This window comes from Nycticebus coucang, chromosome 22, assembly GCF_027406575.1.
Source record: "Nycticebus coucang isolate mNycCou1 chromosome 22, mNycCou1.pri, whole genome shotgun sequence".
Classification (NCBI taxonomy): Eukaryota; Metazoa; Chordata; class Mammalia; order Primates; family Lorisidae; genus Nycticebus; species Nycticebus coucang.
Genome location: NC_069801.1, coordinates 8402706 through 8644052, shown reverse-complemented (window position 1 = coordinate 8644052; position 241347 = coordinate 8402706). Strand labels below are relative to the sequence as shown.

General features: G+C 51.0%; 11 protein-coding genes across 35 annotated transcripts; 5 read left to right on the top strand and 6 right to left on the bottom strand.

Annotated features, from left to right (window-relative positions):
* Positions 1-14351: 14351 nt before the first annotated feature.
* Positions 14352-15948, top strand: NPPB (natriuretic peptide B). Its single transcript, XM_053575693.1, has 3 exons — positions 14352-14669; positions 14917-15172; positions 15741-15948. The coding sequence occupies exons 1-3, from the start codon at positions 14535-14537 to the stop codon at positions 15755-15757; spliced, it is 408 nt and encodes a 135-aa protein (XP_053431668.1). The 5' UTR covers positions 14352-14534; the 3' UTR covers positions 15758-15948.
* Positions 15949-26435: 10487 nt separating this feature from the next.
* NPPA (natriuretic peptide A) lies at positions 26436-27907 on the top strand. Its single transcript, XM_053575690.1, has 3 exons — positions 26436-26638; positions 26761-27087; positions 27604-27907. Exons 1-3 carry the CDS (start codon positions 26450-26452, stop codon positions 27613-27615), a joined length of 528 nt encoding a protein of 175 aa, XP_053431665.1. The 5' UTR covers positions 26436-26449; the 3' UTR covers positions 27616-27907.
* A 4976-nt stretch (positions 27908-32883) lies between these two features.
* Positions 32884-72202, bottom strand: CLCN6 (chloride voltage-gated channel 6). 8 transcript variants are annotated; one of them, XM_053575651.1, is made up of 24 exons: positions 72078-72156; positions 71242-71301; positions 63669-63778; positions 58997-59062; positions 58207-58272; positions 55994-56060; positions 53155-53261; positions 52213-52339; positions 51461-51528; positions 50049-50116; positions 48715-48847; positions 47867-47980; positions 47139-47305; positions 46493-46619; positions 40455-40581; positions 40058-40211; positions 39740-39899; positions 39545-39651; positions 38086-38299; positions 36750-36907; positions 36428-36584; positions 34414-34521; positions 34186-34311; positions 32884-33069 (listed from the first exon to the last, which is right to left on the bottom strand). In XM_053575651.1, the coding sequence occupies exons 4-24, from the start codon at positions 59006-59008 to the stop codon at positions 32989-32991; spliced, it is 2448 nt and encodes an 815-aa protein (XP_053431626.1). In that variant the 5' UTR covers positions 59009-59062; positions 63669-63778; positions 71242-71301; positions 72078-72156; the 3' UTR covers positions 32884-32988. The 8 variants fall into 8 exon arrangements, with proteins under 8 accessions (XP_053431626.1, XP_053431625.1, XP_053431619.1 ...); XM_053575650.1 differs by having other exon boundaries at positions 63735-63778; XM_053575644.1 differs by lacking the exon at positions 63669-63778 and having other exon boundaries at positions 72078-72202.
* Positions 72203-72256: 54 nt separating this feature from the next.
* On the top strand, positions 72257-88484 carry MTHFR (methylenetetrahydrofolate reductase). 8 transcript variants are annotated; one of them, XM_053575653.1, is made up of 12 exons: positions 72257-72521; positions 75509-75818; positions 77554-77792; positions 78839-78949; positions 82167-82360; positions 83318-83568; positions 83762-83896; positions 84110-84290; positions 84528-84710; positions 85504-85605; positions 86494-86613; positions 86945-88482. In XM_053575653.1, the coding sequence occupies exons 1-12, from the start codon at positions 72257-72259 to the stop codon at positions 87161-87163; spliced, it is 2310 nt and encodes a 769-aa protein (XP_053431628.1). In that variant the 3' UTR covers positions 87164-88482. The 8 variants fall into 8 exon arrangements, with proteins under 8 accessions (XP_053431628.1, XP_053431635.1, XP_053431634.1 ...); XM_053575660.1 differs by having other exon boundaries at positions 72390-72521; positions 75576-75818; XM_053575659.1 differs by having other exon boundaries at positions 72390-72521; positions 75573-75818.
* Positions 88485-88505: 21 nt separating this feature from the next.
* Positions 88506-111067, bottom strand: C22H1orf167 (chromosome 22 C1orf167 homolog). Its single transcript, XM_053575523.1, is given in 22 exon segments — positions 88506-88704; positions 89201-89206; positions 89208-89299; positions 89588-89763; positions 89851-89992; positions 90331-90433; positions 91851-92124; positions 92544-92927; positions 93676-93836; positions 95489-95837; positions 96567-96703; positions 96705-96722; positions 96781-96967; positions 99053-99236; positions 99756-99931; positions 101444-101612; positions 102069-102196; positions 105215-105354; positions 106244-106451; positions 106848-106891; positions 107005-108158; positions 109445-111067. Coding segments are annotated over 22 exon segments (4491 nt in total). The 5' UTR covers positions 109515-111067; the 3' UTR covers positions 88506-88515.
* A 9517-nt stretch (positions 111068-120584) lies between these two features.
* AGTRAP (angiotensin II receptor associated protein) lies at positions 120585-134358 on the bottom strand. Of its 2 annotated transcripts, none has more exons than XM_053575691.1 (5): positions 134241-134358; positions 126084-126118; positions 123746-123851; positions 122544-122739; positions 120585-121295 (listed from the first exon to the last, which is right to left on the bottom strand). In XM_053575691.1, the coding sequence occupies exons 1-5, from the start codon at positions 134265-134267 to the stop codon at positions 121180-121182; spliced, it is 480 nt and encodes a 159-aa protein (XP_053431666.1). In that variant the 5' UTR covers positions 134268-134358; the 3' UTR covers positions 120585-121179. The 2 variants fall into 2 exon arrangements, with proteins under 2 accessions (XP_053431666.1, XP_053431667.1); XM_053575692.1 differs by having other exon boundaries at positions 122565-122739.
* Positions 134359-148334: 13976 nt separating this feature from the next.
* DRAXIN (dorsal inhibitory axon guidance protein) lies at positions 148335-173945 on the bottom strand. Its single transcript, XM_053575675.1, has 8 exons — positions 173590-173945; positions 172813-172954; positions 159271-159713; positions 157381-157571; positions 156081-156192; positions 154923-155012; positions 153384-153473; positions 148335-149437 (listed from the first exon to the last, which is right to left on the bottom strand). Exons 3-8 carry the CDS (start codon positions 159701-159703, stop codon positions 149325-149327), a joined length of 1029 nt encoding a protein of 342 aa, XP_053431650.1. The 5' UTR covers positions 159704-159713; positions 172813-172954; positions 173590-173945; the 3' UTR covers positions 148335-149324.
* MAD2L2 (mitotic arrest deficient 2 like 2) lies at positions 173058-185940 on the top strand. Of its 3 annotated transcripts, none has more exons than XM_053575688.1 (9): positions 173058-173265; positions 180382-180433; positions 180521-180639; positions 182891-182962; positions 183498-183598; positions 184361-184455; positions 184767-184840; positions 185305-185397; positions 185600-185940. In XM_053575688.1, the coding sequence occupies exons 2-9, from the start codon at positions 180394-180396 to the stop codon at positions 185639-185641; spliced, it is 636 nt and encodes a 211-aa protein (XP_053431663.1). In that variant the 5' UTR covers positions 173058-173265; positions 180382-180393; the 3' UTR covers positions 185642-185940. The 3 variants fall into 3 exon arrangements, with proteins under 3 accessions (XP_053431663.1, XP_053431664.1, XP_053431662.1); XM_053575687.1 differs by lacking the exon at positions 173058-173265 and adding an exon at positions 179730-179910; XM_053575689.1 differs by lacking the exons at positions 173058-173265; positions 182891-182962 and adding an exon at positions 179726-179910.
* Positions 185941-186078: 138 nt separating this feature from the next.
* Positions 186079-192746, bottom strand: LOC128574788 (F-box only protein 6-like). Of its 2 annotated transcripts, XM_053575677.1 has the most exons (7): positions 192547-192746; positions 191444-191583; positions 190276-190566; positions 188407-188533; positions 187804-187899; positions 186743-186878; positions 186079-186507 (listed from the first exon to the last, which is right to left on the bottom strand). In XM_053575677.1, the coding sequence occupies exons 3-7, from the start codon at positions 190538-190540 to the stop codon at positions 186268-186270; spliced, it is 864 nt and encodes a 287-aa protein (XP_053431652.1). In that variant the 5' UTR covers positions 190541-190566; positions 191444-191583; positions 192547-192746; the 3' UTR covers positions 186079-186267. The 2 variants fall into 2 exon arrangements, with proteins under 2 accessions (XP_053431652.1, XP_053431653.1); XM_053575678.1 differs by lacking the exon at positions 191444-191583.
* An 869-nt stretch (positions 192747-193615) lies between these two features.
* FBXO44 (F-box protein 44) lies at positions 193616-199348 on the bottom strand. 7 transcript variants are annotated; one of them, XM_053575684.1, is made up of 8 exons: positions 198879-198895; positions 198204-198319; positions 197777-198063; positions 196253-196350; positions 195981-196126; positions 195739-195874; positions 194572-194750; positions 193616-194219 (listed from the first exon to the last, which is right to left on the bottom strand). In XM_053575684.1, exons 3-7 carry the CDS (start codon positions 198039-198041, stop codon positions 194607-194609), a joined length of 789 nt encoding a protein of 262 aa, XP_053431659.1. In that variant the 5' UTR covers positions 198042-198063; positions 198204-198319; positions 198879-198895; the 3' UTR covers positions 193616-194219; positions 194572-194606. The 7 variants fall into 7 exon arrangements, with proteins under 7 accessions (XP_053431659.1, XP_053431658.1, XP_053431657.1 ...); XM_053575683.1 differs by lacking the exon at positions 198879-198895 and adding an exon at positions 199225-199348 and having other exon boundaries at positions 193616-194750; positions 198204-198219; XM_053575682.1 differs by lacking the exon at positions 198879-198895 and adding an exon at positions 199225-199346 and having other exon boundaries at positions 193616-194750.
* On the top strand, positions 199329-204841 carry FBXO2 (F-box protein 2). Its single transcript, XM_053575676.1, has 6 exons — positions 199329-199497; positions 202502-202858; positions 203231-203360; positions 203432-203527; positions 204029-204167; positions 204361-204841. Exons 1-6 carry the CDS (start codon positions 199476-199478, stop codon positions 204493-204495), a joined length of 879 nt encoding a protein of 292 aa, XP_053431651.1. The 5' UTR covers positions 199329-199475; the 3' UTR covers positions 204496-204841.
* Positions 204842-241347: the final 36506 nt, after the last annotated feature.

The following is a 241347-nucleotide window of genomic DNA, read 5'->3' as shown; positions in this document are numbered from 1 at the left end:
TTGGTAGAGTGCCATGGTGTCATAGCTCACAGCAACCTCAAATTCTTGGGTCAAGGGTGGTGCCTGTGGCTCAGTGGAGTAGGGCGCTGGCCCCATATGCTGGAGGTGGTGGATTCAAACCCAGCTCTGGCCAAAAACTACAAAAAAAAAAAAAATTATTGGATAAAGCTGGGACTATAGAAGCCTGCCACAATGCCCAGCTAATTTTTCTATTTTTAGTTAGAGATGAGGCTTCATTCTTGCTCAGGGTAGTCTCAAACCCCTGAGTTCAATCCACCATCTTGGGATCTTCTAGTCTTCAGTCTGGAAGATTGGCCTCCGACCTAGAGTGTTGGGATTACAGGTGTGAACCACCGTGGCCGGCCATGATTATACTAGTAAGTCTAAATATGTTCACATGAAACTGTATCTAAGCCAACCTAATTTAGTAATTGAATAGCTTAATCATTTAAATAGTAGAAAATGCCAAAAATCGGAGTGTAGTTGGATGTGGGCACATATCCAGACTGCAGAGAGACATTGTAGAAGGGACTAGATTAGTAAGAAATTGATCTGTGCCGTCTGGGACCAGGGTAGGAATGAGAGGGGTGGTTGAGATGGGAGGGATCATCCATAGTCTTTAATGGTACACACTTTTCAGAAATTTGATTTCCTTTTTATTATTATCAACTTGTGTTCCTTTATCTCAAAAAATTTGTTTTTGTAAAGTTGGTTATCTGAGCCCCACTGCTGCCCGCCAGGCTGGACTCCCAGGTTTTTATTAGATGGCTTGGGACTTTTTCCTTTGTTTGTCTACCACTGATGTCTGGGTTTTGGTGGGGAGACTTTGTAAGATGTGGCCTTTGTAATTAATCAAATAGCAAAGCAAAAAAGTTATTGGTCTTTTTCTCCTTGACTACAAATTCCTTGAGTGCAGAGACATCTGGGGTTGCCTTTGTCCGACAGAGTGTGACACTGTCATGGTGAGTGTATTTGCTGAACTACAGCGAGGAGAGTGGAGAAGAGCTCCTGGGGGATCTCTTAGGGGCACTTCTCCCTGGCTGCCTCCCACCTTTCTGGCTGTCCTGCCAGGGACCGCAAACATGGCCGTCTTGTAGCCCTGTGTGCAGTGGGCAGTGGACAGTGGTGAGTAGAGGCTTCCACTGCATGGGCAGAAGCATCCTGGGCACAGGATGGAGAACAACGGTACAAACTTGGGCGGCACCTGTTGTTCAGTGGGTAGGGCGCCAGCCCTATATACCGAGAGTGGTGGGGTCAAATCCAACCCCGGCCAAATTGCAACAAAAAATAGCTGGGTGTTGTGGTGGGTGCCTGTAGTCCCAGCTACTTGGGAGGCTGAGGCAAGAGAATCGCCTGAGCCCAGGAGTTGGAGGTTGCTGTAAGCAGCGTGACGCCATGGCACTCTACTGAAAGCAACAAAGTGAGACTCTGTCTCTGGGCGGTGCCTGTGGCTCAGTCGGTAGGGCGCTGGCCCCATATACCGAAGGTGGCGGGTTCAAACCCGGCCCCCGACAAACTGCAACCAAAAAATGGCCGGGCGTTGTGGCGGGCGCCTGTAGTCCCAGCTGCTCGGGAGGCTGAGGCAAGAGAATCACTTAAGCCCAGGAGTTGGAGGTTGCTGTGAGCTGGGTGAGGCCACGGCACTCTACCGAGGGTCATAAAGTGAGACGCTGTCTCTATCAAAAACAAACAAACAAACAACAAAAAAAAACAATGTTACAAACTTACATGTGGAGCATAGGTTATCCTGTGCGGAGGCAAAGCCCCTCCCTGGCATTTGCTTCTTGCTTGGCAGAAACCCTTGCACACTTGCAAACTCTCCTCAATCCCACATGGGGCTGTGGACAGAAGAATGCCGGGAATGTGTCAGAGCTGCTGACAGCACTTCAGGCTCTGTGTGTGATCCACCCATGTGCTTTCCTCAGGGAACCATGTGAAGAAAACTGTGTCGGCACCCCATCCTGAATCTCCGAGGTCTTCTTAGCCCCATGTCTGATGCTGAAAAGCAAGATGGAGTGGGAGGGAGACAGAGAGGTGAAATTCAGTGGGCAAAGCTGATGGCAATAGATGCTTCTCCTGGGACCATGAGACGTCCATAGCAATGATCCTACTAATAGCTGGTCATCGAGGGAACAAGAATTATACCCTGGGTGACGTCCATAGCTCAGTGGGTAGGGTGCCAGCCACATACACCAAGGCTGGCGGGTTCAAACTTGACCTGGGCCAGCTAATGGCACCAGAAAAATAGCCAGGCATTGTGGCGGGCACCTGTAGTCTCAGCTACTTGGGAGGTGAGGCAAGAGAATCGCTGAGCCCACGAATTTGAGGTTGCTGTGAGCTGTGATGCCACAGCACTCTACTGAGGGTGACATAGTGAGACTCTGTCCCAAAAAAAAAAAAACAAAAAGAATTGTACCCTGCAATTTGCTGGTTTCATCTCGTCTTCACAAAAACCCCATGAGACAGATACTATTTTTATTCCCATTTTACAGACCGGGAGACGTAGGCTGGAAGATCCTGAGAGATCTACCTGAGATCCCTCAGCTGATGGGTGGCAGAGCCAGGATTTGAACCCAGACCTGTCATTTAGGCCTCCAGAGTCTGAGCTCTAACAACTCACCCACCAGTTCCTGCTGGCGATGTAGTCACAAACAAATTCTTCACTAATCAAAAACATCCTGCTGCACAGCCTGGGATGAGGCTTAATTGTACTGAGTGTTACTTGGCAACACTATCTTGGGTGCTGAAGGAACAGAGGCCCCTGCCAGTGAGCAGAAATTCAATGAAGCTTCTGGAAGCTAAAGCCTTAGTTAAGGGACCTGTTAATTGCTAGGGTTCCTGCCAAAGGAAGAATTATGGAAACATGGCCAGAGTTTGGACAGATCTGGACAGCAGAGGTGTGACTGTGTTGGTTTTTCTGGGGCTGTTGTAATGAAGTGTTCCAGACCAGGCAGCTTAAGCGACAGAAACTTAACTATCTCACATTTCTGGAGGCTGAAAGCCTGAGATCAAGGAGCCGGCAGGGTGCTCCCTTCTGAGGGCTATAGGAGGCCTCTGGCTGGCTTTTGGGGCTTTACTGGCAATCTTTGGTGCTTCTTGGCTTACAGAAGCATCACCCTGATCTCTGTCTTCATTGTCACCTGGCTTTCTCCCTGTGTGCCTGACTGTCTCTGTGTCCATTCCCTCTTTTTTTTTTTTTTTTTGTAGAGACAGAGTCTCACTGTACCGCCCTCGGTAGAGTGCCGTGGCTTCACACAGCTCACAGCAACCTCTAACTCTTGGGCTTAGGCAATTCTCTTGCCTCAGCCTCCCAGGCAGCTGGGACTACAGGCGCCTGCCACAACGCCCGGCTATTTTTTTGTTGCAGTTTGGCCGGGGCTGGGTTTGAACCCACCACCCTCGGTATATGGGGCCCGCGCCCTACTCACTGAGCCACAGGCGCCGCCCCCATTCCCTCTTTTTATTTTTATTTATTTTTATTTTTTTATTTTGCAGTCTTGTCCGGGGTCGAGTTTGAACCCACCACCCTCAGTATATGGGGCTGGCGCCCTACTCCTTGAGCCACAGGTGCTGCCCCCCATCCCCTCTTTTATATGGACAGTCCTATTGGATCAGGGCCCACTCTAATGACTTCATTTAAGCTGATTACCTCTGTAAAGACCCTATTTTGAAATAAGGTCCAAGGGATTGGGGCTTCACGGTATCTTTTTGGGAGGACATGATTTAAGCCACAACTGAGACCTTGTGGCTAAGTCAGTTTAACAGCTGTGAGCCTCACTTTTCTTATCTGTAAATGGGCGTGGTGATAGTTCCTCCTCCGCTCTGCTCAGAGCCCCACTTATAGTTGGCACTCAGGAAATGACAGTTGTCATTTGCTATGTCATTCCTAGGAAAGATGCCTCGGGATCAGGAAGTACATGCATTTGTCTGGTTTGGTGGTTCACGCCTGTAATCCCAGCACTCTGGGAGGCCGAGGTGGGTAGATTGCCTGAGCTCAGGAGTTCGAGACCAGCCCAAGTCAGAGCGAGACCCCGTCTCTAAAAATAATAGCCAGGCATTGTGGCAGGGGCCTGTAATCCCAGTTACTTGGGAGGCTGAGGCAAGACAATCACTTGAGCCCAAGAGTTTGAGGTTGTTGCGAGCTGTGATGCTACAGCACTCAACTGAGGGTGACATAGCGAGACTCTGTCTCAAAAAAAATAAATAAAAAGAAGAAGAAAAAAGAAAATACCTGCCTTTGATGCCTGAGGAAAGGGAAGGGCCTGGTGGGGCTCTACGGCAGCCAGCCTTTGGGAGGTGCTGGCAGAGCATGGCCATTCCAGAGGCATTCGGTCCCTGAGGGTAATGACCTCCCTGGCCTTTGTCCATCCCCAGGCTCCCACGCAGGGCTTTCTCTTGGCTTTTGCATCTCTGGGCAAGGCATTCAGAGGCCTAACCTTCCAGGCTGGCTCCTGTGTTGTCCACGCTGGGGTTTTCCATCCTCAGCACTATGACATTTGGGGTCAGATCCTTTTCCTAAGCGTGGGGCTGTCCTGTGCACTGCAGGACGTTCAGCAGTTTCTCTGGGCTCTGCCCACTGGTTGCAGGTAGCATGCCCTCCCTAGCTGTGACAGCCAATGTCTTATACATGGTCAAATGTTTTCTGGGTATAAAATGCTCCTCCCCTGCAGAGGTCTAGCCAGATGCCTTAGGAAGGGCCCTTACGCTGCCCATGTGTGGCCAGCCCCTGGCCCACCTCTCCCCAGAGGCCTGCACTGACCAGGAAGAGACCAGAGGAAGGAGATGGAAGGAGGAGCTGTGGACGGTGCCAGGGGTAGAAAACCCCCTCCCCTCGGACCTACTCTATGCACTGAGTAAATGCTTCCTGCTCCTGCCCCGTCAGCCTGGCTCCCCGGGGTCACCTCAAGGTGACCATGACCTGGCTGAGGCATGGTCACCCCATCTTGGCTGTAAACAGGCAGCAGGACACGGTGGGGAGGAGGGACGGAGGAGCAGGCGGTGCTCACTCACTCACAGAAGGTGTGGGCGCAGCGCTGACAGCGGCTTATCCCGGCTGAGGCCCAGGCTCCGGACATGCAGGTGGTGGGGCTTTATCAGCCATTAGGGCAACAGAGTTTGCAGCAATCCTGCCAGCTGGGTGCTGACAGCCAGGGGCCGGCGGGGCCTCCCTGCTCCCACCTGGGCAGAGATGCACACTGCAGGCACCGCAGGACATGAGAGGAGAGGACGGGAGACGGAGGGACGTGAACTGAGAGGCTCGGTTTCCCCCTTTTTTCTTTCCTTCAAAGGTTTATTTATTTATTTATTATTTTTTGTAGAGACAGTCTCATTTTGTCGCCCTCGGTAGAGTGCTGTGGCGTCACAGCTCACAGCAACCTCCAGCTCTTGGGCTCAGGCGATTCTCTTGCTTCAGCCTTCAGCTGGGACCACAGGCACCTGCCACAATGCCCGGCTATTTCTTTTTTTTTTTTTTTTGTAGAGACAGAGTCTCACCTTATCGCCCTCGGTAGAGTGCCGTGGCATCACACAGCTCACAGCAACCTCCAAATCCTTGGGCTTACGTGATTCTCTTGCCTCAGCCTCCCGAGCAGCTGGGACTACAGGCGCCCGCCACAACGCCCGGCTATTTTTTTTTTTGTTGCAGTTTGGCCGGGGCTGGGTTTGAACCCACCACCCTCAGCATATGGGGCCGGCGCCCTACCCGCTGAGCCACAGGCGCCGCCCCCGGCTATTTCTTTGTTGTAATTTGGCCGGGGCCGGGTTCGAACCCGCCACCCTTGGTATATGGGGCCGGTGCCCTACTCACTGAGCCACAGGTGCTGCCCTATGTATTTATTTTTCTTTTTTTTTAGACAGTCTCACTTTGTCGCCCTTGGTACAGTGCCATGGCTTTATAGCTCACAGCAACCTCCAGCTCTTGGGCTTAGGCAATTCTCTTGCCTCAGCCTCCTGGATAGCTGGGACCACAGGCGCCCGCCACAATGACCGGCTTTTTTTTTGTTGCAATTTGGCTGGGGCCGAGTTTAAACCCGCCACCCTTAGTATATGGGGTCGGCCACCTATTTATTTATTTATTTTCTGAGACAGAATCTCACTACTTTGCCCTCGGTAGAGTGTCCTGGCACCACAGCTCACAGCAATCTCAAACTCTTGGGCTTAAATGATTCCCTTGCCTCAGCCTCCCAAGTAGCTGGGACTACAGGTGCCCGCTGTTTTTTGTTGCAGTTGTCATTGTCCTTTAGCTGGCCCAGGCTGGGTTTGAATCCACCAGCCTTGGTGTATGTGGTTAGCGCTGTAACCACTGTGCTATGGGCGCCGAGCCCTTCAAAGTTTTTTTTTTTTTTTGTAGAGACAGAGTCTCACTTTATGGCCCTCGGTAGAGTGCCATGGCCTCACACTGCTCACAGCAACCTCCAACTCCTGGGCTCAAGCGATTCTCTTGCCTCAGCCTCCCGAGTAGCTGGGACTACAGGCGCCCGCCACAACGCCTGGCTATTTTTTGGTTGCAGTTTGGCCGGGGCCGGGTTTGAACCCACCACCCTCGGTATATGGGGCCGGCGCCTTACCGACTGAGCCACAGGCGCCGCACCCCTTCAAAGTTTTTTAAATGTGTTTGTACTTTCGCAGAACTGAGGTGCCTGCTCTTTGCGTTGAGTCTAGTTTAAAAGGGGCGAGGAACGCTGAGGCGAGCAGGGGAGGAGGGAGGAGGTGAATGAGTAAGGGACAGATAGGGCGTGCTGGGAGAAAGAGCCAGACTCTTCCTGCTTCCAGAGCACCCTCCTGGCCCATTGTATGAGTTTCCTGCTGTAACAAGTTACTGAAAACTTGGTGGCTTACAGCAACACAAATTTACTCTCATATTTCTGGAGGCCGGAAACCCAAAATCAGCATCTCTGGGCTAAAGTCAAGGTGTGGGCAGGGCTGGGCTCCATACAGAGGAATCCACTGTCATCCATTCCAGTTTCTGGTGGCTCTGGGCACTCCTTGCCTCATGTCACTTCAGTCTCTGTCGCTACACTGCCTTTTCCGTGTCTCCCTCCACCTCCCTCTTAGAAGAACACTGCGACAGTTTTTTGGACCCTCCTGTATACTACAGGACAGTCCCCTCAATCTCAAGATCCTATCTGCACAGCCTGCTTGTTGCCATAGAAGGTGACATTCTCAGGTTGCAGAGATTAGGGTGTGGATTAGGTGTTGGGGCTACCTAATCCCCCTCACCCTCCCTGCTCGGGCCCCAGCAGCCTCCTGCCTCCCACCTACCCCTCCTCTCCTCCAGTCCTGGTCCTCCCTCTGCCTGGAACCCTCTTCCCTGGAATTGTAGCTCTTCCTTATTCCTCAGGTCTCAGTTTAAATATCACCTTCTTGGAGGGAACCTTCCAGGCCATTCTGATGGAAGAGGCCTTTCCAGTTACTATCTGTGCCTGGCTCTTGGCAGCTGCTCAGTACAAAGGTGTTGGTGAAAGGGAGGAAGAGAGGGCAGCGCCTGTGGCTCAAAGGAGTAGGGCGCCGGCCCCATATGCCGGAGGTGGTGGGTTCAAACCCAGCCAGCCAAAAAAAAAAAAAAAAAAAAAATGCAAAAAAAAAGAAGAAAGGGAGGAAGAGAGACCCTGCTCTGAGCACTGACGTCCTGACAGGGAGGATGGGCTCCCCGACACCTGGAACATTCCCCAAGTCCTTCCCTGCCTTTGGTTTCCCACATCTGGGCAGAGGCTTTGTTGACGGCCCCTAGCTGCTCCAGATGCTGATAATGCCCTGTCCAGGTGAGGCAGAGTCCGAAGGTTACGGCTGCAATGGCCGAGGCTTCAGGGGCAGGGCTTTGTTTTTTCTCCACAAAAGCTCCTAGAATGAGTCTTGGGATTGACTGGGGTGGGTGGGGAGGGGCTGCACACGTATCCAGTGTCCACAGGAGAGATTGCTAAAGGGACAGGTCTCAGGGCCCAGCTCTGATCTTATTTCCTGTGGCTCGTGGTCCGTCTTCCCTGGGGATCCAGGAGGACAGAGTGGCCGGTGACAGCACAGACGTCAGTGCCAGCCATCCTTGGCCACCACTACTTTTGGGAGGTTTGGGGAAGGCATCTGGCCTTTCCGAGTCTCGGTATAATAAAAATAATAGCTGACCTTTATAAGCACTAACTGGGCAGGAGGTTCTGCTTGTTCAGTCCCTGAGTGAGTGAGAGAATCCTTCCCACATGCAGAACACTTTATGGTGCCTACAGTGTCCACATGCTCAGTGAACATCCATTTGTTTCCCAGGTGTTTATCTGAGGAAGGAAGGAAGGAAGGAGAGAGGGAGGAAAGAGGCTTCTCTTGGTGGGTGAACTTGGGCTTCCTCACAGAATGGCTGCCTCAGGGCTCTAAAGCAGGTGTTCTGTTGAGGAAACTGGAGGCCACTTTCATCTTGTAGGATTTAGCCTGAGAAGTCAGAGAAGGTCACTTCTGCCATAGGCCCCAAGCCTATCCAGACTCAAGAGGAGGAATAAAGACCTCATTTTCCATGGGAGGCACGTCAGTGTCCCGTTGTAAGATCACATGGGATTGGAGATCTCACGGTCATCTTTAGTAATTCAATCTGCATAGCTAGTAAGAGGTGGCACTGGCATTTGAACCCAGCCAGCCCCTGAACTCCACCCAGCTGCTGCACACTACTGCCCCATTAAAGACTAAATGCTCCCGAGACCTAAAGCATAACCTGAGGATGCAGTGAAGCCCAGACCAAAGACCCTTTACAAGTATAAGATACCCGTGGCTGCTGTAACAAAGCCCCACAAACTAGGTCATTTATTTTTATTTTTTATTATTATTTCTTTTTTTGAGACAGAGTCTCATTTGTTGCCCTCGGTAGAGTGCCGTGGCATCACAGCTCACAGCAACCTCAAACTCTTAGGCTCAAGTGATTCTTTTGTCTCAGCCTCCCGAGTAGCTGGAATTACAAGCTACCCACCACAATGCCCAGCTATATTTTAGAGGGGGGGGTCTCACTCTTGTTTAGGCTGGTCTCAAACCTGTGAGCTCAGGCAATGCACCCACCTCGGCCTCCCAGAGTGCTGGGATTACACGCATGAGCCACTGTGCCTGGCCACAGACTAGGTGGTTTAGAATAACAGAAATTTATTCTCTTAGGCTGGGCGCAGTGGCTCACATCTGTAATCCCAACACTCTGGGAAGCCGAGGTGGGTAGGTTACCTGAGCTCAGGAGTTCAAGACCAGCTTGAACAAGAGCGAGACCATGTGTCTCCTAAAAATAGAAAAACTGAGGCAAGAGGATTTATTTTTTATTTTTTATTTTTTTGAGACAGAGCCTCAATCTGTTGCCCTAGGTAGAGTGCTGAGGCATCACAGCTCACAGCAACCTCAAACTCCTGGGCTTAAGCAATTCTCTTGCCTCAGCCTCCTTAGTACCTGGGACTACAGGCACCCACCACAATACCTGGCTATTTTTTGGTTGTAGCTGTCATTGTTTGACAGGCCCAGGCTTGATTCGAACCCGCAAGCTCTGGTGTATGAGGCTGGTGCTTTAGCCGCTTGAGCTATAGGCACGGAGCCAACATGTCCTCATCTTTTTTTTTTCTTTTTTTCTGAGACCGAGTCTCACTCTGTCACCCTGGGTAGAGTGCTGTGGCGTCACAGCTCACAGCAACCTCCAACTCTTGGGCTTAAGTGATTCTCTTGCCTCAGCCTCCCAAGTAGCTGGGACTACAGGCACCCGCCACCATGCCTGGCTATTTTTTGGTTGTAGACTGGATTCGAACCTGCCAGCTCTGGTGTATGTGGCTGGTACCCTAGCCGCTTGAGCTACAGGTGCTGAGCCCATGTCCTCATTTTAACTGATCATATCTGCAAAGATCCTATTTCCAAATAAAGTCACATTCTGAGGTTTGGGGTGGACATGAATTTTGGAGGACACTATTCATCTCATTCTAATGCCCCTGTCTGATTTTCTAGTCATGCTCTGGCTTTGTCTCAGTGCCTCACATTGCTCCACATGACCCCTTCTATGTGGGGACACAGCCCTGGATCACCAGCCACATCCAGGAGGATGCAGCCATGCTCGGAGGGCCTCAAGCTCTGAGCCCGTGTGGCCACAACTATCAGCATTGGAGCGGAGAGAGCCAGCCAGCAGCCAGGGGTGGCTTACAGTGTCACTCCCCTTGCTTCCCACATGTCACCAGGCTTCTTCCCATATACCCGGCCCCATTCCCGTATTTTCCCTCTCAAGCACAATGTGTCCTCTCCTCAGACAGCTCTATTAATATCCCTCACGTGGACATCCTGGGATGCCATTCATGATCTCCAGGGTCAGGTGTGGCCCCGCTCCACGCCATTCATGAGTGTGACCCTCCAGGCTTGGCTGGCTGCCCCTCCCTGCCTGTGCCCCCGCCTGTGCCCTCCCCACCTGTGCCCTCTCTTTGCTTTCTCTCCTCCCCACCTCCATTTCCAGGGCATCTGCAGCATCTAAGGTACTGTGTACTTGTTCCTTTTTTTTTTTTGAGACAGGATCTTCCCTGTTGGCCAGGCTGGAGTGCAGTGGCATCATCATAGTGCACTGCAGCCTTGAACTCCTGGGCTCAAATGATCCTCCTGCCTCAGCCTCCCTAATAGCAGTGCCCACCATCACACTTGGCTAATTTTTTCTATTTTTGATAGAGATGGGGGTCTCGCTGTGTTCATAGCCCAGGCTGGCCTCCAACTCCTTAAGTGATCCTCCCACCCAGCCTCCCAAAGTGCAGAGATTACAGGCGTGAGCCCCTGAGCCTGGCCACTGTGTGCTTATTCTTCACAGTGGCCAAATGAGTGAGAGGTGTCAGTGATTTTCAACTGGTGTGTAGTGAAATGTTTTAAAGATAATTAATTTAATTATTTTTGAAAGAAGTTCAAAGCACAGTAAGTATATTCTTTTTTTTTTGAGATAGAGTCTGGCTACATTAGCCTTGGTAGAGTGCTGTAGAGTCACAGCTCACAGCAACCTCTGACTTGTGGGCTTAGGTGATACTCTTGCCTCAGCCTTCCAATTATCTGGGACTACAGGCACCCACTACAACACCCAGCTATTTTTTTGTTGCAGTTGCCATTGTTGTTTTTAGCAGGCCCAGGCCGGGTTCAAACCCCCAGCCTCCGTGTATGTGGCTGGTGCCATAATGACTGTGCTATAGGTGCCAAGCTGGGAAAAGTTTTCAATTAGCTATAATTGCACCTCTGATAAACCTCATTGGCTACGAAACTGCTACTGTGCAAAAGCTACCTTCTAATATACTAAATATTTCAGTTATTTGGACCTAGCTCCTCTCTGCTAGAATATCAACTCTCCAAAGACAGGGATTTCATGTCTTTTGTTCACTGCTGTATCCTTAACACCTAGAACAGAATAGGACTCAAGAAATACCCATTGACTAAATGAATGAATTAGAGCCTTTCCCTCAGGGTAAATGCAGCTACTAGAAAAAAGACCTTGCCCGGTGCTCACCTCTGACTGGCCCTGCCTGTCCTTCCTGTCCCTGTTCTGTCCCGGAGAGAACTGGAGGCTGGCCAGTTACTCCCTGACCTGTGGCCATCTGCAGCCTCCAAGCCCACTCAGTTCATTGCAGCAAGAGGAGGGTGAGTGCTCTCGATGGCCCAGCCCCAGGGCCACTAGCCAGACCCAGCCTGGCCAGGAAGGGGAGCTCAAGAGGAAGGCATGTGTGAGTCACCCTCACCCTCCCAGCCAGCATGTCTTTGGGAGATAGTGGCTGAGAGTGGGTGACAAGCCTTAAAATAAGTCCCCAGCAGGGCCCTGTGACCATTCTGGCTTCTTCCTGCTTCCTTCTCAGATCTGGAGCGCTCCCCTGTACCCCATCTAGAAAGCTCAGCTCAACCTGTGTGGCCCTGGACGAACCATGAGAGTTGTCTAAAGAGCAGGCATGGTAGCCATAACCAGGGGGAACAACCACTGGAGCTCAAAAACATGATGTGGTGGTGATGATGATGATGGTAAAAAGGGTATCAGTGAGAGTCCTAGCAGAAAATGATAGCACACTCACATTAGAATAGTTTCAGGAAGGAGTTGTTTACAAAGGGCTGCGCGTAGAGTAGAAAATGTGTGCATAGAGCGAAACCACTAGGGAAATTTCCAGGGAAAGTCAGCCACAGCCCTCCTAAGCCCAGAGGATCCCAGCACAGAGCGATCTAGGGAAGTAGCAGGTGCCAACCCTACAGGACAGGGCAAGGCAGAGCTGGCAGGAAGAATGCCCTGACCTCTCTCTCTTCCCTCTCTCCCACTGATTTTCGCTGCCCCCACCATTGGTTGAACCCAACGAAAGCCAAAAGATGAGGTGAGATTGAATGTGGGCAGCTTGACTCAGTCTGGGGTTCTGGACCACTAAGACCCCAGGTCCTCCATGAAGGTTTGTTGAATGAATTAAAAGTCTGATTTTAACAAGGTTTGACACTGGTGAGACCAAAACCACCACCCTCACCACCTCTCTGAGGACTTACTGTGAGCCAGGCACTATGCTTTGCGTTTTACATATGCATAGAGTTAGGGCTTCGTGTTAGTTTCCTATTGCTACTGAAACAAAGCCTCACAGTTTATTGCTAAGATAACACAAGTTTATTCTCCTACAGTTCTGGAGATCAGAATTCTGAAGTGTGTTTCCCTGTGCTAAAGTCGAGCTGTTGGCAGGCCTTTGTTCCTCTGGAAGAATCCATCTCCGTCTCTTCCAACTTCTACAGGTCAACTACATTCTTCAGCTGCGACCTCTTTTTCCATCTTCAGAGCCAGCCACGTAGCATCATCTCTCCTCTCAGACCTCTGTTTGCATCCTTATGTTTTTCTCTCTCTGACCTTGACCTTCCTTCTTCTCTCTTTTAGGGACCCTTGTGATTCCATAATAATTCTCCACCCCTGATAATGCAGGAGAATCTCTTTACTTTGAGATCCTTGACTTAGCCACATCTGTGAAGTCTTTTCTACCATGAAAAATAACACTTGTGCAGGTTCTGGGTGTGGATATCCTTGGCGGCAGGGAGGGGGATTATTGAACTTTCCATGAACATCATCTAATTCAATTCTTGTACAGTAATGCTGTGACATTGATCGCATGCACTTAAGGGGGTTATTTAAGCTGCCATATCCCTTCCCAGGGCCATTTTGCTTCAGAATTTCACTTATTTTTTCTGTACAAAGGGTCTTACTTTGCTGCCCCGTCTGGTGTACAGTGGCATGATCATAGTTCCCTGCAGCCTCAAACTCCTGGGCTCAGTTGATCCTCCTGCTTCAGCTTCCTGAGAGGCTGAGATGTGCCGTTGTGCCCGTATAATTGTTTTATTTCTTCTAGAAGTGGGGTTTCACTGTGTTGCCTAGGCTGGTCTTGGAGTCCTTGACCTCAAATGATCCACTTGCCTCAACCTCCTGAAGTGCTGGGATTATAAACATGAGCTACCACACCCAGCTTAGACTCTCATTTCTAAACACAGACAGGAGGTCCAGACCACCTGCTCATGGGAATTAGTTCATGGGTGATCAGATGAAGATGGCATTAGGAGAGGGGCTCTCCCTGTATCTCTCACTGAGTAGCTAGCCATCTTTCCCGTCATCTTCGCTTTTTCCATATGTTGGCTTGGTGTGGGAGAGGAGGTGTTGACACCTGGGAGGCGATTCCATAGACGGCATTCCTGGATTACTTCATCTCTGGGACTTGCCTCTCAAAATTCCAACCAGATCTGCTCTTCCCTTTAAGGGATGGAAGAAGAGCCAGCATTCCAGAAGTTCCTTGTCATGCCCAGGCTTTTAACGAGTTAATATTGGAGCATCAGCCTGGCAGTGCTGTAAGGCTCATGGATTTGGGGTGTTATGGTAAAGTAGGGAGAGGATATCAGTGGTCTCTTGCTCCTGCTCCACACAGGTCTTTCTGGCCTGGAAATCAGGTTGAAGGGAGCAGATTTGAGAGTTTGAGCCAAGGTCACTTGAGGCAGTCAGCACCACGGACAGCGTCCTGGGCAGGGTGCAAAGAAGCTGGTGGGTGTTGAGCTATATGGGTGGGCGAGGGAACCCGCGCCTGCGCTGGTGGTGGTGTTGGGGGTTGTTGGCTTGGGCTGTTCTCCTATGAGTCACCCCATGCGCCCCGCACTTGCGTCGAGCCTCGGAATGCTGAGCTTCTTTTTCCCTGCCCTTGCTCAGCCACACTAAGCACTCCCATCTCTCCTCCCAATTTTGCAGGAAGGGAGGAAGCAGGAGACAGGGACATGTTGGTGTCTCCCCCCCCCACCCCCGTGTGCTCCCTCCTCCAGCCCAGCCCATTTCTATACAAGGTCTGCTGCCCCAGGTCTCCACCTCCAGAGAGTACTCATCAGGCGAGGAGGGGTGCATTCCCTGGGCCTGAGCTCAGCAGGCGGAATGTAGCTGATAAATCAGAGATAACCCGCAGCTGGACATCCAGCTCCAGGATAAAAGGCGGTGGTTGCCCAGGGAGCCAGGAGAGCGCCTGCCCGCCCCCAGGAGGTGGGACAAAACCCCCAAGGTAGCACAACAGCGGCAGCAGCCTACCCCCATCTCCAGCAACATGAACCTCCCCATGGCCACGGCCACGCTGTCCCGGGCTTTCCTGCTTCTCCTTCTTCTGCACCTGTTGCTGCTGGAAGGTCATTCTCACCCACTGGGTCGGCCCAGTCCGGCCTCGGAAGTGCCTGGGATACAGGTGAGAGCAGAGGGACTGTGTGGGTGTGGCCACCAGAAGGGCTCAGGTAGCATCAATTAAAGGGTCTCCATCCACTGTCTCAAGGGGGTCCCAACTTTCCCTTGGGAATCAGTGGTAAGTGAAACAGAAAGTGGTAAGATTGAGTGCCAAGACACCATACCCAGGGGGTCAGCTCACGTGGGTGCCGTCCAGGGCTGGGCAGCCCAGGCTCCAGTTCCTGAGACCTGGGCTCCTCCACCCATCGCAGGAGCTGCTGGATCGTCTGCAGGACAAAGTCTCTGAGCTGCAGGCAGAGCAGATGGCCCTGGAGCCCCTCCAGCAGAGGCAGGGCCCCGCAGAAGCCTGGGAGACCTGGGAGGCAGCCCCTGCAGGTGTCCCTGGGATCCACGAAAAGCGCCTTCAGGCCCTGCGGGGTCTACACAGACCCAAGATGATGCGCAACTCAGGCTGCTTTGGACGGAGGCTGGACCGGATCGGCTCCCACAGTGGCCTGGGCTGCAATGGTGAGCCCCCACCTGCCACCCTGGCTCTCCTGACCCCCTTTCCTTGTGGGCCACCGTTAGCCATCAACTTGGGGTTTGTGGTCTCTGGGGACCACACTCTTTGAGAAAAGGACACCTAGAGTCACTATTCCTTTTGACAGTCTTCAGTGTCAAGGTGTGTCTTTTGGAAAATATTAAATGCAGAATCTGTTCATTACCGTGCCCACAAGTCTCCACCCACCTTCTGCCCACACCCTGCCTCTCTTACCAATGGGAGAGAATCTCCCTAGGGTGGAGTCTGTTCATTGTCTGGTACAGCCCCTCCTTAGAGCCCCTCCTAAACATTTTTTCCTCCCAGTTTCCTCTACACTGTCTCTCAAAGGTAGAGTGCAAGGTCACGAGGGCAATGATAACCCCCAGTCTACAGATGAGGAAACTGAGGCTCAGGGAGAGAGATTATTCCAAAGCCTCAAACATCAAGATTTCTGAAGACTAGAGGGTGGCAGGTCGTGTATAGTGTGGGGAAGCTCAGCTCCTGCCTCAGTCTCCCACCCTAAGCCCACTGTCACCTCCTCTCTTCTTCCCACAGTGTTAAGGAGATATTAACAGGGAAGAGGAAGTTCTGGCTGCAGACACCTGCTTCTGGTTTGGAAAGGGGCTCTTTCCCCAACTCTGTGACCCCCCCCTCTGAAGAGACTCCTGTTTATTTTTATTTATTTATTTATTTATTTATTTTGGTTGTTTTATGTACCATCGTTTCTTAACTTTGACCACAAAATTTCCATGGTTGAAATAAAGTCGACATTTTAAGCTTTTTCTTTTGAATCTGATTTGTTTCAGGGCATTAAATATCCCTTGTTAAAAAAAAAAAAAGCCAAACCCAAAAAACACAAAGTATTCTCTTTTCGTGAAGGTCCCAGTGTCTTAATGGTGGGGTAAGGACATGGCATCAAGGGCTGGCTGAGTGGGGTGGCTTCCGTAGCAGCAAGAACCCACACTCTTGGCCTTCTTTTCTTTCAGGGTTTTTTTTTTTTTTTTTTAAAGAGACAGAGTCTCAGGCGGCGCCTGTGGCTCAGTGGGTAGGGTGCCAGCCCCATATACCGAGGGTGGCGGGTTCAAACTCAGCCCCGGCCAAACTGCAACAACAAAAAAAATAGCCGGGCATTGTGGTGTGCGCCTGTAGTCCCAGCTACTTGGTAGGCTGAGTCAAGAGAATCGCCTAAGCCCAGGGATTTGGAGGTTGCTGTGAGCTGTGTGACGCCACGGCACTCTACCGAGGGCGATAAAGTGAGACTCTGTCTCTACAAAAAAAAAAAAAAGAGAGACAGAGTCTCAGTTTGTCACCCTCGGTAGAGTGCCGTGGCATCACAGTTCACAGCAACTTCCAGCTCTTGGGCTTAGGCGATTCTCTGGCCTCAGCCTCCCAAGTAGCTGGGACTACGGGTGCCCGCCACAACACCTGGCTATTTTTTTGTTGCAGTTTGGCCAGGGTTGGGTTCAAACCCACCACCCTCAGTATATGGGGCTGGCGCCCTACCCACTGAGCCACAGGCGCCTCCCTCTTTCAGGGTTTTTAATGCTCTGAAAGAGACACTTTGCAGAAGCTGCTTTTCAAAGCAGGGCAGTTTCTTCCTGGGCGTGGACTGGGTCCTGATGTATTTATGCAACCTGAGGACCTGGGTCCAAGCATTTTCCCTGCTAATCTTTCCTCTGCTTGGAATTCTACCATTAAATTACCCCGTCCCTGGTGATTGTTGTTCCTAGAAGGTCTAAGCTAAAATGTCAGAGGTTGGAGTCTATTGTGCATGTGTGTGTGTGTGTGAGAGAGAGAGAGAGAGAGAGAGAGGGAGAGAGAGAGACTGCACAGGGGTGAATCCTTTGTCCTGTCCCAAATCTTAGCTTCAACCCTTGAATTCCTGATGTCCTCCTGGAAAGGAGCCTTCAAAACCCCAACCCAGGCCAGGCATGGTGGCTCACACCTGTAATCTTAGCACTCTGGCAGGCTGAGGCATGTGGATTGCTTGAACTCAGGAGTTTGAGATCAGCCTGATCAGACTCCTGTCTCTACCATAAATAAAAAAAAAACTAGCCAGTCATAGTGGCAGCTGCCTGTAGCCCCAGCTACTTGGGAGGCTGAGGCAAGAGGATTGCTGAGGCCCAAGAGCTGGAGGTGCTATGAGCTGTGATGCTGCAGCACTCTACTGGGGGGGGAGGGGACAGAATGAGACTCTGTCTCAAAACAAACAAACAAACACTCAACCCCCAGAGTAGAGGGGCTGACAAGAGGCCCCTGGGGCTGCGTTATCACTTCCTCCCCACTCCAGAGAAAGAAAGGAGACAGCTCTCAGAATCCTGCCACTACCCTACCCGGCGGGGAGGCCCTCCCTTCTGCGGGTCCCCTTCTGCATATCCCACTATCCAAGGCCACCAAAGCCATGTTGCTGAACCCTGCCCTACTCCCAGGCTCCCAGGAAGGCTCTCATGCCATTCCCTTTCCTACAATGCCATGTGTGACCCAAACTCAGTTGAGGGGATGAATGACCATGAGGTCAGCACTATTGTTATCCCCATTTCCCGGATAAGAAAACTGAGACCCAGAGAAACCAAGCATCCTATGTGAGAGCATGTGGCCGCTGGGCGCTACATTTGAGCAGAGGTCTGAGTGCCTCTTGAGCCTGAGCTCTCTGACTCTGGAAACCCACACTTCTGGCCTTGAACTGTATTCTCATGGCCTGATTTTCTTATCGGATGCTTCTTCCAGTCAAAGGGGACTAGAGGGGCTGGCCTTTGTGCTATTTCTCATTTTAACACAGCGTGCGTCAGAGACAGGATACCTGATGAGATCAGTTTAAGATGGTTTTAAAACAAGGTTCCAGGAGCAGCTTATTTTCCAACCAAGTGTGAGTCATCTCCTCTGTTTCTGACCCAGGGTGGGCAGGGTTATTAAAATAGTTAACATTTATAAAGGCCCCATTCATGCCCCAGGCACAGTTCCATTAACTCTTACAGCCCTTACAACCACCCTAAGAAGTTGGAACTCAAAATCCCTCATTTCACAGCTGGGGAAACAAAGACACAGAGAGTTTATGTAACTTGCTTGGGATCCTGCAGTTAGCAAAGGGGCAGAGCCAGGATTCAAGTGCCCAGGCCCCAACCACTGTCCTGCACAAGTTTTTCCAAGCTCACTGGTGGGATGAAAGGTCTCCCTCATAATGGTATCCCCCAGGTCAGCATCTGGGACCACTGCCTCCTGGCAGCTTTCCTCCTCTGCTCAGGTGATGAGGACACAGCCCTCCCAGAATACCCACTGCCCAGAGCCAATCTGCACTTCAGAATTCTTCCAGGTAATAGAGCCCAGGCGGTGGAGCCTGTATGCGTGAAACATCCTGTTTCTTGGGTTTATTCTCCAAGCAAAGGTCCAGGAAAGAGGACCCTGGAAGGAGCCTAATGTGATGGACAGAGGCTGGGTGGTGGGTGGCATCTCACTGAACCCCCACGTGTGGTTTTGGAGGCCGTGTACCGTGCATGTACCATCTGTGGCAGTCCCTTAAAGCCAGCCTTTCTTACCCTCTCCCCAGGGAGCCTCTGTGACTCCCCTATCATCAACCTCATCCTGCAAACAAGCTGCCAAATGACCCACCTGCATAAGATGCCCATCACTGTACTCTTTCCAGAAAGACTTATGGGTGCAAACACGCTGAGGAGGCTGAGTCCTGGGCTTCAGAGCTGGAAGGAACTTCAGGAGAAGGAGGGCTGTCTTTGGTGGGTCTCGAGATCACAGAATTCAGGATAACACCGGGTCTGAATGTTTCATCTCCGTGTCAGCGATTGTGCAGCTGGGACATTCTCAGAGAATGATGAGCCCCTCCCTCTCTAGCCTTTTTATGGCAGATCTGGCCCTTCTGAGAATGATTCATGGCAAGGAATAAAAAATTCATTTCTCTTCCCGCAGAGCAGGTCTAAACCACATCATGTACTTGACAGTTTGATCATATTGTAGCTCTCGGCCTTCTATCCCTTTCTCTCTAGGAATATTCACCTACTGCCTTAGCTTAAATAATCAGTCATAGTCCATTAAGTGACCCATTTCTCTTGGTGCGGAGCCAGGCTTTTAGTGCTGCCCAATGTCCCAGAGCCTTTCTACAACCAAACTCCTATCTGCCCTCAGACATGGTCCCATCTTTGACTCTGCCAAGGCTTGCAGCCCCGAACCTTGCTGCTTCAGGGCACATCAACCCTGTTTCCACTGGCAGCACCGACCGACCGCACTTTCTACCTGAGGACTTTCTCTGGCAGCTGGAGGCACTGGGCTCCTAGGGGCAGGAAGTATGGGGGGTTGACAGCCACCCTGAGCAGCAGCACTCAGCTCAGCCATGTCTGGCAGGAGTTGGCATTTAGAGCACCCTCAGTTCACAGGTGCCACTTGTTTCACACCTGTTCATCATTCTCTGTAGACGGACGATTAAGTGCTGGTTGTCCATAGGGGTCACTGACTTTCTGCTTTTCCCATGTCCCTCCCCCACTCTCTGCTGACAATTCCTGGGATAATCTCCAAAATAAATCATTTACACTTGATTCCTTGTCTCAAGGGCAGGAGAACCTGAACGCAGGCACTCCCAAGTGATTCAACCTTCCCCCAGGGCCTACCCTTGATGACTTGAGTCCTTGGAATCTTCCTTGACTCTGTTCCGTGGCTGGACCACCCAAACAGTGATGGGAGCTCACGGCCTCCTTCCGTGTAACATCTCCTACCCATGACCTTCACTCCCCTCCCAGGTTTGGGCTCTCACCACCCTGTCACTGGCTTTTCCTCTCCAGGCTCTCTGATCTGGTTCTTTCTGTGTCAGGGGAGAGAGCAGAACCTGCAAGCTTCAGCTGGAGGGTGACTCCTCCCAGTGAGGTCCCCAGGGAAGGACTCAGATGTACGAAGGAAGGTTAGCGTAGAACAGGCCCTGAAGGCACGTTTTTTTGTTCAGTCATTCAGAAAATATTTCCTAAAGAGCCAGTGTGCCACCAGCTCTATGCTCAGTTCTGGGATGCAGCAGTGTCCCGAAGCTACTCCAAGCGCTGCCTCCCACCTGCTCAGCCCACCTGCATCTCTGGTTTCCCAGCACATGCTCTAGCCATGGCTGACAGAGTAGCACAGCTGCTACCTGCCCTCTCCTACCTTCCCCCTTCTATACCAAAATGCACCCATAACTGGCACCAACTGCCAGGGGGAGACTGCCAGGCCAGTTCATGGGAGAACAGGACTGAGTATTCCCTGGTCACTGCCCAAAGGATCTGGGTAACATGACCCAGAAGTGCAGGAGTCAGTGGCCATGGGATGGGGTAGCATGTTGACCAGTGACAAGAGATGGAAGGGAGCCCAGATACAGTGCGTGTTAGAGGCTGAGTTACAATATCACCCCAAAAGATATGTGGAAGTTCTAACACCTAGAAGCTCAGAACATGACCTTATTAAGAAATTGGGCCATTGGGCGGTGCCTGTGACTCAAAGGAGTAGGGCGCCGGCCCCATATGCTGGAGGTGGCGGGTTCAAACCCAGCCCCAGACAAAAACTGCAGGGGAAAAAAAAAAATAGGGCCATTGTAGATGTAGTTAAGATCAAGTCACTTGGGAGTAGAGTGGGTTGCTAACACAATATGACTGGTGTCCTTAGAAGGAGAGGAGAAGACTATGGCAGGTGCCTGTAGCCCCAACTGCTCGGAAGGCTGAGGCAGGAAGATCACTTGAGCCCGAAAGCCCAAAAGTGAGCTGTGATGCTATAGCACTGTGGCCATGGTTACAGGGTGAGACTCTGTCTCAGAAGGAGGAGGATGAGAGGAAGAAGAAACACGAAGAGACAGAGACAGAAGAAGGCCTCGTGATGATGGAGGCAGAGATTGCAGGGCTGTAGCCTCCAGCTGCTGCAGGAAGCAGAAAGGACCTTCTCTTACAGGTGTCAGAGAGAGCACGGCCCTGCCAACACCTAACACCTTGATTTCAGACTCCCAGCCTCTGGAACTGTAAGAGAATCAATTTCTATTATTTGGAGCCCCGAGATTTGTGTTACTTGGGTTCAGCAGCCATAGGACTCAGATGCAGCGCCATTAACTTCTTCTGTCCCTAACATCTGCTCCAAAGTACTCTGCTCCAGGAAGCTCTCTGAGCCCTCACTAAGGTGTTCTGTAAAGTTGTAGCCAGCTGGCAAGGCAACATGTCACCTTATGCTTACTCTTCCTCCTTCTTTACCTGCGCAGGCCCGAGGCGGCCCCAGGGACCCCCACCTCCTGGTCTTCCTGCCCCTATATCATCCCCTCCCTTAGAGACCGAGCAGGACTGAGTGGCTCGCTTCTAATGAACACAGTACTGTACAGCAAAAATTATAAGTGTCACTTCCACGATTAGGTCACAAAAGGACTGTGGCTTCTTTCACTTCTCTCACTCTCTCTCTTGCTTGACCTAATGGAAGTTGGTTGCATCTCAATGGGGAGGCCCATGTGGTAAGGAACAGATATCTCCAGCCAATAGCCAGCAAGGATCTGCAGACAGCCACAGGAGTGAGCCCAAAGGCAGATCCTCTCCCAGTCAAGCCCCTCCCTTAGAGACCGAGCAGGACTGAGTGGCTCGCTTCTAATGAACACAGTACTGTACAGCAAAAATTATAAGTGTCACTTCCACGATTAGGTCACAAAAGGACTGTGGCTTCTTTCACTTCTCTCACTCTCTCTCTTGCTTGACCTAATGGAAGTTGGTTGCATCTCAATGGGGAGGCCCATGTGGTAAGGAACAGATATCTCCAGCCAATAGCCAGCAAGGATCTGCAGACAGCCACAGGAGTGAGCCCAAAGGCAGATCCTCTCCCAGTCAAGCCTACAGGTGGCTGCAGCCCTAGTCAACATCTTAATTATAGCCCAGGAGAGTCCTAGGCAGGGCACACCCAGGCAAGTAGGGCCAGACTCTTGATCCATAGGAACTATTAGATAATAGATGTGTGTTGTTCTAAGTTGCTAAGGTTTGAGTTATTTGTTACACGGCAGTAGCTAACTAACACACTTTCTCACTTCCTTTCCTTCTTCTTGCCTTAGCAAATGAACTTTGCCCTGGGCTTTGTTTTCTAGAAAACCTGTGCCCAACTTCCAGCTTCCAGTGACTTCCATATTGTACCAAACAAACAAATAACTGTTTTCAAAGTCAGAAACAATCATCTCTAAATACAAAGGGTGCCAAAAAATACATACACATTTTAGGAAAGGAAAAAACTGTATTAAAGTTGTCATACTCAAGTCACTTTTGACTTCTGCAATTACAAGAGATACAAAACACAATATACAAGATAACGAATGTTGGCTCGGCACCTGTAGCTCAGTGGTTAGGGCACCGGCCACATGCACCAGGGCTGGTGGGTTCAAACCCAGCTAGGGCCTGCTAAAATAACAATGACAACTATAACAAAAAAATAGCCAGGCATTGTGGCAGGTGCCTGTAGTGTCAGCTCCTTGGGACACTAAGGCAAGAGAATTGTTTAAGCCCAAGAGTTTGAGGTTGCTGTGAGCTGTGATGCCACAGCACTCTACCGAGGGCGACATAGTAAGACTTTGTCTCAAAAAAAAAAAAAGATAACAAATGTTTTTTGTATATACTGTGTATTAAAACTTTTTTTTTTTTTGGAGACAGAGTCTTAGTAGAGTCGCCTTCAGTAGAGTGCTGTGGCATCACAGCTCACAGCAACCTCCAACTCTTGGGCTTAGGTGATTCTCTTGCCTCAGCCTTCTGAGTAGCTGGGACTACAGGCACTTGTTACAATGCCCAGCTATTTTTTTGTTGCAGTTCGCCCGGGGCCAGGTTTGAACCCGCCACCCTCGGTATATGGGGCTGGCGCCCTACTCACTGAGCCACAGGCGCCACCCAACTTTTTTTTTTTTTTTTGAGATAAAGTCTCACTCTGCCATGGGTAGAGTGCTGTGGCATCATCATAGCTCACAGCAACCTCAAATTGTTGGCCTCAAGAGATCCTCTTGCCTCAGCCTCCTGAGTACTGGGACTACAGGTGCCCACAACAATGCCTGGCTAGTTTTTCTATTTTTAGTAGAGATGGGGGTCTCATTCTTGCTCAGGCTGGTCTTGAACTCCTGAACTTAAGCAATCCACCCGCCTCGGACTCTCAGAGAGTATTACAACTTTAATACAACTTTTTCCTTTCTTAAAATGTGTATACATTTGTTGCCACCCTCTGTGTATAAGTGTCTTAGCAATGACTCCCAATTGGGGCTTCTGCTTTAGACCGTTTGGGTCCAACAGAATCATGCTGTGAATGTGACAGGGTTTTTGTGCCAGTCCTGCATACACGGGACCTTGCATACTCCAGGCCTCCCTGCAGCAGCCCACGACATCACTGTGGAGAATCAGAAAACCAAACTCTAGGCTACAAACTGGAGATCCCCAAAGTCCAGTTTCTCCTGCCTATTTGCAATGCTCTTTCCATCATGTGACTTAGACAACTTCTCTCCAGTAATAAGGAAATAAAAGGCTTTGGTTTTTCAGTTAGTGGGGAGGGGCTGGGGTGGGAGGTGGGCCTGGCCTCTGGGCTTGTTGTCCTTCCCTCACTCCTGATCCACTGGGTTCTAAACACCCAGTGAGGATTAGCCCCTCCACACCCCCGCCAAAGTTGGGCAGAAGCGGGGAAGTGAAGAGAAACTCTTTAATAAGATTCAAGTAAGGGCCTTTACGGATTGTCAAGCTGGGCCCAGGGCAGGGTAACGGGGCATCTTTTCTCCTTCCCTCCCCCCCGCCCCAAGTCCTAATAGAAGAAACCCAACCCATCCCGCTCCAGTTGCACTCTGGAAAACAAAAAGTGGCTTGAAGAAAAGCAGGTGGGCAGATTCTGAAATTCTCTTTCTGGAAGCGTGGGTGGGACTTCTGCTTCTTTGGGCCACCTACAGAATTCAGAAGTGGCTAAGGACAGAGAAGCAGCAGCCCTCAGAGACTGCCTGCCACAGAAGTCTTGGCTTGGCTCAAAGGCCTGTCTTAATGGGCAATTCCAGAGACCGGCGTGTGACGCACACGGTAAGGAGCATGGTTTTCCCCCGTGGTGACTGCTCGATGAATCCTCTTTGCTAATAATAACCCTGCCAACCGAGCAATTAAGCTCTGAGCACATTCCAGGGACTCATCAGGATGCCATATATTTTTTGCCTTCAGAGCTCCTACTTAGAATTGCACTCAATTCAAATTTCAAGTTGAGATTGGCTGACCCAAATCAGGTGCCCCAAACCCCAAGCTTGCTGAAAAGGGGCCCTTTTTCCTTCCATCATAAAATAATATCAGCCTGAATGCCTCTTCATGCTGCTGGCCAATTATTGGCCATCTGGTCAACCAAGAGATCAGTGAAACTGGAGATGGATCTGGCCAGGACAGAGCAGGTCATAGAACACACATTTTCTGAGCTTGTGGAGAAAGATTAAAAGATGTTAGGTGCAAAGATGGTGACTGGGGGCTGGGTGTCACCCTTTCCTTGAGACAGTCGAAGGGGGAGACCGGCCAAACACCCAGACATGGTGAGCACAGAAGGCTCCAGCCTAAGGTGTGCGGAGCTACAGGAGCTGCTGGGGGCATCTGAGAGGTGGGGATGGGTATGTTTAACTGGGGAATAAACCCAAAAAGCAAAGCATTAGAACCCAGTCCTAGTTCTGCCAATTACATGCTCAGTGGCCTTGGACAAGTGACAGCCTCTCAGGCTCAGTTATGTCTTTCCCTAAAAGGAAACAATGCTACCTACCTCCTGGGGGTGATGATAAAATTGAAACCATCCACACGCAGCCCTCAGCACAGTGCCTGGCACACTCCGAGTGAGCAGTAAAGGCAAACACTATACACTCGAAAATGCATTTATACAGGGCCAGGCACAGAGGCTCACGCCTGTAATCCAGCTCTCTGGGAGGCTGAGGCAGGTGGATTGCTCGAGCTCATGAGTTTGAGACCAGCCTGAGCAGGAGCCAGACCCTGTCTCTAAAAAAATAGCCAGATGTTGCGGGGCACCTATAGTACCAGATACTTGGGAGGCTGAGGCAAGAGAATCGCTTGAGCCTGGGAGTTTGAGGTTGCTGTGAACTATGACACCACAGCACTCTACCAGGGGCAAGAAAGTGAGACTCTGTCTCAAAAAAAAAAATGAAAATGCCATTCTAGCTTATTTGGGCCCCACAACAACCCTGAGAGGTGGGCAGGCAGGTTCTTATATTTTTCTTATTTTACAGATGAGGATCAGAGGGACCTGAAGTGTTTGCAACTGGTTTGTTTTGGGCTATAATGCAGTTGCATTAGGTGGTAATGGCTAACGTTGAGGTCAGTGCTTGGCAAATGGAGGCCACTCATTAAATGTGGACAGCCTCGCTGTCTCTTTTGGGGGCAGAACGAACTGAGGACTTGATGGCTCAGTCACATGCCTGGCCTCAGGGAAGGGACTCTGTACTACCTCTGCCCCCTGCCCACCCTTCCTCCATTGGCCAACTCACCATGGATGCAGGAAGGGGGATAGTGCAACCTTCAAGCTTGAAGCTTCTATAAACTACAAGGGGAAGAAATGAAAGGGCCAGTACCTCCTAAGGCCCCCTCAACACCTGGGAGGTGGACTATGGGGGTCATGAAGGAGGAGCCTGGAATGCTTGTGTCCCCCAGTCTCCTTGGTGTTTATATGTGGGAGCTAAATTCTTAGAGCAGCATCGCATTTGGTTCCTGGCTGACTTAGTAATACTCTGACAAATAACTCCCTTTCATCCGACCATGGAGAGGAAGGCCAGGGGGCAGGTTCTGCCCCCACGGAGCGTTAGGTCAGCTCCAGTACCCAGGCTCATTCATCCCAAGCTGCCGCCTGCCTGCTGTTTCCTCTCCTCCCGCCCTTATTTGGCGCCCATGACAGCTGAGCCACAAACCGGGGGAGCTGGGCATAGGCCAACTGTCACCCTCTGCTTCCCTGCATGGGTCCCCGTGTCAAGGAGAAAGAATCCCGAGACTCTGCTGTGAGATAACCAAGGACTCTTTTTTGCTCTTCTCACACCTTTGAAGTGGGAGCCTCTTGAGGCAAGTCAGCAAGAATGTGGCTGAGGGTCTGGGGGGCCGTGGCTGCCCAAGGTGGAGGGGCTGTGACAAACCCTAGTGGGCTGATAACTTTAAAAGGGCATCTTCTGCTGGCTCCTCACTCAGCCGCTTTATCGCTGCAAGTGACAGAATGGGGAGGGTGCCATCCCTCGTGTGCACTCGGGGAGCTGGGGGGGCTATAAAAAGAGGAGACACTGGGCAGCCTGGAGACAGGGACGGATGAAGGCCAGGAGAGGGAGGCCAGAGAGGAGAGTCAAGAGGCAGCAAGCATCACTTTGTTCCGTGACCAACACCAGCATGGGCTCCTTCTCCACCGCCACTGTGGGCGTCCTCCTCTTCCTGGCATTTCAGCTGCCGGGTGTATCGGATGCGAACCCTGTGTCCAGTGCAGACCTGATGGATTTTAAGGTATGGCTGGGGAAGCGGGCACAGCCTGGGACCAGGGAGCTTTCGGCTACTGTGCTCATTCCTCTTAGTTTCCCCCAAATCAGTGAGACCTCTCCCTTTTCTTGTATTTTCCTCTTGCAAAGAATTTGCTGGACCATTTGGAGGACAAGATGCCTTTGGAAGATGAGGTTGTGCCCCCACAAGTTCTGAATGAGCAGAATGAGGAAGCCGGGGCGGCTCTCAGCCCCCTCCCTGAGTTCCCTCCCTGGACTGGGGAGGTCAGCCCAGCCCAGAGAGATGGGGGTGCCCTGGGGCGGGGCCCCTGGGACTCCGCCGATAGGTCTGCTCTCCTGAAAAGCAAGCTGAGGGCACTGCTCGCCGCTCCCCGGAGCCTGAGGAGGTCCAGCTGCTTTGGGGGCAGGATGGATAGGATTGGAGCCCAGAGTGGACTGGGCTGCAACAGCTTCCGGGTAAGAGGAACTGGGGATGGAAATGGGCTGGGGAGGAAGACAATTGTGGTTTTGTTGAAGGCCAAACCTTGTCAAAGGATGTTACCAGGGACCTCTCCATCAGGAAAGGAACTAAGCTTCTTCCCTCTGAAATTTCTGCCCCAATTTAGTGGGTGCCCCGTGAATCCCAGGATGATGCCATCCATCGTTCTCAGCCACAACCTGCTGAGAAAATGCTGAAAACAAAACATTACTTCCCCTGGCACCGGGAAATTAAAAAATCCCCGGTAACCTGTCCTTGTCACTGGCTGATTGGCAGTTCATGGTCCTCCCAGCATTGCAAAATCCTGAAAGATTTAAGTGAAAATAGCTCTGATGAGCAATTTGTTGACAACAACTTGACCTCGGGCTGGACGGGGGCTGGGGACAAGTAGCAGTCAGTGGTCAAGGTGAGAGGTTTGGCACAGTCCTATGGGAAGCTGACTTTTCCAGAAGAGCCAAGTCTGTAAGACAAATACGTTTGCATTTTCTTTGTAGTACCGAAGATAACAGCCAGGGAAGAAAAGGCAGACCAGGCCCGGGCAGCGACCCATCCCCTGGGCTTTCTCATACAACTTTGTCTCATCTTGCCATCAAGCTGAGGTGTGATAAGCATCCTATTCAAGCTGCAGCTTCCTGTCAACATCTCTCATACTTTATGCTAAATGTAGATACTGGTGGTTTAATTCCCGGTCTCTCCTACCCCATGCATTCAAATTTAGGGTAGACCCTCACTTGTTACTGAAAACGGCTTGAAAAAAAAAAAAAAAAAAATGAATAAACTTCAGCACCATGGACAGAAGACAAAGGCTTGCGTTGATGTGATTTCTTTCATGGCGGGGGGCAGAATTCAGTTTCCCTCTGTCAGAGCCAAGGACACTCAGCGTCTCTTTCCCTCCGTTTGTTTCTCCCTCCCTCCCTCTTTTATTTTGTGTGTGTGCGGGGGTTGGGGGGCTCAAATTGTAGTTCTCTACCTGCTCGGCCTTTCCTTCCTGCCACAGTCACAGATCCTGAAAAAGCTGCAGGAGACCCAAGGGCATTTATTTTTAATCAGATTTGCTCACATTCAGGACACTTATTTATTAAAGAGGAAATTCAGAAACATCAGGACTTTTCCCAGTTACGTCTAGTGTAGCTTGTGTTCAACAGAAAAGTTTTACACTCCTAGTGCTTTTTGGTTACAGGTGTATATGTATGTTTTTTTTTTTTGGGGGGGGGCATATTTAGAAAATGAGAGTATTGGCCAGGTACAATGGCTCACGCCTGTAATCCCAGCACTCTGGGAGGCTGAGGTGGGCGGATTGCTTAAGCTCAGGAGCTCGAGACCAGATCGAGCAAGAGTGAGACCCTGTCTCTACTAAAAATAGGAAAACATGCCTGGCATCATGGTGGGTGCCTGCAGTCCCAGCTACTCGGGAGGCGGAGGCAGGAGGATCAGTAGAGCCCAAGAGTTTGAGGTTGCTGTGAGCTACAACGCCACCACGCCACGGCGACAGAGTGAGAGTACTAACTACATTTTGAGAGAGTTATTTGTAGCAGCTGAGTGGATTGTACTTCTAGTTTGGAAGAGGAGGCAGTGCTGCATTTATAAGCTGAGCAAAGCACAGTAACACATTTGCTGTGTGGACAGACTGCAAGTTCACGTGCCCTTTGTGCACTGATACAAGCCTTTCGGAAAACAGCTGTGGTCTTTCCCTAATTTGGATCCAGGCCTGTACTTGTATTTACTGAGGGTGAGAACCACTGGGAAAGATGCAGTTGTTTTTTTTTTTTTTTTTGGTATCTGCTTCTGAAAATACCAGGCACTGGGCTCGCCTTAGACAAGTAGAACCCTCACTCCAGCCACTACGTTCAGATTTTGCAACCCTTCCGCACCCCCCATCTGCGTGTGCTCCTCTGTGCCCTTATTGCTGCTGTCCCTCCAGCTGCAACACTCCTTGTCCCGTCCTCCCGAGGATGCTGTCTTCATTCCCTGATGATCACTGTGGACGCCACTTCCTCCCTGAAGCCTTCCTTAGTCTCCTCACAGGAGGCATTTAACATCTAAGTAGGACCTGAGTTGTAATTGTGTGTCTGTGTCCCTAGACTGGAAGCTCCACGTGGGCGAATGCCCCTTTAGCACCACCGGTCACTGCTCCATCATGTTGGTCCCACTGTTCTGGTCGAGTATCAAAATTGGGAAAAGAGGCAACAAAGTAGTAAAGTAGCAATTTGCTCCTTTCAGAGAAAAGGAGAGGCCCAATGTGAACTCATGGTCCAGGGGTGGAGATCTCTAACCCAGCCACCTCCGATCAACACAGACCTTACTGTGGGTACAAAGGGTAGAAAACCAGGGAGCAGAGAATGACCAGCAAGGGCAGGAGAGATGGGCCTGTCCAAACTTGGCTCCTGAGGTCTGGCACTTGGGGCACAGCTTGCTAGGAGGGGGAGAGTAAAGCTGCCCCCACTCCATGGTGTCACCATAAAACAAGATTCTCACAGAATGGGACTGCCCGACAGCTACCCATGGCAGAAAATGCCCCTGGCATTTAGAGGACACCAGGAGGCAGGCAGAAGAGCCTGGATTGACTGGGACCATTTCTAGCCCTGGCGGAACAGCAACTTGGGGCAGATCAGAGATAAGAGAAAGTCACACTTGTTGCAAAACCAAAAGCAAGTGAATAAAGCAGTGGCAGATAGCAGCAACAGAAGCTAGCCAGGCCTCCCCTCTACAGACCCAGCCACAGCCTTCCCCCCGGCGGACCCAGCACTCATTCCATTTCTTCTGGGTGGACAACAGGGCACTCTGTTGGAGTGGGGAAGTTCCTAAGCACAGCTCTGCAAGGAAATCGTGCTTTGCCATCTGGTGCTCTGAGAAGCAGCCGCTGACAGGAAAAGGGGCTGGAGCAATAACCAAGACTGGCACTCATGTGAAGGGAGAAACAAAACAGGGGAGACTCAGTGACTCCTGCTGAGATTCAGGACTAAATTCAGTCTTAGGAAGATAGTAGCCCCTTATGGGTAGGTGGACCCCTGAACAAAGAGCCCGCCTGGGCAGCTCCATAGGGGAGCTCTGAGACTACAGAACTACTTCCCGGGACTGCAATTTTTACATATTAGAGAGGAAATGAAATAAAAAGAACCACTAGAAGAGCACTGCGGAGATAAAAGACTAAAGGACACAGATGGAGATGTTTTATTCTGACATGTTACGGTTACAAGAACTTCCAAGTTTCAAAAGTTCAAATAAAAATAGCATCTTACAAATTAAAAAAAATACAATTTATATACACAGTGGGATTAGCTAACATTACCATAGCAACAGTGCAAACAGAAAAAGGTCAGCTGCATTTATTGGAATGACCAAGGTCCACAGGAGCTGGGGGCAATACTGTCCATCAATACTGCAAGGCCTGGGGGCTGCCCCAGCCTTTCTAGAAGTTTTCTAGTCACTCAGGGCTGTGTCAGTGCACAGTCCTGCATCAGAAATGGCAGATCACAGGCTGGGCCAAACAGACGTCCATTCCAGCTAGGTACTGTTAGTTAGATGGGGTCATGAATAATTCATTCCCCAGAATGCAAAGTCCCCATGGTTAGGACCAGGGACCTGGGCAGCCCCACTCCCTAATCACCCCAGCTGGGGAGCCACGAAACACCACACTGGAGACAAAACACAAAAGACCACCTCCAGCCACCCCCAGATGCCCCTGAGGATTGCTGCTTTATCGAGGTGCTTTATCACTGGTAGCCAATGGGGCAGGTTAACAGGTGTGATGCGGAAAATGCTGCGTTCTAATATACAGAAATCAAAGCAGCAAAGCTTACAGTTACGGGTCACGAGTGGAGAAGTTGTCGTCTTTGGGCTTATCTGGAAAGGGCAATGCAGAGAGGACGAGGAACCACGTGCCTTCGCAGAGGCGCCGGGTTTGGGTCCCCTTGGCAGCCATCCAGTCAGTTGGCTCAGGGGGAAGGAGGCATTTGCATTCTACTATCTCTGGGCTAAACTGATGGGACAAAACTCTGGTGACTTAAACACAGCACGATGTGCACGGAGGATAAGTTCCGACAACATTCACTGTGGCAGCCTGGAAGAAAGTGGCCAGTGACCCAGCCCTCTCCAGGCCAGGGGTCCTCCTCCAGGGCATTAGCTCTGCCAGTTCCAGGGAGGGGTGGAGAGAGGGGTGATATGTCTGTGATGGGTGGTCATGCCACTCTCCTGGCTGGAACAATTGGTTTCCTTCTTAATAAAAGCTTTCAATGCCACCATAAAATAAAGCGGCAGTTCACTGAACACGGTCACGTTTAAAAGGGCTTGCCTTTTTGGTGCTTGGCATTTCCTGAACTATTTATTGGGAGTCTCATCCCCATTTTGTAAGTCAGGTGCATCCAGGGAAAAATTTAGAAGTCAAAGTCACTTTGACCAAAGAGGTAAGGGGATGAGGAGAATGGAGGGGCCAGTCAGTTGGGAAGGGTCCTGGAGCAGCCCTTTGCTGAGTGAGGGGGTGAGGACATTTCCTGTAGCAAGCCTGGCACAGAAACCGGACTGGCAAAGCTAGGATGCATGCCCACCCAGGCTGAGGCCTAGAGAACAGGCACCGAGGCTGGCAGGCAACTTGCATGGTTTGAAAAAAACTAAATGCAAATGAATACCATCTTGAGTCCCGAAGTACACTTGCCCCGGACTAAGATGCTGATAAACCCTTAAGGGAAGTTAGGGGAAGACACCTGCAAGTGGCTGATATTTCGACGCTCACTTTGGGTGCCTGGTCAGAGAGGGGACCAATTGGGAATCAACCAATCTGGAGAGAAAGGAAGTCATGAGAGAAGGGACAGTTTCATGGTAAAACTTGCAAGCAGCTGCTGGCAGGAAGTCTCCTCCCCGAACCTGCCTGCAGTGGCTATGTAGGGTGGAGGTGGCTAACAGCAGGGAAGGGAGAGGTGTTTGTGAAGGGCAGACATCTTCTTCCTCAAGTAAACCATCTGCTTCATTGTAACACGTGCCTTTAAGTGGGCACTGGCTCAGGAGTGGCTCCTTTCCATCTTGGAAAAAGCAGTACCATTCCCCAGAGTTCAGGGAAGCTATTGTGCCCAGGGATGCTCTGCTCTTAGCTAACTTTGGCAGGTGAAGCCAAAACCCTTTGAGCTGTGGCTCTTTCACCAGGATAAAAATTGAAGGAAAATCTACTAGCTAAGGAGACGAAAAAAACCAGGGTAGAAATTGTTCCTAGGAGACAGACCACCAAGGTAGACAAAAATCTGACCCTCTTATCAGATTTACCACTTAATCAGTGGGGCCTTAGTGCTTTCTGCTTCTGATGAGTGGTGGCTCCAAGGACACTCAGACCACAGGGGCAAGGCCGGACACCTGCCCACACCCAAGAAGCAGAATGAACTAAGGAAGGTGCTGAATTAAGAGTCCCAGCAAAGGAAGGCTTCCCTGAAGAATTTTCTCAGTGTTCAATTTCTAAATTTAGTCATTAGCTGAATTTTGCAACAGGCACCCCTCCCCTCCCCACCCCCAGTGTCTGCCTTGGCCAAAGTCCATTCCATACACTTAAGGTACAGCTGGGTTCTCAGATGGGAAAGGTACACTGCTTGAAGTTCGCCTGATTTCCACCTCTGATCCTGACCCTAGTAGAGAATAGGGTAGCCTGTTCTGACCCCAGATGGCAGGAACACAGGGAGTAGGAGATGGGAAGATACTTGCTGAGGAAGTGAAGGAAGTTCAAATGCTGATGATTCTAAACCAACACCAGGTTCTCTGACCAGCAAAGTGTTGAATGACTGTAGGTTTTCTGAGAGAGAGGGTGACTAGGAATCTTCCATGCCCTGGAACAATCTCAGCCACCTATGCCGGCCGGAGTGAGAGCAAGCTGCGGCCCCAGGCAGCCCTGGGCAGGCTGGTCACATGGTATGGTAATGCTGCCTCAGTCGGGCCTGCAGAAATTCATATGTCAGGTTGTGCCGTGTAATGATCCCAACGATCTAAGACAAGAAGAGAAAGGCCCAAGTCACCAGCCAGGATAAAATCCACTGGCAACAACAGGGTTGAGAAGAGCCAGCCTACCAGTTTGTCACAGGACATGGAGAGAGAGAGGACCAGGGCAGAGCCAGACACAGCATGACCAGGACAAACAGATAAGCAGGGCTTGTAAACTGGAGGCCAAGGGGACACGCTTAGCTCCAAAAGAGGGCTGGGCCGGCTAACATCTCAACAGGAACATTCTTAAACAGGCACGAGCCCAGCTCCCACCACACCCAGCCTGCTCCCCAGACGTGTGCAGGAGGTGGGGCCCCTGAACGGTTCTGAGGTCTGACCCCTGCTGCATCTTATACTCACCACCTTGCCCAAATGACCTACAAGTCACTTGTCTCAGTCCAATATAGTAGCTCCCGCTTGTCACTGCTGTTGGGCAGCCCAAAGGTATATTCTAAGATGTGTTAGAACTTGTCAGTGTGGCCGGCAGTTCTGTTTCAAGAAACTGTGCCGTTTACTGCGACTAGACCTGTGTCTGAGGGCGCTGTGTGGCGTTGGGTTATGATGGGCCCACAGAGGGCTGTAAGGGCCTGGAGAAGCTGGTGCTGTGGCTAGCTCTGCAGGGCAGGGACGAGGGCTTCCGGATTTTGTTTTTGGTTCATCTATATTGTCAGATACTCTACAACAATTTTGCATAAGAAAATAATTAAATTCTAAAAAGAAGAAATGAAAATTCTACCATTATAATCACTGGATGTTGTATCTTTGTAAAACTCAAATTATTTTGCTTGAAATTCTCTCATTTAATGCTATGAATCTTCATAACAGACCAATGCAGAGAAGTCAGGAGCCAGAAGACACACGTCAGAGAAAAGACTGCCCTGCTGCCCGCTCCGCCGGGCAAAGGAAGGCCGCTGGAACAGTGGCGCCACCTACCGACTAGACAGGGGACAGGGTCCCAAACACACGGGAGATCAAGGTGGAGAGTTTTCGAAGCCACTTGGCCTGGGCCAGCTCCTGCTGAGAGCCACCCCGACCCCACCCAAAGAGTGTTCACAAGGTCTTTTCTCAAAGGTGAGGGCAGGGGCCCGGCTCCTCTGTCCTCCACCCAGACACAGCCTCACCTCTCCCATCGCATTCACCACAGGCAAGTGGCGCAGGCCCATCGTTCTGAACAGGTTGAAGACTTGGGAGACGTGGGTGTTGGGTGAGACGGTGAAGGGCGAAGGGTTCATGTACGGGGTGACATCCTGCAGGAGAGACAGTATACGTCACCTGCAGCCTGAGCCGCCAACGGCACGGATAGGCGCATTCCGTGCACGGTAGGTGGGGGTGGGGCCAGCCCTTCTCACCACAATCATCCGCGGGTTCAGCAGCGTCAGGTCCAGGTCGTGGATGTCGGGGTACCTCGGGTAATCCTCGGCCATCTCGGCATAGGAAAGGCGGGGCTGGTTGGCGCTCTACAATTCCAACCAGAACAACCAAGACGCTGTCCTTGCTCAGAGCAGCAGCGGCTGGCAGGGTCACCTTTAGAGCCCCTCCCCCTTTAAGTCGGATTCCGACTAGCCACGCCCCCACGGCGGTGCAGAGCAAGGGCCAGCAGAGGGCGCTCCGGAGTGAGGCATCTCCTCCCAAAGCCAGTCCTCGGCCAGTCCCTAGTGGTGCCACCCTTACATACCCTAAATGCTCTGAAGTTCCCTTTCTCATCTGCAAGATCCATTACTTTGAAGTCTGATTGAGAATGGGTTGAACTGAATCTCCCAAAAGACACAGCAAGCCCTAAGCCCTGGTACCTATGAATGCTGCCTCACTGGAAACAGGGTCTCTGCAGATGGACTCAAATCAAAATGAGGTCACGTGGGATTAGGGTGGGCCTGAAATGCAACAACAAGTGTCTGTACAAAAGGGGAGAGGACACACAGGGAGAATACCACATGACATAGGAGGCAAAGCTGGAGTGACCTGTCTTATAGCCGAAGAGTGCCAACGGTGCAGGTGACCCCTGTGAGCTAGGAAGCAGCAAGGACAGCCTCTCCTAAGCCCTCAGAGCATGGCCCTGGTGACACCTGGATTTTGTACTTCTGGCCTCGAACTGTGAAACAATAAACTTGTAGTTTCAAGCCATCTAGTTTATGACTATTTGCTGCAGCAGCCGTGGAGAGCAGCACTGGCTTTGCCACTCTCCCTCCACTCCAGTTTCTCCTGCACCTTCCCTCAGTTCTCACTGCTGCTCCCCTGTAGCAGCACCTTCCTCCCCAGCTCCACTCCACACACCCTGAACTTTACATGGCTTTCCCCATCCTGCCATCCACTGCCCACAGGCAGCACCCTCCCCTCCACCTCGCCCCAATCCAGGAAGGGCCTCCGAGATCCGACATGCACTCTGGACTTGTGCCCTTGTGCTGCATGCACCTTCCACCCCCTCCAGCCAGGCTGCCTGCGCCTCACCCTATGTTAACAGCTCTCCTGTAGGCCAACTGGACCATGGGTCACTGACTTCAGGCCAACCTCTCAAGAGCCCAGACCCTAACCAAGAGAGGCCTTTAGAAATGAGATCTTTGGGTGACTTTGTCCATCTCCTTCTAAGGAGACAATGTGCGTGAGAGTGAGAAGGGCTTGGGCCTCAGGGACTACTCCAAGCACACCTTGTGCATCCCTGCTCATCTCTAAAAACAAACAAGAAGCCAGGTCCTCAAGCCTATAATCCCAGCACTCTGAGAAGCTGAGCAGGATGATCCCTCAAGGTCAGGAGTTTGAGACCTGTCTGAGCAAGAGACCCTGTCTCTATTAAAAATAGGAAATCTAGCTGGGCATTGTGGCAGGCGCCTGTAGTCCCAGCTACTCAGGACACTGAAGCCAGAGGATTGCTTGAGCCCACGAGTTTGAGGTTGCTATGAGCCAGGGTGATGGTACAATACTCTAGCCTGGGCAACAGAGTGAGAAACTGTCGTAAAAAAAAAAAAAAAGGCAAAACCAAGGGAGGAATAGAACTGCAGTGGACCAGACAGGAAGAACGGTATTTTTTTGATAATACATGAAAGTTCATTCATTACAAAAATTAGAATATAGGAATTGGATTAAAAGCCTGCAGAGCAGAGCACACAGCACATGGTGCAGAGACAAAGTGAAGACCACCTGGAGGGACTCATGTTCTCCTCCCTGCACTGTGTCCCCTTGCTGGGCGTCACCTGGAGACATACACAGCTGCAGAAGAGCCATAAGGCTGCGCATGCCACTCCACACAATGGCAGCCATTGACACGTGAAAACCCCACAAAACCCCACATCTCTTTCCCTAAAGTGCAGGGACTGTGTTCCTATCACCTTTCTGCCTTCCAGGATCCTGCTGCTAGTAAGAGAGGCTTACCGACTGACTTTCAGAGTAACAAACTCCTCGGACAAGCAGGGTAACAAGCTGCGACCGAAGGATCAGACCGTGAAAGGTCAGAGGGCGGAAGCGTTCCTCCATGGTCCAGTCTTCACTCGGGGACTGGTCAGGGTATAGGTTGGGGTAGGGAGTGTATCTGTTGCACAAAAACCAGATGCTGCCTGGGATGCCCTCGGCAGGACCGTGTCCCCAACCCACTCCCCAAATTCCCAAGAAACTCAGGAGCTGCCTCACAACATCTGAGCTAGAGGTTGCTTCCACTGGGACCCGCAGGCAGCGATGGTGCAGCTGCTGCACCCACCTCCTCTCCAGCATCTGCTGCAGGAGGTCCTCCTTCTCCCCTGGGTCCTCGGAGGCAATGTGCTCATCACACATGTTCCGCAGCTCGCTCGAGGGGTAAGACTTCATGGACTGGCTACGCTTGCGCTGCTCACCGGCTCGGGTGAGGATGCTGGATTTCTGCAGATTGGGGTGGGAGGTGGGGGAGTGACGATGGTAGAGGCTTCTGGGTCACTGCACATGGACAGACCGATTGCAGGCAGGGACCGCAAGGAATTCTCACAGGGGCTGTGGTCTGGTGGAGCTACAGCCCTAGGACTGGGCTGCAGACCCCACAGCTCCTGTTGGCCCAGCATCCCCACTCCACTGACTTGGGGAGAGCCCCTCAACTCTCCAGAGGGGAACATGCCCTCCTAGTCCTGTCTTGGTAGGACTGTCAATCGTGACCACCCCCAAACCCATGAGGTGGGTAGTGCCACCTGAGTGAGCGACGGGATTCTCCCTCTCCCGGGATTTGATCCAGAGGGACCCAAGGACAGAGAACAGCACTGCACGACCCCTGGCTCCCTGAAGGGAGTTGTAAGACACATCCCCTCTGCACCCGGCTCTGGCTCTCTGCCTTCCCTGTCAGTCCTGGAGCTACCACTTAGTTTTTTAATCCCCCTTTCTTAAATAGGTAAAAGTCTATTTCTGTTATGGCAACTATAGAACCCTCCCTAAGGATAAATAATAAATAATTAAATCTGTTGACTTAAAAAATAGTCTGGTGGCTCAGGCCTGTAATCCTAGCACTCTGAGAGGCCAAGAGGCCAAGACAGGAGGACACCTTGAGCTCAGGAGTTCGAGACCAGCCTGAACAAGAACAAGACCATATTTCTCTTAAAAAATAGAAAAATTAGGTGGGCACTGTGGTGTGTACCTGTAGTCCCAGCTACTCAGGAGGCTGAGACAGGAGGATCACTTGAGCCCAAGAGTTTCAGGTTGCTGTGAGCTATGATGCCACAGTACTCTACTCAGGATGACAGAGTGAGACATGGTCTCAAAAAAAAAAAAGCCTGTCTATTTGTTTACTGTGGCAATAATGAACATAAATCTTTTTTTTTTTTTTTTTTTGCAGTTTTTGGCCGTGGCTGGGTTTGAACCCACCACCTCCAGCATATGGGGTTGGTGCCCTACTCCTTTGAACCACAGGCACCACCCATGAACATAAATCTTAATGGCCTAATGAAGCCCATCCTCCCTGTCATGTCTGTATTTAATGTCACACATAATAAGAACAGTGCTGATTTCCCTTTAGAGACCCCCAAGTCCACTCTAGCCAGGGGGCCGTGGCCCACACTCACAGTGCAAGCACCCACCTTTCCGCTCAGGGCCGTCTCCTTTACCTTGAACTTGATGTTGTTACTGATGAGCTGGTTGCCCTTCATGAACTCCTTCTCATTGCCCCGGTTCTCTGTGACCACCGGGAAGGCGTGGTGGACCGTGGTACGTAGGATGCTGACCAGAGACTGGATGCGGGTGTGCGGGTAGACGTAGGTCAAGTTGGGCTCCATGATGTCACTGGCTCTCAGTCTGCGGGCAGGGAACCCACCAGCCTCAGGACGGAGCCCGTGGGCCCCTGGGTGCCCTGTGGCCATGCTGGTCCTCCATCACTGCCGAGACCTCTCGGGGTTCCTTAAAGCCAGTGCCTTCCTCTGTACTTCTATCCTCTCCACACATGCTGTTCCTCATGCCCAGAACGTCCTTCCCCTCTTTGTCATGCTGGGGGGCCTTTGCTCCTCCTTCAGCTTAGTGGCAACATTCCCTCCCCATGAACCCCATCTGTTTGCCCTGGGGGTTGGCGATCCCCTTCCCAGCATCCTGTAGCACATGCCACGTGTCCCCGCTGAATTGCTAACACTGCTACTAGAACTTTAAAAATGTTTAGGTCCTCCTTTAGATCTCGGATGGCAAACCAAGGCCCACAGGGCAGCTCCAGCCACGTTCAGTTCTCTGCTGCAAAGGTGAAGTTGAGTGGTAACAGAGACCACGTGGCCTGGAAGGCGGAAAATAATCAACCCTCTGGCCCTTTACAGAGAGGCCCGCTGGCCTCTGCGCCAGCCTGTGTGGGCCTTGCCTGACACCCAGACACAGGGAGCCCCAAGTCTCTGTGGATTATTAGGCAGGTTATCAGGAGATTATGCCCAGGACAGTCACTGCTGACAGGATGACATTTAGTTAGGCACATATGAAACTACCAGTTCTCACTCCTGGGGTTTAGTGTAGCCTTAAATAATCACTCATATCACAGACTCAAGGCAGAGGCCTCACATCATAGCTAACGAGAATGTTCCAGGAGCCCAACATAATCATGGAATGGCCTTGCCTCCTGCAGCCCCCACTATGCCCCTCTGTCCCTCCCCTCCTCCTAAGCTCTAGATAGGCTATGTCTTTCAGTCCAAGAAATACCAGTTATTGGCTTGGCACCCATAGCACAGTGGTTACGATGCCAGCCACATACACTGAGGGTGGTGGGTTTGAACCCGGCCCAGGCCAGCTAAACTGCAACAAAAAAAATAGCTGGGGATTGTGGCAGACACCTGCAGTCCCAGCTACTCGGGAGGCTGAGGCAAGAGAATTGCTTAAGCCCAAGAGTTTGATGTTACTATGAGCTGTGATGCCACAGCGCTCTACTGAGGGTGACATAATAAGACTCTGTCTCAAATAAAAAAATAAAAAATAAAAAAAAGAAATAGCAGTTACACTTCCTACCCTGATACCAATAGGCCAGAGCTTACAAATTCTGAAGCTAGGACGTGAGAAAAATCAGGGCCTTACTTATCCATTTCCACCTCAGTTTCCCACTCCAGAAGCGGCACACCTCGCAGGCCCACGTGGATATCATAAATGCCCTTATTGAAATAGTCCCCTATCCACTTGGCCACCTGAAACACAAAGTGAAGATCTGAAAATAGGCCCTCTGGGGTGACCTTGGCCCTCAGCCCGAAAGAAGCCTAGAGGGGAAGCACTCACCATCAGGGTGATCATGATGGGAAGCCCATACGTGATCTCGTTAGTAGACTCGATCAGGATGACTGTGAGACTGATGGTCATACGGACAACCCCACCCAAAAGAGCTGCGGCACCAATCAGGGCAAAGGTCCCTGAGTAGATGTGGCCCAATCCAATGTAGCTGGTGAAGAACAAAACCAAGAACACGGCTTAGAATCACGTTGGCGAGCTGGGGGTGGGAGGTACGGAGAGGGCATACAGTTGGCATGCATGTGTACACACACACGCGAGAGGGCATACAGTTGGCATGATGTGTACACACGCACACACACAGAGTACCTTTTTAGGAGATTGGCAACTAATCGTCCATAAGCTGCTCCACACAGCAGAATGGGCACAAAAAGGCCACTTGGAACAGAAATGCCATAAGTCCAACATGCAAGCAAGAAATAGAGGACGAAGAACAAGGCCAAAGTGACGGGGCTGAAAGTACCTGCAAGGCAAGAACCGGCTACGTCCCACTACCTGACGCCTGCCGAGGCCCACCGGGCTCCTACAGGTCCTTCTATACCCCAACCAGCTCCCCTTCCAACCCTGGAGGCAGACAGCAATATTTCGTCTGGGTTGCTGTCACTGAACAAAGGGGAAGCCTGTTCCTGCTCAGAATGCAGGGTCAGCCTGGCTGTGCCGGAGACAAAAGCACCCAGGAATGGCTACAGCATGGGGAGGTACCCACCGTCCTGGTGGAAGAGCTGGAGGATGGCAGACTCCTGGGGATTGAAGAAGAGCGTGGCCATGTCATTATAGGTATCGTTGGGACAAAAAAACGTCTTGGTACTTGAATTCACATCTTCTGTTGCCATCTAAGAGCAGAAATCAAAAAGTCAGTAAAAGAGCACCTGACCTTGAGTCTTCAGGCAGGATGTCTGCAGCTGGGACAGAAAAAAGATGGCTGAATAGCTTTCCTCATAAATTAAAACAGGCGGCAAAAATCTAATCTAGGCCAATAGCAGCCAGCTGGGATATTGTATTCTGTGCAATCTGAATATAAATACCAAAGACTCCAGACAAGCCTTTGTCCATCCACACTCATAATGAAAATGTCACTGCAACCCTGAGGCTCCACTGCCTCTCCTGGTGCCGACACCGTAGTGATGCTGCCAGAGCCCCGGCCTGAGAGCCCCAGGGACTGTGGGAAGAGGGGCAGGTGACAAACAAGTGTTTGGGAAGAAGAGTCCAGGACACCACTTGACCTGAAGCCCCGACTTTGTTCCAAATGCCTTTGCCCTGAATTTGCTGCCAAATGAAAATGACCTCCACACAAGGCCTGGGGAGCAGGCCCCATGTCCCAGCTGCCTCTCCTCCCGAACCCCGTCTGGTGAACAGTAATTGCTACACTCCTGTTCCTGCCATCATTCTCTGTGCGAAGATGAGGGAGAGGTTCTCAGGAGGGGGCGAAGGGATCTCAGCTATGACATTTGTTTTCTAGGTAATGGTGCACACTAGTACAAGTATTGTACTTCTCACCTGTCACATACATGTGAATAGAGTGTTGTGACCATCAGTCAAGGACAGGAGTTTCTCCTGGATTCAATTCTACTGATGCTGTAGTGACGTCCTTATGGGGACATTATAACAATAGCAGGTGAGGTGATGGTCTGTGTGACCCCACCAAGTGAACCTGGCTGATAATACAGCCAGACGCAGTCTGTGGTAGGAATCAGGACAGTGCTCCCCTCCTGGCAAAGTCCAGCAAGGAGGATTTGTGTGGAGAGCCCAGCACAGCAGAATAGGGTAGAGAGGGCAGAGAGCAACTGAGGACAGGCTGAGCTAACAGCTTAATAACCAGCACATGCGGCACCTCCCCAACGGTCTGGAGGAACCGCAGACTGAAGGCTCTGCAAACAGTGCTGCATTCAGCCGCATCATAGCAATTTCTGGAAATGAGTATTTCTGCTAAAAGCAGGGCACAGGCTCCAAAATTAGATGGCATTGACTCTGTTCTGCCACTTCTTAGTAACCTTGAAAAGGTATTCCATTTTGCGCTGTTTTAGTTTCCTCATCTGTAAAATGGGAGTAAAATCTACTACCCCACGCTGCATATTATCACCTGAGTAATCCTGGTTAAGACCTCACTTTGCCTCAGTTTTCTCCTCTGTAAAATGGGGACGGATACTACTACTGGCCAGCACGGCGGTGGTAAGGACTGAATAAAGTCATTTATGTGCTCTGTGGACCATCTGACACACAAATATGCCACACATTCGTAAGGCGTACTGGAAGAAAGACTTTAGGGAACCCTGAATTAAAGAAACTTATTTAATTTTGCTTAACCCATTTGATCATATAATTTTGTTTGTTTTTGAAATATATCTATCAATATTCAACAACAGAGCACATTTCGGAAACTGCTGGTCTGGTACTGAGCTGGCCTTGGGAATAACTAGTAAGAGGGGTCAGTAGATTTTCCATAAAAAGCCAGATAGTAAATATTTTAAACTTTGCCAGCCACATACAGTCTCTGTGGCATACTTTCCCCCAATCCTTTAAAAATATAAAAACTATTCTTAGCTTGAGGCTACATAAAAATAAGCAGTGGCCAAAGGCCAGATTTGGCCCGTGGCACAGTCTGCTGACTCCTATCTAATACAACCTAGCTGTTCACAGACTGCTCATGGGGACGCTGGAGAGGTAGCCCTGCAAGACAAGGGTTCCTCGAAGGGCCTCTGAGAGATCCAAGGTTCAAGTGGCTACTTAGAAGCCACATGAAGACAGAGTACAGCCATCCCTTGGTATCCGTGGGAGACTAGATCCAGGACCTCCGGTAGAGGCAAAATCCTCAGATGCTCAAGTCCTGGATATAAAATGCTACAATATTTGCATATAATCTACGTACATCCTCCCATGTGCAGAAGGACCTCCCCAGTGGACCATCTCCCTACACTTACCACCTCCTAAAGTTGACCTAATTTTCATAGACTGGACAAAAACTGACCTCTATCTATTGACCACCTCTTAAGCTGCATCTTAACCACTTAGACTGTGACACACAATATTAATTTACCCTCTATAATTTGACCAGTTGAGTCTGCTCCACTCCACAAGGTAGGTATGGGCTTTGCCCCTTAGTTGTACTAGCTTTTCTTTTCTGTAAGTTCTTTTTTCACGTTTTATCATTATCACGGGCGGGATTAGGCCTAAGGTTCTGAAGTTTATCATGTGTTGTGGAAGATTTTTTCAATGTGATGGACTGATCTGAATTGTAGGTACACCATACAATTAGTGAAAAAGTTTACAGTTAATTGAGATACGATGGCCCAAAGGCAAGAACTCAAAAGAACTGACATTGAGGCTCAGTGCCTGTAGCTCAAGCGGCTAGGGTGCCAGCCACATACACCAGAGCTGGCAGGTTCAAGCCCAGCCCAGGCCTGCCAAACAACAACTATAATCAAAAAATTGCTGGGCTTTGTGGTGGGCGGCCAGCCATATGGGAGGCTGAGGCAGAAGAATCACTTAAGCCCAAGAGTTTGAGGTTGCTGTGAGCTCTGATGCCATGGCATTCTACAGAGGGCGACACAGTAAGACTCTGTCTCAAAAAGAAAAAAAACTGACACTGAAGGAAAAAGCTGGAAAGCAGCAACCGAAGACAGAAGAACATTTTGGTGTTAGTAAGACCATAGTTAGTAACATCCACAAATGTCAACGTGAGTGTTGGAGAGATACAGCAAGGAAAGCAGAGACCTACAGTGGAAAAGGAGGAAAACTGCCCTCAATGAATTCTGTGAAGACCCATTAAGCTATCTCAAACAAAATGGCTAAACTAACACCTACATCTCTGAGCCAATGATCCAAGAAGTTGCTAAAAAATTTGCATAGGAATGAGAGGTGGAAGATTTCCAAGCACCAAGTGGTTGGCTCAAGAAATTTAACTGGCAACATGAGATCTCCCAGAAAGTCTTGTGTGGTGGATCCAAAGAAGCTCCAGCAGAAGTTGGGGAAGAGTTCATCAAAAAGTTCCTGGACTTTGCAAGAGGCTTCAAAGATGACGTCTTAATGTTGATGAGTGTGGACTCTTTCAAGGTGATGCCTGCCAGAACGTAACAACAGGAAACTTCCCAAACAACGTTTCACACTTCTGCTTTGTGTTGGCTCAACCGGAGAGGAACTAAAGCCCTTGGAGATTGGGAAATCAGCAAAGCCACCTGTACTCAAGAACCCGAAGCCCGAAGACCTCCCATCACTTGGAGATCAAACAAATGCACACGGTGTCCTATTTGAGGAGTGGGTAAGGGGTGTCAACCCAGAAATGAAGACTAAACAGTCTATTCCACCGAGTAGACAAAATTGTCCTAGCCACCCACGAGTGAATCATCTCACAAACATGACACTGAAATCTCTGCCTCCAAACACAACCTCAAAATCTAATGGCTTGACCAAGTCCAGTGGTTCTCATCCTTCCTAAAGCCGTGATGCATTTTCATTGTTACAAAGGGGTTGCGACCCACAGGTTGAGAACCGCTGACCACGTCATTAAACATTTAAGATGCACTACTGAACCCAGCTCCCACAGTGCGTTGTTACTGAACACAAACCTGTGGTCCGCCTGTGGAGCAACTTCATCCGCTGCATCAGTTAACCCTCTAGGTGCTGTCCTCTGGATCAGTTCTGCTTGGAATAAAGTTCAGCCAGAAATGATACAGAAGTGCTTCAAGAAAGCTGGATTTGTCACAGCCCAAGAGCATGATGTTTTGGGCCCATCAGGCAGTCCATCTCCCATGGCTGAACTCACAGGAGCGGGTTTTGAAGATTTTGTTGGAATGGACGATGAGGTGGGAACCTGTAATGAACCTGACCCAGAAGCAACTTTCCAAGCCACATTGACCGAAGTACAGACCAGAGTCAAAGAGCATAAAGCAGCTGAGACAGTGGAAGGAGCAAGTGAGGATGACACAGAAACTGCAGGACACCAAAAGAAGAGGCTGCCAGGTGGCTGATAATGCAGCTGAAGAAATTTGCTTCGGAAAAATGCCCACGTGTGCTGAGTGATATAGCCAGGGTTGAGAGTACTTTCTCTACTTAGGTTTATAAAGAACAAGAAACAGGCCAAGACTGTTTTTCTTTTCTTTTTTTTTGTAGAGACAGAGTCTCACTGTACCGCCCTCGGGTAGAGTGCCGTGGCCTCACACGGCTCACAGCAACCTCTAACTCCTGGGCTTATGCGATTCTCTTGCCTCAGCCTCCCGAGCAGCTGGGACTACAGGCGCCCGCCACAACGCCTGGCTATTTTTTTGTTGCAGTTTGGCCGGGGCTGGGTTTGAACCCGCCACTCTCGGCATATGGGGCCGGCGCCCTACTCACTGAGCCACAGGCGCCACACCCAAGACTCTTTTTCAAGAATGACTAAGCCATGAGAAAACAGTAAATGTAATGATTGTGGATGAAGCTGCATGTATGATTTTACTGTGTTTTGATTATGGATGACTTTTTATGATACTCTCTAATAAAAGCTGTACAAGAAAGTAAAGTACACATTTGTATCAGTACAGCAGGCCTAGTTCCTTAAGTTGACCAGTTTGTTATAGACTCTTGTGTGGTCAACTTACAGAGGTTGGACTATACTTCAGATCATCTCTAGATTACTTGTATCTAATACAATGTAAATGGTATATAAATAGCTATTACCCTGTATTTTTAAATTCATATTATTTTTTAGTAGTATTGTTATTCTTTTTTTTTTTTTAAAGTAGAGTCTCACTTTGTTGCCCTTGGTAGAGTGCCATGGTGTCACAGCTCACAGCAACTTCAAACTCTTGGGCCTAAGTGATTCTCTTGCCTCAGCCTTCCCAAGTAGCTGGGACAACAGGCACCCGACACAACACCTGGCTATTTTTTGGTTGTAGTGGTCATTGTTGTTTGTCAGGCCAGCTCTGGTGTATGTGGCTGGTGCCTGAGCCTCTGAGCTACAGGCGCCAAGCCAGTACTGTTATTCTTTGTTTTTTCTGATGCTTTCCATCCCTGGTTGGTTGAATCCAGATGTGGAACCCACAGATATGGGGGGCAGACTGTGCTTGAGAACTCATGTGCCTATGCCCTAGGGGCTGGAACTACACACCTGGCTGATCTGAACCAGAGGTCTAGGTCTCAGACCCATTGGGTTGGACCAAAAACACAGGGTGGAGTAAGCTCCACTGCCTACCTCACGGGGCCTGCTTCTCAGAGAAAGCTTCTGGAAAATAGCACCATCCCTAAGAAGGGAAAAGGAGAAATGCAGAAAGGATGCACGTGAGGAAACAGATCAATCCCAGGAAGAACCAGAAGATGCGAGGAAGAAGGGTTGCTGGTTGCCCTCTGCAAACATCCTCTCTCTCCATCTTAAGGGTGACTCTCACAGTCACAAAGGCAACACGGTGGGTGAGAAGCCTCTGGGCAGGCGGGCTCTCTTCACACATGGAGGGGTGGGAGAATGACTGGGGTGTGGAGAAGTGAACAGTCAGCTTCCTGAGCTACCATCTCAGTTACTCTTGCTGGACAGACAGGAGTTCCTTTCTGACCTGGTCAGGATTGTTCATGAGAGTGGGAAAAACAAAGCACATTTGGTGTGCAGCCTCACTTAGGGGACAGGATGACTACAAATTTCTGCATCTTTTAGCAATCTAATGCAGGTACAGAAGGATGAACCCAACACATCTATTAACTCTAAAGAGAAGCAAGCCATACATTTCTGGATTTTTCTTTGTGGGTACAGGATAAAGGCAGCAGGTGCACTGGGGTTACCTGGAGGTGGATTGAGTTATTTCTGGTTCGACTTGAAGGCGACAGCTCTCGACATTCTCCCAACACCATTGAGGCCACAAACACCACCATGGTGGTTACCAGAGACACCAAGAGGCTCTCTAAGACTCTAGAAAGCAAAGAACAGCTGTTGGAATGCAGTGAAAAGATGCCCTGGTCTTAGGAACTCAAGAACATAACCCTGCCTCCACTCCACCCTCGTTTCCCCAGCGAGCATTTACAGCAGCCCTGGTCACTCAACACACATGCAGAATTTATTAGTGCACACTGCTATACTCCAGCCAGTTGTATGTGAGAAATGGGGTGTCAATAAAGTGGGCTGTTGTGTATACATCATCTCTCTCTGAGGAATCTGTGATAAGTTTCCCAGGAGGTCGTGGGGACCCCCTGATTTTGTGACATGTCCCTGTGGCCAGGAGAACCTGGGAGTCGACTAGCAACTCTGACATAAATTAAGCTCAGACTTAGCCTTTTGATCTGTCTGATAAGGGAGGCATGATCCTGTTTATGTTTTCAGTCTTAGACGAGAAATTAAAGCTGGTGTGGGAAGCATCTGTTCCTCGGGAGAGATGGCCGGGCCCACACCAAGCTCGGGCCCAAGTAGGCTAGGGGAGGAGACTGCAGATACCTGACAAGCTTGGGTTTCGGGTGCACGTTTCGCATGCGGTACTTTGCGAGCCTTTTGTTCAGGCAGTTGAATATGGCTCCCAGGAGGCCCCCAATGACACCCATCACGACGAAGAAACCCATATCCATAGCTGTCCAGAGGTGACATTTTTTATCAGAGTCAGAGCACTGAGAGGAGGAGAAAGGGAGAAAGAGAGAGAAACCACAGCAGCTGTGAGAACAGAAGGGACAGAAGAGGAGGCAGAAACAAGAGCCAGGGCCGCCTTGTCTTCTACAAAGCCAGGGCCGAGCTGGAGCTCTGCTTACACCCGGCACGGGAGTACACGCAAGGGGCTGCAGGGGCTGGATGGGCGGCCTAGAAGCTGCACCTGCCCCTCTGATTCACTTCTCCCTGCTCCTCCAGGGAGCAATTTTCTTTTTTTTTTCCTTCTGTTTTTGAGACAGAGTCTCACTTTGTTGCCCTCAGTAGAGTGCTGTGGCATCATAGCTCACAGCAACCTCAAACTCTTGGGCTTAGTTGATTCTCTTGCCTCAGCCTCCCGAGTAGCTGGGACTACAGGCGCCCACCACAACGCTTGGCTACTTTTTGTTGCAGTTTGGCTGGGGCCGGGTTCAAAACCATTACCCTTGGTATATGGGGCCGGCGCCCTACCCACTGAGCCACAGGCACCGCCAAGAGCAATTTTCATGGGTCAAGTAAGAAATCCTGGGGAAAAGGACAAAACGTACCTTAAATTCGCCGAAGTTGAGTAATCCAGGGAGCTGGAAGGAACCCCAATTTCCAAACTGAACCCCAGAACGGAAGAAGTTGAGGGTGAAGGTGGCAGACATGGAACAAAAGAGCTAAGGGACAGGTGACAGAAGATGAGGAGGTTCAACAATGGCACATCCTACTCTCCCCTACCCTTCTCCCCAAAACCCACTGCTCTAAACACAGACCTGCACTATCTAGGTCAGGGTACAGGGATTTAGTAACTACTACAGGCGACACACCCCAACCAAGTATGACAAATTTAAATGAAGGGGTCTCAGAAGGCCTCATCAAGCAGGCTGAATGATAGCCTGGGTACTGGAAGCCTGCTGTGGGTCAGATGCTGTGCCAGGGTAAACGCAAGGGCAAGGGCACCCTGGTCTGAGGTCGCGGCAGGCTCACGCCCAGGCCCTGTCACTTTCTGCCTTACGATGATGCCCAGTGTCGCGTTTTCATATTAGCTGGTTCATCAAAAGAGGATAGCAGCAGTGTGATTTGCGGTTGACTGTCTAGGGGATGGGGAGGGTACTAACTTGAAAGGAGAGAAAGCCCATAGTTTGGAGGTTACGGGCGCTAGAGCAAAGGAATTTCCAATCAAATCAACCCTCCCAGTCTCATCAAAACTACCATTAAATGCATTAAGTAAGAGATGTCCACTTCGGTTGTCAGGGTTGTGGTTAAACCTAAATGTTTTTCTTTTTTTTGTTTTTTTTTTGGCTGGGGCTGGGTTTGAACCTGCCACCTCAGGCATATGGGACCAGCGCCCTACTCCTTGAGTCACAGGTGCCGCCCAACCTAAATGCTTTTCACAGAAGACTCTCCTCACCACTTTCCACGTGAGCCCTTGGTTCCAGAAGGATGACCCCTCCTCCAGGGTGAACAAGGTACCCCCAATCGGGGCCCCGAATGCTGCTGCAATTCCAGCGGCTGCCCCTGCTGACACGAAGTTTCGCTTGTCCCTGAGTGGGGGTTGGGGGGAGAGAAAGAGAGAGATTAGTTTATCCAAGAAAGAGCCCTCAGGCCACAGATGCCAGTTTCTCCCTTCCTCATGCGAGAATACTGCCTCATGACCTCTGAGAAGTCAGGGATCACATGAGGGTAGCGCCCTGGCAAGGCAGTCTCGGCAGAGCGCAGATAGTTCACCTGATCCCCAAGCGTGCCCTGCATCAGAGTCCCCTCAGGTGCAGCAGTTCCTCTGCTGGGAACAAGAGCTTCCTGACACCTGCTTACTTTATGATCCCCGAATCTCAGCCCCCAGCTCAGAAGGCAAAGCAAAGCTTGCTGGCAGTCTCTGCTGAGCCATGTTCCCACCAGATCTTCCTTCCAGAAAACTGAGGTCAATGTGTTTGCTGGTTACATGCAGAGGAAGTGAACGACGATTTGCAAGAATGTACAGATGAGAAGGTGGTCCCCAACCCTGAACTAGGCCTCTGAGTCCAGGGGCCTTCCAAGCTGTGTAGGTCAAAAGCCCACACAAATCCACAAGGCTAGACAGCCTACCGAGAAGGTGGGGAGGCAGCTGACCAAGTAAATCAGCTGGGAATGCAAATGCCTTCTTGGTAATATGCCTGTCTGCGGCCTTCCTTAATTGGGTTTTCAGTCTTGGACCATTTTCATTTGCCTAGGATGTTTCTAGGCCTTGTGGCATGACAAAATAAAAGTCATGATGTCAACTTGGTCCTGGGCTGCTTATTTCCAGAATAATAATTCAAAGCCTACCTCTTTTTTTTTTATACACAGGGTATTACTCTGGTGCCTGGGTTAGAATGCAGGGGCATCACATAGTTGGTCATCATCATCACCAACCTCAAACCCTGGGGCGCAAGTGATCCTCCTGCCTCAGCCTTCCAAATAGTTGGGATTATAGGTATATACAACTGTGCCTGGTTAATTTTTCTAATTTTTATAGAAATGGAATCTTGCTCCTTCTCAGGCTGGTCTCAAACTCCTGGTTTCAAGTGACCTTTCTGCCTTGGCCTCCCAAAGTGCTGGGATTAAAGGTGAGAGCCACCCCACCCAGCCCCACCTCACTTTCTAACAGCTGGGTTTCACATGCAGCCTGCCTAGCAGGGGAGACTTGAGACAGGGTGGGGCAAGTACTAGGTCTGACTGGCAGTAGGGTAACATTTTGTTTTTATAAAAAGAAAACCGATTCCTAACCTTTCATACCTGTCGCTTCGGAAATAGGGGAAGTTAAACTGGATCTTCCGTAAAGAGATGCTCTGAAACTAAAACAAGAGAAGACAAAGTCATGGGGGCCCACGAGGACCCAAGCTGCAGGAATCCACGGCACCTGGGCAGGTGTGCTGCAAGAAGGAAGAGCCCAGAACAACTTGGAAAAAAAGAAGTTAATTCTTTGGAAGAAGCTTACTTTTCCTGCCCCCAAATTTCTAGAACCTTCTGTAACTGCATTTTGTGCACAGTCAACAAGTCAGACAAAAAGGAAACAGGCCAGCCGAGGGCTGGGAGGAACTGAAAGCTGCTAAGGAGACAAAGTCAGCTCTGCTCAGGGCATGCTGACGAGGGAAGGGGCCAACAGAGCCACTTCTCAGTCTGCCCCACAATGTCTCAGGCTGATGCCCACGCCACACCCTGCCCCCTTCCGCCTTTCCGCTCACTTCTGTGAGACCTGGAATTTGAGGCTTAGCGAGAGAGGGATCAAAAGACGTGCTGTGGAAGAAAGAATCTTCCCTTCTCCGCCCAGCAACTCATCACAGTCAGGACAGGAAAGGGAAATGACAACATGTGACGGTTCACGAGGAACTGAGACTTGTACAACTTGCAGCCCAGGAATCTGGAACAGCCCTTGAGAATGGGAGTGATAATAACTAATCACTTAAAGTGGTCAAAAGAAGAAAGAAGTTAGAGTCTGGCACACAGACCACTTAACAAGCAGCTACTGTTACGACTCGACCGTGTTTAATGGGATTGGCATGCAACTGAGCCTAAAACCATCCCAGCTGATGCTTCCTGCCTCTTGTGATTTGACAGCACTGAGAGCTCTGTCAAGCCACCCTATGTGGAGGGAAGCTCCAGGTGACCTTCATTTGTCTACATCACTCCCCTCACCTCCTCTATGTCCTGTTTCCACTCCTAGAACTCAGCTGGGCATTGTTAAAACTTGGAAGTACAAGTTATGCACTTTCCTGGGAGATAGACCCTATGGTTTCTTTCTTTTTTTTTTGAGACAGAGACTCTATCACCCAGGTAGAGCAGGGGCATCATTGGAGTTCACAGCAACCTCAAACACCTGGGTTCAAATGAGCTCCTGTCTCAGCCTCCTAAGCAGTTGGGACTACAGGAGACAGGTCTTGCTCCTACTCAGGCTCCTTTTGAATTCCTGACCTCAAGCAATTTGCCTGCCTCCACCCCCAGAGTGTTAGGATTATAGGTGTGAGCCACGATGCCTGGCAATCACAGTTTTCAAAGTAAGCCAAAATGGCACCAGGTTCTGAAGTCGTGTGAAGATACTCTCGTGGATTTTTCCAAATTCAACCACACAGACCTGCCCCTAGGGCTGCCCAAGAGGCCCACTCTGAGGGACATAGCCTCACAAGCCCGTCTACCCTTACCTGAGGGAGGCCAGCTCCCACCACGGCGCCACTGTGGACCATGGGGCCTTCTTTACCCACGAAGAGCCCTGGGAACGATGAAAAAGGCAAGATCACAGGTCAGCAAAGAGAGGCCTCTGGGTCAGGAGACCTTTGCTATATAAGCCTTTCTCATGATGACTATGAAACAGAGATGACTGCATGACTTTATAAGAGAAACAATTAGCCAAATTTCCATCAAATAAGTTCTGTTGAAGGTCTTACTGTAAGAGAAACTACTCTTTACATTCTAAATCCAGGGTTAGCAAAGTATAGTCCAAAGGCAAGACCCTGCCTGTTTCTGTACAGCCTGAGCACTGAGAATTGCTGTTTAGCTCTTGCATTTCTAAACAGGTACATTTAAATAGTTACATTAAGCAACTGCATATCTTCGATTTTGCCTCTTAGCTCCACAAAGCCTAAAATATTTACTCTCTGGTCATTTATACAGAAACCTTGCTGACTTTGCTAAAAGCTAATTCCACAAACTAACCAGATGGTCATTCTACTTCAAAACAGAATAGCGTGTGGTTTGCTATTGGTCACTCATTGGTCACATACTAACAGTGTCTGTTTAAAAAAAAAAAAACGAACAACAAAAATAAAAGTGCAGACACTGTGTGCAGGAGGGTGGGTCCTGCAGTCCTCATCTGACTTATACCTTATACCATCTTATACCATCTTCTTTACCCCTTGATTACCTGAAGAACAAAAGTCAGAAAGACCTTCCTCACCTCCAGCCACACTGAACAGCACTCCAAAGACCTTGCAGACCAGGGTTCGGAGACGGACGATTCCTGGAATCTTCACGCCATTCAGATAGCATTTGATCTCAGGTATCCCAGAACCTGCTGCCACGGGCTAGTGGGAGACACCGGACATGCTCATCAGCACAAAATCCATGATTCTTCAGCTTACCCCCCAACTACCATAGTAGAGAAAGAGGGAAAACTGTTTTCCATCAGGAGCATCAGTGACACTCGGATGGCTTATTAAACCACAGTGGCTGGGCCCAGTGTCCCTGACTCGGCAGGCCTGAGCGAGAGCGGGGATCTGTATTTCTAGCGAGTGCTTACGAGTCAGCATCACCCTGGAAACTTTCAACAACCAGCACGGGCACCTCACCTCCAGAGACACTCACTGTCTAAGCAGGAGAGGCCCAGATCTCAATTTTTTTTTTTTTTTGAGACAGTCTCAAGCTGTCACCCTGGGTAGAATGCTGTGGCATCACAGCTTACAGCAACCTCAAACTCTTGGGCTTAAGTGATCCTTTTGCGTCAGCCTCCCAAGTAGCTGGGACTACAGGCACCTGCCACAAAGCCAGCTATTTTTTGGTTGCAGTTGTCACTGTTGTTTAGCTAGTCCAAGTTCAAACCCACCACCCTAGGTGTATGTGGCCAGTGCCCTTGCCAACTGAGCTACGGGTGCTGCCCTGAATATATTTTTTTAATTTTTCAGGAGATTCTAATGTGCCACCAAGGGTGAGGAACCGTCATTGTAATCTGTTTTTCCTTTCATTTCACCAGAGACTGAAACCTCTACTTTTCAAACACCTCTACATGGACCAGAGGCCACTTTCTCTGTTCTGTTTCCTACGCTGCAGACACGGAAATGGACACAACAAGCACAGGACTCCAAAACCTCATGAGGGAACGGGCAAGCCCAGGCCATCTCACCTCGATTAGCACGAGAAGGCTTGCCAAGAAGACGAAGGTCAAGTTAAAACCCAAGAGTTCCAGGAGAGAGAGGGCGAGGCAGCCCTTCTGGCTGCACTCTTCCACGGCTGCAGAAACTGGGTTAAGGAAACTGTGTTCCCCAGCCAAGCACGGCCATCACTTGGAGGGGTGTGGCGTCTCCTCCTCTGCATCTTGGTGGCAGCTTAGTGCAAGGCTTCTTGTCCTCCATAGGCAATTTTTTTTTTTACAGTTTTTGGCCAGGGCTGGGTTTGAACCTGCCACCTCCGGTATATGGAAACAGCGCCCTACTCCTTTGAGCCACAGGCCCCATCCTCTCCATATGCAATTTTTATAAAAATTGCCTGAGCTGTCTTCCACCTGAGAAACCATCTTACCAAATGCTGCGAACGTTGCCAACAGTAGCCAACACACATACCCTCACACCCTTAGCTGTACACAGCTCGATGATATTCCACATTTGCTCCCAATGTTTTTTAAAACATTAGGTACCATTTTTAAAAACCTCTTTGTTTTTCTTTTCTCTCTCCCCTGGGAACTCCACTAAGCGAAAATTATGCATCCTTCCCTACATATTCATGTATCTATACTCTTCTATCTTGCCCTTTATATTTTACAGCTTCCTTTTCTCTCTCTCCACACGGAGTTTCTAAGAATTAGCCATGTTGAGACGCATAGCTCTGGTTCATTCATTTTAACTTCCGTATAAAATTATATTGTAGGAACGTACCACAATGTTTCCATTCTCCCATTTGGTGATTGCAGGTTTTTGCTATCACAAAGCTGCAATGAGCTCCTTTGTATATGTCTAAGGTCCTCATCTAGAAAAGGAATTTATGAGTCATAGGAATATACACTTTCCTCGTGGCCAGTTTTCCTCTTTGAGAATCTCTGTTCACATCCTTTGCTCATTCTTCTTCTATTGAACTGTTTGGGTTTTTTCTTACTAAGTTACAGGAATTCTTTTTATATTTTAGATACTATTTTTCTTTTTTTTGTTCAGAGTTCACTTTGACACACTGGGTAGAGTGCCATGTCTTCATAGCTCACAGCAACCTCAAGCTCTGGGCACAAACAATCCTTTTACCTCAGCCTTCCGAGTAGCTGGGACTGCAGGCACCCACCACAAGGCCTGGGTATTTTTAGAAATGAGGTCTCACTCTTGCTCAGGTTGGTCTCAAACTCCTGAGCTCAGGCAATCACCCACCTCGGCCTCTAGAGTGCTGGGATTACGGGTGTGAGCCACTGCACCTGGCCTAATTATTTGATTATTATTATTTTTTTTTTAGAGACAGTTTCACTTTATCGCCCTTGGTGGAGTAACGTGGCGTCACAGCTCACAGCAACCTCCAGCTCTTGGGCTTAGGCGATTCTCTTGCTTCAGCCTCCCGAGTAGCTGGGACTATAGGTGCCCACCACAACACCCGGCTATTTTTTTGTTGCAGTTTGGCTGGGGCGGGGTTCGATCCTGCCACCCTGGGTACATGGGGCTGGTGCCCTACTCACTGAACCACAGGCGCCGCCCTATTTGACTCTTAAATGCATAATAATTTCCCCCAGACTGTGGACTTGCTTTTCCACTTTATTCATTGTTTTATTATTATTGTTTAGAGTTTTTGTGTTTGTTTTTATAAATAAAATATTTACTCTGATGTGGTCATGTTTACTGATATTTTTCCTTACAGTCTGTGCCTTTGGGAGTTTTATTTCAGAAATCATTCCCCACTCTTGACATCATATTGTTTCTTTTTTTTTTTTTTGCAGTTTTTGGCCGGGGTTGGGTTTGAACCCACCACCTCCGGCATATGGGGCCAGCGCCCTACTCCTTTGAGCCACAGGCGCCACCCCATCATATAGTTTCTTAAAGTTATTTTGCTTATTTACTTCTCTAATCCATCTGGAATTTATTTACAGTGTGAAGCAGGAATCTAATTTTACACTCTTCCATAGGGATAATCAATGTATATTTAAAAGACAGGGTCTCTCTGTGTTGCCTGGGCTAGAGTGCAGTGGTTATTAACAGGTGCAATCACAGAGTCACAGGGCACTATAGGGCTTCAGAGAGCCTCCTGCTATACTTCAAATTTTATGTCTTGACATTTGGTAGGTCAAGTCCACCTGCTTGCTGTTTGAGGCTGTCTTGATTAATTTGGGTCCTTTACCCTTCTATACACATTTAGAAGGAATTTGAGCTCCATGATAAGTACTTACTGGACTTTTGTTTGGACTTTCATTAAATTTATAGACTGCCTGGGGAGAAGAGGCATCTTTGTGGAATTTGTGTCTTACCAACCATGAATATGAGCATATCTCTGTTTATTAAAGCCTTCCTTTTATGTCAGCGGTTCTCAATACGTGGGTCATGACCCACAGGAACTGTGTCAAAGGGCCACGGCATTAGGAAGGTTGAAAACCACTGTTTTCCTTGGTGTGTGTCACACTTTATGGGGGCAAGACATGATTGCAAGAGGGACTTTACCTAACAATTGCAATCAGTGTAACCTGGCTTATTGTACCCTCGATGAATCCCCAACAATAAAAAAAAAAAAGAAAACCACTGTTTTATGTCTTTCAGTGATAAATTAAAAACCCTCAAGCTGAATAGCTAATAAGTAGCTTTTTTTTTTTTTTTTTGTGGTTTTTGGCCGGGGCTGGGTTTGAACCTGCCACCTCCGGCATATGGGACCGGCACCCTACTCACTGAGCCACAAGCGCCGCCCAATAAGTAGCTTTTATAACATCATGTTTACTGTTAAACTTGTTTCTACACAAGGAAGAGTCTTATGTGACCACTGCAGACCAGGAACCAAGAAAAGGATACATGCTTGTACCACTCCAAACTTGAGTTGGGTGAAAAGTCGCACAAAAAAGTCCACAAAGAGACCCACCTGAGAAGAGCAAGCGATCGGTCAGCCAGCCTCACTGCCAGGTGCATCACAGGTGCATCTGGAAAGCACTGCACACTGCCCCCCCGCCCCCCCGCCCTCCCCGAACTTCCAGTGGCTGGTCAGTTACCAACCAGCAACGTGTGAGTGAGCTTTCTGATAGTCACTCTGACTTCTGAGATCCCTGCTCCAGCCTGGTCCCACTGCCCCTCCAAAGAACAAAGGCAGTGGGTCCAGCAAAGTTCGGTGAAGCCAATTTAAACAAGGAGGGAAAGGGAAGCAGAAAAAGATGTGAGACCAAGAAAGACCATTCATGGTTAAAGAGTAACAAATAAAAAACACTCAATGTTTTCCAGAAAGGCAGTTTCAAAAGAACTCCATAAATGTCTTCAGTGCTTCTTAGCTGAATAAGCACACAACTTAGGATATTACTTTAAAAGACCTCCATTGCTTAAGTGCTTGTGGTTTTTACCTGTTCATAATGAATGCTTTATCTTTTACAAGTCATTATTTTGACTTATAACCATCTGATAGTCAGTGGTGACCTTGGGTAGAGAAAAACCACCCATTCCACTCTCTTAAGTGCTTGGGGCTTAACGAAGAACTAGAGAGACTTCTAATTTTGTGGATTCAGGATCAAAGGCTTCATGCCTTCAACTCTGGCCTGCCCTCAAGCCAAAACCTGGAGGCTTTTTCATACTGAAGTCATAAGTGGCTGTGGATCAAAGGATGAGAGAGTTGGAGTGCCATGTCATAAAGGCAGGTCTGCCTTCCTTGAAGACAAGGGTGGGAGGTGAAGTTGCTTCAGGCTGAATATCCCCTATTCGAAATGCCTACCCTGGAAGTGTTTTGGATTTTATTTTGGATTTTGGAATATTTGCATTACACTGCTTGAACATCCCTAATCAAAAAACCCAAAGTCTGAAATCTGAATCTCCTAAGGAGCATTTCCTTTGAGGGTCATGTTGGTACTCAAAAAGCTTCAGATTCTGGAGCATTATGGATTTTCCGATTAGGGATACTCAATCTGTAGTATTAATAAATGGCAGTTCAAAGGACTTTGATATAAAAGTAGCAGAAAGACTAATGACTAGATGGTTCATGACTATGCCTAATACAGAGGAATTTGTGATCTGAAAGGTATGTAGCAAAACAGGCACTCTGATATTTCAATAAAACAATTAAATCAACTCAAGATCCCCCCAACAATGGTATCCACCACTATGTCACCAAGGAGACCTTATGAATGCCATTAGTCTTACCTAGTAGGATATTCTTTACTTGTGAATTTACTACGGCAAAAATTTTATGCATGTCATGGAAATAAAAATTGTGGTTGGCCCTTAATAGCTACATTATACCACTGACACATATATGTGTACATTTTATAGGTAGCAAGTATAGTTCAGTACGAGGCTGGTGGACGGTTGTAGAGAAGGCTTCTGAGGACCAGATAAACGCATCATTTTTGCTGGCTGCTGATTTTCTAGTTTCTCTTCCTTGTGTTTGACAAGGTTAAGTCAGCAGTTATAGTCCTATACTTTGTGCTACTGTGATCTCTGGAAATGTTTCTAATCTTTCCTGGTCTGTGATTCACCTGTGAACTTGCTGAGCCCAGAGAACTCTATCCATTCAGGCATCTCCCTTCTAGATTGCACGTAACATTAGAAGGGAGGAGCCCAGAACAGCATGATAAATTCCCTGAGTGAGATACGTGGTGTCCCACCCTGCTGGCTGGCACGCTATGCTAAATAAAGGGTGCTCTGCTCACAATCTGGGCCTCCTACTTGGCTTTCCCCCAAAGAGTAACCTCAACATCCACTATGGATATGCCCCACTATGTCACCTACCTAAAAGGTAGGTATGGTATTAGGTAGTTACAGATTATGACCCATAATCATATCATAAAAGCTGTGACTAAACCTTCGAGTGCTTCAAGAGCAGCATGTTTCACTTTCTCTTCACAAAACAAAAGCAAAAGCAAAACTGTGCTGGGATTAATGCGATTAAAAAAAGGGAAAATGCAGTCTTGTTTGCAATGACAAGTGTTCTAAGGTCACACATGTTGTAATAGCAAATGCCCAATGAGATCTGCCAGGCCAGGCTTTCCCTCTGGACCCCCGCAGCCCTCCAGGCCCCGCCTGCTCACCAGCCCAGTGCAGACTCCAATGGCACACACCACTATCCACTTCACAGCCTCGAACCTTCGACCTTTCTGTTCACACAGGAAAAGAATGATTCAGTTTGCTATAGGGTCATGTTGACAGTAGGGAAGGAAGATCCCTTGACCAACCAGTTTTAGACTGATTACCCCATGGACAGAAAGCACAGTAAGACAATGTCTGGATCTCAGGAGCTTTACAAAGCAAAAACAATGAACTCCATAGGGCTGGGCCAGGCGCACTGACAGTGGGCACTCTGGTTGGGAGGATGAAGGTCTACAGAATAAATGCCAATATAGGCAGACCTTGGAGATGTTCTGGGTTTGGTCTCATACCCCCACAATAAAGCAACTATCACAATAAAGCGAGTTACATGCATTTTTTGGTTTCCCAGCACATATAAAATGTATGTTTACACTATACCGTGGTCTATTAAGTGTGTAGCATTATGTCTAAAAATTAATGTACATATCTTACTTAAAAAAATACTTTAATATTAAAAATTAACAACACAGACACAAGAAGTGAGCACATGCCATTGGAAAAACGGCATTTTGCTCAATGCTGGATGGCCATAAACCTCCATTTCCAAAAATGCAATATCTACAAAGCTTGATAAAGCGAAGCACAATGAAACAAGGCAGGTCTGTGTCTCATGAAAAGGAAAAAAACCCCAAAGCGTTAAGGATATTTAATAGGGCATTTAGAAAAGGCAAAAAAAAAAAGCTATCTTAAGACCTATGTGGTCCCACGAGATCCAAGAACTGTAGGACTCACCTTATTATCCATGGTCTCCAAAACTTCCAGGTAAGGGTCATTGATACAGCGATCATAATCCAAACTCTAAAAGAGGCACACGTGAGTAAAAAAGTCATATGTAGGTAGGCAGACTTCTCAAAACCTACAAAGGGATAAAATTCGGGGTTCCTGCTATGGGATACTTGGATGGGCAGAGCAAGCAGCTTGCTGGAGAGGAAGTGTCTCAGACCTGCCGCACGAGAGTCTGTTCTTTTATCAAAATCCCAGGTGACACGTGTGTACTTTCAAAGTTTCAGGAGCACTGCCTTGGGTTCGTACTTTATGCTTTAGATTACATATTTTAAACCTTTCTGTTTCCACACAATACTTTAAAGACCTTACCCAACCTATTCCACAAGATGTGAACAAAAGCTTCAGTCAACCAGAACCAATTCATTAGAAACTCAATTATCTTTTGGAGTCAGCGTCTATGAAAATGAGAATAGTCACAAGACAAACTAATAAGGAGACTATTTTTTTTTTTTTTTTTTTGTTGAGACAGAGTTTCACTTTATCGCCCTCAGTTGAGTGCCGTGGCATCACACAGCTCACAGCAACCTCCAACTCCTGGGCTTAAGTGATTCTCTTGCCTCAGCCTCCCGAGTAGCTGGGACTACAGGCGCCCGCCACAACGCCCGGCTATTTTTTTGTTGCAGTTTGGCCGGGGCCAGGTTTGAACCTGCCACCCTCGGTATATGGGGCCGGCGCCCTGCTCACTGAGCCACAGGCGCCGCCCATAAGGAGACTATTTTTAAAAACAACTTCTAGTTTGTTAGGAAGAGGAGCAGATTCAGCCCAGCTCCTAAAATTTCGTGTCTAAAGAAGTTTTCTTTGAACCATGCCTCACAGAATACAGGTACTCTACAATTTGGAGGTATGCCACAGAAATTTAGAGAAACAATTCAAAGGAAATGATTTTATTTCTACATTTTCTAGACAAGGGGCAGTCTGGCCACAAAGGAAAATGGTTTGCCAGGTGCTCTCTCCTTCCTGTGACAGCCAGACAAGAGTTTAAAGTCAACCAAACACACATGTGATGTGTGACAATTTATTCTATCTATAGGATTACCCAGAGTAAGTCCAAATTTCTTTTTTATGACTCCTGGAGTATCAACAGGTGATTGACTGAATTAATCATTCATCCAAATAGAAACTATGTAGCAATAAAATAATTATATCAATACGGTTAGCTATGAAAAATGTCCAAAAACTATTAAGAAAAAAAGACACAATTAAAAAATAAAAAAAATAAATAAATAAAAATAAAGCAAGAGACAGAATAAAATGTATACTATAATCCCATTTTCATGGAACAAAATTAGAATTGTTAGCATACACAATGCAAAAACACATGGGAAAACATCTGTGAGATGATATTTATTTATGTATTTATTTATTTAGAGACAGAGTCTCAAGCTGTTGCTCTGGATAGAGTGCTGTGGCGTCACAGCTCACAGCAACATCAAACTTTTGTATTTATTTATTTATTTATTTTTTGAGACAGAGTCTCACTTTGTCTCCCTCAGTAGAATGCCATGGTATCACAGCTCACAGCAATTTCAAACTCTTGGACTCTTGAGACAGGGCTCCTCCTGTCTCAGTCTACCAAGTAGCTGGGACTGCAGGCACCTGCCACAATGCCTATTTTTAGAGGTGGGGGGGTCTCACTCTGACTCAGGCTGGTCTTGAACCTGTGAGCTCAGGCAATCCACCTGCCTCAGCCTCCCAGAGTGCTAGGATTACAGGTATGAGCCACCGCACCTGGCCTTGAGTTGATGTTTTAGAGATGCTCATATCTGAGCATTGACTGAAATTCTCACAGTACACAGGTTGTGCTTTTTATATTTAAAAAAAAATCTTTATTTTTTTCTGATTAGAAAATTAAAAAAACAAAAGTGAATAAAAATACTTCAGCTGGGAAACTAGACTCATTCCTCAGTGATCACACACACACACATTTTGTTGGGGCCAGGAAGAAAACCTTCCCTATTCACCCTCTGAAGGTCTGCTGAAAATGAGCTGACAGAAGACAGGTTCATAGGAGAAATGGCTGACAGATTTATTTCATGTGCACAGTATAGGGCATCTGCAGAAGAATGATTACCCAATGACCCAGTGAGGTCCAAATGCTTCTATACCCTTCTTCACAGAGGAAAGGGAGATGGGAATACAGAGGTAAATAATTTTTAGGGAGCAATGGGTGCACTAGGGAGGCTTGTGATCATTCTCTTTGGAAACTGAACAGGACCAGAGAGCTAGCCGTGGTTTGGTGCAAAGTCTGTCTGGGCTCTAGGTGTGGAGTTCGATTTTCAGTCTCTTCCTCTGTGAAATGAGTTTTAATCTTCTCTGGTTAATTAAATTTCAGGAAAGGAATCAAATTGTGTTCCTCTTTGGTGGCTCTGGTTTCTAGGCAGATAAAGAAACTTCAGAGAACAGTGTCATTCTGTGCTTTGGAAGAGACAAAGTGTTGAGGGACAGGAAAGCAGGAAGGTCAGAGAGACCTTGAGGCTGCTTCTTTAGTTTAGCCTGTCAACAAACCACATTCCTAGGTATCATTTTGAGCCCAAACAACATACATATATGTGTGCGTACGTATATACACACATACACAATTTTAAAAAATCAATTAAGTGACATCATATTCTAGAAACAAACCGAAAAGAATTAAAATGTTAAAAAATACAAGGCCAGGGCAGCGCCTGTGGCTCAATGAGTAGGGCACTGGCCCCATATATCAAGGGTGGTGGGTTCAAACCCGGTCCCGGCCAAACTGCTACAAAAAATAGCTGGGTGTTATGGTGGGCGCCTGTAGTCCCAGCTACTCGGGAGGCTGAGGCAAGAGAATCGCCTAAGCCCAAGAGCTGGAGGTTGCTGTGAGCTGTGATGTCATTGCACTCTACTGAGGGTGACAAAGTGAGACTCTGTCTTTAAAAACGAATAAATAAATAAATAAAAAATACAAGGCTAGGCTCGGCATCTTTAGCTCAGTGGCCAGGGTGCCGGCCACATGCACCAGGGCTGGCGGGTTTGAACCTGGCCAGGGCCTGCCAAACAACAATGACAACTACAAAGACAACAAAAAAATAGCTGGGCATTGTGGTGGGCACCTGTAGTTCCAGCTACTTGGGAAGCTGAAGCAAGAGAATTGCTTAAGCCCAAGAGTTTGAGGTTGCTGTGAGCTGTGACACCAGGGCACTCTACCAAGGGTGACATAGTGAGACTCTGACTCAAAAAAAAAAAAGAAAAGAAAAAAGAAATACGAGGCCAGTATGATGGCTCATGCCTGTAATCTCAGCACTTCAGGAGTCTAAGGTAGGAGGATACCCTGACCCCAGGAGTTTAAGACCAGACTGGGCAATATAGTAAGATCCTGCCTTAGGAAAAAAAAAGAAGAAAAATATGAATATCCAATAACCTTCTGTGATATTGTAAAATACCGAGGGTGCCAAAAAATGAATACACATTTTAAGAAAGGAAAAAAACTGTGTTAAAATTGTAATACTTAACATATACTGATAACAAAAGACAAATACAAATCATGCTGAACCCCTCAGAAATCAAACATGAGTTGAGTATCACAAATTTAATAGTTTTTCCTTTCTTAATTAGTGTCCTCTCTGTATGTCTTTTTTTTTTCCTTTTTAAGATGGACTCTCACTCTGTTACCTGAGGTAGAATATAGTAGTGTCTTTGTAGTTCACTGCAGCCACAAACTCCTGGGCTCAAGTGACACCCTGTGCCAGCCTCCAAAATAGCTGAAACCCCAGCTAATTGTTGAAAATTTTGTAGAGACAGGGTTTTATGTGGCACAGGCTGGTCTCGATCTCCTGGCCTCAAGTAATCCTCCAGACTCAGGCTGCCAAAGTGCTATTTTTTTTTTGTTTGTTTTTTTGGCCGGGGCTGGGTTTGAACCCACCACCTCTGGCATATGGGACCGGTGCTCTACTCCTTGAGCCACAGGCGCTGCCTGCCAAAGTGCTATGATTCTAGGTGTGAGCCATTGCACCCAGCCTGTTTTGTTTTTTTTTTTTCCTTTTAAATAAAAGGTCTGGCTCTGTCACCCAGGTTGGGGTGCAATGGTGCAATCAACTGCAACCTCAAACTCCTGGGCTCAAGTAATCCTCCTGCCTCAGCCTCCTGAGTTAGCTAGAACTGCAGGTGTGTCATCATACCCAACTAATTAAAAAAATTATTTTTTGTAGAAACAGGGTCTCACTACATTGCCCAGGCTGCTCTCAAACTCCTGGCCTCAAGTGAGACTCCAACCTCAGCCTTCTAAGCTGCTGAGTCATTGATCAGTTACCTGGCATCTAGCTCGTGAAGCCCAGAGTGTCTCCTATATACTAATGAGATGACTGGGGGCTGAGGGACCCTAGATAGTTGCAAAAGAGGGGCTGGTCATCAGAAAGACCAAGGCAGGATTAAAGGAGGGAGACTTTTTGCCCCAACCTTCAGGGAGGGGAGAGAGGGTGAAACTTAAGCTGATCACTAATGGCCAATGATATACATGATCATATCTAAATAATGAAGTTTCTAAAAAAACCCGAAAGGATAGGGTTTGGAGAGCTTCTAGACAGCTGAACATGGGCAAGTTTCCAGAGGGCTGCATGCCCAGTGAGGACACAGAAGCTCCAAGCCCCTTCCCACACACCTTGCCCTGTGCACCTCTTCATTGGCTGTTCCTCTGTAGCCTTTATTACAGTAAACTCCCCATTACCTGGAACTCAAGCAACCTGTACTCTCCAGCAATCAGCACGCAACCTGGCCAAAAACAAAATCGAAAGTTTAAACCTGGGGACAGTGCTGACACTTCGTGCATCACTGTCATGGCTCCCACATGTCCTCTGTAACAGTTTTAAGTGTTAGTGAGTGTTACTTTTAGTTAAAAAAAAAAACCTAAGTAAAGTGTTTCCCTGAATTTTAAGAGTGCTCTAGCAAATTAGTCAAACTCAAGGAGGGGGTCTTGGGAATCCTCTATTTACAGCTGGTTGCTCAGAAGTACAGGTGACAACCTCCAACTTACAAATAGCATTTAAAGCGATGACTGTTTTGTGGGGTTTTGTGGGACCGATGACTGTTTTTGTGGACCGAGCCCTCCAATTGTGGGATCTGACACCATCTCCAGATAGAGAGCATTAGAATTGATACTCAGCAGGTGTCCTCTGGAGAACTGCTGCTGGGCACATGGGAAAGTGTTGTGCAGAGTTGTGTGGGAAAATGGAGGGGAAAATGCTTGGTTTGTTCTTATCTCTTACCTCCATCCCAAAATATAAAGAAATTATCGGTTAATTATTTGCCTAATAGTTTTGTCTAATAATGCTATAGGCTCCATACACTTTTTGAAGGTTTTTAAATGTATACAATAGGCAAATCTATAGACAGAAAGTAGATGAGCAATTGCTTAGAGTCAGGGTAAAGGCAACAGGCAGAGACTGCTATGGGCACAAGGGTTTTCACTGAGATGGTGAACATGTTCTAAAATTGACCATGCTGATGGCTATACAACTGTGGGAATATACTAGAGAAAGAATCCCATGGAATTATATACTTTAAATGGGTAAACTAAAAACGGCATTTAGAAATAATCACAATACCAGAATCTTTTCTTTCTTCTTCTTCTTTTTTTTTTTTTTTGAGACATAATCTAGCTCTGTTGCCCCAGGCTAGAGTGCAATGGCATCAGCCTAGTTTACAGCAGCCTCAAACTCCTGGGCTCAAACGATCCTCCAGCCTCAACCTCCCCAGTAGCTGGGACTACAGCTTTTCTTTAAAAAAAAAAAATAATAATAATAAATTTGTAATAATTTTATAAATAAATTTTGTAAATAAATTTACAAAAATTTATAAATATGTATCAGTGGAACATATGAATTATTAAAAGCAGATATTGCTACTTCTTCTTTGCTATGACTAACTTCTTATTTTTTGCTATATATGTTGTTCTTTGGTTTGGGGGACTAAGAACTTTTTTTTTTTTTGCGGAGACAGAGTTTCACTTTACCGCCTTTGATAGAGTGCCATGATCTCACAGGACTCACAGCAACCTCCAGCTCTTGGGCTTACACGATTCTCCTGCCTCAGCCTCCCGAGTAGCTGGGACTACAGGCGCCCGCCACAACGCCCGGCTATTTTGTTGTTGCAGTTTGGCCGGGGCTGGGCTTGAACCCGCCACCCTCAGTATATGGGGCTGGCGCCCCGTTCACTGAGCCACAGGCGCCGCCCATCAACTTCTTTTAATCAATAAAATTGTGTAGGTGTCTTACAGGGCTTTGGTACATGTTTGTGAGCACGCTGGCACCTGGTCACAGGACAAGCGGGGCTGGAAAGAGCACCTTAGTGCGTGTACAAAAAGCACCTTCAACTGGCCATGAGCTAAAGGTGTTATGGCCCAGACGGAAAGGCCTTCAGCACTAAAAAGTGCCTCTTTCTAACTCAGAAGAGCAACACAGGCTCTGTGACCTGCATGAAAAAATTCCTGTTTTGGCTAGGGGCCTGTGGCTCAAGCAGCTAAGGCGCCAGCCACATACACCTGAACTGTCGGGTTTGAATCCAGCCCGGGCCTGTCAAACAACAACGGCTGCAACCGAAAACTAGCCGGGCATTGTGGCAGGCACCTGTAGTCCCAGCTACTGGGAAGGTGGAGGCAGGAGAATCACTTGAGCCCAAGAGTTGGTGGTTGCTGTGAGCTGTGATGCCATAGCACTCTACCCAGGGCGACAGCTTGAGGCTCTGTCTCAAAAAAAAAAAAAAAATTCCTGTTTCATATCACACAGCTGGGAAGTTACGAGTATTATTATTCAAACCACCTATAACAAGAATGGATGTGAAAATAAGGATTCTAGTATCTTGTAATGCCCTCAATTTATAAAGAAAGTCAAGTATATGCAATGAACTATTCTTGAGGCAGGAAGGAGAAAGAGCACATTTTGGAAAGATTTTTCAACAGGAGGTTTTTCTATGTGACCCTTAATAAATAAAATCTGAGCAGACTTCTCTGATTAAGTACCTAACTGAATTTGTTCTTACACAAATCAAATGCTCTCAAGAAGCTCATATTCATAGGTGGTTAGTTGAGGACTATTAACCACATGAAAGAACATTATTAACCCATAAAATTTACATGAATATGTGTATCGCTGATGGCCAAGTACATTACAATATAAGAGCAGTTCAGTGGAAAGACTGAAGTAGCTTTGTTATAATAGTAAGGTCTATAGAACAGCCTCTGGGACCTCCTGGAGTAGGATGGAGGCCGGAGACAGGCTCAGTCTTGCTAACACAGTCAGCAGCATACAACAGGGTTCAGTGAGAGAGGGCAAGGTGACAGAAGCATCTTATACTAATTCCTGCAAACCTCTCAGCTGTACAGGAGACAGACACTTAAGAAACAGAAGAAAATGGGACTGTATGGCGGCACCTATGGCTCAAGGAGTAGGGCGCCAGTCCCACATGCCAGAGGTGGCGGGTTCAAACCCAGCCCTGGCCAAAAACCACACAAAAAAAAAAAAAAAAAAAGAAAAGAAAGAAAATGGGACTGTAAACTAATATAGCCTCTTTGGAAGGAAGCATGGAGAATCCTCAGTGAACTCAGATTAGATCTCCCATTTGGACCTACAATCCCATTACTAGGCATCTACCCAGAAGAAAAGAAATTTTTTTTTTTTTAAGAAAGAGGAAACACGGGCGGCGTCTGTGGCTCAGGGGGTAGGGCGCCGGCCCCATATACAGAAGGTGGCGGGTTCAAACCCAGCCCCGGCCAAACTGCAACAAAAAAATAGCCGGGCATTGTGGCAGATGCCTGTAGTCCCAGCTACTTGGGAGCCTGAGGCCAGAGAATCGCCTAAGCTCTAGGAGTTGGAGGTTGCTGTGAGCTGTGACGCCACACCACTCTACCAAAGGCGATAAAGTGAGACTCTGTCTCTACAAAAAAAAAACCAAACAAAACAAAGAAAGATGAAACATGATTTTTATTTTTTGAATAACAGTGAGTTTTTGGCTGGGGCTGGGTTTGAACCTGCCACCTCTGGTATATGGGGCCAGCGCCCTACTCCTTTGAGCCACAAGTGCAGCTCAGAAAAAAAAAATTATTTTACCATAAGGACATATATGCACTAGATTGTTTACTGCAGCTCAATTTATTATCACCAAGATGTAACCTAAATGCCCATCAACTCAGGAATGGATTAACAAACTGTGGTATATGTATACCATGAAATACTATTCAGCCATAAAAAGATGGTGACGTCACATATTTTCTATTAACTGGATAGAGTTGAAACACATTCTTTTCAGTAAAGCACCACAAGAATGGAAAAGCAGGCTCGGCACCTATTGCTCAGTGGGTAAGGCGCCACTGGAGTTGGCGGGTTTGAATCCAGCCCGGGCCTGCCAAACAACAATGATAACTGCAACCAAAAAACAGCTGAGTGTTGTGGTAGGTGCCTGTAGTCCCAGCTACTCTGGTGGCTGAGGCAAGAGAAACGCTTAAGCCCAAGACCTTGAGGTTACTGTGAGCTGCGATGCCATAGCACTCTACCCAGGACGACATAGTGAGACTCTTGTCTCAAAAAAAAAATATCCAATGTACTCAATACTAATATGAAGCCAGTAGATGATCTAATTCACGCCCACACTGGAGAAAAATTCATTTCAATTCAAGTTGGGGGGAGGGGAAATTAGGGAGGAGGAGGAGAGGGGAAGGGAGCTTTGAGATGCTCCCACTGAATGGGCACAGCAGGGACTACCTAACAAATCCAAATATTACGATTTGGTTGTTTGTACCCTCACATTAACCTAAAATTAAAAAAAAAAAAAAAGAGGCTTGGTGCCCAGAGCACAGTGGTTATATACATTGTGGCTGGCAGGTTCGAACCAGCCCGGGCCTGCTAAACAACAAAGACAACCAACAAAAAAATAATAGCCGGGCATTGTGGCGGGTGCCTGTAGTCCCAGCTGCTTGGGAGGTTGAGGCAAGAGAATTGCTTAAGCCCAAGAGTTTAAGGTTGCTGTGAGCTGTGATTTCACAGCACTCTACCGAGGATAACATACTGAGACTCTGTCTCAAAAAAAAGGAAATTGCTATTTTCTTTACCATATGCTAATGGTATTGTGTTATGCTAAAAAAAAAAAAAAAAAAAAAGTCCTAATCCTTAGCCGGGCCTTGTGGCGGGCGCCTGTAGTCCCAGCTACTTGGGAGGCTGAGGCAAGAGAATTGCTTAAGCCCAGGAGTTAGAGGTTGCCGTGAGCTGTGTGAGGCCACGGCACTCTACCGAGGGCCATAAAGTGAGACTCTGTCTCTACAAAAAAAAAAAAAAAAAAAAAAAAAAAAAGTCCTAATCCTCCAGATATGCATACTGGATTTTTTTTTTTTTTTTTTGCAGTTTCTGGCTGGGGCTGGGTTTGAACCCGCCACCTCCGGCACATGGGGCCGGCGCCCTACCCCTTTGAGCCACAGGCACTGCCCATACTGGATTATTTATGGGTGAAATGATACGATGTAAAGAATTCCTTCAAAATTACATGGGAAGAGAGAGACAGACATTAAAAGCATAAACAAAACTAGGTTGGGCTTGAGCTGAATGACTGGAACCCGGGTTTTAGTAGAGGACTTTGTCTATTTTTGCATATGTTTGTTTTTTGAGTCAGAGTCTCACTATGTCGCCCTTGGTAGAGTGCTGTGGTGTCATGGCTCACAGCAACCTCAAACTCTTGGGGTTAAGCCATTCTCTTGCCTCAGACTCCCAAGAAGGTAGGACTACAGGCACCCGCTACAACAATAAAAGGTTACAAAAACAAAACAAAACTGTGTGTGTGCTACAGTACAAATCCCAAGGATAACACTAAATTCTAAAGCAAAAGTAAGATGAAATATTAAAAAGAAAATTCGTCTGGGTATGCTATTGTTAGGCATACTGGGTTTTCTAAGTCTAGGTGACATTTAGCGTACATATGATTAATTCTACTTCTTGGATTTAATCCTGAGGGATCAATTAAAGATGGAAAAGAAAGGATGAATGCTCCATACTATGTGGTTCATTTTACAGAATAGTTAGAAGAAATCAAAGATGGAGTAAATAAATCATGGCACAATAAAATACTCCTTCCCTATTTACAAAGATACTACTAGAAAAATAACTAGCAAACAAAAATTATTACAGTGGGTACAGTGCCTCAAACCTGTAATCCCAGCACTTTGGAAGACCAAGGCTGGAGGATCACTTGAGCCCAAGAGTGAGACTGGGTGAGACCCATTTCTAAAAAAAATTTTTTTAATTAGCTGGGCATGGCAATGCATACCTATCGTCTCTGCCACTCAGGAGGCTAAGGCAAGAGGATCATTTTTGTCCAGGAATTGAGGTTGGAGTGAGTTCTGATGATGCCACTGCATTCTTTTTTTTTTTTTTGTAGAGACAGAGTCTCACTTTATCGCCCTCAGTAGAGTGCCATGGCATCACACAGCTCACAGCAACCTCCAACTCCTGGGCTTAAGCGATTCTCTTGCCTCAGCCTCCCGAGTAGCTGGGACTACAGGCGCCCGCCACAACGCCTGGCTATTTTTTGGTTTGCAGTTCAGCCGGGGCCAGGTTTGAACCTGCCACCCTCGGTATATGGGGCCAGCGCCTTACTGACTGAGCCACAGGCGCCGCCCCGATGCCACTGCATTCTTGACCATGCAACAGAGTGAGACCCTGCCCTCAAGAAAAAAAAAAAGTTACAAAGCAGAGGGGGAGCAGGACTGGTTAAAACAATATAATTAGTAGAATCTCGATTTTGTTACTTAAAAAAAGCATGCATGTAAAGATATTTAGTAAGGTGTTATGTAGCTTTCTTTTCACGAGTGGCATTATAGATTTTTCTCTACCTTCCTTTTGTATGTAGTTTAAAAACTTTCTGTCACAACCATGGCTTATTTTTGTAATTTCAAAAGTCATAGAAAAGGGGCAGTGCCTGTGGTTCAGTGGGTAGGGTGCTGGCCCCACTTACCAAGAGTGGCAGGTTCAAACTCAGCCCCGGCCAAACTGCAAACAAACAAACAAACAAAAAAACAGCCGGGTGTTGTGTTGGGTGCCTATAGTCCCAGCTACTTGGGAGGCTGAGGCAAGAGAATTGCCTAAGCCCTGGAGTTGGAGGTTGCTGTGAGCTGAGACACCACAGCACTCTACCCAGGGCGAGAAAGTGAGACTCTGTCTCTACCAAAAAAAAAAAAGTCGGGTGGCGCCTGTGGGTCAGTGAGTAGGGCGCCAGCCCCATATGCCGAGGGTGGCGGGTTCAAACCCGGCCCTGGCCAAACTGCAACAAAAAATAGCCGGGCGTTGTGGTGGGCGCCTGTAGTCCCAGCTGCTCGGGAGGCTGAGGCAAGAGAATTGTGTAAGCCCAAGAGTTAGAGGTTGCTGTTGTGAGCCGTGTGACGCCACGGCACTCTACCCGAGGGCGGTACAGTGAGACTCTGTCTCTACAAAAAAAAAAAAAAAAAAAGTCATAGAAAAGACATGCACTGATTATATGATAAAAAGCTACACGTTAAGTTTCACTCCAGCAGTGGTGGCTTTACAAAAAACACACATATTTAAAGAGTTCCCTACTTGAAACTAGGAACTACCATCAAGAACACTTCAGAGAGAAACTGGGCAGGAAGACAATCATCTGAAAACTAAGCTCTATTAGGAGAGAAGCAAGGCCTCCACGACAAGTTAGGATTGCACACCTGTTACCAGCATACACTGCCAGTGGGTTTTACACTGGGTGGGTAAGTGGTAAAAGCAAACAGCTTAATGGCAAACACATATGCTGTGGTTAAGACGCCACAAATCTATAAATGCATAGACAGTCAGGGGTATCCAATCTTTTTTTTTCCTGTTGCACATTGGAAGAAGAGTTGCCTTGGGCCACACACTAACTACACAAATACTATCAAAAGCTGATGAGCGAAAAAAATGTCAGTGCATAATTTTTTTGATTATCTGACACAGCACAGATAAGCAAAACAAGCCTCAAATAATGTGCATGCACCCCATGGGCTGCAGGTTGGACAGCCCTGCATGAGACAGACTTTGTTTTGGGTTTAAAATGAGAAAAGGGCTTGTTACACAGCCCCTTTCCCAGAAGGAAGTTATCTCTTACCCTCTCACTCCCTGGGACAGTCAAAGAGCATCACAGTGCTTCCACCTGAAGTGACCAGGCCACTCACTACTTTAGTTACCCTAGATAGCACCTAAGCATCTCACCTCATAGTCTTTCCTTGGAAGGATCTCATCCTCCTCCTCCTGTGTTTCTCCAAGGATGGTCTAGAAAAACAGATCCACAGAGGGAGCCCTTTTTAGTGGCTAAGAGTGGAAGGAGGCAGAAGTATTTACTAAAATCAGTTGCTCACTTCTAAATCTGGAGCTATTATCAAATGGGAACAAGATGGCAAAAAATCTTTTGGGGTGGGGGGCCATGCGGGTGAGGATCAGTCATCCAGCTGAGCTCTTCTTTCTATTGATACATTCTCCAAATAACCACTCATCTTCAGGACACTTCCAAAGATGTGCAACGTCAGCTCAAGAGGGGGAAAAATTCACATTCCATCTGACAGTGTGCTGAATTTGAAATTAGAATGGACCTGTCAACTCTGGGGATACAATTCAAATTTTCCCAGAGTGCTTTGCAGTGGAAAGCTGGATTGTCAGTGACTCAGAAAGGGTGAGGAATGGAGTAAGCAAGGGCTGAAGAAACTAAGCTGCGTGATAAGCACAAAATCCTATGAAGGAGCTCATTCTGCAAAACGCTTGTTCCATTCAAAACTCTTTTCAGACGGAAATAAAAGAAAACACAGATGAGATTAATTGAAGCTATCCTGGATTCTACCCCAGATTCCGGGGGTGAGGAGGGCAGGTTATGAGAAAAGGCCGCAGTCTTGGGCATGTAAAGAAGGGCGGAGGCTTCTAGAGCCTACGCTGCGGTCTCCAGGCCGCACCCGCTGCCACCTGCAGGCCTAGCTCGGCCGGCCCCACCCCCGGCAACGCCTCTCGAAGCCCTTAGCAACTGCCCCCTCCCCATCCCTGCCCTGGGCGTTCCTTACCAGCTCCTCCGGGGTGCGGGTCTCATGCTCACCGCAGCAGCAGCAGCAAAACTTACAGCAGCAGCACTGGGAAGCCCTGCATCCCGCCATCTTCCTCCTTTACTGCCGCTCCAGACCCCTCTGCCGACCCCCTCCCACCCAGGATCCGCGCCTCACGTGACTGGCCCTGGGCTGGTCACATGGCCCTCTGGAGCTGGGAGACCGAGACAAGGAGTGGCTGCAGACGGGTGGGGCGACGGCTTACGTCACATGACGGTAACGGAACGGCTTCCAACGAGACCGCTGGGCGCCGCCATATTGGAGGCGGGGCTTCCGCTCGCTCGCTCGGGTATCCGCCCTCTGGGCCCGCCTACCTTAGCAACCTGACTGCTCCGTGCCCCGCCCTCGCGCGCCCCCACAGCTGCGACTGGCCGGCATGCGACCTGAGTCACCGGGTCCCGGAGGGTGAGTGACTGCGAAGCCTGGGGTCGGCGGGGTTGGAGACTCCGAACACCCATCGGGGGCGGGCACTTGCCTGTGGGCGGGAAGCGCTGGAGGCCGACCCGCCCCTCTACTTAGTCGGGGAGGGCTCCCACCTCCTCTGCGCACCCCTCGCGGTATTAGAATAACTCTCAATGGCTGAAACCCACAGGGACCCCCCATTTTCGGCTCTCTGCTTGCATGGAGGAACCCGGGAGATGAGAGGGCCCTGAGCCAGGGATGGTGATCCCGAGCCCCTCCCGCGCGCGACCCAGTGACCTGGTGACTCTCTTCCTGGTCCTCCAGCCACCTGGGTGCCCACGGTTCCAGCCGTTTAAACCTGTCTCCCAGGCCAGCACCTAGAGAATAGTGGTGGGCCGCTGGCACTGCGGTCTTCGTGCCCACTGAGTCCCACTGCGCTGGAGCGTCTGCCAGAACCCTTCGGGGAAGGTGGGCTTAGTATCAAGGTGTTTGGCGCAGTCTGAGTTAAGTGCTCAGTAAATGGCAGAGGGTCATTTTGCGAATGGAGTGACAGCACCTGGCCCCTTGATCCTCAGTGAGTGTTGGTTGCCATTACACTGTGCCAAGCACTGGGCAAACCACAGGCAGGACGCGGGTTTCAGAGAACTGTGGGGGAAGAGGGGACAAACATGTTAACCCACAGTTACAACCCAGAGTGCTGTGGGAGCCCTGCTTAAAATGGATACATAATGGATGTTGGTTAAGAGAAAGCCTAATGGTATGTATGGCACTGGCCTGGTGTGCACTAGGAATGCAGTGTCTTTGAAGAGAGTTTGTAGGTGGTTCAGCCTCCTCCCCGCTCTAGGTTTTGTTCCAGCTGGCAGTTAATGAGGCACTTGGTCCACTGCAGAAGAAAGGCCAGGTGCCTGCTCTTGCCATTATTCCCTGTTTTGCTCCCCACCGCACTCCTCACTGGGAATCTGGAGTTTAGGTCAGAATCGAAGGATTATCCTTATGGGAGAAAGCGTTGGCACAAGGGTTCTTAGTCTGGAATCCATTCTTTGGTCTTGGATGCACCCATGTGTGTTCTGTGTACTTGTGTGTGTTTCAGAGGAGAGAAGCAGTGATTTCATCTGATTCTCAAAAGACAGAGGACTAGGACGCAAGGAAGGTTAAGCCCACCAGTTTAGTGGTGAACATTCCCTGAAAGGAATGAAGCTGACCTGGTCGTTCCTGTGTTGCATCATGTCACACACACCCATTTTCACTGTTGTGCGTTTGCACAAGAGTAGTGTTATCTTTCATTTTTAAGCATTTGTCTTATTTTCTCTACCAAACTGCCAAATGGCACTGTGCCATCTGTTGGCCTGCCTGTGGTTGCCATGGTGCCTCTGCAGAGACTGTGATTACTTTTTTTTTTTTTTTGGTAAGAGATGAGATCTGTCTGTGTTGTTCCAGGCTGACTTTAAACTCCTGGATTCAAGTGATCCTCCCAACTTAGCCTCTGGTATAGCTAGATCACCTTGACTACTGATTTCAGTGGTGTGTGTAAGGAGAGCACCCTACAAGGCTGGCACAGATAGGTCAGTCTGTGTTTTGAGTTGGACATAAATTTGTACCCTTACTGAAGTTGGGTCTGGCTACTTTTGGAACACAGCTAGTTACAAGTTCTAATCCACAACATGGTCTTTTTGGAGTAGTATGAACTCAGGAAAAATTTGACCATGTAGTTAAACTCTCACACCCTTTTTCCTGTACAAAAACTGTTCCAAAGCCGGCGCAGTGGCTCATGCCTGTAATCCTAGCACTCTGGGAAGCCAAGATGGGGTGTATTGCCTGAGTTCAGGAGTTTGAGACCAGCCTGAGCAACAAGACCCCTTCTCTACTAAAAATAGAAAAAATTGGCTTGGCACCTGTAGCACAGTGGTTACGGTGTTAGCCATATACACCGAGGCTGGTGGGTTCGAATCCAGCCTGGGCCAGCTAAAACAACGACAACTGCAACAAAAATAGCCAGGCGCTGTGGCAGGTACCTGTAGTCCCAGCTACTGGGAGGCTGAGGCAAGAGAATCGCTTAAGCCTGGGAGTTTGAGGTTGCTGTGAGTTGTGACACCATGGCACTCTACCAAGGGTGACATAGTAAGACTCTGTCTCAAAAAAAAAGAAAGAAAAGAAAAACTGAGGCAAGAGGATTGCTTGAGCCCAAGAGTTTGAGGTTGCTATGAGCTATAAAAATGCCACAGCACTCTACCCAGGGCAACAAAGTGAACTCTGTCTCAAAAAAAAAAAAAAAAATTATATATATATATATGTATATATACACAATATACATGTATTTAACAAAACAAAAAACTGTTCCAAGTGAACAGGAGATGTTCCAGGCGGGCCAGCCAGAGTGAGCTATTCCTCTGGAGAATGACCCAGTGACCCTGAATATCTGTTGGCCTCATCTCTACCAAACCCTGAGGTCTCAGCTGGCCTGAGTCTCCCCCTCCTTCCATCGTCTGTGCCTCTGATTAGAGTCCCAGCCCTCCCTCCTCCGCCTGGAAGCCTTGCCCCGCCCCCTTGCTCTGCTCAAGCCTCTTCCTTTGTCACAGCTCCGCCCAGTTGTATACACCCACTGGGGAAGGTTTCTCTGTTCCCTCCCCAGTAACTCTGGGTCTGAGCTGACAGAGATGGACCATCGAAAAGCCAAGGTCCTCCCAGCTATGCAACACTGCCCCTCCCTAGGAATGGGGGCCTCCGAGGCCAGCAGCGTGAGATTATCTGTGTCACCTTCCATCAGGTAGCTGTCACCGAGGATCCGTGGGCAGAAGGAGGATGTTTTAGTGCTGGGTGGGGGCTACCTTGCATGCAAGGAGCCCGGCAGCAGAGGAAGGCAAGGCTTTGAGTGAGGCAGCGCAGATAGCTGTGCAGCCTGGAGCCACTGGGCGGGGGCATTGTCACCTTCCCCTTACTGGCCTTCTTCCTTCTTGGAAATGCAGCGTGTCTCACTTGAACCTGCCACTCAGGTGCCTCAATGTGCCTGGGGCTTGGCTGCCTGCCCCCTGATGTCCCCCGCCCCACCCCGTGCAGCAGGAACCCAGCCATGGTGAATGAGGCCAGAGGGAGTGGCGGCTTCAACCTCCGCTCAGAGGGCAGCAGCAGTGGCAGTGAGAACTCCAAAGATAGTTCAAGATGTTCCACACCAGGCCTGGACCTGGAGCGGCATGAGAAACTCCGGGAGAAGATGAGGCGGAGGATGGAATCTGGTGACAAGTGGTATTCCTTGGAATTCTTCCCTCCTCGAACTGCACAGGGAGCTGTCAATCTCATCTCAAGGTAAACTGATGCTAGTTAAGGCGGGGAACGAGTGGGGTGTGGTAGGGGAGTGAACTGTCAGCCCTGCAGCTGGGCTGCCCTTTAACCCGGCAGAAAACGGCAACCAGAGGGGGCGGGAAAGAGAAGGCTGAGTAGGTCATTTGATCTGCAACTTCTCAGCTGTCTGCAACCCCATGCTGGCTATTTTTAGACACACTCTCCAATGGGTTAAAAATGTTGATTCTCTTAAACTTGTTAATGGGTTAAAAATGTTGATTCTCTTTAACTTGTTGTTTGGCGGAACTTGGGGCTAGAGATCACAAGTACAGTTTAGGAAGCCACAAAGCAGTGAGAATGTTAGAGAATGTTTTCAGCAAGTTAGGAATTTGGATTATACCCCTTAAGATCTAGAAATGCCAACTGAATTACATTAGCATTGCAGTTATTTTTTTTTTTTTTTGAGACAGAGTCTCACTATGTCACCCTTGGTAGAGTGCTATGGCGTCACAGCTCACAGCAACCTCAAACTCTTGGGCTTAAGCAATTCTCTTGCCTCAGTCTCCCAAGTAGCTAGGACTACAGGCATCCACCACAAAGCCTGGCTATTTTTTGGTTGTAGTTGTCATTGTTGTTTGGCAGGCCCGGGCTGGGTTCGAACCCACTAGCTCCAGTATATGTGGCTGGTGCCCTAGCTGCTGAGCTACAGGCACCAAGCCATGCAGTTATTTTTTAAAGTTTATGCCTTTACCTTTTGCTCTTCACACGTGTTGCTCCCAAGTTTTTGGTTTTTATTCTTTATTTTTTTTTTTTTTTTTTTGAGACAGTCTCACTTTGTCACCCTCACTAGAGAGCCGTGGCGTTATAGCTCCCAGCAACCTCAAACTCTTGGGTTTAAGCAATCCTCTTGCCTCAGCCTCTCAAGTAGCTGGGACTACAGGCATCCACCACAACATCCAACTATTTTTAGAGATAGGGTCTCACTTTTGCTCAGGCTGGTCTTGAACTTCTGAGTTCAGACAATCCACCCGCCTCGGCCTCCTAGAGTGCTAGGATTACAGGCATGAGCACGGACCAGGCACCGTTTTGAAGTTGAAAGACACAAGGTCTGTGTTTACATAAACCGTTATAACTTGTAGATACTCCCTGCCTGTCCAAGCTTTTGAGTCTTGTTCAGGAACTTGGCCTTGGGCTGCTGCCAAGGCTGGGAGGCCACAGGAGAGGCATTTGTATCTGCTGACCCTCCCTTTCCTGTTCCTGGAATGAGACTGTCAGAGAAGAAATCACTCTGAGTAATTTCCCTAACCCTCAACCATGACCACATCTTAACTCTCCTGAAATAATAACTGCAAGAACTGTGAAAAGTCTTAAGCGCTGCTCTCATCCCAGGTGGTGGAGTCGCTGTTGTTTATTACTCCTATAGTAATGGCGATCATAATAGCACTTCACGCTTACGGCGTCTTCTGTGTGTGCCAGGCACCGTTCCAAGTGCTAAGGAGCCAGCTATCATCATATTCTCATGGTGTTATTGTGAAGTAGGTACTGCAATCTGCCACATTTTATAAACGACACCGAGTTCAGAGAGATTAAGTAATTTACCCAGGATCCCATAGCTGTAGGAAGCAAAGCCAGGATATGAAGGCAGGTTGGTTTGACTCTGACTTCCATGTCATGCTTCCCTAACTCCTGGGCCCCCGGGGAAGGTGGTGGAGGGTGGTGTTTCCCCTGGAACCTGTCTTCAGAAAGAAATCCCCTGCAGATTTGACCGGATGGCGGCAGGGGGCCCCCTCTTCATAGATGTGACCTGGCACCCAGCAGGGGACCCTGGCTCAGACAAGGAGACTTCTTCCATGATGATTGCCAGCACCGCTGTGAACTACTGTGGCCTGGAAACCATCCTGCACATGACCTGCTGCTGTCAGAGCCAGGAGGAGATCACGGGCCATCTGCACAAAGCCAAGCAGCTGGGTCTGAAGAACATCCTGGCCCTGAGGGGAGGTGTGGAGCCAGCACTCCCCTAGGTTCTGGGTTCTGGCTTTCCCAAGGCCTCTCCTGTCCCTGGAATGGTCCTTTGCTTTTCCTGGGGTCCCATGCTGAGCATGGTCCTATCCCTGCCAGTAGCATCAGGAGGCATTGTGGGTAGTGAGCCACTCCACAGAGGTAGCCGTCTCTGCCACCTCTTGACCCTGCTGCAGGAGTTCAGTCAGGAGTGCAGTCAGTGCCTGATAACCTTCTACCCTGGCTGCACCCAGCACTTGGCCAATCGGAGTGTAGCTCTGGCTTTTGTCCAGGAGTGAGAATAGCTGGTTCCTGCCATCATTGGGCCACCTAAGAGTGGGAACAGGGAGCGTGATGGGTGGGATGTTGTGGCCTCATACTCCCCAGCAGAAGACCAGTTCTCATTTGAGCTGAGCAGAAAATTATCCTGGGAGGCAGGAGCTCCATAGCCATGGGAGAGCAAGGAACATGGATGAGCCAGGGTGCTGAGTATGCCCTGTTGTGTTTGGGGAAGAGATCCCAAACCCTCCAGACTCAGTGAGGAGCAGCAGCCATGTCCTGTCCCACTCCCACGCAGGGCCACACAATCTGCACGCAGTAAACACTTGGTGGAGGGCTGCCTTCTTCCCTCCCGCTATTTACAAATTGTTGGGCTAGGAAAAGAAGAGCCAAACTTAAATAATATGAAGTCCCTGCCATCCAGGGACTCACAGTTCTCAGTGTAGGTGTAGGTAGAGGAAGCAAAAAGGCTTTCTGTTGGGCCGCGCCTGTGGCTCAGTGGGTAGGGCGCCGGCCCCATATACGGAGTGTGGCAGGTTCGAACCCAGCCCCGGCCAAACAGCAACAAAAAAATAGCCGGGCATTGGGGCAGGCGCCTGTAATCTCAGCTACTCAGGAGGCTGAGACAAGAGAATCACCTAAGCCCAGGAGTTGGAGATTGCTGTGAGCTGTGACGCCATGGCACTCTACTGAGGGTGACAAAGTGAGACTCTGTCTCTAAAAAAAAAAAAAAGGCTTTCTGTGACTGGCCTCCACCAACCCCATAGACCCCACAGGTGACCAGTGGGAAGAGAAGGAAGGAGGCTTCAGCTATGCGGTGGACCTGGTGAAACACATCCGAAATGAGTTTGGTGACTACTTTGACATCTGTGTGGCAGGTGAGTGGCTGGAGCATCCCGGTGGGGTACGAAGGGGAGGGGAAGGGCTGAGATGCCCAGAGAGCTTCCAGTATTCGGTTTGGGACACGGCAGTCAAGCTCACCCATGGGCCTGAGCCTGTGCTGGGTGACGGATGTGCACAGGTGGATCACATGATGTTCTTGTTCGCATTCTGTCACCCACGGCCTTCCCAGGGCTGCCACCTGCCACTGCCCCTTCAGTTTTTATTCCTCTGCCTTGCCATGCTCATAGCCTGCTTCCCAGCCCTGTTCTTTTCTTTAAAACAAAAGATGGATATTTATTAAGAGGACTCCAGGGGGCAGGGAACCCAAGGTCAGGAAATGGCCTCGGAGCTCACAAGGAACCGGAAGCATCAGAAGCCAGTGCCCGGCCTCATTCTCTCTGGGGACTCTGTGTCCCCCATGCACACTTCCTGCTGCACATCTGTTCCACGTGTCCTCCAGTAGACCTGATGTCTGTGTTCTCCCATACACACGACCTGCTCTTGGGTACCCATGGCGTCAGTTCCAGCCAGTAGCCCCAACAGGTCTCAGTGTCCATTCCAAATTCCCAAGAGAAAGAATTGGGTTGGTTCAACTCTGGTTCCATTGGCTACAGCCAGGAGGCCAGGTTCACCTGGAAGAGACAGATAAAGTGGACTTCCCTCCTACTCTTGATGCTGAAAGCTGGAATTGGACCTTTAGTTTCTCAGACAAGGCTCAGGTATGGTGAGGCAGTGTGTGCTAGGCACACAGGAATCCCTAGATTGACTTGGCACATCTTCTAGGAATCAATTTTTCTCAATTTTGGGGGGGAAATCCTGTCATTTTTATTTTAAAACAACCATGGGGGCTGCGCACAGTGGCTCATGCCTGTATTCCTGACACCTTGGGAGGCCAAGGCAGGAGGATCACTTGAAGCTAAGAGTCAGAGACCAGCCTGAGCAAGAGCTCATCTCTTAGCCAGGCATTGTGGTGGGCACCTATAGTCCCAGCTACTCAGGAGGATGAAACAGGAGGATCAATTGTGTCCAGGAATTTGAGGCTACAGTGATCTACGGTGAAACCACTGCATTCTAGCTGGGCAGCAGAGAAAGACCCTGTCTTAAAATAATAATAATAAAAGCATGCTACATTATGAAGTAGCATCTCAAGTGATCTGAAATTTAAAAAAAAATTTAAAAACCATGTGGCCTCAAGAAAATCACTTGTTTTGGGTGACTTAGTCCCCAGCCCTCCATCTACATGTCCACTCTTCTGTCAACAGGGTGTTGAAGTGCTAAGTCTGGGAAGCACTGATTAGGGGTCAGGAACAGAACAGGTACTTCCCACTGTGCAAACTGTCATCACTTGTATTGGCCATAATACGGTTGGTTGATCAGGGGATTTGCCCATGTGTGCCAGAGATGGGTGCTAGGTGATCATGATCTGAGCAAGTGAAGCTGTGAGCTCACAGTTGTGAATAGTTTTGTGCTTATCATAAAGTGGGTAATAGAAGATCAATGGATTGGAAAGTACCATGCTCGTCATGATAAAGAACATCATAATAAACTGAGAAAAATCCAGGGGTATTCCATGCTAGCTAGATTTGTTTGGTGGTGCTTAGGTTTATAGCTACACAGTTTTAGCCATTAAAAATCTTCTTTGTGTGGGCAGCGCCTGTGGCTCAGTGAGGGCACCAGTCCCATATACCGAGGGTGGCGGGTTCAAACCCGGCCCCAGCCAAACTGCAAACAAACAAAAAAATAGCTGGGCGTTGTGGTGGGCGCCTGTAGTCCCAGCTGCTCGGGAGGCTGAGGCAAGAGAATCGCCTAAGCCCAGGAGTTGGAGGTTGCTGTGAGCTGTGTGACACTACGGCACTCTACCCAGGGCAATAAAGTGAGACTCTGTCTCTACAAAAAAAAAAAACAAAAAACTTCTTCATGCTGTGGCTCAAAGGAGTAGGGCGCTGGCCCCATATAACAGAGGTGGCAGGTTCAAACCCGGCCCCAGCCAAAAACTGCAAAAACAAAAAACTTCTTTGCGTTGTGGCAGGCGCCTATGGTCCCAGCTACTTGGGAGGGTGAGGCAAGAGGATCGCTTGAGCCTAAGAATTTGAGGTTGCTGTTGCTTTGGCGACAAAGTAACACTCTGTATCCCCCCCCAAAAAAAGCTTCTTTGTTTCTAAAGTTCCTACTGGAAAAATACCTTTATTATTGAAAGTGTAAAATTCTGGTGCTTAATCCTCCTTATGCTTTCAAACAACAGTTTTTATATCCGTTTGTGATGACTCAGGGTTTCTTAAGAACAAAACTGCCTTATCAAGCAAAGCAGCCTAGCTTCCCGACAGCCCAGGTCTCACGTCTGCCCCCACCTGGCCCAGGGTCCTGCCCTGGGAGTGGGCTGTGGAAGCCCGAGCCGTCCCTCTGTGGTCTTCCTGCTTTCCTGGCCTGGATAGGCTGCCAGTAAGCTTGTTGTTCAGGAAAGTCACATGGTTCACAGAGCCGGCTCCCACCTCCCAGTAGTTCTGGAATCCCGTCTTCGGCATCCCCAACACTTGGCCATCCACCCTGATGTTTTTAGACTCCACAAGCTTGTTATCTTGTGGGGTTGCTCACTCCACTGCTAGGCCGCCCTCTAGAATGGATGCTGGCTGTGCTGTCAAAGGCAATGCAGAACAGACTGATGAGAAACTGCACCAGCATGAACCCTCCACGACAGACCTCTGGACACGTGAAAGGAGTTGGCTGTGGCCTCTCTGTTCATCTCCTCAAGCAAAAGATCATTTTCTTCCATTGTTCCTCGTGTTAACTGGAGGAACAATGTGTTAACTTGGACCCCTGAGTAATTTTAATGTTACAAGAAAAACAGTGTTTTCATCTGGCACCCAGATCAAGCCCAGCACCCTAAGTGTTCCCTGACCAGTGTGAACTGTAGCATTTTCTTGTTTTCACGGCCACCAAGCGCAGGCCTGATGTGCTTGACTGGCTGAGGCAGAACAGCGTGGAAAGTTTGGAACAGTCCACTCCCACCCTTGGGAGGGCGGCTGCCCTCCTACAAGGGCCATCTCTCGGGTCGGAGCACGTCGTGTGTGAGCCCAGCCATCCACCGTGTCAGCTCTGTCCGTGCTGTGCTGCTGGCAGGTGTGAGTCCAGAACCCTGAGGCAGAGGACTCTCTGTCCCCAGGCTCTCTAGTCTCTTCAGCACTCCCCTCTCCCGACTGTCATCCTTGTTGGCAGGTTACCCCAAAGGCCATCCTGAAGCAGAGAGCTTTGAGGCTGACCTGAAGCACTTGAAGGAGAAGGTATCTGCAGGGGCCGATTTCATTATCACCCAGCTTTTCTTTGAGACTGACACGTTCCTCCACTTTGTGAAGGCTTGTACCCATGTGGGCATCACCTGCCCCATCCTCCCCGGGATCTTTCCCATTCAGGTGAGGGGCACAGGAGGGCTCATGTACCCCTCAGGGTAGGCTCTGGGGATGAAGTGCTTACGCGAAACTGTTTCTTTGCTGCTTATCAGATGTCCAGGCAGGCAGGTGCCCCTGTCTTGCACAGCATTAGAGTAACCACGTGGTTACCTCTAATTTTCTCCAGAAAACAGGAATCATTGCGGGGCTTCTTGTACTTTGACCTATTGACAAGTGTCACTAAAAGGGATTATAGGTCTCATAAATTTGGATGAAATCAATGTTTCCTAACCTTGGCTGTCATCAGAATCACTTGAGAAGCTTTTTCAAAAAACATTCTGGCTCAGCGCCTATAGCTCAAGTGGCTTTGGCGCCAGCCACATACACCAGAGCTGGCGGGTTCAAATCCACCCTGAGCCTGCCAAACACTGACAACTGCAACCAAAAATAGCTGGGCGTTGTGGCAGGCGCCTGTAGTCCCAGCTACTTGGGAGGCTGAGGCAAGAGAATTGCTTAAGCCCAGGAACTGGAAGATGCTGTGAGCTGTGCCACCATGGCACTCTACCAAGGGCGATAGCTTGAGGCTCCGTCTCAAAAAAGATTTCTGGGTCCTACCCCTTGAAGTTCTCATTCAGTATATCTGAGATGGGGTTTTGTATTTACTTCTTGAGTTTGGCTGGTGATCATCATTGTGATGATCAGTGAGTATTGGGAACAAGTGGGTTAGATGATAACCATGTCACCAGTAGAAACACTTAGCCTGACACTTTCTTAGCCTAATGGCAGGAGAGCTCACGGGAAGGTGCTTTGCTCTGCAAGGGTGGGCATAGCCGGACAGCCCAAGCATGCCCGTGCAGTATGACTGACCTCCCTGAGTCCTCCTACATGGCACTACAGCTAGCTAGGAGGTCTGATGGAGGAAGGAGAGGGTGGAAGACGGCTGGCAGATGACCCCACGCCCCCCCCCCATGTCTTGGACAGGGCTATCACTCCCTTCGGCAGCTTGTGAAGCTGTCCAAGCTGGAGGTGCCACAGAAGATCAAGGATGTGATTGAGCCAATCAAAGACAACGATGCTGCCATCCGTAACTATGGCATCGAGCTGGCTGTGAGCCTGTGCCAGGAGCTTCTGGCCAGCGGCTTGGTGCCAGGCCTCCACTTCTACACCCTCAACCGAGAGATGGCTACCACGGAGGTGCTGAAGCGCCTTGGCATGTGGACTGAGGACCCCAGGTAAGGATGGTGGCCCAGGGGACCCCAGAAGAAAGTCCACGCACAGCTCCAGATGCAGAGCTCGCCCCCGCCCCAGTGGCACAGAGGGGACACCAAGGGCTGTAGTCTTGGAGGGAGTCAGATGGGAGAACCCAGGCTCAGCATGGCTCCCTTCCTTCTGGCCAATCCCTTATCTGTCTCCATCCTCACCCAGGCGTCCCTTGCCCTGGGCTGTCAGTGCCCACCCCAAGCGCCGGGAAGAAGATGTACGTCCCATCTTCTGGGCCTCCAGGCCAAAGAGTTACATCTACCGAACCCAGGAGTGGGATGAGTTCCCCAATGGCCGCTGGTGAGGGCCCACACACACATTCCTTGCAAACACACTATAGTTCTTGGGAGGAAAGGGTAGGAGTTTGTGTGCTTGTGGTCAAGCCTGGGGTGAGGGTGGGGTGGTCAGAGCAGGATTTATAAGACTGGCTGCCTAGGTGTGTGGTGACAAAGGCTGTCTGCCAGAATCCCAAAGTCAAGAGTATACCCTAACCTCTGGTACTTCCTCTGCCAGGGGCAATTCTTCCTCCCCAGCCTTTGGGGAGCTGAAGGACTACTACCTCTTCTACCTGAAAAGCAAGTCCCCCAAGGAGGAGTTGCTAAAGATGTGGGGGGAAGAGCTGACCAGTGAAGAAAGTGTCTTTGATGTCTTTGTCCACTACCTCTCGGGAGAGCCAAACCAGAATGGCCATAAAGTGAGTGGTGATGGGCTGGGGTCCCTGGTCCTGACCACTCTACAGCCATGGGCCAGGCTGTGGGACCATAACTCCCCCACCCCAAGTCTCCTGCTCAGCCAAGGGAGGGGGCTGCGTGTGGAATTCCCCACCTGGAATGGGCTTATGGAGGCAGAGTCTCTGATGGGGACTGTGGGAAGTGGGACCCATGGTGCTGGATCTGATCATGACCCCAACCCAGCTTCCCATCTCCTGCAGGTGACATGCTTGCCCTGGAACGATGAACCGTTGGCAGCCGAGACCAGCCTGATGAAGGAGGAGCTGCTCCGAGTGAACCGGCAGGGCATCCTCACCATCAACTCCCAGCCCAACATCAACGGCAGGCCGTCCTCCGACCCCGTTGTGGGCTGGGGCCCCAGTGGGGGCTACGTCTTTCAGAAGGTGTGGTGGGGATGCATAGCGCTACCCTGCCTTGGCTCGCACCCAGGGGTTTCCCAGAGATTGAGACAGAGCAGCCTTTCTTTCTTGGCCTCCTAATTTTGCATTAACAAGGGACCAGAGTAGACAGGAGTTCATGCTTTGATTCAGGCAGACCTAGGTAGGCAGGTTTTCTCTTCAGTAAAATGAGCCATAACTCACGTTCTGGGGCTGAAACCGTGTGCAAAGGTCTTGGCACCTGGGAGGAACATAGGGAGCACTCACTGACTGCAGCTGTTGTCAGCATCCTGAGTTGAAACCCCCGCCCCCAAGAGCTATTAACATCGCATGGTGAACTAAAGCCCAGGTACCAGGCCTGCTGTCTTCTGTCACGGTAGCCACCTGGAGCCTGCTTTCCTCATCCAGAGATAACAGTGCCAGCCCTGCAGTGTTGTGAGCATTACAGCAAATGATTTAAGTAATCCCGGCTTAATCCCTAGTAGACCCTGGTGCTAGTGATGTCAGTGTCTCTGTCATCATCCAGTCTCTGGAGAGGGCAGAATGTGCTGTGATCTCTCCTATGCCTTAGCTTGTCACAAACAGACCAGGTGCCTCTTCTCCGTGGAACCTTCCCCAAGTGGCAGGGAGATGGGTGGCAGCAGTCCCTCACTGCTGTCCAGAAGTGTCACGCTCCTGCTGCCCTCAGCCCTTATGTTATTGTACTTGATCCGTGTGGCCTCCACTAGTCCCTGTTTCGTGTCTCTGAAAGGGCGTGTGGCAAGGAAGCAGCTGACATGCCAGGCACTGTCTCCCACAGGCCTACTTAGAGTTCTTCACTTCCCGGGAGACAGCGGAAGCGCTTCTGCAAGTGCTGAAGAAGTACGGGCAGCGGGTTAATTACCACATTGTGGATGTGAAGGTAGGATAGCCCCTAGGTGGGCCAGCTCCCACTAGGCCAGCCCCAGGCAGGCCAGTCATCAGATAGGCTGCTCTAGGCAGGCCAGCTGCAGGCCTGCAAGGCCCCGCATCTTGGCCCCAGGCCAGGAACTGTGCGAGACTCAGACACAGACAAAACCAGGCACTGCTCTCAGAGCACCCAGCCTACCAAGGGAGACAGATGGATGATCACCAGCCAGCATAAAGAGGAAGTTCACGTTCAGTATGACAAGCTGTAGAGTCCAGAAGTGGGATAGCTAACGTGGGAGACCAGGGGAGACTTCTTGGAGGAGTCGCGCATGGTCTGAATCTTTAAGGACAGAGAGGAACTGGCCAACAGGGAGAAGGGCACTCTTGGGAAGGGGCAGGGGACATGCAGGGCATCAGGCCACAAGTCTGCAAAGAAACTGGGAAGTCCAGGATTGTTGAGGAGGGGCTAGCAGGTCTACCGGGGCCTTGATCGTCCTGCTTAGAATTTATATTTTCCTTAAGGGCGAGGGGAGCCTTTCTCCAATAGTGGGGTATCTTGGTTCTGTACATTTTAGGCATATCGCAGTAGATGGCTGTGCAGATGCTAGGGCCAGGGGAGGCCAGTGAAGACGCCCTGGTGCTAACCTAGGCCTTGCCATGGGCTAGACAGGAGGGAATGGATCAGAGAGTTGAATTAACTGGATGTGGGGCAGATGGGAGCGCACTGGGGAGCACCCTGGAGGACCTCTGGGTCCCAGCTTGTGGGCTGAAAAGGTACAGCAGTGGGGGTCACAGGTAGACAGTCCCGAGCCTAGATGGTGCCAGGGAGCTGAGGCTCTCCAGGCACGAAGGGACTGTCCTTAGCTCCAGTCTGCTCTTACCCTTGCCCCATGCCCCCCAGGGTGAAAACATCACCAATGCCCCAGAGCTGCAGCCCAATGCCGTCACTTGGGGCATCTTCCCTGGACGAGAGATCATCCAGCCCACAGTAGTGGATCCCGTCAGCTTCATGTTCTGGAAGGTAAGAAGCTGAGTGCTAGCCTGCTCCAGCCACCTTGAAAACCCAGCCCAGACATAAAGTGTGGCTAGGTTCCAGGTGTGTGGCTAAAGGCCACAACTCCAGGGCCAGGGACTCAGCACTCCAGGCAAGGGCTGCTCTGACTCACCAGGCTCAGTGTTGACAAGCCATGTTTGTTTCCCAGCTGGGTGAGAAGTAGCCCTGGCAGGAGGCCTTGTATTATTCCTGGACACGTCCTGCTGGGTAGCACAGGGCCCTGGGAATGGTGAGCACATGGAGCCTGACCCAAGGGCAGCCTTATTGACCTTGCCTCCGTGTGCATGTGTGTGTGCAGGACGAGGCCTTCGCCCTGTGGATTGAGCAGTGGGGCAAGCTGTACAATGACGAGTCCCCGTCCCGCATGATCATCCAGCACATCCATGACAACTACTTCCTGGTCAACCTGGTGGACAATGAGTTCCCGCTGGACAGCTGCCTGTGGCAGGTGGTAGAAGATGCACTTGAGCTTCTCAGCAGGCCCAGCCAGAGTGAGAGGGAGGTGGAGGCTTCATGACCCTGTGTCCTGATGTCCCGAGCTGGGGGACGCTTGTGTCCCACCTTCCTTCTCCCAGTCCTGGGTCTCCCCGGAACCTACTCTCCTCCGTCTGCCTGAGCCCTGACCTCCACTGCCTGATGTGAAGATGGCAGCGACACTACTGTGATGTCCCCAGGCTCTGGCTGGATCTCGGTCGGCCCCACACAGGAGCCAGGTGCTCCCTGCCCCAGCTGGAGTGTGTGCTATTTCGGTTGTTCACCTTCCCCCTGCGGAGGACCACAGTGGGGAGCGTGGCTCCCTCCCTGAGGAGAGAGGAGACTGGCGGTTGCCAGCTGAGCGCTTGAACCAAGGCAACCTCTAGGATCCAGCCTGGCATGCCCAGTGAACTTGCACTTGGGGTCCATGGAATGCTGGAAGAGCACATGGGGGCAGTGGGCGTTGGTGTCATTGTAGAAGATACATGGCAAAGTGAAGGGGCCGCACCCCCTCACCCCAGATGTTGGCAGCCAGGCCCAACCTACTTGTGACTGACGGGGCAAACCACTGTTCTGCCTACCCACATGGCCGTCCACAGCACCAGGCCCCTGGATGGGCCTCGGGCTGACACCTAATAATCAGGTGTTTCTTAATATTCTCCCAGAGAGCTCAGCTGGGTTCTTCCCCTTTCTACAATGCTGCTTTTTGGAATAGTTGTCTCTATATTCTGTGGCTCCAGAGAAAAGGTGCCCTTCTGAGGGTTGAAGTAGTCTGACTCCCTGAGCATGGTGGCAGCCTTAGCCTGCCCTTCTTGCCCCTGGCCACGATGGCTTTGTCTGCCCATTAACTGTCAAGGGCAAAGATGAGGCTCACCTAAGCAGAGGCCCTGGTGCTGCCTGGGGCTATGCAGCAGCCACGCTTCTGGCTTAATTTTTTTTTTTTAATTATTATTTATTTTGCAGTGTTTGGCCGGGGCTGGGTTTGAACCCGCCACCTCGGGCACATGGGGCTGGCACCCTACCCCTTTGAGCCACAGGTGCCGCCCCTTCTGGCTTATTGTTGATGTAGGCCGTCCCCAGGCCAGCTGCCCTTTCCCCTCTACTCTTCCTGTCCCAGAGGCTGTCTGCTGGCACTGCTCCCAAGGGCAGTGACTGGCAGATCCAGACAGGCCGTCCCCTGGCCTGGATCACTAGCTCATGAATGGGGGTGGGGGTCCCGGAGCAGCCTGATGACAATTGTGGGACCTCTTCACCCTTTCCTGGCCTTTCGGAGAAACTGAGCAAGAGAAACAACTAGGACTGAGGAGGCATTATTGTCCTTTAGAGCTCCTTGAGCTGTCTGTCATCGTACTCCCCAGGCGTGTGGGGCACAGTTCCCTTCCTGGAGAGCTGGGCTCAATGCTGCTCTTTATTCTGTGGGAACAAGTCACAGCTGCAGTGGGGCCCCCAAGTCCACTGCCCCTGGGAACTCCGAACTTCCCTTCTGCTCCAAGCTGGGGTGCCTGGCTTGTTCAGGGGTCTTGGTCTGCTGGCTCCTCTCCTGGGGCTCCTAGCTGCCAGGCGCCGATACCACTTCTCGAAGGCCTGGAACCGGAGAGGGAGGGAGAGCTGTTTTTGTCAGCTCCCTTCAGGGTCTGTGCTGTGCCTGCTAGAGCAACCCCTGTGCCCAGCTCATTCTGTCCCCAAGGTCCCTCTGCCCCAAGTAGCTAGCCCTGCCCTAGGCAGAGTGCACAGACTCAGAACAGATCTAACAATGATCGGGGAAGCTGTGCTCAGAGTGGAACAAATGTGAGTGGGGTGCTCAGGGACCCTACATGGGCTAGTGTGAGCAGCAGCTGCACCCTAGGCCAAGCTTTGTTCCCAAACTGAGGGCCCAGGTGGGAATGGGCTGAACTTGTGACCCGAATTACTCAAGGCCTCCAGCATCCAGGCAGTGTGTTCTGTAAGTGATCCATCCTCCATCCCTGAAAACAAAGGGGTCCCAGGAGTGGTGACCCCAGCTCAGCAATGTCCAGATGTATCACTGGGTTTGAAAGGACTGGCTGGGGGGCCAGGGGGATGCCAGTACCTGGGAAATGACCCAGCTGTCTTCTTGCTGCTGTAACTGCTGAGCCACCCGAAGTCTCAGGATCCGCTGTCGCCAGGTCCGCCAGGCCCATCTTAGGTGCCGTTCCCTGAGCTATGGGAACAGTTGGCAGAGAAGGCCTCCCCCACCTACACTCTCCAGCAGCCCCCAGCCCTGCTGCCTCTTTGGCACCCCTATAACACCAAGGTGAAAGGGCTGTGACGGGGGCTGTCATTACGCCTCCCTCTGTGTCCAGATTCCTGGGCCCACCCCCTGCAAGGCTTCAGACTCAGTAGATCCAGAGACCATACTTTGAGGGACACTTTCTAGGGGTGAGGGTTGAGATAAGATAAGCTTCTGAGCTCCTTAGGGATGGGGTGGGGTGGGGCTGTGCCCACTCACCAGGGTCTGTGCCAGCTGCTCAGCCCCTTGAGCATCCATCCAGCACTGCCACGTCACTGCCAGGCACCTAGCCTGCTGGGAAGCCCGCAGCTGGCGAAGCAGAACCTCAAGGCGCCAGCACTGCAGGTACTTCCTCCTGACGACCAAGAGCATCGAGAGCCAGCATGGCCAGAAGTACAGAGCCACCAGCCAGGCCTGCCCCCCAGGACCCTGCAGCTGCCAGCACTGGAAGCTCCACCCACCCTGCACACAGTTGCTCTCACCCCAGCCTCCTCTGATGCACCCAACCTTGGCCTTTAAGGGCGCTGGGCTCAGGATTACATTGCCCTCCTGGGCCTGTTGGGGGCAGGCCTGGGGCCCAGCCACAGCGCTGAAAGGCAGGGCCCTGGGGATGCTCTCTGTTGCCTGGAAAGGAGAGTTGAGTAGAAGTGGTAACACACTGGTCTAGGAAGGCAACTTGTCCCTTGGCAAGTAGCCAGAAGCCCAGAGCAATGAAGAAGGTCAAGGGAGGTTCAGAGCTGAGCACAGCTCCCTCCTTCCCCACGTCTGAGCCTCCCACAGTTCTGGGCTACTGCCCAGAGAGAACTGACAGGGCGGGACCAGAAAATGAAGAGTTCTCAAAACAGCTGAGATTATTTAAGAGAAAATGGTGGAGAAACAGTGAATAAATAAGACCAATTTGCCAAGGGGTTGATCATGCCTCAGCCTGTACTTTACTTGTCCCCGAGGCAAATTCTCCTTACTTGGAGCCCAGGATGTCTCCTGTGTCTTCTGTCCACCAAGGCGGTGCTGCGGTGTTGGCCCAGGCAGCACTGGTCCTGTGGCCTGTGTCCAGCAGCTGAAAGTCTGAAGAAACAGCCAGAGAGGAAAATCTGAAACCAACAGGCTCAGCCCTCCTGGGGCCTGGGGGGAGGGAGATGTCCTCCCCTTTGCTGCCCCGGCCCTGACTGTTAGCAGGGCCTCCTCCTGTGTGCACAAGTGGGATAGTTCATGCTGCCTCAGTGCCCCCATGGTCTCTGGGGTTCCTGGAGGAGACAGGGAGATGCCCAAGAATAGAGTGGCTGGCAGGACACCACTGCCTCTTCCTCTGCCCACCGTCCCATATGGCTGAAGACATTCAAGCAGACGGATGGCCCATAATAGCTACCTCTTGGTGAGAGCTTGTCTGTGCCAGGTACAGCCTGAGGAGTTTGACACTACTCTCCCCACCTGACCTTCACAAAGTTCAATTATTCATCTGAGGCCTTAGCCCAGGCCCCCAGCAAGTACTCTGTATAGAGAAGGGGCTCTCCCAGGAGACTCGGTGCCACCACGACATGGCCTAAAACCTGTGTAAGTGCATGCCTGTGGCAGAAAGCAGGGGGCCTGAAATTAAACACCCTGGGTACTATGCCCAATATTTAGTTTCTAGAAGCCTCAGTTTCTTCATCAGTATATAGGATCCTTATCTCTGCTGGCAGGAATGGAATGAAAGTATAAAAGTGTTCTTAAAGAATATTGCCCTGAGGCTGAGTACGGTGGCTCATGCCTATAATCCCAGCACTCTGGGAGGCCAGGGTGGGTGAACTGCTTGAGCTCACTGGTTCCAAGACCAGCCTGACCCACAGGGAGACCCCATCTCTAAAAATAGCTGGGTGTTGGCCTCGGTGCCTGTCGCACAGTGGTTATGGTGCCAGCCACATGCACCGAGGCTGGCAGGTTCGAGCCCAGCCTAGGCCAGCTAAACAACAATGACAACTACAAAAACTAGCTGGGCGTTGTGGCAGGTGCCTGTAGTACCAGCTACTTGGGCGGCTGAGGCAAGGGAATCACTTAAGCCCAAGAGTTTGAGGTTGCTGTGAGCTATGACGCCACAGTACTCTACTGAGGGTAACATAGTGAGACACTCTCAAAAAAAAAAAAAAAACTGACAAAAAATGACCATTGTCCTCCTCATGTACCTCTCTTGATTCTAGATGGCACCATGTTATATGATATATAACGAATTTAAGTGTCTGTCTCCCTAAGACTGTGACTCCAGCACATTGGTGCTTGTAGCAGACCTGTGTTGCCCTGGCACTCGGCAGGTCCTTAGTAAATGCTGATGGATCCAGAGTTGCCTGTTGTCCAGGGCCAGGTGGCTGACTGAGAACCAAGGAGGGGTAGTGTCTGCAAGTCTGTCAGGCCCCTGGAGAAGCAACCAGTCATATTGCCACCATGGGCTGAAACAAACTAATTCTAAAGCTAGTGGTCTGGGGGTCATTGGTGGACCTCCCACCCTTACCTCCTTCCAAGGGGCTGGGGTGTCCAGCAGCAGTAGGAGGTCCCCCCAGCTGGCCATCCTGGGCCAGTGCATAAGGTCGGCCTGGGGCCTGGCATAGGTGGTGCCGGCTTCCTGGGCTTCAGCCTGCGGTCCCAAATGCACTCTGAGCAGCACTGTCCTCCACGGCGCCCAATGGGTCTGCAGGAGGCTCCTGAGCCCACCCTGCTGGAGCTGGGGGACAGCAGCTTGCTGGACACGGTCCTGGGCCACCAACTGGGCCCAGGCCTCTAGAACCCTGGGGGAGAAGGAAGAGCCCACACTCAGGGCCATCAGGCCAGGACACTGGCAGGCCCTACAGGTAGCCATCCCCCGAACTCCAGAGAAGGGGCCCTCAGGCAAAACCCCATGCCCCCCCATCCATCCCTTTCTGGAGAGTAGGGTTAAAATAGGCTTGGGGAGCACAATTCACACCACAGGGGTGAACATCCTGTTTAGGGGTAGAATAGGGACAATCCTGCCCGCTCCACTTTACCACCCCTGCCCTCAATGAGAATGCCAGTTTATGGCTCATTGTTGACTTCCTTAAGGAGGAAGACTCCCTCCTGAGCCTCTGCTCCACCCCCAGCAAAATATGCTCCAGCCCTGCCAGAGAGACAAGCTCCAGGCCAGATCAGGGAGCAGAGCACAGGGCTGCCCTCAGGCCACGGCACTCACCAGGCACTCAGCCGCCGGGCAGCATGGGCTCTGCTGACCTGGCCACAGCTGCGCTGGCACATCCCCAGTGTCCAGTGCAGGGTCACCAGAGCCCCAGTTCTGCATCCTGCCTGTTGCTGGGCGTCATAGCGCTGGCCCAGGGCCACTCGCCATGCTTGGAAAGCCTGCCAGGCCCAGGCCCTCCTCAGCTGCCTGTCTGCCCGGCCCTGCTGCACATGGCTTCTCCAGTGGGCGAGGAAGGCCTGGGCCACCAGCTGCTCCTGTACCTGCGCTGTGGCTACTTGGGCCTCCTGCCATGTGGGAAGTGTGACCAGCTGGAAGTCTCCATGCTGGGCTGGGAGCACTCTTAGGTCTCTCACAACCTCATGCCAGGCCTGGAAGTAGCTATAAAATGGCCTACTGGTTCTCAGTCAAAAATCACACTTATTCAAATTTATATCCCTGCCCCCCACCGCCCCCCACAGAGTACTGACTTTCCTCCCCGTCTCTGAACCTCAGGCTCAGGAGGCAGGTGCTGCTGGGAAGGATGGGAATCAGTTGTGTGTTCAAGTCCCACAACAGTCATGTCCTGTGTCCCCTCACATGCCCCCATGTCTGTGAGGGAAAAGAGGAAGGTGACCCCCACTCCCTGATGGGGCTAGGAAACATTGCTGCCTCTCAGCGTCTCGTGGAGACACTGTGAACACTTGCAAATTTGTATTGAGCTTTGGGTGAAAGCCACATCTGTCCCCTCAGCTTAATTTAAAAATATGAATTCATGAGCTGTCTTCATGTTCCACCAGAATGCCTCCCATTTAAATGAAGATTTAACTGTCTTCTTTTGGCCGCAGAGAACAGTAGGGTTCTCCTGTGCTGGGACCTTCACACAGCACGCACTATGGGTGGAACCCTGAGGAATCGATTTCCCCTGAGACTAAAGGACTGATCTGGCTAGAAGCTGGACTCCTGGGGCTTGTTAGGGCCAAAGGTTAGGGTTGGGGTTTGCTACCACCCCCATAAAGATAATAAGGTTTTGGTGGCCACGGCCCTCCATCTCCAGGCTGAGGTCTCCTTTCACATCCCCTTCCTTTCCTGGGCCCCAGGCCTCCCGGGCTGCCCTTTCAGCTTCCTGTCCCCTGAGCTCTCTGCCCACCTCTGTAGTAGCAGCTGCTCTGGCTGGGCCAACATGTGTCTCCGATGAACCGCTGCCTGGTGCCAGCCCCAGAACATGGCCCTCCGTAGGCCCTGGAGGCGAACTTGCACACACCTCCGGTACTTTTCACACAGAAGCTGCTGCCCTGGGGCCAGAAGATGCTAAAGTGTCACTGGATGTTCATTCTGGCCTCTCCCTCAGGCCCTGGGTACTATGGGCCTCTGCCCCACTGGCCCTTTACCCTCACTTAAGTGGGAATGGGGGAGGCTGCCTCTGGGTTAAAATGCTTCCATTACAAGCGTCCTCCTGGGGACCAGGCCAACCCAGCTCACAGAGTTGTTGGGTTTTTGTTTTTTTAAACATTTCTTGACAGTGTTTAGGAATCAGGAGACTTCAGATGAAAATCTACATTTTCAGTTTGTCTTCAAAAACTAGGAGGTCTGGCCACACTGTGCACAATAAGTGGGTTAAGGAAGGACTATCCTTAGTGGACAGGACACAGGCTTTCCAGAGCAATCAAGGCCCTGCCACCAGCCTGTTAATAGGATTCACTAGGGTAGTGGGCAGCCTTTAAATGGCCTCTGATGACCCCACTTCCTGGTCACCGTGTCCTGTGCAATGCCCACTCCTGGCCCCCAAGCAGTAACTGTATTTCTTAACTTGCATCTAACAAATATATAATTTGGCAGAAGTAATGGGATGTCACCTCTGAGACTAGGTTATAGAAAGATTGGCTTCTGGCTTGGGCACACTCTCTCCCTTCATCTTAGATGGTTTCCCTTGAGGGAAGCCAGCTGCCATTCCTGAGGTGGCCCTGGAGAGAGGACTCTAGAGCAGGGCTTGCCCACAACCATGGGAGTGACCTTGGAAGTGGGATGTCCCATCCCAACTGAGCCTTCAGATGACACTACATCCCTGGCCAACAACTTGACTGCAACCTCATGGCAGACTTCAAGGCAGAGGTACCAGCTAAACCACACTGGATTCCTGACCCATAGAAATTGTGAGAAAATAAACATTTTTCTTTAAAAACTACTATTTGGGTGATTTGTTACACAGTAATAGATAACTAATATGCTCAATCGACCAATGATCTCTCTAGCTGTGACCATGACATAGGTGGGTTCAAACTGAGGTACAAAGAAAATGGCCTTTTCGGGTGGCGCCTGTGGCTCAATGGATGGCGCCTGTGGCTCAAGGAGTAGGGCGCCGGTCCCATATGCCAGAGGTGGCGGGTTCAAACCCAGCCCCGGCCAAAAAAAAAAAAAAAGAAAATGGCCTTTTCTTTATGCCCAGAGGCCAGGATCCCTAGAGCAAGCCTGTCTTGGGATCATCCCTCCCTGCTCTGCTGGCCACATTCCTCAAGGCCCTACAACTCACAACCTCAGCCAGCTCAGCACAGGGAGGCCTTCTCACCTCCCCACCTTGGCCTGGGCATTCCCCCACCTTAGCCTCTCTCTGTAGCTCTGCCCTCCTCGCCGCCTCCTGGGGACCCTTCCCGACTAACTCTGCTGGGCTCTAAGGGTGCCGTGACTCTCCCCACTTCTCCCCCCAACTCAGGGCTCAGATTAGTGACTCTTAGAGGCAAGGTGAGGATGGCAAGGATGACCAGAATGAAGATGAAGGTGGTGGTGACAATGAGGACAGTGACACCTACCAGCAACTTTACATGGAGTGTCACACAGCATCCCCACAGTCACCCTAATGGGGGGAGACTATCCCCCTTTTCACAGATGAGAGAGCTGAGACTCAGACAGGTTGAGTAGCTTGTTTAAGGTGCACACAGCTAGGGACCGGAAGAGCAGGGACTCACACTCAGACTGCAGAGTCCAAGCCACCAGGTCTGCTCTGCCACCTGGTCCTGGGTGTGCCCCATCCCCAGATTCTGCTGCAGGATATGGAATCCTGGGCCCTTCGTCACACACAGTGCCCCCAACCCCATCCTTGACTCACTGTGCCAGTGGGAGTGCCAGCAGCACAGGGCGTCACGTGCCAGTCGCCAGCCCCGCTCCTGAGCCCACTGCTCTGCCTCCTGCCACTGCGCCAGCCGCTGCCGCCACAGGCCCAGCACAGCCCTGCAGCTCTGAACCCAGGCCCACTGGGCAGCCCGCTCTCTCTGGACCGCTTGGGTTGTGACCCAGTGACTCCAGCTGAGGAGGACACTAGGAAGGGGAGTGTCCACCCTGAGGGTGGGCACTGCCATCCAGGCCAGCCCTCCCCTCCTGTCTTCTCCCTTCAGCAACAGGGAGGGGCCCAAGGTGACTCATCTCCCTATTCCCACCATGGGGAGGTGGACTGCTGGTACTGGAGGGGCCATACACCTCTCTGAGGGTCACAAGACAAGTGGTGGAGACAGGATGAGACCCCAGGCCCCCAGTGCCCAGTCCTGCACTGAGCCATGGCTATGGACCGGTGCTGGCGACTGGTACTACTACATGCCAGGCACTGTGTGGGGGGATGTCCCATTGCTATGAATGCTATTACTACCCTCAGTTTGCAGGTAAAAAAAAGGAGGCACTTGCCCAAGATCACATAGCCACTGATGGGCAAAGCTGGGATTAGAACCCAAGCAGGCCAACTCTAACACATTGTGATATGAATGAATAAATGAGTAAACCACAGCCGGGAAATCTCTGAGAGGAAGAGTGACCCTGCAGAGTGCCTCATCCTCATCCCGCCCCTCCCAGGATAGGAGTCGAGCCTGGGGCCAAGCTCATTAGGGTGTGAAAGGGGAGACCCCCGGGATGGTGGGGAGACCCCCGGGATGGGATGCAGACCCCAAGGGGGCCCTGCTGTGAAAGCTGAGGGTTGATGGGAGAGAGGGCCAGGACACAGAAAGTCCACAGAGTGGTAGGCAGCATGGCTCGCCCATCCTGGGCAGGGGTCCCTACCGCCTCTGGAGGGTGCGCTGGTGCCACCTCACTACACCCGGGGACTGCTGGGCCTGTGCCTGCTAAAGCAAAAGGCGCAATCCTTGCTGCTGTCCAGCTGCCCACAGACAGCTCACCCGGAGCACAGAGGGTCTCTAGGAGGGTAGGGGCCCTGAGCTTGGGAAGGAGGTGTGGCATCATAGGTCCCTGCTCTCTCCACCCATCTGCCCCTCACCTTCACCAGCAGAATGTATGGTGTGCTGCAGCCCAGAGAGAGATGCCCTCCCAGGACACTGCCCAGTGACTCCAGGGCCAAGGTGGTCCCAGCAGAGCCTGACGGGGTATCCGGACTCCACGCCCTCCAGCGCCACTGCCTCAGGATGTATCGCAACCTCTGCTGCTGTATGCCCTGGAAGAAGGAGCTATAGAGGAGCAGATGAGTCCCTGGGTCCCAGCCTCATGGCCAGCCAAGCAGAGGCCACCCCACCTGGCCATTGGGAAGAGCTGAGTCAGAAGGGCACCCACCCTGGGCCACATACTGGGCTAGCCCTCCACACCCCGCCTCCCACACTGGCTACACGCTGGGGTCACTGGGGGCTTTAAGAAGTACTGATACCCGCCGGGGTGCTACCCCCAGAGATTCTGACTTAAGAGTCAGTCTGGGTTCAGGCTGGGCTTCCGGACTTTTCCAGATCATCCCAGGTGACTCTAGTGAGCAGCTAAGGCTGGGAGGATGCTCAACCTGCATCACTTGGTTGGTCCTTGCTACATTCCTGGAGAGGGGTGGAGCCGGACCAGGCTCAGGCACCCCAGACTCTGGAGCCTGCATGTGCAACCACATTAGTACTTCTGCCTCAACTCAGTCATAAAGATAGAAACCGAGGCCTGGGGAACTCCAAACAGTGGCAGACCTGGGACTCATCCCAGACTAGCAGGGCAGCCCCAGGTACACGGCAGGGAGATGAACTGTGTCCTGATGCTCAAAGGCCAAAGGATGTTCCAAAGGATCATGGTGAACTGGGTTCTCTTGGAGTTCTACAGGGGGCTACACCGAAAGAGACCAAGGGGCCAGGTGGACCAAGTGGGTGTGGGGATTATGGATGCCGGGTGTGTGGTTCTTAAGGACAGATTTTTTTTTTTTTTTTTGAGACAGAGTCTCACTCTGTCACCCTGGGTAGAGTGCTGTGGCATCATCCTAGCTCACAGCAACCTCAAACACTTGGGCTCAAGTGATTTTATTGCCTCAGCCTCCCAAGTAGCTGGGACCACAGGCACGAGCCACCATGCCTGGCTAATTTTTCTATTTTTAGTAGATACAAGGTCTCACTCTTGCTCAGGCTGGTCTCAAACTCCCAGGCTCAAGCAATCCTCCCATCTCGGCCTCCCAGGGTGCTGGGATCATAGGCGTGAGCCACCATGCCAAGCCAAGGACAGAATTCTTTTTTTTTAATACGTTTATTATTTTTTTTAATTTTCATTTTTCTTTGCAATTTTTGGCTGGGGCTGGGTTTGAACCCACCTCCTCCAGCATATGAGGCCAGCGCCTTACACCTTTGAGCCACAAGCACCACCCCAGAATTCTTAATACTGTTATTGTTGGCTCTGTTCCTCCTGACGTCCCATCAGGGAAGCTGGTCCCTTCTGAGCTCACCCTCCCCTCACCACAGCCTTCAGTCTAGCTCTGAACTAGGCAATGACCATTTTGTTCAAAGGCGGCACCAGGAAGGTCTTGACATGGGGGCCTTCCTGCTCCTAATTCACACTGTGATTTAGAGCAAGCTGCTCAACCCCTCTGAGCCTCAGTTTCTCTAGTTGTGTAATAAGGCAAATGCGGGCAGGGGGGAAAGAGCTCTTCTCCCTGGCTCCTTCCCTTACTTCTTAACAGTGTTTACTCTGTGCTAGGACATGCCAGGCACCTGCCAGGGGCTGGAAAACAGCAGGGAGGAGCAGACATAGTTTCTGACATAGGAGGTCACAGTCAGCATGGAGACAGCACTTACTCAGGTTCCAGCAACCTTGGCAGAGCTCATGTCTGTGGTCCCAACAGCCCCATGGTCCCTAGGAGCTCTCTGCTCAATCACAGTCTCAGTGTCCCTAGGCCATCTCCTGCGGCCTGGTTCCTGCTGGGTACTACAGAGTGCCAGGCCCCATGCCGGGCCACGGGGAAGAGAGGAATGTGGCCCATGCCCTCTGGGACAGCCATTCCTCTAAGTCAGTGGTTCTCAACCTTCCTAATGCTGTGACCCTTTAATACAGTTTCTCATGTTGTGGTAACCCCCAATCACAAAATTGTTTTTGTTGCTACTTCATAATTATAATTTTGCTACTGTTATGAATCGTAATGTAAAAATCTGATAAGCAGTATGTATTTAGGCAACCCCTGTGAAAGGGTCGTTTGACCCCCAAAGGGGTCACGACCCACAGGTTGAGAACCGCTGTTCTAAGTGCTGAGCCCTGCTCATGTGACCACTGGGCCAACCCTAGGTCACAAGCTCGTGGATACCTACTTGGCCTGCTGGCACTGGGAGAGCCGCGTCCTCCAGAGCAGCAGCACCCGGTGGAGGGCCAGTCTCCGGCAGGCTTCCTGCAGGGAGCCTCCACCTTGCTCCCAGGACAGCCTCTGTGCTGGGGCCACTGCCCCCAGGCCACGGGCTGTGGCAGGTCCAGGGGCTGAGTGGAAGGCCACATGCCCTGAGAAGCAGTCAAGAGATGGGTCAGACAGGTCCCCACTGACTTCCCTCTGCCCAGAGCTGTCAGTAGCTGGTGCCTCAGGGACCTCTCCCGTCATGGGCAGTGCTCCCACCCACGACCTCCAGGCCCTCCCCTCTAGGAGGCTTCCAAGATCCCATCATCTCCAGTCAGGTTTTGCGGAGGGGGCAGGGCTGCCATGTCCCCCATCAGAGCAGGAGCTCCCTAAGAGCAAGGCCCACATCCATTCCGAGGCTAAGGGAGCCCTCCGTGGGAGCAAATGGGACAAAGTCTCTCTCACCCAGAGTAGTTCGTGATGGGAGGTAAGAAAGTGTCCTAGCCAAGGCCTGCTCACTCTGGGGACCCCTGCCTAGATCTTTCCAATCCTGCAGGCTGCACTCTGGAAAGCCCCCAGTTCTACCACCTCCCATGACATGAATCCACACATTCAACTGGGGCCTGCCAAGAAGGAGCGCAAGAGATGCAGTTTGCTGGGGCGGGAGGGGCCCGCCATCCACTTACCTGCCTTCTGCAGGCAGAGGGATAGCTGGGTCACCTTTGCCCCATCTGAGGCCGAGAGCTGCTTCATCTGTACCCAGTGTCCCAGGCATGTCCTCAGGGTCCCCACTCGACGGTCAGCCAGGTGGTCCCGGCATCGAGACTCTCTTTGTACGAACTGCTGCCAGGCCCCAAAGCACCTGGGAGAGGTGAAAGTGCCTGTGCCAATCGGAAGAGCTGAAGACAGCAGCTGCGGCCACCTGCCAGACAAAGGGGCCCTGGGCAAGCCACTGCCTGCCTCTCTGAGCCTGTTTTCTCATCTGTCAAATGGGGCTGCTGTGAGGACACATGGCAGGTCACTTGCTCAAGCCCAACACCAGCACCTCTGGGCACCTGGATGGACTCTAGGAGCAGCCTCCAATCTGGCCACTGACATCCACACTCGGTCCCTCCAGTCAGTTCTTACTGGATAACCAGAGTGGTGTTTATCTGATCACAAATCAGATCATCCCAGTCTCTTGCTAAATCCTCCAGAAGCCACTCCCTTGCTTTTAAAACAGCAGTTCTCAACCTGTGGGTCCACAGGAACTGTATGAAAGGGTCATGGCATTAGGAAGGTTGAGAACCACTGTTTTAAAAGATTCCAATCCTCCCCCAGGTCGACAAGGACCTACATGTTCTGGCCTCCGCGGACCGGACCGTTCCAACCTCCCGGGCCCGCACCCTGTACTCTGCTCTCACGCTCCCCAGCAGAGGCCCCTGCACGCTCTCTTCTACTCTCCCTCCTCTAGGCAGCCATGGCCTGGGCCAGCCCTCTGTACTAAAAGTTCTTAGGGAAAACTAGACCCTAGTGTGCAAACAGCAGCACACAGCAAGAAACTCTTGCAGACAAGCAGTCTCTGGTTTCTTCAACAAATAAAATCCAAGAATAACAATGAAGGGGAACCCTGAATCATCAACCAAATGCAGGGAGTGGCTCTCCATTCCAGCAAACTCTGACATGAATCTTACTTGGGAAACAATCAGAAATTTAAATACTGACCTGGTTATTTGTAGGTTTTATAGGGACTTATTGCCTGTTTTTTAGGGATGAGATTGGTGTTGTGGTTGTTTTTTTTGTTTGTTTGTTTTTTCTTAAGAGTTCTTACCTTTTAGAAATGCATATAAAAGTATTTAGGGATGAAATGGTTTGATGTTTGGGATTTGGAGGGGGGACATACTAGGGACATGTATAAAACATGTATAACAGCTTTCCGGGGAGGCTGATTTTGTTGAAGTTGGGTGATCGGCACTATTGGCTCTACTTTCGTCTAAGACAGTGGTTCTTGACCTTCCTATTGCTGCAATGTATTTTCATTGTTAAAAAGGGGTCGCGACCTACAAGTTGAGAACTGCTGGTCTAAGATAAAAATGCCCCATCATAAAAAGTTAACCCATTAGAGAAAAGCAGCTCTCAGATGTGTTTCTTCTGGTCATAACACTTAACTCACCCTCGTGACAGCTCGCTTCTTGCCTGTTCCCTCACTGGCCACAGGTTCTGCTACCATGGTGGACAGAGGTGGGAGGCCAGGACCAAGCTGTGCTTAGACCAAGCCCCAGCCTCGGGATGTCTCAGGCACTGTCAGTGGCAGCTGTTTTTACTTCTTACTTGCATCCTTGTCTCTCAATACTACAAGGAGTTGAGAGCTGACTTGAAGAAGGGGGTCCCCTACCTGCACAGCCAGGCTTTCCAGTGCTGAGGGTCTAGTTGGGCCACCCGGACTGCACGTACGGCATGATAGTGCCAGGCCTGGAGGATCTTCTGTATGGTCCCAGTGGCCTCCCCCTGGGTCCCCCTCTCCTGCCTGGCCTGTTCTTCGTGATAGCACCATAGGAGGAAGACTGTGGGAGGAAAGAGAGAGAAAAGAGAGAGTGAGCGAGCGGAGGCTAGGAGTCAAGAGAGGCTACTGATACCTGGGATGTCAGTCTCTCCCATCCCTGGACTTCCTCATCTCTGCTGGCTGAGTAAGTGATGTCTAGTCCAACACTCAAGCCCCTGATATAGACCTGTATCTGCATCAGGGCCACATAAATGCAGATGTGTACTTCCTGTGCTGTGTGTCCTCAACTTGGTCACTTAACTTCTCTGTGCTGCAGTTCCCTACTAGTAAAATGGTCATGATTCCCCATGGAGGTCACTGTGAGGCTCAAAGGAGATTGTGTCTGGAAGTGACTGAAATGCTCCTTCACTCTGAGCTCCCCTGCCTCCCTCATCTTCCCCCAACCTATGTAGGAGCTTACGCCCGACCTGCCCTGTCTCCAGCTGTCTCCCCGCTCCCCCAGCACCCACCACCTCACCAGCCAGTTGTTGTAGGGCCTGCAGTGTCTGGACTCTCCTGTCTCCACCATCTGGTCTCTGCCCAGAATGGGACAGAATACGCCGGGCTCCCTCCTCTTCTCTCAGACTGCCTGGGCTAGGAATGCAGCTGCCAGAGAGAAACCAACCGATGCCTGGGTGGAGGGAGGGTACGTGGTCCCAACCTGTCCACCCCTGCCCAGGCGGGTGCTGTCTGCCCTTGCTTGGGAGCAGGGTGCTGAACGCCCCCTTCCAGACAGTTCATTTTATTCCTGATGATAATAGCTATTGAGGGGAGGGGGTTCTGCTTTGGCTTTATTTTCTTCAGTACTGATTGGACTTTTTTACTACATATATTTTTTAAAATATCATTTAAATAATTGTTTAAATCCATTTGTTCAATTTAAAAATAATGAAAACAATATGGTGCTGGAATGTATAACTGGAGAAATGAGACAAAAATGGTCAATTTAAAATCCACTGCTCCAGAGATAAACACTATTTCTATTTTTTCTTTCTTTCTCTCTTTCTTTCTCTCTCTCTCTTTTTCTTTCTTTCTGTCTCTGTCGCTCTCTCTCTCTTTCTTTCTTCTTTTCTCTCTCTCTCCCCTCTTGGGCTCCCTCTGTTGCCCTGGGTAGAGTACAATGGTGCCACCACAGCTCACAGCATCCTCGAACTCAAGTGATCCTCCTGCCTCAGCTTCCTAAATAGCTGGGACTATAGGTACATACTACCAGGCTGGCTTATTGTTCTTATCTTTTATAATGATGGGGTCTCACTATGTTGCCCAGGCTGGGGTCGAACCCCTGGCCTCAAGCAATTCTCCAGCCTTGGCCTCTCAAAATGCTGGGATTAGGCCCGTGCTGTGGCTCATGCCTGTAATCCCAGGAACTTGGGAAGCAGAGGAGAGTGGATTGCCTGAGCTCACAGATTCAAGATCAGCCTGAGCCAGAGTGAGAACCCATCTCTAAAAAATAGCTGAGCATTGTGGTGGGCACCTATAGTCCCAGCGACTTGGGAGGCTGAGACGAGTGAATCCTTTGAAGTCAAGAGTTTGAGGTTACTGTGAGCTAAGATGCCATGGCACTCTACCAAGAGTGACCAAGTGAGACTGTCTCAAAGAAAAAAAAATGCTGGGATTATAGGCATAGTACTATTACTATTTCTATTTTAACATGTTTTAAGTGGAATATTTATTTTTTACTCCTTGTGCTAAAATACGTATCAGAAAATTTACCATTTTGACCATTTTTAAGTGTACCCTTCAGTAACACTAAGTACATTCCCATTGTGCAATATTTTGGCACTCCCCCCCACCCCCACCTTTTTTTTTTTTTTTTTTTGCAGTTTTTAGCCAGGGCCAGGTATATGGGGCCGTCACCCTACTCCTTTGAGCCACAGGCGCCGTCCACTTTTTCTCCTTTTAATCCTGTTTCTATGCACTGTTTTACATGTTTAATAAAGAAATGTTTTAGACATTATTTTCATCCTCCTCTTTTTATTTAACATTGTCATACCACTTTTCCTTGATTTAAAAAAATTTTTTTTTTGTAGAGACAGTCTCACTTTATGGCCCTCGGTAGAGTGCCATGGCATCACACAGCTCACAGCAACCTCCAACTCCTGGGCTTAAGCGATTCTCTTGCCTCAGCCTCCCAAGTAGCTGGGACTACAGGCGCCCGCCACAACACCCAGCTATTTTTTGGTTGCAGTTCAGCTGGGGCTGGGTTTGAACCCGCCACCCTCGGTATATGGGGCCGGTGCCTTACCGACTGAGCCACAGGCACCGCCCGTCTTTAAAAATTCTACACAGGCTGTGGTATATGTATACCATGGAATACTATTCAGCCATTAAAAAAAATGGAGACTTTATATCCTTCATATTAACCTGGATGGACATGGAAGACATTATTCTTAGTAAAGCATCACAAGAATGGAGAAGCATGAATCCTATGTACTCAATTTTGATATGAGGACAATTAATGACAATTATGGTTATGGGGGGGAAGCAGAAAGAGGGAAGGAGGGAGGGGTGGGGCCTTGGTGTGTGTCACACTTTATGGGGGCAAGACATGATTGCAAGAGGGACTTTACCTAACAATTGCAATCAGTGTAACCTGGCTTATTGTACCCTCAATGAATCCCCAACAATAAAAAAAAAAAAAAAATTCTACACAGGGCAGCGCCTGTGGCTCACTGAGTAGGGCACCGGCCCCATATACGGAGGGTGGCAGATTCAAATCCGGCCCCAGCCGAACTGCAACAAAAAAATAGCCAGGTGTTGTTGGGGGCGCCTGTGGTCCCAGCTACTTGGGACTGAGGCAAGAGAATCCCCTAAGCCCGGGAACTGGAGGTTGCTGTGAGCTGTGTGACGCCACAGCACTCTACCAAGGGCGATAAAATGAGACTCTGTTGGGCGGTGCCTGTGGCTCAGGGAGTAGGGCGCAGACCCCATATGCCAAGGGTGGCGGGTTCAAACCCAGCCCTGGCCAAACTGCAACAAAAAATAAAATAGCTGGGCGTTGTGGCGGGCGCCTGTAGTCCCAGCTGTCGGGAGGCTGAGGCAAGAGAATCGCCTAAGCCCAAGAGTTAGAGGTTGCTGTGAGCCGTGTGAGGCCACGGCACTCTACCCGAGGGCGGTACAGTGAGACTGTCTCTACAAAAAAAAAAAAATTCTATACAAATACTCATAAAAATACTTCTCAAGAGGGGGACATGAGCAGATGGAAGATTTCAAGTTAATGAACATACTTCTGACTATTTTGAATGTGTTTCAAATCAAGCATGCATTACTGTTATGACTGGAAATAAGACCAATAAAGATACTGAAAAGAAAAATAAAGGGAAAAAAGAGAGAGAAGGAATTTTTGAAAGTCTTCTAAATACCATATTGAATGGTTGCCCAATTGCTCATTATGTGATCAAACTGTAATATTCTCATTCACTGTTGAGCATTCGGGCAGTTTCAAAGTTCTTACAAGTAGTGCTGTGATAGACATCTTCTGCATAAATCTTTATCCACATCTGCTTGTTTCATTGCATTCTCTAATGGGGAAGGGGAAGTGGGAATAGCAAGCAAGGCAGGAAGCAAGGAGGAAAGGCCAGCAGCTGCCCAGCTACACTGACCACCTGGAGTGTCCCAGCCTACCTGCTCCTCTGGGCAGTGTCCACCACTGCCTTCCTTCCCAGGTAGGGGCCCTGCTTCTGGCCTTCCCTGGAGGATGGGAGTCTTGACACAGTCTGGACGGGGTACTGCCCCTGTTCCCGCTGCAGAGCCAGCTTTCTCCACTGGGTCAAACAGAGAAGGGTAAAGGGGCTGTTAGGCTGAAACGTGCCTCCCAAGGGAGCACCAGGCAGGACAAGACAGGAGTTAAACATGACTTGGCAGGCTCCAAAGCCTATGGTCTTAACCATTCTCTTTGGGAATGAATGAATGGAGAGATGGATACCTAGAATCAAGGCTTTCCTTGGGATACAAAACCTGGGGTTGGGCTCTTCCAGAGCACCATCTTCCCAAGGAGAATAGGGGCACCCTCCCAGTCCCGCCTGGCAAATCACTAACAAAAAATACCAACCACTTACATGATAGAATGCTTGCTATGTGCTAGGCAGGGTTTGGAGTCCTATTTATTTATTTATTTGAGACAGAGTATAGTGCCATGCATCACAGCTCACAGCAACATTAAACTCTTGGGCTCAAGAGATCCTCTTGTCTCAGCCTCCCAAGTAGCTGGGACTATAGGCATCCACCACAATGCTCAGCTATTTTTTAGAGATGGGGTCTCACTCTGGCTCAGGCTGGTCTGAATTCGTGAGCTTAAGTGATCCACTGGCCTTGGCTGGGATTACGGGTGTGATCTACTGTGCCCAGGCCTCCTTATATTTATTAATTTAATCTCACAATAACCCTGAGAAGTGTGTACTGTTATTATCCCATTTTAGAGAAAAGAAATACTGAAGCACAGAGAGATTAGCTAAGTTGTCCAAGGACACACAGCTAGAAAGTGGTAGGGGCCTTGAACTCTGGCAGAGCTAGTTCAGGTGTCTGCACTTGTAACTACATGCTCTACGCTGCTCACTCATGAGATGTGACCTGTGCCCTCTCAGTAAACAGAGCCTCATCCCCAGACACACTAGTGCGTCACACCTCCCTTGACCCAACCTAGAGACCCCTGACCTCTCGGAAGCTGCGGGCCAGCAGGACCTTCAAGTATCGCCCCCATGCCGTCTCCAGCTGGGCCTCCCGGAGCCACAGACCCCACCGCAGTGCCTGAAGGCCTTTTCGTAATAGCTTCCGCCGGACCAGGGCCACCTCTGTTGCCAAGGCCCTCCGCCTCTGTACCAAGTGCCTCCAGACTCTGAAACATCTGGATGACAGCTGTCGGCTGGGGATAAACCAGGGCTGATTGGGGGTGGAACAGACCCTTCTACCTCCAGGGAGCCGTTGGCAGCCAGGCAACATTATGCCATCTTTCTGGTAATCAGGGGGTGACATGCCAGGTAGACTAAGGACCTTCCCTCTTTTGATGGCTAGATTTGGAAGTTCCAGACAAGAAAGGCCTTGGAGGCTAAATACCCCATCTGACTGCCAGGAGTCCAGGGCACCCTCAGAAGTTCACGATTTTAAGTGCCCCAAACCCAGGAGCACCAAGTTCCCACATTCTTGTTGCTGGGGCCCAGGAGGCTCCCCTCATTCCCCAGCAGGGACGGCCCAGGCAATGGGAGAGGGGCTGCCCTGGGAATATGTCTCCCACCTCCACTCCACCCAGCCATGGCCTCACCGAGCTGCCTCAGAATCCAGAGTCACAGTGGTTTGGGCCTTGCTCTGGAAAAACAAGAGGACGTGTAACACAGTTCTCAAGCCAAGGAGCAGGTGGGACAGGATACCCCCTGCCCAGAAGGTCCCCCACCACACCCCCAGCCTTCCCTGGCCTTTACCTGTGGGGTGCTTCTCACTGGGGCTGCCATCCTCTCCTCCCTGCTGGCCAGCTCCCTTGAGACTTTGTCTCCACCCTTCCAGCCAGGTAGGCTCCCTGGGGCAGCACTGGAGAAGGCTGAAGTACAATGTCTGGCCTCCCTGCTGCTCACCTCTTGAGGGAGCTGGGGGTGGCCCCTCTGTACCTTGTCACATGCAGGTCCTGGGGAGTGGTTCTCCTGGGGCCTTAGGGAGTGGGCAGGAAGGGGCCCCTGCTCAGGATCAAGGAAATCCCTAGTCAGCATCCCCAAAGTAGCTTCTGGCTTGCTGTGTGTGCAAGGGTTTGAGAGAACAGCCTGACCCACCCAGGTCTCAAGAAAATGTCCAGTTTCCCTGTGGCCTGGGGGATGTCTCTTCCTCTTAACCCCAGAAGCAAGGACAGGCTGGCAGGGCTGCAGGGCTTGGCCACTGCTGGCCCAGAGGTCCTGCTGTGCAGTACCTGAGGGCTCCCGGGATGCCCTGCTCCTGAGCTGGGCTGCCACCTGCTCTAGGGATTGTACAGAGGCCAGCAGCTGGTGGATGGCAGTGTGGGATGGGGTCCTAGCTTGACTCTGAGCAGGGACAGCCAGGTCCTCCAGGGTGAGGGGTTTCCCCTTAAGCCTGGAGGTCCAGTTCCCCAGGCCATGGCAGCATCTGGAGCCTGGCTGTGTGTACCCATTGAGAGGAGCAAAGCCTGCAGCGGGCCTGAAGTCCAGGCTCCGGGTATCTGTGGCCAGCAGCATGGACTGTCTCAGGCTGGGAGATGGGGAAGCCAGTGGCCCTTGTGGCCTAAAATTCTCCTGAGGCTTTGGCCAGAGGCCAGGGCTGGTGGTCTCGCTTCTGCTCAGGTTAGTCTGCTGGACAGCAAACTCTCGGGTCTTCCCCCAGGGCCTCCCAGCTGGGGACTGCAGGTTACTCTGTTGCCGGAAACTTGAATTGACCAGTGGGCCAGTTGTGTCCTTCAGAACTAGGCCCCGGCGGAGACCAGGGTTGGCCAGATTGGTCTGGACTCGGCAGGGCTCCTGGCGCAGCAATGCCCCTGGAGAGGGTGTGGCAGCAGACCCTCCCCTCTTGGCCTGGCATGTGGGCACCCATTGGCCATGTCCACTGCCCAGGCTCTTCAGGTATCGCTGTTGTGCTAAAGAGAGAGGAGAGACCATCATGCTCAGGGGGAGGACTCAGTGGTCAGGGCTCAGGTGAGGCAGGTGGGGCAGTCAGGCCTCAGAGCTGGGGAGGGAAAGGGTCGCAGTGACAGGGAACCAGAACCTCAGGGGTCTGCTGCCAGCTCTGTCTCCCAGGTGAACTGATGGGCACACAGGGAAGCGGGGAGACATTTAGGAGGCTGTTGAGAAGATCCCAGGTGAGAGACAATGGCGGCTGGCATCAGGGTGGGAAGGTGAGTAGAGAGATTTAGACACGCCTCAGAGGTAGAGACAACAGGCTTAACAGAGGTGGATAAAGGAAAGAAAAGAGACGGTGCCCGTAGGTCAGTGGGTAGGGCGCCGGTCACATATGCCCAGGCTGGCGGGTTCAAATCCGACCCGGACCAGCTAAACAATAACTGCAATGAAAAAATAGCCGGGCGTTGTGGCGGGCGCCTGTAGTCCCAGCCACTTGGGAGGCTGAGGCAAGAGAATCGCTTAAGCCCAAGAGTTTGAGGTTGTTGTGAGCTGTGATGCCACAGCACTCTACCGAGGGTGACATAGTGAGACTCTGTCTCAAAAAAAAAAAACAAAACAGAATCAACTCTGAGTCCTTTGTTTCCAGCTTGAACAAAGAGGTGATGGGGCAGCAGACTAGGGTGAAACCAAGACCCCACAGAGCCAACAGCCAAAGTGAGCTCTCTGGGCATGCAGAGGTGGGGCTTGGAGGCTCCCCCTCAGTCCCCTAAGCCACTCCACAACTACAGAGTCCTCATGGTAATGGAGAAGGTACCCAGGAGGCTCTGGGCATGGAGTCTAGCAGGTGGAATGGGCCATAAAAGCTGCTTTTTGTGTATATAAACTAAAGCTCAGAGATATTAAGCAATATGCCACATGGTCACACAGCTTGAACATGAAGAAACTAGGATATAAATCAGAATCAGAATTTGCTCTTGGGCTGCTCCCACCCTTGGACCAGCTCCACGTCCTTCTTACAGCCCCCAGGAACCTGAGCAAAGCAGGAAGCCCCCCAGCCCACCACCCCTGGGACAGACTGACCTACGAGGGCCCCATCTCAGCCAGGGGCATGGGATAGGCCCACTCTGAGCCCCTTCTTCCTGACCTCACCTGCCCAGGCCATATGCCTGACACCCTCCCTTGGGACCCAGGCTGGAAACACTTTGTCCTGCATGCAGCTGACAGTGGGCAAGGTCATGGACCAGCCTGCCTGGGAAGGGGTCTGTTATCTATGGGGCCCACCCAGGCCCACTAAGCTTCTTGCCTGGCCTCAGGGGTGCCCCATGCCTTGGGGGCACATTCTCTTTGTGGCTGGTGTCAGGCCTTAGCTCCATGGGCTCCAAGGGCGTCCTTGGTCTAGGCCATGGTTAGCAGTCTGGCCTGTGTGATCAGATGGGCCCTGGAGGGAGAGGATAGACTGCCCTGGCTCCCACCTGGTCCATCCTGGAACCCCTGGCTGCCCTCTGCCCAGCCCAAGCTGTCCTGGGGCTGCCCCTCACAGGTCAGGCCCTTTAGGGACTCTTCTCCTGCCCCACATACCTTCCCCCGTCCCATGTAATCTGGTGCCTCCATGTGCCCACTCTTTCTAACACTGATCACGGTCCTCCTGCCATTCCCTGTGGACACCACAGCTCTCTCAGGTGAGGACCTGGAGGAGGGTGGGCCCTCTTTGCCACTTCCAGACCATTCTCCTTCTCCCCTCTCTGCAATACTCCTGCTCTAAGCTGCCTGTATTGAAGGACATCTGGGTCATGCCTCCAGTCCTGAAAAGTTCACTTCTTGGTTTCTGTCACTTTCTCCAACACTCACCTGCCTGAACTATGGGTGATGTCACCATCCACATGGGGTCCCCAAGGACACCTGACCTGTGGAACCCTCAATCTCCTCCCCTCACCCAACCTTGCCCTTCGCCTGCCCTCAGCCACCTGCTCCCATGATCCTCTCCAGACTTTGTCATGGAAGTAACTGCTTCCTTCACCAGTTCAGTTTCACAGTCCACTCTGCCTCTCTGACTTTCTCCCTCCAGCACCTCAATGCTAGCAGGCCTCCCTGCCCTGTGCTACCCCACACCCCCTGACCCCACCACCCTCTGGCTGTCCCTGTGCCCTGGATGTCGCACCCTCTCCTTTGACAGTTTAAAGATCAAGAATTATAATCACCCCCTTCAAGCCCTCCCTCTCTTTGCCACACTTGCTTGGTGAAACTAAAAGGCTAGGTGAAGGCAGGGCCTTCCTGGCCTGCACTAGGCAGCCGAGAGTGGCCGGAGGTAGTCCCACACTGTACTGACTGTCACCTCAAATGGGCCTGAAGGGACAATGGAGAATCGGACTGTGGTCCCCTCCCTCCTAAATACTGCTTCCCACTCTGTCCTCAGACCTCTGCCACCTTATCCTAGCCACCCCTTTCAGCATCAGCACATGTGTTTTGGGCCTTCCCTGCCGAGGACCGCCTGGCAGTGGTTTCGCCCCTCTCCCCAGCTGACTCTCCCCACTGGTGCTCTGGGTGCTTTCCTGTCTCACCTACCCAAGGGCAGCACCAAGGGCCAGCATGGCCCCCACAGGGCTATGGACACAGTTTGGGGACCAGGAATAGGCCGAGATGTCAGCCTCCTTAAGTGCCCTCTTCCACTGCTCAGAAATCCCCATCCCCAGCATCAACACTTCTCACACTTGTACTAAATAGTCTCCATTGGCACAGAAACAGGTGGTTATTGCTTTCATCTTTAAAAACAAAATAAAACAAAGCACCCCCAACAACCCTGGAGCCCTGACTCCAGGATGCTGTCCTGCTTCCCTGCCCTCCTCCCTGCTGGCTCCCCCTCTTCTTCCCAAGCTCCCCTTGTTGAAGGGCCTGCTGAAAGGACCCTCTCCTCCCTTCCCTGGTACGCTCAGTCCCAGGTGGCCTCAGAACCCCCTAAGCCCTCCCCGCCACCTCTCAGCTGCTATGGACAGGCCCACATGCCCGCCTGGATGTCCAGTAGGTATCACCAGCGAGTATGTCCACCAGAACTCAACTCCTAGGCAGCCTGGAAATGAGCTCTCTCCCGTCTTGGTGAGTTCTTCTCCACAGATGGCAGTGCCAGCCTTCCGGGGCTTCAGACGAAAATCTCAAAGCCACCTGACTCCCCTCTCCTGCTCACTGGCAGCTTAATCCCACATGCCCTGCCTTTTAAAGGTGTCCAGAATCTGACCTCTGCTCCGCCTCCATCCCCACCTCCCTGGGGCAAGCCACCATCACCTCTAGCCTCCCAGTGAGTCTCTCTGATTCTGCCCTTGTCCCCACACAGCAGCCAGGGTGACTGTGTGAGCAGCTTGTCAGTCCAAATCCTGCCTCAACTCACAAACATCTCAAGCCCCCAGACTTAGGTTTTCTGTTTGAGGAAGCTGGAGCTGAGCCGGCTGCCTGCCCAGCCCCAGCGGGCCTCCGGGCTCCCAACCAGGACCCCTCCCCTCTAGCCAAAACTAATTTGAAGCTTAACCCACAGGGTAACTTCCTACTCCATCCCCAACACCTGGCTCCCCGGGCCCATCCCTGCTCCTCTCCTCCCAGTGCCCCTCCCCCCACTGCCTGCCTCTCTTGCTTCATCCCATTCTGGGTCCCTTAAGGACACTCAGAGCCTCCCATCTCTTCCCACCAGAAGAGCTGAGAGTCAGTTTCCTGCCCTCACGTGCTCTGGTCCACCTTGGTCCGCCTTTACCCAGTCGAGGTTGAATCTGGAAGGAATTTCGGATTGGGACCGCTAACGACCCGGGCAGGTGGGGGTGGGGGAGGAAGGCCTGAGAGCAGAGCGGCCCCGCCCCGCGCCGGGGGCGTGGCCTCCGTCCTGTCCCTCCTGCACGAGGGGAAGGAAAAATCCGCTTGCCAGGCACGTGGCCGCATACACGTTTCTCTGATTTCCGAGACAGGTGAAACTCTCCCGGCCTTCCGGTAACCCTTAGGGTGGCTGGGATCCACTGTAATCACTCCTCGTCCTGCGGTAAGCCTGGCCCAGTCACACTCGGGGCTCCAGACGCCCCTGTATGTTCCACCGGCCAAGCCTTTGCCTCCGCTGTTCCCCACAGTGCTCCGCCAATGCCCTTTCCTTCCTCTCTCCAGATTATATTTTCTTCTTTGCAGTTTTTGGTCGGGGCTAGGTTTGAACCCGCCACCGTTTGAACCGGCATATGGGGCCGACGTTCTACTCTTTTGAGCCACAGGCGCCGCCCTATTTTCTCCTTTCTAAACACCTGCAGGGAGAGGAAATGAGATGGGTGCCAGCAGCCTCATCACCCCCATAAGATGGATACCGCCTGCCACCGACTTGCACCAGGGGGCTGTGTAGGATAAAAGATGAAAGGACAAAAAGATGAGAATACCATTACTCTGAAATGATGACGGGCTTGCTTTTTGCTTCTTTTGCCAACTTTATTTTTGCTTCTTATTGCTAACTTTCAACCCACCTGTTTGGCCCTTTGCCAACTTTCAGACTAGGAAAACCCCAACTTCAGACCCCTCAATGCTCTCTCACTTAGTCTGCTTTAGACTTTGCTGAGAAAGCCCGGCATTAATAAGACTCCTTTATGAAATTCTAATTTGAGTCGGTGGTCCTTATATCGCCTGTAACAGAAAGGGCATTGGGCCAGAAGTCAGAAAACCTGTGATAAGATTGTTCTGCTGTGTGACCTTGAGCAAGTCTCTAATCTTTCTGAACCTAAGGCTTCTCATCCGTAGAAGGAGGGTGGTAACACCTACCTCCCCTGAGCAAGAGTGAGACCCCCGTCTCTAAAAATAGCAGGGCCATTGAGGCAGTGAGCGCCTGTTGCCCCAGCTACTTTAGAGGGTGAGGCAAGAGAATCACTTGGGCTCAAGAGTTTGAGGTTGCTGTGAGCTGTGACGCCAGAGCACTCTATCAAGGGTTGCAAAGTGAGACTGTCTTCAAACAAACAAACAAAACTCTGTCTAAAGCATTTCTTGAGGGAGAGAGTGATTACTGCATTCTTCTTAAGGCTGTGTGTCTGAAATCTCCTCCTAAATTTGGTAGAGGGAACCTTTTGTTACATAGGTTTTGACCCTCTTTTATCTCTAGTAATATTTTTTTGCCTTAAAGTCAATCTTGTGGGATATCAATTTAGGTACCCAGCTCTATTTTGGTCCTCATTTGCCTGGTATATAACTTCTTCATTTATTTACATTCAGTCCTCCTGTGTCCATAATTTGAGATAATGTGACTTGTAAAGACAATATATTTGGAACTTTAAAAAAATCTAATCTGACAATCCTGTATCTTTTTTTTTTTTTTTTTTAGAGAGAGAGTCTCATTTTGTCGCCCTCGGTAGAGTACCATGACGTCACAGCTCACAGCAATCTCCAACTCTGGGCTTAGGAGATTCTCTTGCCTCAGTCTCCCGAGTAGCTGGGACTACAGGCGCCCGCCACAACGCCCAGCTATTTTTTGTCGTTGTTCTTGTTGTTGTTCCGCCAGGGCCCAACCCGCCACCTTCAGTATATGGGGCTGGCATCCCACCCACTGAGCCACAGGTACCGCCCCTCAATCCCGAATCTTAACTAGAGTGTAATTCACTTACAAATGTATAATTTTGACATTTATATTGACCCTCTTATTTTTGTGCTTGCTAAAGGTCAAAAAATTTTATTCTCCTTTCTTACATTTTTCAGACTTGATCAAGATTTTCTTTTTCCTCATTCTTTTTTTTCTTTTTTTCCTACCTCTGGCTCAGAAACTGCATATCCATGTCTATTATTTCAATGGTTATCCAAGATATTTTATTAGGTGTATTTAACAAAACCTAAAGCTAATCCAGTATTTACCCTGTTCTCAGACCAAGAAGGTTAGAACACTTTGTCTCTGGTCATCTCCTCGTTTGGTTATTATTTGTCTTGGAAACTAAACCACATGTTTACTATTTAACTTCATCCATCCCAGATCTTCTTTCTGGAAAAATTTCCTTTTTCATCAAATGATTCTTTAGATGTTTCTGTATGGAAGATCTGTGGATGATAAACTCTATTGTCATCCTTCTGAATGACTCTCTCTTTTTTTTTTATATATATATATATTTTTTAATATTTTTTTTTTGGTAGAGACAGAGTCTCACTTTACCACCTTCAGTAGAGTGCCATGATGTCACAGGACTCACAGCAACCTCTAGCTCTTGGGCTTCAGCGATTCTCCTGCCTCAGCCTCCCGAGCAGCTGGGACTACAGGCGCCCGCCACAACGCCCGGCTATTTTTTGGTTGCAGTTCAGCCGGGGCTGGGTTTGAACCCGCCACCCTCGGTATATGGGGTCGGCGCCCTACTCACCAAGCCACAGGCACCACCCTTTTTTTTGCAGTTTCTGACCAGGGCTGGGTTTGAACCCACCACCTCCGGCATATGGGGCCGGCCCGCTACTCCTTTGAGCCACAGGCACCACCCTCTCATTTCTTAAAGATAACTCCCTGGGGCATAATTTTAGGTTGACAGTTATTTTTCTCACCACTTTCAAGATATCCCACTGTCAGGCTGAGTGTGGTAGCTCATGCCTGTAATCCTAGTACTCTGGAAGGCTGAGGCTAGTGGATTGCTTGAGCTCAGGATTTCCTGCCCAGCCTGAGCCAAAAAGCAAGATCCAGTCTCTTCTAAAAAAAAATAGAAAAACTAGCAGGGCATTGTTGTGAGTGCCTATAGTCCCAGCTGTTTGGGAGGGTGAGGCAAGAGGATCGCTTGAGCCCAGGAGTTTGAGGTTGCTGTGAGCTATGACGCTATAGCACTCTATTGAGGGTGACAAAGTAAGACTCTGTCTCAAACAAACAAACAAAAAAGATATCCCACTGTCTGCTGATTTCTTTCATTACCATTGAGACATCAGCTGCCAAAACTGTCATTCCGTTTTTCACATTGAGCCAGAGTCTGTCTGTGTTGCCCTGGGTAGAGGGCTGTGGTGTCCTAGCTCACAGCAACCTCAAACTCCTGGGCTCAAGTGATCCTCCTGCCTCAGCCTCCTGAGTAGCTGGGACTACAGGCATGTGCCACAATGCCTGGCTAGTTTTTCTATTTTTAGTAGAGACCAGGGTGGTGTTTTGCTCGTGCTCAGGTGCTCAGGCTGGTCTCCAATTCTTGAGCTCAAGTGTTCCTCCTGCTTCGGCCTCCCAGAGTGCTAGGATTACAGGTGTGAGCCACCGTACCTGGCCTGCCATTCCTTTTAGGACCCTCTCTTTTCTATCTGGCTGTTTTGGGGATCTTAATTTTTTGTCTAGGTGTTCTCCAGTTCTCATTCATTTGACTTTTGTAAAGCACTGAGTGGGTCCCAGCACTCTTCTAGGCACTGAAGTCAATGAACAATGTTCTGTTATGACTTTAACTGTGGGTTTCTTTTTATTTATTGTGTTTTGGAATTAACTTTTTTTCCTCTGTAGAGTGCTGTGTTATCATAGCTCACAGCAACCTCAAAGTCTGAGGCTCAACCAATTTGGGGGGTGGTGATGGACAGAGTCTCAGTTTGTCGCCCCGGGTAGAGAGCAGTGACCTCATGGCTCAAAGCAACCTCAAAGTCTTGGGCTCAAGCGATCCTTTTGCCTCAGCCTCCCTAGTAGCTGGCACTGCAGGCTCCTGCCACAATACCCGGCTATTTTTAGTGACGAGGTCTCACTTTTTGTTCTCAGTCTGGTTTCCAACTCCTGAGCTCAAGCAATCCACCCACCTCGACCTCCCAGAGTGCTTCCATTACAGGCATGAGCCATGGCACCTGGCCTTGTCTGACTTCTTCAATCTGAAATTTGGCAACGTTCCATTTTGGGAAATGTCCTGCTATGCTCTCTTTGAATTTTGTTTCTCTCCCATTACCTCCTTCAGAAACTCTGGTTGTATTTATAGTGTCCTCTCACTCTATCCTTTGTTTCTTAGCCGCTCTTCCGTATTTTGTCTCTTTTTGCTGCATTCTGAGTAATTTCTTCAAATCTATCTTCTAGGCTACTGATTCTCTCTTTGGGTGTATCTGTTCTATGAGTTAACCTAGCCATTGAGCTTACTATTTCAATCAGTTTTTCCTTTGTAGAACTGTTTTTATTTTTAACCCCTACCTGGTATCCTAAGTGCATTGCCACGTTCCAGTTCTGAAATAAAGTCTCTATTATGTGTCCTTGTCCACAGCTCCCCTTTCTGGACCTGTGTTCCCCAGCAAGGAGCAAGTAGGTCAGCCTTCATGTTGTGCCCTGGGAGCCCCAGTTTCCCTGGCAGTGATGGGAGGAGGATGCTCTGTCACACTCACTCTTTCATATACTGGTTAACATTTCTTTTGAGCAAAGGGTTTGAAACAAAATATTTTATTATTTATTTATTTATTTTTGCAGTTTTTGGCCAGGGCTGCGTTTGAACCCACCAACTCTGGTATATGGGGCCGGCGCCCTAGTCCTTTGAGCCACAGGCACTGCCCGAAACAAAATATTTGAAAAGCCACTGGGTGAGGGGAGCTCTAAGCTTCCTTGAAACTCAAATCTATGAATCTGAGCTTCCATGTCTTGTAACCACCTGTTGACGCTGCATATAGCTTCTGGACTTCGAGTGGTACTTACAAGCACCCAGCCACCTGGAGAACTTGACCCTCAGAGTTCTGCTACTGCCAGTGAGGAAAAGCTCTATTTTACGTACTGAAAAATGTTCCAATGTTTCGAAAACTTGTATAAATGTTCATAGAATTTATGACAAATGAATAGATGGAGGGATAGCCAGACGGGTCACCATCTTCCCCTTTGAATAATTACATGGTAATAGGGGTAATGAGATCTAAAACATTTACTGAACATTTACATTTTCAATTCCCACTAATCCCTGAGTCAGACACTATTCTTATCCCCATTTTTCCCATGACAGACTGAGGCACGGTGAGGTTAAGAGACTGTTGTGTCTTACATAGCCAGTTACATGGCACATTTAGGATTTAAACCAAGCTTTGCTGGCTCCAGAGACAGAGTGTGAAAATTAGAATTTCTGCACCATTTTGGAGACTGACGACCAGGTCAGCTGTAGTCCGGTTTCGGCCAACTAGAGTAGGCAGTGACTTCCCCTAGTTTTTCTGGCTTCCTTATCTGGTAGGCTCAGCTTTGAGAAAACAAGAAGTAGATTTGAAAACTGGACAAGTGAGTTCAATCCTCTCCAGTAGGAGACCTGAGGCAAGTGGAATTTGCTCCTTGTGGTGGACAGTTTCTAGAATGTCAGACACTATAAATTCAAACCTAGAGAATGTCTTGCTTCTAAGTCTCTACTGACATGGGCCTTTTATTTTATTTATTTATTTTTATTTTTCACATTGTTTTTTTATTTTTTATTTATTTTATTTTTTTTGAGACAGAGCCTCAAGCTGTTGCCCTGGGTAGAGTGCTGTGGCATCACAGCTCACAGCAACCTCCAACTCCTGGGCTCAAGCGATTTTCCTGCCTCCGCCTCCCAAGTAGCTAGGACTACAGATGCCCGCCACAACACCCAGCTGTTTTTCGGTTGCAGCCTCATTGTTGTTTGCTGGGCCCGGGCTGGATTCGAACCCGCCAGCTCAGGTATATGTGGCCGGTGCCTTAGCCACTTGAGCCACAGGCGCCGAGCCTATTTTTATTTTTTGAGACAGAGTCTGTTGCCCCCAGTAGAGGGCTGTGGTGTGACAGCTCACAGCAATCTCAAACTCTTGGGCTTAAGCAGTTCTTTTGCCTCAGCCTCCCAAGTAGCTGGGACTACAGGCGCCCGCCACAACGCCTGGCTAATTTTTGGTTGTAGTTGTCATTTGGTGTTTGGCAGGCCTAGGCTGGATTTGAACCAGCCAACTCCGGTGTATGTGGCTGGCGCCCTAGCCACTGAGCTGCAGACACCGAGCCAACATAGGCCTTTTAAAAGGAATATGATTAGGCTGGGTGTGGTGGCTCACCTAGTACTCTGGGTGGCTAAGCCAGGCAGATCCCTTGAGGTCAGGAGTTTGAGACCAGCCTGAGCAAGAGTGAGTGAGACTCCATCTCTACTAATAATAGGAAAACAGCCAGGCATTGTGGCGAGTGCCTGTAGTCCAGTGGTTCTCAACCTTCCTGATACTGTGGCCCTTTAACACAGTTCCTGTGGGTCGAGACCCACAGGTTGAGAACTGCTGCTCTAGTCCCAGCTATGTGGGAGGCTGAGGCAGGAGGATCACTTGAGCCCAGGATTTAAGCTTGTTTTAAGCTAGGCTGATGATGTACTCTAGCCTCAGAGTCCCACAAGAGACTCTGCCTCAATCAATGAATAAAGGAACATGATGGTGAGAATGTCTGACTGGATAGCCTGGTCCGCAGTTCAGCTCACCCCAGGTTGAACTCCTGGCCTTGCCCGGGCCCGTCCTTCCTCTTGTCTAGTGGCAGCTCCAGCCTCCCAGTTGCTGGGGCCCCACACCTCGCAGCCACTGGCTCCTCTCTGCCTCCTACAGCCAATCCAACAGCAGATCTATTATCTGCCTTCAAAGCGTGTCCAAGAGAGCCCACCTGTCACTACCCCCACTTTTACCCCCCAGCTTCCTGCCACCAACATGATCTTTTTAGAATGTAAGTCAGACATGGTCTGACTGGGACCTTCCAGGAGCTCACGCCTCACTCAGCACAAGCCAAAATCCTCAAGATGACCTATGTGACATCAGCTGCCTTCCTGACCTCCTTCCCCCTCCCTGCCTCTGCCCCAGACACAGGCATGCACCTGACAAGGCCTTCTTGTTAGCTATACCCTTGCCTGGAGCTGCTCATGTTAAAAAGCTTCTCCCAGGGTGGCTTTTCCCCCACTCTGGTGCCCCCTGCATCTAGAATGCAGCCTCACTCACAGGGGCTCACAGGGGCCCTGCTGTGTGCATGGTGTCAGCCACACTGGAGACCCCCACCACTCCTTGGGCTCTTGAAGCCACTTTGCTGGGATTGCTGGGGAGCTGGAGTGTCTGTGAGTTTAAGTCATCCTCTCCCACCCTCCGAGCAGCCCCTTCCAATGACCAGAAAGAACCCTTTTCATGCTTTTCATGTCAGGGTCTGCTTCTGGGGAACCCCTCCTGAGCCTTCCCCCGCCCCCTCCCCAAAGAGCTGGTCCAGCTTGGGCATCTTGCACTATGAGGAACTGAGGCCTCTGGACACACTGCTGCCCACTCTGCTTGATCAGGTGCTGCCATCTGTACCCTCCTCGCCCATGCCCAGGCCAAGGCCCTGCCCTGGCTTGTCATTCCCTTTGGAAATCAAACATGTTCACGACACAGCACACAGGCACATATGCCACAAGCCTTCCCTGTGCCAGGAAGCGGCACAAACAAGAGGGAGTTCCATTGCCCTCAGGCCACACCCTCCTCCATTCAAGGCCACTGCAGTCATGAACGTGACGTGTCCTCCTGGTCCCTACTCTTCTGTATTACTGCCGAGTAATACTGCATAGTATGCAGATACTACACTATGGCACTGCGGTGAGGTCTTAAAATTCACACCAAAGCCATTCTGCAGTCTGCTTTGATCACATTTGGGGGACAAATGTTGAAAGAAATAAGTCCAGTTCATTTGCTGTGACTGCTGGGTGGCACCCCACGCATGAGTGGACTCACTGGCCCATGTGCCCTGTCCGATTCTGCTGCAGGGCCGTTTCCAGTTTCTCACAGCTGCAGCCACTCGGTAGTCCTCACCCGCCTGGAGACCTGTGTTCCCTTTTGGGATCTTGCCTCAGTGTGTAATCCTCACAACAGGAAGACCCCTCACATCGGGACAGCACGTTTGAGTTCATCACTCCAGCCCTTGGCTGCATTTGGCACCTGGCAGGTGCTTGGCCTCTTCTGATGGATGGATGGATATAGGAAAACAGTGAGGCTGCACAGGAGGCCTTGATGTCTTAGTGCCAGGGACGAACCAGGATGGCCTGGAAAAGTCCGGGCACCGGGTGCTCACAGGGCAGAAGAGCCAACTGTGACTAGCCAGACCAGACCCAGTGTCAGCCCAAGTCAGTTGTGACCAGAACACGGCTGCTTGGAAGAGGTCACCTCTAGCCTTCTAACCTGACATCAGTGGCTCAAAGAGCAACTCTGCTGCTGCTAACAACTCGGGGCCAGACACTCTGCATGGAATTTGCATCGTCACCCCCTGGGCAGGCACTAGCCCTATTCTAGAGGACACTGAGGGCACATGGCAGTAAGAGCAGAGCAGGATTCACCCGAGGACCCAGGCCCATTGTCCATGGCACACCCACCAGTGCTCTCCTCTGCTGTGGCCTCAGTTGGGCCAGAGCTGGGCACAGGGCAGGCCCGACACAGCTGATACCCAAGTGCTATGCTTCCTCCTGCCACAACAGAACGGGGCAGCTCAGCCCAGGCTCCACCTGGGGATTCAGGGAGGAATTTTTCCAGGGATGGCAAGCCAGGCCCTGGTACAACCAGGAAATAGAGGCACAGCCCAGCTACAGAATTCCCAAAACTTTAATGCCACCTCTAATGCCTCGGCTCCAGGAAGGGCAGCTGGAGGCTGTGGTGGGTCATGGGTGCTGCAGGTACCTCCTGCCTCTAGCCCCAGGCACCAAGTGACCAGTCAGTAAGAAGCACAGGGACCTCACTCCCATGCTGGACTGCTCTTGAGGCTGAGCATGACCTGAAGCTCTCCAAGCTCCTGAGGAAGGACTTAACGTAACCGCGGGGACCTGGGTGGGCATCATGGGCCCTCAGAGGCCTGAGCCTGACTGACTCATGCTGAGACCTCTGTGCTGCAGCTATGAGGCAGAAGGACAAGAGACCATGGTTCCAGCCTGGGGACCAAGGAGTGTCTTGAAGTTGAGGGGAGGTCTCAGGGAGTTTGGGACAGGAGTTCGCATAGGGCTGGGGGCACCCAGGGGCTCCTGGGCTCTCAGGGCACTTGATTCAGGCGGCCCCTAAGATGCGGACTGGGCAGACACATTCCACTTGAGGTCCCAGAAAGGGAGGCCAGGGGCATACCTGGAATGACCTCCCAGGTACAAGGAAGATGATAGTGCCAGGGTGGGGCCAGGCACAATGGGGCTGGCTTCAATATCCGGGGGTGGCTTGACCCCTGCCCTCTGGGATGGCAAAGGCGTCCTCAGGTGCCTCTGGAGAGTCAATTGTCTGGTAGGCACTACGATCCTGAGAAGGTCCGAGGAAACCTAGAGGGCAGGGGACACAGAGGGAAGCAAAAAGGAAGGGTGAGAGCTCAGGTGCTTCTGATGAGTCCAGACTGAGATTCACCCCCGCAGCCAGAGCTGAGAGTCCTGACACCACAGAGGGTGAGGGTGCAGGCGCTGGCCCCAGGCGCTGGCCTTAGTACGTATCTTTCATTCAATCCTCTTGTATCCCTATGGAGCGGGTATTTTTATAGTTCCCACTTTACATATGAGGGAACTGAGGGTCAGAGAGATTAACTGAGTCGCCCAAGATCACACAGCTCTAAGCCGATGATGCTGGACCAAAACCTGGGCAGTACGAGCCCTAAGCTAGTGTCCCTGCCTCACCAAGCAGGCCACGCTCAGGACTGAGCCCAGCCCTGGACTTATGGGCTCCTCTCCCAGGCACAAGGACCTTCCCCATTGTGCACATCTGTGCTGGGATCCTGAACAAGTCTCAAGGGCTACAGGCCTCAGTTTCCTCATCTGTCCAACGGGAGGAAATTCCTAGCTCCCATCACAGGAGGTGGGGGTGGGGGGCAGGTCCAGGCAGTGCTGAGGTCAGCTAGGGCATCCCTGGACCACTCCTCCCCTCGCCCTGGCTGCTTCCTTGGGTCAGTCACAGGCCACTCCCAATCCTTCCCCACTTGTGTCAAAAAGAGACAGGAAGTAAAATCATAGGTCAGAAAGCAGGGAAATGGCTCGGCCACCACAAGAATGGGGTACAGGAATGCAGAGAGGGCGTGGAAGAGGGCAGGTGGGGGGCTGGGTGAAGGGGGCAGGGACCAGTCAGTGGGGAAAACGAGGCTCCCATGGTGCACACCGATATCGGCTCTCCCTTGGCCACCCAGTGCTGTCTCTGCTACAGGAGAGGCATGACCCCACATGGCAAAACAATGGGGCTCCAGCAACAGTGCCAGGTGGGAAGAGGGAGGAGGAGCTGCCCTTGCAGGTGCCTGTAGGCCTCATGCTGCTTCTGGGAACTGAATGCCCCCCACCCCCGAGCTGCGCCCCTGCTCCGGGCTGAGAGAAGGGCCTGGCCACAGCCTGACCACATGGGAAGGTCATAGCACAGCGGGCCAGCCAGGGGACACGGGGCTCTCGCAGCTCCTGCTCTTCCACCTTTTCTAGCCTGAGTGGAGCAACACGCCATATCCCTCTGCGCATCTGCAGCCCTGGTCCCCTGAGGCAAGGCCAACGGGCAAGGGAGAGAACAGAGAGGTCAGAGCAGGCTGGAAGTGGTGGCCTCACCAGTGTGGATCAGGAGCTCACCCCCACGCTCTCGGTACATGTGGTAGACGAAGTAGCAGGAGAAGGGCTTGAGCAGCAGGCTGAGGATGGCCATGCCGGCCCCAAAGCGCCCCACATCCGTGAGGGTGGCCAGTTGGTAGAAGATACTGATGTGCACGATGTCCAGGAAGATGGTGGTCAGCAAGCCACCCAGAAACTGCAAGACATGTCACAAGGTGGCACCCTGACTCCCCTGTCACATATACCAGACTGGAAGGGATTTCATGCCCTGCTTTGTCCTTAGGGTTTGTTGGAAAATAGACCAGAAAGCAGGTAGGGCCTGCAGATGGGCTGTTAAGGCTGGAGATTGCAGGCTGGGGGCAGGGACACTGGGGTCCAGGTCTGGATGCAGCCTGTTAGCCCCACTGGAGCCTCCACCACAAATTTCCTTTTTTTTTTTTTTGAAGACAGCATCTCACTATGTCACCCTCAGTAGAGTGCCATGGTATCACAGCTCACAGCAACCTCCAACTCTGTGCTTAAACTATTCTCTTGCCTCAGCCTCCCAAGTAGCTAGGACTACAGGTGCCTACCACAACGCCCAGCTGTTTTTTGATTGCAGTTGTCGTCGTTTAGCTGGCCCAGGTCAGTTTTGAACCTGCCACCCTTGGTGTATGGGGCTGGTGCCGTAACCACTATGCTACGGGTGCTGAACCCACAAAGAAAATTTCTTCTCAGTTGTCCTGTGAGGTCTGAGCCTTGGCCCGGAGATGCCTGAGCTAGAGTGCTCACTGCCTGTGGGGCTCAGTGGGGTGCTGGAAAGCTCCCCTGTGGTAGATGAGGCCGTGCAGGTCAAGTCTCCTTCATAAGGTATGTGGTCCCCTCTCGGCTGGGTCTCCCAGCATCTCCCTCCCCACTAAAGAGCCCCCAAAGTGTGTTATAGGAGAATGCTCCTCTGCCCTTTCGGAATAGCCGATCTGGGGCATGGGTGGGACCCTGCCCTATGCCTTTCTTAGGGAAGACAATCGCAGACTTGGGGTTCTCTAAGCCAGGGAAGCAGAACAGCAGGCCAGGACAGTGCAGACTCATGTGGGCTGATTTTCAAGGCTTTAGACAACAGGAAGAAAGGGAAGACTGGAACAGGAGCAGGAGGCAGAGCTGGGGCCGGGGCCACCCTGCCCTACTGCGCGGCTCCTAAGCACCTCCTGCCCTGCCCAACTTACCATGCTTATGGCATCCACAGAGTCCGGCTGAGCCACAGCCCACACACCCAAGGCCAGGATGGTGAAGTTGGCCCAGGCGTAGGCACCTGAGAAGTTGATGCAGCCCCTGTAGGAAGAGGTACCTCAGTCCCATCAGGTGGCCACCACCCTGCAGGTACCCTCTCTCCTGGTTGGGGGTCTCAAGACCTCCTCCAAGAATAGGCCAACAGGCATATGCCAGCAATGTCAGCAGATCCCACTGGCTCCACTTCCCGCCCAGATGCAAACCACTGTCCTCCCCTGCTAGGATTCCTGCCACAGCCACCCACGCTGGGCTCCTGACTGCCACTCGTCCTCTAAGTAGCAATCAGCAGTGTAAACCATGCACTGTTACTTTTCTGCTACAAAATCCTCCAACAGTTCTCCATCCCATTTGGAATAAAATATAGACTGTTCACCAGGGGCCAGTGGGAGGTGTCAAATGCAGCCCCGCCCTTCCTGACCCCCCAGCGCTGCCCTATGCTCATCTCTCCACCTTGAACTCTCCACCACTTTTGTCATTGGTGTCAGCATGAATATACACTTTGAGACCCCTTCCCTTACCTACTAATGCTGAGTTCCACTTTGTCACTTTCCCAGCACAATGCCACCCTATTCTATTTTTTAGGGTACTACTACTGACAATCCAATGAAAATCACAGTTAACATTTACAGGGCACTTGCTAGTGTATGGCATGGTTCTAAGCGCTTGAAATTAACTCATTTACGTGCATTTGTGTGTTAACAACAATTCTAGGAGGGAGGAGTTATTATTCTCCTCTCACAGATGAAGAAACTGAGTCACAGAGAGGTTAAGAAACTTGCCCAAGGTCACATGGCTACTAGGGCTGGGATTTGAACAGTTTGGCTGGATAGGTCATGCTTCTGCCCACCCTGCTGTGCTGCGGAGAAAGTCCAGGGGACAGGGGTCACAAGCAGGAGGGAGGGGACCTGTGCACACACAGGGCACTTCATAAATTCTAATGACATTTGCTGAAGCGTAACATGCAGAAAACGTGTGCAAAGTCCTTAAGTGTTAAGTGCAATTAGGCACAGTTAGGTCTTTGAATTATTTATTTATTTATTGAGACAGAGTTTTACTATGTTGCCCTCGGTAGAGTGCCATGGCATCACAACTCACAGCAACCTCAAACTCTTGGGCTTAAGCAATTCTCTTGCCTCAGCCTCCCAAGTAGCTGGAACTATAGGCACCCATCACAACAGCTATTTTTTTTTTTGTTGTTGTTGTCATTGTTTTTTAGCAGGCCTAGGCCAGGTCCGAACCTACCAGTCCCAGTGCATGTGGCCGGTGCCCTAACCACTGAGATACGGGTGCTGAGCCCTATTTTTTATTTTTTATAGAGATAGGGTCTTGCCATATTGCACAGGCTGGTCTTGAGCTCCTGTCCTCAAGCAGTCCTCCTGCCTCAGCCTCCTAAAGTGCTGGGATTACAGGCATGAGCCACCTAACCCAGCCATCATTTTTTTTTTTTTTGTCACCCTAGGTAGAATGCTGTGGCATCATAGCTCACAGCAACCTCAGACTCTTTGCCTCAAGTGATCCTCTTGCCTCACCCTCTTGAGTAGCTGCGACTACAGGCATCTACTACAACACCCAGGTATTTTTAGAGCTGGGGTCTCGCTCTTGCTCAGGCTGGTCTTGATCTCCAGAGGTTAGGTGATCTACCCACCTCAGCCTCCCAGAATGCTAGGATTACAGGTGTGAGTCACTGCACCCGGTCTAATCATCTTTTGGTTTTAAGAAAGCAGGTGCCAGGTCCCAGCGCATTCATTGACTCAGAGCCTTGGGGAGTTTGAGAAATCTGCATCTTGGCCCTGTCCTCAGGATGGTAAGCCGTGACTGGCACTGTTCACATTACTCACAGCTGTTTACATGTGCACTGCACTTCCACATCTGCAAGATGCGCCTGGGAGCTCAATGGTTCCCAATCTTAGTTTGGCAGAGAAATCTCCCACAAGCTCAACAGGTAAAAGAGATGGGAATAAGCAATGCTGGAGCCTCACTGTGCAGCAGGCCCTGCTGAGTGTCCAAGGGGCACGGCCATACTTCTCCCTCCCAGCCTCTGGGGCTGCGTGATCCTATGCCCATCCTACAGGTACCAATGCTTCGACAGGCAGAGCTGCTCACACAAAGTGACCTGGCTAAACCATGGCAGAACCAGGATCTGAACTGGCTGACCCAGAGCCCAAGAGACACATGGTCCCTTAGTCGAGAGACATGTGGACACACGTCCCAGGAAACATGGCACAGAGCCAAGGGATATGCGGGTGTAGCCATATACCCACAAGAGTCACTTACCAGGTTGTCAGCACCCAGTGAATCAGAAGAATTGCCTAAGGTACAACAAGAGAGAACAGGTCTATGAATGTGCCCATCACAGGAGGCCCCCGCCTGGCACCTCTGAGGGCCTCAGAAATGTCTATCTTGCAACAGCAAGTGGCCCAGGGTGAAGGAGCAAGAACATACGCCAGGCCAGGGAAGCTGCCACTTCATCCTCTCAGCCTTCCCCTGGGGCAGCCGACACCTATGCCTCTTCTTGCCTCCAAGGGCCAGGGGGTTCCTTTGGGAGCTGCAGAGTATCTGCTCTGGAATCAGAAATGGGGAGCTCACAAGAGGGAGATTTCTGGGGACACTAGAGCTGGGGCACTGTGGGGGATGGAGAGGAGGGTGGCATGGGTAGAGAGGGAGGGCCTGGGAGGGTGGCAGGAGACAGGTGGGGGGACCGTGGGCCCTGGGAAGGAGCAAGGGAAGCTTCTCTGCAGGGAGATAGTGTGTCGTGAAAAGAAAAAAAAAAAAAAACCCTCTGGCTTTTTCTGGATTTCTACAATAGTGCACCCTTTTTTATTGCCCTCTAGGTCCTTAAAACCCATTTACAGGGACTGGTCTTTACTCCTGATAATCAAAAGGCCCCGACTGGAGAGCATGCAGAAAAGGAGGAACAGGGGCTGTGTGGAGGGCAGGCACCTGCAGCCAGAGCTTCCAAAGGAGGAAGGTCCTGGGCTGAGTGGAAAGGCTGAGCTGGGATGGGCCAGGACAAGGCGGGAGCCAGGCCTGGAGCACTGGGCAGAGGGAGGGTGTGGAGCGGCTCAGTCAAGGGTGGCCCTGGAGACCTGAAGCCCCCACTGAGTTCAGTGGGGCCCAGTGGCCAATGGGAATTTACTTAGTATGGAGTTTACTCTTGGGGGTGGGGTGTCAGGGTGGGAAGGAGAGTTGCCAAGGGGTGCGGGTGGTGTGCTAGGCCCAGACAGCAGGTTGGAGCAAAAGTCTGAAGTGAGAGGCCCAGGTTTCTGGTGTGAGTGAAAAGGCAGAAGCAGACATCACCACCTGTGATAAAGCATTTCTAGGAGAGCTGCTCTCTACTGTGCACCTACTGCGTTCTAGGTGCTACGCCTGACACCTCCCATAACCTCATCTGGGCCTCACCGCAGCCTTTGGGACAGACATTATTACTGTTTTTTTTTTTCTTTTTTTGGTCATTATTATTATTTTTTGAGACAGAGCCTCAAGTTGTCACCCTGGGTAGAGTGCTGTGAGTCACAGCTCACAGCAACCTTCAACTCCTGGGCTTAAGCGATTCTCTTGCCTTCGACTCCCAAGTAGACCACAGGCACCCGCCACAACGCCCAGCTATTTTTTGGTTGTAGTTGTCATTGTTGTTTGGCAGGCCAGGGCTGGATTCGAATCGGCCAGCTCTGGTGTATGTGGCTGGCGCTTTAGCCGCTTGAGCTATAGGCACCAAGCCAGACATTAGTATTATCCCCATTTCACAAATGAGAAAACTAGCCTCAGAGGTCAACTGCTTTAATCAAGATTCCACAAACAGCAAGTGGCAAAACTAGAATTAAATTTCAAATCTGACCCCAAACCTTTACATGGGAAGGATGAGCTTTCAGCTAAGAGGAGGTATTTGGGCTTGCAAGAAATGTGGGTGTCCCTCACACACGGGGTGGGTGAAATGCAGTGCAGACGGCTGGGACACTTCACCTCCACTCTGCCCAGTGTCAGAGTGAATAAACTAGACAAAAGGGCCTGGATCGGAGGCCCAAAAGAAAGAAGACTAGGAAAATAATTCTCTAAGGACTGATGCGCCTATCCCTGTAAGGAGATCTCAAGGCCTGAACAGGCTGAGTTGGTACATCTCGGAAGGCTACCCTAGGAGGAATCGTTCCAGACCATCCATCTCCATTTGTTTTTTTTTGTAGAGACAGTCTCATTTTATTGCTCTCAGTAGAGTGCCGTGGCATCACACAGCTCACAGCAACCTCCAACTCCCGGGCTTAGGCAATTCTCTTGCCTCAGCCTCCCGAGTAGCTGGGGACTACAGGCGCCCACCACAACGCCTGGCTATTTTTTTGTTGCAGTTTGGCTGAGGCCGGGTTTGAACCTGCCACTCTCGGTATATGGGGCCGGCACCCTACTCACTGAGCCACAGGCGCTGCCCCCATCTCCATTTGTTATTGAGCACCTCCTACGTGTTAGGCACCACTGTATGGTTTCCGTATACGAATGCACGGAGTCCTTACAATGCTCTCAGGTACTCTTATCCCCATTTTGCAGATGAGAAAACTGAGGCTCAGAGGTTAAGTAACCTGCCCAAGGTCACATAGCAGGCCAGCAACAGAGTCAGGATTCAAACCCAGAACGTACTATCTGGACATTAGGCCTCTCCCCATTGCAAAGATGGGGAAACCGAGTCAGGGGAGGTATAGTCTTCTATGGGTTCTCTTCCTAGGAGCTTATTAGAAGTGATCAAATGGTGCTAAGTTTCTTTTTCTTTCTTTCTTTTTTTTTGAGACAGAGTCTCACTATGTCACCCTCAGTACAGTGCCGGAGCATCACTGCTCACAGCAACCTCAAACTCTTGGGCTTAAGCAATTCTCTTGCCTCAGCCTCCCAAGTAGCTGGGACTACAGGCACCCACCACAACACCTGGCTATTATTTTGTTGTAGTTGTGATTGTTGCTTAGCAGGCCCGGGCTGGGTTCAAACCCTCCAGCCCTGGTGTATGTGGCTGGTGCCCTAACCACTTAGCTATGGGTGCCGAGCCAGTGCTAAGTTTCTTCAACATTGACAGTTTAAGCCTAGCATCACTGGCACCTGCTCTGCCTCCACCCTGGGGGGTCCAAAGGTGGCAGGGCAGACATGGAGTCACATTCCTAAGACTGACACCTGGTGGCGAGACACTCGGTAACCAGGTACCCAGCCTCAGTCACATGGGCTCCAATGAGATTCTGTCTTGAAGGGAAGTTAGAGCACAGGAAATGGAACCTCACCTTATGGCAGGGAAGGCTTTTCTGAGGAGATGACAGGCCTGGGGCACAGAACAAAGAAGAGCATTTCGAGCAGGGAGTGCAACACCTGCAAAGGCTCTATGAGGAAAGGGTTAGAGAACATTCTGGAACTGAAAAGAAGTCAGTGTTGTTGGCAAGAAGAGTAGGGTGGAGGCAGAAAGCTGGGGGTGGGCAGGGCTGGGCCTGGAGGGGATTCTGATCTTTTTTTTTTGAGACTGAGTCTCAAGCTGTAGCCCTCGGTAGAGTGCCGTGGCATCACAGCTCACAGGAACCTCCCGACTCCTGGGCTTAAGCGATTCTCCTGCCTCAGCCTCTCAAGTAGCTGCGACTACAGGCGCCGCCACAATGCCCAGCTATTTTTTGGTTGTAGTTGTCATTGTTGTTTGGCAGGCCCTGGCTGGATTTGAACCTGCCAGCTCTGATATATGTGGCAGGTGCCTTAGCTGCTTGAGCTACAGGCGCTGAGCCAAAGGATTCTGATCTTTTATCTTCAGAATTAACCCTGTCCCCTCTCCCCTCCAGGAAACTCTGGCCCAGGGGGAAGGGACCTGCTGATGGCCTCACCACACAGTCACTACAGTGGTCCTGATATCCGTCCAGCTTTAGATTAAGAGAAGCCGCCGAGGAAGGAGGGACAGGGGAGGCAGCTCACATCACGCTTTCTTCCCCCAATCAACACCTAACTGTCACCATCTGGACTTCTGTTTCAGAATTAATCTTCATTTCCAAGTCCTCTGGCTCCTATATCTGCACTGTGCGCACAAGTCTGTACTAAGTGGGTGTTTTTGGGCCCTGCAGAGCCTCAGACTGCTGCGGACAGACTGGGGATTAGGGTGAAAGGCTGATCAGCATGAGGGGCCCCTTCAGGCTGATCCCCAGAATGACCTATGTGTGAGAAACCCATTTCTTTTGGAAGGGCTCAAGGCAAGGAGCGAGCACCAGCTAAGGTCACACTGCCATCTCTGTTAGGGAAGAAAAAGGTATAACCTGGCAATACTTCAGCTCCTTAAGAGATATACAATCCTGGGTGGCGCCTGTGGCTCAAAAGGAAGGGCGCTGGCCCCATATACCAGAGGTGGCGGGTTCAAACCCAGCCCCAGCCAAAAACTGCAAAAAAAATATATACAATCCTGTGGGTAAGAAATCCTCAGGACTCTGACAAAAGTACAGCTAGTTGGGAGACAAGTAGAGAAAGAAAGAAGGCCAGAAGCCAAACCGCGTGATTACAGTAACCCCCTCCCCATGCCCTGTAAATCCTCATGGCCCTGACAGAGGTATAACCATCCTAGAAGGACAACTAGTGATGACGGAGAGGAGGTCAGAGACCAAATAGGAGAGGGTTACTGGGACCCAGGAGACACCTGAGCAGCAGGACCTTTCCTGGCTGGGCAGTAAAAAAAAGCAGGGCCTGAGCCCCCAAACTAGCAGATTCCACTGTAGTGCTCAGCCCAGAGAAGCCTGCCCAGCTGTTCCCCAGGTAGGAGCCAATGGGCCAAGGCACCAGGGGCTTTCAGGACACTGTGTGGGTGTAGGGGTGGTGGTGGATAGGAGACGTGGATGCTGGTCTGGGGCCAAGGCCTCAGGTTCCTTCTCTGTGGCAGGCAGTGTATGCTGTGATGGTACCATCTGTCCATAGGGGAACCCCAACCACCAGAGAGACAGGAGTCTGCACGGTCACTTCAGGACAGGCCTCCTGCAGCAACCACAACAGTAGCAGCAACATTTGCTACAGACAGGCACCTACCTGCTACATGTCCACACTGCTCTGGACACTTGACCCAGGTCATCTGTGTCGCCCTATGGGGTAGCACTAAAGCTCTGAGAGATTAAACTGGTCCAGTTCGTACAGCTTATAAACAGCAGAGCCCAGACACAATTCTTGGAACCAGTCCTTCAGCCTGAGGGTTTAATCCTAATTCTACACTTCGTCCTGGGCTAACAGGGCCTCCTCTCATCACTCCAGAAGGTAAGGGCCTATTTTTATCCTCTTTTTACTCTGAGAGTTTAAGAAACCCACTCAAGGTGACAAACTAAGCAGCATAGCCTGGCCTTGGGAGGCTGACGCAGTGGATTGCCTTAGCTCCCAGGTTCAAGACCAGCCTGAGCTGGGCGGCGCCTGTGGCTCAAAGAGTAGGGCTCCGGTCCGGTCCCATATGCTGGAGGTGGCGGGTTCAAATCTAGCCCAGGCCAAAAACCAAAAAAAAAAAAAAAGACCAGCCTGAGCAAGCTTGAGGCCTCATCTGTAAAAATAGCCAGGCATTGTGGTGGGCGCCGGTACTCCCAGCTACTTAGGAGGCTGAGGCAAGAGAATCCCTGAAGCCCAGGAACTTAAAGCTGCTGTGAGCTATGATGGCACAGTGCTGTACTGAGAGCAACATAGTGAGACTCAGTCTCAAAAGAAAATAAATAATAAAGTAGAGATAATAGTATCAGCTTCATAGCCTTATTGTGTGGATCCAGTGGTATAGGGAGGTGCAGAGGTATGGGCATCACAGGGAGTCAGCCCAGGATAGGTAGCAGGCCTCATTACTACCATTACATGGTCTGCTTCCTGCGTTGTTTTTATTTTTTAAAAGACAAGGTCTCACTTTGTTGCCCAGGCTAGAATGCAGTAGTGTAGTCACAGCTCATTGCAGCCTTGAACTTCTGGGCTCAAGAGACTACACGCATGTGCCACCATGCCTGGCTAATCATTTTCTTTTTTTGGTAGAGACAGGGTCTTGCTATGTTGCTCAGCTTGGTCTTGAACTCCTGGCCTCAAGCTATCCTTCCATCTCGGCCTCTCAAAGTTCTGGGATCACAGGGGTGAGCCGGCTAAAAGTCTAGTTCTTTCAAAACTTGTCACAATGTTATTTTTCCAGCTCAGAACTTGATTTAAGAGAGGCACAGATGGGGCTCAGTTAGGGACTTAGGGACAGCCTTTTGTTTCTCTTCAGCTGGCAGCACTGCCCACTCTGTCTAGGTTGGGCATAAATAGTCAGCCAATGCCCAAGGAAGGTATGAAATGAGGGAGTAGGAGGGGGCACAGGCCCAGGGTGCAGTTTCCCGCCTCCTAAGGGGCTCTGGCCTCAGAACATTCCACATAAGTGCCTATAAGCAAGAGGTCAACAGCTGCCCCCTCCCCAAGGTAGCCAGATTTAGCAAACAAACAAAAATACAGAACACCCAATTAATTCTGAATTTCAGATCATGAATATTTTTTTTTACCAATAGATCACCAAGGACAGATCATGAGCAATTTGTTAATAAGTCCCAAATATTGCCTGAGACATACTCATATTACAAAATTGTTCATCACTAACCTGAAATCTAAACTCAACAGGAGGTCCTGTATGTTACTTGGCCAAGCAACCCAAGGCCTCTGGGCCCTTACTTGTCTCTGACTAATAGTGGCTAAGAGTCTTGGAGATGTGGGGTCTGGTTCCCAAGTCCAAGGGCAGGACCAGCCTTTTTATCTCAGGCACCAGGAGCCACACAGCTCACACCTGTGGGCACTCCTGGTCTGTCAGGCCCATACAGTTGCTCTTAAAGCCTTAAACAGGCTAAACCCTCTTGAGCAGTGGTTCTCAACCTTCCTAATGCTGTGATGTATTTTCATTGACATATTTTCATTTCATTGACCCACAGGTTGAGAACCGCTGCTCTTGAGGGATACAGATAGTTAAGGCTGGAGTCAGCCCTAACTAGTATGGTACCCAGGAAAGAACAGGGTACTGGAGTCTGATCCTTGTGGGTTCAAATCCTGACTCTGCCACTTAGTCCCTGTGGGAACTTGGCAACTCACGTGAGTTGAGCTGAAGATTGCTCATCTGTAAAAAGATGACAGTATCAGCTTTCTCAGAGGTTGCTGTGATTAAATAACCTGGCCTGCCACAGAGGCCACATTCCTGACAGCTCTCTTCCCTTTCACTCCTGCAGCCCCAATCCTCACCTGATCCAGTCTTAGCAATTATTTCAGGCAACTCTCCCATCAGAGAAAAGGCAGTTGGTTTTAACCCCACATGGCCTGGAATAGAGTGAGCTTTGATACTAAACAACCTCAGTTGCCCTCATGTAAATTTCTTCCCAGCTAACCCTTCTACCCAAGTCCATTCTTTCCCTCAAGCCAACTGTACCCACAGCTGTTGCCTGGAAGCTTCAGGAAGGTATGCTGAATCAAACACCATTAAGGAGGGAAAACTGCCTGTGGCACAGACTGTGAGTAATCATCTAAACGTGGATTAAGTTGTTATTGTGTAGCCATCTCTCTTTCAGATTCCTCTAGTCCCAGACACCAAAGGGTGCTAAAAAGCTTTGTCACTGGTGACTAAGAGGGCATTCCTGGATATAGTCTCAAAGCAGACTGCACCAAAACCCAAAATGGCCGGTTTAGTCCAAGGTCCACACCTTCCTGACCAGAGTTAAAGTTCTCTGTGCCCCTCTGCTGCAAAGGAGCCAAGAGGCGTCAGCGACCAAGGCGGGCAGGAGAAAAAGAACAGTTGCTGGCGCCCTGACCGACCAAGCCGGATGGGTTCAGGAAATGAAGACACTCCAGGAAGCCCTGCAGCGTTTTCCCAAATGCGCAAAGTTGGGTTTTCTGTTTTTTGTTTCTTTGTAACTTCTACTGGACTTCGTGCTTCTTCATTATGAAATAAGGGCGTTAGATTTATACACTTTGGGAAACCAAATGTTCGGGAACATATGATTTTCTTAACTTGATGTAGCAAACAAAGGCAGGTCGGTACCGGGACCCTGGGCAGAGGTCCAGCCCCTCTATCCTAGCAGGAGAGATGGGCCACCAGCCAAGCCACGCCCTGGGCTCCGGGGCAGGGGGGACACTCCCCGCGTCGTCCTCCAGCTCCAGGAAAATTCCCGGAGCGCAGGCCAGAGCAATTCTGAGACCCGCACCCCACTGGAGGGTCTGGCTCTAGGAAGGGGTGGCCCGTTCCCTCCTCTGCCACCTCCAGCCTGCCTCTCTCGGTTGTCCCTGCTGGCCTTTGCCTGGATCCCTCTCCCGGGTACGGCCTGATGGCTCACCTCCTCACGTGGGGTCCATGCATTCCCTGCCTCCCGACCACCCCAAAAGGGGGTAGTCTGCCCTAAACTCTCGATCCTCCCACCGTCCTTTAAAAAGCAAATGCCCCACGCCCTCCAGGGAGAGGAGGCCCGCCCCACCCGCCGCCACCTTCAGGTTCACCGCGGGCAGCTCCATCCCAGCCCAGGCCGAGGGCACCTGCGCGGCCGCCGCGGGGGCTCCTGGGCTCCGAACTCCGCGAACAAACTTGTCCGGCCCCGCCCCTCCCGCCGCGCCAGTCCCAACCCCAGCTCGGCTCCGGAACACGTGAGGTGGCCCAGGGGTCACGTGAACGCTGCCGGGTTGCTAGGAGACGGCGTCCGCAGCTCTAGTCTGCCTCCCGGCTCCCGCCCGGGCAGGACCTGCCGTGGGCCGGCTGAAGTTCGGGGTTTGTCTCATCCCTGAGAGCACCTTTTCTCCTCCCTCCCTCCCTGAGTAGACAGGTTATTTACAATGATTACCTCTTAGGATCCTTGTGAGGATAAATGAGGTAATTCAAGTTGACAAAGAAAAATTATACTGACGCTTCTTTTCTTTTCTTTTTATTTTTTGAGACAGAGTCTCAAGCTGTCGCCCTGGGTAGAGTGCTGTGGTGTTAAAGCTCACAGCAACCTCAAACTCTTGGGCTTCAGCGATTCTCTTGCCTCAGCCTCCCAAGTAGCTGAGATTACAGGCGCCCGCCACAGTGCCCGGCTATTTTTTGGTTGTAGTTGTCGTTGTTTGGCGGGCGGGCTAGATTCCAACATGCCAGCACTTGTGTATGAGCCGCTTGAGCTACAGGCATCGAGCCTATAATGACACTTCTTAAAGCGGCAAGGAGGACTATTCAAGACTATTGCAATATTGGTGTTGCCACGGGGGAGGTGGATTAGGCTCAACTCTCAATACAGCAGGGACAAGTGGGGATTTACAGCCAAAGAATAGAGTGAGGAGTTAGTGGTTGGAAAATTACTATGAGGAGAAGTCAAGGGTGCATGTGTGTGTGTGGGTGTTTCCTGCTAAAACTGAATTGTGCAGTCCCACCAGGAAGGAAAGGAAGGAGAAGGTCAAGGCCTAGTAAGAAGAGGGCTGGGGGAGAGGATGGAGTCTAAAGAAAAAGAAGAAGGCAGTAGCTCAGGAGTCTAAAGTTTGGACAGAGTGAGTCCGTATCAATGTAAAATGCCCAGAACAGTGCCTGGAACCTAGTAACTGGGCAGCTGTTGTTATGATCAATACACAAAGAGCCTACTGATTAGAGCCCATTTGAATCAGCATATCAAAAAGTTTAGAAAATTAGCTGGAAAACCAGCAGAAATTCCTCCCTAAATTGTGCAGGAGGAAATTGAGGAAAGAAAGGGCTGTCTTGCCTGACATCTTAAAGATTGTTGGCTCCAACCCCCAAACAGGAACATTACATTGGAACTTTAATCCCACCCCCACCTCCGGCCCCCTGGCTGCCCCATTCTTCATTCATTACCAGAGAAAACATTAACTTTCCCAGTGAGGACACTAGCTGGGTGTGGATCCCCGCAGGGTATATCTGAGTGTTTGTTCTTGTTTCCAGGAGGGGAGAGACCCTATAAGAACCCACTGGACTGCCTGGGTGGGTCCCCAGATAATGTCAAGATGCATAGGATTCTTCTGGATGGATGAGGGAAGTTTTGCAGTGCTTCAGGGCCCATAGACCTAACTTACTGCCCCATTTAGAGGCACAGACCTCTAGGCCAGAGGGTGGGATAGCCCAATGTCTGCCTGTAACCAACAGCTGGTAAGCTTTAGAGGCTACCCTAATGGTGACATCATGGTGATCTAGGATTGGCTACTATTTCTATTATTAATTATTAGCTAATTATCATTAATTATCAGCAAAGTACTTAAGATGGTAATTCCTCAATGAATGTAGATATGATAACATTATTATGTTATTATTATTTATCAGTTTCTTCTTAAAAAATATTTCCTATCCATTCCAGATTTCAGATATGTTTAGTCCAAGCCTTTAGGTATGTAGTAAAATTTGATCACTTTGTAAGGAGAACATACAAAACAACTCCTGGGATTAGAACTGATATTTCTTAAGCACTGTAGGGGCAGAAAGGTGTGATACCTTTCCTTGCTTAGCATAAAGATCATGACCAACACACCTATAAAAAATACAAGTTAGCAAATGGTCTGTAAAACCAGTGTATGGTGCCCCATGATTGCATTAATGTACACAGCTATGATTTAATTAAAAAAAAAAGACAAGTTAGCAAGAGAAAAGCGCAAAATTTTTTTTAACAAAAATTTCTGTGACCTGGGAGCCTTCCTCCTGGGTATAGGGCAAGACCCCTCTGGAATGAGGGCCTTCAAAGGAGAAGGGAGAGAGTGACCTTTTGGGTTTGCTTTAGGGGACTAGGAGTCCTAGTTTCTGTGACCCACCTTGAGGAAGCAGGAATTTTGGTTTCTATGACTCTCCTCAGGGGGAAGAGGGGCAGGAGACAGGAAGACAGGAGCAGGTCTGGGAGACCTCTTTGAGGCCATCCAGCCTCCTTCAGTTCACATACCAGGCTTTGGGGTAACCTGTTCTGAGCGCCAAGAGTTCTTACGTTGTGGCAGACACTGTGAAAGGTGCTTCACAGTAAATGCTTATGGTAACCTTCTGGGAGGTTCTGCTCTCTTCCCTATTTACAGTAAGGGCCTTGACGTCAAGACAAGGTAAGCAGCTGGCCCAAGGGCACATCATTAGTTAGTACTGACACTAGGTTGGGGACCCAGGAGGACTTGGCTATTGGACCCTGACTTTAACCGCTGCCTACACAGCAGGAAAATGCAGCCCAGGTTGAGATGAAAGGAGAGAGAGGCAAGAAGAGGAGGACTAGAGCCGGAGGAAGCCCAAGGCTGTGCCTGTGAGCTGTCCCTGCCGCTCACACACTGACCCTGTGTTCATCCCGGCCAGCTGGGCCCAGAGGCAGAGGTGGGGAAGGAGGCACAAGAAGACCAGGCTGGTTGGGCAGGGGGCAGGGGTGGGGGGTCTGGGGAGCACAGAAGAACAAAGGAAAGTGAAACTGTCTGTATTCTCCAAGGAGTTCCTGCCATGACCTATTCTTAGATCTGGAAGGAGGAATGGATCCCCCTGAAGGGCACATTCCACAAGGCTTCTGGGTTATTGTTTTGGTGAATACAGATGGTCTCCAACTTGCAATGCTTTGACTTATGATATTTCAACTTTATGATGGTGCCAAAGTGATCCATTTTCAGTAGAAATTGTACTTTTTTTTTTGAGACGGTGTCTTACTCTGTTGCCTTCAATGGAGGGCTGTGGCATCATCATAGGTCACAGCAACCTCAAACTCTTGGGCTTGAGCAATCCTCCTGCCTTAGCCTCCTGAGTAGCTGGGATTATAGGCATGCACTACTATACCTGGCTAGTTTTTCTGTTTTTTTTTTTTTTTTTTGAGACAGAGCCTCAAGCTGTCACCTTGGGTAGAATGCTGTGGCATCACAGCTCACAGCAACCTCCAACTCCTGGGCTCAAACGATTCTCCTGCCTCTGCCTCCCAAGTAGCTGGGACTACAGGCACCTGCCACAACACCCGGCTATTTTTTGGTTGCAGCCGTCATTGTTGTTTGGTGGGCCCAGGCTGGGTTTGAACCCGCAAGCTCAGGTGTATGTGGCTGGTGCCTTAGCAGCTTGAGCCACAGGCGCCGAGCCAGTTTTTCTGTTTTTAATAGAGATGGAGGTCTCGCTCTTGCTCAGGCTGCTCTTGAACTCCTGAGCTTAAGTGATGCACTCAACTGGGCCTCCCAAAGTGCCAAGATTACAGCTGTGAGCCATCGTGCCAAGCTGCTGGTTGATTCTTGTACTTCCTTCTTCCTGTGTTTGCAGTAGGAGCCTGGACATTGGTGGGAGGTGGGAGAGCCCCATCCTCCAGAGAAGACCTTTGTTTTCGTGACCACTCAAAATTAAAGGGAGCTGATTCTGGAATATTTGGCCCATGGCACAGAATTTGAACTTATAGTAGCAGTCATCGCTGACCCAGCCGGGCTCTATGAATACTCCTCCATAAGCTTCAAAATGCAGGAAATAATGCTTCATGTTCCTGTTGCTCTGCACTTCATCTGGGCCCTATGAAAATAGCTACTGGGGGCAGCGCCTGTGGCTCAGTGAGTAGGGCGCCGGCCCCATATACCGAGGGTGGCCAGTTCAAACCCAGCCCCGGCCAAACTGCAACAAAAAAATAGCCGGGCGTTGTGGCGGGCGTCTGTAGTCCCAGCCTCTCGGGAGGCTGAGGCAAAAGAATCACGTAAGCCCAAGAGCTGGAGGTTGCTGTGAGCTGTGTGACACCACAGCACTCTACCGAGGGCAGTAAAGTGAGACTCTGTCTCTACAAAAAAAAAGAAAATAGCTGCTAGTTGATGATCTTCTTAGCAAGGTCCCCAGACACTTAGAATATTGCCCAAGCCTTCCAGAGACCTGTGTTCTCAACTCAGGCATCAGGACCTATGGAATCCTTGGTGATCATGGAAAAGGCAGAAAAGAAAATTGCCTGTATCCTGTTGTTTTCTGGGAAACGGTGGTTGTGTCAGAAACCAGCCAGAACGGAAGTGGATGGAAGCGGCTATTGCCCAAGAGGAAGGCAGGCTCACCAGCTGCTCTCTGATCCTCTGTCCTATGCCATTTTCTTCAGCCCCTTCTCCCGACAGCAGCGATCCTCTTTATCTCATTATGTATGTGTGCCTGGTGTGCTCTTGTGCCTTTTCTTGACTGTGAGCAACTTGTTCAGAGCTGAACTCCAGCCCCCAGCCCAGGTTTTGCTTCGAGCAGGCCCTTCCTGAATGTATATTGCCCACTTCTGGCCTCCCCTACCCTGTCCTGGTTCTGTCTGGACTTCACTGCCTCCTTGCCTCTGTCATGTCTCCCATCTTTCCAAGTTGGATGGTGCTGGAATTCCATGGGGCCTGCTGACTCCTGGGGCCTCCAAGATGCCTATCTGCTCTGGGGTTTATCTTGGTGTTTGCTTTCACTGCTCTTCGGCTTCCCTGGGAATGGCTTTCATCATGTCTGACTGTGGGCTCTGTGAGCTCTCACCTTCCTTACTGGGGGTGGGGAGAATGCCACAGAGATAGCAGAAGAACAAGGAAGTGGGTGGTGGTAAGCAGGGAGCCTCCACAGTGGCTGGGAGGGCACCAACTTCCTTACTTCCCTAAGGGGCCCTTCGGGGCCAGCTTGACAGTGAGTGTGTGACCTTTGGTCCCTGAAGTCCCCATCCCCCACTGCCAGCAGCTTTGAGTGTCCCAGATGAGCTGCACAGCTCTTAGGATATGGGAGTGGGGTGGGGCTGAGTGACCGACTCCCAGAGGTATTTGGGAAACTTGTGCCGTTTGGGAGGCAATGTGTAGTCACTGGACAGATTGGGTGTTGGAGTCAGACAGACTTGGGGGAGCCCATTGACACTGCCACGAGCTCAAGTACCACTTTGGGCAAGCGGCCTTTGTTTTCCTCCTTTGCAAAAGGGAGTCTAACAATTTCCCCTTACACAAGAGGATGGGTGCCTTGTGCAATAAACGGGGCTAAGGCTGTGCTGGATGAATGCATTCCCCCCTGTGAGCGTGTATTCTGCTCTGTGCTGGAGCAGAGCAAGAGTCAGGACCCCAGTGTACAGAGCCTCCAACATGTTCTTGCTGCACTGACTTATCGCTAGCATGGAAGGAGCCCAGGTTTCCTGACTCTGCCCCTCAGCACAAGTATGTGATCAGGATATGGCATTTCATGTGTGTGTGTGAGAGAGAGAGAATGTGGTGGTTTGATGAAGGGAAAGGAGCTCCACTAGCCATTTGCCAGCCAGTCATGCGTCCATTTGCATCACCCTGACCCCATTCCACCCCAAACCGAGACTTCGTGTCCTGACCCTGAGTAGACTCTTATCTGGGTACAAGTCCCCTGGTGTGCCCACATACATGACTAGGGTTGGCCACTACTACCACCTGAGGCTCAAGCTGCCGAGTGAATCTGCTTAAGACAACTCTGCCGCATGCCCAGGGTCTGTGCTCTGGAGCTGGCGAACGGAGCTTCAGAAGAATTCGTGGTGGTCAGTTTTCCAAATCAGCTTGGGCAGGGTCTAGTACCCAAGGATCCAAACACTGAGCCAGGTGCCACTGTGAGAGGGCATCTGCAGTCAGCTTGATACCGGTGTTTCAGGTTCTTGGTCTCGGCCATTGGAAAAACGAATCCACAGACCACAGATCAGTGGTAAGACAGGATTTATTCACAAAGAATACAAAAATTACAAAAACCAAAGCTCAAATAGCCGGGTGTTGTGGTAGGCGCCTGTAGTCCCAGCTGCTTGGGAGGCTGAGGCAAGAGAATCGCGTAAGCCCAAGAGTTGGAGGTTGCTGTGAGCCGTGTGACGCCACGGCACTCTACCCGAGGGCGGTACAGTGAGACTCTGTCTCTACAAAAAAAAAAACCAAAAAACCAAAGCTCCTGGTGGAGAGAACCAGGTGGGGAACAAGCTCTCTTGCTTCCTCTGGGAAGTCTGTCTCCAGCTTTCTACTCAGGGGTATATATAGTGGCAGGGTGTTGTTTTGCAGAACTGTTAGGTCTTCTAAACTTACAGCCATCCTTCCATTTAGCAGCAGGGGGGCCAGAACTCCTAGGCCTTGGAAACTTACATAAAATTGACCAGGCCATGAAATTGACAAGCCCTAGGTGGGGTTTCCCTTTCCTGCACCAGAAGGACACACCAAGGCCTGGTGTCTCAGGAGCAGTTGTCTGGCCTCTCCCGGCTACTGGAGCCTCCCAGGGCCCTGTGCCTACCCTCCAGCCTGCTGCTGGTTCTGCTGGCTGCTGCCTCTGCACGAACACCGCCAGTCCTGTATCAAGCTGACTGTGAATAAAGATCACCCCTGGTAACATAACTGGCCTCATCCAATCAATTGATGGCCTTAAACGCAAAAACTGGGGTTTTAGAGAAGAAACGTAGCCTCAAGACTGCAACATTAACTGCTGCCTGAGTTTCTGGCCTGCCCGCCTGCCCAATTACAAACTTACCCCTACCCATGTGTGAGCCAGGTCATTAAAATAGATCCTTTTATATACAGTCATGCATTGATTAACATCAGGGATATGTTCTCAGAAATGGGTAGTTAGGTGATTTCATCACTGTGTGAAAATTGTAGTGTGCAGCTGACCCTTGAACAGCACAGATCTGAACTGTGGGGGTCCACTTAGATTTTCCTCCACCTCTGTACTTCTGAAACAGCAAGACCAACTCTTCTTACTCAGCCTACTCAGTGTGACGATAACGAGGCTGAAGAGCTTTATCATGAACTATTTCCATTTAGTGAATAGTAAATATATTTTCTCTCCCTTATGATTTTCTTCTCTTTCTTTTTAATTTTTTTTTTTTTTTTTTGAGACAGAGTCTCACTCTGTAGCCCTGGGGAAAGTGTTGTGGTGTTATCATAGCTCACAGCAACCTCAATTCTTTGGGCTCAAGTGATCCTCCTGCTTCAGCTTCTCAAGTAGCTGGGACTATAAGCACCTGTTACAATACCTGGCTGGTTTTTCTATTTTTTTTTTTTAGTAGAGACAGGGTCTTGCTCTTGCTTAGGCTGGTCTTGAACTCCTGAGGTCAAGCAATCCACCCGTCTTGGACTCCCAGAGTGTTGGATTATAGGCGGCAGCCACCACGCCTGACCATGATTTTCCTAACATTATTGTAAGAATGCAGGATATAGCACATATAACATGCAAAGTATGTGTTCCTCCACTGTTTATATTACTGGGAAGGCTTCTAGTCAGCAGTAGGCTATTAGTAAGTACATTTTGGGGAAATAAAAAAATTACATTCACATTTTCAACTGTGTGAGGGTGGGCATCCTTAACTCCCAAGTTGTTCAAAGGTCCACTATGCTTAGGAACCCAGACGGTGCAGTCTACTTACTACACACCCAGGCTCTGTCCACTGCTCCTAGGCACCTATACAGTGTATTACTGTACTGAGACTGTAGGTGATTATAACACATGGTATTTGTGTATGTGAACATATCAAAACATAGAAAAGGTAGAGTAAAAATACAGAGTTATCTTACGGGACTACCATTGTATGTGCAATTTATCATTGACCAAAACATTGCCATGTGACACATAACAATGTATAGATAAATATAAATACAAAGATATTTTAAGATGTGTAAATATAAATAGCCTGTTGTTCTGTTTCTCTGGAGAACTCTGATGATGCACCTCTAGTGCTGCCACCTGACCTGCTGTGGGCTGTGTCCGTGATGCTGGCACAGAGTGTGGACCTCCCTATGACCTTGGGTTCCACTGGGCCGGACCCCTTATCTTAGCACTGCTCTGACTCTTACTAGTAGAAATGGGTTCAAGTTGACATCCCAGGACAGAAGGGGTTTTCCGAGCCCACCATGCCTTTCTGCAGTTGTTGCCCCAGGGCAGCTCCTGGGCCACGTGCAGTGTGGCCCTTCAGATAAAGTTTTATCAGCACATAGCTGCACTCACTCATCTGCACTCAGCTGTTTCTGTGTTGTCTATGGCTGCTTTTGCACCGCGATGGCAGAATTGAATAGTTGGGCAGAGAGGGATGATTTGGAAAGCCTATGGGAGGGAGAACTTCTGGGCTTGATTCCTCAAAACCATCCTTTGTGGGAGCTTCTCCAGCCACCTAGGGCTTGAGTGAGAAGGACAGTGAGTTCTTGGAAGATTTAGTGCAGTGATCCTCAGGCTTGACTTATCAATCATGTAGATTTCCAAGCCCAGCCCTAGAGATTCTGAGTCAGAGGTCCAGGCAGGGCTCAGAAATTCAGGTCCCAGTGGGTTTGCTCCCTACAGGATTCTAAAGCTGGGAGTCCAAGGGCCCAGGATTTAAGAAACCCTAGATTTGGCAAGCCTGGTTTTCCCCTGTCCAGATCGGCAGGTAGATCCCTGCAGGGATGGACACCAAGCACCTTAGGCCAACCCACCTCTAACCCCCCATCTATGGTTACCATGGCCCCCAGAGTCCCTGCCTTGACTTTAAGACCAGAGCTGCTGGGAGCCATAACAGGACCTGCTCTAGTCAGTCAAGCCTAGGAGGGCCTGTTTGGTGCTGGCTGGAACTACCACCAAGATAAGAGATGTCATTCCTGGTGCTAACCCAGGCCACCGCTTCTCTAGCTCAAGCCCTTTCCCAAGACGGTATCTGAGCCTGCCCAGACCCCACTTTGGGCGGTGGTTCTTTGTTCTTCCTCATCTTGCTGCAGTTGGCATCTGCTTTTCCCTGAACTTGGCCACCCAGTCCCAGAATGAAGCTGCTGGTGACTAGCCTGCTGTGACCAGCCTCAACATTTCCTTGGGGCCTAGGTGCCCTAACCTTAAAATGAGACTGGAGCTAAAAAATATGAGACTGCCACCCAAGAGGTCTGGCTAAGGGACCATGGTGAGATCTGGGTGAGAGCGGGGACTCCTGGTGCTTAGCTCAGAGCCAATGTGTTGAGAAGTAGCAGGGAAAATACCAGGCTGGAAGTCCCCTCCAAATCCCTCAGTGGAGCTCACTGCTGGAACAGACAGACCAGTTCCTGGAGGAGCAGAGAGAGATGACAGATTGACAAGTCACCTTATTAACCATTCTCTCTTTATTTACAACTCCAGAGAGCACATGCATCGTGACATCATAGGACTACCAGGGCATGGCACCCCTCCCTCCCCACCCACCGCTGCTCCCACATTCAAAGAAGAACCACAGCTCCCCAAGAAATTTCCCAAGAGTCAGAATACCCTGCGACTTAGGGTTGCTGTCCAGGTGCTGTGCTTCCTCTAAAAGCAAAGACCAACTCCAGCTCAGGAGGCAGGGCTTGGAGCCTGTGGGTTTGTCAGTGCTGATAATTAGCATGCCTCGATCATCAAGATGTCCCTGTCTCCCCTCCGCATCCTTGACCTGTGACCCTCAAACTTTATTATGCACAGAACAAACTGGAGACTTGGACCCTAGCTGCAGAGATTCTGGTTCAGTAGGGATGGGGCAGTGGGCCCAGGATTCTGCATTTCCACCCAACTCCCAGGGGCTGCTTTAGTCCTGGACCATACTCTGAGCGGCAAGGACTAGAAAGCCTTGGCCTCAGATCCTGAATGGGACCACCTGTTATAACTTAGAATTCAGAACACACACTTCCTGCATTATAAAGCCTTGGTCTGCAAACTACGCATCCCTGCCAACTCCCTCCCTAGCATGCATGCGTGCACACACACACAGACACACACACATTATTGCCTGCGGGAGTGAAGATTATCATGGAAGTGACAGCACCTCATCCAGCCCCATGATCCCCGCAATGAGGCCCATGCACTGTCTCTCCCCATCCGGTCTTCCTGGCTATTCGGCTGTTTCATAAACATGGACCTTGTAGGTTGCATGTATGTTGTCTGTCTCTCCAGCAAAGTGAACCCCATCCCAGAAAGCCAAGAGCCACTTGGCATTAGCTTTTATGGGTGGGTTGAATGTGGCTTAAAGTAAAGATCTCCCTGCAGCATCTCAGTGGTGGAAGGTGTTATGGCTTTGGGGTTTGACCCGTGGCTTTGCCCCTCCTCAAGCGGCAATGAAGCTGTCATTTTCCCATGAGGTTTGGCTGTTTTGTCATCAGACCCTCAACCCATTTTCAGCAGGCAGAGAAGCCACTCTCTGTGCCTCCAGACAAACCACAGAAAGGCAGCCTCATGAGAACAGTGGGAATGTTGGTAAGACGCCAGAGGAAGAATGCAGGTGGCTCCAGGTGACAGGCTCAGGTGAAGGGCCCAGTACCTATTGGTTTCCACTGGGCCCCCTGCTTAGCTCTCCCCTTGGGTATGATTTTATTTATTATTATTATTTTTTTCTTTTTTTGCAGTTTTTGGACGGGGCTGGGCTTGAACCCGCCACCTCCGGCATATGGGGCTGGGCTTGAACCCGCCACCTCCTTTGAGCCACAGGCACTGCCCCCACTTGGGTATGATTTTAGACTTGAACACCTGTTATTTCTAAGCCACTTACACTTCCAGCTCTGCCTCAGAGCTTGCAATCTACCTGTGCGTGCTGCCAGTGGCTGAGGCCAGAATAGTTTTCCAAACCACAATGACAGAACCCTGCCCCTTCCTTTCCAATGGGGCATCTCATGGCCCCACTGCTCTATGGAATATACTTGGGGAAGAAGTCTGAATGGTGACTTAGAAATTACTTTCTTTTTTTGAGACAGAGTCCCACTATGTCACCCTCGGTAGAGTGCCGTGACGTCACAACTCACAGCAGCCTCAGACTCTTGGGCTTAAGCGATTCTCTTGTCTCAGCCTTCCAAGTAGCTGGGACTACAGGCACCAACCACAACACCCAGCTGTTTTTTTGTTGTTATTACCATTGCTGTTTAGCTGGCCCGGGCTGGATTCGAACCCACCAGCTTCCGTGTATGTGATTGGCGCTGTAACCACTGTGCTACGGGCGCTGAGCCTGAAATTACCTTTGAGTGTGTTATGGATCATTGTTGAGGAACAGAAAGCCTGCTAAAATTCTCCTAGGGTAATTAATTAGCTAACACTAACACTGGGGATCTATTACGTGCCAGGTACTGCTGTAAACACCTTATAAGAATTAGTCATTAGCTCCTCACAACACCCCTATGAAGGAAGAGTTATTACCCCCATTTTGCAGATGAAAAAATCAAGGCACAGAGACCTTAAGTGATTGCCCTAAAGTCACCAAGGCAGTGAGAGGTGGAATAGGTTGATTAATTACCAGCTGTGCTGCTCCAGATGGTGGGAATACCCCAGAGGTTCTCTGCCAGGCTGAGCAGAAAAGTCACCTGCGGAGCTCTGAAAAAACTTGAAGCCCAGACCAATTAAAACAGTGGCTTTGGCTCAGTGCCTATAGCTCAGCGGCTAGGGCGCCAGCCACATATACTAGGGCTGGCAGGTTCGAACCTGGCCCGGGGCCTGCCAAACAACAATGACAACAACAACAACAAATAGCCAGGCGTTGTGGTGGGCACCTACAGTCCTAGCTACTTGGGAGGCTGAGGCAAGAGAATCTCTTAAGCACAAGAGTTTGTGGTTGCTGTGAGCTATGATGCTACAGTCCTCTACTGAGGGCAACAAAGTGAAACTCTGTCTTAAAAAACAAACAAACAAACAAAAAACAGCAGCTTTGGAGGTGGGCCCCAGATTATTTCAATCTGCAGCCAAGGTGAAGAACAAGCAGGCCACAGCTCAGCACCCGTAGCACAGTGGTTATGGCGCTGGCCACATATGCCGAGGCTGGCAGGTTCAAACCTGGCCCAGGCCAGCTAAACAACAATGACAACTGCAACAAAAAACAGCTGGGTGCTGTGGTGGGCGCCTATAGTCCCAGCTACTTGGGAGGCTGAGGTAAGAGAATCACTTAACCCAAGAGTTTGAGGTTGCTGTGAGCTGTGATGCCATAGCACTCTACTGAGGGCTACAAAGTGAGACTCTGTTTCAAAAAAAAAAAAAGAACAAGCAGGCTTGAGCTAGGGTTGGCAAACTATGGCCCTTGGGCCAAATCTGACTCACTGCCTGTTTTTCTCTGGTCAGTAAGCTAAGAAGTGGTTTTTAAAATGATTTTTGCAAAATAAAAATAATATTTTGTGATATATGAAAATTATATGAAATTTAAATCTGTGCCCACATATAGTTTTACTGGAACCCAATCACACTGATTCATTTACATGTTGTCTGCGGCTGCTTCAAGCTATAACAGTCGAGTAGTCATGACACAGGATGATCATCAAAGCCTACAATTTTGTGAGGGTTTTTTTTGTGTGTGTGTGAGACAGAGTCTCACTCTGTCAACGTGTGTAGAGTACTGTGGTGCCATAGTAGCTCACAGCAACCTCAAACTCTTGGGCTCAAAAGATCCTCTTGCCTCAGCCTCCCAAGTAGCTGGAACTACAGGCACCTGCCATGATGTCCTGGTAGTTTTTCTATTTTTAGTATAGATGGGGTCTTGCTCTGGCTCAGGCTGGTCTTGAACTCCTGAGCTAAAGCAGTCCCCCCACCTCAGCCTCCCAGAGTGCTAGGATTATAAGCATGAGCCACGGTGCCTGGCCAAAGCCTAAAATACTTATTTGGTCCTTCATGGTAAAAGTTGTCAAGCTCTGAACTAGAGGGAAATGGCTTCTGAACCAGCAGAAGAACTTTAATACAGGCATAAGGAAGAACTTCATGGTGGAGAGGTTAACTAAACACCTGAGAGGGCTTTAGGATTCCCAACTCCGGAGTTATGAGGATCCCACCTGTCCATGCCCCTTTGCAAATGCAAAATGGAGGTAGCTAGGGTGCAGAGATGACCCTGAATTTCCAACCATGTGACTTCCCTATTCCCTGTTGGCAGTGATGGTTCTGTGGGCCTTTTAGCTTCTTCCAGATCTTCTGTGTTTCCATTGCTGGTGTCCTGGGGCCATCATAACTCCCACCCCCCAACCATAGCACTGCTGACTTTTCTGCCTGCAGCTGCCCCCTTAGGGTTCTATCTCCATGGAGCCAGTACAATCCTGAAGCAGCCACCCCACATGAGGTCCATGAAGCAGGCTGTCTGGTTCAAGTACAAAGCAGCTAGCAGATCTGCTTTCCAGCTAACCTGCTTTGATCTCTTTCAGTTCCCTTCCCCTCCCCTCTCCCCCTGCAAGACTCCCATGCCCATCAAACTTGAATAGGGAGCAAAGGGCAAACATATTTGGTTTCTTCTAGATCTGAATGCTTTCCTTGGTGCCTGACCCCTGACCCTGACTGATTTTCCCAGAGCAGAAAACAGCCCTGGCATTCTGTGGGTAGGGACCATGCCAGTGAGTGATTCAGATGGGGAGGGCTTTTGTCATTTGCAACCTAGTTTGTCCTGGACTGGAGGGTTGACCAGGAGTACAATGCCAGGGGGATGAACTTAAAAGGTTCTCCTGAGGTGGCCCCTGGAGCCAGCTCTGTCGGGATAGGTGCTCTGGGTGGGCATCCTGAGTCTGGCCTGTTGGAAGCAGCTAGCTTAGATAGAAAGCACCTCAATCTCCGCGGTGCCCCAACTTCCCAATGGGGCTCTGCTGCGGAAGTGTGGGGTGGGTTTGGGGGGCCTGAGAACCACTAAATGGCACGCCCGTGGGGGTGGGTATACAAGGGCAAGTGTGTATTTTTTTTAGAGTTCACATTTATGCCTGTTACCTCTGGGGTAGAAGCTCTCAGGGCAACTTGAAATTTTGTGTCCCAGGACTGGTAAGCAGGACCACAGGGACCTAAGGGACGATATTATTGTTTTCCCCAAACACTTCATATTTCAAAATATCCACTATCAGAGGCAGGGACCAATATGCTCAATGCATTTTTTACAAGCAAGCAGGTGCTTAAGGTGCATTTTGTTTTGTTATTAAAGATGACACACCTTTGCCCAGAGAATAATCAGGCAGAAAACAATCAAGTTATTCCAGCCACCAGGGAAGGAAATACCAAGGAGTGTGGCTTTCCCACTGAAAGCCTTGGGGTGCTTGGAATTCTTAATCGTGGAGAAACAAGAAGTGAGCCTTGGAGCTCTGTCCCTTGGCTGGGGTCCAGATTCAGGCTCTGCCATATCCTTATTCCTTGGAATCTCTCCGTAGGGTCCCAGCAGCCTTGGCAGGCCCTGGGAGCTTGTTAGAAAAGCAAAATCCACTGAAACAGAATCTGCATTATGACCAGATCCCTGGTGACTCACATATCTTAAGGTTCAAGTGGCATTCATCTGGGACGCTGGGCAATCATGTAACTCAACTGTGCCTCAGTGTCCTCACCTGTACCATAGTGATAATACTCCTTGAAAAGGTTGTGAGAATTCAGTGAGATAATGTGTTCCACCAGCTTAGCACAGCGATGAGACCCCACTCTCAAAAGCTTCCTCTTGGCTTTGAACTTGAAGCTGTTGCAGTGCTGCTGTCAGACAGTAGAGGGCACTCTCGGCGTTGCCGTGGAGAGTCCGGTCCCGCGGGATGCGCTGGCCGAGTGTGTGCGGACGGTGGGTGCCGGGGTGTGCTGTCTGGTTCCTGGGCAGGGGCAGCTCGTCCACCCAGCAGCTCCCCTCCTGGCACTGAGCATCCTAAGCGTGAGCCTGCAGCCTTAGCCATCTGGTCCCCCATTGGGTCTCCCATTGCTAAATTATAAACAAATCCGCCCGACTTCTCCAAACCTCCCGGGCTCAGTCCCCAGGCGGTCAGGAGGCTCCTCTCGCGGGGCTGCTAGACGTTGATGAACGATCCCTGGTCGCCATTGGCCGTCTCAGGCTCCACGCAGCGCCCCTTCCTCCGTGTGACCCTGCGATTCCGGTGGAATTTGGCGTAGCAGCGCAGCCCTGAGCCAAGGGAGGTAAGGGGGTCAGGGACAGGCCAGAGCCTTCCCCCCTCTTCCTCCCGCGTATGATCTGCGGTCAGCCACGTCTTCGCTCACCCTCCTATATTCTGCCCCAGAGAAGCGTAAATGAGACTGGGAGTTGGGGTTTGGGGGTGGGTGGGGGTGGGAGAGAAATGAACAGATGGAAGGCAGAGAAGATGCAGGGCAGAAAAAATACTCGGTATGATACCTAACGGTGCCTACACGGCGCGCATCTGCACAGCACCAGGAGTGAACGCTGACGTAAACCACGGACTTTAGTTAGCAATAATCCAGTATTGATATTGATGCATCTATCACCTCAAATGTACGATGCTAATGCAAGGTGTTAAAAAAAAAACTGCATGCAGAGGCGAAGGAGGGTATAGGAGAGCTCTGTACATTCTGTACGATTTTGCTGTAAACCCAAAACTGCTCTAAAAATAGTCCACAATAGGGCGGTGCCTGTGGCTCAAAGGGGTAGGGTGCCGGCCCTATGCCAGAGGTGGTGGGTTCAAACCCAGCCCTGGACAAAAACCACAAAAAAAAAAAGAAAAAAAGATAGTCCACAATAACAAGCATTGGGAAGAAAAAAGTTTATTAGAATTTTTTTTAAGTGACCCAGATTCTGCCCTTCTCTATAAAACCGCTCGTGTCTGACTTTGCACTTAAAATAAAACTTAACTTTCTACCTGCTACGCACACTAAAGCCCTTACTTCAGTATTACACACTTCATCCATGTAACAAAAAACACTTGTAACACCCTACATCTACTGGAATAACACATACCTATTTCCTGCTTTGACTTACAAGGCCCTCTGGGACCTGGACCCTGCCACTTGCCTGATGTCCCAGTCTCCTCCTTGCTCTCTAACCCCCGCCAGTCTTGTTTTTCCTCATATACCAGCCATTTCCTGCCTCAGGACCTTTGCACTTATAGTTCTCATAGCCAGAAATTCCTCCCCCAAGCTCTTGGGACAGTTCCCTCCTTCACAGCCTTTGGGTCTCAAAGACACTCTCCCTGGCCACCCTAATTAAAACAGGTCTATTCCTCCTGGCCTAGCAGTGGGACGGTCGAGGCTGTGGCTTTCTCTATCACACGTTGTCCCTTGACACATGTGGGCAGACGTATTTTCCATTTACTGCCACAGCAGGTCACATCCTCCTGATGGTAGGCATGCCAGTGTGGCCAGAGAAACTCCTATGTTTCAGGTTAGGAGTGATCACAGAGAAACAGAACATCTCTACTTTTTGTAGAGACAGAGTCTTACTTTATCGCCCTCGGAAGAGTGCCGTGGCATCACACAGCTCACAGCAACCTCCAACTCCTGGGCTTAGGCGATTCTCTTGCCTCAGCCTCCCAAGTAGCTGGGACTACAGGTGCCCACCACAATGTCTGGCTATTTTTTTTTGTTGCAATTTGGCTGGGGCCGGGTTCTCTCGGTATATGGGGCCAGCGCCCTGCCCACTAAGCCACAGGCGCCACCCCAGAACATCTCCGCTTTAAAAGCCACTCTTGTCTTTGTCAGGAGAATAAAGGACTGGCTGGGAAGTTTGTGCTTAGGCACCTAGAATCTGTACCTGGGCCACTGGGCTTTCAAACCTGTGGCCACACCAGTGACATTTGGGAGGGGTGAGGGGATTCATGAGCAGGAGTGTTGATGGCTGCAGAGATCCTTTTGAAACCCTCTACAACCCTGGCTAGCTGTGACTGCTGGACTTCAGCACTGGGCTGTGTGTTCAACATTTTGGGATTTCTCAGGAGTCCTTCAGACTGGTTCCCTTAAAGGTTCCTAGAATCCCCAGATCCCTGTGGAGTGAAATCGCCTCCTGGACCAACTTTAACAAGCTGACCATGCTGTGATTTCCACTCTCTATTTTTTTCTGGATATTGAATCTCTAGGAAAGAAGCAAGAATTTTAGTGGGTTCAACCAGTGCAAGAAGGATGGAATGAATGGACAGGTTTGGACGCAGACAAATTTCAGATGCCTGGGAAGCAGCATATACCCCCTTCTCCCACCATAGTCCAAGGGAGAAATGAAGGACTTCTAGGCAGAGGGGCCATTCACTGAGTCACCCACATTCTCCTTTCCCAGACTGGCCTGGATTCCCCTGGACTCAAGTACCCTCCTGCCTGCTGTGTGCCTCAGTCTCCTCCTCTGTGAAATGGGACACTAACCCTGCACACAGGTAATGGCATCTTACATAAGGTGGTTCCCAGCATCCCCTACCCCACCTGCCTCCGTCCCTGTTCACTGCCTGGGTGGTCCTCCTAGTCCCCACTTCTGGCCTCCACAGTCCTGCAGCCAGAGTGAACTGTTAAATTCATAGATCAGACCATGTCACTTCTCTGCTTCAAACCTGCTGAGGACATCTAATTACAAACAAAACAAAATCCAAACAAGGCCCACAAGGTCCTATGTGATCCTTCCAGAAGCTTCTCTCCCTTCCTCTTGATTAACCATCTTCCCCATGGTCACCACGTGCCATGCTAGGCTTCTTCCTGCCCAGAGGTCCTTGTCCCAGCTCCCCGATCTTCAGGTAGTTGGCTGTTCAGCCCAGTCCTGTCCCTGCTTTCTGAAACGGCTCTAAGACTCATTATCCTGGTGTCTGCTTTAGAGCCTGTTTTACTGTCTAAAGACACCCTGTCTCATTGTTTGCTTTTTCTGTTCATCTGACTAGTATGTAATCCATGGGTGTAGAACCTTCCAGTTTTTGTCACCACTGGATTGCCATGTCCCTGACACATAGTAGGCACTTGATAAATGTTTCTTAACTGAATAGATGAGTGAATAATCAGAACCACAGAGGTTTGTTGCTTTCACAGCAGATAATTTTTCAGGATAACGTAAGCATAATGGGGCCTGTAACTCACGTTAATAGAGGGCTGAGACCAATTTCCCAGTTGTGGGCGGCACCTGTGGCTCAAAGGAGTAGGGCTCCAGCCCCATATGCCGGAGATGGTGGGTTCAAACCCAGCCCCGGCCAAAAACTGCAAAAAAAAACCAACAAATTCTCCCACTTGTGAGATGGGAATGCTGATCAGATATTGGATGGTTTCGAGGACTTAGTGTTCATTTTTGGCATTCTGTTTTTAAAAGGACTGCTTATTTTTCAGAACCCTTTTATATGTTAAAATATTCACACACATGATATCTGCTTCCAAATCATATTGGAAGGACGGAAGCAAGTGAGGGACAACACAGACTGGCCGTGAGTTAGTCATTACCAAGTGCTGGAAAGTGGGGGTGCGTTACACTATTCCGACTGCCTCCGTATATATTCCTATTGGAACTTTTTCAGAATACAAAGTTGAAAGTCACTTAAGCTTTCTGTGCTTCAGTTTGCTTATTTGTAAAGTGGGGATTGTAATAACTCCCTTCCAGGGGCATTTGTGAGCCTTCCGGGGGACAGAGTGCTTGGCCTATACAGAGCCTGGTACACTTGGGTGAGGCAGGAGCTTGAGGAATTAAAGAGGCAGCCGGCCATATGCATCCTTCCCTGGAGGTGCTGGGAAACCCACCCCCACCCCCGTTATCACACTTGAATGTCTCCCCTGGGATAGAATTCCAGTGTGAAAACACAGCCTCCTCAGGTCGGATCTTATTTAAAGAGATACACTCCTGTCTCCCCTCTTCTCCCTCCCGCAGATCACAGGAGATCATCACACCAGCTTGTATTTTCTCAAGAGGCGAGAAAAGCAAATCTCAGAAACGATGCCAGGAATTGAGAGTAAATGAGTTCACAGATTGGGGAGGCACTGTGCAAAGCTGTTCCTGCTCATGTCCTCAGCTCCCGAGGGACCCTCCTACCCACTCCTCTGCTGGGAAATTTTGTCCCCCATCACTGGAGAACCAGCTTGGACAAAGGGAGATCTCTGTAGTACTTGGAGCATGGAGAGCCCCCCACAGAGGAGTTCAGACTCACCTTCCACACACATGCAGTCATCAAAGCATTTGTTGTTGAGGCCTCGATTGTGGGGGTTGCAGAGATGCTCCCGCAGGTCACAGCAGGTCCCTGCCGACACAGCAATCACACATGGTCAGCCAAGCTGAGCAGCACCCCTGCCCCACAGCCCTGCCCTTGGTCCCACTGGACGGGAGATCCATCATTGCTGTGGCAGGCTGTGCCCCGGCAAGTAGGGGGGCCATCTGGTGTGGCTCCAAGCCAGAACCACCGAGGATGTCATGGCTGGGGCCCCCAGGGGTGGGCGGCAGAGATCCCAGCTGTCCCGGATAGGCAATTGATTGATTGTGGAAAGAGCGAGGGTGGTGTGGGGTCACCTACCAGGGACAGTGGGAGGAACAGCTGGGGGCTGCCAGATCTGGAGCCAGCTCAGAGCCAGGAGGGGCCTCAGGATCACTGATACCAATGTCCTTCTTTGACAGATGGGGAAACTGAAACCCCAGGCAGCCGCAAGATTGTCCCAGTCAGGCCTAAGGCACAGCCTCACTCACCACGGGGTCAGCTCTGAGTGACTGTCCAGTTGGCCCAGATTCAAGACTTTTCTTTGTGCTCAGGGTGAAAACAATGGTTTGGAAAAGAACCAGCCTGTCAGGGAGCTGGTGGTCTGGCTCACATAATGCAAATTGCTGGTTCAGTTGCTGTTTTATAGAATATTCTGGCTGCTGTGGTGTGCTGTGCTACTCAGTTCTCTCCTCAGCAAAGCGCGTGCTGTTCAGATGGCTGACAGCCTCTAGCAGTGAGCACCTGCAGGAGCCACCTGGCCCCATTGCACCTAGTCCCCAGCAGCCCCCACCAGTGACTAGCATGCGTGGTTCCAGGGCCTGGCTGTTCCTGCCCAGCCCGGAGCTGTGGCTGAGACTCGGCATCACAGTCCGGAGCTTCCTCTGCCTTTTCTCTTTCACAGGTATTACCCCCACCCCCAAAATAAACCACTCCCACTTCTAACTTCCCTCAGTGTCTGCTCCTCTGAGGAGCCAGTGGACCCGACAAGGGCCAGCAGCCTAGGGCACTAGTCAAAGCATCAAGCCTCTGTTTTCAGACCGTCTTGACAGTGAGAACGTCAAAAGCACCCCCAGACAGCCTGGCAGCACCCTGATGGTTTAAACCCTGCCAGGTGTTGGGACAAAAGACAGTGAGAGAGGATCACCCTGATTCAAGGCAGCAGGTGCCGGGGTTCAGAGGCTTGGAACCAGGCTGACTCATGTTTGAGCCACTTCCTAGCTGTGTGACCTACTTAGCCTCTCTGGGGCTTAACTGTCTTGCCTGAAAATGGTGGACAACAGTGTCTCTTTCTCTGTTGTGAATAATGTATTAAATGAATTCATGAATCAAATGAATTCACGTGTGACAGCAACTCTCAGGAAAGTGGTCACTGCTGTTGGTATTATTTATCATCAGCAAAGGGTCATGGACCCTCAGCCCTGCTCAGGTGCCTGGGACCCCCATCTGGGTTTCCTCCCAGCACCCACCCTGGTGCCTGGAATGTAGTGCGGTTGGTACCTGGCAGGCAATCTTGGTGATGGTCACATGGCTTCCCTTCAGCTGGCGATGTTTCATTACCATCAGTGGAGAGTTTGCCCCGGTGTTTCTCTGGGGACAAGAAGGTCTGTGGTCAGAAGTCAAGCAGACTCTGGCAGGCTGAGGTGGGTGGATCATCTGAGGTGAGGAGTTTGAGACCAGCCTGACCAAGAGTGAGACCCCATCTCTACTGAAAATACCCTGTTTTCCCGAAAATAAGACCTACTTACAGGAAAGATAAGACGTCCCCTGAAAATAAGACCTAGCGCATCTTTGGGAGCACACCTTAAAATAAGACACTGTCTTATTTTTGGGGAAATGGTAGAAAAACTAGCCAGGTGGTAAGGCGCCTGTGGCTCAGTCGGTAAGGTGCCGGCCCCATATACCTAGGGTGGCGGGTTCAAACCCGGCCCCGGCCAAACTGCAACCAAAAAATAGCCGGGCGTTGTGGCGGGTGCCTGTAGTCCCAGCTACTTGGGAGGCTGAGGCAAGAGAATCGCTTAAGCCCATGAGTTGGAGGTTGCCGTGAGCTGTGTGAGGCTACGGCACTCTACTGAGGGCCATAAAATGAGACTCTGTCTCTACAAAAAAAAAAAAAAAAAGAAAAACTATCCGGGTATTGTGGCAGGCACCTGTAGTCCCCGCTACTTGGGAGACTGAAGCAAGAGGATCGCTTGAGCCCAAGAGTTTGAGGTTGCTGTGAGCTGTGATGCCACAGCACTTTATCCAGAGCAATGGAGTGAGACTCTGTCTCAAAAAAAAAAAAAAAAAAAAAATAAGTTGAGGAGGGAGATTAAGCACAAGGCCTGGGTGTCAGGGTGCCCATACTGCCCACACTCCCACAGTGTGGCTTGGATCAGGCACTATGCCTCTTGCTCTTTGTCTTGGTTTTTTCTTCTCTAAAATGGGATTAACAGTAGCTCAGGCAAATGGATGTTTACTCTCAGGGTAACATGAGTTGACACATGGAAAGCTTTGCCACCTAATCAGCACTTGACAGCATTTTCCACTGTGTTAGTTCTAGTTTAGGCTTGATGATTCCCCACCTTTGGACATCTGTAGGTCAGACTGGGCTCACTGGGGCCTCCTTCGCTGTGGATGGTGGGGGAGGAAGGGGAGCACTGAGGTAAGTGGGTGTACCTCTCTTCTTTGCAGAGGGCCAGACATCGGGTTTTAAATCTTCATAATCGGTCCAGTCGAACAAGGCCATATCCAGGGTGGGCATCACCTCCCCCTCAGGCCTGGGCTGTGCCTGCAGAAGTGGGTGGAGAGGAGGAACGTGGAGCCTTTCAAATGATGGGAGCAGGAGTGTGGGGTCCCAGGGCCAGAGGGTAAAGGAGGGGCCCCTCAAAGGCCTCCTCACTCTGTGCTGTGCAGTCTGGAAGTCAGCCCAAGAACACTGAAATGACTGAGGCTCCTGCTCCAGCGCCACTGTGGCAGTTTCCTCATTGTGTAGCCACCACCTGAGTGGGGTGTGCCTGAAGGCCGCTGGTGCAGACACGGCTGGGCGGGAAGGGCTCGGTAGACAATCTTGCCGCTCAACATTTCCAAGCCCATGAGGAGGGAATCGGAAGTAGCCCCTCTACTCACTCTCCTGTCCCTTCCTTTCGCTGTAGAAGTTACCAGCTCTCTGCGGCACTGTTGAGGCCACGGCCAGGCCTCAGTCCCACTCACGGCCCCAGCTAGTGGCCCCAGGAATGCTGAAGGCCAGAGACTATGGCTGAATCTGCACACGGTCACCTGCGCATGGTAGGACCTGAGAGGAACTGCACGTCCAGATGGTGTCATCTGGGAGATGTTCCACAGCTTTTGTGAGAATCCCAAAGGGGGTATAAAAATCCAGAAAGATGATAGGAAAAATCTATTGCTAAGGGAAGTTTTATTTCTTTTCAATGTATAGTTTCTTATACATACATATAAATACATACTATTGATCCTCTTAAATGATTTTATTTAAAAATATTCAAAGCTACAGAAAAGGTGCAAGAATGATGCTGTTAACTCCTATATACCTTTCTTCTAGAATCACCAGTGGGTAGTGTTTTTGCTGCTGTGGCTTGCTGACTCTCTCTCCCTATGTCTTTTTTTAAAGATATGGGGTTAACTAACACTTGCTCATTCTGGGGCATTGTTCATAACATCACCATTATTATGTTCTGTACTTTTCTGTACCTATAAAGTCCTTCCATAGAGACCAGTGTGCTGAACTGCCGCTTCCTTCCTTGACTGTCCCTAGAGTGAGACCCCAGAACCACCTTCTCCTTGACAGTGGCAACCCTTTCTTAGGATGCAGAACCCACCTGGTTGCACAGGCATCAGGAGATCTGGTTCCATTGTAAGCCCAGTGGCTTCCTGCTTCTGTGCCTCAGGAACTAAAAGGGGTTTGCACAACATGATTTCAAGACCCTTTCAGCTCCAAGACTTTTTTGGGATCCCTTACCTGGGGCCTCAGTGAGGTGACAGGCAGGATCAGGGACTCTTCTGTGGCAGGGGCTGCCTCCAAGGTGGTGAGAAAGAACATGGTAGGGGCCAGGCTGGTAGAAGATTCTTCCATCGTGGCCTCTAGTACCTGGGCTTCAGAGAGCTCCGCCTTCTTCATAAGGGAGCTGGGACCTCGGATCAAGGCTCGGCCTGAGACATGGAACAAGAAGCACAGGGGGTTTATCTTGTTATTTCATGGCTGCCTACAGTAGAACCCACATCTTCTGCTGCGAATCAGGGGGCAGCCTGACAAACCCTTGGTTTAATCAATATTCCTGCTTGTCCACCCTCCTAGGGAGGTGGAAATGGAGAACTCAAGTGGGGAAATGTCTCGGATGAACTCACAGTATTGTTGGGGAAGTGGCCCAAGGATTCTCCCTGTAAGGAAGCATTCCAGGAAGTTCAAGTCTGGGTTGGCTGGGTACAGCCAGGCATGGATTAACCATGGAAGGCTTCCTGGAGGAGGTGAAGTTTGAGTAGGGAGCAGTGCAATGGGGCCAAGAGACATTGCAGGGGGAAGAGGCCTTTGAGAAAGTTGGGAGATGGGAGCTACAGCTTATTACATACAGTTGAGTGCTTCCTACATGGTGATAATTAGTCATCACCCCATTTATTGAGCACCTCCTGTGTGCTGGGTCCCAGATGAGCAGCTTTGCAAGCACCATTTCATCTAAACATTGCAGGAGCTCTAGGAAGTGGGTGCTCCTTCAGCCTCATCTACAGAGGTGGAAACTTAAGCACAGAGAGGGTAGGTGACTTGTCCAAGGACACCTAGCTCATAAGTTGTTCAGCTCGGATTTGAACCCAGGTCCATTTGACCTTTTTAACAACTGACACTGCCTTCTTAAATACATGAGCATGGGGTAGGGTAAGTGTGAGAGGGAAAGTGTTCAGGGTCATGAACAAAGGCACTTAGAGAGAAGCTTGAGGGCCCAGGCTCATCCTTGTCTGTTTCTCAGGCAACACCCAGCTAGCTTCTAAAGTTAGGTGAGTGGAAAAGGGACTCTGGTACCACTGAATCCATCCCATTCATTTTTCAGAAAAGGAAACCGAGGCTCAGTTGGCTGGAGGTTTCACGTCTGGTCATCAGCACAGCAGGGTCCTAACCTGCAGATCTCTGTCCCCTGCCTCCTGTCCACCATACCAGTCCTCCTAGGAGGGCCCCACTGCTCCACTGGAGTCGAGCTGGGATGAGTCCATGTCCTAGGTGTGGCCTCTAGGGTGTCTTCAAGGATGCTAGCATATACCCCTCACCCTGACACAGACAACCTCCAGGGTAGAAGGCTGAAAATTAAAGCTGGGGTCTCCAACTGGGTTCTGCCCACTCGGGAGGTGTTGGTAGGTCTGGCAGGAAGCCAGCCCTGGCAGTTTGCAGGGGAAGGGGAGCTCCATCTCGCTCCTGCCAAAGAAACTCGCTCCAATCTTCCCACAACACGGCCATCATGGTTGTGGCACTTGGCGTGCCCCTAGAGGCAGTCTTGTCCCATGAAGAGACTTATTTTTTTTTTGTAGAGACTTAAAAGCTGAGTTGCCTGTGTGGGCTCAGGGCCAGTGAGGCTGGAGAAGAGCCCTCTGGGTGGTGCTGGCGGATGGGTTTGTTCAGAGATCGAATGGGCGGGGGAAGGAGAGGCTCGGGCCAGAGCGTGGCTGGGTAGCTCACAGGCTGACTTAGGGAGATGATTACTGATAATACTGAGCTTTGATTGCTACATATTATTCTCCTCCATGTCCGCCCAGGCTTCTCCCTGCCTCCTCCCCTCACTAGATCCCTCAGAATTCAGTGAGACCCCTGCTGTCCTCTGGACATCCTCCCAGGGACCTCACACCACTGACCCTTCCCTCCAGCTACCTTGGTGCAGTTTCAGCCTGTCTCTGCGTCTCTTGTGCTCCCTGCCACGTTTCTTGGCCCTCTCCCACCCTGGAGGCTGATTCTCCCTCTCAGAGTAGGGCAATGCCAGCCCCAGGAGCAGATCCTTGTCCTGCAGCAGACCTGCAGGACCCTGCCCAGGTGGCAGCCCCTTGGTCCCTGGCATCCCGGAGGCCTGCCTGGTGGCAGTGACCACAGCCCCATCCTGGGCCTGTCTGGGCATGCCCGGGCCCCGCTCCTTCTTGCCCAGACCCCGCCGACGATGGTGGCTGGCTTGAGGCGTCCACAGTGCTGGGCCCAGGAGGTCGATGTGATTCTCAGGGAGGTTCCGGGCAGTGGTTCCAGGTGCAAGGGAGCCTGCCAGGCTCAGCTCTAGGAGCATGAGGAGGATGAGGGACAGCATGGGCCCAGTCATTTGCTCCTCCCTGCAAGAAAAGCAGCTCTGTAATGTGGCAGCACCTTAATCCCTTCTCTGCCACCCACTCACTCCCAGGTCCCTCTCTCATGCACTCATAGCCCAGTTTTTTTTTTTTTTTTTTTTTTGTAGAGACAGAGTCTCACTGTACCGCCCTCGGTAGAGTTCGGTAGAGTGCCGTGGCATCACACGGCTCACAGCATCCTCTAACTCTTGGGCTTATGCGATTCTCTTGCCTCAGCCTCTCGAGCAGCTGGGACTACAGGCGCCCGCCACAACGCCCGGCTATTTTTTTGTTGCAGTTTGGCGGGGGCCGGGTTTGAACCCGCCACCCTTGGCATATGGGGCCGGCGCCCTGCTCACTGAGCCACAGGCGCCGCCCCATAGCCCAGTTTTTACAACAGTGATGAAGGGGCCCTCCCCACCCAGGATACTTGTTAATGCCTGGAAAAAATAAATGTTTTTTTTTGAGGCAGACTCTCATTTTGTTGCCCTCAGTAGAGTGCATGGTGTCATAGCTCACAGCAACCTCAAACTCTTGCTTCAGCCTCCCAAGCAGCTGGGACTACTACAGGCACCTGCCACAACACCCCATTATTTTTAGAGATGGGGTCTGGCTCTTGCTCAAGCTGGTCTCTAACTCTTGAGCTCAGGCAATCCACCTGCCTTGGCCTCCAGAGTGCTAGGATTACAGATGTGAGCCACTATGCCCGGCCTGGAAAACTTCTTTAGCTGTCAAAAGTTGGGGTGTGGGGGTGGGCCCGGTGGCTCATGCTTGTAATCCTGGCACTCCGGGAGGCCGAGGCTGGTGGATTGCTCTTGCTCGGGCTAGTTCAAGAGTGAGACCCAGTCTCTAAAAAAATAGCTGGGCGTTGTGGTGGGCACCTATTGTCCTAGCTACTTGAGAGGCTGAGGCAAGAGAATCACTTGAGCCCAAGAGTTGGAGGTTGCTGTGAGCTATGATGCCATGGCACTCTACCAAGGTTGACAAAGTGAGACTCTGTCTCAAAAAAAAAAAAAAAAAAAGTGGGGGATGCCCCTGGCATCTAGTGGGTAGAGGGCAGGGATTCTGCTAAGTGCCCTACAACAAAGGCCCACAGCAAAGAATCAGCTGGCTGGAAAGACAATCAGGCTGAAGTGAGAGAATACCTGGTTTAAATCATTTAAGCAGCACCCAGGTTCCAGATTGGTCTAGAATTCCTTTCTCTGCAGAAACTTCTACCTTGTGCCAAGTCCCCTGGAAAGGAGTCCCTCAGAACTCAGAAACAGCCTCTAGTCCCTGAGATTTGACTCAAAGCCTAAATTCAAACAAATGAAATAGCATTTGAACACAGGCTGTACACAGGAATTGTGTTAAGTGCTTTGTGTGAATTGTATCACTTCACCCTCTCAACAGCTCTCTGAAACTGCCCTGTTATTTCCTCTATTTTTCTGAAGCAGCAATTATGGCTCAGGGGGTTAAGTTACACCTATTAAGTGGTGCTATGTCATTCCTGTCACACCCTCTCCTTGTCACTTTGCCTCCTCCTCCCACAATGAGGGCTGAGGCCCCAGGATGTTCTGTCCCTGCCAGGGCTGAGGGGCTTTGGGCATGGCTTTGCAGACTTGGCTTTGACGCCTGCAGGGTGAAGTGAGCAGCCTGCTCACCCTCAGGACAGCACCCCCCTTCCCTCCCAGAAAAGCCTCCTTGGGGGCCGGTGCCTTCCCTTCATAGCCAGAGAAAGGAGCAGCAGCTGGGGGTGGTGGGGGTGTCTGTCTGTCAGACTCTGGAATTGCCCCCCACCTGCAGCCCCACCCTCCCCTCCAGGCACCTGCCTCACTGAGTCCAGACAAGCTGACACCAGGTTAGCCAAGCGGATTGAATTTTTATGTCCTCCCCAGACCTCCAGTATTCCATTAGGCTCACAAAGGTGCTTACACCACTGTTTCTTTGTGATTTGTGGCTGTATAATTGTCCAGGGCTGAGGAAGGCTTGGACGCCCGTGAAGACACCCTGATTTCCAGCATCTCTTCTTTTGCCAGGCTCAGTCCTATGGCCCCCACACCAGCCAGCCTGTCCCAAGTTCACCCTAGCTGACACTGAGGGAGGGTAGAGGGCAGGGAAGATGCCCTCTGGGGGAGGAAGGAAACACCTCACCTGCTGCTTTGGGTCTGTGGACCCCTGGGCGCCTGGGCCCTGGCCTCCACTGCCCCTGCCTCAACTCTCCCTGGGCCATGGGCTGAGATAACCAGGTGGTCCATTATTTTCCTGAGTGAATACTGGGACACGATACAGGATGGGCATGTGACAACCTTGTCTCTCCAACACACAAAGTATCCTTTCCTAAGACTGTGGGCTCTGCAGCCCTCGCTGTGCTCCCGGCTTCCTGAGGCAGCTGGCGGGGAGGAGAGGCACATTTTAAAGGCCTGTCACTCAAGCATTGTTTGGCTTAGAGGGACTCTTCAGCCCTGTTTCAGGGCCAGTGGCAGATAGGGGGCTACTCTGCAGGTTGGCATTTTGCCCAATCCTCTGTGCTCCCGTGGGGGAAAGGTTCTGGGTCCCTGTTGGATGCTGCCTACGTCCAAGGCTCAGCCAGCCTTGCCTTTCTATCTCTTAGGGCCACTGATAGCCTGAGAGGACCCCATAGAGCAGCCCTGTGACAGGAAAGCTTCGGACGCTGGCCAGGTGAATGGAATCACCTCCCCACTCGTCTTGGGCGTCAAGAAGAATGAGGCAGCAAACCCAGAAAGTGCAGTGAGAGGGCAGATGAGGCTTGGCTGAGAGGTGGGCAGACCCTCAGGCAGCTCGTTGTCCTCAGGGATGCACAGGAGGCCATCAGTGATGTGATGCTCAGAGCCAGCCTCTGAGCTCGGTGACCAGCCTAGGTGCCAGGCTTAAAGGACAGCTCCTTCCCAGCAGAGCCAGGAGATAAAGTCCTCGTGCTCCAACACCACTAAGCATTGCGAGCCCACCAAGCCTGCCGTCTTCCCAGCCCCCACTGCCAAACTGTTATTTGTGGGTTTGTTCAGGTGCACAGGGACCCCCACCTTGGTGCCATCTTTCTTCCCTACCCACTTCACACCACATGAGTCATGGTAAGCAGCCAGCTGGAGCAGAGGAGGCAGGGACTTCAGGGCAGTGCAATGCACCCTGTGGGGCACCATCCCTCTCCACAGACCCAGGTTCTGTTGCCCCACATTGCTCTGATGGCATCTGCTCAGAACTGTCCATGGCTCCCTATGGTTTTCCCATGAACCACAGACTCCTCACTTTGGCACTTAAGACCTTGTATAATGTGACCCCAACTGAGCCTAACAGCTCTGACTTTTGCTTCCTTCCCTTCACAGCCAATACAGACTGCTGGGCTCAAAAAAACACCCCATCCTTCCTGTCTCTCTGTTCTCACTTAGGCTGTTCCTTCTGCCATCCAAAGCCTGCCCATCCTGTGGGATCATCCCAAATGTTGCCTCCTCTAGGAAGCCTTGGGCAGTCCCCAGCTCAATGGGCTTCCCTCTAGGTACTGCCATGTGGGCTTTATCCAGGTCTTTAAGACCTCTTGTATTCTGTGCTGGGACTCTCAGCTTTTAAATCTGATGCTCCTAGGGGACTCGGCCCCAGTCTTCCCTGTGTTCCAGTAGAATCTAAAGGACCCTGCACACAGTAGGCACTCATAACTGTGGATCAGAAGATCATAAATAGATCCCAGGATGTGTGTGTGTTTGAGCTGGAAAAGGGGATGGGGGAAGACTGCACGGACCCCCTTCTCCAAGCCCAGGGATTTGTAGACAGATCTTGGCAGAGCTCAGCAGCTGAGATGCCAACCTGGCAGAGAGCCATTTGGGAAACGTGGGCTGCTACAGAAGCCGAGCCAAGGATCCACAGTGATGAAGGGTTCCAATCTCTTTCTGTCACTTTGGAAGCCAGTTGGAGGTTGTGTTACAAAGCACCAGGCATCCAGGGGAAGGGGGAGGCAGCCCTCCCATCAGCCCTGGGTGGTTCTGTCCCTGCTTGTTCACAAAGCTGCTCTCTGGGCCTGGGTCGACCTAACCCCCAACCCCTCCAGGACTGGCGACAGACAACAGCCTGGAGTTGTCCTGGACAAGTTGTTGAGGGGCATCAGCAACATCACAACCCAGAGGCAGCATGAATCACTAAAAACAAAACAAAGCAAAGCAAAAGCAATCGTAGTAACAGACCCTTATGAGCTTATTTCATCCCTGTCTTACAGCTCCTCTCAAACGCCCTGCACGCTGGGTAGAGTTTTCCATGTTTTTAAAATGAGGAAAATGAGGCCGGGGTGGGCTGGTAAGTGACCAGTCCAAGATGATACAACTGGTGAGAGGGGAAGCCCACCTCAAAGCCTGGGTGCGCCCACTGACCATCAGATACAGTCCTTGTTCCCATCACCCGTGGGGTCATCTGCCTCCCCCACAAAATTGCCTGTCATTGCTGTGAAAGGCGTCTTCATCCTTGAGTGTGGTCAGGGGAAAAGGAAACTGAGGAGGGAGAGGTAAGGGGCTTATCTCCTGTCCCCATCCAGCCCCCACTCTGCCACGGGAGGAGGACAGCTGCCTGCCCTTTCTCCATCCAGGAGGCCCCAGGGAAGCAGGACATATGCAAACGAAGGCAATTAATCAAGCGTGGAGCCTGCGTTGATTCCTGAGGCCCCTCCCTGCCAACAGCCCTGCATGTAGGGGTCAGGAGGCTGGGCGGAGGGTGGGGGGGGCTCCTGCCCCGCCCATCTGGCAGACAACTGTGGCGCTCAGGCTTCTCAGGACAGCTGTAGGGCTAACATTCCCACCCACTGCATGGGGAGCAAATAGGGGGAGAAGGGTGCTGGAGGGGTCCGATGGGAATCCGGGGTCAGGGGTATCATTGATGCTTGGATGGAGCAGAGACGATGTTAGGCTGTGAACCAGACAACCACCCACTGGGGGAGCTCGAGCCTATCCCCTTCCTTCTCCCTTATCCCAGTCTCCTCCTCAAGTGCCAAAGTGATAAATTTGAACCACCACATTTGGCAGAGATGTTTCAGGGGCTCTGTAAGCATCTGATTCTAACTTCACTTTTCAAAAATGTATTTTAAACTATTTTGAAAACTGTAGTAAAAATAACAGACACTCTCAAATGTGTTCTCTACCCAATTTTAACACGGGCACAGCCCCACTGTCACATGGGCTTCTGGTTTGCTGAATGCAAGGTGAGCAGTTTAAAAAAAGAACTGCTGCCACTTGCAACGACTTAAGTGCACGCTGCAGGATTTTCTGAATGTGAAAAATCAAAGCCAGTTAGAAGCTCAGCCTCATATCCATGTGCGTAACTGACATCCATTGCATTATTTTATAGCATTAAGAACAGCTTTTTGTTTTCTCATCGGTTTGTTTAAAAATTAGTAAATATTTGGGGCTCGGCGCCTGTAGCTCAGCGGCTAGGGCGCCAGGCACATACACCGGAGCTGGTGGGTTCAAACCAGGCCCAAGCCTGCCAAACAACAATGACAACTACAACCAAAAAATAGCTGGGCGTTGTGGTGGGCACCTGTAGTCCCAGCTACTTGGGAAGCTGAGGCAAGAGAATTGCTTAAGCCCAAGAGTTTAAGGTTGCTGTGAGCTGTGACACCACAGCACTCTACCAAGGGCGACATAGTGAGACTCTATCTCAAAAAAAAAAAGAAAAAAAATAAGTAAATAGTTGGTTGCAGTGGTTCATGCCTGTAATCCCAGCATGGGAGGCCAAAGTGGGAGGATCACTTGAGGCCAGGAGTTCAAGACCAGCAAGACCCCGTCTCTAAAAACAAAAACAAAGAAAGGCTGGGTGTGGTGGCTCACGGCTGTAATCCTAGCACTCTGGGAGGCCAAGGTAGGAGTATAGTTTGAGCTCAGGAGTTTGAGACCAGCCCGTGCCAAGGCTGAGACCCCCATCTCTACTAAAAATAGAAAACTTGGCCAAGTGTCATGGCAGGCACTTATAGTGTCAGCTACTTGGGAGACTGAGGCGGGAGGATCACTTGAATCCAGGAGTTGAGGTTGCTGTGAGCTAGGCTGATGTCATAGCACTCTAGCCTGGGCAACAGAATGAGACTCTGTCTCAAAAATAAATAAATAAATTAATTAATTAAAATAAGTGAATTTTGTAAATTGAGGCATAACAGTGGTTGCACAGAATATATATAGAAGAGGCTGAAGAGAGTTAATTTGTAGGTAGGGCTTAAATCTGTATCTGCATAAAATAGAGGGAATTTGGGGGAGAGAATTAATTGGTGCTGATGGGGCGCTACACTGCTTATAAAACACAGTTTTTGTTGGTTTTTACATATTGGGATTGTGGGTTAAATTTCATTTGGGAAAAGATTTGCACTGCTCAAACGAATTATTTTTTGGCAGGCGGTAGGGGAGGAGAACCACTGAACTATTGGGTTAGGTGGTTTCAGAGGCCCTATCTGCCAAGGAAGCCTGTGAATTTAGGATCCACAATGACAAGACTCCTTTGCCTGTTCAACGGAGGGGTGGCAGATGATACCCTGTAGGGTCCCAGGTGGCAGGGCAGTGGTTCTCAACCTTTCTAATGCTGCGGCCCTTTAATACAGTTCCTGTGGGTCGTGACCCACAGATTGAGAACCGCTGTGCTAGGGACATGTACTGAGCTAGCATAGATTCAGGGGAGATGTTTGTGAATATTAAAAGACGAAACACAACAATAATAACCACCCAATTCCTGGGCCAGCCCTTGCCCTCACCAGCCCTTGGAGGGGCCCTGCCTTGCTCTCTGTCCATCCCTAACTCCAGCTGCCCCTTGGGGCACAGGTGAGCCCTTACTGGCTTAGCTGATGGGACAGACCCCTGAGACCAGCACAGGGCCTCTTTGGGGTGACTAGGGTACTTCTGTCTTTCAAGGGCTCTTCAGAAAGGGATGTAAGGTACTGGAGTGGGAGGAGCTACACCAGGAGGGTCTTGATTTGTGCCTCTCCCCTGGCCCCAGCTCAGCGCTGAAATGCCCCATCCTCGGGGAAATACTTTAACCCTTCTGGGCTCACAAGAAACTTGGAGGCAGCCACCCTCTGTTAAACCTGGGCAGGAAGGGACCTCTGACCCCTGAGAAGCCATGAAATATCTCCAAGGAAACCTTGCTGTGAGAGCACCTGGCTGGGGAAGAACACACCAAATTCACCCCCATGCACTGACTCACTCTGGGCTCCTCTGGGAGGCCACGAGGCAGTCTCAGGCTCAGGTGATGGGCCCTCCCTGCTCTGTGCATGGGGAAGCGGTCTAGGGCTTGCAGGCCAGCTAGGCCATCACCGGGCAGCTCACAACTTCCCCTCTAGGGACCCTGGGTACCTCAGGCAAGGCTGGCCTCTGTACAGGTGGCCTCTTTGGTCACAAAACTCTCACTATGGTCCCTGCCATGTTTGTGTCACTGAAACAGCCTCCTATGCTGCTCTTCCTTCTGTTCTTCTCTGTCACCAAAATATTCTCCCTTTCCTGACACTCCCAGCCTGGGAGCCCTGGAGGTAGGAGGCGGCAATTGCATCCCTAGAACCAGGACTCAGTAATGGGAGACATTGCTGGATGCAGGAATCATCTCGGACGTTATGTTTTCATACTTCATGAAGATGTTAAGATCACCTTAACTTGGAATTGATCTGACTAATCACCCAGATGGCTGGAATTGGAGAACGAAGCTGCAGTCTCCAGGTCCCATCTACTCTTAGGACAGTGTGGCCACCCTGCGGTTGGCCCAGCAATCCTGGAGCTCCAGCTGGGGAATTGTGGGGCTTACAGCACCCTAGGAGCAGATTCCCGTCTCTATTGGAAGGAGCTGGAAAGTGGGTAATTTTCCTTGTTCAATCAATAGTTATATCCTACATGAGAGTAGGGGAGGGACGGAATGAGTTCTAAATTTATTCCTGGGCTGTGCTCTTTCCCAGGCAATTCGGGATCAGACTTTGTCCCTCTACCCCTCTCGACTGCTACCACCATCACGCCTCCTCATGAGTCTTCATTTCCTTGTCTGTGAAAGGGATTATCAGCTTGTTGTGAGATTTGACTTCTGTGTGGTGTGTATAGGTGGTTTCGTTCCAGGTGCGGGTGACACCTGGCAGAACTGGTGGGGTGGAGGGCAGGGAGGAAGAGCTCAGCGGTAGGGTGGCCGAGACTCCAGCAGCTGCTCATTGGTGTACTGGCTAGTTGCTACCTATCTCCCTACTTGGCATTATAGTCCTCATTGTGTCACCTGCAGATGGGAAGGGACCTCAGAGCAGCCAGAGCCCTGCCTGCCCCTCCACAGCCTTTCTCAGGCAGAGAGCCCTGCCTTTGACCTGCTGAGTGCCTTAGGTCAGAGTAAAGCCGGGGTGGGGGAGTCTGCCAGGGAACTTGCTCCAATCTGGAGGGGGACACCAGCTCTGGTTCGGGGGGGGGGTGTCACACAACCCTGGCCCATCATGATGGCTTGGAGGACTCCTAAGCTGATGAGAGATGCAGGTTCTGCCCTCTAAACAAGAAGCAGCCCCTGCCCGAAGGAAGCTGCCAGTCTAACGGGGGAGACAGAGTTGATGAGTTCAGGGATTTCCCAGTCTGATAGGAGAGACACAGCTCTGGCCTTGGGACGTTCCCACAACAGGGAGCTTCTATTCCTGCCACCAGGTGTCCCCACTGGCTGGGGATATACAGTCTTGGTGAGAGGCCACAGGTTTATAGCACACAGATATTGGCCCAAACCCGTTAAGCTGGGCCATGGGAGAACCCCCACTGAACAGAGTGAAGGAGCCGTGTGACTTGGGCAAGTCTCTGAACCTTTCTGGGCCTCAGTTTCCTCTCTTGTACAGTGCCTATGGTTGTGAGGATTAGGGGAGGTGAAGGTACATAAAGTGAGTGGGACAGCCTGGGTGTGTGTGTGTGGGTGATGGTGAGGGTGAATAACAGGGTATTATTATGGAGATGGAAAAGAAGGGGCAGACCGTGGAGGTTGGGCTGGGCTGGGGTGGTGAAAGCATGTATGTATCTGTGTCTGTGTGTGCAAAGGGACAGACACAGGTGGCCATGTTCTCTGTCCTCTGTGGGGTGATCGATGGTGAGGCAAGACAGGCCTAGGCCGGCCTGGAAGGGACCATTATCTTAGCAAATGAGCTTTGGCTTCCCTGCAGGGCGACTCCATCTGCTTTTATTATTTCCAACAACAGCCTTGGGATTTGTGCTCCCGGCAGGCCTCAACACCTTAAGAAACCTGTACAGGAAGATTGGGGGGCTCTTCAGTGGTCCCACCCTCCCAGAGGCTTTCAGCTTTGTACTCCCTGACCCAGTACCCCCCACCTCCTGAGCTTGAGTCCTACCTCCTGTGGGATCACAGGTCCTTGCAACCCTCTTCCTCCATGTTCCCTGAACTTCATTATCTTGGTGCCCAGACAATTTAACATCATTTGTTCAGACCCATCGTTTAATCTTCCAGTGACAAAATGCCTGCTGTCAGGTCCTGGCAAGGCCTTCATGCAGTGGAAAGACATCTGGAGCCAGACATGCCTGGGCTTGAATCCTGGCTCTAGCACATAATAGCTGTGTGACCCTGTGCAGGTTAATTAACCTCTCTGGGCTTTAGCTCCACATCTGAAAAATGAATATGTTTGTTTGGGTTTCATCTATTGGGCACCTATTGTTCTAGGCCAAGAGTTTTTTTTTTTTTGGCCAGGGCTGGGTTTGAACCCACCACCTCCAGCATATGGGACTGGCGCCCTACTCCTTGAGCCACAGGCGCCGCTCTAGGCCAAGAGTTTTATATCCATTGTCTAATTTAGTCCTTTTAAGTGGATAATATTTTTCAGATAATAATAGCGACAATGGTTACCTAGAATATCAGGACAAAGATTTGAAGGACTTGAGGATTTTTGAGGGATACTGAGGTCACATAGTAGAGCAAGTGGTAGAGCCATGATCTGAAGCCATCTGACTTGTGTGGCCTTGACCACTGCTCATGCTACCATTCAGTAACCAATACCACTGCACCTGCTGGGATTCTCAGGGTGGGTGATGTGCTTGGCCCAGTGCAGAGCCGGGCAGAGAAAGAATACCTAAAAACCATAAATCCTACAATGAGCTCAATCCAGCAGCTCTGAATGAGGAGGGACCTCATTCAGCATTACCATGCACCCCATCAAGGGATATGAACCAGGTGGTTAATGCCAGGCCATGGTGTTGAAGTGTGGGGGGTTGCCAAACCTGAGATCTGGGGGGGGGGGGGCGCCCGCTAATGGCAAGTACTCAGCCATCCCCCCATGACCTTCCTGGGGAATCACTGGCCACAGTGGCTCACCCTTGAGAGTAAGGGCTGGGGCATGACAAGCAGAGAAGGTCAGGAGAGCCAGAGAGAAGCACGCCCCCGCCGAATGGGACAGATCAGGGATGCTCATATGATGCTCATATGACCCACCCGCCTGGGAACCCCTCCTTGGAGGAAATTCCTGATCTTCCCAGGCTATGGGTCAAGAGACCAGGGTGCAATCCCAGCTCCATCACATTACCAGGCCAGACATGTGAAGGGACCTCTTTAGTCACATAACTGCTAAGCAATGAGCTGGGAGTCAAGCCCGGTCTCACACTCTGCCCCTGTAAGTTAGACAGCATCTTATTTTTTCCGGGGTGGTGCAGAGTCCCAGTACCACAGGGGTTTTGTAGGTGGCTCTCTCCCCCTTCTCGGATTCCCCAGCCAGAGCCCCGTTACTCTCAGGCCATCTCTGCTCTGCCTGGATGGCAGGATCCAGCGGAACTCAGAAGCTGTGGCTGCAATTTCCTGCTTACTCCTGTCCCTTTGAGCCAGGATGCCATTCAATATAACATCTACTGTGTGCCAGACACTGGGCCACAAATGGAAAGAGATGCAGCCCCCACCCAGGGAGGAGCAGACAAATCTAGATACAGATCATGCTGTGCAGACCACAAGAGAGGGGGAGGCAAGAGAGAGCAAGGGGCTTCCCACAGCAGGGGACATCTGACCTTGGTCTGTGAGGATGGAGTGGATGGGTGGGCTTCAATTGAACCATGGCAGGAGAGAATTTCAGATGAAAGAAGGGCCCTAGCAGAAGCTCAGAGGAAGATAGGCTATGGACATGATCAATTCTTCATTGTGAGTGATCTGGGGATGTAGAAAAGGCGTGGTGGGAGGTGGGCAGAATAGGGCTGTGCCTAGCAGGGTCTCTGGAGTTAATTCACTGGCCACAGGGAGCCTTTAAGAGTTTTTGGTTGGGAAGAGGGGATGGACTGAATGAGGGGTGGGGGAAGGCAGAGAGGGTGCATCATTTTCATGTGGGTGAGAGGCAAGGCAGACCCAAACAAGATTCCTGGGGGTGGCAGGAGCTGCTGAAACCTGGCTTTCCCTAGAAAAGCTGTGTCCCGAGAAGGCAGAAGGCAGAGATGGTGGGAGGACCAGGGTTGCCAAAGCAGGGTCATGAGTGGAAGCCTGGATGAGGGGGCTCTGAAGGCTGGCTCCATTCTTGCCTCTAAAGAGAAGGGCTCTGGTTGTCAGCCCTGGCTGTGGCTGAAACAAAAACTCAGCCAGGGGAGCCCAGACCCTGCCAGCCAGAAGGTTTCCCTCTTCCAAAGTTGCCTTCATTAAGCTACTCAGCCCATGTCACTGCTGGGCTCCTGGGGTGGTGTGTCACCTGTTACCACAACCCAGACCACGGATGGTCGGGGCTGGGGCAATCACACTGCAGGTCTAGGAGCCAGCAAGACAATCCCTCCAGAGGAGAGGACCCAGCTTGTGGTCAGTGCCATTATAAAAGAAATCAAGGCAGAGGTTCAGAATTGGATGCTTCCTGATGAATGGGTGGCTGTCAGCGACATCGACATGGCCACAGTAATCTCATTTCAGAAGAAGTGACCCCTTTCACTCTGATTGTTTTAACTGATTTTAGGACAAGCAAGGGGTAGGCAAGAGAGGGAGAAAAGAGGCTTGTAAGGATGTGAATGCCAGTGTGGGTAAGAGGAGACAGTGCAATGGGGACCATATTGTGGTTGGGTACTGTGAAGTGTCTCAAGCCTGGAATTTCTGACCCACTTCCTATCCCCTATCTCCACCCCACCCAGGGACTGCAGACTTTCCTCCCCGCCCCCGAGGGGAGTGGGAACCACTGGAGTTGCATCTCGCATGCTTCCTCACTATGTCCACACAAATCCCGCCAGGTAAGTATTGGCATATCCCCGTTTTATGATGGGAACACTGAGGCTCACAGAGGTGCATTCCTTTGTTCCAGATCACTCCCAAAGCCCCTGTCTGCCTGCCCCCAGAAGGGGCTATTAAACCGGTTGGGGCACCAGGCATGTCACCTGTGAGAGGTGAGCAGTAGGAGGGTAAGCAGGGCAGACCAGATGGAAGGAGGAGGTCGAGGGGGCACCCAGCGCAGGACCCAAGGAAGACTTGGTGGGAAGCGAAGGCGCTCCCCTAAGGCCACTAGGACTCTTGGAGAGGGGAGGGAGAAAAGCCAGGGGTGGGGAGCGTAAGGGACTGAGTATGAGCCCAGAGCCGTCGAGGTTGTGGGGTAGGTACTGGCTGGTGCCCAGAGGGGAGGGCGCGGTGCTGGCTGTGCGCGCGCTTAGCGTCCTCCCCTCACACCCCTCCCCACAGGCGGCCTCGAAAGGGCAGGAGGGCACTCCGCCAGCTCTGTCCAGGGCTCAACGAGTCTTTGAGGCTTCTTCCAACGGTGGCAGACCGGGGTGCTCGGCCTGAGAGACCACGCGGAGACTCAGAGACAGAGAGACAAAGAGACCGGGTCCCAGAGAGAGAAAGCTAGAGCCAAGAAGGAGCGTGGGCAAGAGCCAAACCCGAAAGGGTGGCGAAGGCGCGCGCGAGGCGGAGTGTCAGAGCTAGTAAAAGTGAGCGTCCAGTGGCAGGTGGGCGGACGACGAGGCCGGGAGGAGATCCAAGAGCTCCGGGGGAGACGCAGGGAGGAGCGGAGGCGGCGGACGGACCGGCTGACCGACGGACTGATAGGTCCGTGGGCCGGGAAGAGAGCAGCAACCTCACCTGCAGCCTCAGTCCCCGCGAGCCCAGCCTCTGAGCGCACCAGGTAGCCCACCTTTGTCCGGGCGCGCAGCCAGGTAAGGCGGAAGGGCGGGGCCAGGGGCGGGCCGGGGCCGTGCCTTACCTGTCCGGCCGGCGGGGAGGGGGCCGAGGGGCGCTAGGCTGAGCGCCTGCGGGAGCCGAGCGCAGCCGAGCACCGAGCCACGGAGCGGGGACCGTGCGAGAGGTGCGAGGGCGGCAGGAGGATGTGCCCAGGCTGAGCGGGACTGGAAGGAAGCGAGAGGGGGCGGGCTGGAGGGAAAGGGGCGGGAGCGCGGGGAGGGGACAGAGGAGGGGCGGCGGGCGGCGGGAGGTGGGCAGAGGGCTCAACCGCCCCCCGCCGAGGGGCAGCCCCGGGCCGGCCTCGCGCGCTCCCGGGCATTTCACCCTTGCCAGCTGCGCTAGGCGTTCCGGGCTTGCTCCCCAGAGGCCTAGCCGCCGCCTCGGCGAGGGTGCGGGGCAGACAAAGGAGGCAGACAAAGGCGGGCGCAGCCCAGCGGCCGTGCGGGCACCGGGCGAGGCGGGCCCACTCCTCCCGGTGCGTAAGAGCCGTCTCGGCGCAGCCCAGGGCGCGTGGGACGGGAGGGGCGCCGGCAGCGGTGGCGCATTTGGAGCGGCCCCGTGGGGAGCGGGCGACAAAGGCTCGCGGCAGGGAATCCCTGGCGGACCCCAACAATGGATCGAGGCTGCGCGCTCAGCTCAGCCGGTCTCCAAAAGGATTATTCCACCTAGACTATCAAATGGGACGGAAGAAATGGTCTGGGCGGGGAGGGGTGGGTGGGCAGGAGTGGCAGGATAGGGAGCGGCGGGGCCTTTGTAGCCTCCAAAAGTGTGTAGAGTGTGTGTGTGGGGGCGGGGTTACCAGAGAGATCGCTCTTGGATGCGGGGGTACTGGAGGTCTTCAAAGCACTAACATCTCACCTGGGGCGCTCTAAGAGCACACCTGTGCCCGCCTTCTTGAGAGGGAAAGGAGAAAAGGCAATTTCCCCTGGAACACACACACTCACACACAATCCGCCTCTCGCCACGCCCCGTCCAAAACCAGCTTGAAGCTCCTCAGCCGGGCCTAACCCGGACAAAGCCAGCGCTCAGGCGGGCTAATTCATCACCACGTGGGGAGCCGCGTCCTGACAACTCTGGGAGTCCGGGAATGCTGGGTTATGGGTCCCATGGCTCTTATAACTCACGAAGGGGTCAGTGGGGCCATAGGCGCTGCAAAGATCAAAGAGCGATGGGGCGAGACTGCGGCACGTGGGAAGCAGCAGTCTCGGGGGTGCCCGAGAGGTGGTGGTTGCTTAGGCCTGAGAGGGGGGACAATGGGCGTGACTTCTTTTGTCAAGGATGAAGCTGTGGCCTGGCATTCATTGGAAACTGGTTCAAACGCTGCTGCCCTGGCTGATCTCTAGCTGGGGGAACTTTTGATGTGCTTGGACTCTGTTCTTTGGGTTCTCCCAGAGTGGATGTTAGGTGAGGCCTAGACTCTGATCCCATCCAGGTTATGGAACTCTGTGCCTCACTTTCCCTATCTGTAAAACAATGTACTTGATTGGCCAGAGTGGACCCAATATCTATCAGCTATACGAATGTGGTATATCCATACAAGGAAATATTATTTGCCCATCAAAAGGATTGAAGTACTAATATATTATCCAACCTGGATGAATTTTGAAAACATTATGCTAATTGAAAAATAAAAGACAGGAGAAAGGAAGAGCAGACAGAGGGAAGCAGGGAGGGGGATGGGGCCTTGGTGTGTGCCACACCTTTTTGGGGCAAAACATGATTGCAAGAGGGACTTTGCCTAACAAATGCAATCAGTGTAACCTGGTTTATTGTACCCTCAATGAATCCCCAACCCCCCCAAAAAAAGAAAAAGAAAAAGAAAAGACCATATACTGTATGATTACACTTATATGAAATGTTCAGAGTAGGCAAGTCCATAGAAATAGAAAGTAGATTAGTGATTACCAGACTGGCAGGAGGGGAGAGTGGGGAGTAACTGCTAATAGGTATGGGTTTTTTTTTTTTTGAGTGATGAAAATGTTCCAGAATGTGACTATTCTAAAAAACACTGAGTTGTACATAGTGATAAACTTGATGGTTTGTGAATTATATCTCAATAAAGAAGCTGTTTCTCTTTTTTAGAAGTGGTAGTTGAAGCCAGGCGCGGTGGCTCACGCCTGTAATCCCAGCACTGTGGGAGGCTGAGGAGGGAGGATTGCTTGAGCTCAGGAGTTCAAGACTTGTCTGAGCGAGAGTGAGACCCCGACTCATAGAAAAAATGGAAAAACCCAGCTGGGCGCCATAGCGAGCACCTGTAATCCCAGCAGCTTCGGAGGCTGAGGCAGCAGGATGCCCATAGGCCGAGTCTGAGGTTACAGTGAGCTATGATGCCATTGCCCTCTGGTCAGGGCATAGGTTAGAACTCTGTCTCGACAAAAAAACAAAACAAAACAAAACAAAAAAAAGTGGTGGTTGAGCTAGGTCAACTGGTGGTCCATGATGGCTTCAAAGGATCTGGAAACTCCTGAGATTGTATAAGACATTTCGTGTCACTGTGCATTTCTCTAGGTAGAAGCTCCATGTTTAAGAATAAATGATCAGGCTCAGTGCCTGTAGCTCAAGCCAGCCACATACACTGGAGCTGGCGGGTTCGAATCCAGCCTAGGCCTGCCAAACGATAATGATAACTACAACCAAAAAATAGCTGGGTGTTATGGCAGGCGCCTGTAGTCCTAGCTACTTGGGAGGCTGAGGCATGAGAATCGCTTACGCCCAAGAGTTGGAGGTTGCTGTGAGCTGTGATGCCACGGCACTCTACCCAGGGTGACAGCTTGAGGCTCTGTCTCAAAATAAATAAATAAATAAAAATAAATGATTAGGGCTGGGCGAGATGGCTCACGCCTGTAATCCTGGCACACTGGGAGGCTGAGGCAGGAGAGTCCCTTAAAGTCAGGAGTTTGAAATCAGCCTGAGAAAGAGGGAGATCCTTTCTCTACTAAAAATAGAAAAAATTAGCTGATGTTGTAGCAGGCACCTGTAGTCCCAGCAACTAGGGAGGCTGAGGCAGGAGGATTGCTTGAGCCCAAGAGTTTGAGATTGCAATGAGCTATGATGATGCCATGGCACCCCTGTCTCACAAAAAAAAAAAAAGAAAAGAAAAGAAAAAAGAATAGATGATCAGTAAGGTCCTCCTAAACAGTGAGGGGTCAGGAACACAGGGAAGTCTATAGAACCCCACAGAGGGAACTGCACATCGGAGCTTTGCTCTGGATGAACTGTTGGTAGCCACCTGTGTTACTGGCCTATGGTCAGGGCTCTGCCTTGGGTCCCAGGTCAGCAGTGGACCCCAGGATCTGGGGCAGCTATCCAGGTCAGACCTCACTTCAGGAGGCCAGATAAGGGAGGAGAAGAGCTATCTTTTGGGCCGCAGCTCCTTATCTTCAGACACCTTGTGCCATGAGGATGCATGTCCTCTCTAGGGTGCCTTAAAGGTTGCCAGCTGCTTTAGGAAATGGAATTGGAGAGGGGTGCAGCTAAGTACACTTTGGAGAGCGTTTTGAAAAGCATGGTGGCTTATCCAGAGTGTTTACTCTGGGGGCTTAACAGTGTGTGTAGATCTTTAATATCATTGTCACAACAGCCATTAATTGAGCATTTTTGTTTCAGGTATTGTGTACTTTATATTTTTATAAACATGAGATCATTTACTTTTTGCTCAATCCTATGGAATTGGAACTATTATTCCATTTTACTGGTTGGCATGCTGAAGTTCAGGGAGTGAAGGGCCGCAAAGCTGGTTGAGGAGCAGTACTGGGGAGAGAAGGTTGGACACATGAGCAGGCCTGGTGGATAGGGAGATATCATAGGGAACATTGTACAGACCTTGCTTTGTCTGTGAAAACAGTTCTCACCTAAAGCCCAAGCACTGAAATTGGAGGTCTTTGCTCCTCATCCAGATTAATCTGGAATTCAGGTCAGGCAAGTGGTAATGAGCCACTGTCCACTATCATTTCATTTTTCTGTTATTTTTTCACTCAATTAACACACATATTGAGAACTCAAAATTTTGCCAGGCATTGGCTGAGGTGCTGACTGAGAAAAATGAATGAGGCTGGGTCCCTGCTCAGGGGTGTTCCAACTGGTTGAGCCCGTGAACATCAGGGCATCAGACAGATTGTCACCATCACTATATATGCCCCCTGCCCCTGCCATGTTTTGGGGGTCCTGGGAACCTTAGGCAGGGTAGAACAGGTGATTTGTCCTGTGATCAACCCAGTGGATAGGAAAGGGGCTTTGGAAGCATCTTAGGGGTTGGACACTTCATTGCCTATTTTCCCTAGTTCATTTATTGTGTGCTTGTCCAGCACACCCCAGGACTCCTTTGCCCGTACAGGTCTCAGTCTTCACCAGGCTGGTGCTCACATTGTCTTGCAGCTTGCCTTCTCAGTTTCTATTTCAGTCTCTTAGGAGTGATTTTCTCTCCATCCCCATTGCAGGTCCTCAGGGACCTGCTCCAGTTGGCAAATAAGCTCTCTCTTCTCCCAAACATCCATCCTTCCCTCCCAGCTCCTTTCCTACATATTGTCATTATGCTGAAAAATATGCAAATAACTTTGAAAAACAGTCTCCCAGCAAGTGGGTATTCAAAATGTAATAAATTAACCCCATAATGTAATCTGGATCCCACAACCATCCGTCATGCTGATGCAATTAAGATATGAAAAACCAGATGCCGTGGAGCCCCATGGACAGATGTCTTCATGGAAGTCTCCCGATGGCCCCATGCTGACTCAGACCCACCTCCACCCCCAGCTTCAAGACCCCCATGAGACCTGTCTAGCGTGTTCATTTCACAAATGAGGAGACTGAAGCCTTTCTGGAGTTAGAGGTCAGATCAGTTTGAATCCTTCCTTATCTGCCTTCCAGCCAACCTGTTTGTGACTGGCTCTGAATCCAACACCCCAAACCCAGACATTTTTATCCATGGGTTTCTAGTTCACAAGGTGGGTACTCCCAGTGTCAAAGGCTATATGTCCTTCCCCATAGGAAAAATGATGGTTGAGTTTATATCCTCCCAGAGTTTTCTGAGATTCTTAGCTCCTTGAGTCAGGAGACCTATGGTGGCTTGTACTATGTCTGCTAGTGCAGAGGACTGGAGTTGGAGGCCCATGTGCCTCACACTGTGTCCTAGAGGCTACCCCACAGGAGTAGCTGGGCTCTGAGCGTCCTCACCCAGACCCCAGTCCAAAGACCACTTTAAAAGAGTGCCTGCCACTAAAGTAAAAGCTGCTCTAGCAGCCTCCAGAGAGGGGAAAGGACTCTCAATTTTCCCAAGTTATCAAACATCTGCAATGATTAAATCTCGAGCCAGGGGACAATGTCTATACGTTAGTGAACTGTTCATCTGACTGTGAGTAGAATGGCATGATGTGGGCAGGATCCCTGCAAAATGCTGCCAGGTGCATCAGTTTCTGAAATAAATTCATCCATCCTTTTGTGTTAAACACTGAAATTTTACAACATGCAGATATTCTCCAGGAAAAGCCTAAACTACTGTGGCAGTTCCCATACCTTCCTGGGCATCAGGGACACAAGGAGCTTGTTAAAAGCTCCAGAGCCCTGCTATGCACCCTCACTCCTATCTGGTAGGTCAGGGTGATCTGGTAGAAGAGGGCAGCCAGGCGGCTGTGTGTTTAATAGGCTCCCAGGGATTCTGATTCAGATTTTCTAGGGCTGCATTTTGAGAAATGATCTGCTGACATTCCCGACTTCATCAACCAGGATGAAGTCGGGAATGTCAGCAGAGCATACTTAATCTCTCCCTGTCAGAAAGTGTGTAAATGCAGGTTTAAAGGCATCTAGGGGGAGAGATGCAGCTCTCCAATTATGTGAGATGGAAATGGTGAACATTCTGGCTGGATCTGTGTACAGACAGATGGGAGTCCTAACAAATTCTTATATCCCTGGAGGTCAGTCACAAAGTCTTGTTGGTTTCTGACCCTGACTTGTCACACATTATCTCTGTGGCCACTTCTTTGACCTTAGTTTTCTCACCTGTAAAATAAGGGAGCTGAATAAGGGAGCTGTAAATAAGTTGAAGCCTTAGTGTTAGACTAGGTGTTAGAGCTGGGTGCATGATTTTGGTGGATTAGAGAACATTTTTGGGCCTGTTTAGCCATCTATGAAGTGGGGCTGTAAAATGGATACTTAGCTCCTAGAGCTAACAAGGGAACCAAAGAAATCAGTGTTTGACACGTAAGCGCTTCATCCAGGTTGGTAGTTATTTTAGTATTAATATCATCATCTCTGAGGGCACTTGAAGCTCCTCCAGACTAAGTCCATGCGTCTGGGGGCCTCGGGAGCAATAAGGCACCTCCACATCTCCTCTCCTGCAGCTATGGGACTTGGCAGGCTACTTCACATACCTCATTTGTCAAAAAGGGAACAATCATGGTAACCGCCGCATGGATTTATTCTGAGAGAACCCACGGACACACTTAGCCCAGGCTGGAACTCGGTAAAGGTCAGCTATTGTTATGAAGTAAAGGGCAAGGGGTTTTATCCTATCGGACAGGCTACATTTAGGTTCTGGGTGTGGATGGGGTGGGATGGCCCCGCCCTGGAGCCAGCGGATTCGTTTGCGGTTGGGCAGCTGCGGGGATGACAACTCCGGGCTAGCAGTAGATGGGGCTTCCCTTAGTCCCTAGCTGTGTCCTCCACCTGTCCCTTCCTAACAACTCCGGGCCGCCCCCTTCCGGCGCCAGCTAAAGGAAGAGAAGCGCCCTGGAGGAGAAAATACGTACCCATCCGACCCCAAGCAGAGCTTGAAGTTGTATTTTGTCTCGCCCACCCTTAGTGGGAGAGAGGTAGCGCTGCAGTTTCCGCCCACTCCCCTATCCTGCTGTTCCGGGCTCCAAGGCCAGGCCCCGCCCTCTCCCAAGCCCCGCCCCCGGCAGACGCTTTTCCCACCCCTGGCGCCCCAGCGGACCGAAGCAGTCTAGTGCCAGGCCAGGGCTGGGCCGCGCGGGGAAGAGGGCGTGGTGAAGGCGGGCGCTAGGACCCGCCGGAGCGCCTCGGACGTCACCGACCGGCGCCGCGGGTTGAGCGGGAGGCGCGATCGGTGCGGTCGGTGTCTCCCCGCGCCGGGGCCCGGGCCCGAATCGGAACGAGACTGGAGCAGGTACCGGAGGAGGAGGAGGAGAAGGAGGGGGAGTGATTCCCGCCCCGGGGCGGGGAATCCGGCTGGGCAGGGGGCGAAGCCTTATCCCAACCCAGCTTCGTTTTCCGCCGGTCCCGCTTGATGCTCCGGCCCTGCGCATCCATTTTTTTCCCTCTGTGAGGGGCCCTGTCTTTTCTGCGGGCAAACACTGGTCTTTTCTAATCCCCCCCGAAACAGCGGGATGAGGGGGGTGCTGGGGAGGCCAATGGGCAGAGGCTGATTGGGGCGCCACTGATGCCCCCAGTGTGTGACGCCAGCGTGGAGAAGTCCTTCCCAGCTGCCCTGATTCTGTGCGTGTGCGCGCCCTCGCGAGCCTGGGGGTCCTGCCCCATCTACCCCTAGACAGAAGGGAGGGGAGGGGCGGTGGAGGCGGGCGGGCCCTGCCGCTCCTGGGCCTTCGGAACTACCCCTTACTCTTGCCGGGTCTCCTAGGTAGCAGGAAGGATGACCACACTCACGCGACAGGACCTGAACTTTGGCCAAGGTAGGGAAGCTGGACCTCCGGGCCCAGGGTGTGGGGTGGCTTGGGCCCATGGGCTTCCCCCAAGCATACCTGCTTGTGGCTCTGCAGTGGTGGCGGACGTGCTCTGCGAGTTCCTCGAAGTGGCAGTGCACCTAATCCTCTATGTGCGCGAGGTCTACCCAGTGGGTATTTTCCAGAAGCGCAAGAAGTACAACGTGCCGGTCCAGGTGAGCCTCCAAGGCTGAGCTGGGGCCACAGGTCGTCTCAGAACTACAGAGTGGGTAGGAGGAGGATTACTGAAAACTCTTTTTCACCTTTAGGTCCAGTCTACCCTCAGCCTGCCCTTGCCTTCCAGTTCTGAAGTGCCATTTTTTAACCATCCCCTTAGAAGGGAGTTCCCTTGGCCAGAAGTTAGGGACCAGGCTCTTATAGATGTCCTGGGGGTGAGGTTTTAAAAGAGCTCCTAAAGGCAGGCCTGGTGGCTCATGCCTTTAAGCCTAACACTCTGAGAGGCCGAGGGATATGGATTTCTTGAGTTCAGGAGTTTGAGATCAGCTTGAGCAAGAGTTAGACCCATCTCTAAAAAATAGCCAGGTGTTGTGGTGGGGGCCTGTAGTCCCAGCTACTTGGGAGGCTGATATAGGAGGATCGCTTGAGCCCAAGAATTTGAGGTTTCTGTGACCTATCATGCCACTGCACTCTGCAGAGTGACAAAATGAGACTGTCTCAAAATAACAACGAACAAACAAACAAGCAAAAACGAGCTCCTAAAGCCAGATGCCGTGGCTCACTCCTGTAATCGTAGCACTCTGGGAGGCTGAGTTGGGTAAGTTGCCTGAGCTCAGCAGTTCAAGACCTGCATGAGTAAGAACGAGACCCCATCTCTATTAAAAATAGAAAAAAAAAAAAACAAAAAACTAGCGGGGTATTGTGGTGGGCATCTGTAGTCCCAACTACTGGGAGGCTGAGACAAGAGGATCACTTGAGCCCAAGAGTCTGAAGTTGCTTTGAGCAGTAACACCATGGCACTCTACCCAGGGCAACAGAGTGAGACTCTTTGTCTCCAAGTAAATAAATAAATAAGCAAGCTCCTAAAACTAGAGCTTGGGTGTGGGGAGAGGATTTCTGAAAATTTCCAGCACCTTCTCCATCCTCCCATTTACCCTAAACTCTAGTGGGTTGTTTAAAGTTAAAAGGCACAGTGTAAACATGCCACTTTATCTCCAGTCCCTGGAACTGCTTGTCCCTTGGAAAGCACTTAGTAAGCAATAGAATAAATGACTGAATACTGGCAGAGGGGGATGCTTAAAGGACATACATATGGCTTCCGGCTTACAGTGGTTCAACTTAGATTTTTCAACTTTGGGATAATTTAGGATAATCAATAGGAACTGTACTTGGTGAACCCATAGTACCATTTTGTTTTCCACTTTCAGGACAGTAAGTAATTTACACAAGATACTCAACACTTCATTTTAAAATAGGCTTTGCGTTAGATGAGGTTGCCCAACAGTATGTAATGTAAATGTTTTGAGCATATGTAAGGTAGGTTTAGCTAAGCTATGATGTAGGCCAGGTATATTAAATGCATTTTTGCATTATGTTATTTGATGGGTTTATTAAGACATAATCTCATAGTAAGTCAAGGTGCATCTGTACAGGAAAAAAGAAAACAATCAGCACTTGCTGAGCACCCGCTGCTATTGGGTACTTAATTCATTTAATCCTTACTATATAAGATCTTCACAGATGAAATAATTGAAGCTCAGAGAAGTTAAATAATTTGCCTAAGATCAGTTCTTAACTTTAGAAATCTGATAAAATTTCTGGATCCTTTCTCTGGAAAAGTGTCCATATGCACAAAGACACACAACTTTGAGTGTAAATTGTTGGGACTCCCCATACCCTGGAGGAGTCCATGGACCCATCTTAGGATCTCCTAATGCTGTATTATTATTCTTTTTTGAGACGGAGACTCAGTTTGTTGCGCTGGGAGAGTGCCCTGGTGTCATATCTTACAACAACATCAAACTCTTAGGCTCAAGCAATCCTTTTGCCTCAGCCTCCTGATAGCTGGGACTACAGGCACCTGCCACCACACCCAACTAGATTTTCTATTTTTGGTAGAGATGGGGTCTCACTCTTGCTCAGGCTGATCTTGAATTCCTGAGCTCAGGCAATTCACCCACCTTGGCCTTCCAGTGTACTAGAGTTACAGGCACGAGCCACCATGCCTGGCCTCTAATGCTACATTAAATGCTAGTGTTGAGATTGAATTCATGTCCTCTAATTTCTATTTCTCCATGGATAAATTCACAATTCTTAGCCCCATGAGAGAAAGTCAGGTCTTTTGGGTAAGGACACCTAGGGAGCTCCTGGACCTCTGAAGGCAGATGAAGTCTTGAGCTCCTGAAGGGGTGTTGGGTGGTTTCCACATCTGTGCTTTGGGCCTCACCAGACACGTGGGGTTGTGTGCAGATGTCCTGCCATCCGGAACTGAATCAGTATATCCAGGACACACTGCACTGCGTCAAGCCACTCCTGGAGAAGGTGAGGGGGCACCAAGCCCCTCCAGCCTCCCCTCCAATCTGCCCCTCCATCCACATAGGCCCAGCTCCTGGATGGGGAGTCCATGCAGGGTGCTCATGGCACTAACATGCAGAAGCTGTTCCCTGCATTCTGTAGACCACTCCCACCCAGGGACAGGCATGTATGTAGGTCATGTTTTGGGTGCTTCGGGCCTGAGCGCCTGGGTTAGTAGAGATGGCTTTGAGTAGGGGCTGCCTTGGGGGGAGGTTTCTGGGTTTTACCCTCCACCCTGAAAGTTCTGTCTGACCTGCTTCTTCCTATGTTGTCCTGGTCTCAGATTCCCCACACTCCCACAGGGTCGAGGTATTCTCTTTTAACCTGTACCACTCATGTCTGAGGGTGCCATCTTAAAGTTCTCAAACCCACTCCCTGGGCTCTCAGGGACCCTCAGCTGAGTAGGTCTGTGAGTGTACCCTGTCCCATTCCTCTCTGGGCAGGGAGGAATGGAGGGGGTTCTAGTGTCCAGCTCTGCAGTAGGGGATTCTTGTCCTTGCAGAATGATGTGGACAAAGTGGTGGTGGTAATTTTGGATAAAGAGCATCGCCCAGTGGAGAAATTCGTCTTTGAGATCACCCAGCCTCCACTGCTGTCGATCAGGTGAGCTGCTCTCCCCCACTGCCTGCTAGCTGATGTGAGATCTGTCTCTAGCAATACATGCCCCTCACCCCCACCACTTTAAGGCAGCCCCAGAATACCATGGCAAACATCTGAAAGGAGAGAGGGCAAGATGTGCCAACCTGCCAAGGATTCACCCTGTTAGTGGCTGAGACAAAGCTGGGCAGGCACTGGCCTCTGTGGATAGTACACAGGTTACATAGACACTACTATGTGCCACACCTGGAAAATTGTAGCATTGGCGAATGGCACCTTATTTTATGGATGCAGAAACCAAGGTTCAGAGATATGATGTGAACTACCTAGGGTCTCCTGGATGGTGGCAGAGCCCGGGACTCAGACCCAGTTTCCTGACTTCTCAGTCAAATGTCCAGTCCATCGTTAACTAGAAGTTGACCTTGGGCACAAGTGTTAGTTGGTCAGCTGCATACTTTCTCCAGTGAGATCAGGGCACTAGGATCTGGTGACAGCCTGTCCCCACTGGCTGTGTGGCCTCAGGTAAGCCCTCTCCTCTCTGGGTTCTCTCCAGCCTGGCTGCACATTCTGCCTTCATCTGGAGTGAGGCTAGGCATGGGTTTTAAACTCCTGGTGATTTTAACTGTGTAGAGTAGATAGGGAGCCAGGCCCTAGAGGCTGACACTCTCAGAGGCACTGGAAGGGCTCTGGATCCCAGGTCTGTTTCCAGGGTTGTTTGCTGGTTGTGGGAGTGAGGGCACCATGTGATGGGAGCTCTCTCACTCCCAGCTCAGACTCCCTGCTGTCTCACGTGGAGCAGCTGCTCCGAGCCTTCATCCTGAAGATCAGCGTGTGTGACGCGGTCCTGGACCACAACCCCCCAGGTGTGCCCATTCCCCAGTCACTCCTCCCTTGCCATTTCCATGGTTACCAGGGGTTGGTCAGTGTTTCTAGGTCCCTGTTTGGCTGGCTGAGCCTCATCTCTTCCTTCCTGCCCTTCAGAACCCTTTTGAGGTCTGTTTCTTCCCTTCTCGACCCTGCCTGGCCTCACTCTCCCAGTTGACTGGGTCTTGTCTTAGTACATGCTTTACACTCTGCACTGGGGGGCTGTGGAGCCAGTGAGGCAGGTGGGAAGAGGCCAGGCCCAGTGGCAGGCACCAGGGGCTCAGCCTCCACCCACGTCCTGCCTCCACAGGCTGTACCTTCACAGTCCTGGTGCACACAAGAGAAGCTGCCACTCGCAACATGGAGAAGATCCAGGTCATCAAGGTGTGGAGACTGGGGGTGGAGAGGTGGGCAGGGAGTCCACTGGGAGGCTCTGAAAACATCATGCCACAGTTCTGGGAGGGCAGGAGTGTTGCTGTGGCTAGTGCCTGGCACCCAGCAGGTTTCCATGTGTGTTAACTATGCGTGGCTACACCCTCGGCCACTCTTCCATCTGGGCCCTCAGCTGAGAGCAGCACAGATAGAGCCACATGCTGGGGATACCAGCTCATTCTGGCTCTTCTGAAGTTTCTCTAGGGAGTGGGTGCTGGCCCACCAGTTTCAAAATTGGTGCTTGGGGCTTGTTAAATCACTTGGGTTTGGTAGACTTGACCTGTCCCACCAGCCCCTCCCTAGTGATTCTGATGCTCCCTCAAGTCAGAGGGATGTCCCCCCCGCAATCTGGAGGGGGAGAGGGGCAGCAAGCCAGGGCCCAGCCCCTTCCATCCTTCACTTTGGTCCCCTCCCAGGACTTCCCCTGGATCCTGGCGGATGAGCAGGATGTCCACATGCATGACCCCCGGCTGATACCCCTAAAAACCATGACGTCAGACATTTTAAAGGTGAGTTTCATGGGGACCACAGAAACTTTATTTAAGGGATGCTTAAGTGAGATCTTGCCAGGGGACTTACAGATCAAGGCTCAGGGGAGAGAACTAGGGGATGTACAGTGTAAGGTTTTTCCTCTCTCTCCTTTCCCTTAACCTTGGTGGGCCCAGGGTAGGTGCCCTGGCTGACTCATTGCTGTTTTTCTCTCTCTCTCAGATGCAGCTCTATGTGGAAGAGCGAGCTCATAAAAGCAGCTGAGGGTGCACCTGCCATCCTACTGATGCCAGAACTGTCAGACTGGGGGGACCCCAGCCTAAGGCAGCGCTGCAGGGCCACCCTTATTCCAAGTGCTCTTATTGCCTCTATGTATGGACTACCCATCCTCCAGGCCCAGGCTGCTCAGGTCTGGTTGCATTCATGGAGGAAGCCTCCCCCAGGGCTGTGACGGATGCTGGGACCTGACTTCTCAGCCCCTGGGGTTCAGCTGGCCAACACTGTCTGTCTCAAATACTGTGCTGTGAGTTGTTTCAATAAAGGGGCCCCAAGGGCTAGGCTGAGTTGGGCTGTCACTAACTGGACTGGGAGGGAAAGGTGTGGCCTCATTAACCTGGGGAGGAGCTGCTTCTCTACTAAAGTGCCATGGACCTCCCCCACCTATAAACCTAACCCAGGCTGGTTTTACTGAAAACATTTATTGTGACAAAACAGAGCTATGTAGCAGTTAAGAGACCAGGAGCTGGCGGGTTTGCCCAAGGTTGATACTGGGCAGGAACTCCCTGGGATCCTTAAGGAGTTCACTGCCCACTCCAGGCTTAACGCTTGCCTGGAGGGACCTTTGGCTGATCAGGGAGAGGATGGATGAGTGGCTGTCAGAGGACGGAGTGTCAGAAGGGACTGTGGAGATGAAAGGGGGAGGACTGATGGCCAGCTTCCTTCTGCCCTTGCCCTGCCTCTGGCTGAGCTGCAGTGGGGGCCGGGTTTCTGGTCATCTTATGGCTGATGATGACGCTGCTGTTGGTGACCCGGGGCCCGTACCAGCCTGCCCAGAAATGGGTGTCCTGGCCCCCGTGCTGGAAGAGGATGTGGCGGACGCCTGGAGGGTAGTCTGAGAAGGTGTGGGAGACCTATGGGGAGGAGGGGAGAGAAAGTGACCACTGGGAGGGAGATTGGGGAAGGGGAGGAGGTGGACTGCAGAGGGGCAGGGAGGAACCTGTCCTCTGGAGAGAGCTGCCCAGGCTGGAAGGCAATGGCTCTAGGCTGGAGACCAGGGGCATTCCAGGCCCTGGAACTGCCCCTTGTTTCTGGCCATCCTGGTCCTGGGAGAAGCAGACAGGCCAGAGAAAGCAGGTGAGGGCTCACCTCTGTCCACATAGCATCATTCCACTGTTGGATTGTCACAGGTGGGGGTTCAAAGGAGGCCAAGACAATGTAGTCGGCTGAGGTCAGCTGCACCCGGATGTGGTAGGTGCAGCCACAGTCTCTTCTGGCTGCAAACCTGATGGGGGGAGGGATGGAGAGCTGCTCTGGGGCCCACACCATGGGGTTTCCTTTCTCTGAGCTTGGCTGGAGCCCCCATTATCTGGCACTGCTCTGCCCACAAGGCCCAGCTGGTGTCAGCATCCCCTCACTGTGGCCCTGGGGTAAGCAGTCTATCCATGCTGGCCCTCAGGGACCATATCTGAGAAAGGGCAACTCTTTTGGGCATTCTACTAAAGAAGTGACCACAAAAAGCAAAAGGCCCCTACAAAGATGGGAGCCGTGACTGTCCAAGCTGTATTACCTGCACTTGGAATGGACTGGGCTGTACATTCCCATGGGAGATTCCAGGGATGTGACCTGTGTGATGGGGCTGGCATAGGGTCACCCTCTGCTAGGCCCAGCTGCCCCTCCCCCCACATCTCTGTGTACCCCTCCACTCTTGCCCCTCCCTGCTCAGAGTAGTGGGCCTGGGGCCTGGCTAGCACTGGAGTCCAGCTTCTGCCATGGGCCCAGCCAGGCCCCTGCTCAGTTCTGTGTACCAGCAAGAGCTTGAGAAAGAGTCATGGGTGAATAAGGGCAGGGGAGACAGGTATGCAAGAAAGCCTGTCCAGAGAGGGCTGGGTCCTCTGCTACTTTAGGGCCCGTTAGGAACAACTCATCTGGGGGCGTCTCCCCACTTGCAGACTGGGGCTATGGTGTCCTGCTGATGAGGTAACAGTATAGTTGGGAGCCTAGAGGTGCTGCTGGGTGAGCAATCACTGAGTCCTGTGGCAGAGGGAGGGCATGTCAAGTCTGCCTGGCTCTGGGGACAGCCTATGCCTCAGGACACTGCTGGGCACAGAATGAGCACTTGTTATGAGTTCTCTCTCCTTGTGGGTATGGCAGTAAGAGAAGAGGGAAGGATGTCGAGTGTGAGGATGCAGGCCACGGGCCCCACTCACCAGTCCTTGACCACGATGTCAGGCCGAAGTGTGTCCATTAGCTCCTCCCAGTAGCCCTCAGTCTTGAGGTTCACCACCTGGGACTTGAGGCACATGCTGGGGAGCAAGGAGAGAGGTCAAGTACCCTGGTGTGTTCTGCAGGACCCTTCCTCACCCTTAGAAGCCCCACTGAACCTAGGGAGTGGTTCAGGGGACCTAGGTATTCTTGAGAGCTATGGGACAGGCACTGGTTGGTGCTGCCCCAAGGAACACATGCAGGGAGTATAACTCACTGTGCCTGCATGGCATCTGATCCCAGTCCAGAGGCCTAATATCCTGGGACACCAAGGAGGGCACCTCTATGAACTCACATGCCTGGATCAGGGATGCCTGCAGACACCCCTGATTTAACTGCCCAGAGGGCTCCTGGCCTGCTTCAGATGAACTCCACTCCCATTAACCCAGCCACTGAGTTACTCACTCCAAGAAGCAGAGGACCCGCTGCAGGTTTGGGGGCCACCTGTCCTGAACTTTGCAGGGACCCTCACTAAGGCCTGAGACTTGCCAAAGGTGTCCTGACCCTCAATCCCTCCACATGAGGCTGCTTGGTGCAATCTGCCTTACCCGTAGGATGTGACAAAGTACTTCTTGACTTTGGGATCAGGAAAATTCTTCCCATTGTCTCCAGGGAGGCTTTCCACCTTCCAGCGGTCTCCCCCATTGGAGTCAATTCGCCACGATCTCAAATCCTCTAAGAAAAAGAAGCGGAGGTTAGATCCCCTCCCCACCGGCTCCTGAGAGGAGAGGAAGGAGGGTAGGGTAGAGGATGTTCATATTCAGATCTCTGGACTGTGGATGCCAAGGGACTAACCAGCCAAAGTCAGCCCCCAAACTGCACCTTGAAGCACCCTTTACAAAGCTCCATCACATTCTCCTGTCCCCACCACATCTCTGACTGGACCCTTCCCTCTGATGCAGTCCTAAACTGGCCTGACTCCTAGTATAAGGCTGGAGAAAATATGTATCACTGGAAATTGTAAACCAGACTTTCTAAACCAAACCCTTTTCAATTCTGTATTGCTAGGGAGCTCTTTATAGCTCTAAAAAGATAATTATGAAAAGTACACAACAGGGTATAGTATCAATTCTTAAAAAATTAAAATTACAGAGGGCCTCTGACAGTACTGTCCTCAATGGCTCAGCACTTACCTGACCACTGCCATCTCCTGATGTCCAGGACAGAGAGGCCCTTGTTTAACTATGTAACCGGGGTTGGGGAGGAGAGCTGGAGAGAACTGAATTGTGGGTTTGTTGGAGGGTGGGGGGGACCTACTACTCTGATATGGTTCAGGCGGCCCCCACCCAGCATGAGAGACACCCTCTGGGCTGTTGGCTGCACTAACCCCGAATTCATGGAAGGACCTCCATTAGGTGGGATTAGCAGTGGGCTGAGCAGGCATTGTGGCCAGGCAGCCTCCACGTGGAATCTGGGACAGGCAGAGAGACTGAGTGTCTGGGATGTTGTCTATTGGGTCTCTGGGAAGAGTTTGAGGCCTTCACTGGCCGGGACCAGACCCCAGAAGCTAGACAGTTCTACATCTTTGGGTGAACCACTCTTCTTGGGGCCTAAGGCTTACCATCTGTAAAATGGAGCCGACCTTAACTGTTTGGTCAATTCCCAGGATCCTTGTGAGGATAAAGGGAGAAAATATACAGGAAAGGGATTATAAGTGGCAAACCATGATTCATAATCAGCTGCTGCTGTAACTCCAACAAGAAGCTCAGTGCCTAATCCATACTAGGTACTGAATGAATACTGGCAAGTATAATCAGGTATCACAGGCTAAACGGGCCTCAAACTATGTGGTCACAGTCACTCTAAATTCTCATTTTCTTCATCTGCATAATGATGATAATGAGAGGATGGATAATTTCTTTGTAGACTGCACAGAGGACCTTGATAAACACTGGGCAGTGTCGACTGAGGTATGGGGACAGCTGGGTCTGCAGTGTATTAATTCGTTCAACGTTTCTTGAGCACCCACTATGTGAAGGTGTCCCTGTGGACACTGTATAGAGTGGCTGACAAAAAAAGATAATTATGAAAAGTACAACAGGGTATAGCCGGGCGTTGTGGCATTCACCTGTAGTCCCAGCTACTTGGGAGGCTGAGTCAACAGAATCGCCTAAGCCCAGGAGTTGGAGGTTGCTGTGAGCTGTGATGCCACAGTACTCTATCAAGGGCCATAAAGTGAGACTCTGTCTCTACGAAAAAAAAAAAAAAAGTACAACAGGGTACTAAATGGAGGTGACAAGATAGGGGTGAGGTGGACTGTTTTTGGATGGGGGGGTCAGAGCAGGTTGCTGAAACCTGAAGGCTGAGGAAGAAGGCAGTGAGGTTGGTCTTAGGGGTGTGAGAGAACATTCTGGGTAATGCACAGCCCCTGAGGCCCCGAAGGTTAGGAACCGGCCCAGTGGCAGCACCCAGCCCACCTTCCGCACACGGGTTGCGCAGAAGGTTCCGGCGCAGGCTGCACAGGAAGTAGAACATTTTCCAGTCGGCCACCGGCTGGTCCCAGTCCTCGGTGATGAAGCCCTCGCGCAGGCACTTGCGCTTCCAGAGCGACACCAGGTCAATGAGGTCCCGCCAGAGGCTGCAGACCAGGCGGCAGCGCAGCAGCAGCTGGCGGGCTGGCACGTGCGTGAACAGCTCCAGCAGGATGCTCTCCGGCAGCTCGTTGATGCTGACCAGGGCCATGGCTGCAGCAGGGTGCGCCCACAGGCCTGTAGGGGGCGACAGTGGCCATAAGCCCTCACCAGGGAGATGGTTGGACCCTCAGAGCCCCGGGAACCCAGGCTGGGGCTTCTCTCCAACCTTCTCTTTAGTGAAAACCAGAGGAGAGAGACAAAGCAGCATTCATGAGAGTCCTTCCAGTACACAGGAGGCCCTCAGAGCGGTCACATGTCACACACGGTTGGAAGAGTACAATAAAAACGTTAAGTCTTGATGGCAATTCTGGTGAAGGTCTCCCCCATTTCAAAAAACATTGCTTAATTTTGGAGCCCATGGGCCTGGTGAACTGTAAGAGTCTGTGGAGGCCTCAAGTTGTCTGCAAGCTGTACAAGGGTTCTGGTGATTGTTCTGTTACTTGAATGCTATGAATTTGCTGTTAGACATGACATCTTCTTTAACATCCCCAGACCATTAATAGGCATTCAGTGATGGGGGTAGTAGTGAGAAACAACTTCCTTCTCCTAAATGCTCACTTTGACCTGGGAAGCCACATGTGATGTGATAAAACACCCCAGTGAAAAGGCCACACAGCTCTGGGCTGGGCTGCCTTGGGTGTCAGGGCGAGTCCATTTGGAAATGGCTGGAAAACAAAGCAGACAGAGGACGCCTGAGAAGACTGCCTGGGTTCGAATCCTGGCCTGCAGTGTCTATCTGGGGAGCTGGGAAGGGACTACAGAACTGTCCTGACCCCAGAAGGCCTGGGAGGACTGAGTATAGTGATGCACTTGGCACGGCCTGGCACAGACAGCTGCTGTTAACTTTGCTGCCAACAGGTCAGTGAACCTGCCCCCAAGAACACCTTCCTCTCTCTACCTCTGCACTGCACACGGGTTCTGGAAAATGTCCAAACAGTGCCACCACCCTCACCTGAATCTGTTGCCTGGTCAGCTCCCTAAAGGGATCCCAGGTACTTGTCTCAGGTGGGTAGGGTGGGCTGGCAGCCAGGGCTCTGTGCTGTCACTCAGATGGGCTGTCTGCTCAAATGGTGGGTAGAGAATGTTCTCCACCTATATGTAGGGAAACAGAAACTTGCTGGCTTCTTCTAATTTTCACAGAGACTTGGAAAAGCAGCGGTTCAGTCTTCTGCAAGTGCCCATCCATCCCAGAAAACGTGGTGGAATACCAGGCTGGCTCCTGCCAGGGGAAAGGTACTTTAACATGGCAGAGAAGAAACCACAGGTCAGAAAAGTGCTTATGCCTTGTGAAAAATGCTTTGATGGAAAACCCGTAAGCTCCCCGTGTGCTGTGGAGCCTTCTAACTTCAGGAGCAATTGTAAACACTTAAAAAAATGCAGGAAATCTGTCAATTATAAAACGTTGACAATTTCTAAAAACACTGTCTACACCAAATCAAAGTCTCTGGGCTGCAAATTAGAGGCATCCACAGTCTGGACTTTGGTTCTGGTGGCATTTTATCACCCCCAGCCCTCACAGTTTCTGTAGTTGGCCTAGGGAGAACCCTCATAAGGGTGGGGCAGGGGCTGATGGCCACCCTGGGGCATTTTGTGGTGGAAAAGCCCACGACAGCCCTAAAAAGCCACCTCGTCCACATTTCACACCAGTGTCACAAGCAGAAGCTCTTGTTTTCTACATGGACCCTCCCCAGGCGCTCTTACTAAGCCACCTCTGGGAAGCAGAAGCAGAAGCTGACGCTGAGGGAAGTCTGGGGCCCATCCCCTATCTCGCTGGCGACCGGGTGCTGGGAAGTCCCATCACGGTCCTCCAGCCCGGCGCTACTCGCGGGATGTGGCCTCAGTGGCCACGGAGGCCGAGCCCACGCCTGGGCAGCCCCGCAGCCAGGCCCCAAGTCGAGGACAGGGCCCGGCGTTTCCCACCAGGCGCAGCGCCGGCCCCGCCCGGACCCACAGCCACAGCGTCCGCGGGTTCGGCTCAGTCCCCGCGGCCCCGCGCGGGAGACCCGGGTTTCCACCGCCCGCCGCCCCCTGCCTGTGGCGGGGCTGGGCCGCGACCTGAGCGCGGGACCGGAGTTCAGGGTTGGCTTGGAATCTCCGGCCTCGGCGACGTCCGCTGTCGCCCCTCCCTCACTGCCACCGCCTCCACCACGCCGGCGCCGCCGTCACCCCGGTGCCAGCGTGGGAAGATGAGCCTGGGTCTTCCGCCCGGCAGGGTTCCGGAAGCCCCGAGCCTCGCGGAAGCCTCCTTTGGCGACTTCCGCTCTGGCCCCGCCCTGCGCCGGTCGCCCCTCCCACCCGGTCGCCCCTCCCACCCGGTCGCCCCACCTCTTCCCTCCTCCCTCCTGCTCCCACCTGTTCCCTCCGGCTGGACGCTCCAGAACGCTGAGCTTCTTCTGCTCTTTCCTTCCCTAGGGCATGACTTCCGCCGGCCTCACTTGACTCAAAGGTAGAAACCTCTTAGGGTTTCTTTGGTCAGGATTAAGTACATGTTAAATTCATGATTCCTTCCTTCAAATATTCATCAAGCACCTTGTTCAGGCAACCACCAAGGGCTGTGCAGGTTGTACACTGTGTAAGGGGGCTGGCCCAGGTTGCGCTGTTAATTGCAGTCAGGGTAGCATCTTCGTGGAAGAACATCTTTTTCCAGTTTGCCATATAGCAGGTGGGTGGTGGTCCTGGCCTGGCAGAAGCCCTACACTAGCTCACTATTGAGTAAGATAATTAAATGTACTTATTGTGCATCTACTGTGTGCCAGGCTTCATCTCATGTCAGTAAAGCTCTTGGTGAAGAGTAACACCAGGAAGCAGTGTCTGAGTGGTACTGGGGACCCAGTATGACGTGGATGCAAGGTCTGCCCAGAGATGTCCACATACCCTGCCCTCAGCCTTGTTGCTCGGCCTCCGGGGCAAGCTGGCAGTACTGAAGGGCTGTGAACGAGCTGTCTGCAGCTTGTTGAGGGGTTCCATGACCCTGGTTCTGTGATGCCTGGCTCCTGAAATGTCAACTCCTCCCTGTACCTTCCACAGAAGCCACACCATTGCACCTCCTGCAGGTCTGGGCAGGGCTGCCCATGAAGGTTGCCTTTTCTTCCAGAAACCACAGGGCACAGGTTGGGCTGGGAACATATTTTATTTGGCCACATGCAACAGGACAAGGTCAGGAAACACTATTGTTCTTCCAGCAGAAGGAAGAGGCAGAATTGGGGTGGGGTGAGGAGGCCTGGGAATGGTGGCAAGGAAGCTTAGAATGCCCTCTAAGCCTCAGGGAGTCTGGCCTGGGCTTAAAGGTAGATGGGTGGTCCTTGAAACCCCCCTACCTCACTTGTTCATAAGTTCAGCTCTCAGAAATCAGAGCCTAATTCTGCACCCTACCTACCCTGGGACACCCTGGGCAGGATTCCTTAGGTCCTCTAGGAGCCCTGTCCCTGCCTGCTATCCATCTGGATTCTGGGGCTTCACTGATAGTGAGGACAGTCCATAGCTGTCCTGGATCCCACCTCACTGTGGGTCTGTCCATCTCAAACTGGGCCTGAGCCTCTGGACCAAAGCCACCTCTTCTGAGTAGACAGGCAGAGCAAGAGAGACTGTGAACGGCAGGACAGGGCAGAGCATGGACCAGCAGAGCCTACCTCCTACTTTCCAGATCTGCCTGAGTCACACGGTCACTTTCCACTTCTGCACTATCCAGGGAAGCTGCTCACTTGCCAGATGTCTTGCACATTCCTGCTCTGAGGGGCCCCAAACAACACAGAGAGAAAGCTCCCAGGAGGGGAAGGTAAAGACACAGATCTAGGTGTCATCCAAGCTTGGAGACCTATCTCAGAGGAGCCCAGGGTAACCTGCTCCCTAACCTCAGGTGGTTCATCTCTTAAAGGGGCCCACGCAGGTCTCCCCTGCCATCATTTAGATCAAGACCTTGGAGAGCTGCCTTCCCCCCGCCCCCCCAGCATGTGAGAGCTGCCCAAACTGAGAGGCTCCACAGAGAAGAAGCAATGGGGGGCAAGAGTGAGTTCAAGAGCTGGGGACACCTGGTCTCCACCTCCCCTTCCCAAGCCTGGCCCTTCTCTGACAGTAATTTACCAGTCAGGGTTCAGTGGATGGGGCATCAGAGGGTGTCAGCGCAGCGGAGGACCAATGGTGATGCTACTGTTGGTGACCTTTGGGCCGTACCAGCCGGCCCAGTAGTGAGTGTCCACGCCACCGTGCTGAAACCAGATGTAGCGGACACCGGGTGGGTAGTTGGAGAACGTGTGGGAGATCTGGGTAGGGGAGAGCAGGCAGAGGAAAGAGAGGTCAAAGGCCGTGATCTAAGTGTAGCCTTAGAGGCCAGGGGAGTGAGGATGGGTGGAGTTTTTAGTGCTGGAATAGGAATCAGTAGAATATTGTTCTAGTCTTTCCTCTGCAATTTTGAGAAGATCACCTCCCCTCTCTGTGCCTCAGTTGCCTCATCTGTAAAATGCAGCAAAATCATGCTGGGTCCACTCTACAGGATTACCATGTGGCTCACAGGAACCAAAGACACTGTAAACTGCCAAAGGATGTCCAATATTGTTCTCTTTGGGCAGGTGGGACTTTTTGAGTTAAAATTAATTAAAATTAGGTAAAATAAAAAATTCAGTTTCTCAGTTGTATTAAGAACTGGTTCTTACTAAGTGTTTAATAGTCACAAGTGGCTCTTGGCTACCTTAGAAAGTGCAGACACAGCCCACTTCTATTGTTGCAGAAAGTATATTGGACAGTGCTGGACAGCAAGTGTTGGCAAACTATATAGCCTGCAGGCCCACTGCCTATTTATGTAAATAAAATTTTATTAGAACACTCTCATGTCCATTTGTTTATATATTGTCTAGAGCTGCTTTCACACAACAACAATAGAGTTGAGTAGCTGTGACAGACACAATGTGGCCACAATGTGGCCTAATATATCTGTAGCTACCATTTTAAGAAAATATTTGCTGACTCTAGTCTAGAAAAGAGTAATAATTGATACTAGTAATTAGTAATAATCAACCTTTTTGAACATTTTTTTGGACCTGGCTTCACCAGCATCATGTCATTGACTTCTTTGAGAGCTCTATGAGGGAAGAGCTATTATACCCATTCTATAGAAGAAGTAAGTGAAGCTCAGAGCAGGGGAAGCCAAGGTGAGAAGGAGCAGGGCTTGGATCTGCATCAAGGCCTGTGTGGCTGCAATCTCAGCTTTGAGCAGTCTGCCTCTGCCCCCTGCCCCCTCCAGGGCCCACACACCTCCCTCCACTTGGCATCACTCTTCTGCTGGATTGTCACCGGGTCTGGCTGGAAGGTCCCCAGAGGTGCATGTGCGGATGACAGGAGTTGAACGCACAGCTGGTACTTGGACCCGCAGTCCCGCCTGGCTGCAAACCTGCAGGAAGAGGGAGGGCACATTAGGGCCTGGGAGAAGGGGGGCAAGGTGAGGGTGGGGCACCTGAGTGGCAGGCCCCCCCCAGACCCTCGCCCCAGGCACTCACCAGTCCTTGACCTCGATGTCCGGCCGTGTGGTGTCCATTAGCTCCTCCCAATACCCTTCAGCCTTGAGGTCCACCACCTGGGACTTGAGGCAGGTGCTGGGGGACAGGCGGAGGGGTGGGAGGGGCTGGGGCTCACCGCTAGGGTACTGTGGAGGGGGGGGGACAGAACTGCCACTCCCAAAGTGGAGAGACCCCAGGGTAAAGTGACTTGGGCTTCCCTCTACCCCGAGACCCAGCTCTTACTAATAAGAAGTCACGAAGTATTTCTTGACCTTGTCATTAGGAAATTCCTTCCTCTGGTCTCTAGAGAGATCTTCCACCTTCCACTCATCACCTCCGTTCACATCCAGGCTCCAGAACTCAAACCCCTCTGGTGGAAAAGCAGAGTTCACACTGGAGGGAAGCCCCTCAGTGGGCACCTTCTCCCAAGTGTCCCTTCTTCCCCACTCCTTTGCCTAGATCTTGGAGGATGCTCTGTCAACACTGCATATCAACAGTTTCCACCTTATATTAGGTGCTTCCTGTGTCCCAGGGACTTCTGAGACAAGTGATGTGAATGAGTGGACTGCTTCAGTGACAGAGAATATTCTGACATGGGGCCTTATAGACCTAGGTCTAGTCCCAGCTCTACCAAACTGGCCTGTGTGACCTTCAGCAAGTTGCTTTCCCTCTCTGAGCCTTGCTTGGTTTTCTCCTCTGTAAACTGGAGTATAAACAGGGGCTGGGAAACTTTTTCTAAAATATGCCAAAATATTTTAGGTTTCGTGGGCCACATACTGTTTATTTTGCAAAGTTTTTTTTTCTTTGTTTTTGCAACCTTTTAAAAAGGTAAATGCTATTCCTATCTCCTCAGCCACATTTGGTACATGGAAGGATCCTATTTGCCAAATGCTGGTCAAAACATGGCTACTGGGGAGTCAAGTGGAACAGGCATCTGAAAGCTCAGGACAGCTTGGAGGAGTTGTTTATCATCATTCTGTTCCAGAATTGAAACATGAGAGAACGAACTTCCTATCCCATCTCACTGTCCACTGGACAAGTGATAACCTGGCAAGAGAAGAAGGGGATTCTGGATGACAGCAGATGTCTGGTTTTACCTGTTTTCTTACCATGCTGTAAAGAAGACTGGATCTCCCCTTCTTTCAGAAGCAAAATCCACCTTGCTTCTGAGATAGTCTTAGCAGGCCCAGTCCTGGAGTCTGAGAACTAGGCCAACAAAATGTGGCTCTGACTTCCTAGTCTTGTGTCCTGAGCACAATTAGTCCCAACTACCCAACATTCCCCTTTCTAGGACAGTTCAGCAAAGAAATAAGGGTGGAATAAGAAACATTACTCATTTTTTGGTTTTTGAGACAGAGTCTCACAATACTGCCCAGGCTTGAGTGTGGCCTGGTGTCAGCCTAGCTCACAGTAACCTCAAACTCCTGGGCTCAAGCTTAAGATCTTCCTGTCTCAGCCTCCGGAGTAGCTGGGACTACAGGTGCCTGCCACCAGGCCATGTTAATTTTTCTATTTTTAATAGAGACAGGGTCTTGCTCTTGCTCAGGCTGGTCTCCAACTCCTGACCTCAAGGGATCCTCCTGCCTCAGCCTCACAGAGTGCTAGGATTACAGGTGCGAACCAACACACCTGGCCAAGAAACACTACATTCTTGGTTTCAGCTTGCCCATCTGAAAAATGTGTGTCTTATTAGCATCTCCCTCTTAGGGTTATTGTGAGAGGATTAGAGAAGTGAGTGGCACTAGTCTCATAACAGTGTGTGTGTTGAAGGCACGCCAGACCCCCCTGTGCCCCACCTTCAGCACACGGATTGTGCAGGAGGTTCCTATGGAGGCTCCGAAGGAAGTAGAAGATCTTCCAGTCGGCCACCGGCTGGTCCCAGTCCTCGGTGATGAAGCCCTCGCGCAGGCACTTGCGCTTCCAGAGCGACACCAGGTCAATGAGGTCCCGCCAGAGGCTGCAGACCAGGCGGCAGCGCAGCAGCAGCTGGCGGGCTGGCACGTGCGTGAACAGCTCCAGCAGGATGCTCTCCGGCAGCTCGTTGATGTTCCCCACAGCCATGGCTTGTGGCTTCTGGACACTCCTGTGGTTATGGAAAAGCTGTGCTTACAGACGTGGCCCTGGTGGTGGTGGACGTCCCATCCCAGCTCTGCCATTACTAGCTCGGGAGAGTCCCCGCGCCTCTCCAAACCTCCTTCCTCGTCTGTAAATGGGGCCCCTTACCTCCAGGTCACTGGGACTGTCCAAGGAGATTCAAACACAGCATTTGCTCAATGTAAGTTGAACTCTGATTTTCTTTTTACGAGCTCTGATTTTTTAATGGTATCTCACAACGCCCTCTAAGGAGATTAAGGAAGCCCAGAAGGATAGAAGGAACTGTCCAAGGTTAAACAGATGTGGGCAGTGGCTTAGGTCTTCTCCGAGTCTAGAGCAATGATTTTTAAACAGGCCACACGGTCTTTAGAGAGGAAATAACGCACAGTCCCGCAGAGCACTCCGGGCTGCTCTGTCTCTTGGTGATGTTAGGGGCTGGGGAATGATTTTCACTGCCTCCCACGGAGGTCTAAAGGGCTCAAGAGACTTTCTCCGGATCACAGAGGAAATGATCTGCCCAGCTGGGGACTGGCGACGGAGACCGGCCCTTCCCCTCTCTCCACCCCCAGCTGCAGGTCCGCCTGCGTGCCTGCGGTCTCCCATGGCCCCCCGAAGTCAGGACTCGGACCGCTGCGCACCGATAGCGACCCGGGCCGGGATTCCCGCCCCCGCCGCCGCTCGCGGCCGCGCAGAGCCTCCACCACAAGCTCCGCGGCCTCGGGCCTCCCTCCACGCACTGCGGCGCGTAGCCCTCCCGCCAGGCCCCTGCCCGCTGCGCCCTGGTCCCCGGCGCTGGTCACCTACACTGGGCCGCCGCCGGCGCACAATCCGGTCGGGTGGCCCGGCCTGTGAGCCTGGGCCGGTCGCGGGTGGAAGCGGCTCCTCCCAGCCCCGGCAGGCCCCGCCCGGGCCCCGCTCTAGGGCGGACGCACCCCAGACCGCGTCGTAGGAAAATTACCTGGGGTGGGGGGTGGGAGGGAGGAAGGCGCTTTCTAGCACCCAACTCCCTGCGGGCCGCGCGTCCAGCACCCTCGGCCTGACCCAGACTCGCGCTGTCCGCTCGCCTCCTCCTCCTACGAGCAGCCCCCAGGGTCGACCTGGGAGACCCCACAAATAGGATCTTCCCAGTTAAAAATCCCCGATTCCTGACCTTTCCCGGCCTCCTGGGTCAGCTGAGGAAGCGAGAGCTCTAGGCCTCGGTTGGGACTGCGGGGAGGCCGGGCGCGGGGCCAAAGGCGGGGCGGGGGCGGGGGCGGGGGCCTTTAAGAGGCGCGGCCGCCCGGACCGACCCAGACGCCGGCGGAGCCGGGACTCGCCACCACCACCGCCACCGCCACCGCGGGACTCGCACAGCCCGCAGCGCTCCGGCTCCTCCTCCTCTTGCGACCGGCCTCCGCAGCGATGGACGGAGACGGGGACCCAGGTAGCTGCCGCCGCCTGGCCCCACTCGCTCCAGCCGGAAGGGGGGCGGAATCCAGGGCAGGTGGAGAAATGCCACAAAGAGGGTCACCAGGGAGTGAGGGGCCCTGAGACTCAGCGTGGCAACTTTCACCAAAGCAAAGTCCTTGAGATGATCTCAAGAGAGAAGTCTTCTTCCTGGTATCTTGGTGTGGTGGGAGGCCTTGAGAGGTGACAGGCAGGGAGGGAGGATGACTCATGGGTCCTAGGAAGTAGCCTCAGAGGACACCCACATTCCCACCTCCTGAGGGTCTGTGGCGGGAAGGGGGGGTCTTGGACTGTCTGGATGAGAGGCTGCAAGCTTTTTCTTCCATCAACTTCTTCCCTTTGCCAGCTCTGGCCCTTCAGAAAATCTTGGTGGGTTTCTTGGGGTTACCGGTCTCTCCTCACCCATCCCAACCTTCCTCCTGGGCTCCCTAGTCTGGAGGGGCTGTTCTTCACCTGAGTGGCAGGATGCCCAGTGGGGACCAGGCCAGCAGCGAGGGACAGTTGGGGGCAGCTATTGGCTGGTCCTCTGAGACTGCCCAGTCATCTTCTCTGGCACCAAGACCCCTTCCCCCCCATGCCTCCAACTCCCTCCTGGGCCTATGGGGTTGCCTGCTGAGTCAGGGTGGGAACAAGACCTGCCTGCAGATTGCCTCACCCCCTTCCTCTCCAGACCTAGCTGAGGGTGGGTATTACTTGGGGCAGGCAGCCCATGCATGTCAGGTACCCAAGGCGCATTCCCCCAGCTCCTGCAGCCCCCTGCCACACCCTCTACAGAGCCCCAGAATGGGCTCCTGCTTTTTCCCAGGGTCCAGCTATTCCCTAGACTCTGGGGCCCAATCCGGGTGAGTGAATCAGCCTCAGAGGCAGTTTCCAGGGGTCAGATAACTTTCCGACAGCAACAATGTGGGGAGTTGTGTGTGCAAGAGAGGATGGGGGGGCTGTAATTGGATCTGGGGCCTCCCGTGACAGGCCTGGGGGCCAGAATAGCAGACTGGGTGAGGTGCACCTTTCGGGGGAGCATCAGGTGTCCACTGGGGCCAGGGCAGGGCAGGGAGAGGGATGGAGAGGTGAGGACACTGGGCCCAGCTCCCCAGAAAGCTGTGGGCATGAAGGTGGACAGGTGATATGGCTTCAGGGCCCTGTATTTTCCTCTCTGCCTTCCTGCTGTTCTGCTGTGTGATCTGGAAGAAGCTGCTAAGCTTCTCTGGGCCTCAAGTTCCTCTTTGCTAAAAGGAAGGGCGTAACTCTCCATATCCTAAAGATGTGACCATAAAAAAAAAATGCTAATAATGAAAGGAAAGTGCTGTATTCTCTAAGACTCACTCCATAAGATTTACCGAGGCCTAGCTGTGTGCTCTGGGTCCAAGAAAGAGGTAAACCCTGGTCAGCGCTTAAGGGCCTGACTCTAACTTTGTGTGTGTGTGTGTGTGTGTGTGTAAGGTGGGCTGCTGCATGTGAAGAGGTTCAGAAGTTCAGAGCTGGCAGGCCTGGGCCCTGCCTCCGGTCCCCTTCCCCAGTGTCCAGCCTGTTTCCGCCACCACCTTAGCTTTCCAGGGCCCAGCCTTCAGGAACTCCTCATCCTAGTTTGACAGCAGTGGCCTCCTCCATCACCTTGTCCCCTCCTCATAGGCTCTCCCTCCTCCAGAGATACGGAGCACTCAGTATCTGCTTACTCAAGGCTCCAGTGGCCCAGCTGAAGCTGGCTGGGATCCAAGAGACAGTACTGCTGACATTTGCCCACCTCCTTATGATTTAGAATGCCCTTGCTCCCTCAAGAGCTTTGAATGCCAGCACTGTGAATGGCCTGGTATCTATAAAATGATTACCCTCATTTTACAGTTTTTGGCCGGGACCAGGTTTGGACCCGCCATCCCTGGTATATGGGGCTGGCACCCTACTAATTGAGCCACAGGCGCTATCCAATTACTCCCATTTTATAGATGAGGAAACTGAGGGCCAGAGATGGGAGAAGAGGTGAAGAAACTGTCCTTTCCCCAGCCCCTGTTTATATACAGAGTTTCTTTTATTGAGCCCTTTCCCATCCCTAAGTCACATAACAGAGGCTGGCTGGGGACAGCTGGGTCTCCAGCCCCAGTTCTCTGCCACCGACCTCAATCGTCCGGTTCCATGTTCCCTATCCTAAATACTAGCAGGGTGTCCTTCTGCAAGTCATTTCATCTCTGAGCCCACAAAAAATCCTAACACAGACTAACTCCACAAATTATTGTGTTGAGGCCATGGTGGTTTAAGGGCTCTGGAGCTCGACTGGGTTAAAATCCAGGCTCCAGCCACTTATTAGCTGTATGATTCTGGGCTCTTTCACCTCTCTCTGTGCCTCAGTTTCTTCATCAATGAAATAGCTGTGAGCAACCCTGTAGAAATGGTGTTAAGATTTGAAAAGAAGAGAAAATTGAAATGCTTAGGATAATGTCTGGCACTTGCTGAGTGCTGATAATAAATGTGAGCTCCTAAGAGTGCACCAAGCACTGGGGCTGCAGCAGTGAGATTTCCACCCTCATGAGGCTTGGTCTTGTCTGGAGAAAGGCAGTCATCAAACTGCCACACCCTGGGTACAAAAGCTAGCCTGGGAGAGGATAGAATGGGGGGGAAGTCCAGGAAAGTTTCATGAAGAGGTAAGAAGAGCAGGATCTAAGGATGGTTGGAAATTAAGGAGTTCATTGTGACACCTCAGGACAATGTTGTCAGGCTGTCCTTAATAACATTACAGGTGCTGTCCACCTGCCCAGGCATGGGGTTTGCTGGTCCTGCAGGGAGGGGGAAACGGGCCTCTGAGACAACTCTTTGGACTTAGAGGCTGCTCTGGCTCCTCCCTGTGCACCACTCTCAAGTCACAGCCTCTCTAGCCCCAGATGTGGACTGTCCCAGGGTGGGTGGGGGCGGATGCCAGCGCATTGCGGTCCCGGGTGGTGGAGGGGGGACAGTCTAGGGGAGTCACCGCCTTCTCCCGTCCCCGCCCGCAGAGAGCGTGGGCCAGCCAGAGGAGGCAAGTCCGGAGGAGCAGCCGGAGGAGGCGAGCGCGGAGGAGGAGCGGCCCGAGGATCAGGAGGAGGAGGAAGAGGCGTACCTGGCGGAGCTGCCGGAGCCGCTGCTGCTGCGCGTGCTGGCAGAGCTGCCGGCCGCGGAGCTGGTGCAGGCCGGCCGCCTGGTGTGCCAGCGCTGGAGGGAGCTGGTGGACGGCGCCCCCCTGTGGCTGCTCAAATGCCAGCAGGAGGGGCTTGTGCCCGAGGGTGGCACCGAGGACGAGCGCGACCACTGGCAGCAGTTCTACTTCTTGAGCAAGCGGCGGCGCAACCTGCTGCACAACCCGTGCGGGGAAGGTGAGAGGCCTCCTCCTGGCGCCCCACGCAGGAACTCGGCGTTCCTGGGCCGTGGCGGCAACGGCCGGCTTTCCGGGTTAAATGAGATAAAGCATTTGGCTCAGTGCTCAGCACAAGTGGCCCCAATAAATCCTGCCCATTACTATATATTTCGCTGGCTACCTACGCCCTGGGTCTCTTTCCGGACCCTTCCACCCTCCGTGAGCTGGGGCAGGACGACAGTCCTCAAAAAGGGAGAATCAGTTTCACCCCACTGTCCATCATGTACCCACCCAGACACGACTGAAGTACCCTCTATAATGGCAAGAGCCAGGCCTGCCACAGTCTCAGCAAGGCCCGGGTGACAAGGGCGGGCCTGGTGTGTCTCTACAGAGGACTTGGAGGGCTGGATCGACGTGGAGCATGGTGGGGACGGCTGGAGGGTGGAGGAGCTGCCTGGAGACTGTGGGGTGGAATTCACCCACGATGACAGCGTCAAGAAGTACTTCGCCTCCTCCTTCGAGTAAGGAGAAACGGATGAGCGGGGGTGGTCAGGGGAGGGCGTCCATTCCATCCTAACTCCTGTTCTCCCAGGTGGTGTCGCAAAGCACAGGTCATTGACCTGCAGGCTGAGGGCTACTGGGAGGAACTGCTGGACACGACTCAGCCGGCCATCGTGGTGAAAGACTGGTGAGAGGCCGCCGGCCAGGAAAAGAGGAGGGAGCCATAGCAGAGGGGACAGGAGAGATGGGGCTCTAGGGCTTGTATCCACGTGGGTCTACAAGGGTTTCTGGATTTTCAGAAGGTCAAATCTACCCACCCTCCTGAATTCTAAATATTGGCAAACACATACAGTACATATTTATATGTACACATATATTGTGAGTGTATATAAATACAGATAGTATAGTATATACTATCAGATAGTATATATAAAATATATAGGAGACTGTATTCTCAGTCTGCAGTGCAAAACAAAACGTGACTCTGGGCTGGCTTTAGCTCCAAGGAGTCTGGAGGCCCTGGGGTTTAGTTTTTGCATTCGGATCTTGGGCAAGCCACTTTCTCTCTCTGGTCTCAGCTTTCTTATCTGTATAATGGGAACATTGGTGGTACCGACCCTGGGGGTAAAGGAGTACTCCTGTAGAAGGCTGGGTCCCTAGGACGCCCTCGCTTCCTCCCTCGGGACAGGTACTCGGGCCGCTGCGACGCCGGCTGCCTGTACGAGCTCACGGTGAAGCTGCTGTCGGAGCACGAGGACGTGCTGGCTGAGTTCAACAGCGGGCAGGTGGCGGTGCCCCCGGACAGCGATGGAGGGGGCTGGGTCGAGGTGAGGCTGGAGGTGGAGAGACGAGGGTAGGGGCCTGGGCGCAAGGGGGGCGGGACTCGTGGAAACCTTGCCCAGGACGCTCCTGGGCGGGGCGGGGTAGAGAAACAGGAGGGTGGCAGCACCCAGGCTGTGTCCCACGGTGGGGCGGCAGGAGGAGGCCTTGGCGATGACTCTCCCTACCTTCCATCCCCAGATCTCCCACACCTTCACCGACTACGGGCCAGGCGTCCGCTTTGTCCGCTTCGAGCACGGGGGGCAGGATTCTGTCTACTGGAAGGGCTGGTTCGGGGCCCGGGTGACCAACAGCGGCGTGTGGGTGGAGCCCTGAGCGACCCTCCTCCAAGCTCCCTCAGCTGCCTGCAGGGGCAGGGGCTGGGGTAGATAGGCCTTAACTTAGTCGGTAGCTTCCTCGCCTTCCTCCAGCCCCTCACCCTTTTTCTCTTTGGCCCCTTGCTCGGAGCCCAGCCCTCAGGCGGAGAGAGAGGGGTTTATTGGAACACGTTTGCTTGTGTTTGCACCTCTCCAGCAGCTGGCTTCTAGAGTGTAAGATCAGTGAGGACTTGGGCCTGGGCTGGGACCACTGCTGAATCCCCCGCACCTAGCTCAGTGCCTGTGTCAAAGCGGGCACTTAATAAATATTATTTGTCCAAGGAAGGAGTGAAAGAACAAATGGATGAATGGACACCTCTGCCCTCCCGTCCTTTTCTGTCTTCTGAGGGCCCTGGCTCAGTGTGGAAAAACACTTGGTGGGGCTCCAGCTGCTCTGGTTTCCAGGGGCCCCTGGGCCGGGATGGAGCCAGTCAGGCCTGAGCTGGACAAAGACTGGGATTGTGAGGCCAAGGAGGGGTGAGCTGGGCCTGGCGCCTGACTGACACCCAAGCTGCCCAGAGGCCAGAACAGCCTGTGTGGGGGCTGCCCCCTGGCCTTTCTGGGTCCAGTGATCCTTTGCCTTGCTGCCTCCCCATCCCTTTCTGAAGGCAGGTGGTGGAGGCAATGGTGGGACTGGATTCGTTTGCCATTTCTCCTGGCCTGGGGGGTGGGGGAACGTAGAAAGGGTCGGTTTGGCTTCCCTCTGACCTGGTGTTGGATTTGACAGGAGTCATTAGCATCTGGTCTCACTGGCCATTTTCCAAGCCAGGCCCAGAGGCTGCCCCCTGCCAGTGGTTTGGGGGAGGAGGTCCTGGGAGGGTGTTGTGTCAGATTCTGGAGCCTGGGCACTCTCTTCTGGCTCCCCCAGCCCTCAAGTGGGCTCTCAAACCCAGCCCTTTCCTCTGAGGACTCTCAGGTGCTGGTCCTGGAGGCATTTGAAGGGCTTGAAACACCTGCCCTCCTCTCCTGAAAGTCACAGAATCTCTGTGACTCTTCAGCTTTGCTTTGATTATGAATCCTGATGGTAACTGCTGGTCAGGTGGGAATGTAAGGTTCAAGCTGGGGCCTGCCTGTAATTGTTGATTGGTTCATTCATTCATTCATTCACAATTCCCAGAGTCAGGCCCCTTGTGGGGGCCATGAAGTTACAGGGTGAAAAAGATACTCTATCTCAAGAAGAACAGTGGCCTGGGCACATCTGGGAGGCATATGTCCAGTGTCTTGAGATTCTCCAGGCTAGCGGTAGAGGCATAGGCCTTGGTCTGGGGGCATCCTCAGTCTAATAGGGGAGGCAAAACTTTGACCTTGGAGAATTGTCAGTCTAAATGGGGAGGCATAGACTTTGCCCTAAGGATACCATTCATTCTTCTGTCCAGTAGATTTCACAGTCCACACCCACCCCAAATATTGGGAGCTGCTGAGATTCAACCCACGAGCACTTCTCCTTGAATAAATGTATAAATAAGCAGGGTGGTGCTTTAGGGAGGGACCACGGATCACCTGTGGGGGAGCCAGCTTGAAGGAAGCTGGGCTTGGGAGGAGGCTGGGTGGAGACAGGCAGTGAGCATGAGAGGCTGGGGTCTGGATTGGAGTTCCTGTGAGGACTGGGTGTCAGGGAAGGACTGTGGGGGTAGGTGGGTGGCTATGGAAGGTCTTGCAGGTGGCAGGAAAGATCTCTGGTGTTCCAGGTGCCCGTGGGGTTTCTGAGAAAGAGGTCCCCAGGGAGTCTGGGGCTCTGGACAGGGGATGCAGCCACAGGAATTGCAGTGTGTGGCCAGCAACCAAGGCCCAGGGTGCAGTGAGGGTGAAAATAAGTGTGGAGTGAGGCGGTAGAGGGGACAGGAGGCAGGGCAGTCAGAGATGGGGTTTGGGATGGGTAGGAGGGCATAAGCCCAGCAAGGCCACCTCCAGCCACTGGCCTTGTCTCAGAAGAAGGACCTAGAAACCCAGAGGCCCCAAGGCTGCTGTGGTCTCTCCCCAGGGCATGGAGCCCTCAGAGGGAGCTAAGGAACCAGGATAATGGGGTGCCTCAGACACACTCCCTGAGTGTTAGTCATTGGAGGCACAGCTGGATACCCAGTGGTGTATAGTTCAGGAAGATGACAAGACTGCTTCTGAGCCATTGAAGGGCTGGGTGGGGTGGGCACTTCCTGTCATGTCACATCTTATAGGTGGGGGGCTGGGGAGAGGGCACAACCATCCCTTCTACACATGAGGAGACTCAGGACAAGAGACTATCCTGGAAAATGACCAGACCAGGGACATCTGGCTGCAAAGTGGATGCTCTTAACCCCTTTTGGCTTTTCTGTCCTCTACTCTAGAGGGCAGATCTGGACCCACATGTAAATACATCATCATCATCACTGAGACGGGGTCTTGCTCTGTCACCAAGGCTGGAGTGTAGTTGGATTATCATAGCTCACTTCAGCCTTGAACTCCTGAGCTTGAGTTATCTTCCTGCCTCAATCTTCGGAGTAGCTGAGACTACAGGCTACAGGCACATGCCACCAAGCCCAGCTAATTTTATTTGTTATTATTTATTGTTCATATGGATAAGGAAAAATTGGTGAGCTGTCCAGAAGGGGATACCCTAGTCTCCATCTCACTGGGGACAGTCAAAACCAGAGAGAGCAGAGGGCATGGCTGGCTCCTGAGATCCCTTCTAATCATTCAGTATTTATTGAGCACTTACCATGGGTCAGGCAGGGAGAGAATAGACAAGGTCTTTGCTCCCCTAGATTATATAGCCTGGATAGAGAAGCATGAACACAGCAACTAAATGAATGAACTAATGAGATATAATTACCCACAGGACATAGCACTTAGTCTCCACACCAGGTGCTACTCTAAGACTCTCTCTCTAAAAAAAAATATAAATAAATAAAAAATAAAAAAAAGACTCCCTCTAGATTGCCTTATTGTAATACCTAATCTCATGCAGTGAAGACTTATTAATTTCATTTTTGTAGTTGAGGAAATTGAAGCACAACAGAGATTAAGCAACTTGCTTGAGGCCACACTGCTAATCCGTGGTGGATCTAGACTTCTACTCAGCACTTGACCCAGTGTCTGTCACTGAAGGGACAGCTGGTTACACAGTGGTGTTTAGTTCAGGAAGAACAAAGCAAGGAGTGAGGGTGAGAACGCTACTGTAGTCAAGGTGATCAGGAAGGACCTCTCTGAGGAGGTGACATTTGTATTGAGTGATGAGGGAAAACCAGCCATGCAGATGTCTGGGGGCAGCACTATGGGGGCAGCACGTGCAAAGGTCCTGAGGCAGGGCTGAATTTCCCCACAAATCAGAAAGGCAGCCAGCATGGCTGGGGTGGTGAATGTGTAGGAAATGATTTGACATGATCTTGGCGATCATGGCTGTGACCCTGAGGTTTCCTGAGGACCTACTCTGTGCTTTGTCCCGTAGGGTACAAATGTTCTACGAAGCAGATATGATATTAGTTTCTATTAAAGATAAACCTTTGCTCTGTCCAGCAGGCATTGGGGATAGGTGTTAGCAGCAGCTCACTGGTTGATGAAACCACATTTCTCAAGAGTAACGGGATGATCAGGATGATAACAATACTGATGACAGCAGTGATGGCAATGACGACAGGCATTTGCTGAGGACTTATGGGTTCCAATTCCGTGCTAAGTGCACAGACCCATTTAATCTGCTCAATGGCCCTCTCTGGTAGATACGGATGTCCCCCATTTTCCAGATGAAAGAGCTAAGATTGAGAGATGTTGGGTAATCTTCCCATGGTCATGCGTTGAGAAGGAGCTGAAGGTGGGTGTCCAGCTCGTCTTAACCACTTTGTTGTGGTACAGAATCAGAGCTGGGCATGTGCTGGGGCACAGAGCATGGGCAGAATCCCGGGGCTCCGAGGTGAGGAGTGGGAAGAGTTGAGGATGACAAGGACACTGATCTCCAGCACTCCTCGGTATACCATCACTCCAGGCAGAAGGAGGGAGTGCCGGGTGCTTGGGACCATTTTGGTTGAGGAGCCAGGGAAGGTAAAATGAATTTCCTTCTAGATTTCTTAGTGGATATCTCTACATAACAATTGTTTTCAGTGGAAAAAGTCCCTCTTCCCCTTTCTGATTTATTTACCTTGTAAATCTGAATTTTGTGTGCAAGGAATCTCAGTTGTGGACTGAGAGGGAAGGAAGGGCCAGTTCCACTAACTACCACTAGGTGACAGCATTGTCAAGGCAGTTCCCAAACTGGGGCAGTCCCCAAACTGGGGTGGTCCCCAAACTGGAGTGAATCCACCGAGTTTTCTGCAGAGGAAGGGGCTTCAGCAGCTAGGATTTGAATCCAAAACCTGATCTCTTTCTGTTGCTTGGGGACTGAGTTTGAGTCCTCAAGGGCCAGGCTTGAAAGCTACCCTTACTCCAGCTCCGTGCCTGGAGCATAGTGATTACAGTGCCAGCCACACACACCCAGGGTGGCAGGTTCGAACCTGGCCTGAGGCAGCTAAACAACAATGACAACTGCAACAAAAAATAGCCGGGCATTCTGGTGGATGCCTGTAGTCCCAGCTACTTGGGAGGCTGAGGCAAGAGAATCGCTTAAGCCCAAGAGTTGGAGGTTGCTGTGAGCTGTGATGCCACAGCACTCTACTGAGGGCAACAAAGTGAGATTCTGTAACAACAACAACAACAACAAAAGCTACCCTTACTCTAGAGTCTCCTGAGAAACATTTAGGAGACCTGAGTCTTATAAGACTAGGAAGGGCTGGTGGTCCCCAGGGATCTGGCCCTAAGTGAGTCTGGGGGCCTAGACCTCCTCAGTATGTCCCCACCTCAGCAGAGCTCTGGGCCTTCCTAGCGGCCCCTTGCCTGCGGTGAACACAGAGCACCCAGGCAGATCCAATCCTGAGCTCCTGGTGAGTAATGACTTTGCCACTTCCCCCTACGCCCCCCCACCCCCCGTAAATTAAACCTAATCTTGTGTTGACGCTGCTGAACAAGGAGAATAATGAAGAAGATTAAGATGAGATGGTATTCATTCTCCTCCAACAAAAGCCAATTAATTGTCAGCAGGATTACTGCTCTGAGCCAGGAGTGGCTACCAGCTTGGCAGACAGGGTGGGAAAGAGGACTGGGGACATCTAGAGCTTCAGCTGGGGTCTGTTGGTGATGCAGCAGGAACTCTTCAGTGGGATGTTAGGAGGGACTGGCACCCAGGAGGGGGCCGTGAATGGCACTCACTCACTCATGAGTGAGTAAGTCTGTAAGTCATGGAGGGAGGCTCCATGGAAGTTCCTGGATCCCTGTGTGTACCTGGCATTTGCTTCCTGAGGGCCCGGACCACCTGATCAAGTCCATCTCAGGCCCCCATGACCCTCCCCTACCTAAGTGGGGTCTCCAGCTTTCTCCCTTCCTCTCCGGGGCATCAGAGTGGCTGCTTGTTCAGGGCAAAGAGTATGAGTTTGGAGACAGAAACATTTGGGCTTCACCTGGTTTTGTCCCTTGGTCTTGTCTGCACAAATGGAATCTGCAGTCGCCACCTGCCAGCCTGGTTTGATGCTCCTAGGCACGAATGCACCTGAAGTTCCCAGGCCTACCAGATTCTCTGAAGATGATAGTGAGGCTGAATGGAGTGGCCGACTGCTGCGCTGTCATTGAGAAGCTGGAGGAAATAACATTTGTTGATCTCCTGCGCGGCATGATCTTGTCGACTCCCAATCCCCCTAGTAGCCCCCTAGGGAGGCTTCATTTTGTCATCCTAATTTATTGAAGAGGAAGCCAGGGCTCAGAGAGGTGGGTCTCTTTGTCCAGGCCACAAATCTGCAGCCTGCGGAGCTGGCTGGGATGGGGCCACTGTCTGAGGAGCCCTAAAGCTTGTGCCTTCCCCATTCCCATGTTGTTCCATGCATGGGGACGGCATTCGGTACCCAATTGCTCAATGAATGAAACTCCCAGCAGATGCTATTTCTGGCCCAGTAAGTCCCTGTTTCAGACTCTCCCACATCTTGATAACTCCCAGACATAAATGGATTGTGTGTGATTTGTGAAATTCTTTTTGGTAATTCTTGGCAACTCACCCATCTTACTACTGTTATTATGAAAAATCTCAGAGCCTGCTTCATTTAACTGGGATTGACAAAGTTTTGTTACCTCCCGAGTGTGGCACAAGTATTCCCAGTTTTATAGTCCAGGAATATACACCTGCTGAGTGCTCACCATGTGCTACGTGTGTTCAAAGTGTTGTTTGTATATGGGTTTATTTAATCCTCTAAGCACACCTGTGTACCATTATCATTTCCAATGTAGTGACTGAGATGAAACTGAGGCTCAGAGAAGCCACAGGCCACACAGCAGAGGCTTTGCAGAGCTGGAATCCACCCTGGAGTCAGACCTCTCCCCAGGTGATGTGGCTCTCATGGGGGATTCTAGGCCTGTGGGGTTAGGGAGCTGGGGGGAGGGCATGGGCTTCAGGGTTCAGTTGGAGCCGGTGGGGTTTTCTGTGTCCCACAGATCATACATTTAGGCTCAGCCCCAGTAATAGACCTGACATTCATATGGGAAAGGACTTAGCACTGAAGCACTTATGCATCACCTTCTGTATGCCAGTACCTTGCTATTCTCTGAGGATACGAGGAACCAGCGAGATCCTTGTACCCTAAAAGCTCACAGACTAAATGGGGAGACAAGATCGGGGTTCCCAGTTTTGACCTTCTCTGGGCCGTGTGACCTTGGCCAAGTCACTTAACCAGTCAGTGCCTCAGTTTCCTTATCTGTAAAATGGGTGTGATCATATTACTTGCCCCCTAGGGCTGTTATGAGAATCAAATGAATTAATAATTTGTAAAGCATTTAGATCAGGGCCTGCACATAAAAAGTGCTACATACACGTTTGTTAAATAAATACAATGTACAGGTCTGGTAACAGCAGTCTGATGTCAAAAGGGCTGGGAGGGGGAAGCCTATTGTATTTTGGGAAAACCAGAGGAGAGACATTTGACCTGGACCTTGTTCAGGGAAGGCTTCCTGGAGGAGGCAGTGAGTGGCCTCTTGATCTGAGAGGGATAGTAGGAGGGTAAATTGCTTCCCTCACCAGCTCCTAGCTTCCTATACCTTCAGTGAAAGGTGCAATTCTGACTGATCTTTCCTGGGCTTATTGTCACAATTTATCAGCGTGCTAAGCACCATAGTGACATCTGGATTTGAATGGAAATTTTTGTCTTCAGGGACCGCTGATTTAGGGGAGGGGGAGGAGAAGGGTCCTGAATCTTTTCCAGTATGGAAGAATGGGGACCCTCGGTGCTGTGGGCAGTGTATGGAGAGGTCTCCAGTGGGGCAGAGTGTAAAGGGGCCCTCAGAGCTGCATAAAGACAAGGATGTTTTTGAGGGAAAAAAAAGAGAGGAAAAAAAAAAGGAAGAGAGAAGCAGGCAGGGAAAATGATTTTCTCTGCTGGCATTTCTCGGGGAATTAAATCTTGTTTTTTGTCACCACCAAGTGGAATAATCCAATATATTAAAGCTGAAGCCCCCCTCCTATTGCTGTGACTTTGACCTAACAGTCTTGGGTCTGCATTTGGAATCAGAGTGTCTCGGGGAGGGAGAGAAAGAGGGAGGGAGGCATCAGCCCCTGGATCAATTACTTTCCTCTCAGACACCAGAAAAATGAATTATTCCCCCCAAAGCAGGCTCCTCATCCGATGAATTCTGTACTGCAAAGAGGGCAGAGTTATACCAAATTGAATTTGGTCTTTGAGCCAGGTGGAATGTGTGTGTTGGTGGGGGCGTCTGACAGCCATGGGGCTTCTGTAAGCTGTCCCCCCCACCCCCCAGTCTTCTGGGTAGGGGCAAGGGGTGGCCATCTTGCCAGCCCCAAGGGCCCCAACACTCTGCAGGGTGAGATGTTTTGTTCCCAGTCTGATGCTCAGAGAGGTGAAATTCTTTGTCTGAGGCCACACAGCAAGCTGCTAGCCACCAAAATCTGTTACCTTTATGTCCCTATCTTGCTGAAAATGCCTCCCTCACTCCCAGGGAACCCTAGATTCAACAAGTTGGGATTAAGAGCTTTCCACTCTGGAGCACTGGTTTTTCCCATCCATCACTGTGTGACTTGAGACAAGTGGCTTTAACCTTTCTGGGTCTCAGTTCCTTGATCCAGAAAATAGGGTTGATTACAATCTTTGTACCTGTTGCTACTCTGTCAGCTACAGATGACAGAAAGGCAATTCAAAATTGTTTAGTCCAAAAGCAGATTTTATGGCTCACATAACAGAGAAGCTCAGTATAGATTTACATCAGTGTTCCTTCAGGTACGGCTGGATCCAGCAACTCTAGCGCTGTATTCAGAACTTTCTCTCTGTTTCTCCTCTCTATGTGGCTTCATCCCAGGCAGGCTCCCTCCAGAAGGGGTTGGGCACCCTCAGGCCTACATCTGCCCCACATTAAGTCCAACAGGTTCATAAGACAAGCTATGAGCTGGTTACTATGACGAGAGGGATGGTGCCCTGATGGCAAGGCCTGGGGCAGAGTCACCCGGTGAGAGCCGCAGGGCTAGAAGGGGGCAAAGGATGTGGGGCTTGAAGAAGAGGGACTGGGTGCTGGGTCAGAGACTCAACACGGGGCCCCACCCCTCTTAGGTCCTGAGCACGGATAGATGATATTCACCATGGTGCTTGGCACAGGGCCAGCCCTCAGCCAACCACCGTCCATGGCTGTCTCCAGTCACAGTGAGGGGGATGCAGTATCATCCCGACCCAGTGTGAGGGGCTCTCCCTGGACTCCCTCTGTCTCCCCCAGGGCCTCCTTCTGCATCTGCTCCCCCAGCCCATTCCCAGGCTGGGTGCCAGGCTTGGCCCTCTGTATGGGCAGGGGTCCCCAGGGAGCTGGGGTACGCCTCACCCCACACAGCCAGGGAGCTACAGAGGCTGCAGTTTCACTAATGATCTAAGGAAGAGAGGAAGAAACTAGCCTGAGATGGAGCTATTTTAGCTGAAAACCCTCCCCCTGGATTTGAGCAGGTTTTTCAGGACTAATGAGCTGGGGCCGAGGGGGTTGCCAGAGAGGGGAGGGAGCTGCAGGGACTCCAGGTCTGGTCAGCAAGAGGGGAGAGAACTTGGGAAGGGGGCAGTGGGGGGCTCTGTGCCCCTCGAGCTGAGATGAGCTCGCCGGCTCAGCCCACAGAGGCTGCTCACGCTGCAGCTCCCGCCCTCCTTCCTCACGTAGGAAATGTCCCCAGTGGCTGAGCCCATTTTGCCAAGCTTTATTATCTCTAGCCTGGACTGTGAAACCACTGGGCATCTGTTTTATTTTTCCCTGAATATAAAGTCATGTTATAATATTGCACTTGCTTTTTATATCCCACCTCTCCCCCCATCCAGAGAGATTCTGCTTCACTCTACCCTGCGCTTGAACGTTCGGCCCTGCAGCTCAAGAAGGAGGAGGAAGATGAAGGTGCAGACGAGGAAGTGGGAGTGTCTTGTTTCGTCCTCACTACTGAGCACCTGCAGGGTCCGTCTTGGGACCTTTCACTTAAGGCACCTGCCCTGCACCTTTTCAGGTGCCAATGAGGAAACCAAGGCTATGCTGGGACAGGGAATGAACATGGGGTCCCTTGAGAGCCTTCTCCTGGGTCCTGTTACCTTGGCTTTGGGATCGGGTATGTGTATGGGGTGTGTGGAGGGGAAGGGCTGGGAGAAGAGCCCACACTGGACAGGGGTCAGGAGGCATCAGGAGGGCTCTGGAGCCAGGTAGGGGCTGAAGAGATGGTGTCTCTTCTAAGGGTGGTCTCAATTCCTTTCTTGAAGCAGTAAGTGGCAGAGCCAGCGGAAACATGGCTTCTCAGGAGTCCTCAGGAGCCTGATCTGACTACCTGGCCCCTGCACACCAGGGAACACGGGACCTCCAGAGACAGAAACCCCAGGAGGTGGGGTTCTGAGAGGTGGCAGAGCACTGAAGTGCCCACGGAGGCCTGGGTGCAGAGTGGCCAACTCCATCCCTTCCTGGCTGTGTGACTCTGGGGCAGGCTTCAGGCCTCTCTGAGCTTCAGAACCTCATCTGTGAAACGGGGACAAGGATTGGCCTTGCCTCACTGGGCAATCACAAGAATGAAATTGGACAGTGAGCGTACAGCACCCAGCACAGTCCTGGCACAGTCAGCATTTACCCTTCAAACCAGTGACTGCTCATGGAGGAGGGATGAGGGTGAGAGGCCCTGAGAAGGAAAGCAGCGGGGTGTCCAGGGCTGCCTCCTGCAGCCTACTGGGCTTTGGGTAGAAAGCCAGCAGACCCTTGGGCGGTGCCTGTGGCTCAGTGAGTAGGGCGCCGGCCCCATATGCCGAGGGTGGCGGGTTCAAACCCAGCCCCGGCCAAACTGCAACAACAACAACAACAAAAAAAAATAGCTGGGCCTTGTGGCGGGCGCCTGTAGTCCCAGCTGCTTGGGAGGCTGAGGCAAGAGAATCGCGTAAGCCCAAGAGTTAGAGGTTGCTGTGAGCCGTGTGACGCCACGGCACTCTACCTGAGGGTAGAGAGACTCTGTCTCTACAAAAAAAAAAAAAAAAAAAAAGAAAGCCAGCAGACCCAAGCTCTTGGCCGTGCTTTGTCCCCAGACCCAGGATCTGTAGGAAAGGGACTCACGAGGGACCCTCTTACCACCTCTTGGAAATGTGAGGAGCTGTCAAGAAAGGGGGTGTTGTTTTCACTTTGGGCAAGGGCAGTTGGGGAAGGCAGAGGGGGGCACGTCAGCAGAGGGAGGGGCTGAAGGGAGGTAGAGGGGGACAGCAGAGCTGGGGTGCTTCCACGGGGGCGGGCCCCTCCCATCTTTTCTTGAGGTCCCCGAACCCTCTTTGAAGATGGAGTCTCTTCTAAGGGTGGTCTCAACTCCTCTCTTGCCGTTCTTACTGGTCTCTGTGCTTCACGTGCCTCCTTCCCCCACCCGCGATGCTCTGGGTCTCAGCTCCTTGCCATGATGACCCTCAACAGCTCCTGCCCCTGTGCCCCTTATCACGCCCCTCCAAGTCCCTCCCCAGCCTGTTCATCCTCAGAGAGGAGGAGGGAGAAGGGAGAGAAGGGGGAGCATGGGCAGATTGATGGGCTGAGGAGGGGCGGGGGCACCTGGTGCAGAGTGGGGGCTGGGGCAAGAGGAACTCAAAGGCGCTCTCCCTCCAGGAAGCCTCTGCAGATTTTCCTCAGCCTTCTCTTACTGCTCCCATCTCCCAGCCAGTAGTTTGAGCAGTGGCCATGGTTGGAAAAAATGCAGGCCGTATCTACATTCACATCTGATCTTCACCTCTAGCAAGTGGCATCGGGCAAGTTGTTTACCTCTCTTAGTCTCATTTTTTTTTCTGTAAATGTTTTTTCCTCTTAAATTTTTTTTTTATCTTAAATGAACATATAACATGTACCCCATGGGGTTAAGTTTTTTCTGTATAAAATTTCAGGCATACACCGGGTACTCACTGAGGACTTTGGTATTGATCTGGTTTTTGAGGTGCAAGGACTGGGGTGGGGGTCACTTCCCATCCTGGGTAGGGAGGTGGAGGGACCTGTAAAAGACCTTCTGGTCACACTGTACATTTGGAGAACAGAGAGCAGAGGCTTGAACTAGAAATGCTAGAAAGATCAGCAAGAGGGAGAAAGTGGGTGAGTTTCCTGGGAAGAAGGGACTTCAGCCATCCCTGAGGCCAGGTGCACCCCATCTTGAAACACCACAAGGTCCCTTTTTAATTGCAGGTGTGCAGGGGTGTGGGCATGGCACATAAACCACTTGCCTTCTATAGGCCTGAATCCCTGTAGCTTCAGTTCCAGGCCCCTGTATTTTTGCCATGAGAGGGCATTGGCCTTCCTTGTCTTCAGCAAGCTCCCCTTTCCTACTGAGTAAGGTGGCCTGGGACACAAGAATAAAGAGAACGGGGTGTTGCAAGCCCAGAGTTCAGGTTCACATGCTACTGGTTTCTCTTGGGGAGGCCTTGGCCAAGTCACTCCTCCTCTGTGAACTTCAGCTTCCTTCCCCGTGAGATGGGATGATAGTACTTACACAGGGAGCCACAGGTTTGCCAGACTCAGAGTTTTCTCACTCGTAAAACCCTCTGTTGGAGCTCTAAGCATGCCCCAAACATATACACTTGGAGATACATGTGCTATTTTAACCAGATTCTGGGCTGTGGCCTCATGTCCCTACTCCTATCCCCCAGTTTCTCTGGGAGGACATCGACTGTCTGTTAGCCTTGTGGGTGGGCTGGACCTCTGAACCTGACCTGACACTCTGTTTGGATGTCTGGTTTTCTCTGGGTCTTTTTCAGCGGGGCTGTCATGTTCAGGTGATAACCCCTGCCTCCTTCCCTTAGCTCGAATTCTGCCTGAACAAGGGTTGGTCTGGGAGTGAGGGGACAGGCAGTCCATGCAGACACATGCTAAGTGGCCACCTGAGGTTCTCTCAGCCAGCTTTCCCCTGAAATACTGGGACTCAGCATATGCTGGAGCCAGAGAAGATAGCCCAACTACACCCTCACCCCAAAGGAGAGCAGGAATCAACCTCAGACAGAACTGCTGGAGCCCAGAAGCTGCCCTTCTGCTTAGGGCAAGGTGAGTGGTTTCATGTGAAAAATGGTCTGGAGCTCAGAGACCAGTGATGCTTTTCCTTTGGGTACATCCACCCCACTCCCCCAGATTTTAGTCACTTTGGGATGCAGGGAAAGATTTGGGCCTTTGTTACTCAGGTCACTTGCAGTGGGATGAGATTTTATTTTATTTATTTATTCATTTTTATTTTTTTTGCAGTTTTTGGCTGGGGTCGAATTTGAACCCATTACCTCTGGTATATGGGACCAGCACCCTATTCCTTGAGCCACAGGCACTGCCCTTATTTATTTATTTTTTGGACAGAGTCTCACTATATCACCCTCGGTAAAGCGCCATGGCGTCACAGCAACTGCAAACTCTCAGGCCAGTGGTTCTCAACCTTCCTAAGGTCACAGCCCTTTACACAGTTCCTGTGGGTCACAACTCACAGGTTGAGAACCGCTGTCTTAGGCTTAAGTGATTCTCTTGCCTCAGCCTCCCAAGTAGCCAGGACTACAGGCGCCCGCCACAATGCCCGGCTCTTTTTTTTTTTTTTTTTTTTTGGTTGTAGTTGTCATGGTTGTTTAGCAGGCCCAGGATGGGTTTGAACCCGCCATGCTTGGTGCATATGGATGGCATCATAACCTCTGTGCTACGGGAGCCGAGCCTGGGTTGAGATTTTAGATTGAGCCGACCAGGTTAGGGAAGGGAGATGATCCAAGAGATAGGTGTGCTTCAGCACCGCGGACAGCACCCCGCCAACTTCTAATACCAGGGACAGCAAGGAGCAGAAATCTCGAAAGGTAGAGTCCTAGGTTGGCAGGGGTGACCCAGTCCCCACCCTCAGGGAAGGAGAGAGAGGGGTACAAGTATTGTCGGCACCCACACACCAGCCAGCTCTGGTGCTGGGCACTTCCATGCATCATCCCATCTCAGCCTCATCTTTAGTCTCCACTTAGAGCTGAGAGAACTGAGGCTCAGCAAGGTGAAACAGGTTGCCCCAGGCCACACAGCTAGTAGTGGTGGAGCATGAACTTCACCCCAAGTTAATCTGGCTCCAGCATCTCCATCTGGCTGTTCCTCTAATCAGAAGAGAGAGGCACAGCTATTGAACACTTGTGGCAACAAGGACCTCAAAGCTATTGGCATTTGTAACTGAGAGGCTGGATCTGCGCTTGTGGGTTTGGTTTATGAGTGCCTCTGGGTGTGCATGAGGGTGAATTCAGTGGAGTGTGACTGTTTACAAGAGGCCCTGTGAGTCCCTGTGGGAGCCAGAAGATGAGCGCTGGTGTCATTTCCTGAAGACCCTCCCTCCTCCCGACTCCTGGAAGGAGACCTAGAATTCAGTGCTGGCCTTTTTTTTTAAGCACTTAAAGAATAGACCAGAACTGATAGCTAAATTAAACCTGCTGAGAGTGCCTGTTTAATTGAAAATGCCATCTGTAATTTAAATGTCAGAATCAGGGTGGTTATTGCGACTGCCTTGAAGACTGGGGCTCATTTCACAGTTTCAAAACAGACCAGGAAAAGCAGCAAATGGACCATTGCCTGCAGCATCGTGGAGCGATTAATAACTTCTCTGGTCCCGCTGAGCTCTGGCTCCCACTGCTGTCCCCACAGAGGCTTGGGGCTTGGGCTCTGGGACTCTGCCTCCTGCCTTAGCCCCTTCACATCTCTGCACCCTCCTCCTCCCAGCTGTAGGGCAGTCTTTCCAAAGGGCAAGAATCATCTGTTCCTTTTCAGGGTCTTCCTGGCACTTCTGGAGTGAAATACTAATCTCTTGGCTTGGCATTCAAGGCCTCTGGAAAACAAGGCCCTGCTTGCCTCTCCAGCTTCAGCTCCTGCTGCTGGCTGCTGCAAACCTTCCAAATGCCCCCAGGCCTTTGCACAAGCTAAGTCCTCTGCCTAGAAAGTCATTGCTTTTCTTGTCCTTCTGGTGAGCCCCACTTATCATTCATGACTCAGCCTTAGTGTCACCACTTCCAGGAAGCCTTCCCTGAGTGCCCAATGCCTCTCCAAAGCACTGACCCAGGTCTGGTTAAGTCCTTCCTTCTTTAATGCAGTTTCAAACACACCACACAGGTCTCATTGCCCCTCGCTTCTCTCTATAGCTGACTTACCATGGGGCTGTCTACTCCCTCCTCTCTGTGTCCTAGGAACTCTTCAAGGACAGGGATGGTGCCTTATTCTTCTGAGACCCAGTCCTCTGCCCTGAGCAATCACAATAGCTAACACTTCCTGAGCGCTTGCTGGGACTTGGACAGAGGTGGTCTGCCTGCAGAGGCCAGGCCCTCGGACTCTGTGCTGCAGTGCCTCAGCCAGGGCCCTCAGCGTAGAGAATGTTGGTTCACTGCACACATAAAGGGCTTGTTCCTACCCGGGGAGGAGATACCACAACTGAGGGATTGGGCATGAACTCCAAAGGGAGCTAAGCTGGCCCTTGAGATGAACTTCCTTTTCCTGGAACTTGGGTCCTGGCTCTTCTTTATTGAGCAAGGAGCTTTCGAGAGGTGGTCCTTTTGCCCCAGGCACCCTGGGCTTCAAGGGGAAGACCTTTGTCCCCCTTTCCATTTCTTATTAGGCAACTCTTTGCCTGCCCTGGGCTCTATGACCCCCACAATTGCTCTTCATGAAGCAATGGTGTGTAGTGGACAACCACAGTTGGTGCCCCAGCTTCGCTGCTTACAACCAAGGGCCCTTGGGAAGAACATACACCTGTTTGACCTCACTATCTCCATCTCTGAAATGGGTTCATCACAACACCCAAGTCGGAGCACTGAGGATTAAATGAGATCATGGAGGTGTGGTGTGTAGTAGAGGCACATAGCAGAGGCCCAATGTGTGATAGCTGTAATGTTTTCCTTCCTTCCTTCCTTCCTTCCTTCCTTCCTTCCTTCCTTCCTTCCTTCCTTCCTTCCTTCCTTCCTTCCTTCCTTCCTTCCTTCCTTCCTTCCTTCCTTCTTTCTTTCCTTCTCAGCCCATGTCCAGGGATAAGAGACTGCCTACTGTGATCCCTCCCCACTTTCCAGCTTTGGGGCATTTTAAAACTGCTTAGTGGAAAGAGAGCTTCCAAGATCACATTTTGTTCCGTGTCTGGAGCTACACCCATCACGCGTTCAGCATGGCCCCAATCTCCCAGCTCCCCTGCCCCACAGCCCATCTGCGTGTTTTGTTTGGCCTCTGCCCTGCTCCATCCTTGATCTTCTCTTCCCTGGGGTTGTCGTGCAGCCCTTTATTCCCTTAGCCAAGAGAAAAACAGAGAAACCCACTCCTAATTAGATGGGCTTCTGTCTCCCCAGGTCTTCCCTTCTGGCATGTTCTTGACTTGTTAGAGGAAATCGTATATCGACATTGGTATTGATTTGCATAATTCAGATATAATTAGGAGAAAGATTTGCTGGAATGGCAGGGAGCTGGGTTGGTGCTCCTGTATCTTGCGGACCTTGGGGATAGCTTGGAACTGGGTCTTTCATTCTTACCAAGTTCATGGCTCCTGTGCTTGGCAAAGCCCTGTAGGCACCGATTCTAGAACTTTACTCCTGCATGAGGTTTTGAGGCAATAGGAAAGCCCTCTTGCCCCCAGAGGGTCTCCTTACCTGCTCCAGCTTCAGGGTTTCTGACCGTGAGGCTATACCCTGGGACCTTCCAGGGCCGTAGAAAGACATTATGCTGTCCTGGAGGTCAGCAGACGGAGGGGTCAGCTTCTCATGATGCCCACCATCTGGAGTGGGGAAGAGGACTTCAGGGGAGTGTCATTTTGACAGGAGGAGGAAGGGAAAAAAACCTAAGCAATGCTTGAAGCAAGAAATTAGTATGACCCAGTGGATTATATTGCTGCGGTGATGGAAAGGGGTGGTGCGTCCTTGGAGAGATTAGGAACATAACGAGGCAGAGAAATGGATGAAAAATGCACGCCCTTGCCCGTTCTGTTCTGTAGCCATTTCTTTATGTCTTTACTTATTCATCTATTTAGTCAGCAAGTATTTATCGCAGGGCCATTATGTGCCAGGCAAATAGTAAAGAATGAGATGTTCACATTGTGAAACAGATGTGACCTCTTATCACTGTTATGGGTGAATTTGGTTCTCACCCATCACAGCCCAGGAGGGAGGATTTGGCGTCTGGGGGACCAGCACCCAGAAGACCATGTCATGCCCCCTTTGAATTATGCCTCCGTGTTTCACCTGTGAGCTGGTTCTGTCTCGGGAAGGCCATTGACGGCACGAAGGTGGGGACATTCCCACTCACCCTGATGACACTAGGGGCTGGGGTGAGGGGTACTACAGGGGAAACAGGAAAATGAGGGAGTCTTTACCCCTTCCTGCCCCAATGTGACCTCTCCTCCTCCCTCACAGCTCTGCGGAGTGGCTGTCACTAGGAGCCACATCCAATTTCCCCAGGGAGCCATCCCCAGACCACACTGATTTACCCGTTAGCTGTCACCACGGGTACTGAATAATCAGGCCTCTTTCCACGGAAAGGATATTAGAGGCTGAGACGGGAAGGGCCAGGGCAGCGTGATATTTATTTGCCAGGCAGTTGCTGCCATGAATCCCAGGGCTGTCTCTAACCTGCTCTTGCTCTGCACAGCAGGCCCCAAGATACTCTCTTGGGGGTGGCTGCTGGGGGGCCACTCAGAGCCGGGTCCACGCTCCTGGAAGCCTGTCAGGGACAGGCATGAGCATGTTTGTGTCCTGGGGATGCTGAGAGAGAGGGGCAAAGGCAGCTGCTCTTCCCTTGGAGAGAACTCCGTGATTCATTCACTTGTTCATTTGGCAAATATTTATTGACTATCTGCTGTTTCTTGCTGTGTGCTGGATGGGGCGGGGGCTGAGCACACAGGGATGAATCAGCCAAGCCCCGTCCCTGTGCAGGGAGCTTAAGGAGTATTTCCTTTTCCATCTTTCAGTGCCCATCTGGCAGGTGGGATTGTTTAGAGCTTCGTCTGGGGTGGAAACAGATGCCTACATTCTCTGTCCTATCCCCTCTCTTACCCCCACCTCCATCCATCCCACCCCTTTAAGCCCAGAGGGTTAAACAAAATATTCAATCCCTAAATGCTCCAGGGACATTCCCCAACTTTGTCCCAGGACTCCTGTGCCTTCCTTGGTGAGGGAAAAGGAAACCTGTACTTCATCAGCACCAGCTTTGGTTATGGCCCTTCTCCCAGGTTACTTAATTTATCTGATTTAAATTCCTCCATGTCCTCCCCACATCTGTAAAGTGCCCTGTGGTATAAAACAGTGTGTGCTAGAGTGGATCTGTACCACTCTGCAGCTCTTCCCAGCTTGGCCTTTGATGGCTAGAAATTGGCGTGGTGGGAGTATTTACACCATGGACATTGGCAGATGCTACCGACCAGGGCTTTTCCCCTTGGGAGAGCCAGGTGCTCGGCACGTCCAGCACACCACTGCACCTAAACGCTTTGACTAGTTCTCTTCTCTGGAGCAGCAACAAAGGAAGGTTGGTCATATTGGGGCAGCAAAGGATGTCCACCTGCTGGTAAACAGCTGCTTCACTCTGGAAGAACTGAGGAAGAGTCAAATTAATTCCCCTTGAGGAGTCATGAGTTTTCAGCCTGTTTGGCCATTTTTTTATTTTCTTGAGACAGAGTCTCACTATGTCACCCTCGGTAGAGTGCAGTGGAGTCACATCTCACAGTAACCTCAAACTCTTGGGTTTAAGCAATTCTCTTGCCTCAGCTTCCCAAGGAGCTGGGACTGCAGGTGCCCACCACAATGCCTGGCTGTTTTTTGTTACAGTTGTCATTATTGTTTAGCAGGCCCTGGCTGGGTTCAAACCTTCCACTGTAGGTGCATGTGGCCAGCACTATAAGGTTACACTGTGCTACGGGCGCCAAGCCTGTTTGGCCACTTTTTAACATCACAGGTTATTTTAAGAATCAGACATGAGGCTGGGCGTGGTGGCTCATGCTTGTAATCCTAGGACTCTGGGAGGCCGGGACAGGTGGATTGCCTGAGCTCACAGGTTTGAGACCAGCCTTAGCCAGAGCAAGACCCCATTTCTAAAAAAAAAAAATAGCGAGGCATTGTGGTGGGCACCTGTTGTCCCAGCTACTTGGGAGGCTGAGGCAAGAGAATCGCTTGAGCCCAAGAGTTTGAGGTTGCTGTGAGCTATGATGCCATGGCACTCTACTAAGTTTGCACTCTACAAAGTTGACTCTGTCTTAAAAAAAAAAAAATCAGATACGATTCCCTGCCAGTCCCCTCTCATGTCCAGGTTAATTGTGAAGTTAAGACCATGTTACTAATCAAGGTCTCACTCAAGGTTAATGAGGGCCTCTGTCGGTGTGAGTGATAGTGTTTGCTGGGCTCTGGGCAGAGGCAGGAACCTGGCCTAGGGTGCCAGAGCGCCTCCCATCAGAGATGAACACAGACCTTCCTCTACCATAGACTTCTTGTGTTGCTGGTGTTCTTTTTCTTCTACCCTCATCCTTTTGATCCCAGCTTAAATGTTCCCTCCTCAAAGAGACTCTGGCCATCCTACCCAGGGTACATTTCTCTGCCCTCATAATTTTCTCTTTTCGTTTATTTTTTGTCAACTCATTTGTCTATTTCTTTTACTAGAACACAAGCTCTAGGAGATTGAAAACTGATGCAAGAGGCTTGGCAATTTTGCAATTTCAATTTTATTTATTAATTTTTGAGACAGGGTCTTACTCTGCAGCCTGGGCTGGAGTGCCATGGTGTCGTCACAGCTCACTGCAACCTCGAACTCCTAGGCTCAAGCGATCTTCCTGCCTCGGCTTTCTGAGTAGTTGGGACTGCAGGTGCCCACCACAACACCTGGGTAGGTTTTCTATTTTTTGTAGAGATGGGTTCTCATTCTTCTTCTTCTTCTTTTTTTTTTTTGAGATGGAATCTCACTTTCTTGCCCTCAGTAGAGTGCTGTGCTGTCATAGCTCACAGCAACCTCAAACTTTTTCTTTTTTTGAGACAGAGTCTCAAGCTGTCACCCTGGGTAGAGTGCCATGGTGTCACAGCTTACAGCCACATCAAACTCTTGGGCTTAAGCAATTCTCTTGCCTCAGCCTCCCAAGTAGCTGGGAGGTGCCTGCCACAATGCCTGGATATTTTTTGTTGTTGGCGCAGTTGTCATTGTTGTTTTAGCTGGCCTGGGATGGGTTCAAACCCGCCAGCCTCAGTGTATGTGGCTGGTGCCCTACCCACTGAGCTACGGGCACTGCCCCAACCTCAAACTTTTGGGCTCAAAGCAATTCTCTTTCCTCAGGCTCCCTGGTAGCTGGGACTACAGGCACTTGCCACGATGCCCAGCTATTTTTTAGGGACTGAGTTTCGCGTTGCTCAGGCTTGTCTTGAACTCCTGAGCTCAGGCAATCCACCCACCTCAGCCTCCCAGAGTGCTAGGATTACAGGTGTGAGTCACCACATTCAGCCTTGGTTCTCATGCTTCCTCAGGCTGGTTTTGAACTCCTGGCTTCAAGCAGTTCTCCAGCCTCAGCCTGCCCAAGCGCTAGAATTATAGGTGTGAACCACTGTGCCCAGCCCTGCAATTTGCAACTCCTCATGCCATGTCCATTATCTCCTCCCTCTGGCCTCCTGATGGCTCATCTGGGAAAGATTGTACTTCCAGCTAATGGGCCCTGATGCAGCTACCCATCAGAGAGCCGGCACCAGTGTTAGGTCACTGGACTAGGATTCAGAGCCCTGATTTTGCATCCTGGTTTTGGTGCTCACTAGCTGTGGGACCACAGGGAGGGAACAGAAAGGACAGCCTGGAACAGAAGCTGCGTGGTGCAAATCGTGCCCACTCTCCCCTTTCCCTTAACCCAGCCCCCTGCAGTTCATTCTCCCGGGGATACTTTTTTTAGACACTCTAAGGCAGTGATTTCCAACCAGGGTCCTGCAGTGCTGTGAAAAATTTTAGAGATCACTAATTAAATTATTTTTGGAAGAATTTTAAAGCACAGTAAGTATATCCTTTTTTTTTAACTCTTTTTTTTTTTATCAACATAATTAGAGTGTGCTGTGGAAGTTTAACTATAGGCTCAAATGTTCCGTGAGATTAAAAAATAGGCTGAAAAACACTGCTCTAAGATCTTCTTTGCCTTAAAAAAATTTTCTTTTTGATATTATAAAAATAATGCTTTCCATTGGAGGAAATTTGGAAAATACAGAAGAATATTAAGACAAAACGAAAGTCGTCTTTTAGATGAGAGAACTGTACTGACTTTACTCCTTTCCTTTTCTGAATTAGTCCTGCTCAGACCTGAGCCCAGAGCCTGCCTTCTCCAGTAATTATAAGTAGCATTAAAACTGCCTCCCAGACCAAGTTATTACTTCCAAGAATAATAGTCTCTGTTACTACAAGAAACTAATTAACAGCATGCAATGAGGGGGAAAAATTCAATTAATTAGTGGCTTAATAAGTGCTCACAATGACTCTGGGCTTGGCTTGAGCATTGGGGTGGGAGGGATAGAGACCCCCAGAGGGCTAGGCATGGGGGGCTTAAGAGGTGGGGGTGAGCATGGGGTTTGGGGATAGGTGGGGTCCTACAGGAGCATTTAGGCCAGTGCTGTCCTAGTGTGGCGGCTTGGCAGCCGCAGGGAAGTGAGGACAGACTTGCTCTTCTCTGTCCGGTGGGCTTCTCTGTCACAGCCCCTGCTGTGGATTCCACCCCTTGGGATCCTCCCAATTCCCAGCCGGAAGCTTGGCATCAGCTCTGACTTCACCCCTCCCCGACCCCACCTCCAGTCTGTTACAAAGTCTTGTGGTTGCTACTTACTTAGTGGTTTTCCACGCTTCTCCTTCCTCACCCTATCCACTGCCCTGATTGTCCCCTGCTCTCATGGGGACTCTTGCAGTGACCTTCCCAGTGTCCACCCCTTCTCCTCCACCAACCCACCCCCTGGCGGCTACTGTGATCTGACCCTGGCATTGCCCTGCTCACTGCTGGGGAATTGGACGAGACCAGGGCTACAAAGCCCCAGCTGGTCTTGTCCCAGTCCCCCTGCCAGGCTCTGTACCCTGACACCTGCTTTGAGTCATCGGAATGAGGAAGGTGTGGATTTGCCACACTCTAGTGGCCCTCAAGGCTCAGGGGTTCCTGTTGTGTGCAGGTCCCTTCCCAGCTTTGTGACCTTATGGTCATGTGTGTGTGTAAAATTTGCAAATGGAATCCATGAAGAGCACCGTCTACCCACTCAGGATTCTCCAAGGCGCTAGAGTGGCTGTGGCGGTTTTCAAATCTGTCTAAGGCAACGTTGAGTAGGGGACTCATTTAGCAGGATCAACAGAGTAATGTCCGTGGGTCACAGCCCCTGAGTCTGTGTGAGGTGTGCTCCCGTCACCTGCCAGTGACTCTCCGTGATGCCAAAGTGCAGGGCCAGGGTTCGCTGCTTCAGGTGATCATGTCCTGTGGTGCCCAGTGATAATCTAGGCTTAATCTAGTCATCAGATGTGGACATTTTTAAGTGAAGTGTTTGGTTCTCATCAAGCTTCCCTCAAAATGGGAGTTCTCTCCTATGCATCCCCTACAAGTGTGGTATATATGTAATTTTTTTCAGTGGTGATCATGTGGAGTGGAATTGACCAGAATTCCATATTGGTAGGTGTATTAGCCTCTCACTGCTGCTGTAACAGATCACCCACACAGCAGCTTAAATAACACAAACGTACTAACTTACAGCTCTGCAGGTCGGGATCCAAAGTGGGTCTCACTGGGCTGACATTGAGGCCCTGGAAGGGCTGCCTTTCTTTCTGGAGGCTTTAAGGGGAAATTCATTTCCTTGCCTTTTCTGGCTTCTAGAGGCCACCTGCATTCCTTGGTTTGGGGCCGCCATCCTCCCGCTATGTGGGGCCAAGTCCTCATGCAGCCGTCCCTCTGGTTCTCTGTCTCCTCTCTCATACTTCCTCCTATAAGGATCCCTGTGATTACACTGGGCCCTCCTGGAAAACCCAGGAGAATCTCCCTATTTTAAGGTCAGTTTATTTTCAGCCTTAATTGCCCTGTCACCAAACATATTCACATGTTCTGGGGACCACAGCATAAACTTTATTATTATTATTATTGTTTTTTGAGACAGTTTCACTTTGTTGCCCTGGATAGAGTGCCATAGCATCATAGCTCACAGCAACCTCAAACTCTTGGCCTCAAGTGATCCTCTTGCCTCAGTTTTTACATTTTTAGTAGAGATGGAGTCTCACTCTTGCTCAGGCTGGTCTTGAACTTGTGAGTTCAAGTGATCCACCTGCCTTGGCCTCCCAGAGGGCTAGGATTACAGGCATGAGCCACTGTGCCTGGCACAGCATAGACTTTAGTAGGACACAAACCTAGAGAAGCTTTCCAGACACAAAAGTGTCTCCATGTGCTTTTTGTATAACAAAATATATTTATTACATATGTATGTAGATATATGTGTGTGTGTGTGTATTTCGCTCTACTGTGCTGGAGAAATTATCTGTCTTCTCTCTAGAAAATAATTTACAAAATCTTGATATTTAAAGACAAAATGCAAGATTACGCCACCAAAAATGTAAGAAAAAATTATAGAAATGTGTTAGATGGTTAATAAAAATATTTTTTTTCCTGTGTTTTGTGATATTTGTCAGCTTTAAGACATGTATCATCAGGCCGGGTGCTGGGGGCTCACCCTGTAATCCTAGTACTCGGGGAGGCTGAGGCAGGCAGATCGCTTGAGCGCAGGAGTGTGAAGTTGCTGTAAGCAACAGAGCAAGACTCTGTCTTACAAAAAAAAAAGAAAAAGAGTGATTTTAAACACTTTTCATCCTAAATAAATGTTAGATTTTATGCCTAATTTTACATTTTTGTTTTGAAGTTCTTTCACTTCGGAGTGGATAAACTTCAGGCTCCACAAAATGAGGATCCTCTGCTGCTCCCACCCCAGGGCCTTTGCACATACTTCCCTCCAAGTTGAAGACATACTTCCCTCCATGTCTCCCAAGCCTTTTCTCTTGGCTTATACTCCAGATCTCAGCTCCAGCCCTTAATTCTTTACAAACATCTTCCCTCACCATGTGCCTCCTTCCTCACCTTGGTTGGGCCTTGTTTGTGGCTGCTCTGCTGTTATAATCCATTGTTCATGGCCTGCCTTCTTTACTGCTATTTTCTCTGGGCCATTTGATTGATGCCCAGGTGATGGATGGCAGAGAAAGTTGGTAAAGAGCTAGGCTGGATTAAATTAAGGGGTGATAGGGAGCCACGGCTGGTTCTGGAGCACTGTTGTCTGTAGTGACCTTCTCTTAAAGAGGTAGGCTCTGGAGAAGGGTCCTCTGGCTGGAGGGAGTTCAGTGGTGGGGAGGGAGAGCTCCCTTGTCCCCGGGTGTGGCAGGCTGCTGCCGCACTCCTGAGGTCGGCAGCTGCACCGGTCAGCATGAGTGGTGATGCCTAGTGGGTGACAATTAGCACCACTGGGCGGGCGGTGCACAACACGCACAGCTGTATAGACAGCCTGGGGGCTGACCGACAGTCCTGGGAGTGCCATGGAGGGGGTGCTGAGGGACCTGCTAGCCTTGTGGATCAAAGGCTCCAAGGAAATGACCCCACTGCACATCTCAGAAAAGGGGATGTCTCCCAGGTGGCCAGGGGCCCCAGAGGGAGGTCCAAGCAGGAGGAATGGTCACAGAGTAGAGAGAAAATCAGGGTAAGTCAGGGACTGGAGTCAGGTACTGATCCTGGCTTTGCCAGGAGTCTCTGTATCACCTGGGGTCCCCTTAGCCTCTCTGGGGTGCTTCTTCAGCTGGGAAATTAGAGGCAGAATCCAGGCCCCATTTAGGCCCAGGAGGGGCGTGTAGCTGGGTCAGACGTGACATGGAGGAGGCAGAAGGAAGGGCTGGAATGCGGGGCGAGGACCCTCAGTGGGCAACCCCAATTAGGGCTCCCTGAGGTGCCCTGCCAGTGAGGGTGAGGGTCCCAGGTCTGGTCCTAGAGCTCAGGGACTGAAGGGAGAGTTGGGAGTGATGGGAGGGAAAATAGCCTTGGCCTGCAGTTAGGGAACCCTCAGAAGTGAGAGCAGCCTCAAGTGTTGCAAAGACAGACCCAGTGTCCTTGCCTCAGTTCCTCCATCTGTAAAATGGACATGAGATCAACACCAGTCCTACTACCCACAGGTAGGGATGGAATGGAGGCCTTGTTGGGGGATAGGACTTGATGACCATTAGGGGCGTGGCCAAGGGGAAGCAGCATTTCCTGGCTCTCTGAGCATCAGCGCCCTCATTCGTTACTGATGGGTTAGATAGAACCAGACAACCTCCAAGAATCCTTTCAGTTCAGACATTTGTAAAGCTGATGATTAAGCAGGGGAGGCTTTATGTTGGGGTTGTTCTGACGGAAGGGGAAGGGGGGAGCTTTTTATAGATTTGTAGGCCCCAAATCCTGATTCCTTAAAAATCCAGATGGGAGTTAAGGGAGCAGAGGGGAGGTGACAGTGTGGTGTAGGGGTTGCAAACTCAGACACCCATGGGGCCAGAGCAAGCGACTTAAATGAGCCAAGCAAATTGGTGTAATACAATAGGGTGGGGACTGTGGCAAATGGGGATAGCATGCCACACCTACAGGGGCAGCCATTTCTCTGCTCCAGGGATCATTGCCATGTGAAGGTGCTGATCTTGGGTTATCAAAATGTCTCAGTCTTAGCAAGCGTCCCCATCTGCAAAATGGGCACAGTAATAATGCCTGTCTCACTGATTTGGTGTGAGGAATAAATGAGCTAGCAATGCGTGGTGCTTAGAGCAGTGCCTGGCATATAGGAAGTAGAAATTGCTTGTCCTGACAATTACTACAAGAACTGTCAGGACGAACAATTACTACAGGAATTGTCAGGACGAGCAATTGCTACAAGCATTGCTAGTCTCTGCACCGAGACCAGATGTCTTCCTTCCCAGGGCCCCCAACACATTCCTGCCAGAGATAGGGAACCTGGGGCCTTCTGATTTCACGATTGTTCTTTTTAAAGCACCAAAGGAGGCAAGAAAAGCCTCATCTTTTCTGCTGTACCCCTTTTAATAAAAGGATTTGTTCTGTAAAATTTGGATTCAGTCAAAAGGCTGGACTGAAAGATGTAGAAGGCCACATGTGGCCTTAAGGATGCAGGTTCCCCACTCCTGCTGGGGTCCTGTTGTTTGGGGTCTTTGGAGCGACGGGCTTCTCTGGCTGTCTTGAATCGCTACTGTAGAGGAGAAGTGTTTCAGATCTGTGGAGAAACTACACCGGAAATGCTGCTGCCAACCAGAACTCTTTGAGTCACCTGAAATAATTTCAGAAGGGTTTTTATTTTATTTTGGGAGGTTATTCTGAGCCTGAGCCGTGCACGTTTGCAGGAAGGATTTGTCAGGCTTTGCTAGGCTGAGAGAGTGGGGCTGAAAAGCTTGGGGAGAGGGAGAGTCACGTGGTGAGGCATGGAAACAAAGCCAGTTGGAGAAAGGGGCCTAATTGTGAACCTGAAAGAGATTCCCATTTGTGTCTAAGGATGAGGAGGGAGACATTAGGAGTGGAGTGACAGGAAAATCGTCTGGCCAGTCCTCTATACTGCCTGGGTTGTTTATTCAGCCAGGGCTGCCAGAGAGGATGCACATGTGTGTGCGTGCATACAGGCATGTGCACATGTGTGTGAGGATACAGGTGTGTGCACACGCGTGGTGTGTGCTTATCTGCCCACTATGCCACCTCCTCCAAGACGCTCTCCTTGGTTAACCCCCATTAGCCAGCGTTACAGTGTCTCCTATTTTTTTGATTTGTAGTCCCAGATCTTTGGAAAACCAGTTGTGTCCCCTTGGGCGAGTCGTTTACCTTGCTGTGCCTCTGTTTACCCATCTGGAGAATGGGGTGATAATGCTAGCCCTACCTGCTCCCAAGGCACTCTCATGGCAGTGTCCTTGCAAGACTGTCCTTGGGTTTCAATGTACCTTCTGTTGTCTCCAGAGCCCTCTGTAGTTTCAAGGCTTTTTACATTATCATGTCTGATTTCTGCTGAGAATTCTTCATATGATGTGGTGGGTGGCTGTGACCCTGGGTTGCAAATAGGAAAACTGAGGTTCAGAGGACATTTTAAGATATAGATTTTATTATTTTTCAGGTATGATGAAATCAACAGATTAGGAGACAATTGCCATTCAAAGGATAGTTTGTTATAGTCCTAGACCCCAAAGGGAGGGGGCTTGTTACCCACGGGGGTCACATAGGGAGGCACCATGGCCAGTCAGGAGGCAGAAGGGATGGGGGAATATGTGGATGAGAGCCTTTATTGTGGTTTCCAGGGGAAGGGATGGATGAGGCTGGGTAAGCCGGCTTAGGATTGGCCAGTTTGAATAATTTCAGTGGCTCTGGACACTGGGGCTGTCCCCAGTTGTCTTAGGGATGGCCCTGGGGTGACTAGGGCAGGTGGATAGTGATCTGGAGGATGGCACCCCAATAAAGGAGGTGGTGGGTGGGGTGTGAGCTCTGGGATGAGTGGCCTGCATTTTAAAGGCAATGGGCTCTGGCTAACCCTCCAGGGTCTAAAAGGTCCCAGATGTCTAAGTGTCAGAACACAGCCAATGAAAGATGTGATTAATGCAGACAGCCTGCTTGCCCGGTCAAGGTCACGCAGCTTAGGAGTGGAGGGACCCAGAGGTTTCAGCTCTTAGTCCTGTATGTTTCCCTCTGGCCATCTGTCTCCAGGTGGCTGCTCCTGAGACTCCACACCTTCCTCACAAATGATATGTGCCTCGGCAATGCAAAGAGTGAGGGAAATCCCTAGAAAGTCACAGTGGGAAGAGGCTGAGGGCAACTAAGCTTCCTACCTCCCCCTTTCTGCCTCCAAATAGGTCTGTTTCAGGATCTCTGCAGCAGTCAGCACTCTTTGGTTGCCAGTAACAGAAACCCTACTGTAATCTACTTAAGCCAAAAAAGCAAATGTATTGGCTCCTATAACTGAGTGTTCAGGGTTGTCCAGCTTCAGGCAAGGTTAGATCCAGGAGCCCAAATGCTATTCTCAGGACACAATTTTCCATATTTTGATTCTGCTTGCTTTTGGGTTTTCTGACATGTTTCGAACCCCCCTTTGGGCTTTCTTCAAATTTTAGGAAAGAAGACCATTAGGAGCCCCAAATTTCATCCCTACAACTTATTCTCCAAAAGGAAAAGAGAACTTTCCTAGCAGGATTCAAATATCAAATCTCAGGAGAGACTCGATCCGTCTTCTTGGGTCAGATTTTATGTCTGAGACTGTGGGTGTGATCAGTGGGATGGTGAGAGCCCTGGGCAGCCTGGCCTCGTCTCACACCACATGCAGGGTGTGTGTGTGTGTGAGTGTGTGCGCACTTGTCATGGGTTCCTATGTACGTGGTGTGCAGAGCCTTGTGATTAAGCCTCACCAGGACCTCATGGAATCACGGAGAGATAAGCAGAAACAGGCGGCATCTGTCTCTAATTCAATGCTCTCCATTCTCATCTCACACTTTTCCATGAAGATCCTGCTCTGTGCTAAGCATGACCTCCTGCCCTGAGCTAGAAGGACTTTCTTGCTGTCCCCCATGGAAGTCTTCACAGAAGAGTCAGAATTCTCATCTGGGAGCTGGGACACCTGGGTTCAGGTCATAGCACTGTCACTGAGTCACTCTGTGGCCTAGGATAGGCCCCCTGGGCCTCAGTGTCCTAACCTGTACAATGGGTGGGCTGGGCTAGAAGGCCCATAAGCTGGCCCTACATTTGACCCTCTGTTGAGTTAAATGCTCTGAGCAGGGCTTACAGAGCCTGCTTGCTGGAATTACCTGGCTGGGGCCAGGGGCTTTTAAAATACAGATTCCTGGCCCCTCCTCTAGACCTGCTGGATCACACTCTCTGGGGAGTGGGACCAGGAAGCTGTTGTCTTTGAGGAGTGATTCTAAGGTAGCTGGTCCATAACCTGACACTTGGGAAGCACCACCTAAAGAATATGGTCCTTGAAAAGGGACAGAAGCAGATCCCTGTCTGAGGCACCCAGCCTGAAAGCTGACAAGGCGTGTCTTATATACAGATGGCAAGAAGCAGTAGGTGTGAAGCCCAGACTGGGCCTCAAGCCTCTGAGTGGCGGTGGCTGTGTCCCTGTGCAGCAGGGGCCCATATGGGGAGCCGGTCCAGCCAGCTGGTGGAGCATCTTGTTGCTGAGAGCCCTTCCTGGGACCCTGTGGGAGGTCTCACTCCATGCTGCATGGGGGATGAGAGGGAAGAGATGGGGGTGCTGGCTTAGAGTGCACCAGAAGGCTGTGGAGCAGGCTGCTTGAGTCTAGCATGGAGTGGGAGCAGCATGTGGCCTTGGGCAAGTCAGGCATCCTCCTCGGGGCCCGGGTTCAGTAGAGTAGGCTGGGAGAGGAAGAATGTCAACAGTGCTACTGACTCATCTTCCTGTGAGCTGTAGGGACAGGGGTGAGAGTGGCCTCTAGATCCTCCAGCCAGCTGTAGGGCAGCAACATGAAGGACAGAGAGAAGGGCCTGGCAGGGAACCTTGGGGCAGAGACATGCACAGCCCCAGGCCCAGATGCCATCCCCAGGGGCTCAGCCAAACTCCATGTCTTCGGGTTCAATCACCACTTTACCTGATGTATGTGCCCTGGTTTAAGGCAAGCGTGGGCCTTTGGGTCCCAAGGCCTGAGTTCGATTCCCAGCCCTGGCCCTGGCCAGGACTTGCCTTTTGCTTCTCTGAGGCTCAGTTTCCAAATCTGTGAAGTGTGATAATGATGATGAAGTCTGCTTCACCAGCTGAGGGGCAGAGGGGAGGACAAGCCCTCCTGCTGTGCAGATGGGAGGGGCTGGTGGCTCTGCCTGGAGGGCAATAGGAGGGTCTTGAGTTGCCTTCCCAGCTCTGTCAGTCACTGGCTAGGAGACTGAGGGCAAGTTCATTAACCTCTCTGAGCCTCACTTCCTTACCTGTACCAAAATATGGGCTATTACTGTGAGGCTAAAAATGGGATCAATGGCACTCAGGACAAGGTGACTGGAGGGGACTGAGGCTGGGCCAGGCCCCGGGACTGGACCATCCGTGTGGGAGAGAGCATGCAGCTGTCACTCCTCCTCCCTTCCTACCTCCATCTTCCCTCCACATCCCTGAGCCTCCAATCTCATCTCTGCTGCCCCGTTCACTGCCTCTACTCTCCCATTCCAGCAGCCCTCTAGTTTAAGATTAGACTTTATCTCTGTGTCTTGAGGACACGGATAAGACATGCTGGCATCTTTGCATATTTCTCCCCTGCCAGCTTTAGCCCTGCCGTGACTGTAAACGCTGGATTCTATGGTGGCAGAAGAGGGACAGGTGGCAGGGCCTGCTCCTCACGTAGCCACGTCAACCTGCAGGTACATGGGGTCGGGGGTCCTTCTGACGTGTACTGCTTCCCTCCTGACTGGTGCTAGATATGGTCCGCTCCCTTTTCCTGTGATGTTCAGGATTCTAATTAAGTGGAAGAGGCTTTTACTCCTTACAATCCTCCAGTTATGAATAATGATACGGGCTCATAAATGAAAATTGCTTTTCTATTTAAATTCTGTTTTTTTTTCTTTGTTTTTTTTTTAAAGAAGGTATGAAAGTAGGGCTCTTGGGTCATTTGCAAGTTATTAATTTCAAGCAGAGCTCTTAGCTAGCTTATTAATGGTGAGAGTATTACAGCTGAGTTAAATGGTGAGGATATTAATTACCTTGAAGGCTTTTATGTACAGAGAAGTGGCTTGTTTCCATGTTGGTGGGTGGTCTGGGTGGGAAAAGATGACTTCCCTTCTGGGAGCTGTGGGAGGAAGTAGATGCTGGTGACATGCTCTGTTGATAAATACTAGATCCCAAGAACTGGTGATGGGGCCCTTCTCTTGGGACTATAGGATTCTGTGGCAGTGGTGGTGGTGGGGGGCATGCCTTGGAGCCTGGGCCAGGTGTCTCAAAGCCAATGAGGTGCTTCCTAGCACGTGTGTGAGATTATCTCCCCTCCCCTTCACTTCCACTGATGAGAGGCCAGTGGAATTGAGTTGACAGGACTGCAGGGGACGTTTCGATCAGTTTAGCATTACTAAAAATCTCAGTTGTTTCATCTCTGTTTTGGCCATTTTGACATAATGCCTGTTCTATTATTTACTTACTATTTTTATTTCCATTGACTCACTTAAAAAAAACCCTCAAATTTAGTTTAGAGGAAATCTTTATATCACCACCATAAATGGGAAACCAACATCCCCACTCATAAATTCAGAGCAACATAAAAATGAATATGTGACCATTAAGGTAAAAAATGTCCATTGTGCACCACCTGAAAGCAACTCCCACTTGGCCCGTGGTGTATTTACATGGTGGAAAGCCTGGATCAGATGGAAGAAAGGGTTTTCTGACCTTGTGGCTCATGCAGCTTCAGAGGCAGTATCAGGGGACAGGAAGGGACAGGTGGCTGGTGACCAACCCAGAGAATCAGTTCTCCCTGGGGTATTTTCAAACAGATGCAACTGAAACTAGGAAGCCATAGGGAAAAGGCAGAACTGGAGGATTTCTGTGTATTTTGAACTTTAGAGATCAACATGTAAATATTGATATGTAAATGATATGTAAATTCCATGCCAGCCTGCCCTTGCTCTCTTAGGCCAAGGACTCAGGTGCATTGCCCTCTGTGGCTCTGTTATCATGTGGTCTCTGGGCTCCACAAGCCACGTGGGAGAAGGGGGTATGTCCAGAGAAAATTCACCTGGGTTCCAGGATGGGCTCCAGGATGGAGGTAGCTAATCTCTGCTAGTACATTGCTGTATGACTTTGGAAGACTCCCGGGGCCTCTCTGGACCTTTGTTTTTTCATCTATGCATGAAGGGGTTGAACGAGCTATATCTGGAGACCCTGTGATGGTTAATTTTATGTGTCAAATTGACTGGCCCATGATGCCCAGATATGTGGCCACACTTTATTCTGGATATTTTTGTGATCTCATTTTTGGGTGAGATTAACATTTAAAATGGTGGACTTTGAGTAAAGCAGATTGCCCTCCAGAGTGTGGGTGGTTCTCATCCAATCAGTTGAAGGGTCAAACAGAGCAATAGACAGACCTCCCCTGAGCAAGGGGAATTCTGTAGCAGATGCCTTTGGACTTGAATTGCAGCATGAGCTCTTCTCCTGGTCTCCAGCCTGCCAGCATGCCCTGGAGATTTTGGCCTTGTCAGACTCCATAATCATGTGAGTCAGTTCCTTAAACCAATCGATGTCTCTCCCTCCCTCCCTGTATGTGCGTACACAACCTGTGGGTTCTGCTTTTCTGCAGAGCCTGACTAATGCAGACACCCTTTAGCCATCGGCTCCGGTGGCATCAGGCCAAACAAGTGGATGCTCAGGGACAAGGTAGTAGCTCATCTCTGTTTCCCCTCAGCTTTCCTGCTGCTTCTGCAGAGAGGTAATAGAAAAACTCAGCTCACAGTGGCTTCAACCACAAAGAGCACTTAATCATGTGTCATTGGGAGTCCAGTGATAAGTCTGCCTCCAGGGTTGGTTGACTCAGCTGCTTAACAGTGTCATCAATGGCCCAGTGACATCCCCGTCTCTCTAACTTTTCTATTTCTGGTATAGTTCTGACTGGAGGATGTCTTCCTCATGGTGGCAGAAAGGCTGCATAGTTCCAGTCATACCTCCTAGTTCAGAAGAAGAGCGATGTCTGTATCCCAGAATCCCAGCAAAAGTCCTCAGCCACAAGGTGGGCTGCCTGGTCCACTCCAGAGCCAATGCCTGTGGCCCGAGAATGACATGAAAGGATCAGCTCAGACATGGTTTATCTGAATCAATCACTGTGGCAAGGGTCACCTTGCGGCAAGGGGGGCTAGGGCTAGGGTGGGGTTAGCCTCACACAAACAGGGTGGTGCTACATACTGGACCTGTGTGTTCTGGGGGCCCATACAGATGCTGAGCTCGGAGGTTCAGTCCCACTCATTCCCCTTCCCCCCTCCACTTCCATCTCCTTCTCTCTCCTCTTCCTCCCCACCTCTCCCCTCCCCTCTCTTCCCCTCCCCTCCCCTCCCCCTTCTCCCCTCTCCTCTCCTCTCTTTTCCTCCCCTCCCCTCCCCTTTCCTCTCTTTTCCTCTCATCCCTCTCTCCCTCTGCAGCCACACCCTGGCCAGCTGGCCACCCCTACTAGTAGTCCCAGACATGCCCTTGGTCAGTGTATGCCCAGCACCACACCTCCCTCCTCTCCTGGGGCAGAATCCGCTCCCTGGGGAACATCTCAGCCCTACTCTGGTTGTGGGAGCTCTTCCACCCTGCACGCCTCCCTCTTTACACAATGGCCCTGAGAGCCAGGCTGGCCAGTCAGAGAGAGTTCTCTGGGACTTGACAGTTCTTTCTTTCCTCTGAAGTCATTAGCTGGGATGGTGTATTCGGGGAGTTGTTTGTAGCCTTCCCTTCCCCCTGCCAGGAGGAAGCCTGTGCAGAAGTCAAGGATGGGAGGGAGGGAGGGAGAGAGAGGATGAGCACTCAGAAGTCAAGGGACACAATTTAGTTCCTGGATCCTGCTGTGTCTGACACGAGCACCATCATCCCTGGCCTTTTCAGTTACCAGAGCTGCTAAATACCCTTTCCCCATGGACCAGCCCATGGACCAGCTTGGGTTGGGCTTTCGTTGCTTGTAACAGAAAGCACCCAATGGCATGCCCGCTTCCATTCCTTCATTAGTTTATTCAGTAGGCGTTCAATATTTCCTTTGGGCCAACTAATTCTGGAAGACGGGTACCACTAATATCCCTGTTTCATATGTGGGGAATGGGGGCATGGAGAATTTAAGTAATTTCCCCAAGGTCATGCATTAGTAATGGTGGAGCTGGGATTGAACCTGGCTCTGCCTGTTTGCTGACAACCAGCCTGCTCCACCAGGCGCTGCAGTAAAGCTATTCACGGTGTGTGGCAGGGAGGAGAGGCTTGTCTTAGACGTTAATAATAATAATAATAACTATGATGACAACAGTGACAACAGCATGTAATGAAAGCTCATCGTGTGCCAGGTGGGTGTATACATTATTCCATCCCCATTTTTTAGATATAAACACTGAGGTTGGTGAAATAATTTGCCCAGGATCATGCAGCTAGGAAGGGGTAAGTTTGGAATTTTCTCTTGGCAACAATTTTCCCTGGAGGGTGAGCACCTCCAGCTGGGATTGGATTTCTTCTTCTCCTGGGGAGGGCAGGGACTCCCAGGCCACCTGCAGTGGTAAGTGCTGGTGTTTAAATGCCCACTGACTGGACTCGTGCCTCCCCACTCCCTGGTTTTCAGAGCCGCTGCGCTGATTTCCCAAAAGCAGAGCCTTAGGGTGAGTTGTGCACCAAGGTGGAGTGGAGTGGTAGGATGTGCCAAAGTCACAGTGGCTTTGGTCTATGTGCAATAGACTTAAACAGCCCTGAGGGGGAAGGGGGTGGAGGAAGGAAAGAGGGGGAGGAGGAGCCATGGGGCAGGGGAGGAGGGAGCACGGGGGGGGGGGAGGTTTCTGGGTTTTGCTGGCATCTCCTTCCACATGCTCAGGCCCAAACCCAGGCTCAGCCCTGCCCCTCCTCTCCCTCCTCCCAACCAGCCCCTAGGGGAGCAAATGGGGCACCTTCCCACTGCCCTGTCTCACAGCACAGCTAACTGTGGCACCTCCCCTGTTCTTTCTCACTCCAGACTCCCTGCCTGTCACTGCTGACTCTCTACAGAGCAGCCAGAAAGGTCTTTTCAAAAAAAATGTTTTTATCAAGACATAATTCCTATCACATAAAATTCACCATTTTGAAACAATCCAGCGATTTTTAGTACAGTCACTACGTTGCACAACCATCACCACTAATTCTAGAATATTTCCATCCCCCCCGAAAGAAACCCCTACCCCTTAGCAGTCGGTTCCAATTTTCCTCTCCCCAACCCTTGGCACTAATCTGCTTTCTGTCTCCATGGATTTGCCTGCTCTGGACATTTCATATAAACAGAGCTCTGTGGCCCTTTGTGCCTGGCTTCTCACTGAGCAGGACGTGTCCACGTTGCAGCCACATCCCTGCCCACCCCTCCGTGATGGCTCCTTTGGCAACTACAGCAAACTCCACTGTCCTCTGCTGGCCATGAGGCTCTGCTGGGCAGGCCCCTCTTGTGTCTCTGACCTGGACTGGGTCTCTCCCCGGCACCTTGTGAGTTACTCCCCGGGCTGCAGCTGGCCTGGCCTTGCTTTCTACCCTCTAACCAGCTACACTCATATCAGCCTCACGGTCTTGGCAATGGGCTGTGATACTTCTTATCTAGACTGTTCTCACCCCCATCCTATTTTATTTGTTTTTACTTTGTATTATGGAAAACTTCAAACAGGTACAGTGGAAAAAATCATATAGCAGTGAGTCCCCTCTTACTTGTCACCCATTAACTCATGACCAGTCAATCGTGTTTTATTCAAAGCCCCGCCCACTACTCTCACTGTATTAGCAAAATCAGACATCTTGCCATTTAATCTGTAGATATTTTAGCATATCTCTAAAAGATAAAGACTCTTCCCCCCAAAACATAACCACAATGCTCATACATAGGTCACTATGAAAGTTCAAGGTGGACTGTGTTATGGTTTATTATTTCACTTATAAAAAACAGTCATTGCCTGGGCGCCCATAGCACAGTGGTAATGGTGCCGGCCATATACACTGAGGGTGGTGGGTTCGAACCCAGCTTGGGCCAGCTAAACAACAATGACAACTGCAATAAAAAAACAGCCAGACCTTGTGGTGGGTGTCTGTAGTCCCAGCTATTTGGGAGGCTGAGGCAAGAGAATCACTTAAGCCCAAGAATTGGAGGTTGCTGTGAGCTGTGATGCCTCGGCACTCTACCCAGGGTAATGAGACTCTGTCTCAAAAAAAAAAAAAAGAAACACAGCAGTGTCCTTTCTGATTCACCCACCCAAGTGTCAACTTGCTTATCGGCATTGCTGCGATGGCTTCATTTATTTCTGTCTGCACAGATTTTATGTTTTTTGACTTTTGTGTATCTCAAAACTTATGTAACGACCTAGGAATCACAGCTGAGAAATAAACCACATTCCCTTAACATCCAACATGTAGTCAGTGTTCACATTTCCCCCACTCACCCATATAGTTTTTTTTAATGGCAAGGTGTCTATTTATTTTTATCGAATGTTCGTTTGGAGCCCCTGGAGTTCCTGCCCATCTCTGGAGTCAGGTGGCTTCCTAGGACTGCAAAGTCTTCTTTTATTTTACGCTTGATTATGGTTTCTGCCTCATTTGTTCTGTTTTCTTTGAGAACAGATATTCTATTTAGCTTAAAGCCTTAATGATTTGTAATTTGTATCCTTTGTGTCACTGGTAAGGTTCTCTTCCTGATCTTTTCCCTCTGCATGCTGGGAGGACCTTCTCCAGAGTTTGGCTCTATACAACCAGTTTGATTTCCCACAGGGTCTAATATGCTTGAATTCTTCCCATCTGGCTTTTTGTCATCTTCTTGTAATAGTTTGTTTGTTTTTTTATAATCTAGACATTGCGATTTGTTGATAGGTCTCTTAAATTGTATTTAATCTGTAGGTTAACCCATCATCCCCCCTGCACCCCTCACCCCGTCTGTGCAATTGATGGTGGTGAAGAGACTGACCTGTTCACGCTTTGGAGTCTCCTGAGGTCTGGAATTTGCTGAATGCATCTTTAATGGGTTATCAAACGTGTTCTCCTATTTCTCGCTCCTGCAAAAATGGCAATTAGGTCTACAGCAGTGGTTTTCAAACTTTTTTTTTTTAAATCTCAACTGCACTCCGGAACCTACATAAACCTCCATGGCACACTTAAATTATGTTGCTCAAAAAAAAAAAAAAAAAATACACTTGCTGTGCTTTGAACTTCTTTCCAAAATAATATCACTAATGAGATTTAAAAATTTCCGTGGCACACCTGAGATCTTCTCATGGCACACCAGTGTCTCACAGCACACCGGTTGAAAATCACTGGGCTAGAGGCTTTATCGGGGTCAGGTGAGATATTTAGCAAAAATACAGCAAAGGTAAGGCTTTCTTTGGAGGCTCACAACAGCGTGTTTTCTTTCTTTTTTGTAAGTTTAGCTATCGCTGATGTTGCACAAATGCTTTAATAAGTTAAAGCTTAAATAAACGTCAGCTTGCAGATGAAATAAACGTCACCTCCTCAGAGGAGGGGATTACATCGGTCAAAGTGGCCACCCTCCCCCCCAAGTCGTGATGGAACCTATTCATAGCCTGCGTTTTTTTCTTGTGTCTCCCTGATGATGTGCTGTTCTCCCTCCTTACCACTGTGTAAGCTCCTACAGGGTGGGGTCTTGGTCTTCTTCTCCCCTCTCCCCTGCC

Excerpts from the sequence above, each read along its gene's own strand:
- NPPB (XM_053575693.1), top strand. The coding sequence starts at position 14,535 with ATGAACCTCCCCATGGCCACGGCCACGCTGTCCCGGGCTTTCCTGCTT. Across the intron at positions 14,670-14,916 it reads CGGAAGTGCCTGGGATACAG|GAGCTGCTGGATCGTCTGCA; the intron begins GTGAGAGCAGAG and ends CACCCATCGCAG.
- NPPA (XM_053575690.1), top strand. The coding sequence starts at position 26,450 with ATGAAGGCCAGGAGAGGGAGGCCAGAGAGGAGAGTCAAGAGGCAGCAA. Across the intron at positions 26,639-26,760 it reads CAGACCTGATGGATTTTAAG|AATTTGCTGGACCATTTGGA; the intron begins GTATGGCTGGGG and ends CCTCTTGCAAAG.
- CLCN6 (XM_053575644.1), bottom strand. The coding sequence starts at position 72,167 with ATGGCGGGATGCAGGGCTTCCCAGTGCTGCTGCTGTAAGTTTTGCTGC. Across the intron at positions 71,302-72,077 it reads CCCGCACCCCGGAGGAGCTG|ACCATCCTTGGAGAAACACA; the intron begins GTAAGGAACGCC and ends CTGTTTTTCTAG. Across the intron at positions 59,063-71,241 it reads TTCCAAGGAAAGACTATGAG|AGTTTGGATTATGATCGCTG; the intron begins GTGAGATGCTTA and ends TGCCTCTTTTAG.
- MTHFR (XM_053575653.1), top strand. The coding sequence starts at position 72,257 with ATGGCCCTCTGGAGCTGGGAGACCGAGACAAGGAGTGGCTGCAGACGG. Across the intron at positions 83,897-84,109 it reads GAGTTCCCCAATGGCCGCTG|GGGCAATTCTTCCTCCCCAG; the intron begins GTGAGGGCCCAC and ends TTCCTCTGCCAG. Across the intron at positions 84,291-84,527 it reads CAAACCAGAATGGCCATAAA|GTGACATGCTTGCCCTGGAA; the intron begins GTGAGTGGTGAT and ends CATCTCCTGCAG.
- AGTRAP (XM_053575691.1), bottom strand. The coding sequence starts at position 134,267 with ATGGAGCTGCCCGCGGTGAACCTGAAG. Across the intron at positions 123,852-126,083 it reads CACTGGGTGCTGACAACCTG|GGGCTGCATCAACTTCTCAG; the intron begins GTAAGTGACTCT and ends CTCTTCCTACAG. Across the intron at positions 122,740-123,745 it reads CTGTGGATGCCATAAGCATG|TTTCTGGGTGGCTTGCTGAC; the intron begins GTAAGTTGGGCA and ends CATGTCTTGCAG.
- DRAXIN (XM_053575675.1), bottom strand. The coding sequence starts at position 159,703 with ATGACTGGGCCCATGCTGTCCCTCATCCTCCTCATGCTCCTAGAGCTG. Across the intron at positions 156,193-157,380 it reads TCACCTCACTGAGGCCCCAG|GCACAGCCCAGGCCTGAGGG; the intron begins GTAAGGGATCCC and ends CCACTTCTGCAG. Across the intron at positions 153,474-154,922 it reads TCACCAAGATTGCCTGCCAG|GGACCTGCTGTGACCTGCGG; the intron begins GTACCAACCGCA and ends CTGTGTCGGCAG.
- MAD2L2 (XM_053575688.1), top strand. The coding sequence starts at position 180,394 with ATGACCACACTCACGCGACAGGACCTGAACTTTGGCCAAG. Across the intron at positions 184,841-185,304 it reads AGAAGATCCAGGTCATCAAG|GACTTCCCCTGGATCCTGGC; the intron begins GTGTGGAGACTG and ends GTCCCCTCCCAG. Across the intron at positions 185,398-185,599 it reads TGACGTCAGACATTTTAAAG|ATGCAGCTCTATGTGGAAGA; the intron begins GTGAGTTTCATG and ends TCTCTCTCTCAG.
- LOC128574788 (XM_053575677.1), bottom strand. The coding sequence starts at position 190,540 with ATGGCCCTGGTCAGCATCAACGAGCTGCCGGAGAGCATCCTGCTGGAG. Across the intron at positions 187,900-188,406 it reads TACTTTGTCACATCCTACGG|CATGTGCCTCAAGTCCCAGG; the intron begins GTAAGGCAGATT and ends CTTGCTCCCCAG. Across the intron at positions 186,508-186,742 it reads ATGATGCTATGTGGACAGAG|GTCTCCCACACCTTCTCAGA; the intron begins GTGAGCCCTCAC and ends TCCTCCCCATAG.
- FBXO44 (XM_053575683.1), bottom strand. The coding sequence starts at position 198,041 with ATGGCTGTGGGGAACATCAACGAGCTGCCGGAGAGCATCCTGCTGGAG. Across the intron at positions 196,127-196,252 it reads AGGAATTTCCTAATGACAAG|TACCCTAGCGGTGAGCCCCA; the intron begins GTCAAGAAATAC and ends CCCCCTCCACAG. Across the intron at positions 195,875-195,980 it reads GACATCGAGGTCAAGGACTG|GTTTGCAGCCAGGCGGGACT; the intron begins GTGAGTGCCTGG and ends CTCTTCCTGCAG.
- FBXO2 (XM_053575676.1), top strand. The coding sequence starts at position 199,476 with ATGGACGGAGACGGGGACCCAG. Across the intron at positions 202,859-203,230 it reads GCACAACCCGTGCGGGGAAG|AGGACTTGGAGGGCTGGATC; the intron begins GTGAGAGGCCTC and ends GTGTCTCTACAG. Across the intron at positions 204,168-204,360 it reads ATGGAGGGGGCTGGGTCGAG|ATCTCCCACACCTTCACCGA; the intron begins GTGAGGCTGGAG and ends TTCCATCCCCAG.